Raw genomic sequence first — 259,967 nt, 5'->3', positions numbered from 1 at the left:
CCACCCAAAACTCAGCCACATCTCTCTGTGACCCACCTAGTCTGCACTGCCCCTTCCTAGGAGGGTTCTCTGCTTATGGAGTCTGTGCGACACACAGCATGCAAAAGAACCCGCTTTCCAATTACGATTTATTACGTTGGAAGTGTCAGCTGGGGGCATGATGATGGTCAAATGCAGTTTTTTTAAAAAAAGGTATCAATCCAGGTCAGTCCCCGGAGCCAGGACAGCATCCACCGCACCTCCCACCTCAGCTGAAGCATCCTTGATCCTGGGGGTCCTCTCTGGACCAAGAATCTCCTTAGATAGCCCTGCCCCTTCACTTTCCCGTAGGCACTGGGTCCCACCTGCCTTCCAGACACCCCTGGAACAGCGCTTTCCCACCCTGTCTACAGAGGGCAGGGCTCCGCAAAACGACCCTCCCCCCTGCCCTGTTGCGATCCGCTCACCTGAGGTGGTCTGCCTCGGTTCCACACCTAACAAGCTGCCCACTCCAAGCCCATCACCGTGGTCGCCCTTGCATTGAGAGAGGCGCCGCCGCCGCACTCCTCTGAGATGCAGCTGGGATGCCGAGGCTGGTACCCAAGAGGAGGGATGCTGCGCTCTCTCTCCAAGAGATGCAGGGCGGAGAGAGAGAGTGAGAGGGCAGGGCGGTACCCCGGAGGAAGAGCCCGGAGCGCTCTCCGAGGATAGGAGGAAGAGGAGCAGCAGCAGCAGCAGCAGGAGAAGGAGAGGACAGCCCAGGAAAGGAGCCGCGGCGGGCAGGCTCCGAGGACGCTGGTACCCAAGGACCGCTCTCTCTCCAAGGATGCAGGAGGGATGCAGCGGCGGGCGAGCGAGAGTGATGCGCAAGGAAGGGAAGGGAGCCAGACCACCAACTCCGCCTGCTCCGAGCTCCCTGCACCAGTCAGTCACCAGCCTGCCTTTCTCTCCTCCCCGCCTGGAAAGGAAGCTGCTTTTGCTGGGAAGCACTAATGACACCCGCCCCCCTCCCAGATTCAACTCAGCCCCACCCTGAGCTCCCTCATTCGCTGAGAACTGCGGATTCTGCGCCAGTTCCCTGCCCGCCGCCGGAGAGGGAAAGGCAGCTTCGGGTGGGCTCCGCTTGCTTCCCGCAGGACAAACACTCCCCCACCCCACTCCGCCCCACCACGCCCCACGCCTCCTCCTCCTCCTCCAGCCATAGATCTGTCTAGGCTGTTGCCCCAGTCTGGAGGGGGCTGGGGAGGGGAGGGGATGGAGCTACATCCTAACTCCCACCCGCGTGTTCACAGTCAGGCTCTGGCAGAACTGTGGCCTGGGTGTTGGGAGGGGGGGCGGCAGACTGCAGCGCGCGGCGCCATGTGGCAAGAGAAGGCCCCCTCCCCTCCGTGGAAGGCACAGCTCCATCCTCCTGCGTGCCTGACTGGACCATTTCTGCAGCTCTGGCCTTGGGAGAGGGTGGGAGAGGGAGGTGCTCCTGCGATTTTGGAAAGGGACACTCAAAGCCCAAGCAAGAAGCCCCGAGGAAATCTCCCCGGGCAGCTTTGGACTTGCAGAAGGCCATCCTTTCTCAGGTGGGTGGGGCACAACTTACTCCCCTCCCGGCCAAAAAGTTTTTGTTTTTTTAAAGGGAAATGCAGTGGCAGCGATGGGGAACATCTGGGGGGGGACCTGATGTGGTTGGACTCCAGCTTCCACACACCCCTCCCAGCAGCCAGCACGGTCAGAGGACTCACACGTTGCACATGGCCAGCTGTGGGGTATTTTAATAGCTAGCTCTGGCATCAATGAAATATTCTGGCTAAGATCAAGCCCCTTCCTCCTGGCTCCCTTCTGACCTTGCCTTGTTTAGATTTCATTTTTAATAACCCAGCCTTTCTCCAAGGGTCTAATGATTCCCCCTCCTCCCTCTCACCATCGTGAGACGGAGGTGTGAGCTTCATAATGGAGAGAGATGTGGACTTAGGTCCCTGCAGCCCCAGGCTGACATCACACTCCACTTCCATTCTGGGGTGTGATCCTGGCCTCTTTGAGCTCGGAATGAAAATGTTTCTACCACTAATTCTGGATGAGGTGCATGGAAGGCTTCGCTTTTGGCTAGAGGACGAGGTGGGGCTGGAGTTTGAAAGCTTAGAGGTTCCTTTAATGCCACATATGCTTGGCAGGGGGTTGGACTGGATGGCCCTTGTGGTCTCTTCCAACTCTATGATTCTATGATTCTATGATATATGCAGCAGAATTACAACAATCGAATGCTTTGCTGCAGCTGAGAGGAGATGTAGCAGATGTTGAAAGAATATGAGTGATCTGTAATTATAATATTAGTCACTTATAAAGAACAAAATCAATACACAACAGGATTTGTTCTAGAAGACAACGGTTGACAATGGATGTGTACTGTATATAAATATTGTCATATGTTTTGTATGCTAGAATAAGAGACCTGCTGGATTAGGCCAGTGGCCCATCTAGGCCAGTATCCTGTTCCCACAAGGGCCAACCAGGCGACCCTTTGGGAAGCCCAGAGTGTGAGAGCAGCTCTCTCTCCAGCTGAAACTGCCAGCAGGTGGTATTCAGAAGTATTATGGCTTCTGGTTGCGGAGTAAAGGCAGGAAGGAAAGGGCCAAGACAGAATGCCTCATGGATCAGTATCTCAGCCTTCGCAGTGTTTTGTCCCCGGGGTTCTTATATCCAGCTGCCCTGGGTTTGTCATCGGCAAACACAACTCATAGAATCCTAGAACTGCAGAGTTGGAAGGGACCCCGCCCACATCGAAAGAACCCCGACAGATGGGCATCCAACTTTTCGGTTTTTTTAAAACCCTCCAATGAAGGGGAGTCCACCCACTTCGAAGGGAGTCGATTTCATGGTTTAGTTGCAATCTCCTTTCTTGTAACTTGAATCCATTGGTTTGAATTCATCCTATTCTCCAGTGCAGTTGGAAACGAGCTTGCTCCATCTTCCATGTGACAGCCCTTCAGCTATGGCTCTTCTCAAGGCGAAACATACCCAACTGCCTCAACCATTCCTCATACGGCTTGCTTTCCAGACCCTGGATCATCTGGGTTGCCCTCCTCTGCACACCTTCCAGTCTGAAGCTCCCAGTCCCAGACTGGTTTGTGGCAGTGGAGAATAAGATGGCCCCTCTACCAAGGGCACACATAATGCCTATAAATCGGCAACTGAAGACTCCAGAAAAGTTATCTATGTGCAATACAGTGAAGTTTTAATAATTTCTTTCAGCCGTCTGTTCATAACTGCATGAGGCAGCTGCTTCCTCCACTGACAGTTCTCTGGAGACCCTTATTAGCAATATCTCTCTTGCCACAGCTTTGCTTGTTTTATCCCCTCCCACCCCAACAAAAATATTCCCTGACATCTCCTGCCTTTTTTTGCCATTTAATTAAGATTATGGCGAGGGAGGCAGCCGTCCCCTCTTGGTTCAGCTGGGCAACTCTCATCTGGTTTGCAGAATCTCTGCTCCAGCTTTTTGCCGCTGCCCATCATCACAGCATCCAGGCAGACGGGCAGCTACAGATGAAGGCAAGCTGTGGGCAAAGATCAGCCTCACTGATGTAAAATCCCCCCTTCACTCATTCCGGCTGTGAAGGAAACAGGGACTATTAATTAGTTCGCTTTATCTTGCTTCCTCACCATGTTCCTGCTTGCGGTGACTCTCTCTCTCTCTTGCTGACGACAGGGTTCTTTGCTAGTTGGCCAAAGGGGATCTCAGGGCCCAACTAAAAACGGGGGATGTGAGGAACAGCAAAACACATCACCAGCCCATCTGGGCTGTGCCTCTTTCTCTCCAGGCTGAATATTCAGGTGATGGGCAGGGAGCAGGTGTGTGTGTGGGGGGGAAGGGACAAAGTTATACTACCCTTTTTGTGATGGGTCACAGCAGATCAGTGGCAGGACACCTGTCTGGCATGCAGAAGGTTCCGAGACCATTGCCCAGTGTCATCTCCAGGTAGGGCATGTTTAGCCTGGACAAGAGGAGGCGGAGAGGTGACTTGATAGTCATCTTGAAGCATCTGAAGGGCTGTCAACTGGAGGATGGAGCAAGCTTCATTTTCTGCTGTTCCAGAGGGAAGGACTCAAACCAATGGGTTCAAATGACAAGAAAAGAGGCTGACTAAACATTAGGAATCTCTTTCTGGTGGTAAGAGGAGTTCAACAGTGGAATGAACTCCCCCGGAAGGGGGCAGACTCTCCTTTGCTGGGGATCCTCTAGCTGTGATTGCAGGGGGTTGGGCTAGATGACCTCAGAGTTCCCTACTAACTCTATGATGCTATTGAAAAAACCCAACCTTTCACTGGTTTCTGGTTTCTTTCTGGGCCCAAGGCAGGGAGCTTGTATTGATTTACAAAACCCTAAGGGGTCTGGGTGGCACCTGAAGTGCCCATGACAGATTCATCCTCAGAGGCCCTTCTCTGTGCTCTGACTGATGAGGAGAGAGAGCGAAAGGCCTTCCTCTTCATCCAAACTTGCAAGGGTTATTAGTGTCCTTTTCTCTTCATCTCACCACATCTTAGTTGGTGTTTCTTACTGGCTTATTTGCTCCCCTGCTTTCTTCCTGTTGTTTTTTTAAAAGAAGTATCCTTACCGTCTTAATTGAATCTGCTGCCCTGAGGACTCTTTGCATTGAAATCAAGGGTCAAAAATTTCTTAAGGAAAACAGAGACTGAGAGCAAATGGCAGCCTCTGGCCTTGCAAAGCGAGGCCAACCTATCTTTAGGAATTGCAGAACCAGCTGGCCTTTGGCTGTGGGTGACTGGCACGCGCGAGATCTGTTGCCTGTTTGTTTACAAGAAAATGTCTGTGCCAACAGCTTGAGGGGCACCGGGGGCTCGCTGTGTTCCTTGCAGCTTTTAATTTTAATAAAATGCAGCTTGATTAATTTGAGACAAGGTGTAGTCCCTCAGCCCGAAGAAGAAAGCACATTTGAACGTATCCTGTCTGTGTGCATCTTTTCCGGGCCCAATTCAAAGTGCTGGTTTTGACCTATAAAGCCTTAAACGGCTCAGGAGTGCAATACCTCAAGGACTGGCTCTTTCCATATGAACCCACCCGGACCCTGAGATCATCTTCTGAGACCCTCCTTTGTGTGCCTCCTCCTCATAGCTGCCAAGTTATCCCTTTTTTACAGGGATTTTCCCTTATGCTGAATAGGCTTCCTCGCGAGAAAAGCGAAAACTTGGCAGCTATGCTCCTCCTTGAGAGGTCCAGAGAGTGGCAACACAAGAATGGGGCCTTCTCTGTACTGGCTCCCCATCTGTGGAATGCTCTCCCCAGGGAAGTTCTCCTGGCACTTTCATTATACACCTTTAGGCGCCAGGCAAAAATGCTTCTTTTTAACCAGGCCTTTGGCTGACCTTATTGACATCCAACACCCTTTTAGAATGTGGTTTTTTTGGGTGTGTGTGTGTGTGTTATTGGGTTACTGCTTTTGGTTTGATTTTATATGTTGTGGTCTTCTTGTGAACTGCCCTGAGAACTCTGGGTATAGGGCGGTGTATAAGTTGAAATAATAATAATAATAATAATAATAATAATAATAATAATAATAATAATGGGATCCAGGTGGCGCTGTGGGTTAAACCACTGAGCCTAGGGCTTGCTGATCAGAAGGTCGGCGGTTCAAATCCCTGTGACGGGGTGAGCTCCCGTTGCTTGGTCCCAGCTCCTGCCAACCTAGCAGTTCGAAAGCACGTCAAAATGCAAGTAGATAAATAGGAACCGCTACAGCGGGAAGGTAAACGGCGTTTCCATGTGCTGCTCTGGTTTGCCAGAAGCGGCTTTGTCATGCTGGCCACATGACCTGGAAGCTATACGCCGGCTCCCTCGGCCAATAATGCGAGATGAGCGCGCAACCCCTGAGTCGGTCACGACTGGACCTAATGGTCAGGGGTCCCTTTACCTTTACCTTTAATAATAATAATAATAATAATAATAATAATAATAATAATAATAATAACTGGGTACCCCCACCCTCAAAATCTTGGCTTTAACAAGGCAGGTGAGCTGCAGGGGACTGTGGCTATCTGGTGACACAAATGGACCTCCAGGATCTTGCAGAGGGGGCTATGCCAGTTGGTAACTTGCAAGCCAGGGGTCGTGCATCCACTTAACACCTTTACCTTTCCTTTTGCAAGCCCTTTGACGCAGGGTGATTTTTAAGTTTTACTTCCCTTATTTCCATGTATCCCCCTGTGATATTTTTCAATGTATGGACAAGATACTGAGCAAGGTTGTGCCCGAGACAATATGCTCCTTTAGGGCCTTCAAACCATTCCTTGTTTTCTGGACACTCCCCCCCTCCCAACTCTAGTGACCCTTTGATGTAGGTAAACAGCAGATCCTCTGGTGGTGAGGCTGGCAAGGAGGGAAGCGCAGTCTGTGCCACTGTTTGGAAGTGTTAACTGCTGCATCATGCCTGCTTAGAGAAAGCCCCCCCCCCCGCCTGCCATCCTTTTCTTTGCAAACAGCCATTCCTCCACCTGTTCCGAAGGCTTTGAAGTGACTGTCAGCACAGAAGGTTTTCATAGCCTGCTGTCCTGTTTGTAGCTGAGGCCCTCCGTCCTGCCCCTTCTCCCTGCCCGTGTGATGCTCTGAAATCTTTATCTGGCGAAAAAGCTCCCTACCAGCAGACTGTACCTAATGAATGTAGAATTAGCTTTAGAGCTTGCTGGCTCAGCAGGGCCCAAGAATCTGCAATCAGGCCTCACTTTTGGTCAGCCAAGAAATGGAAGCTGCAGAATGCTAAGAAGCCACTGATGGTGGGAAATGGTGGGGCTCTTTGGGGGGTAAAGGCTGCAGTTTGAACCACAGAGTGTTCTGAATTCTTTTGCCACAAGAGACATGGATTATAATAAGCATGGGCAAGTGTACAGGAAGCATACCTTTCTCCCCAAATGCACAAATGCATTCAGTTGCCAGACAAAATCTTCTGTTGGAAATGTATGCGATCAGAAGCCCTGTCTTTGCATACAAAATATATAGAAAATTGTAATAGCTGTTGCAGCCGATAGTGGCAGAGAGGCTGGAAACTGAGGGTCAGGAAGCTACAGCTGGTCCATCATTGAATTGGTGGCCGTAGACAAGCCATTCTCTCCGCCTCAGTCTTTCCCTCTGCAAAATGGGGGATAACAATACCGGCTGCCTGTATGACTTGCGACTAGATAATGAATGTGCAGCACTGTGAATACCCTAAAGCAGGATATAGACATTCCATTGTTATTTAACAAAAGTATATAGTAGGCCAACTTTGCAATAAGAAAGAACGTGTGTGCAATTTTGATATTTGGTCGCTGGAAATTCAGTGGGAAGCTGGTCAACTTGCCCGTTTCATAGAGAAACTGACTAATGAATTTGAGGATTCATGTACACCCCATGCATGAATCTGGAGGTGTTCCGGCTACACAGGCGTTTCCTTTCCTGCTAGCACCATGGACAGATCCTCCTCCAGGTTTTACTAGAAGTGGAAAAGTGGACCCCTCTCTCTTACTATGTAATTTCATCAGACTCACAAACTTGACTCAGAGCTTGAACTCTTACTGCAGATAGAACACAACACACTTGGGGGACAACCAACCCCCCCTTTCAAAATACAAACTTACACCCTAGGAATTTTTTTTCTACGGAATGACTGTTACCGTCTTTTCAAAGTCTTCCACCCAAAATCACCTAGGGAGAGCAATCATACCTGCAGTGTTACAATCTCTTCCTTAAAGAAAGAGAATTCTGCATTTGGGGGGGGGGGCAGTAGCCATCGACAGCGGTTTCCTCCATGAATTTGTTTAATCCTCTTTTAAAGCAGCCTAGGTTGGTGGCCATCCCTGCTTCCTGTGGGAGGGGGTTCCATAGTTTAGCCACTCTGCCTGGTCCCTTGCTGAGCTGGGGCAGCTGTGGTGGTGGTGGGGAGACACATGGTGGGATCTCATCCTTTTGGAGGCACCCCAAAGAAGAAGAGGGCTGGCTGGCTGGCTGTTGGGATAGATTTGGGTCTGGAAGAACCTGCCTTTGGGAAGAGAAATAGGCCTGGAGTTACTGTGGGTCCCAGAACCACGCAGAAGAGAATATGGTGGCCATCTTCAAATAACTGAAGATGGAAGATCCTCCACATGGAAGATGGAGCAAGTTTGTTTGGCTTCTCCAGAAGGGAGGACCTGAACCAATGGATTCAAATGACAACAAAGGAGATTCCAACTAAATATTAGCAAGAACCTTCTAATGCTAAGAGTTCTTTGGCGGTGGACTGGACGCCCTCTGAAGGTGGTGGGAGGTTTTTAAGCAGAGGTTGGATGGCCTTCTGTTTGGGATTATTTAGCTCCTATTCCTGCTGTTCGGGGGTGGGTGGGACTAGATGACCCTTGGGTGTCCTACTATCTCTAAGATTCTATGATTCTCCCACCCTAAGAGCTTCAGCCTGCCAAAGCCTCTTGCTTCTTCCTGGGCACCCAGTGCCATGGAAACGCCTGCAGGCAGTGGGTGGCAAGGAAGAGCAGCATCAATTCGTGGCAAGACGGGGCTGTTTTTGTTGCAAAGGCTCCTAATGCATCAAAGCCACAAGCTTCCTGGTGTCCGGCTGCACAGCTACTCCAGAGCAAGCCAACTGGAGATGCAGAAATCCCTCCCTTCAATCACGCTCCGAGCACTTAGGAAGGAGGTTGGCGCCAGCTGGACAGGAGTCAGGGGAGAGCGATAAAGATGATCAAAGGACCGAGGATGGGATGGACAGGGCTGGCTGGGATATCTGGCCCAGAGACAATAAGCAGGGTGGGTGGAAGGGGCCAGAGAGGGAGATGGAACCTGAAGTCCTTGGTCCCAATGAGCAATATATGCTGAGGCAGACCTTTGGCTTTTCCTAGCACATTACTACCAACCCTGGCTGGCAGCTACTCTCCGGGGTCTTGGAGCAAAGCATTTCAAAGGCCTGTCCCCTCTCCTATACGCTAACAGCAAATTGGTTCTCCAAATGTGCCCCCCGATGCAGTCGAGATGGCACCAGCACCCCTCTACACTTGCTTGATCGTGGGGATAAAGCCCACAAGACTGAAATAGATAAGCAGAGCAAATGGGAAACAAAGAACCCCTCTTTTCTCTTGGGGGTTTTGTGGCTCTTTGATGCAATATTTCCCCAGCTGAGAAATATGTGGGGAGAGCTGCTTCTAGGAGAGGCATTTGCTATGGTATTATTGGGGTACCTCTGCACTGAAGAAATCTTTCCTTGCCCCTGAAGAACAAACCTTCACACCATGGATACCGCAAGCTGAATTATGCCAACCATAGGTATTGTGCAAATTACACATAATCGCAGGTACATTTTCTCATTTTGTATCACTTCCCCTGCTCCGTGAAATACATTGGGGGGGGTCTGTCTGCTGACCCCTGAAAATGCCTCTGAGTGCTAGCTTTGAGATACACACCCACACACCCACAACATGTATTACCCACACACTTTCAAGAATATCCCCTCCACCATAAGGACTAGAAACTTAGCCTTCCCCCCTTTTAAATAGAATTGAATGTCAGATGCTGAGTTCTGTGCCCAGTCCCAGTTTTTCCTGCTCTTACAAAACACCCCCAGCCTTGTTTTGTTGCTGCTGATGCCAGGTGTGTGTGTGTGTGTGTGTGTGTGTGTGAGAGAGAGAGAGAGAGAGAGAGAGAGAGAGAGAGAGAGAGAGAGAGAGAGAGAGAGACACTATGCATTTCATACTTTCCACATGATCTCCTCCCCGTGCCCAGGATGGAGCAGTTTGTGGTCCTGCTCGTAAATGTTGCATACGCTTCTGTAATGACACGTTCCAGCTTTGCCTCTCCGGCCGGAAGGAATGGAAATTAACTCCCAGCAACAAACATCATTAATGTTCTGATCTTCACTGGAGGGTGGGAAGGTCTACGGAGATAAATGGGGTCACCCCTGTCCGAAGCACCCGAGCGTGTTAATGCAAGCCTTGGCACAGAAAGCAACCCGTGGCTGCAGGCTGGAGCGGGATGTGGCAGCCGCGCACTGGGGGTGCTGCATGATCCCCCGGGGGTGCTGCTGAACCTTTCTTGCTCTCTCCAGGGGGCCGGAGAGGCAGCCTTCTGCCGCTGTTGTTGTTCCTAGGAATGGCATTGTATGTGGGGTCTGTTTGTCTGAGGGAGGAGGTGATAGCTGCTGATGTACAGACAATGACACCGCAGAGCCTCCCTCCCGCTTAACATATTGTGGAGAGCTGTGCCGTGGTGTTATGCAAAGGGAAGCGCGTGCCCTCCCTTCCTCTCTCTTGCGAGCAAAATGTGTTATGAATATAGCTTTGAATACAGGCCAAAATCGCAGGAGCCCATGCGGTGCCCTTTAGATGTCATTGGGCTGCAGTTTCCACCCACCCCAGACAGCATGGCCCGTGCTCAGAGGTGATGGGTTGCTGTCGGTTAGCAGCCTCTGGGGGGCACCACGTTGGCAGCCCCTGAGAGAACCATTTCTTTGCTACAATTCAAGTGGCTGCTGTTAATCGATATGGTCCCCACAGGCCTTGGACTTGTCTGGCTTAGGGGATGTCCATCCCCCTCCCCCCCAAAAGCATAGAACTGTAGAATTGAAGGGATCTGGTTCAAATAATCCTTGACAGGGGGATAGCCAACTTCTGCTTAGAAACCCCCAAGGAAGGAGAGCCCACCACCTTCTGAAGGAGACTACTTTGTTGTAGAAAGCTCTTCCTAATGCTTAGTCAAAAACTCACTGGCTGGTAAGCTGAATCCATTGGTTTGGGTTCTACCCGCTGGAGTAATTGTATTGGTCCCTAATTCCTACAGACCCCCGTCATATGGCATTTTCTCCTGAACTCAGCCCGGAGCAGCTCTGTGGGGTTACTGCTGCTGTTGTTTTTAGAAAGCAAGCAATTTTTTAAAAACACAATAGGCAAATTGTTTAGAGAGCTGTTGAGCAGTTAAATATGGCATTTTAGCATCTAATTGCCTTCCAAGCTTTTATTAGTTGTACTATTGTTTCTGGGGTGCCCTCGTGACTTTTAATGCACCGTGAGCTGCCTTTATTTGTGGGCACTGTTGAGTCTTTTCCTTTCCCAACCTGGTGCCCTCTGGATGGGCACCAGGTAGGGCAAAGCTGTTCTATAACCATTTCGGAATGCCCCCTGATTCACATCGGGAGAGGGGAGAAAGCTCCACTCTGAGCTTCAGATTGTGGTGCACGCAAGAGGGAATTGTGTGTGCTTGATTCTGCAACCCTGCACTGTTTACTCCAGGCCTGGATAATATGTTTAACCTGGATAAGAGGGGACTGACATGAGATATGATGGCCATCTTCAAAAATCAAAAGGGCTGTCACATGGAAGATGGAGCAATCTTGTTTTCTGCTGCTCGGGAGCGTAGGACTCGACCAATAGCTTCATGTGACAAGACAGGAGATTCTGACTCAACTTCAGGAAAAACTTTCTGACAGCAAGAGCTGTTAGACAGTGGAATCACTCTCTCAGGAAGTTGTGGACTCTCTTTCGCTGGAGGTTTTAAAGCGGAGGTTGAATGGCCATCTGTCATGGATACTTTAGCTGAGATTCTTGCATTTTGGGGTTGGACTAAGATGACCTTCAGGGTCCCTTCCAACTCTACAATTCTATGATGCTACGAAGAAGAGCCTGCTGGATCAGGCCAATGGCCACCTAGTGCAGCATCCTGTTGGCAGATTGGCTAATCAGATGTTGAGGGAAACCCACAAATAGGATCGAGCACAAGAGCCCCGTCCTTCCCTCTTGTGGTTTCCAGAAGCTAGGGTTCAGAAGCATTGCTGCCACTGACACTGGAGGGCAGAGCATTGCCATCGTGGCTCATGGCCTTCATAGAATCATAGAATATGAGTTGGAAGAGACCACAAGGGCCATCCAGTCCAACCCCCTGCCAAGCAGGAAACTCCATCAAAGCATTCTTGACATATGCCTGTCAAGCCTCTGCTTAAAGACCTCCAGAGAAGGCGACTCCACCACACTCCTTGGTAGCAAATTCCACTGCCGAACAGCTCTTACTGTCAGGAAGTTCTTCCTAATGTTTAGGTGGAAGCTTCTTTCTTGAAGTTTGAATCCATTGCTCCGTGTCCACTTCTCTGGAGCAGCAGAAAACAATCTTTCTCCCTCCTCCATATGACATCCTTTCATATATTTGAACATGGCTATCATATCACCCCTTAACCTTCTCTTCTCCAGGCTAAACATACCCAGCTCCCTAAGCCGTTCCTCATAAGGCATCATTTCTAGGCCTTTGACCATTTTGGTTGCCCTCTTCTGGACACGTTCCAGCTTGTCAGTATCCTTCTTGAACTGTGGTGCCCAGAACTGGACACAGTACTCCAGGTGAGGTCTGACCAGAGCAGAATACAGTGGTACTATTACTTCCCTTGATCTAGATGCTATACTCCTATTGATGCAGCCCAGAATGGCATTGGCTTTTTTAGCTGCTGCATCACACTGCTGACTCATGTCAAGTTTGTGGTCTACCAAGACTCCTAGATCCTTTTCACATGTACTGCTCTCAAGCCAGGTACAGGCCTTCGATAGCCCACTCTTCCATGAATTCATCGAATCCTTTTGGGGTTTGTCTAATCCCACAGGGGGAAGTCATGGCCACTGTAAGAGAGAGGGCTTGCAGAGAGCAGCCCACTCTGCTTACTTCCATCAGATGGGAGAGCAGCAGCAAGTCTGGGAGTTTAAATCAGGAACAGGAAGGGTTAAGACGGGTCCAGGGCTCTGCAGAGTCCTGGTGGCTCAGCTCCAGGTTGGTAGCAGGGAAGCAGGGGAGGAGCTAGCTTCAGCAGGGGCTGGAAAGGAGGTAGACCGGCACCTCAGGAGCCTGGTTTGGGACCACGGAGGACCCATAGAGCAAGGAGGAGGGGCGTTTGGATGCCCAGTCTCAAAAGGGGGGTCAGAGCCCACGAGACGCCATTGTGGGCTTCTGCCCCATGCAGAGCAGACATGATTTGAGACATCTCACCACTGTATATAGCATGCACAATAAAACTCTGAAAATCCAGAGGATGTGTGGAGTGCTTACTCGGGAGTAGCCAACACCCCATCTGTGACAGCAAGCCCACAATCTTTTGATGGCTACCCCGAGGGGAGAGGGCTGCAAATGTAGCAGCCGGCATGAAGTTGGCAGCATCTAAAGCAGGAGAGAGAGATGCCAAGGGAGGATTGGCATGCGTGAGGGAAGCAGCAGAGAGCAAGCTGCAGCCAGCACCCTGCAACTATGGAACGGCTCAAGCACCAGGTAGGCACCCGGGCACAGGGGAAGCCAGGCTTAGTGAACCGAGCAGCTCTGAACACAGCCAAGCCGGAGGAGCGGAGGCTGGACAAGCAGAGAGGACACTCAGGAGGGCTGAGGAGCTGATTGCCGCCACGGGCCAGCACTTAGTAGGGCGACCCTCAGCACAAGCTGGCTCTAAGGCGGAGAGGCATGGTGGCGTGGAAGTGCAGGAGGCTGAGAGGCGAGTCCGGGCAGAGGGGACAGATGGAGGGGAAAGGCAGCGGCCACAAGTTCCCATACAGTCCTGGGGAGGCAGCTGCAGCCCAGCACAGACCCCTCCAGCCAGATGTGATGCAGAGGGACAAAGCCCGCGCGCGGGTACTTTCAAACGCTGACGCGGGAAAACAGAGGGAAGAGAAAGGCGGGAGATGCCTTTACAATGCACCCAGCCACTTGGTGGAACACTGCCCCCAGAGGAAGGAATGGCGAGAGCAGGCAGGCACAGACACAAGCCTGGATGCCAGATCAGGAGGGGAGGGGCCAGGCGGAGCACCAACAACTGAGCCCTCCTGTAACACCCCACAGCATGACAAAGAGATGGAAGTAAGTCTGCAGCTGCCAAGAGGCCAGACCCAGGAGACAGTCGGGCTTCTCCGCAGGGGCAGCAGCAACGATTTCCTATCGGTGGACTTGGCTAAGCAGAATCAGATGCCCATTTTCCCAAGGGAGCTGCCCATGAGCATCTTGACCATAGGCGGCAGGGAATTGCAGGAGGGTGAGGTCACGCAACAGACCCCCTCTCTGAAGAGAACGGTGAACAGGCATTCAGAAGTGCTAGCTTTTGACTTAATTGACCATGACCCTGTGGGCAGCCAGTGCCAGGGAGATCTCACCTTCGGAGATGCAGATGGCAGGGAAGGAGGAGAACACCGAGAGCACACAGCCACTGTGGCCATCGTGAAAATGGAAGGAGAATCCTCAGGATCGCACCACGTCGGCTCCCCAGCCGGATGGAACGACGCAGAGGCGGGGAAGCAGGAAGAGAAACTGAGCCAACTCACCAAAGAGGACACTTTTACCCAGAACATACGGAGGGACTTGAGGGAGGGAGAGGGGGCAGGGGAAGGGCTTGCAGAGAAAGAGGGGTTACTCTTTAGCAATGGAGCCTTGGATATGCCCCAAAACTCCCTCAGAGGGAAAATTCTCAAGCAATATCATGACAACCCCACGGAGGGGCATGCAGTACACGTCTTCACGAGGCTCACACCCAGTAAGGCCAGTCTTGGGCGAAACCCCAGAGCCTTCCCAGAGCAGGGGGAGGGGGAGATTGGGGGACCACCTATTGAGGCATGGGGTGAGAGGAGGGAGACAGTACACCAACAACTGGATGGAGACGTGGCAAGGGGCAATGAGGCTTACAAGGAGGGGGCAGACCATCACAGGGGACTGGAGAAGGTCTTCCACGGAGGGGACAGGGTCTGGCTGTGGTCAGAAGGCCTTCCCATGGGGGGAAGGGGGAAGAAGCTGGCACCCAGAAGGCTGGGGCCCTTCAAGGTTCTGACACAGATCAACCCTGTCACCTTCAGGGGGGAAGTACCTACAGCGAGGAAGGTCCATCCCGTGGGTCAAAGGTCTTTGCTCTCGCACTTTAGGGAAAGCCCAAGGTTCAGAGGACGTGACACACATCCAACACAAGACGCTGACAGGAGGGAGGGGGAGGAAATCACACAAAAGACACTAGACAGAAGGGTGGAGGGAGAAGGCAGCCAAGAGGTTCCAGAAAGAAAGGAAGAGGAGGAGGTCTACAGTGCCACAGCGAGCCCGGGCTCCCGAAGGGGGGAGGGGGGGTTAAAATGTCTGATGGCCAGGCAGGACACTCCTGCTTCCCAAAACGTGGAGGCACCTATGCACACCATGCAAGGGGAGGGCCGCACACTGGAACTGCACGCTCCTTTCTCCCACAGATCCGAACCACCACATGTCAGTAGCACAGGGGACACAGAGGGGGAGGGCGATCCCAGGTGGGGAGCTTGGGAGACGCAGACCCAAGGAGCCCTCCGGGAATCGGAAGCAATTGTCCAGAGGGAGGAGGAGGATGACAACGGAGGGAACTACACGGACCAGCCACCCAGCACCGACGGGGAACAGGATTTTACACACACTACAGAGGAAGACCTGTCAGGCTTCCAGCCCCCTTTACAGACATCAGACCAGGCAAACCAGGCCTCAGAAAGGGGGGAGGGGGGAGCCTGGAGGGGGGGTGGATGTAAGAGAGAGGGCTTGCAGAGAGCAGCCCACTCTGCTTACTTCCATCAGATGGGAGAGCAGCAGCAAGTCTGGGAGTTTAAATCAGGAACAGGAAGGGTTAAGACGGGTCCAGGGCTCTGCAGAGTCCTGGTGGCTCAGCTCCAGGTTGGTAGCAGGGAAGCAGGGGAGGAGCTAGCTTCAGCAGGGGCTGGAAAGGAGGTAGACCGGCACCTCAGGAGCCTGGTTTGGGACCACGGAGGACCCATAGAGCAAGGAGGAGGGGCGTTTGGATGCCCAGTCTTAAAAGGGGGGTCAGAGCCCACGAGACGCCATTGTGGGCTTCTGCCCCATGCAGAGCAGACATGATTTGAGACATCTCACCACTGTATATAGCATGCACAATAAAACTCTGAAAATCCAGAGGATGTGTGGAGTGCTTACTCGGGAGTAGCCAACACCCCATCTGTGACAGCCACAAACTTGGATGGCTCTAAAACGGGATTCATGGGATTCATGGAGGAAAGGACTCCTGATGTCTACTAACCACAATGGCCATACTCTGCCCCCACAGTTGGAGTCAGCAATGCTTCTGAATCCCAGTTGTGGGAAATTCCAAGAGGGGAAAGGTTTCTCGTGCTTGAATCCTACTTATGGGGTTCCCACTCTGGTCAGTCACTGTGAGGAGAAGAAGATGGTCCATTAGCCTGTTCCAGCAGGGCTCTTGTTTTCTTATGTTTGCTCCATCTTACTGCACTGGCTATGAATTAGTGTCCGGGCCCAATTCAAAGTGCTGGTTTTGCCCTATAAAGCCTTAAGCAGCTCAGGACTGCAATCCCTCAAGGACCGCCTCTTTCCATATGAACCTACTTGGACCCTGAAATCATCTTCTGAGGCCCTTCTTCATGTGCCTCCTCCTTGAGAAGTCCGGAGGGCGGCAACATGAGAACTGACCTTCTCTGCAGTGGCTCCCCATCTGTGGAATGCTCTCCCTAGGGAAGTTTGACTGGCACCTTCATTCTACACCTTTATGGCAGCAGGCAGGCCAAAATGTTCCTTTTTAACCAGGCCTTGGGTTGACCTGAGTGACATCCTATACCCTTTTAAAATTGGGTGTATATGTTATTGTTCTTATTATGTTTTTATATATTGTGATCTTTTCTGTGAACCAGTCTGAGACCTCCGAGTATAGGGCGGTACATAAATTAAACAAACAAACAAATAAAACAAACAAACAAACAAATAAATCTTCCATGTGTCATCTCTTCAGATATTTGAAAGTATCTATAATATTGCCATACATTGATGTATGGAAGTATGTATGGAAGTGAGAGCTGGACCATAAAGAAGGCTGAACGCCGAAGAATTGATGCTTTTGAATTATGGTGCTGGAGGAGACTCTTGAGAGTCCCATGGACTGCAAGAAGATCAAACCTATCCATTCTGAAGGAAATCAGCCCTGAGTGCTCACTGGAAGGACAGATCCTGAAGCTGAGGCTCCAATACTTTGGCCACCTCATGAGAAGAGAAGACTCCCTGGAAAAGACCCTGATGTTGGAAAAGATTGAGGGCACTAGGAGAAGGGGGGGGGGCGACAGAGGACGAGATGGCTGGACATAGTGTTCTTGAAGCTATGAACATGAGTTTGACCAAACTGTGGGAGGCAGTGCAAGACAGGAGTGCCTGGCGTGCTCTGGTCCATGGGGTCATGAAGAGTCGGACACGACTAAACGACTAAACAACAACAACATAATATTGCCTGTCAGTCTTCTCCTGAGCCTTCATTTCCCCCGTGCAGCCCTGGGCCTTCTGCTCCGACGGTGACCTTGCAAGGACTGTGAGGTTCTGAGCAGGAATCGCAGGCCCCTTAGATACCTAAGTGCTGCAGACCAGACATGTGAACCCAATGGGATGCGTCCAATAAATCAACAGCTGTTCAACCAGCCCATCCGACTGCCAGCTCCTTGATCTACCATCCATCATCCCCCCCCTACCAATTAATTAGCCTTCGTCAGCCTTCGATTCTCCCCTACTCAGGGCTAATAACAATAATCCTAATGGATGCTATGAAATTTGTGCTGCCTCAAGGCAAATAAAAGCCTGGCAGCCCTGACTGTGGAGCAGAGCAAGTGAGGGCCAGTGCAGAGAGAGAAAGAGAGAGGAGACCTGGACATTCTCTAGAGATCCAGATGACGCTTCTGGTGAGAAGGGGAGTGCCTCTCGTGACTGCAGGTGTCTGGGATGGTTCTGGGCAGACCTTTGCCCAAGTGCCCCCTCAAGTATGCTGAAGAGCATCTGTCCTTCAGAGCCAAGCAAACACCATAAACACACCGCAATACATAGAGGAAACTAGGGACTTTTCATTGTTAGATCAGGGGCTCCAAAAACCTTCTCCAGCTGGTTCTTCTGCTCTGGTTAAAATCAGCTCCATGTAGATGCTCCACATTGCTAGAGAGTCTTACTTCAGTTGGTCTGCCACACCCTCCGTGTCCAGCATGTGCATCTTGCACCCGTCTGCAGAAGTCTCGTCCAGATCAAGAGAAGTAAGAGTACCACTCTATTCTGCCTTGGTCAGTCCCCACCTGGAGTCCTGTGTCCAGTTCTGGGCACCACAATTTAAGAAGGAGATCGACAAGCTGGGAGGTGTGCAGACTGAGGAGGGCAACCAAGATGATCCAGGGTCTGGAAACCAAGCCTTACGGGGAATGGTTGAGGGGGAAGATGAGACTGAGAGGTGATAGGTAAGCCACCTTCAAATATCTGAAGGGCTGTCCCATGGAAGATGAAGCAAGCTTGTTTTCTCCTGCTCCGGAGGGTAGGATTGGAACCAATGGATTCAAATGGCAAGAAATTAGATTCTGATTCCACCTTAGAAAGAAGTTTCTGAAGGTAAGAGCCATTCAACAGTGGGAAGGACTCTCTCCGAAGGTGATGGACTCTTCTTCATTGGGATGTTTTGAAACAGAGCTTGGATGGACACTGGTCAGGGATTCTTAAGTTCCGATTCCTGCATTGCAAGGGGTTGGACTAGATGACCCTTGTGAGCATCTTACAGCTCTAACATTCTATGAAACTGTTTCAGTTCAATCAGGATGGGATGACATCCCAGGCCAGTCCACGGTCTGCTGCTCACGGCTTCCCTTTCCCATGCTGACTGTATCGTGGCTGAGCCTGACAGCCGCACAAACCAAGGAAACAATGCCTTATGAGGAACGGCTTAGGGAGCTGGGTATGTTTAGCCTGGAGAAGAGAAGGTTAAGGGGTGATATGATAGCCATGTTCAAATATATAAAAGGATGTCATATAGAGGAGGGAGAAAGGTTGTTTCATTAGGAACATTAGGAAGAACTTCCTGACAGTAAGAGTTGTTCGGCAGTGGAATTTGCTGCCAAGGAGTGTGGTGGAGTCTCCTTCTTTGGAGGGCTTTAAGCGGAGGCTTGACAGCCATCTGTCTAGAATGCTTTGATGGTGTTTCCTGCTTGGCAGGGGGTTGGACTGGATGGCCCTTGTGGTCTCTTCCAACTCTATGATTCTATGATTCTATAATATGGGGCAGGCAAAGGTGATGTTGAGCTGGGTCTCACCGTCTGTGAAGTACAGCTGGGGTGGGTCAGAGGGGCAAAGAGCAACCCTAGCAGGACCAGCTTGGCTACGTTTCCGAGCACAATTCAAAGTGTTGGTGCTGACCCTGAAAGCCCTCAACGGCCTTGGCCCAGTAGACCTGAAGGAACGTCTCCATCCCCATTGTTCAGTCCAGGCACTGAGGTCCAGATCCGAGGGCCTTCTGGCAGTTCCCTCACTGTGAGAAGTGAGGTTACAGGGAACCAGGCAGGGGGACTTCTTGGTAGTAGCCCTTCCCATCAGATGTCAAGGAAATAAACAACTATCTGACTTTTAGAAGATATCTGAAAGCAGCCCTGTTTAGGGAAGTTTTTAATGTCTGATATTTTATTGTATTTTTAATATTTTGTTGGAAGCCACCCAGAGTGGCTGGGGAAACCTAGCTAGATGGGCAGGGTATAAATAAATTATTATTATTATTATTATTATTATTATTATTATTATTATTATGTGCTTTTCCAGCATTAACTCGTCACAACTGCTTGTTGGAGTGAGACCCCTCACAGCACCATGGAGACTTTTTACTGCTCTTATTTTTTTCATTTACTAATTTTATAATGTAAGAAAGATTACCAAGAACAGTTCTACATCCTCCCCAGTTGTTTTTCAACTCTCCTTTTAAAAGCAGCAGGTTGGGCGAGATTATTTTCTCCAGCGCCGCCATTCCAAAAGCTCCTGAATAAAGCCCACTTTTCAATAAATCTTCCCTCCAGCTCCCGCCTGGCATGTTGGCTTGAATGCCGCCTAGGCCATTTGCCTTATAGTTCCTAACCATATCTCTCAGAAAGAGCTGCTGGAAAGAGGGGCTTTGTAGCTGTGGTCATGTCCCTCTCCAGGTAATGGAAGCAATAAAAAGAGGAGGAGGAGGAGGAGGAGGAGGAGGAGGAGGAGATGAAAGCTGGCAGTCACGTGAGAGCCCCTAAGTCACGGGGTGTCCCTGCAAACGGGAAACTCAGCCTGTAAATAACCACCTTGGCTCCTGGCAATCCTTCAAGGAGACAGCAGAGGCAGCCACTAACAACCCAGTTGCTTTAAAATAGCCCCAGAAGTTCTTAATTGCTTTAAATATGTTTTTTTTAAAATGATTTTGTTCTTTGCCCCTCTCCCAGCATCTTTAGGTTCACAACCTAGAAGGTTTCGAAAGAGGATTAGGCAAACTCATAGAGGAGGAGAGGGCTATCTTTTTTAAAAAAAAAAACCCCTGAGCCTAGGGCAGGCACCCCCAAACTGTGGCCCTCCAGATGTTCTGGCCTACAACTCCCATGATCCCTAGCTAACAGGACCAGTGGTCGGGGAAGATGGGAATTGTAGTCCAAAACATCTGGAGGGCCAAAGTTTGGGGATGCCTGGCCTAGGGCTTGCCGATAAGAAGGTTGGCAGTTCGAATCCCTGTGACGGCTCGGTCCCTGCTCCTGCCAACCTAGCAGTTGCTTGCTAGCACTTTGAAAGAACTCTAATGCAGGGGTCAGCAAACTTTTTCAGCAGGGGGCTGGTCCACTGTCCCTCAGACCTTGTGTGGGGCTGGACTATATTTTTTGGGGGGAAATGAACGAATTCTTATGCCCCACAAATAACCCAGAGATGCATTTTAAATAAAAGCACACATTCTACTCATGTAAAAATACGCTGATTCCTGGACTGGCTGCAGGCCAGATTTAGAAGGCAATTGGGCCAGATTCGGCCCCTGGGCCTTAGTTTGCCTACCCATGCTCTAATGGGTTGGCAAGGCAGGACTTGCCTTGGCAGAAGCCATGCTGGCTCAGCTTCAGCAAGGCTTGTTCTTCTAAATGCTTGGTTATTTTATCTTTAACAATGCTTTTCACCTGTATTCCCGCGACAGACAGATGTCTGTGACTGGGGGAACAGCATTTGCGCAGAACTGCTCTTTGAGGTTCGAGAACCTGCCCCCCCCATGATAAATAAAGACACAGTGACACATGGTATTAGAGTTAATGGGTAGAATAAGGCCACAACTTTATTGGTTAGAGCAAGTGAGAGGTATTGGCTTAGGCATTGGACTCCCTAGCAAGCGTGACTCCACCCCGCTCGGCGGGGGGGGGGGGTGTCATATCAGGTTAACACCCCAAGGGAGGAGCCTGTTATGCAAATACAACTGAAAGCTCCCCCTGGTGCCACCGGGGTCGTGCCATGGCCCTAGCCACCATCAGGGCGTCGGACGGGATCCACGACCGCCGGATCCCTTAAGGGGATACCCCTATAAGAGGAGGGTTGGATGATGGCCACAACCAGTCCTCGAACACACCAGACAACTCCATATTCCAATGCCTACCACCAAATACCGAAGAAGTTGTGACGAATTGCTATGAGGTAGGCGAAAAAACCAAGAGGCCGGTGCCAATTAGCCAATTGGATAAAAAACTCCTACCAGGCCCCTTGGGCAACCAAGGCGACCAACTGAAGTCCATAGCAAGGTCAAAGTGAACACCCTAAGGGAAGACCTAAAGGGAGGGTGGGCGGGAGATCCGATGGGGAGCAGCAGCGAAAAGGGACGATCTGGAGGCTGCCGCGCTCATTTGAAGCAGGTAACCCCGCCCACAAGCTGGCCCTATTGGCCAGCCAGGGCTCTGAGCGCGGCAGCAGGATAGGTAGAGCAGGGGGCCGAACACGCCCCCCTGCTTGATGCGTAGAGCGGGTCCTGCCCGCAAATTCCCCCCTCCCTGAAGAGGAGGGATCTTATAGCCCAGGCATCCTCAAACTTCGGCCCTCCAGATGTTTTGGACTACAATTCCCATCTTCCCCGACCACTGGTCCTGTTAGCTAGGGATCATGGGAGTTGTAGGCCAAAACATCTGGAGGGCCGCAGTTTGGGGATGCCTGTTATAGCCCCTAGCAGCCCACAGGTCATTTGCAGGAATGAAGACAGGGCTTTGCATTTGCTAAGGAACCCCTTCATACTTCCTTCTCTCATTGAAGCAGCCCATGAAAGGTTTACTACTTCATATTACCATCTCTCTCCCTCCCCGCCCCAACGCACACACTTTTCAGGATTTTTAAGTAAAAGGCCTTGTCCCGGTGTTTCCATAGCAACCCTTTCCCAACGCCTGTTTGGAGCAGACTTGAAAGAGAGCACGGAGATTGGAGGACCGCTTATTTGGAATGATGCCGGGAGGATGCCTGACTCCTTCCTCTATGCCTCTCTCTACTCATTCAGCAAAGGCCTTGATCAGGGCCAGGTGGGACTGACAGAGACATTGAGAGCTGCAAATCTCCCTGGAATCAAAGGCCTGGACGGGGAGAGGGAGAGGAAGCGAGGAGGAGTTGCCCGGCATCACACGAGACACATTTGCTCTTTAGCGAAAATGTGTGCAGGAAGCAGAGGGATCTCGTGCCAAAACTATCGATGGTGGGTAGAAATGATCTGGAGGATGCTTCCATAGAATCACAGAATTGCAGAGCTGGAAGCACAGGGTCATTGCTTTCAATAGGCCTACTCTGAGTAAAAGTTAGTTGACTACCCCCCTGCATACTGTTTAGGTTGACTTGGGGATCCTTGTGAGGGCCGAAAGGCAGCATTAAATTGTCAATTGATTAATTAATGTCTGGGTTTACACATGCTTTGATGGAAATATTGAATCATAGAATCACAGAATTGGAAGGAACCCCAAGGGTCATCTAGGCCAACTCCCTGCAATGCAGGAATCACAGCTAAGGCATCCATGACAGATGGCTACCCAACCTCTGCATAAAAACCTCCAAGGAAAGAAAGTCCACCTCCTTCCATCTCACAGTCAAACAGCTCTGACTGTCAGAAAGTTCTTCCTGATGTTGAGTCGGAATCTCCTTTCTTGTAACCTGAAGCCATTGGTTTGAGTTCTTGTCTTTGAAGCAGGATAAAACGAGCTTGTATCATCGTCCACATGATAGCCTTTCAGAAATTACAAGAAAGGAGATTCCGAGAAAACATTAGGAAGAGCTGTTCATTCATTGGAGGTGCTTAAACAGAGGTCAGATGGCCATCTGTAAGGGATTCTCCAGGCTGCGATTCCTGCATTGCAGTGGGTTGAACTAGATGACCCCTGGGGGATCCTTTTATAATTCTATGGTTCTATAAGACACCAGCAGGGAATGAAGCCAGGACCTTCTCCATGCAGAGCCGGAGGCCATGGTGTGTGGCTCTCTACGGAGGAGAGCCTGGAAAGCAAGAGCAGGAGGAGCCTTTTGCTTGCAGCTCAGAGTGTCTGGGCTGCAGTCCAGATGCCCAGGGGAGGATGCCGCGAGAGAGTCACAACTCCTGGGAGATATCTGGCAGGCAGAAGACAAACATCCGCGTTTAGGGAGGCGGCTCATCCGCCTGGGGTGCTCTCTCTCTAAATGGAGATAGGCCACAGGCCAACAATCCACAAGCCAACTAATAAAAACAGCCAATGAAAATAGCTCAGAGTCCAATGAAAACCACGCACCCAGAAAGACATTTCAGGAGGCTTAAATTGAGTTGGCATTTCCGCGCTGGTGGTAGGAGCCTCGAAGCCCAAGCAAGTGCATTGCAGACAAATACTCGGCGTGACTTCTATCTGCCGGAGAGGGTAGGATCTTCCCTCCTCTCCCTCGGGGGCCAGCAGAGAACAAGGTAGTGCTGTCAACAAAATTTATGGCAGCTCAGCTGTGGCCTCCCGCCGATGAAACATTTAAGCTACTGGGACTCCACCAGCCCAAGCAGACTGCAGGCTTCAGGGCAGATAGAAGAAAAGAGATCTTCAGGCAGTGCATGGCGAAACCGTGGAACTCACTCCCACAGGAGGCAGGGAGGGCCACCAACTTTAAAAGAGGATTAGACAAATTTGCAGAGGATAAGGCTGTCAATGGCTACAAGCCATTGCTGTTGGTATCTGTCTGTCTCGGGGTACCATGGAGGAGTGTGTCTTCGGGGTGAAATCAAACCTTTGGAGAGTTACAGTGCCTGCTGTAGCTGTAGAGACCAATAGGGGAGAGACATGTTTCATTGCAGCTGGGGCAGATGAAGGTTGTGCTGCTGCAGAGGCACCAAGGCATTTCTTCTCTCTGTGCTTCTCCCAGCAGTCATTCCTCTTCTGGTCACTGCTATGGATACAAGACCTGACTGCCTGTCTGCAGGCACTGCGGTCGTCTGCAAGGGATTCCCACACGGCAGGGTTGATGTTGCCAGCCTTCATGCCATGTTTGCAGGCATCTTTTGGTCTGCCAACTGGCCTGGTGCCAGAAGCCAGCTCCCCGTAGAGCACCTCCTTGGGGATCCTGCCATCTTCCATTCTGTGGACATGGCCACACCAGCGTAGACACACCAGCTGAGACAGCAGTTTGAACATGCTGTGACTGTGGGCTTGGGAGAGCACATCTTTGTTTGTCCTGTTATGTGATGCCCCAAATCTTCCTGACACAGCGCATGTGGAACGCATTGAGGTGTCACTCCTGGCGGTTGTAAGTTGCCCACAAAGGACTTCCATAAATCAGCGCGCTCAACACGGAAGCCTGATACACCTCCATCTTGATATTGGATGTTAGCATCACATTCTCTCAGATCCTTTTGGAGAGGAGAGGCATTGCTGTAGCTGCCTTGACAATACACTTGCCCAGCTCAGTGTCGATGGAAAGTTTGCTGGCTATGGACTCTCTCAAGGCAAATCTTTTAAAAAAATGTAGTATAAACACCGACAACTGGGAAACACTGCCCTGCGAGGGCTCCAGTTGGAGAACAGCCTTTCCCAAAGGTGTCATGGGCTTTGAAGAAACTCGATCTCCGGATGAAAGGGAGAAACATGCTAAGAGGAAGGCATGCTTGGCAAATCCACACCGTGATCACCTCCCGCCCGGAAACCAATGTCCCCACTGTGGAAGGACGTGTGGATCCAGAATTGGCCTCCACAGTCACTTGTGGACTCACTGCTAAAACTGTGTTCATGGAAGACAATCTTATTCAGCTACGAGGGATCGCTGAAGAAGAAGAAGAAGAAGATGATGACGAAGAAGATGACGAAGAAGAAGAAGCTGGTTATGGTAGATCCCAGGAAGACAAAATCATCTACCACCTCAAGTGTGTGGTCCCCAAGGCTGATGCGTGAAGTGCTGGTGGTATCCTGACCCAGGATGTTGGTTTTTGCCAGGCTGATGGTAAGGCAGAACTTTCCTGCCTTTCCCTCTCCTTGTTCTCCAGAGGGGCTGAAGGTGCTGTAGATAGTTCTCCCCCTCCCCATTTCGTTTCCACAACAACCCTGTGAGGTAGGTTAGGCCAAGAGTGGCCGTGGCTGGCCCAAGGCTCACCCAGTGAACTTCATGTCTGAGTGGGGATTCAAACCCTGGTCTCTTGGGTCCGACACTAGCCATTACACCACACTGTCTCTTTGTAAGCAAGGTATAGGGAAATATGAGGCAATGAAGAGTCATGTGGCCATCCAGTAGTTTAGTTGGCTTAAAAAATGAATACATAAGGAAGAATTAGACAAAGTCCTGGAGGAGAGAGAGCGCTAGAGAGCTCTCTGTGGAAGTTCCATGTGCTATAATAGTTTATTTCTGAATACCAGGTCATGGGAACAAAGAGGGAGCCTTGGGAGCATCTCTCTAATGTTGGGGGAAGCCTGCAGGATGCCGAGCGTTTCCCCCCCCCTCTGCCTTCTTCTCTGATTCTCTTTGGTACTTAATCAGGACTCTCCCTCCTCCAAGCCCTGCCGAAGTAATTGCATTGTTGATTAAGGAATTCCGCTAATGAACCTGAAATTACTGCCTCTAATTGCGTCTGTGATCAGGAGCCAATCCTCCACCCACAGCTGGGCCGTTAAATCGTCCCTGCCTGGTGCACAGCAAAAGCGGATGGAGGCGGCTTTTTGGGATCTCCCTAGAACCCCAGGGCAACTCGGGACCAAAGCAGCTTCTCATGCCAAGGCTGTGTGTATAGCCGTCCCTCTCCCCCCCCCCCCACTTCCTGGCTGTCAGTTTCCTCCAGGGCAAAATCCTTGTCATTTGTAAGATTAATCACAGTGCAAAACTGGAAGCAGAGGAATGCAGGGTTGGTCCTTGCTAGCTCTGCACTAGTTGCTGGTTTGCTACCATTGGATTACAACTTCCACCAGCAACAGGCTGGGGCGGATGGGAGTGGTAGTCCAAAACATCTGGATGCTACCTGGATGGAGAAGGCTGGGTTGGAAGGCCTGGTCCTCTGCTCTTTATCGTATTCACTCTCGTGACCCTTGTACGGCATGCCACCATTATTTGCAGCCATTTTACAGATGACGGAACTGAGGCTGCGAGAAGGCCGCTTGCACCAGTCAATAGGCATACCCACTGCTGGGAGAGGCAGTTTCTCCCATGAAGCTCACTGGGAAAACCCATGAATACGATGACCATCTTCCTACCCAGTCTACCTTTCAGGGCTGTGGTGAGCAACAACCCCAAAGCAATTTGCAAACTATATCAGACCCTCCAAGTGTCCCTGTTTTCCTGGGATGTCCCTGATTTAGAGAAGCCATCCCGGTTTCTGATTTGATCCCGGAATGTCCCACTTTTTCTTAGGATGTCCCTATTTTCATTGGAGAAATGTTGGAGGGTACGGAGTTATCCTATCCCTGACCCGTCTGAAGGTAATCCTGTACAGTCAAACCTCGGTTCCTGAATGGCTCTGTTATCGTATGTTTCGGCTCCCAAACACTGAAAACTCGGATGTAACTGTTCTGGTTTTCGAACCATTTTTGGAAGCCGAACGGTTTCTGGGGAGTTTTTTTTCTTTTTTCTCTCCATTGACTTTGCCAACCACCCTTTGATCCTCGGTTGTCGAACATTTTGGAAGTCAAAAAGTCTTCCGAAACACATTACATTCGACAACCGAAGTTTGACTGTATAGGGAAGATTTTTAAAAAATATTTAATGTTTTATTATGCTTTTATTTATGTTGGAATCTGCCTAGAGTGTCTGGGGCAACCCAGTCTGAAGCATGGGGTATAAATAGTCAAATTATCATTATGGAATGGGACGTCCCTATTTTCACCGGAGAAATGTTGGAGAGTATGCTATTTCTACAATAGCTTTCAGTCCACAGCCACTGTCTTCACTCTTAATACTGGGCCAGTCCTAAATTTCCCTCAACTGGGTGTTTTTTTTCAGGAGAGGGGAAGTTTGGGAGGTGCCTTTCAGCATCAGAGATGACTTATTTGAAAACCGCATATATTTAAATGAATTTACATATGCCCACAGTACTTTTTCTGGTGGGGGCCAAAGTAAATGCTACAAACAGAAAAGCTATGTAACAGAAAAGAGGGGGGGAGACTGGTTTCTCACAAAATGAACGAGAAAACCGGTGCCTGCACATTCCGCCCCATATCTCAGGTTCTACAAATGCTAGAATCTTTTATTTTAAAATGGAAATTGGGACTTGGGGTGATGGCTTACCTAGGCAGAGGGAACAACTTCCCCCTTCCCCTCCCCCCTCATGGGTGCCCATGATTTACATGTGAGGAATCTCATAGCTGCCAAGTCTCCCGTTTTCCCCGGGAAATCCCCGTTTTTCCAGCTGTTCCTAGCTGAAAAAACGGATTTTTTTGTTTCCCCCCCGGTTTATTCTGGCGCGGTGGCCATTTTGGAACTGGGCAAAGCAGCATCAAAAGTCACTTCTGAGCATGCTCCGCCCAGTTCCGAAATGGCGGCAGCGCTACTTCCGGTCTGCTATTTCCGGCCCGGTCCCTTATTTCTCTGACAGCAACTTGGCAGGTATGGTGAGGATTGACCATGCCCCCTTCCCATAGAAGAGGCAGCTCCCCCAGCAGGGGAGGTTCCCCTGGGGCCACAGTGAAAACCCATCATCTTTCTCCTGCTGTGTGCAACACAGGCTCACAGCAGAGGCACACAGAACGCACAGGTTAGGCACATCTGTTCTCTTTTCATCTCTCATACCTGCTTTGCTATTCCCGGCAGCACCCTGCCCTGGAAAAGCCATTTAGCATATTAAAATTTCATAAGCCCATCTGAAGTGGAAGCCAAAGAGACTCCATTGTTTTAATCACAAGGCTGTTGCATCTCAAGCAGGCTCAGGGGAGCAGGAGCGATGGATGCTGCGAGGTGATGGTGCGGAGAAGGGCATGCTGGGAGCCGTAGTTCCCCAGAGCCGTAGGCACTTCTCTGCAGTAGCGTGGAGCCCCCTCTGTCACTCAGGACCCAGAGCGGCCCTTCTGTGCCTCCCTGCAAACTGGCATGAAGTTCACAGGATCTGCACCAGCACTTGGTCTCATGCACGGAATATCTGGAGAGAAACTCTTGTCTTGCTACGCTGTTGTGGGCATTTAGGTCCAGAAATTATTCAGGAATGGCAGGGCATTTCCCCATTGAGACTGAAACTGCCTCTTGCAATTCCACACTCCTTAACTGATGTGCTTGTACAGACTGCATAGGCTTAAAAATAGCTCTCCCCTGCTTCCTGGGCTGCATTTGCAACTGTTTCCACACATGCATGCATGCCCAAGCATTGCACGAGAAGTTCAAAGGTGCCTCATATGAGGCTGCCTTAAGGCCAGGTGAGATGGAAACTGAGCACCGAGTATTACCTGCATTTTCTATGCATTTGGCTTTACTGCCCATCCCCATCCAACCCTCATGCATCTCTTCCTTGAAGAGCATCTGGCTGGTTATCCCTTAAATAGGCTTCCAAGATCTTTGGGCAATCGATGGCTATTAGCCAGGATGGCTGTGCCCTGCCTGTGCAGCCGGAAGCAGCAAAGTTTCCAATTATCAGTTTCTGGAAAACATGGGAGGGGAGAGGGCTCTTGCGCTCAAATCCTGCTTGTGGGTTTCCCATGAATGTATCTGGTTGGCCACCAAGAAAAGAGGATGCTGGACTAGATTGGCCACTGGCCTGATCCAGCAGAATCTCCTTATGATCTTTCCTGAGCTGGCCTGCCTGCCTGCCTGAACTCTTATGGTGTACCCAAGGTGAGGTAGCCCATGGGGTCTTCTGGTAAGTTGTGGTGGATTGGAAGATGACATCCAGCTTTGCTGGTTCTTTCCACTTATTCCATGTCACACTTAAACGTTTATTGTACATACAATGCTGTGTTTGAGTGCATTGCATTTGGAAGCTTGCCTTAAGCAAGAGGTTCCACTCTGGGTGAAAGCGGAAGGCGGATGTTTTTCAGTGAGTTAAACTACCTGATGATTCATTGCCAGAAGCCTGAACAGGGAGCCACTGGCTTCCTATCTCTATGCCTTGGCCCCCATCAGGTGAAAGGGGAATCGTAATTCAGTGAATTTTGAAATGCTGAAAGTGAGGAGATTTGGGAGATTGTTGTGTGTGTGTCAGAGTTCTGCAGAGTGGACTTGACATAAAGGCAGCTTATAGGTGTGCTGACATGAACATAAGAACATAAAAAGAGCCGGCTGGATCAGGCCAATGACCCATTCGGCATGCTGTTCTCACAGTGCCCAACTAGATGCATATATGGGAAACCCACAAGCAGGATTCAAGCACAAGAGCAACTCTTCTCTCTTGTGGTTTCCAGCAACTGGCATTCAGAAGCATCACTGCCTCCGACTGTGGAGGCAGAGCAGGGCCATCCTGCCTAGTAGCCATCCATAACCCCCTCCTCCTCCTCCTCCTCCTCCATGAATCTGTCTAATCCTCTTTTATAACCAGCCAACTTGGTGGCCATCCCTGCCTCCTGTGGGAGAGAGTTCCATAGTTCGACTGTGTACTGCATGAAGAAGGACTTATCTCTCTTGAATCTTCCAACATTTGGCCTCGTTGGATATCCAAGAGTTCTAGTGTTATGACAGAGGGAGAAAACAATTCCTCTCTCCATTTTCTGTGTGCCATGCATCATTTCACAAACTTCTATCATGTCGCTTCTTCCTTGCCTTTTCTCTAAACTAAAAGGTCCCAAATGCTGTTCTTCACCTCTGAACCCTCCCTCCCTCCCTCCCTCCCTCCCTCCCCTGTTGGCCCAACATGAGCAGGAGGAACCAGACCAGTCGGCTATTCCTTCTGATGCTGGCAATGCCCTGCACTGGCCTTGCTTAGCGTGGCTCCTGCTTTCCACATTGTGCAAGAGGAGAGGAAGATTTAAGGGAGCTGCTCTGGAGATTTTCTCCGTAATGACTAACAAAGGAGAACAGCACGAGCCGGGCTTAAACAACAGGGTCCTAAACAGCCAGTGAATTATTTAGCTCCAATTAATATTAATGGTTGGCAGGGGTGACTGATGGCAGGCAGGCAGGGGGGGGGCAAGGAAGCTTGTGAGATGGACTCCCCTCCCTCTCCTCTGGTTAGGCAGAATGAAGCTGCAGGAAGCAGGGCAGGGAAGAATGATTCCTACAACAGGTAAGCTAGATAGAAGGGCTTATGGGGTTGGGTGGGGGTCTCTCTTTAGTCCACTCTCCAGGATCTTGTAAGTTCCTATTGGTGGCAGCGGCAGGGCAAACCGATCGGGCACCTGGGGCAGTGTGCGTGCCCTGTGCCCAGGGGCAGGGCCAGCTGCCTGTGGGGCGGAGCCAGCTGGGGCAGGACGTTCTGTGGGAGCGTCTGTGAGTAAACTTTCTTTTTATTACAGGTAGGTAGCCGTGTTGGTCTGAGTCGAAGCAAAATAAAAAAATTCCTTCAGTAGCACCTTAAAGACCAACTAAGTTTATATTTTGGTATGAGCTTTCGTGTGCATGCACACTTCTTCAGATACACTAGAAACAGAAGTGTCAGACCCTATATATATACAGAGGGTGGTGGGGGTGGGTGGGAATGGGAGATGGGCTGATGGGAGTGGTAAACCTGTAGATGGCTGTTAATGGCTGCTGATGGCTGCAATTAGTCCTGGGCTGAGGTGCTAAAGAAAGCTTGATCATGCATAATGAGATAAGAATCCGATGTCTCTATTCATCCCAGGTGCTTCCATGGTTTTAAGCTTGGTAATGATTTCCAATTCAGCAACTTCCCTTTCCAGTCTGTTCCTGAAATTTCTCTGTAACAAAACAGACTGGAATTTTTTTCTTTTTCTTTTTATTGCTTATGAATAAGACCTGTGGTGTCTTTATTCTTTTAGGGAGGGATTCAAAGGGGATCTTACCAGGAACACACAATCTAATCTGAGCTAGATTGAATTGTATAATGAATTGAATTGCTGGCTCAAGTGAGCCAGAAACTTGTTTTCTGCTGCGTCAGAAGGGGAAGGCACTCTGCTAAGTGAAGAAACTTGCTAGTGCAAGTTAGGAAGGATATTAATAAACAATCTATCCTCTCCTGCCACCCTGAACATTACCACATAGGAGTGGGGCAAGGGAAAGGCCACTCAGGCCTGTGTTTCCAAGGCGCTGGACAAACAGGAGTGCGGACGAGCCCTTCCTCGCCTTTCTGGGGTGGAGTGTCCCCCCCTGTCTCCCCCTCTTCCCTCCACCACTGATTGAGATGATTGAGATGATGGGGACACTTTTTATTGGGTGAGAATAAAGCATTTCCCAAATATTCCACCCACCCCCTGCACCCCCGCCACTTCATTCCTCTTTCAGGAAAATAACCCACCTTCTTCAAAAGCTGATTTTTACACTTGGGATTCAGCTGCAGAGCAACAAGTTCTTGGTTACTTCTCTCCTAAACCTGATGAGAGATGGGCTGTCTTGGCAGCCTCATATACACTCTGTGATCTCTCCCTCCCCCACTCCCCATTGCTCCCCACCACCCAAAGGCATCTTCTGGCCCAAGATGGCAATGCCACTTCTCCAGGCTGGAGGGAATCTCTCCTCCCCGCCATCCACTTTCCATCTGCAGCTGCACTTAGCTCTGCTTGGTTGCTCCATTTCTGCAGAAGCCCAGGAAAGTGCTCTGTGGGCTTTGAATGGAGTGACCTCAGAGCACCTGCCCCCCAAATGAGGCAGCAGAGCCTGTTTTGGAGCAGCAGGGGGCACTGTGCCACTACAATTCTGTAGGACCGAGGGCGAGAGGTGCAGGGACGCCCAATTTTAGCATTGCACAGGGTGCTGCTGAAAATTGAGATCTCAAAGTCTGCCTTGGACCAGTGGCAGAGCATATGCACTCCCAAGGGGGGCATGGCAGATGCCCTCCCAGGCGCAGGATAGCCCATGGCAGACGTTTGGCACGCCACCCGCCCGTGACTCCCAAGCCTCCCCCAAGCTGTCAAAATGAAGGGGGAAGGGGGGGGAATGCTGCCGGCAAAGCGGCACAGCTCCCCCCTTACCCCAACGCCTCGTGGTAGGCTTGGGAGTCGCGGGCGAGCGGTGCGCTGAATGTCACCCCCCTCAGTGAGGGCACCCGGGGAGGTCCACCCCCTTCGTATGCCCCTGCCTTGGGTTTCACACAGCTGCTTTGCATGCAGGGGAGGAGCTCATCCATACTTCTGTTTGCCCCCCCCCCCAGGGAAGTCTGCTTTTTTACTACTGAATCAGAGCAAAAGGCAACCGGGTTTTCCGTGCAATGGCCTCCACTCCAATTTAGCCAGGGAGAGTGGGTTTTCCCAGGGGAAGTAGTTGGGCAAATGGGAAACAGCTCAGACAACCCAGAGTGTGGATGAGCCCTTTGAGGAAGAAGGTAGAAGATTATAAAATGATGCCTGGCGCAGAGGAAACAGATAGAGAAGCTTTTCTCATCTTTATGAAACACCGGATCATGTGGCTATCCAATGAAGCCGAATGCTGAAAGATTCAGGGAAGATAAAAGCAAGTACAGGGCATAGTTAACCTGTGGAACTCACTCCCACAGGAGGCAAGAATGGCCACCCACTTGGATGGCTTTAAAAGAGGATTGGACAAATTCATGGAGGAGGAGAGGGTTATTGGTGGCTCCTAGCCAGGATGCCTATGCTCTCCCTCTGGGCCTTGCTCTGATCCAGCAGGCTCCTCTAATATCCACCTGCCATTCACTCTGGCGCCCCCTGCTGTTGGCCTCCCTGCCACCCTCCACCTTGCAAGTCCCACTGGGCACCAGCAGCCACCCCTGGCATGCCAGACTTGTGGCGCATGGCCTTGCCTCTCCCTTTCCCCTCCTGATGGCGGCCTGGCGCTTTCCCTGAGGCGTTCCGGGCCTGCTGCATTTTCTCAGGGAAACGCAGGCATCTGCTCAGGGGACTGGCAAATTCCCCATCATTCTTGATTTGCAAATTAAGGCAGCTGTTCCTCTAGCAGAGAGGCTGTTGCCAATTATTTAACTGGGATAATGAGGTGATAAATATGTTTGGGAGGAGCAGGATTTCCCTGGCTTAGCCTGAAGAATGGGATTTGCTCTTGGTAACTTTGGTCACCTTTTGGTGGTCTTTTTCTCCCTATGGGTTGCAAGGGAGCCTATTTTGGCTGGATCCAAAAACTGGGAAGGATCCAGCAACTGGGTCTATATATGCAGCACTGATGGTGACAAGCACCTCCCAAACACACCATCAATTTTCTTCGCTTGCCTAATAGCTGCAGAGATTAGCCAGATGCCCTGAAATGGCTCTCTGATGATGGTGAACACCAACAGTGGGAAGATTGAGGCTGAGAAGTGGGGGGGGGAGGGGAGGACCAACCTGCCACATTTTATCTTCCTATGCAGCATACAACATAAAAACATACAACATAAAAACAGCATTCCAGTAGGGACAGGCATAAGGTTCTGCAGTTAGGGCTTACCGTATCCCCATCTCCGCTTACTCCATTGTTTTCCGCCAGGGAAACCTGGTCTTTAGCCCTGAATCAGAATAAATGGCAAGAGAGTTTTCTGTGGATTGCTGTTTGTTCCAATTTAGAGTCACATGTCCAACTTACAACATAAAAACAAGATTCCAAGGAATCTCCTGGACTGGACTGGGTGATCCCTGGGGGTCCTTTCCAACTCTACGATTCTATGGTCTTGAAGTTCCTGTGAGCATGGACACTTGGCCTTCCGTCCCAGTGATGAGTTGGGATTGTCTTCTGCTCAGCTGCTACACATAAATTATTATTATTATTATTATTATTATTATTATTATTATTATTATTATTATGTAAGGACATGAGGAGAGCCTGCTGGATCAGGCCAAGGGCCCACCTACCGAATGGCTGAAGAGTTGCCTCTGGGAAACCTGCAAACAGGATTCAAGCACAAGAGCTACTCTCTCCTACTGTAGTTTCAGCAGTTGGGATTCAGAACCATTGCTCCCTCCAACGGCGGAGGACAGAGCATAGCCATGTTCTAAATTGTTTTCACCTTGTGTTTTAGTGCTGCAACCTGCCCTGGGACTTTAGTCTGAATTAATAAAATCGCCGTAGCCATTGATCAACTTTTCCTCCCCTGTGAATGTGCTCCTCTGCCACTCTACAGAAATTGAAGAAGGAAGGAAGGGAAAATGCTCTGCTAGTTTCTGCTCTGCACAGCTCATAGCTAAAGTCTTGCAAGGCCAAGGAGGAAAGAAGCAAACGCCCTGCTCAAAATTTGCAAGAGAAAAGCCTTAGGCGTCAATGACTCTTGGCTCTTTAAAATTCTATTTTATTTATGTATTTGCTTACTGTAAATCAGCTTACCATAAATCAGCATGGTGCTGTTAACACCAAGGTTGCAGGTTTGACCCCCCCCTATGGGACAGCTGCATATTCCTGCATTGCTGGGGGTTGGACTAGATGGCCCCTGGGGGACCCTCCAACTCTACAGTTCTATGATTCTATTAATTTATTCAACACCCAACAGCTATTGCTCTCTGAGCACCATACAAGAAAGGATTAAAACAACCCCCCCCAAATTTGTGGGAATAGTGCACCCAAAATACTATGAGAAGGGTTAATGCTGTGGTATGTCATTTGCCTGAGTCAGTTTTCCCCAGCTAGTTCAGTTATCAGCTGTTGAGAACAAACATGTAAGTCTCTCATTGAAATGACTAGGTTAATTTTTTATGCTAAAAGATACAAATCTTCCTCAAAGTATGTGGGGAGATGCATTTGTTCCAGAGTCAGTCTGTAAATATTAGTCAATCTCAGATACAAATTCATGCAAATGTGTTTCAGGAACACCATTAATATTACCTGCCTGCCTGTCTTGTGCCTTCAGTCTGACAAAAGCAAGTACACCAGGTAAAAGTCATATGGTATTTTTAAACCTTAAACAAAACTGCCTTGCATAGCTTTTCAAGGAGAAAAGGAAACTATTAAAAAGGCTCAAATGACCTGGGGCAACTTCCATACTACTCTGTAAAGTATATTTACCATACAAGGGAGGATTACAACAACCCCCTCCTCCAATTAGCATAGCATAATATGGAAGCAGTATTAAATTATTAAAATTTGAGCTTTAAAAAGCATGTCAAGTAGCAAAATTCACCCCCAAAATTCTAATGCATAATTTAGGGCTTTTTGCCTGATCAGTCTTGCTTTCTTGCAGATCAGAAACTTTCTCTCAAGGTTGTATTCATGCTGTATAAATGTAGCATTTTCTCAGTATCCAAAAATCAGAGATATATATATTGTGTGTGTAGCAGGAAATACGATACCTTACCTTGCCCAGACTTGGCACTTTGCAGGCCAGAGCGCTGCTTCTAAGTCGCCATGATCACAGGGGTTGCAAATGGGATCTGTCACTTTAAGGAAGACACAGAACAGTCAACCAGGGGGAGAAAATCTGAGGGGCGCCTCAGATACTGTATATAAGAGCCCTAAAGGCCAGTGCAAGGGACCCAGGTGGCGTTGTGGTTAAACCACTGAGCCTAGGGCTTGCTGATCAGAAGGTCAGCGGTTCGAATCCCTAAGACGGGGTGAGCTCCCGTTGCTCAGTCCCAGCTCCTGCCAACCTAGCAGTTCGAAAGCACGTCAAAATGCAAGTAGATAAATAGGAACCGCTACAGCGGGAAGGTAAACGGCGTTTCCATGTGCTGCTCTGGTTTGCCAGAAGCGGCTTTGTCATGCTGGCCACATGACCTGGAAGCTATACGCCGGCTCCCTTGGCCAATAATGCGAGATGAGCGCACAACCCCAGAGTCGGTCACGACTGGACCTAATGGTCAGGGGTCCCTTTACCTTTACCTTTTAAAGGCCAGTGCAGCACCTGCAAAAGAGCTTTTGATCATGGTGGGCATAGAGAGGTTAAATCCATACACACCCTTTTTTTTATTTTTTAAAAAAACTTTATTTGAATTTAATTTAAAATACATTCAGGACATGCTCAAAGAGAACACAAACATACCGAATAATAATATACAAAATCATATGTAAGAAATAATAATAAAATAGTCTAAACACAAGAATAATCATCTGATAATATAAATAATCAGAAACAGAACCATAAGTGTTCTCAACAATACTTACACACTAAAAAAAGGGAAAAAGGAAAGGGGAGACAGAAAAGAAAAGAAAATAAGAAAGAGAAAGAAGAAGGAAAGAAAAACGAAAAACAAGAAAAAACGTACATTCATTCCATCATTCATATCCACAAATCCGATATTAATATCCTGTTGATTAATCAGAAATCCCAATCCCATATCTATAATCCTCCCACTAAAAATATATATATAAAAAATCCATAGACACCCTAATGCAAGAATGAGTGTCGCTTGGCATGAACGCAGTAATGCAAAGAAGGTATTTTTCAAAATCTGGAAAACAATTGCGACGCTCAATCAAAAGCAAAATATTTTCAATCATTTCTTTCCCCAAGATGTACAAAGCAAAGCAAATGAAAGTACAAAGCACTGAAATATGCCTATCCCTGGAATGTCCAAAATAATTGAAGAAAAGCAAACGGGGAAATTGGACATCTGATGAGAAAAAGAGCCATGCTTCTGCATCCTTGCATAGCTTCAGAATCCTAGAAATTAAAGTCCTTTTCGATTTATTATTTATGGTAGGTTCTGAGGCCTGATCTACCTCTATTCTGGGAGGACAAAGAAACTAGCAAATGAAAAAAAGAGGCAACACACCAGTCTCCTCACCCTCCATCACCACCAACTCTTCGCTGAAATAATTTTGGCCTCCAGAACCTGGTCAAGCATTGAGAAAGGGCTTTGCAAATGCAGGTGATTTAGAAATTTCTCTGGTAGAGCTTTATAAGACCTCAGAGGCTGATTAAAGGATAGGGGAGAAGTTCAGATGGCTGTTCGTTGTTCAGTAGGTGCAGCATGAGACTCTAAATCTCAGGGTCTTGGATTTGAGTCCCACGTTGGGGAAAATATTCTCATGTTGGAAGGGGTAGATGATCCCCTCATGGTCCCTTCCAACTGTGCAATTCTATGTTGCTATGAAGTGGCAAGATCAGTCAAAGGAACCGACAGTTTTGCTGGCTCCTCATTTGCAGGAATTAACCTGTGGAACTCGCTCCCACAGGAGGCAGTGAGGTCCATCAACCAGATGGCTTTAAAAGAGGATTAGAGTCCCAGGGGTCAGCAAACTTTTTCAGCAGGAGGCCGGGTCCACTGTCCCTCAGACCTTGTGGGGGGGCCAGACTATATTTTGAAAAATAATAATGAATTTATTTGCCCCACAAATAACCCAGAGATGCATTTTAATTAAAAGGACACATTCTACTCATGTAAAAACATGCTGATTCCCGGACTGTCCACAGGCCGGATTGAGAAGGTGATTGGGCTGGATCAGGCCCCCGGGCCTTAGGTTGCCTACCCATGGATTAGACAAATTCATGGAGGTGGTGGTGGTGGTGGTGGTGGTGGGGTATCACTGGCCACGAGCCATGATGGAAAAGCAGGACATTCTGGGATCAAATCAGAAACCGGGACATCTTCTGTAAATCCAGGACTGTCCCTGGAAAATAGGGGCACTTGGAGGGTCTGTCCGTATTGCAAAGCACTGCCAAAGCCCTCTTTGTGCTCCTGAATGGCACGCTTTGCTCCCAGCTCCCCCTGGGAGGCTCCAGCAGGCCCTTTGCCATACGATGCTCTTACGGTACTGTACTTGCATCCTTGTGGCATCAATTGCTGCCATCTAGAGGCTGAAGAGGCAGCATGGCAGGTGGCGCAATGCCGGAAAAGGGTTTTATTTGGAAGTGAATCCCAGTGGAATATTTGAGCTGGTGATTCCGAGCTATTCATTGCCTCCATGAGTCACGACTGCCGGACATCTCAGTTTCTCATGTGCCGATTCCTCCTAACAAGCTTGGAAGAGGCCCTCGAGGGAACAGAACACACTTCAGGTATTCTCAGAGAGCACAAACTGGCTAACTGTGGATTCTTTGGGCTTGCAGAACACTTGGTTTGCAACAGCCTCAAATAAAACTATACTGAAAAAACACCCCATGTGCAAACCCAAAGGGGGCTCCCAGATGACCTGCTTGTTGAGCATTCATTCTGGTTTGTTTGCAGGATGAGAGATACTTCCTTCTCACAAAAAGGTCGGTTATTTTGGAGATGCGGGTTTTTATGCAATACTTCGCTAGAAACCAGAGGAATGGAGAGTGCTCTTGTGCCCAAGTCCTGCTTGTGGGCAGGGGCGTCAACCATCGGGGGTGGAAGGGGCTGAGGCCCCCCTCAATATTGTTGGGCTGAGCCCCCCCTCAATATTGAGGGAGTCGCCATCCCCCTCAGGGCCTGAAAACAAGCCTTCTCCATCTTCCATGTGACAGCCCTTGAGATATTTGAAGATGGCTGTGGAACGCCCTCCCATCAGAGGTCAAAGAGATAAATAACTACCTGACTTTTAGAAAACATCTGAAGGCAGCCCTGTTTAGGGAAGTTTTTAATCTGTGGCATTTTATTGTATTTTAATTTTTGCTGGAAGCCGCCCAGAGTGGCTGGGGAGACCCGGCCGGATGGGCGGGGTACAAATAATAAATTATTATTCTTATATTATATCTCCTCTCAGTCTCCTTTTTTCCAGGCTCGCTTGATTCGCCAGTATGCCATGGGGAAATAATGACAGTCTGGAATCCTAAGAGCAGAACAGCTGGTGCCTGACAATTAAGGGTTAGTGACAAATTTTGCAGAAACACACACCTCTGAACTCCACGGGTCTGCACTGCTGCACCAGATCTGAAGTTAGTGACTTACCAGATTGAACCTTGATACCATGTCCCTCTTTAGGGGTTGTCTGTTTGCAAAGACAGGCCTCCCACACAAAGCATGGGAAATGGATGCATCATTATTTCATATTTCACTCACGTGATGTCGGAGTGGTTTCAGCTGGGAGCTGTACATGCCAAGTGGTGTTCTCATAGAATCATAGAATCATACAGTTGGAAGAGACCACAAGGGTCATCCAGTCCAACCCCCTGCCAAGCAGGAAACACCATCAAAGCATTCTTGACATATGCCTGTCAAGCCTCTGCTTAAAGACCTCCAAAGAAGGAGACTCCACCACACTTCTTGGTAGCAAATTCCACTGCCGAACAGCTCTTACTGTCAGGACGTTCTTCCTAATGTTTAGGTGGAATCTTCTTTCTTGTAGTTTGAATCCATTGCTTCGTGTCCGCTTCTCTGGAGCAGCAGAAAACAATCTTTCTCCCTCCTCCATATGACATCCTTTCATATATTTGAACATGGCTATCATATCACCCCTTAACCTTCTCTTCTCCAGGCTAAACATACCCAGCTCCCTAAGCCATTCCTCATAAGGCATTGTTTCCAGGCCTTTGACCATTTTGGTTGCCCTCCTCTGGACACGTTCCAGTTTGTCAGTATCCTTCTTGAACTGTGGTGCCCAGAACTGGACACAGTACTCCAGGTGAGGTCTGACCAGAGCAGAATATAGTGGTACTATTACTTCCCTTGATCTAGATGCTATACTCCTATTGATGCAGCCCAGAATTGCATTGGCTTTTTTAGCTGCTGCATCACACTGCTGACTCATGTCAAGTTTGTGGTCTACCAAGACTCCTAGATCCTTTTCACATGTACTGCTCTCAAGCCAGGTGTCACCCATCCTGTATTTGTGCCTTTCATTTTTTCTGCCCAAGTGTAGTACCTTACATTTCTCCTTGTTAAAATTCATCTTGTTTGCTTTGGCCCAGTTGTCTAATCTGTTAAGGTCATTTTGAAGTGTGATCCTGTCCTCTGGGGTATTAGCCACCGCTCCCAATTTGGTGTCGTCTGCAAACTTGCTCAGGATGCCCTCAAGCCCATCATCCAAGTCATTGATATAGATGTTGAATAAGACTGGGCCCAAGACAGAACCCTGTGGCACCCCACTAGTCACTACTCTCCAGGATGAGGAGGAGCCATTGATGAGCACCCTTTGGGTTCTGCCACTCTCTATTCTAGAAACCGAATGTCTTTTGCAAATCAAATACATGCTCAGACATTTCCATTGCCTGACTCTCCAGCCGTAAGAGCTAAAACCTTGCTTTGAACACAGGAAGATCCAGGTGGTGGATTTCCTGTCGTATCTCAAAGTCCCATACCGATGGGTGCTAATGGGGCGAGACTCGTGCATAGCCTAGTTACCTCCAGGTAGCAACAATTTCCATTGGAACACACTCACCATGGGCAGTTTGATTTGTACAAGAGAGTGCACTGGATCGATCTGGTGGGTCACTAATTTCACATCTGGTGCAGCAGAGCAGTGCAGACCCATGGAGTCCTGAGGTGTGCATTTCTGCAAAAAACCCAGGCACCCGTTTTTCTGCTCTTCTGATGCGATGCGTCTGGGTGCTGGATGGAGAGAACCCAGGGAGTGTTCCAAAGGTTGTTTTTTGATTGTTGGTTCTAGAAATGAGCCGAGAACCACTCCTTTGTGATGTTCTTTAGAATGCAGCTGTGGGCCAATGCAGAAGGAGCGTCATTGTCTGGGAGAACCGTGCTTCCGTTGTCTGTGGGGCATGTCCACATGGAGAATCCTCAACTTGGCCCTCACCTTCCTGATGCGCATCAGACTTGGCAGCATGTGGAGGAGAATCTTCTCTTTCTCCTTGGGATGGGAAGCTGCTGTGACTCCTGCCTCCGTAGCACAAGAAGTGAGCAAGTTATTATTATGAGTTACTGAATTTGTTCTATCATGCCCAGGGCAACCCAAAGCAACTTACAACCAAGCACACAAGCAGACAGCCCTCTCCCCTGGCCATGGTTACATTAAAATCAAGGAGAAAAAAGGAAGTGCATTAAAAACATCCCGTCCACTTCTAAACTGCCACAGATATAGTAGTTAAAGGCCAAAGGCCTGGTTAGGGGGGAAGGCTTTTGCCTGTCTCCTAAATATATGTAATAGAATCATAGAATCATAGAGTTGGAAGAGACCACAAGGGCCATCCAGTCCACCCCCTGCCAAGCAGGAAACACCATCAAAGCATTCCTGACAGATGGCAGTCAAGCCTTAAAGACCTCCAAAGAAGGAGACTTCATCACACTCCTTGGCAGCAAATTCCACTGCCGAACAGCTCTTACTGTCAGGAAGTTCTTCCTAATGTTTAGGTGGAATCTTCTTTCTTGTAGTTTGAATCCATTGCTCCGTGTCCGCTTCTCTGGAGCAGCAGAAAACAACCTTTCTCCCTCCTCTATATGACATCCTTTTATATATTTGAACATGGCTATCATATCACCCCCTTAACCTTCTGTTCTCCAGGCTAAACATACCCAGCTCCCTAAGCCGTTCCTCAAGTCATAAGGCATCATTTCCAGGCCTTTGACCATTTTGGTTGCCCTCTTCTGGACACGTTCCAGCTTGTCAGTATCCTTCTTGAAGGCGCCAGGTAAGGTTCCCCAGGAGAGCATTCCACAAATGGGAATCCTCCGCAGAAACGGCCTCTGGACCTCCCATGGAGGAGGCACGTAAAGAGGAGCCTCATGTGGCTATCTCACTGGCCAGGTAGGTACATATGGAGAGTGGCAGTTCTTGGGGTACTGTGGTCCTGAGCCATTTAAGGCTCTATAGGTCAAAATTTGATTTGGGCCCAGAAACTAATTGGCAGCCAGTGCGGTTGGGCCAGGATTGTCATTATATGCTCAAAACGTCTTGACTGTGAGCAACCTGGGTGCTGAATCCTGCACCAACTGAAGTCTTTTCAGAGGCAGCCCCACGTAGAACGCATTGCAGTTGCTCCTCTCTCTCTGGCTGGCCCACCGAAGACGAGGACCAAGGACCCCTGTTTGTCCTGAAGGAGACTTTCCACCCGGCCCTTTCCACTTCAAAGGCCATCAACCACTAGTGTGGAAGTCCCAAGGTGATGACATCGTGACTGCACTTTGGTGACATCATTTTGGTGTAAGCGGTTTGTTAACGGGTCATCTCAGTGCACCAAGCATATTGTGATACATCCTTTTGCTCTGGATGAATTTACAGAAATAGGGGCCTTTTCCTCTTGCCTTCATCAAGCATTCTGGTTCACGACCCAAGCATACCTTGCCAGTGTTCTCCTCTCTGATGCTCTGGGGTTCAGCTTGATCCATGTATGTTGACCCAAACCATTCCCTCCTCATGGCTCTGATTCTGGGAGTCTCCTCCATAAGTTCCTACACTGGTTTTCTGTCCACTTCTGGATCCAGCACATGCTCCTGGCCCTTGAAAGCTCCCCCACCAGTGGTCCCCCTGCTCTATCAGAAGAGGCAGATATCTCTCCCTTTTCCCTCCGTAAGCTTCCAACGGCCTGCTGGTCCCAAGGCACCTGTCTGATGAGGCTCAGAACAGGGTTTTTGCCCAAAGAGAGTGTCAGAGGTTCTTGTGGCTACAATTGAGTAATGACGCTCCACATCTGCTTGTCTTTAAGATGTTTTTTATTGTGCATTCTATTTACAGTGCAAAGTGCCTGGAAAGCATGTCTGCTTACTCTGAGTCAGAACCTCGCAATGGCTTCTTTCTGTTTCGTGCCCAACATAACAGCTTGGGAACCCCAAAGCGCCTCCCTCTCGTCCTACGGGGTGTCATGCGCCTCAATTCAGGCATGGGGGGGGAGGGCCGTCCCTCTGACTGCTCTCCCGTCATTTCCTCCCCAGCTGCCTCCCTCTCTGGAGGCTTTTGGATGCTGCTAGAGCCTTGTCTCTCCCCCTCTGCTTCCTGACTCCTGTAATCTGATCCGCTACTGGACTTACTGCTCTGAGAGGAACTCGACTGATGAGGGGGGGCTGTTCCCTATAAGCCTTCCCCATTACAGAGAGGGGTCAGCTCAGACCTCAAAGGTGGGCTATTGACGAAGAACCTTCCCAGTGGATGATTTCATAATGCAAGATGGCAGGCCCCTATCCTGGGAACAGGCTCCAGGGCTCGGTGGAGGGCTGGACTGGGACTAGCACAGGCAGAGTACAAAAGATAAAAATGTTCTATAGCTTGTAAACAGAAAAGAGTCTTCATATAATAGTAGTATTGGAAGGTCCTCTAGACCAGGCATCCCCAAACTTCGGCCCTCCAGATGTTTTGGACTACAATTCCCATCTTCCCTGACCACTAGTCCTGCTAGCTAGGGATCATGGGAGTTGTGGGCCAAAACATCTGGAGGGCCGCAGTTTGGGGATGCCTGCTCTAGACCAATCCCCTGGAATGCAGGAATCTCAGCTAAAGCAGCCATGACAAATAGCCATCCAACCTCTGCTTTAAAACCTCCAAGGAAGAAAAACCCACAACTTCCCAAGGGAGTCCTTTCCACTGTTGGACAGCTCTTACCATCAGAACGTTCTTCCTCAGGTTGAATCAGAATCTCATTTCTTGCCATTTGAGTCCACTGGTTCAGGTCCTCCATAGCAGGAGAGAACAAGCTTGTTCCATCCTCCCTGTGAGAACCCTTCAGATACTTGAAGTTGGCTATAGTACCACCTCTCCGTCTCCTCTTCTCCAGGCTGTTGTTGTTGTTTAGTTCTCTGAGTTATTCAAGGCCCTTCGCCAAGACTCCCTCAACTGCTCCTCATAAGGCTTGGTTTCCAGACTCTTGACCATCTTAGTGCCCATTTTAGTGGCTCTGTCGTTTCCACAGCATCATGGTTTTAATTTGTAAATTACTTTCAAATGCATGGGTTGGGGAGTCCTGAGCTTGTGACTCCAGAAAGCTCAAGTGACTCCAGAAAGCTCCAGGAAGATCAATCAGGGACACCCCCTTCCTCCTGAGTAACTTTGCTGCTTCCTCTCTTCCTGGCAGGATCCTCTGGAAAGTAGAGACCAGCTCCAGTTAAATGTGGACAGAGGAGAAGGTAAGGCATTCAGGCAGGAGCCCACACATTCTAGGGATCTGTACACTCAGAGGGACCAGCCAGAACTTCTAGCTCTGCTCTGCTGTCACACACAGCAGTGTCTCTCTGAATGATGCCCGTTGCTGGGAAGGGCAGGCGGGCCGAATACTGCTGCCCTCAGGCCCTTCTTCTGGGATTTCCTTTGGGTGGCCACTGGGGCAACAAAACAAGATGCCCCCTCTCTGGGCTGATCCAGCTGCAAGGCTCTTCTTGCGACTTGCAGGAAGCCCACAAGCCAGTCAAGTGGGCTTTTGATTGTGCTGTTGGGTGAGCACTTTAGATAACTTCCATTTTGTGTGCTGTTTCCCCCTTTGGCTTCTAATTGATCATAAGATGCTCGCATGCCATCTTGTTGCTAAGTCCCTTGGCATGCCAATCATAATCACGACCACTGCATTCTCCTTCGCCCCACACTTGGTACCAAAAGGGCTACTGCCAGTGATCCATAGGCTTGTAGAGTTGGAAGGGACCCTGAGTGTCATCTAGTCCAGCCCCCTGCAATGCAGCAATATGCAGCTATCCCATATGGGGATTGAACCTGCAACCTTAGCATTATCAGCACTGCGCTCTAGCCATCTGAGCAGCCAAGGCCACCCTGGAGACAGAATGCGGCCATTGTGACTAGCAGCCATTTATCTCCTTATCGTCCAATGATTTGCCCAACCCCCTTCTAAAGCTGTCCAGCCACTGTCAAAACAGGACGCTCTGGGATTGCCTTTGGGATAGCTCAGCTGGCAGAGCATGAGGCTCTAAATCTCAGGGTTGTGGGTTTGGATGGCCCTTGTGGTCCCTTCCAACCGTACGGCTCTATGATTCTGTGGTGCTGGACTGTGAGGGTCCCCGTTGCAGGTGTTCTGCGTGTGCTTTTTATGCTTAGCATAATAATAATAATAATAATAATAATAATATTAATAATAATAATAATAATTTATTATTTATACCCCGCCCATCTGGCCGGGTCTCCCCAGCCACTCTGGGCGGCTTCCAACAGAAGAATAAAACACAATAATCTATTAAACATTAAAAGCCTCCCTGAACAGGGCTGCCTTCAGATGTCTTCTAAAAGTCTGGTAGTTGTTTTCCTCTTTGACATCTGTTGGGAGGGCGTTCCACAGGGCAGGCGCCACCACCGAGAAGGCCCTCTGCCTAGTTCCCTGCAACTTGGCTTCTCGCAACAAGGGAACCGCCAGAAGGCCCTCGGTGCTGGACCTCAGTATCCGGGCAGAATGATGGAGGTGGAGAAGCTCCTTCAGGTATACTGGACCGAGGCCATTTAAAGGTCAGCACCAACACTTTGAATTGTGCTCGGAAACGTACTGGGCCATGCATGAGCCACCTGGGAGATGCAGCAGCTTCTGCCTTCCGTGTTTTGACAGGAGAATTTTCCAGATGCTGCCTGGAGGATCCTCATTTGGGAGGCACGAAGGAGCGTTGGTGTATCGCACAAGGTGATGTCTGTGTGGGATGTTATCCATGAGAGGCAGTCAAGTACAACATTCATTGTAATACTAGAGAAGACATGCAAAGGAATGTTAGGTCCAGCCAGTCGAAACTTCCTCTTTCTTCTGGCTGGAGCATCCTTCCTTTTGCATGTGATAAAAGGTGGGCGTGACCTTACCTGTCCAGGTAACAAAAGGAAGAGTCACGCAGCACACCTCTCTCTTTTGGACTTCCTTCTTCGTTTGACCAGCTTCTAGCTAGGACTGCTCTGCTAGTTTCCAGCTAGCAGAAGCACTGGGATCATTCACCCATATGGGGTAGATCCACATGTACATACAGTATTTGTAACTAAATCTGCCTTCAGGAATCCAGCTGTGAACTGATGTAACTAAACCTCTTTTATTGACTTTGAATAAGATTGTCGTGTCTTTTTTCTTAAGAGGGATTTAAGGGAACTTACCAGGAACGTACAATTCTATCTGAGACACATAACAGAAATCCTGGCCATGCCCATGCCACCAATTTAGGTGGATTTGAAAAGGGGGTTAGATAAATTCATAGAGGAGAGGGCTAATGAAGGGGACTAGCCAGGTTGGCTCTGCCTCCACAGCTGGAAGCAGCAATGCTTCTGAATATTCAGCAATGCTCTCACTACTGAGAGGGCCTTCTCGGTAGTGGCACCCACCCTGTGGGAAGCCCTCCCATCAGATGTCAAGGAGATGAGTAACTATATATAACACGGAGAATACATCTGAAGGCAGTCTGGTATTAGGGAAGCCTTTGAATGTGTAATGTCTTGTTATGTTTTTATATGATCACAAACTGTGGCAACCCAGTCAGATAGGCAGGGTATGAATAATAATAATAATAATAATAATAATAATAATAATAATAATAAATTTATTTATACCCTGCCCATCTGGCTGGGTTTCCCCAGCCACTCTAGGTGGCTTGCAGAAGGATATTAAAATACAATAATCTATTAAACACTAAAAGCTTCCCTATAACTGTATAATAGTGAGAAGCTCACACGAGCCTGCAACCAGCTATCTGCTGTGCGTGAATAGGGGAATGCAAACTCTGCTAAGTAAGGGAACTTGCTAGTGCAAGTTAGGAAGGATATTAATAAACAATATATCCTCTCCTGCCACCCACAACATTATCACAGTCTGCCGCAGCAGGATTTCCTGGCCCTGAAAACATAGCCCAGGTTTGGCAGGTCTGCAGAATTGCAGAACCATTGGAAGGGACCCCCAGGGCTCATCTAAGCCAACCCCCTGCAATGCAGGAATTGCAGGTGTGCATGCGTATGGCAGGAAAGGGGCTTTGGATCTGAAGGAAAGCTGACCGGTGCCTTCCTGTCTCTTTGCAGGCCTCAGAGTCCGGGAGAGAGAAATGGTGACTTGGCAGCTGCCAGACAGGACCAGCCCCAGCATCTCCATCCGCAAGTTGCTGTGTGACAACCCAGCCTGTCCCTTGTGTGCCTCGACCGCTACAGAGGCTGAGCAGCTGGCCCAACGAAGCCACCCGCCGGGGCTGCCCACCGCCTCTTACATAGAGCGCTCCAGCCTGTCAGCCGTTCCTGTCTTGTGGGGAAGTGCTACCTTTCTGCGGAGCAGAAGCGCCCCTCCTCCTAAACCTGGGGACCTCAGTGCAGGCCTGGAAGCAGCCCCCTTGCCCTGGAAGGGGCAGCAGGAGCCGCCGCCCTGTTTGCACCCCCACCGCCCTGCAAGCAGCCTTCATTTCCAGGGCCCCAGTTCATCAGCACCATGGTCAGGCCCTCCACACTCCCAGCCCCACAGCCAGGCTGCCCCTTGGTGCAAAACAGGCGCTGGTGATTCTGATCACAACAGCGAGTTGGGAGACCAAAGAGACCACCCCAGGACCTCTTCTAGACCATCTGAGCCTTCTAGACCATCTTCCACCAGCTCCTCTTCCAGACTGTCCTCCTCACCCATCCGTAGCCAAGAGAGGGGCAGGCTTTGGGGGCTGCATGAAGCCTCCCTTCCTTGGCAGGAAAAAGATGAAACCTCCTCTCCAAGCGAGAGCGATGCCTCTTCCGAGAGTGAGGAAAAGGATGGTCAGGGTGGGCATTTTCTTCCTCAACGAAGAAGGTACAGTCATTCTTGGCCCCTGAAGGCCTCACCTGGATCTCACAAGCACCAGAGGCTCAAATTTGCTTCTGTGGACACTCCTTTCATGTCCAATGTGGCACGCATGACCTTGGAGTTGCACTTGGTTGTGAAGAGGCTTCAGCACGACCTGGGGCTGCCCTTGAGCCTCCACAAGACCTCTTTGCCTCTTCCCCCAGACCCCACATTTCTGGGGTCCACAAAGAGGGAGGCGGATGCAGTGAGAAGGCCTCAGGATCTGCCCCTCGTGGCTGTGGCCAGCAGAAAGAGACTGGAACGGCCCATGAAGAGAGTGACTTGGTGCAGGCATCAGGGGCTACCAAGGGGAGCCCAGAAGACCTTCAGGCACAGGAAGACGGTCTCTCATCACACGACAGACAAGATCTCCTCTACATCCACGAAAGAGGAAAGCCCAGGAGGAGTCAAGCATCCGAGGGCAGAAGAACAGCACCAGCATGCTCCCCCCCTCGTCTCCGCAGCTGGGGGTGGCACCCTCCAATCTGCCCTATATTCCCCAACCGACCCCCAAGCTCATGCCATGAAGAAGTTGTTCGAGGATGGGCAGGAGGCATTTTCTGAACTCATGGAGGATTTCTCGGAAACGGCCTCTCCAGGCATGAGGAAACTACCCCTCCCCAAGCCGATCCCACGGCAAAGAAGCCACCCTCAGCCGCGCAGTGGGCCAAGCCTGGGTCTCTGGAGGAAGGCATATTGCGTGGAGGTGAATATCAGGAGAAAATACCTCCCGTCCTATACGCAGAAGGTGCCCAGCACTTCGGAGCTGGCAACCATACCACCTCAGAGGCATCCCACCATTGAATCTGGGCATGTGGAAGAGCCCTTTCTGCCCCACTATGCACAGCAGCAACTGGAATCCCACCTCGCCAGGAAGGAGGCTGAGTCCCAGGGGGATCAGCCCAGCCTGGTGCAGTGGTCCTTGCAGCAGTTTGTGCCACCTCCACCACCAGAGCCCCACTTGTTCCCCATGCTGTCCTTGCAAGTGGAAGGGGAGGTCCTCCCTGACAGCTCCCTGCCCATCTCCATCACCCTGGAGACCACGAGGCAGCTGGACGGCCACAGCAGGAGCAAGATCCAAGAGAGGCAGCGGGGCCTTCCCAGGCGGGTGATGGCGTCTCAGCAGCACAGGCCGTGCTCCCCTCTGCCTGCAGAGACGCCCAGGGGTTTAGAGAAGGCCTCAGAGTCCACCCGAGGGGAGAGGGGATTGAGACGGCCACCCCTTGCAGAGGCAGAAAGTCCAGAACACCCTCCAAACTCAGCACTCCGGAGACCCGTGGCCAAAAGGGTTTTGGAAATTCAACTGGAACTATTTGACCCTGCACTGCATTTGTCTCAGGCCTCTGACTGCCAGCTCCGGAGGCCTGAACTGCCTGGGTTGAGACTCGCCCAGCGGCCACGATCCCAAGAGCTTCCCTTTGTGGAGCAGGCAGCCCTGGACCGCCTGGAGCTCAATGTCACCCACAAAGACTTGTCCCGCCAATGGGGGCTGCCTACACTCTATGGAAAGTCTCTCCAGCTCCAGAAGGCCTCAGCTCAGGCCCCCTCCCCTCCCTCAACCAGCAAGGGGGCCAAGCTTGACTTTGCCTCAGTGGACACTCCCTTCATCAGCCAAGGAACCCGGGAGGAGCTCGAGTGGCACGTGAGGGAGAAGATGCTGCAGCACCTTTGGAAGCTGCCAGGCCTTGTCGAGAGATCCCTCCACTCCCTTTACCCAGATGCCCCCCATTTGAAGGCACGTGGGCATGTGGAGGTGACCGTTCTCCTGGCCGACGAGGTCCCCTTCCTCAGCAATGCCACCCTGCAAGAGCTGGAGAGGAACGTGCGGAAGAGAGTCTTGCTCCAGCGATGGGGCTTGCCCAGGAGGGTTCTTGAATCTCTCAGGACACTTAATCCAGAGGTTGGGGTTGGGGGAGGCACAGAGCAGAGGTCCAGGAAAATGAGGATGGGGGTGGCTTCCTCCCCATGGGGTCATCTTATGCCCCCTCTGCTGCCTGCTAGAGACACAGGAAAGGTGACGTTCCACCTAGGCAAGAAGTGTGTGGCGGCCCAGCTGGGGCTCCTGCCTGCCTTGACCGGGCTTTCTGGACAAGGCACGTCACCCTCAGTGAGGCAGCCCCTCCCCAAGCTCATTCTGCCCAGCCAGAAGCCCCCCCAGGCCCGCAGCCACTTCCTGCCCTCCCAGCGGCCAGAAGACATAGGCCGAATTGAACTGGCCATGCGGCGCAACCACTTAAAGTCCCTCTGGGGACTGGGCACCCACTATGTAGAAGCTCTGGGTGGGGTGGTGTCCAGGCCACCCTTGCAGCCTCCCAGGCCCCAAAGAGCACCCGCTTTTGTGTTTGTGGAATCCGAGACACTGTTTCTTTCAGTCCTGGACCGAGAGGCCTTGGAGCTGCATGTCACCAAGAAGGTGATTCAGCATGAATGGGGCCTCCCTGGCCTTGTCCAGAGGTCTCTGGCGGGCTTTTCAGGTGGGGCCCATTCACCGCAGACCCCACACGTGGAAATAGTGGACCTCCAGATAAAGCAACAGGGGCTGTCGTTCCTTCCAGCTGGTGTTTGTGACTGTCTGGAGAAGCATATCCAAAAAAGGAAGCTCCACCAGCAATGGGGCTTGCCCAGGAAGGTCCTTGAGTCCCTGAGATCATTGGGTCTATGGCCTAAGACAGCAGTCCTGGGAGAGGAAGCCCTGAGGCCTTGTCTTCCACCACTAGGCAGAAGCCAGAGGAAAGTGACAGAGTCTTGGGTTGGGGAAGAGTTGGATGTTCAGGGGGCTGGAAGGACAAGGGCTAGCTCTCTTCCACCTATGACTCAGCTACACAACACATCTGGACCAAAGGTCTGGCAGAAGATGCAGCTCCCCTTTCCTAAGAAGTGTGCGGAGGTTAACATGGGGGTTTCCCCAGCTGTTGTAAGAGAGTCTTGCCAAGGTGCAGCGGTGTCTTGGAGGCCACCCCTCCTCAAGCCAGCTTCCCGAGGCCACTGGGCCCCACAACCACGCAGCCAGTTCCTCACATTTACACAGCCAGCGGAGGTGGGCCAGGTGGAGTTGGCCATCCTACGCAATCACTTGGCATCCCTTTGGGGGCTGGACAGAAGCTACGTAGTGACTGTGGGTGCCCTGAAGCCCAAGCTGCCCTCCAGGCCCCTGAAAGACATGGATGTGGAGTTCTCAGAGGAGCCGACGCCATTCCTTGAGGCCCAGGTCAGAGAGAGCTTAGAACTGCACATCCAAACAAAGAGGATCCAGCATCAGTGGGGTCTCCCAGGCCTTATCCAGAAATCTCTGGTGGGCTTCATGCAAAGGGCTCCCCCACAGCCCCGCCCCCAAAAGACTGAAGTCCACATCCGTGTTCTTTGGCAGCAGCCATCCTTGCTCCTTCCACGAAACATCTTCAGGGGCTTAGAATTCCACATTCAGAGGCTGGAGATCCAGCGACGGTGGAGGCTGCCTAGGAGGGTTCTGGAGTCTATCAAGCAACTTCACCCTGAGTTTGGGAGCAGTCCCTTTGGCCTGGAAAAGGCTGGGTACAGGAAAGGCTGGGCCCACTGTCCTGAGTGTGGGATGGTTCCTGAACTGTCAGAAGTCAGGACTGGAATGGGCTGGAACACACAATGGCAAGGTCAAGTCATGAAGGAGTTGGAGCTCCACTTGGCGAAGAAGAACCTGGAGGTGAAGCTGAGGGACCCCCAAGATTTCACCAGCCTCCCTTGGGCATGGGCGCACCTCTCCCCCAGGCAACCTCTCCCCAAGGTGATCCCTCCTGGCTTTATGCTGCACCAGCCACGTTGCTCCTCTTTGCCCCACTTCCCCACGGGGGACGTCAAGCAAGTGGACCTGGCTGTTCAGTGCAGGCATCTGGCATCCCTGTGGGGAGATATGGGGACAGACGACATGGAGTGTCTGAGCAGGACGGTGCCCAGGCCATTCACTGAGCCCCTGGGACCTAGGAAAAGGCCAGCCATTGAGTTCAAGGGTGCACAAACGCTGTTCCTTCTGGACCAGGAAAGAGAAGCATTAGAAGTTCATGTCATGAAGAAGAAGCTCCACCATGCATGGGGCTTCTCGGGACTTGTCCAGAAATCGCTGAGGGCCTTTGTGGGAGACTTTCCTCTCCTGCCCACCCCCCAAAGAACCAAGGTGGTTCAGGTTCACATCGTTCAACAAGAGCCACTTTTCCTACCTCAAGAAATCTGCAGCCGCTTAGAGTTCCACATGCGTAAGAGGAATCTCCAACACCAATGGGGGTTGCCCAGGAGGGTGGCCCAGTCCCTTCAGTTGCTGTCATTGGCTGATGCGCCAGTAGGAAAAGGTCTGAGGTCTTGTCTGGATGAGATCTGGCCCAGCTCTGGGAGTGCTCCAATACGGTGGGCAATGGGGACTGTGGGCACAGAGCAGGACGTTTGCAGAAGAAGAGGGGTGGCAAGCCCCACACAAAATGCAGCTCATCCACTCCCCACACTGGAGTCCAATAGCTTGAGGGCAATGTGGTTTCACCTAGCTAAGAAACATTTGGAGCTCCAGTTTGGGGTTTCCCCACCTGCTGCTGCTGGGGTCTCTGAGCTACCTGCACACCTCCTTTTAGGACAACCCCTTCCCAAGCTGATCCTTGCTGGCCAAGGGACCCTGTGGCCTCGTGGCATCACTATGACTATTATGGCCACAGAAGATATTGTCCGGCTTGAGTTGGCTGTCCAGCGCTGTCATTTTGGGGGTCTTGTTGGTGATAGAAGCATGGCTACAGAGAGGAATGAGGAAATGAACATCTCTGATGGGAACCTGCGTTCTCCTGGTGAAGCAGACATCACGGATGACCAACGGCAGGGCAGGGAGGAAGTGAGTGGTGGGATATCACGAGCTGTAGAGAATGAGGGCATAGCTGCAGAGAGCCCACAGGAGGCCACAAAGGAAGAAAAGACTGATTCTCGGAGCCCACAGCTGGAAGAATGGGTTGGCGAGAACCCAAATGCTACAGAAGCAATAGGCACCCCCCATGAGATCACACTGGCTAGTGGAGAAAACAGAGCAGCTACCCAAACTAAAGAAGTGACAGAGGAGAGAAGCAGTAGTAGCCCACAAGCCACAGCGAACGTTGCCTCTGAGAGCCCACAGCCCACAGAGGAAGCAGAGACCACCAAGGAGATCCCACAAGCCACTTCTGAAGGAATGACCACGGTTACTAGTGAGAGACCACCAGCCACAGAAACAGAAAGCCTTCCTGGACCAGAGCCTCGAGATAATGTTGCTAGTGAGATGCCAAAGGCTACAAAGGGTGTTGGTGGTGAAAGCCCACAGGATGCAGGGAATGGGAGTGTTGTTTATGAGATCCCACTGGCCGTAGAAGGAGTTCCAGAGGGGGCTCTGGAAGGGGAAACGAGCACACCTGAGACCCAGAGCCCACAGTCTGCAGGTGGCCCTTGCAAAAGCCCTCCAGCAGCAGAAGATGAAACGAGTGGGGCTGGAGAGAGTCAGGGGGTCACAGCCATGGGCCACGCCCAGGAGGAGGAGGAGATGATGGGTTGTGTTGGTGAGACTGGACATGCTGGAGAAGAGGGAGACAACAGAGTTCCTCCTGGGAGCCAAGAGGGGGCAGAGGAAGTAGCCGCTGCAGGTGGAAGCCCAGAGGCCATGGAGGAAGAAAGCAGCAGCACCGATACGAGTTTGGAGGCTGCCGAGGAAGGGAATGTCCGCCTGGAGTGTCCGTCATCCAAAGAGAAAAGACATGCAGATGGGGAAAGCCCCTTAGCAGAAAAGGCTTCGGGAGCCCCTGGAGAGCAGCCACAAGCTGCGGCCCCAAAAGGAGGAGAGGGAACAAGAGGAGCCCATGAGAGGCCGCAGCTTAGAGAGAGAACAAGCATCAAGATGGAGAATCTCCAGGCTCCAGGAGGAGGCCAGGTCTGTGGCCAGAGCACATGGCAGGATGCTAAGCTGCGTGTGGCCACCCACTCTGGAAGATTGGCTGTGGCCTGCAGTTGGGGTGTTTCTAAGCAGATCCAGGACTCACTGAAGCCGTTTCTTCACCATTCCCAGCCCAGACTTCGTGGCTACCATAAACCACTCAGGGTCTTTGGAGACCGATCTGTGGAGGAAGGGAAAGTGGGATCCCGCTCAGGCTTGCAGAAGAAGCCACCGGGCCACCGGACCGAACTGCGGCTTCATGTGGGACTAGGTGGGAGAATTACTTCTCGTGTAGCCTCTTCCTCTGTTTCCCCCAAACACCATCTCTCCGTAGTGACCTCACTGGGAGGCAGCGGCCAGGAGAGGAAACATGGAGGGAGTTTGTCAAGGAGCCCATGTTGCAAAGGAAGGGCATCGCAGGGCACCCCAGAGTTGAGATTCATTCTGGGAATGTCTTTGCAGGACCAAGGAGCCTTTCGGGAGCCACAGGAGGAGTGCGGGATTCTGCCGCCTCCCCCTCCGCCGGCTCGGCCTAAGGACTACAAGCACGATGCCAGGCCTAGCGACAACCAACTTATCAACTCTTTTGAACGCAGCTCTCTGAACAGCAGTGTGGAATCAGCCCTGGAAAGTTGCATCGAAACTTTGCTTTGGGATAAAGAGAAGATTTCAGAGTGGCTGGACCGCAGCCTCCGGAGAATGATGCAGAACTGCCATCACCCAGTGGGACCGATGTCACCATCTCCATCCCCAGAAATTGTTACCCGCTCTACCTGCATGGGCCATGGCACCGTTTATCAGAAAAGCAGGACGTTCCCCTATGGGATGGATGCACATCAAAGTTGGCAGCAACAGGATGAGGCCCCCACCCTGGTCAAGGGTGCAGGAAGCAGCTCCTCCCCCTCTCCAGAAAGAAACAAAACCCAGAGGTCCTTCCTGCACCCGCCCCATGCAATCTCCCCACAGTCCATCAACAAGGCCATGGTGCCCAGGCTGGGCAAAGAATGCCAGGAGAGACCGAGGGGCCAGATCCATGGGGAAAAGGCCAGCCTTGGGCTGTCTGCAGCAGGTAGGGTGGGGCCAACCTTCCAGACCCATGCGGACCACAGAGCCTTATTTGCACCCACAGAGCCAAGGGGCTGGGCTGATGGGTTGAGAGGGGAAGTAGGCACAGGCCTGAAACCTCCTTCTCCACCCCTCAGCGTAAGAGGGAGATCTCTTGAGCAGCAGCAGCAGCAGCAGCAGCAGCAGCAGCAGCACAATGCTTTTCTCCAAGGTGCTGAAGGAAGCCGGGAGGCTTCATGTGAGGGCTCCGAAACCTCAGGAGACTCCAAGCAGCATCTCTCATCCGGATGTTTTCCAGGTACTGGTGAAGAATTTCCAGCCCCTCCGTCCGACTGGTTTCACTCAGATGCAGAAGAGACGGGTGTAGAGAGGATGCCTGGAACCAGCAGCATCTCAGCCTCTGAAGGCACTTTTCTGAAGCCACCACCTGACCACTCGCCAACGCTGTGCCCCCTGCCAGTGGAGGAGCAGTCGCCCTTGAGCACAGAACGGAAGAGGGAGAGGGTCAGGCACCGGGGCAGCAAAACCACCCACCGCAGAGAGAGTCTGGCAAGAGAGAAGCCCTGTGCTGATGAGGATCAGAATGTGGGGGAGAGGCCTGGGACAGGATCCTGCCCCAAAGTGGCTGAGGCTGTCAGAAGACCTCAGAGAGAAACGGCCTCTCCTGCCGAGGATGCGGAAAAGCGCTTGTCCATCATCTCTGCCATCCTGGAGGGGAAGCTGAACCTGAAGCACGGGCTGCACATCTGGTTCCAAAGCCAGGAAAGGCAGAGAGGAGCCTGGAGGGGGGGCATCCAGCCAGGAGTCCCCACTGCCAGCTGCCTGGAGGAAGAAGAGGAGGTGGGCAAGACTGATGGGTTCAGGATTGAGCCTCGCGGGGGTACTGATCCTGCTGTGAAAGGAGTCTCAAAGAGGCAAACGGGAGCCCGTTCTGTGGCTCAAGGTGACAAGGAGGCCCGCAGAACGGGCATTTCAGAAGCACGCCAGTCTTTGGCGGATAACACGAGATCCCAGAACAGAACTGGCCTTTCCGCAAGCTCAGCCTCCAACCCACATTTTCTGGGGAGGTCCTCCAGAATGAGCCACAGCAGAGAGAGGTCCCCGGGGCCGGACAGTGCACCGGCCTCGACTAGGAGCAGGAGCAAGGCTCCAGGTGCAAGGTCTTGTGGGGGCAGAGAGGGGAGAAGGCAGAAAACTCCCAGCCCAGGAAGGCTGTCCAGGAGGGGAGCTGGGGGCAGGGATGGGGCACCCAGCAGCAGGAAGATGAGGCTCAGCACCGGGGGGACGGAGAGGCCATTGAGCAGTGCCTCAAGCAGAGAGGTGAGGAGAGAGCAACCTCTGGGCCTGCAAGCAAGGACACCCCCAGGGAAAGGGGGGAGGTTGCACCAGAGAGAGGTGGCAGGATCTGTTATCCGAGTGAGATTTTCACAGCAATGTTTTCCTCAAGTCAAGGACATAAAGGCGGGTGCACCCAGTGGGCAAATGGGAGCTCCTTTAAGGGGGCAGTCGGAGAGCACTGCCTTTTTACAAAGTGGCATTTTGGAACCGCAGCATGAGGAGTGCCACGCCACAGTGGCAAGTGGGCATGTAGCTCCAGAAGTGTCTCTTGCTGGTGATCCTGGGAGGAGCCCCCACCCCCGTGGCTCTGCTTTCACAAGACACGGGGGCAGGCAGAGCGGGGCACCCTCCGAAAGTCCGTTCCGTAACCTAAAGGAGAAGATCCTTTCGAGGCGCAGGGCCTTCTGGAGCTCAACAGACAGTGAGGAGGAGAATTGTGTATAGGTTTTAGGTTTTTATTATTTTATTTTGTTGGTTTGTAAATAATAGTATGTGTTTTGTTTTATTTGTAAGCAAAATAAAAACAGACCTCTGCTTTTGTTAAGATGCTCTTTCTTGGCTGGAATTTTCGGAGGGATCTTTCTGTTACATTAACCAGATAGGCAAAGAGTCATAGAATTGTAGAGTTGGAAGGGACCCCCAGGGTCATCCAGTCGAACCCCCACAAGGTCCCATTCTTGATCAAATTTCCAGATGATAAAGGCCTTCTTCCTCTGTTGCCTCTCTGTCTCCCTCTTGCCTGAGCATGGAGCCTTCTACCCAACATCCCTTATTCTCGCTCAGACTGTTGCGGCTGCTTTCTATCATGTCTCTCCTCCCATTTCTTCCTCTGCCTCCTGGGTCCTCCTCTAAGCCTCTTTTGCAAGTCTTGCTGCTGACAGAACCCAGAATGTTTGTGAACATTCTGTGATGTCAGAGCATCTCAGGCAGTTAGCTTTACAGAGATTCCTGCATTGCAGGGGGTTGGGCTAAATGACCCTTGGGTACCTTCCAACTCTATAGTTCTATGACTCCAGGAATCTTCCAATGAGGCTGAATGTTGAACGATGTCCCTAGGAAGTGGCCAAGTTGGGTGGCTGTGGAGGACATTCCAAGGCAGAGCCATCGGCGTCCTGTGGGCCTTGCAGAGTTTCATGAGTTAGTAAAAGTCTAATCTGTTTAGAGAAATTCAGCAATGAATTATTTAGTGTCTGCGATGCCAAATATCTTTCTAAACGTGAATGTTGGGTGTGAAATTTTTTTCTCCCTCCCTCCCCCACCCCACCTCTTTCTCAAATACACACATATTGTACCCAGAGTCTGAGACCAGTTGTTTTCTCTCCCATCCACCAATAAATTGCATGTACAGAAACAGCCATTGCATCCCTCCATTTTCTGTTTTAGTGCTTTTCAAATGGGAGGTGAGTTTTGAACCTAAGCAGAGCCTGCTGGATCTGGCAAATGACTCATCCTGTTCTCACAGTGGCCAACCAGATGCCTCTTCTGGGGAACCAGCAAGCAGGATTCGAACACAAAAGACAGAACTCTCCCTGCTTGCACTTTCCTGCAAATGAGATTCCTCCAGCTGTGGATTAAAGAGGGGGAAATGCCTGTTAAGCAGAGGCTTGACAGGCATATGTCAAGAATGCTTTGATGGTGTTTCCTGCTTGGCAAGGGGTTGGACTGGATGGCCCTTGTGGTCTCTTCCAACTCTATGATTCTATGAAATTTGTCCATTTCAGTGTCTCACCTTTCTCCACATTTCAACATCCTAGAATTGCAGAGTTGGAAGGGACCCCAAGAGTCATCTAGCCCAACTCTCTGCCCTGCAGGATTTACAACTAAATAATCCGTTTGTGGCTTTTTTTATTTCAAAGGCTCATGAAAATTTTATTTTTCTCATGAAAATTCATCGGCATTTTAGTGTGACTTTCTCATTATACATGTTTCTCTGTAATATTGCCTAACACATACATTTTTACAAAGCAATTTCTCCCAATACTGTGAAACATTTTTCTATGCTCTTTTCACTTGCATGGATTCATGGGCACCCCCCCCCCCACATGCATTTCTGAACACATTGCTTAGATGGAGAAACCATGCCAATTTTAAAGGATGGCTCTATGTTCTGGTTTTTGTATTATTTTGGAAAGAGGGAGGTTTGCCTTTAAATGAGAATCAAACAGAATTTCTGTTCTGATCCTCGTTGGGGTCCCATCAGGGGTCAGGGCTGATCCTTTGCCCCACAAAAATGAAATGGTGGCTCATCCTCCTCCTTGTTTGCTTTACTTATCCCCCCCCCATTTTACTTTTAGATGCTCTGAATTTTTTTTCCTTTAAAGAACAGGATAAACATTAAAACAATGAAGCATTAACTGGCATAAATGAAGCACTTAAATATCATCTTAAAGAGAGTGGCGTCATAAATCACAGCACCAGGACAGGATAATTGGAATGCCAAAATAGTTGGAAGATTGTTGTTTAGTCGTTTAGTCGTGTCCGACTCTTCGTGACCCCATGGACCATAGCACACCAGGCACTCCTGTCTTCCACTGCCTCCCGCAGTTTGGTCAAACTCATGTTCGTAGCTTCGAGAACACTGTCCAACCATCTTGTCCTCTGTCGTCCCCTTCTCCTAGTGCCCTCAATCTTTCCCAACATCAGGGTCTTTTCCAAGGATTCTTCTCTTCTCATGAGGTGGCCAAAGTATTGGAGCCTCAGCTTCACGATCTGTCCTTCCAGGGAGCACTCAGGGATGATTTCCTTAAGAATGGATAGGTTTGATCTTCTTGCAGTCCATGGGACTCTCAAGAGTCTCCTCCAGCACCACAATTCAAAAGCATCAATTCTTCGGCGATCAGCCTTCTTTATGGTCCAGCTCTCACTTCCATACATCACTACTGGGAAAACCATAGCTTTAACTATACGGACCTTTGTCGGCAAGGTGATGTCTCTGCTTTTTAAGATGCTGTCTAGGTTTGTCATTGCTTTTCTCCCAAGAAGCAGGCGTCTTTTAATTTCGTGACTGCTGTCACCATCTGCAGTGATCAAGGAGCCCAAGAAGGTGAAATCTCTCACTGCCTCCATTTCTTCCCCTTCTATTTGCCAGGAGGTGATGGGACCAGTGGCCATGATCTTGGTTTTTTTGATGTTGACCTTCAGACCATATTTTGCGCTCTCCTCTTTCACCCTCATTAAAAGGTTCTTTAATTCCTTAATTAGATGGTTAGATGGAAGATTACTCATGTCTAACACTGATGATCTAACTAAACCTGTGTATCTTTTAACGAATCAAGAGTTGGAAATCACATCGAGTTTCCATTTTTTCCATGGCACAAGGTGAGAAAGAAGTGATGGCATTCATATGGATTTAAATAGAATTATAGAGTTGGAAGATATCCCAAGGGTCACCCAGTCCAACCCCCTGCCAGGCAAGAGTGACAGCTAGAGCTATGGAAACACTTGAAGATGCATCCACCAAAACACATTTCCTTCCTCTCCCTGCAAAATGAATAATGGGAAATGTCATTTTTACCCCCTCACAAAGCTATAATTCCCAGCACCGTTAACAAACTACAGTTTCCAGGATTCTTGGTGTGTGTGTGTGTGTGTGTGTGTGTGTGTGTGTGTGTGTGTGTGTGTGTGTGTGTGCTTTGAATGTGCTTTACATATATGGCCCTAACCACTGCGAGTTAGCATGTTACCAAAAACCAACCATTTGCAAGAGAGAGTGATTGTCCTGGAAAGAAGAGGCAACTATCTTGGAACTCATGGAAGAAATGAGGTTTAATTGGTGCTACTGGGTGACAAGGGACACAGCTCAGCCATGTTGGGCCTCTCTTTGGTCCATGGGGTCCCAGAGGAAAAGCAGGGGCACCACCTTGAGCAATGAGAGATCAGTCTGCCACCTTCCGCAATCACATCTGGCCTCTATCAAGGGATGGACGAGAAGCTGAAAGAGAAGGGAAACCCAGTTAGACTCCACAATGAAGTGCACTGGTACCTTGGTTCTCAAACGCCAAAAACCTGGAACTAAGTGTTCCTGTTTCCGAATGTTTTTCGGAAGCTGAACGTCTGATGTGGCTGTCGGCTATTGTTTCTGGGGCGCCTGCACTAATCAGAAGCTGTGCCTTGGGTTTTCAAACATTTCAGAAGTCAAATGGACTTCCGGAACAGATTAAGTTTGGCGCTGTGGAGTAAGGAAGAACAAATTAGTGAATCAAAGGTCAAAAGGATAATGAAAGGAATAGACGAGATTAAATTAAGCAAATTTAGGGAGCTCGAACTAAAATTATTTCTAAAATGGTATAGAACTCCGGCCCAGCTAGCTAATATGATACCAGGATTGAACCCTAACTGCTGGCACTGTGAACAAGCCAAGGGATGGTTCTCCCATATGTATTGGGAATGCCCAGAGGTAAGGGAATTTTGGAATAAAATCCTTAAGGTTATTAATGAAGTTTTTAAAGTGAAGCTACCTATAGACTTCAATCTTATGACAATGGGTATATTAGGAAACACGACCATAGAGAAAGGTGACCAGCACACCTTCAAAGCAATGATACTAGCAGGAAAGGCAACAGTAGCATTAGGTTGGAAAGGTAGAGAAAAATGGACAGTAGAGGCCTGGACTAATTATTTGTTTGAATTTATTCAGTCAGACATCGTGGCAGTAACATCACAGGAAATAGTACAGTACATTGATTATTGCTTTCATTTTATGGATCAATGATCTCGTTAGATAGTAAAATTCATGTTAAATTGCTGTTTTAGGGATTGTTTTTAAAAGTCTGGAATGGATTAACCTTTTTTAAAATTACTTTCTAGGGGAAAGGAAGCGCGCCTTGATTTTGGAACGCTTTGGTTTTGGTACGGACTTCCGGAACAGATTAAATTTGAGAATGAAGGCACAGCACTGTATTCCAAAGGTGCTGCTGTTGTGAGTTTGGGGAGGGGGGTCAGCCTGTCCTGATGATGCCCCAAGTCCCTTCCAATTCTTGCGTTTCTGCATCTGTAAGGGTAGAACGCAAGAGAGCAAGCTGGCCAAGCCGGCCCTTTTCTTTAGGCCACTGGGGTCTCCAGCTGTTTTTGGACTACAACTCCCACCATCCCTAGCTAGCAAGACCAGTAATCAGGGATGATGGGAGTTGTAGTCCAAAAACAGCTGGAGACCCAAGTTTGGGAAACACTGGGCTAGCTTTGGCTGACTAGTTGAGCACCATAATGGGCACAACCAAATAAATCAGGGGCAGGCAACCTAAGGCCCATGGGACACAAGCGGCCCACGGGGGTTGTTTAACCGGCCCATGAGCCACTCCTGAACTGAGCTGCCCACTCAGCGAGTCCTCACGCGCTGCACTAAACCGGCACAGCGCAGCGTGGGGACTCACTTCCATGGTGCCAGAAATCGCGTCTGCGCATGCTCAGATGCCAAAAATCACATCTGCGCAGACACAGGCACCGGAAAGGCAAACCTTGCTGACCCCTGAAATAAATTGTTCTGTGCCATAAGACAATGGGTGAGTCTCTGTGAAGCGGGAGTGGCCTTTTAAGGAGCTGGATCATGACTTGTTCATTGCAAAGGGTTTACTCCCATCAAATGCCAAGAAACATGGGGGGGGAGGTCTGTGTGCACCTCCCAGGGCACCCTGACCCCCTGCACTTACGCATGCCATCCAGCCTGCAGGCACTTTTCTGCAGCACTCCCTGCGGGGTCATGCACACCCGGCTGCTTCCATCGGCGATGTCCTGGAGAGGCTGAAAGGAGAAGGGAGTGGGGTGAGCTGGTTGACCCTACTTACTTACTTACGGCTTGATTGTAAACAAACAAACAAACCAAACCAAACCAAACCAAACCAAACCACCTCAAAGCAATGTACAAAAAAGATAAAAATAAAAATTTCAATACAAAGGATTAACAACAATTTAAATTTTTTGCAACCCTTAAAATAACAATAGACTAAAACAACAGCTGAAAGCTTGCACCAACTTTCTAAGAGTTTGGGTGGGCTTGTGTAAACAAGAGGTTTTTTTGTTGTTGTTTAGTCGTTTAGTCGTGTCCGACTCTTCGTGACCCCATGGACCAGAGCACGCCAGGCACTCCTGTCTTCCACTGCCTCCCACAGTTTGGTCAGACTTGTGTTGGTAGCTTCAAGAACACTGTCCAACCATCTTGTCCTCTGTCGCCCCCTTCTCCTAGTGCCCTCCATCTTTCCCAACATCAGGGTCTTTCCCAGGGAGTCTTCTCTTCTCATGAGGTGGCCAAAGTATTGGAGCCTCAGCTTCATGATCTGTCCTTCCAGTGAGCACTCAGGGCTGATTTCCTTCAGAATGGAGAGGTTTGATCTTCTTGCAGTCCATGGGACTCTCAAGAGTCTCCTCCAGCACCATAATTCAAAAGCATCAATTCTTCGGCGATCAGCCTTCTTTATGGTCCAGCTCTCACTTCCATACTTCACGACTGGGAAAACCATAGCTTTAACTATACGGACCTTTGTCGGCAAGGTGATGTCTCTGCTTTTTAAGATGCTGTCTAGGTTTGTCATTGCTTTTCTCCCAAGAAGCAGGCGTCTTTTAATTTCGTGACTGCTGTCACCATCTGCAGTGATCATGGAACCCAGGAAAGTAAAATCTCTCACTGGTTGGAGTCTCCTTCTTTGGAGGTCTTTAAGCAGAGGCTTGACAGGCATATGTCAAGAATGCTTTGATGGTGTTTCCTGCTTGGCAGGGGGTTGGACTGGATGGCCCTTGGGGTCTCTTCCAACTCTACGATTCTATGATTCTATGGTGTTTTTTTTAGCAGGGGCCAAAAGGCACATGGAAGTGACCTGCCTGATATCCATAGGCAAGGAGTCTCGAAGTGCAGGTGCACATTAATCGTTTGAGTTCTTACAGGTGCAGAACAGGTATTTTGTGGCACCTGCCACAGAGCCAGTTTTTCCATCAATCATGCCCTATAGAACTTGCCTCATTCATGCCACTTAATGTTTTTCTCAGCTTCTTAGCTGTCCTTTTAGGCTGGGAGAAGCTACGAAAATGCTGTTTGCGCCAGGCAGTTAAGTACGTTTTTGTGGGCTGTTTATACCACAATCCCAGGGTCTTTGCACCAGCACCACACACTGGGCTGCCAAGCCCCCCATCATGATAACCTGCCCCCCCTCGGTCACTTTCAGCTCCCACTCCCTTGCCCCCAAACCCAGTCTCTAACCCGCAATCGCCCTGAGGCCTCCTCCACCAATGGAACGAACTGGGGGTCTTGCAGGCTGACACCTCGCCGGTGAGCTCTCTCCTGGGCTTTGTTCCTCATCAGCTCTGATGGTGAGATCTCCTACATGGAAGGAGAAGGGTGTCAGAAGAGGCTGATGGATTGCAAGCGCTTGACATGCCACCTTTCAAAGCAGATATTCCCGAAACAGCTTGCAATGCAATACACTCTATTTTTATGAAACCCAGATAAAATCTGTAGAAATACAAACCAACAAAAACCCCTAATGAAATTTCACCTAGCAGCAGGTGCTTCTGGCCAAAAGCCGTTAAAAATCATAGTTAAAAGGTCTGGGATAATGCCCCTACCTCTGATTTAAAAGCCCAGATCTTCATGCATGGATCAGCTGCAGGGTGTGTGTGTGTGAGGTGGTCCTCACAGTGCCTGGATAATGCACTAAACTCTGCAATTTTGCAACTTGGCAAGCCCGCTATCAAGAGAATTTCTGCTCAGTGTTTTGATTGCACTGGTGGTGATTCAAGCAGAGCGCTGCAAATTTGCCTGTGTGTGTCCAGGTTTATCCAGTGCTGTTTCCTTGCTTCAAAGGGAGGGGAACAACCACTTTGAACAGCTCCATATGCCTGGCAGGTCTAGCCAAACAGGTTGCTGGTCCCTGCCTGCGAAGGATAATTGCTATTCATGGGCAATTTACCCCCTAACAGCATTGTGCACATTCTAATTAGAGGAGGGAGGAGGGAGGCACTCAGCACCCATGTGTGACCACACAACACATTACTCCCTCTGCGAGAAGGTCAGCACTCGAAGGATGCATTTATTTAGATTCATGCTCAGCGTTGCTGTCTTGGACCTGCTGCCGTGGCTGCCCTCACCGCCAGCCCCTTCTAAGGGCCGTCCTTCAGACTTTCATGCGGAACTTGCTTCCTGTGGGAGCAAGTTCCCTAGTTTAACTTTGTGCTGCCTGATGAAGGATTTTCTTCTGATGAAACAAACCCACACACTCAAGCAAGGGGCAGGACCTAGCCATGACCTCTTCTCGGCATACAAGTGTGTGTGCATGAGCACAAGTGGCCAAGGATAGCTGTCGCCACCTCCAGAACCTATAACATTTATATACCACCGAGGAGGAGCTCAAGGCGCTGTAGCCAGGGGCGTTCTGAGGTGGGGGCAGGGGGGGAGCGGTCTGCCCCGGGTGCCATTCCAAAGGTTTTTGTTTTTGTTTTTTTATTTACAAAATGTCGACCCCCCGATCGACGGCACCCTCCGGAGTGCAGGGCGCACCCCTTAGGATGTGCGCCACACGCCCTGGGATGAGCACCACTCCGGATACCGGAGCAGGTTGCTTTGCCTGTGGCTGTAGCTTGTTTTAACCTCAAAGCAACCCTGTGAGGAAGGATAGACCAAGAGGCAGTGACTGGCTCAGGGTCACCCAGTGAGCTTCATGGCTGAGTAGGGGATTTGAACCATGGTCTCCCAGGTCCTAGTCCAACACTCTAACCACTACACCACACTGGCTTTGTTCCTCCCAGTGGTGAGGCCTCCATATGGACCATCTCTCATGTCCCTCCCTCTTATCTTGGGCCATGCTGGATTTGACTGGCTCCAAATCCACTCTGTACCCTCTTTGTACTGCGATGGGGATAGCCCCGAGCTGGGGAAAGAGAGAGAGAGAGAGAAGGGGCGAGGTTCATGCAGTGTGGGCATTCAAATTTCTGAAAGGTCATGCTATGAAAGATGGAGCAACCTTGTTTTTTGCTGCTTCAGAGGGGAGAAACAGAACCCATGGATTCGAATGACGAGAAAGGAGATGCCACCATCAGGAAAAACTTTCTAACAGTAGGAGCTATTCCTACTGGTGGCCTCTCCTTCCTTGGAGGCTTTTAAGCAGAGGTTGGATGGCCTTCTGATGGGGATTCTTTCGTTGTGATCCCTGCATTGCAAGGGGTTGGGCTAGATGACCCGTGGGGTCCCTTCTGACTCTGCAATCCTATGATTCTAAGTGGCTCCACTCCACTGGACTGGGGAGAGTTGGAAATGCCTTACCTGCTCATTGCATTCTTGCTGCCTCAGTTGCTGGTCCCTCAAGACTTTCTTCTCATGCACTGCTTTGGCGAGCCTCCTCTTCTGCGGGGAGGAAGGCAAAGCACCGCAGTTGGTTTTGTGGAAAGAGCCTACCCCGAAGGGAGGGTGTACTTGCTTGATGCTCTGGGGCCGTCTCCCTAGTGAGGTGGGGCAGACTGATGGCAGGACTCACCAGGTACATGTTGTACCTCATCATCTTCTTCCTGGCATCAGAGACCGTTGAGCCCATCTCCCTCAGCTTGGCCCTCATGTCGACCATCAAGTGCGCAGGAGGGTCCTGGTTGTTTGGTAGCTTGGTCACTTCAGACAAAAGAGGCCCCAGAGAGTCATACAAGGTTGAAATGAAGTTCCTGAGAGAAGGACAAGCAACCCAGCTGTGTAAGAGCCTCAGAAAAGCCCTCTCCTTCATGAATCTCTCTAGCCCTCTTTTAAAGCCATCTAGCTTGGAGGCCAACACTGTGGGAGGGAGTTCCACAGTCCAACCATGCGCGGGACTTACACAGTCTCCTCGTCCAGCTCCTCTTCTCCATGCAGGGGGTTTTCGGTCATGGAACATCGAGGTTCAGCTATGGCAGGGGAAAGAAAAGGGGAGAGGACAGGGAAAATGAGTGGGGGTATTTTGGCCCCAGATAGCCTCAGAGTGGTGGGCATGGCGAGGCACAGACCTTCTGCAGCTGGTAGCCCCTGTTTGCACCTGTGCCCATTTCCCCATTTCTGATCCTTGTGATGTATTAGTGAGCCCAGCTGGGCCTGTTGCTTGAAATGCCTGGCGAAGCCCACTAGCCAAAACTGCCTGGAGAATCCCCCCCTTTAACTGCCCGGGGGTCAAGCTTGGAAGCTCCAGCTGCTGCCCATCCATTACCAAGCCAAAAGAGATTCAGCGTTCTGTGGCGAACTTTAAACACCCGCTGAAAACTGTGGGATGTGAAACACATAGCAGTCAAGTACAACATTCCTAGAGTGGACGTGCAAGGGGATGCTTTGTACCAGCCAGTAGCAAACTTTCTGTTTCCTCCTGAGCTGGGACAAGACTTCCTCTGCATATGTCTGGAGGTGGGCATGACCTTACCTGCCCAGGTATCGAAAGGGGCAAGGCAGGCAGCACACTCCCTCTTCTCATGGGATATTTCCATGTGTATATATTTTGTAACTTAAGTCTGCCTTCAGGGATCCAATTGTGAACTGATGATCCTGTAAGTAAACTTCTTTTACTGACTCTAAATAAGATTGTCGCGTTTATTCTTTTTAAAAGGAATCCTATATTTAGCTCAAATGAGCTTGCAACATGCAAACTGCTGTGCGTTTAAAGGGGAATGTTTAAAACTCTGCTAAGTTATAGAACTTGCTATCCTCTCCCGCTTCCCGGAACATTCCCACAAAAACCTTTCTATTCCGCCAGGCCTCTGCAAACAATTAAGAATGCATCTTCCCACAAGGGTTAATTAGTTTAACTCTGTTAATGGTTTCATTGCATGCTTGTTTGGGGTTTTGTAATTTAATACAATGACTTTGAACATGTCTCGGCAGTAGGTGGGCAGCCAGTGCAACTGTTTTCACAATGGTGCCACATGTTCTCAAACAGAAGTCCCAATCCGCAATCCAGATGCCCGCATTCTGCACCAGCTGCGGCTCCCGAACCAGACCTGAGGGCAGCCCCACATAGTCCAGTTACAGTAGTCCAGCTTCCAGGTTATCAGTGCATGGACCACATGGATGCCTGAAACCTATGGAAAGGAGGAGGAGAAGTGTCCATCTTCAGGCCAGAGTGTTGGTCCTTTGATGGGGTGGAGCCTGGAGATGGGAGCCCGGAAACAGACATCAAAGACCTTGGCCAGCTCCTTCCAATCTTAGCTGGAACAAGTTGTTTGCTTGGAGCTGTCCATGGTCTAGCAATTGTTGACCAGCCGTGTCTCCAGCCTTGCTTCTTTCCCTGCAGGTTCTGGCATCAGATCAAATATATAGATGGTCCACGTGGTGCTGAGGTTGGCCAGGCATCTCCATCTTCCTCAGCTGCTATAGGAGACCCTTCCTATCTACCAACTTCTGCACCAAACAGATTGAAGGAGTGCATTCTAGCTATTTCACTGTATTTTATTTCTTAATTAAATTTATATACTGCCCTTTATCAAAAGAACTCGGGGCGGTTCACAGAATAAAAGACAAGATAAAACACAGTGCAATTCATAGAAATGTAGTGTTGGAAGGGGGCTCCATGGGCCATCTAGTCTGACCCCCTGCAACACAGGGATCACAGCGGAAGAAACCCTGACAAATGGCAACCTAACTTCTGCTTAGAAACCTTCCAGGGCAGGAGAGGCCACTACCTCTGAGGGAGTCTATTCCACTCTGAAACAGCTCCTACCGTCAGAAAGTTATTCCTAATGTTCAGCTGGAATACCTGCAATTCAGCCTTAAATGTAGCTGAGAGGTGGCCCTTGGACCAGCTCCCATCCCCCTTGTCATGGGAAGGAGCCCCTTCCTCCCATTTTTACATTGAACCACCTGCCTCTCCTGCCTCACTCCACTGATGTTAACATGTGCCCTGTCCTACCCTACAGGATATGGTGTGTATGTTTAGGGGTTGGGCGAAGTAGGCCTTCTTACCTGGGAGGCTGGGGGTTACAGAACCTCTCTGATCCATGGCCTGAAAGAAAGAAAAGAGGGAGCCTTGTGGGAGGCTGGTCTACTCTAAAGATGTGCCTAGGCATCTTGAGCCTTGGACATTTAATTTATTTATAAGAGCATTTATAAATCATTAACTCATTTAAAAATACCCATTATGGCGGTGTACAATAAAATTCTTTAAGCACCATAAAGTCATAAAAGACGTATTTATGCTTGGCTATCTGAAATAAGCTGCTCCAGAAAACGATCAAGTAATAGTGTTTAACCTTATAACTGCTGCTACAATCATAATAGCTAAAAACGGAGAGAGAAAAGCACATCATCTACTATCAGTGATTTGTCAGTAGTAACTCTGGTTAAGCTAAGTCACCACAAAGGAATGCATATAAAACCAGCCTAATGGGTTTGCGGAAAATTGATATTTTTTGTAATGTTTCGGAGCAACAAGTTCAGTGATAATCTCCAACCTTACGTTGCTTTCAACCTGCTGTCACTGTATTTGTTTATGCTCTTTATCTTTGTTTTGGTTTGTTTGTTTATTAATAAATGATAAGTAAAAAACCATAAGAGACAGAACAAATACAAATCACATTAATTCTCCAAAAACCCTTGGCTAAACAACTGTTTTTCGTGGGCAAAAGGATATCAAAATGGTGGTTGCCTCTTTGGCTTTCTGAGCACAAGGCGTGGGCAGGGCTGCCTGGAGTAGACTCCATCGTGGCATTTTGCGCCCCCCGCCCTTTTACAAAGTTGCACCCAGCCCCGAGCCCCAGGGCAAAAGCAGACTGCTGCTAATTATTTTCCATTGGCAAAGTGCTGCCTCATAAATCATCACTGCCACACTGTGATGAAAACCATCCATTGCAAGTTAATGGCTTGTCATCGAGGCCACCAAGAAGTTGATGCTGAGTTCTCGTTCCCACTTCCCAGGCCTCCTGTTCCCACTTCTCTCGAAACTTTAGCTGAATCAAAATCCACAGGTAGAAAAGTGAAATAAAATAAGAATCCTTTGCCCCCAGCAGAGGGCAGTGTGGGAGTGCTCTTTGGGCCCAACCTGCTCCGCTGAGTGAACGGTCCAGCATTCTCTGCATCAAAGATGTTTCAGAGAAGAGCATTTGATGCAACACACAAATGAAGGGTCTCTTAGCAGCCAGTTTCCCTCCTCAGGCTCTCAGAAGGCGGGGAGAGACTTCAGGCTTCTGGCTGAAGTGAAGGGCAGGCTCGCTCCGCCCCCATGGGTGGGTCTCTCCACCCCCGGCTGCAGAGCCGTGTGCCACTCTGTGCAACCAAGTGGCTATCCCTCCACGCCCCCCTCAGGAGCGCGCCCACCCTGGGCAGCGCAAGCATATGCTCCTCCCCTGGGTGTGCCATCATGTCATGGCATCTGTAGGGGGTGGGCTTGCTCCTTTCCCCTCCGCAGAGGTAATGCCCATGTTCCGGAGGCAGGAGAGTCACCCTCCCACTTTCCCAGCTTCTCCACGTCTGAAATTTAGGCCCTCTTTGCCCGCAGAATCCATGCGCCTCCAGCACCCATCCCACACCAATTCTGCAGCATCGCTTGGGTCCCCTCCTAAGGTCATGTTTATAAATATGCTCACCCTCTGAAAAGTACAGTAGGTACCTCAGGTTGCAAACACTTCCGGTTACAGACTCCGCTAACCCAGAACTAGTACCTCGGGTTAAGAACTTTACCTCAGGATGAGAAGAGAAATCACGCAGCTTTGGCACAGCGGCAGAGGGAGGCCCCATTAGCTAAAGTGGTACCTCAGGTTAAGAATGGTTTCAGGTTAAGAACGGACCTCCAGAACGAATTAAGTTCATAACCAGAGGTGCCACTGTAAGTGTGTTTTTCAAGTTTTAACGTAAGAACACAGTAATCATCATCACTATTGCTTTATTTATACCCTGCCTATCTGACTGGGTTGCCCCAGTTTGTGATCTTATATGAACATAACAAGACATTACACATTCAAAGGCTTCCCTAATACCAGACTGCCATCAGATGTCTTCTCCGTGTTATTTATAGTTACTCATCTCCTTGACATCTGATGGGAGGGCTTCCCACAGGGTGGGTGCCACTACCGAGAAGGCCCTTTCAGTAGTGAGAGCATTGCTGAATATTCAGAAGCATTGCCCTCTCCTCTATGAATTTATCTACCGGTAACCCCCTTTTCAAATCCACCTAAATTGGTGGCATTGGCATGGCCAGGATTTTTGTTAGGGGGGCAGGCTTTTGTTCGGGGGGGGGTGTTCGTTGGGGGGGAAGAATCCCCCTGGCTACACCCATGGTTGGTGGCCTCTTGTGGGAGTGAGTGTCCCAGCTCAGCTGCCATCTCAAAAAGTCTCAAGGTTTATGTTCTTTTGACTGCTTGATATAACCAGAGACAACAAGTCCAGGTTTTATTTGCAGCTGCCCCCCCTTCTCTGCAGGTCACCCCACTGTTCCCCCAAGTCAAAACAGCCATGTTTGAGGGGAGGGGGGTAGGTTACAGCCGGCCAAGACTTCTTTCTAGACCAGGGGTCAGCAAATTTTTTTAGCCGCGGGCAGGTCCACTGTCCCTCATACCTTGTGGTGGGCCGGAGAAGTGTCACCGGGAGGGGCTGGAAGAAGAGGCGAGGGGGACAAGTAGTCCTCCTCCCCACCCCCCAGCTCATCCGCTCTGCTCTCTGGCCCACAGGAGCACCAGGGCAGTGGCGGCAGCAACGGCGGAGGGAAGATGAGCGGTACAAAAGGGCTGGCTCCGGAGAGGGGCTGCTTAAAATGGCACTCAGCCAGCTCAGCCCAGCCCCCTTCCTCCTCTAGGCAGGGTGGAGAGAAGCCAGGAGGAGGGAGGGAGGAGGGGCCGCCACGGTGTGTGTGTGGGAATGGAATGGCGCAGAAAAAACATGGCACAGCCCGAACAAACAGAATCCCCAGGCCGATCCACGGACAGTCCGCGGGCTGGATCCTGAAGGCAACTGGGCCTGATCCAGCCCCCTGGCTTTGGTTTGCCGACCCCTGTTCTAGACCGAAGAGGTCCTGCAGAAATGTATACAGGACAACACAGAACATGGTTTCCTGCAAACAGAATGTGCATTCATCACTTTCTGATCAAGGCTGATGATCCCCAGGCAGGAAATGAGGCTCTTTGCGTTATTTACAGCTAAGGAGAGGGAAATTTCCAATACCTCTCCTGTCGGGAAGGGAGTCCTCTAGCGATAAAAACTCATAAACATGTCAAGGGGCGGGAGGCAACTTGGAGGGAACAGAAACTTCACATTCGGCACTCATCCTGGTTTGAGTCTTTTGGCACCCCTCCCTGCCTATTAATTTTATTACACATTTTCTGTTTCGTTTCCCCTGGCATTCGGATCAGTTCTGGTCCCCTTACCTCAGAAAGGATATTGTTGGGGAAAGTTTGGAAAAGGGCAACCGGAATGATCAAGGGCATGGAGAGGCAGACTCCCCCTTGATGAAATGTTTCAGCATTTGAGACATTTTAGTTTGGAGAAAAGGAGAATAGGAGGCAACATGGTGGAAGTTTTTGCAATGATACATGGCATAGAGAAAGCGGATAGAGAAAAGTTTCTCTCTCCCTCTTGTAACACTTGAGCTCATGGACATTTGACAAAGCTGAATGTTGGAAGATTCAGGACAGAGAAAAGAAACTGCTTCTTCATGCAGTGCATAGTTAAAACTGTGGAACTCACTGCCACTGGAAGCAGCGATGGCCACCAACTTTGATGACTTTAAAAGAGGATTGTACAAATTCATGGGAGAGAGGGCTATCAATGGTTACGAGCCAGGATGGCTATGTTCTGTCTCCACATTGGAGGCCACAGTGCTTCTGAATTCCAGTTGCTGGAAACCACAGGAGGGGAGAAGGTTCTTGGGTTCGAATCCTGCTTGTGGGTTTCCCATTGGGGCATCTGCTTGGCCACTGTGAGAACAGGATGCTGGACCAGAGGGGCCAATGGCCTCATCCAGCAGACTGGCCTACTTGGGCCATCATTTTATCTGCCATTTTGCTGGTTGTTTTAACTATTCTTTTCCATGGTTGCTTTGTTACTATCATAAACAATTCTGAGAACTGAATAAAAAGAGGGGGGATGTAGCTGAAGCCTGCCTGGAAGCCGAGTGGAGAAGTTTAGAGAGAGCCAGGAGGCTTTCAGGCGGCAAGTGGAAGGTTTCTAATAGGAGGGAAAGGGTCTTAGCTCCATTTAAAGAACCACAGTGGCTGCCAGCTTGTTTCAGGGAAGGATTCCAAGAGCTGGTTTTGTTCTTGAAGTCTTAGATGGGCTGGGGCTGAGATAGCTGGAGTACAACCCTGCTCCGGCATGCATCTGTCTTGAAGGGAGAATTGTTGCTCTGAGGCCCTTTCTTCATCTTTCTGAGATCCGGTGAATGAGGACAGGGGACAAGGCCTTTTTGGTTGTGGTGCCCCACTTCTGGAACTTCCTTTCCTGGCCAGGCTTTGCTATCAGACTTCCTCTCTTATAGGAGGCAACTGAAAATGCTCTATTCTTTTAATGCTTTTAATTGAGTTGGATGTGTGCATAGCTGGTGCTGATTTGGTGGCAGTTTTTAACTGGCTAATTTTAATATTGGTTTCTACGTGACGGTTTTCAGTCACCTAGTGAAACCTTATGACTCAAAGTGGGATAGAGAAAGTCCCAGGGAAGGGCAAAACATTGAGACACAATTTAAAAGTAATTTAAAACAACTTCCAACAATAAAAAAATAAGGTACCTACACCTCACGCGTCAAGAGCCAAGGGTTAAGAGGTGTGTCTTCAGCATCCTCAAGAAACTGTGCAATGAAGGGGCCAAGTGTACTTCTGTGGGGAGTTCCACAGCCGAGGGGCCACCACAGAGAAGACCCTCTCCACCTGGGCAGCCACCCACTGAGCCTCTGAGGGTGGAGGAACTACCAAGAGGGCCCCCTCTGCCGATCGCAGCACCTGAGAGGGTCTCTAGGGAAAGAGGTGGTCTTTCACAAAAGCAACCCCCCCCCCCAGCGCTGCATGCTCCCGGAGAGAATCCTATTGCACCTGAGACCTGGCAGATTCTACAAGCTACGTGGTCCATCCAGATCACACCTCAAGCCCGCCTGATGTGGTTTGCTGACTTTGGGAAGACCTGGGAGATCCCAAGTAACTCACCTCAAGGGGAAGGTTTCGGTGGGGCAGTGGGCCTCTTCTCTGGTGTGGTGGTTCAGAAACCCAGCCGAGATGTGACCTCCCTCGGCTTCTTCCCCCAGCCTGCTCCTTGGAGTGGCTCAGCAGATGGATGTTGTCTTCTGGTTGCCAGGCGGCTGATGCCACGGGCTGGTCTTATGAGGTCACAGAGGAAGGTGGCTGATCATGGAACATGAAGGTGGAAAAGCAGAGACCTATATATTTATAGATTGGTGGTTTTTTTTGGTAACCTCCTCCTCCCCATTTCACCACAGGGTCCCTTGGATGGGTTACAAGAAAGCAATCCTGCAATTTCAAATCAAATAAAGTGCTTCCTAAGATTTAGTCAGAATCTGCTTTCTTCTTGTTTGAATTGGCTTGGTTTTATTTGATTTTTATTTGAAAGAACTGTAGAGTAGGAAGGGACCCAAAGGTCATCTAGTCCAACTTCCTGCAATGCAGGAATCTCAACTAACAAATGGCTGTCGAACCTCTGTTTAAAAACTTCCAATGGAGGAGAGTCCACCTGCTCCCAAGGGAGATCATCTCACTGTTCTTTATGTTCAAAAGTTCTTCCTGATGTTGAGTCGGAATCCCCTTTCTTGTAACTTGAAGCCACTGGTTCGAGTTCTACCTTCCAGAGCAGGAGAAAACAAGCACATTCCATCTTCCATGGGGCTGCCCTTAAGTCATTTGATGATGTCTATCCTAGCTCCTCTCAGTCTCCACTTCTCCATGCTAAGCATACCCAGCTCCTTCAACCGCTCCTCATACGGCTTGGCTTCCAGACCCTTGATCATCTTGGTTGCCCTCCTCTGCACATCTTCCAACTTGTCTATACCTTTCTCAAATTCTGGTGCCCAAAACTGGACAAGGGACTCCAGGTGGGGTCTGATCAAGGCAGAAGGCTGAGCTCCTTATCACCTGCTTATTGACCATTCGTTGCTGCCTCGATAAGAGCCAGCGTGGTGTCGTGGTTAAGAGTGGTAGACTCATAATCTGGTGAACCGGGTTCACTTCCCCGCTCCTCCATATGCAGCTGCTGGGTGACCTTGGGCTAGTCACACTTCTCTCAAGTCTCTCAGCCTCACTCACCTCACAGAGTGTCTGTTGTGGGGGAGGAAGGGAAAGGAGAATGTTAGCCGCTTTGAGACTCCTTCGGGTAGTGATAAAGCGGGATATCAAATCCAAACTCTTCTTCCTCTTCTTTATCCTGATTGTATAGCTGGATAGCTGAGCTGGTATAGCATGCAACTCTCAATTTCAGGGTCATGGGTTCAAGCCCCATGTTGGGCTGAAGATGGACTAGATGACCCTTGTGGTCCCTTCCAATTCTATTATTTGTTTCCGGAGAGATTCCGGAGAGATTAGATACCATAGCACCAAAGCGAGTCTTATCCTGTCCTTTCCAGTGTGTTTGCCCTTTGCTGATTGGAAAAAGCCCACAATCTTTCGGAGGAAGTTTGTTGCACAACAGCATTGAAACAACTATGATTATGCCCCCTGGGTTTGTTGGCATGTGATGGAGTCCACCCCAAAATAGCAACATTCTCCCAGTGGCAGGAAGAGAGAACCCACCAAGTGGGATTTAAGTGGGGTCAAGGTCATTGTATTTGAGCTACATACACAGAGTCAAACCAGGTCCAGTTATTCTCCATAGGGCCAACTGGGAAGGGAGGGTGTTGTTTTCTGGGCAGTCACCCAGATTGCTGAGCCTTGTGGTGCAGAGTTAAACTGAGAAAATCCCTCCCACAGGAGGCAGTGATGGCCACCAACTTGGATGGCTTTAAAAGGGGATCGGCCATGAAGCTCTCTGGGTGACCTTGGGGGCCAGTCACTGTCTCTCAGCCTAGCCTACCTCATAGGAGAATAAAGGAGTCAAGTGAGAACAATTTAGATTACCTTGAACAGGCATCCCCAAACTCGGCCCTCCAGCTGACAACTCCCATCATCCCTAGTGAACAGGACCAGTGGTCAGGGATAATGGGAACTGTAGTCCCAAAACAGCTAGAGGGCTGAGTTTGGGGATGCCTGAGCTAGAAATGCAATAAAAAGCATCTCTCCCACCTTCACCCAGACCACATAGAGAAGGTGCCCAGGCCACTTCTGGGGACTCCAGTAAGTGATCCAAGCAGTCGTCGAAGAAAGGGACCTCCATAGCTGTCCCTGTCCAGCCTGGCCTGTTTCTGCCCACTGCTGCCCATCTCTGCCCCAGATCCCTGGCAGGTGCTTTCCATACTAGAAAGGCTCCTTTTAAAAAAAGAAAGAAAAGAGAACCCCCCAGGAGCAGAGACTAAAGGGTCGTTCACACTTCTCTTTATCCCATGGATCTGAGGAGTCTTTCCCCCTTGCCCTGCTCTTTCCCCAGGGGGGGGGCAGAAACCTGTTCTTTAGTGCTAAATCAGAGCAAATGGCAATCTGGAGGAAACCTGAGTTTCTGTTTGCTCTGATTGAGGGATAAAGAGTGGCTTTCCTCAGGGGGAAAGCAGCGGGGAGAAAGGAAGTGAGGATAAGTCCTGACAGAGAAGTGAGTGGGAAAAGGACATCCTGTGATGCCTTGATTGGCAGAAGCCAAAGGTAGGGCAGAGGGATCAAGTGTGAACTTGCCATAGTTGCCCAGAGAGGGATGGGGTGTAACCACAAACTTCCCTATATAGGTAATTTAGGTCACTAAGCTGAGAAACATGTGCCAGGAGATGTTGGAGACATGTTGCAGTTCCTTCCAGAATGAAATACGAGACTGGAGATTTGGCAAAGATTGTGAAAGCCGGCTTGCTTTATCTTTATTTAACAAAGTGCATACACCGCTTGATTGTAAGGAAACTTGCAAGCGGTTTGCAAACACTCTAAGGTTCGTGACACCAGCATCTTCATTTCAGTACTTTGGTGCTCAGTGGAAAAGACAGGACAAATTGATGGAGGAGAGGCTCTATCGAGGAAAGAGTTCTCCCCACAAAAACCTGCTCTTCAGCACTCAGTTGGAGCAAACATCAATTCAGGTTTCCCACTGAGCTGTAAAGAGAGGGCTTTCATAGGAAAAGCTCCAGAGCAAGCAAAAAGGTGCTTGCTTGGACACTCCTTGCGCAACATTTATTCACCTCCCTCTTAAGCATTCATTTTCAGTATGCTTTTCCATCATCTTTCTAACTGCAAAAAGTCCATTTTGTAAAAAAGAGCGGGCAACAGAGTACAACTTACAGGATGGGGAATGCTTAGTAAAGGTAAAGGGACCCCTGACCATTAGGTCCAGTCGTGACCGACTCTGGGCTTGCGCGCTCATCTCGCATTATTGGCCGAGGGAGCCGGCGCGCAGCTTCCAGGTCATGTGGCCAGCATGACAAAGCCGCTTCTGGTGAACCAGAGCAGCACACAGAAACGTCGTTTACCTTCCCGCTGTAGCAGTACCTATTTATCTACTTGCACTTTGATGTGCTTTCGAACTGCTAGGTTGGCAGGAGCTGGGACCAAGCAACGGGAGCTCACCCCATCGCAGGGATTCGAACCGCCGACCTTCAACTTACAGGATGGGGAATGCTTAGTAAGAGGAGTCAATACATCCCAGAAGCGAGGGTGTTTTGCTGCTGCCATTTCTGAGGAAAGAAGCCTTGGTTGTTGAAAGCCAGAATGCTTGCAACAGGCAGCCCTCATGCTCCAAGTCTCTAGAGGTCTCAAAAGCAACACTGGCCAGAAAATCTTGTGCAAAAGGCTTCCCACTTGACAGCTAATTCCCACTTGCAGTGTGTGATTGTGTGTGGCATATCATTACATTGGAAAGTCCCCCTTCTTGACTTGACTTTCCTCAACCCTTTTCTGCCTCTCTTTTTCTGGAAACGGAACTTTGCCTGAAGGCTGGGCAGGGAAGAAGCAGAGGAGGAGGGGGGGGTCCACTTTCTATTTTGCTGGGCTGTTGACTTAAGCAATCGGGATGAGATCTGACTGGGGAAACAAAACCAGATAACAGTTCCCACAAAGGCAGCTGGACCTGGGCCAACCTTCCCTCCATGTAAATCATAACTGACAGCACCTGAAAATCTGAGAAAGAGAAACTTTTGGGTTCTTGTTGTTGTTTAGTCGTTTAGTCGTGTCCGACTCTTCGTGACCCCATGGACCATAGCACGCCAGGCACTCCTGTCTTGCACTGCCTCCCGCAGTTTGGTCAAACTCATGTTCGTAGCTTCGAGAACACTGTCCAACCATCTCGTCCTCTGTCGTCCCCTTCTCCTAGTGCCCTCCATCTTTCCCAACATCAAGGTCTTTTCCAAAGATTCTTCTCTTCTCATGAGGTGGCCAAAGTATTGGAGCCTCAGCTTCACGATCTGTCCTTCCAGATTTGGGTTCTTGGCCCTTCCCAAAAGTTGTTGCCAGAACCCATGGGGAAGCAGATCACTTATTTGAATCTTCAGACTCCTCAAAACTCTGTCCCAGAAAATATAATAAGAGTTGGGCTCAACTTGAGCCAAATCATGGAATCATTGAATTGTAGTGTCAGAAGATACCTTGAGGGTTATCTCTCTAGTCTAAGCCCTGTAGTGCAGGAATCTTAATTAATGCATCCCTGACAGATGGCCATCCAAACTTGACTTTTAAAAACTCCAAGAAAGGGAGTCCACAACCTCCCAAGGGAGAGAAAACAGACTTGTTCCATCTTCCACGGGGCAGCCCTTTGACCTCTCCATCTCCTCTTTTCCAGGCTAAACATATCCAGCTCCTTCAACCTTTCCCCGTGAGGCTTGGTTTCCAGATCCTTGATCATTTTGGTTGCCCTCCTCTGGATACCTTCCAGCTTGTGAACATCCTTCTAAAACTGTGGTGCCCAGAATTGGACACAGGACTCCAGGTGTGGTCTGGCCAAGGCCGAAGAGAGTGGCACTATTACCTGGACACTAGACTTCTGCTGATACAGCCTAGCATTAGCTTTTTTTGCTCCTACTTCCCTGCTGCATCAACCTGTGGAATCGAGTCCCATAGTTTAACTATGTGCTGTGTGAAGATGGACATACTTTATCTGTCGTGAATCATCCAGCATTCATCTTCATTGGGTGGCCCTGTGGGGTTCTTGTATTATGAGAGAGGGATACGAAGTTTCTTGACAACATGCATCATTTCAGAAACCTCCCTCCTTTCCCCTCTAATACAGGCTTCCTCAGCCTTGGCCCTCCAGATGTTTTTGGCCTACAACTCCCATGATCCCTAGCTAGCAGGACCACTGGTCAGGGGTGATGGGAATTGTAGCCTCAAAACATCTGGATGGCCAAGGTTGAGGAAGCCTGCTCTAATATCCTGCAAACATCACAGGTGCACATGCAACGGATTTCTCGTGTGAAGCCCTTTCCCCGCTGCATTGCAGCATGTGCTTGAGCAGCCAGCCAGTGGGCACCAGGCAGAGGGATGAGCCAGCCCCAGCGAGGTTTTGGTGGACCAAGCTGTGTGTGCAGCACAGGCTGTTATACCCCAGGTGCAGCGGTGAGTGCTGCTGCTGAGCCACTTTCTGCCTTGATGTAAGATCAGAGTGCCACTCCACTGAGTGGGAGAAGGCAGACACACCTCTAGTCCAGTGGTTCCTAAAGTGGGTGCTACAGCCCTTGGGGTGTGGGTGGCTTACCTAGTGGGGCCAGGGGGGCACTGGAGATGGACCCCTCCAAGATCATGGATCACTTATTTACAACTGACCAGACTGCAGCCCACTCCTTTTTTGGCTTTGTGTTTGAAATGTTACATTGCTTCCAAAGCCATTTCTGATCACTATCCTGCCCCATGGGCAGTGGCTAAGAAGCATTCACAACACCCTATTTTGTGTGACGTGTTTTTAGTGTGGTCATCCAACTTCTCTCCCCCCCCCAATATATTTATTATTTTGTAACAAACAAAGACACAAAAGCATAAACATACAAAAAATACAAAATACAAAAAATCAAAGAAAAAGAAAAACAGAAAAATTCCAAAACTTCAACTTATATCTATTCTAATATCGGTGACTTCCTCAAATCCCTTCCAACTGCGTTACATTGTAAATCCTCTTTAGTAATTTCTAAATCTTATTCTTATACCTTATATACCATATAACAATTCTTATTCTAATCTTACCTTTTATCCTAACACAACATCTTACACTTACTATTTAGTTATATCTACTTCTCAATATCAATACACTTATCTAAACATTTTTTATTTCTACAACCTCCCTGTACCTCCTAAACTTCTCTTAATTCTATCCAATAATATGTCTATTTCTTAAATCCACTTTAAATTTTTTCCAATCTTCTTCCACCGCTTCTTCCCTCTGGACTCGGAGTCTCCTGGTTAGCTTTGCCAGCTCCATAAATTCTAGCATCTTCTTCTGCCATTCATCTATCGTTGGTCATCCAACTTCTCTCCAAGCAAAGAAATTGACTCCAGCTTACTGAACGTGGTGACTTGAAACTCCTGCTAAATAAACAAGACATTGGGAAACTGGTGTCACTTCATCAAGCCCACCCATTGCATTAAAAAAGTTACTAAACAGGGAATTACTGTAGTTACTGAGACTTGCTAAATGACTTGTTGTTGTTGTTTAGTCGTTTAGTCGTGTCCGACTCTTCATGACCCCATGGACCAGAGCACGCCAGGCACTCCTGTCTTGCACTGCCTCCCGCAGTTTGGTCAAACTCATGTTTGTAGCTTCGAGAACACTGTCCAACCATCTTGTCCTCTGTCGTCCCCTTCTCCTTGTGCCCTCCATCTTTCCCAACATCAAGGTCTTTTCCAAGGATTCTTCTCTTCTCATGAGGTGGCCAAAGTATTGGAGCCTCAGCTTCACAATCTGTCCTTCCAGGGAGCACTCAGGGCTGATTTCCTTAAGAATGGATAGGTTTGATCTTCTTGCAGTCCATGGGACTCTCAAGAGTCTCCTCCAGCACCATAATTCAAAAGCATCAATTCTTCGGCGATCAGCCTTCTTTATGGTCCAGCTCTCACTTCCATACATCACTACTGGGAAAACCATAGCTTTAACTATACAGACCTTTGTCGGCAAGGTGATGTCTCTGCTTTTTAAGATGCTGTCTAGGTTTGTCATTGCTTTCCTCCCAAGAAGCAGGCGTCTTTTTAATTTCGTGACTGCTGTCACCATCTGCAGTGATCAAGGAGCCCAAGAAAGTAAAATCTCTCACTGCCTCCATTTCTTCCCCTTCTATTTGCCAGGAGGTGATGGGACCAGTGGCCATGATCTTGGTTTTTTTGATGTTGAGCTTCAGACCATATTTTGTGCTCTCCTCTTTCACCCTCATTAAAAGGTTCTTTAATTCCTCCTCGCTTTCTGCCATCAAGGTTGTGTCATCTGCATATCTGAGGTTGTTGATATTTCTTCCGGCAACCTTAATTCCGGCTTGGGATTCATCTAGTCCAGCCTTTCGCATGATGAATTCTGCATATAAGTTAAATAAGCTTTATTTAACTTCATGGATCAATGCCTCCCCTTCATGGATCAATGCCTTGTCGTGGCGAAGGGGCTTGAATAACTCAGAGAAGCTATGAGCTATGCCATTCAGGGCCACCCAAGATGGACAGGTCATAGTGGAGAGTTTTGACTAAACGTGATCCACCTGGAGAAGGAACTGGTAAGCCACTCCAGTATCCCTGCCAAGAAAACTCCATGGACAAAGACAACAGGCTAAATGACTATCAGACTTTGAAAAGCTGGTCTCACTGGGTAAAGCTCATCAGTTTTGTTGTATTGATTAAACTAAATAGTATGAGTTGGATTTTGAATAAATGTGTAATTAATTGTTACTGTAGGGACCAAGGTGGCACTGTGGGTTAAACCACTGAGCCTAGGGCTTGCTGATCAGAAGGTCGGCGGTTCAAATCCCTGTGACGGGGTGAGCTCCCGTTGCTTGGTCCCAGCTCCTGCCAACCTAGCAGTTCGAAAGCACGTCAAAATGCAAGTAGATAAATAGGAACCGCTACAGCGGGAAGGTAAACGGCGTTTCCATGTGCTGCTCTGGTTTGCCAGAAGCGGCTTTGTCATGCTGGCCACATGACCTGGAAGCTATACACTGGCTCCCTCGGCCAATAATGCGAGATGAGCGCGCAACCCCAGAGTCGGTCACGACTGGACCTAATGGTCAGGGGTCCCTTTACCTTTACCTTTAATTGTTGCTGTATAATTTTTTATCGTGTTACGACCTTCCTTAGTGGGTTATGCAAACCACTATTCTGGGAACTGCTTTTTATAGGGTAGGGGGCTACTGGATATGAATTTATGGAGCCAAGGGGTGCGTGACCCCCAAAACGTTTTGGGAACCACTGGACGAGTCCTTTGTCTCAGGCAGTGAATCGCCTTGGGCAGCCCTGCCACACCGTAAAGCTTTGTACGGTAAGAAGACGGAGACATCAGAAGGAGGAAGATCGTGTTCCCTGAAATCTGGATGGTGTTTCCTCAGTGTTGGAAAGACGCCCGCCACTTACTGTAATCTGCAGTTTAAAATAAGGCAAAAACAAAACAAAACATGTGCACATGCATACTATTAGCCTGTGCGACACACATCGTCTTGAATCTGCTCCAGAGATTGGCGGCTGTTCAACTGGACTATCCGATGGCCCTTCTGAGGGGAGCAGGAGACTGCCAGGCATCTGAACCGCCTCCCCAAGTTCAACACACGTCCGGGCAGGAAAGCAGGCCAGATGCCAAGGCGAGGCGAGACGAAAAGAAAGCGAAAGTCTTCCCAGAGGAAGTATATAGAGGGGGCAGCACACACCAGCAGGCAGTCCGTCTCTCTTGCAGCCTCCTGACTGACAAGCCTCCTGAGAATCCAGCTGTGAACCTCTGCCCTCGAGATGGCTCTCCCTTCTCTGCCCAGCATCTGCCTCCTGGCTCTGGCTGCAGCTTTGTGCATCCTCCAAGCTCAAGGTACTATATGTGCATCTGTGTGTGTGTGAGAGAGAGACAATGTGGTGGGGGGGACAGAGAAGGGGACTTAGTTTCTGGAGGTGCTTAAGCAGGCATTTAGCCCCTGCCTGCAATTTCAGGGGAGTGTGCTGCTGGCATCGCAGGGCTTAGGTGGTTGCAAGAGAAGTCCCAGCCCAGAGCTCATTTTTTTCCTTGCAAGCAACAGGTGCTTTTCTTCCTCCCCCTTTTGCACACTCCCTTCCAGTGGCTGCTCCTGGGCTCCAGGCATCTTTTATGCCTCCTCCAGTGGGTTCTGTCTTTAGTTAAACAGCACTTCCCAAGTGCAAATGCTTCTTACCCTTGTCACAGCTGCCTGTTGTACTCTCAACTGGAAGCAAAAAAAATCTGCCCCCAGGCAGCCCAGACTTAACTACAGAGAATAGCTGGAATCTGCAACCCAGAAACCTGAGGCAAATTGATCTGGCTACCCTAATTTTACGAAATGCATTCTGCCCTTATTGCTGCTTTGCATTATTTAATTATGGGTTAATTAAATTTGGGGGGGAGGATCCAGGGTTCATTTAATTATTTAATTTTGGGAGAAGATTCTGGGTTTATTTACTTATTTCATAGGCTCGTAGAATTGTGAAGTTTGAAGGGATGCAAAGGGCAATCTAAGGACCTGAAATTTTCTTTTAAAATGCAAAGCAAGCAAGCTTTGATTCTCAGGGAGCTGAATTCTGTGTCCAGCACCACATTCAGAACTCTTTCTGTGTTCCTGCAGAAGTCTCACTGTGCCTATTTTACAGATGAAGGAACTGAGGCCAAGGGCCAACTAGCCTTAGAAACCCACATGGTTTAAAAGCTGAGTTGGGGCAAGTTGACCCCTGAGCTCCAGGTCCATTGAGCAACAAGTCATGAGTCACTTAACACAGTTAACAGAACCACAGAAAAATAGAATTGTAGAGTTGACCGGGCCCCAAAGGGTTCTCTAGTCCAACCCCCTGCAATGCATTCAAAACAATCTACCAGCTTCCACATACACCTCACTGTAGTTGGGCTGCAGAAGAGCACATAAATGTGTCCCCCTCACCCAAAGTTCCCTCTCTTTTCTTATCCAGGAAGACTGAACACTTCGCAGGACTGCTGCTCTGGATTCAGCAACAAACCTTTGCCTGTTAATATGGCCCCCCGTATACAGTCTTATGAGAACCAGGGGCCACATATGGGCTGCTCTCTCCAGGCCATTGCGTGAGTATCTGGCAAATTAGGGAGGGGGTTCCTGGGAATGCAGAGAGACCAACCGGTGCTCCAGATAATGGCCAGCTCCACACACTACATTCAAAGGACTCACCTTCCCCCCAAGACTCAAAGGAGCTGTAGTTTACCCCCTACAGAGCTGCAATTCCCCACAGCCCCAGCAAACTACAGTTCCCAGGATTCTTGCCCAGTGTGTGTGTGTGTCTACTTTAAATGTGCTTTAAACTCCCTTGGGCTCTCCAGTCACACATCCATGTAGGTATTCCCCAAGTTAGGATCCAGGGGAAGGCAGTGTGGTGTAGTGGTTAGAGTGTTGGATTAGGATCCTGGGAGGGAGCAGAGTTCAAATACCTGCTTGGCCACGAAGCTCACTAGGGGCCAATCCCACAGCCTCTTGAGCTAACCTACCTCACAGGGTTGCTGTGGGGGATTAAAGGAGGAGAGGAAGGATCTAGAGCTCCTTGGCGAAAAAGTTGTGATATAAATGCAAGAAATAAATGATAATAAATAAATAACTGGCTTCTTTACCGAGGGGGTTGAGTAGCTGGCTCTGTGAAATGTAGCAGCACTTAATCTTTGGAACTCCCTGCCTATTGATACAGGAAGTTGCCTTCGCAGCACTCTTTTTGGCATCTGTTAAAAATATTGTAGTTTGGGCAAGCCCACCCAAATATTTAGAAAGTTGGTGCAAGTTTTAATTTGCTTTTGGACTGTAGTTATTTTAACTTTTCAAATGTCTGAAATCCTTGTTGTTAATTTTTCTTACTGATCATTTTCTTGTTTTATATTTTTTTGTAAACTGCTTTGGGGGTTGTTGTTTTGCAATCAAGTGGCGTGTGCATTTTACGGAATGAAATACCCTAAAACCCTGATTTCCTGGGCAAGGCTGTGTGTCTCGGTGTCATCTGTTAAGGGGGAAGCGCAGGTTGCAGAGTGGGGGGCGGAAGACCTCCCCCCCATCATCCTCATCCTCTTCCATTCTCCTTTCCCGGCTCAGGCTGATCACCAAAAAGGGGCGCGGGCTGTGCTTCCGTTCGGATGATGCGAATGCTCTGCAGATTGTGAAGATCCTGAACTCGAGGAGGAACCGCAAGCAGCAAAACTCCCGAAGAGTGTAGGAGACAGGCGTGGTGAGGATTTGTGGTCACACAGTGGGGGGGGGGGACAGAGGGGAGGCTGGGATGAATCCCTCCTGTAGCCCTAGAACACATGGGCACGCCATGAAGCTGGAAGATTCAGGACAGATCAAAGAAAGTCCTTCTTCACGCAGTGCAGAGTTAACCTGTGGAACTCCCTGCCACAGGAGGCAGCCAGGGCCCCCAAGTTGGGTGGCTTTAAAAGAGGATGAGACAAATTCATGGAGGATGCAAAGGCTGTTGATGACTCCTAGCCAGGATGGCTCTGCTCTGCCTCCATGGCTGGAGGGAGCAAGGCTTCTGAATACCAGTTGGAGGGGAGAGGGAGGGCTCTTGTGCTCAGATCCTAATTGCAGGTTTCCCAGAAGGATTTGGTCAGCCAGGGTGAGAAGGGAATGCTGGATAAGATGGGCCATTGGCCTGATCCAGCACAGGCTCTTCTTGTGGTCTGTTGCCTGATCCAGCAGTCAGGCTCTTGTGTCCTTCTATGTTTCCCTTTTTCCTTCTTCATTTGATCTCTCCAACCAGCCGCCCTTCTTTTCCCCTCCAGGAGAACACGCCGTCACTGCCTCACGGACTGGAATGACGAAGAAAATCCCTCTGCCGTGAACATGGACAAAGAGATTGGCCTCCACGCTTGCCTTCTTCTCTGCAAATGTAGACCTGGGGGTGGGTGCGAAGGGACCCCTTAAACCCTCTTTCTCAATTTAGCCTTGAAAAGCACCTTCCACTTCTCTGTTTGGTATATTAGATGCAAAAAACCAGCACCTGAATTTCCAGGGTCGAGAACATGTAGCCCTTGACAGCTACCCATTCAACCCTTAGAGGTAGAGATTCTGAGCTCCTGACTAGCATGCGCCCATGAAAGGGGCCTTTACTGAAGCCATGGCTCAGTCCTGCTGCATTACAGTGGGTTGGACTAAATGACCCTTGGGGTCCCTTCCAACTCTACAATTCTCTGATTCTATGTCTCTCATGCCAGGCCCCCTCCCTGAATCATGTGAATGAATGAAATGGACATATCTCAGGGCTGCTCAGCTGTGGATTTCCCTAACCCCAGAGCAAACACAGCACAAGCCTCGCACATCTGGGCAAGGCTTTGTGTCCTCCCTCGACAATTGTATTAAAATAATAATGATAATATTAAGCTGAACACTGGGTACTTCCTTCACGATGGCAGCTTCCCATTTTCCCTGCAATGATGGGGCCTCGTAGGCAATGGGACTTAGCATTTCTTGCAAGCAAGCACTGAGAAAGCCTTGAATGAATTCGCCAGGTGACTGGATGTAGTTTATTGGGGGAAAGAGGGAGAGAGAGAAATCGGTCACCTCTCTTCATAGAATAGGCGATGGCTGAGGGCATTTAGAAATGGGAAACCTGGCATCGGTGTGGCCATGCTCCCATCATGGATCTTTGCAATGTCATAAGCGAAGCATGTAATCTTGTATATAAGCCTGTCTCCTTCTGCTCTATGTAACGGTCCCTACTGTTTTATACTGCAGTTTGCTTGATTAAAAACATTTAAATTCTTACCATGTGCACGTGGTTCCTTCTTTATTTGCTCTCTCAGCCAAGAGAATAATCCAATGGCAAGAAGAGATTGATGTTGTCAATGGAGGGTTCAGATCTCACCTTCCCTAGTCCTGCCCTTTAGCAAAGGGGTCTTTGTATACTGAAAATGAATGATTCCCACACAATAAAGGGAACCCAGAGCAGTGCAGGGAAAACGGTGAAGAGCAGGGGAAAGAAGCAGTTAGGGAGTGAGATCTTGTCAACATATACCATACTTTTCTGTGTATAACGTGCCCCTGTGTATAAGACGCCCCCTATTTTTGGGGACTCCAATCTAAGAAAACGACCCAGAGTTGTGGAGCTTTTGGGGGGGGAGGATGGCCCTAAGTCGTTGTTCAAATTGCTCGCGCAGCTCGCTGACAATCGCTTGCATCTGCAACAAGCGTCTGCCCAATCACAAACAGCAGCAGGAAATAGCAAGAGTAAAAAAGCTCATCTTATACAAGGAAAAGTACAGTAACTCCTGTGCTCAGAGATCTGCCCCGGCTGCCGATTTGCTACCACACCAAGTTCAGGGTGTTACTACCATACTAGCATATAAAAAGCCCTTCACAACTTGGGACCGGTTTACCTGTAAGATCTCCTTCCCCCATATATGCCCACCTGAACACTTCAATCTGTGGAACTGGCCCAGCTGCAGGTGACACATAACACCTGCTATCTTTCAGTGTGGCAGCACTTAAACTTTGGAACTCCCTGCCTATTGACATCAGGCAGAGGTGCCATCACTGCGCTGTTTTCGCTGCATGCTAAAATAATTTTGGTTTAGAGAAAGTTGGTGCGAGTTTTAATCTGTTTGTGGTCCATTGCTATTGCAACTTTTTGAAAGTCCTAAATTATTGTTGTTACATTTCCCTATTGATAATTTTATTGCTTCGTCTTTATTTTGTGAACTTCTTGGAAGGTTTTTTTCTTTTCTTTTCACAACCAAATGGCGTATACATTTTATGAAACAAACAAATAAATTTTAACTGCAGGGAAGTGGATTTATTTGAAATACTACTACTACAATCATCATCATCATCATCTGTGGAGTTTGTGCAGGAACAATTCCAGGGGTCTGAGTTAAAACTTTGTGCAGATAGTGTCTTTCATTCTCTAGGAACTACACAGAGAGCAGCCCCTCTCTGTTTCTGTTGCCTAACCTACAAAAGAAGGGGCTTTTTAACAGAGGTGTGTGTTTGTGCGTGTGCAGCTATAAAGCTTTCTGACTTGTGCCAAGGACTTTGTTTAATCATGAACTACTGAGATAACATAGGCTGATAAAAGGATACATGAACTTGAGCGCTTTCAGCAAATCTTTACTGCTCCATTCACATTCCATTATCAAACATTTTGGTGGGTGGAGTTGGGGGGGGCAGTGCAGAGGGAGGGGGAATTCTCTGCTCTGCCAAATTCCCCCAAGCAGGGCCAAAAAATAAAAATAAAAAAATGCTTCTTTTCCATCAGCTCTGCCCACCTGGGGATGTTATACTCTCAGATAGCATTTCCTGCCTGCAAAAAACTAAAAGGGAATCTCCAAGCAGCATCACTTTTAAGGACAACAAATAGCCTGGTGCCTTATCAGAGATGTTGTTTTGCACCAAGTTAAACTCTATGCACAGCGCACACATTGAGATGAATAGACCTAAGTTAGTCACATCCATGAATTCCAATGGGTGGCATTTGATTAGGTATTACTCACAGAAGACCTACTGAAATGAATGAACATGATTAAGTTAGGTCCATTAATTTCCTTAAGTCAACTCTGACTAAAACTCAGTTGAATACCACCCAATGTGTCTACTTTGAGTAGAACTAACATTGTAGAGTTGGAATAATAATAGTAATAGTAATTTATACTTATATTTTGCCCATCTGGCTGGGTTTCCCCAGCCTCTCTGGGCATCTCCCAGCAGAATTAAAAGCACAATAAAACATCAAACATTTAAAAACTCCCTGAACAGGGCTGCCTTCAGATGTCTTCTAAAAGTCAGATAGTTTATTTCCTTGACATCTGATGGGAGGACGTTCCACAGGGCGGGTGCCACCACCGAGAAGGCCCTCTGCCTGGATCCCTGCAACCTCACTTCTCGCAGGGAGGGAACCGCCAGAAGACCCTCGGAGATGGACCTCAGATACCCCCATGGAGTCATCTAGTCCCACCTCCTGAAATACAGGAATCAAAAAATCCCTCACAGATGGCCAATCAGCTTCTGTTTAAAAACTTCTAACAAAGGAGAGTCTTCCGCTACTTCTGAGTAGACATGGTTAGGCTTGTCGCGGTTTGTCTGTCACATAAGTTTTCAGAAGAAGCATTAAGGGTCCAATTGACTCTATATCTTTGCCTTCTTGGTAGCTGCTTCAAAACTGTGGTCCTCCCTGCTGGCATCGATTGAGCAAAGTGTGTGCAGAGGCATTTTCTAGAGGTGCCATAAGGCTAACTCAAGATGCCTTTCAGCAATGGCTGGAGCTCAGTATGTCTTGGGTGATTTTCATCTACTGAGTGGATATTCAGTGAATCTGTCTTTACTTGAGTTTTAGGGTTGTTATCCTCTCCCAAAGGCCTTTGGATGAAGTGAGCTAGAAATGCAATAAAATAAAGTTAAAGAATCATAGAGGTATGCTGAGATCTGGAAGGAGGGGAGAGCAGCACCATGGACAGCGAATTGGGAGTCTCCTTTTCCAGACCACCCTTCCCAAGGTTAGAGTTGCAGAGAGTGTCCAAAAACATCTGGACAGCGTTCAGAGAAGGCTGCCTTGATTAGGCTTCCAACATTTCCATCTAGCTTCAGGGCTCGGCTGGTGTCCTTAGGGAAATTCATTCACACAATTAACATCACATCTGTTTTGGCTCTGAAAGGTGGAAGAAGAACAGCAGGACACACTTCTTGTAGCTACTTGGGGATTTGTTGTTCTTCTGGGCAGAAAAGCACCTCCACCTTGGGTTGGGGGGGTAGGACTCCACCTTGAGGGGTGGGCAGAGGAAGCAGATGGAAGCCACTGCAGAATGTAGATGAAATATGGGTGCCCCACACCTTGCCGAAACCAGAGCTCCTCTGGCTTCTCAAAAAGTGTAGGTCTGTGCCAAGCATAATAAGGCCACCTAGTTCACCCTGCCAACCACTAGAAGCCACAGGTCTTGCAGTTCTGTGCAATCCTCCTCTCATCTTGGTGATGATGGACCCTGCAGCCTCTAGGAAGTCTCCCAAGACCTGACCTGAGTTCTGGTAGCATCTCAAGTGCTGCTGCTGCTACCAGAGCATGTTCCACAGACAGGCAATCCAGCCTGGTGTTGAAGAGGTAAATTTCCTTCTCTGCTCCCCGCATCACTTGAAACTCACAGTGGGATTTGGCTGGTGGGCTTCTGGCTCTGCAAAAATGCACACACACCTGCTCTTCAGAGGCTCTCACCTTTCCTTTCTTTCTTGAGAATTTCATGGAAACGTCAGAAGGACTACAGATTAAATGCCAGTGTTTGGGTGTGGGTGTGCAACCTCTTGCCCTCGAGCAGCTGGGCAATATGGGAAGAAGTGCATCTCTGAAAAGGGGAAGGGACCTCAATTTCACTTTGAAACCTTCTTTCAAAGTATTTCAACCCCCCTCTCCCAAACATCTGGAGAAGTGGGGATTTCTCTGGAAAGGGAGGGGTACAGAATTCTGTGAAAAGAAATTGTTTGCAGTGCAATGCTGCAGATTGAGAAAAAATGAAAGAGATAGGAACTGCTGTGACGAGTTGCTAGTCTCAGGATAGAGCCAAGCAGACTCCAGATGTAAGAAGCAAAGCAGACTGGGCTGATTTGCTGAACCTCCTGGTCACAGTATTTCAGATTGCCAGGAAGAAACTCCATTTTTTCCCTTCATTACAGAATCATAGATTTGTAGAGTTGGAAGATACCCAAAGGTTTGTCTAGTCCAACCCTCAGCAGTGTGGGAATCACAGCTAACGCCGCCATCAGTAGTTCCCAGGGCAGAGGGATTATCGCTTAGTGGTAGAGCACATACTTATTCAGTTTCTGGCATCTTCATGTAAAAAGGGGATCCAGCACCTGGAGAAGTCTCTCTGCTGGAGAGGAAGAGCAGCTTCCTCTGAAAAGAAGAAGAAGAAGAAGAAGAAGAAGAAGAAGAAGAAGAAGAAGAAGAAGAAGAGTAGTTTGGATTTGATATCCTGCTTTATCACTATCCGAAGGAGTCTCAAAGTGGCTAACATTCTCCTTTCCCTTCCTCCCCCACAACAAACACTCTGTGAGGTGAGTGAGGCTGAGAGACTTCAGAGAAGTGTGACCAGCCCAAGGTCACCCAGCAGCTGCATGTGGAGGAGTGGGGAAGTGAACCCAGTTCCCCAGACTATGAGTCTACCGCTCTTAACCACTACACCACACTGGCTCTCTTCTTCTGCACATGTTTTTTTAGAAGGCTGCATAGGAGCCAAAAAGGGTATTTGTAATGTCAGTTGCAGACATTGTGGTCAGCACAAGTGAAAGGCTCGTCAGAAGAGAAAAAGCCTCAGTAGGCTGCAGTAAGTCAATGGAGAGGGTGCCCATCTAATATTCAAGTGGGAGGCAGTTCCAAAGGGCCGGTGCCTCCAAATTAAAGGAATGGACCTCCTGAAAAGATGCACTCACCTGCCGAGTGCAGAGACGATATTGCAGGTATCCTAGTCCCAAGCTGCATAGGGCATTATCCTCCCAAAACAGCACCTTGAACTTAGCCAGGTCGCCAACTGGCAGCCAGCACAATTCTTCCAACAGTAAGATAACTTGCTGCCAATACCCTCCCCCCGTGAGCAGGTCAGTCACTGCATTTTGCCTTGGCTGCAGCTTCTGACCAACCTCAGGGGGCAGCCCCACATAAAGGACCTTTTGCAGCAATCCAGCCGGGAGGTTACCGGTGATTAGACAACAGTGTGGAAGTGTGGACAGGCTCTCCTGGTGCAGACACGGCCAGCCCAAGATGGTAGAAGGCATTCTTAGGCACTGAGGTCACCTGGGTCTTTAAGCAACCCAGATTACAAACCTGCTGTTTTGGGGGAAGTCCCCATCCAAAAGCAGGCAATTGATCAATGATCTGGACATGGGAACCCCAGAGCACCTCCATCTTCCCAGCATTGAGAGCCCATCATTGGCCAAGGAAGCTTTCTGGTCACCTAGAGGTTAGTCCCCCACCCCCTCCTGTGGTATGGGGAAGGGACTCTGTTCACTCTCTGGGACAATACTTGGATTTCCTTGGTGCTCCCTTTCCCACAAGCAGCCAGATGTTCCAGGAGGAGCTCAAAGCTTCTTTATGAGGAAATGGTGAATGAAGGCACAGAATTAGGTCTATAAACTGAGCAGGAGATAGGGAGGTAGGAAGGGAGAAACCCAGGGCACTTCCAGACAGTCGCTATGCAGGTTGCGCAATTAAAGGTGATGGGAAGAACTTGCCCAAAGAGATGCTCTTGCATCCCAAATCAGACTTTTTGCAATAAGGTAAATGATGGGAAATGCACTGCACATGGGTGGGGAATAACATTTACTTGATGCAGCCCTGGGGACTTCCAGACAAAGTGTTTATTGAGCATCCACTCTCATCTCTTTCTGGGGAGGTTAGATGCTGTTAAGAACATAAAACGGTGTTCCTTGAACATCTTCATTGTGACCAGAGAGTGGCTGCTGTGGTCTAGTTTGCAAAATGGCCTCCCTCTCATTGCACGCATGCACCTGAAGAACATGAGACTATAAAAAGAGCCCGCAAGCAGGAGCTGAGAACAAGAGCCCTCTCTTGTCCTGCATTTTGCAGCAACTGCCATTTAGAAGCATTGCAGCCTTGACTGTGGAGGCAGAGCATAGCCATCCCGGCTAGAAGTCCTCAATATCCCTCTCCTCCTCAATGAATTTGTTCAATCCTCTGTTAAGGCCATCTAGGTTGGGAGGCATGGCTGCCTCCTGTGGGAGGGAGTTCCCTAGTTTAACTATGCGCTGCATTACCCGCCCCCCCATTTCCCAGCATTTCCCCCATCACTTTCCTCATTGCAAAAAGTACAATCTTCTGGAGGAAGTGAGTTTTCTGCACAAGGCTTCCCAAAATCAGCCATAATTCGACAGTGTGACTGGATCCCACCCCGAAATGGCAATTGACTGGAACCCTACAATGCAAAGGGCAAAACAGATCCTTCCAGTATCCCACCATCATTTGAACTATAGCTCCATTACCAGCACCCATTACAGCTCTGTAGCACTAGTCTTGGAGAACTAGACAACTAGACCAAAATTAACAAAATGAATTTCAAGAGAGTCAAAAGTAATGTTCTTCACATAGGCAGGAATAACCAGCTGCACAAATGTAGAATGGGGGACAACCTGGCTTGCCAGTAAAGGTAAAGGGACCCCTGACTGTTAGGTCCAGTCATGAACGACTCTGGGGTTGCGGCGCTCATCTCGCATTATTGGTCGAGGGAGCCGGCATACAGCTTCCAGGTCATGTGACCAGCATGAGAAAGCTGCTTCTGGTGAACCAGAGCAGAAACATGGAAATGCCGTTTACCCTCCCGCCGGAGTGGTACCTATTTATCTACTTGCACTTTGACGTGCTTTCAAACTGCTAGGTGGTTTGCCAGTAGTACGTGCAAAAAGAATCTAAAGGTCTTAGTGGACCACAAGCTGAACATGAGAACATTGTGATGCAGCAGCAAAAAAAGCTAATGCTATTCTAGGCTGCATCAACAGAAGTCTAGTCCCACTCTATTCTGCCTTGATCAGACCTCACCTGGAATACTGTGTCCAGTTTTGCGCACCACAATTTAAGAAGGATATTGACAAGCTGGAGCATGTGCAGAGGAGGGCAGCCAAGATTATCAAAGGTCTGGAAGCCAAGCCTTATGAGGAACAGTTGAAGGAGCTGGGTATGTTTAGCCTGGAAAAGAGGCGACTGAGAGTTTGGAGCGCTGCCCCATGAAAGATGGAGCAAGCTTGTTTTCTCCTGCTCTGGAGGGTAGGACTATTCTGACTAAATATCAGGAAGAACTTCCAGGTGGTAAGAGCTGTTTGAGAGTGGAATGGACTCCCTTGGGAGGTGGTGGGCTCTCCCACATGGGAGGTTATTAAGCAGAGGTTGGGTGGCCATTTGCCTTCGGCTGTGGTTCCCGCACTGCAGGGGGTTAGACTATGTGACACTTGGGGGTCCCTTACAACTCTACAGTTCTGTGATTCTACCTCCCTCTGCCCAAGAGCCCTTTCACATGCCAAAGGACTGAAGCTGTGTCACTTGAGGAAAGAGACCAAGCCCTCAGGTGCCGCAGCAGGCTGGCATTCCTGGCACAGTGCCCAGGCCACAAGCCCTGCCTGAGCTTCTTCTTGCTCACCTCTGTCTCTGGTTCCCTGGGAATTCCTCTGTTACTCACACCAAGAAAGTGAAAACGAGAGCAAGGGATCTCAATAAATAGGAGAGGCGGGAGCTGGCTCCACACTAGAGCATCATCTACCCTGGGGTTGGCTGGGTCATTTCCCCCCTCTGCAGCATCCTTGGCACCCACAGCATGGCAGCAGGCATGGCAGCGCACGGCTTCTGCTGGATCCTTGGTTTGGTGGCTCTCTGCGTCCTGAGCACCCAGCAGGGTAAGAGACAACACCTTCTCCCCTTGTGGGCTGCCACACTGCTGGGTCTAACGTTCAGGAGCTCTTTCAGCAGGGCATCTCCAGGGTAGGGGAGCCGTTCCTCTTCCTCTCTCCCTCCGGAATTCCACTGCCCTGAAGTTGGCACTCAAGCTTTCCCCTGGCAATGCTCTCTGGCTCCCTGTAAATGATGGGCTGCGTCCCCAAGCGGTTAAGCCTCCTCCTTGGCAAACGGTGGGTCTTCACTAGAGCTTGCTCTGGAAGCTGCAGTCGGTGCAGAATGCTGCAACACAGTTGCTGACAGGAGGGAGGCCTTGTGCTCAGAGATCTGCACTGGTTTCTAAACTGATTCCGGGCGAAGTTCAAGATCTTAGTATTAAATCCCTTAGCAACTTGAGAACCAGTTGGCCTGGAAGATTGCCCTGCCCCACTTGATCGCTTCAGTCAGCGGAACTGGCACTGCTGCAGGTGTCACACAAGACCCCTTCCTCATTTGTAAGAAATCGATCTTTTAGTGTGGCATCTTTTACGCTCTGGAACTCCCTGCCAATTGACATCAGGCAAAAAACCTTCCCTTTGCCCTTTCCAGCACCCGCTGAAACATTTTTGTTTAGAGAAGTCTGTCCAGAAATCTATAATGTAAAATATACTTTAATCTACATTTAGTTTAACGTTGATTTAATGTTCTGAATGATTTGCAGAGTTGCTTTCATGGTGTTTTTTTTAACTGACAATTTTATGGTTTTGCTCTCTTTGTAAACCTCTTTGAGGCTTATTCTAAACAATCAAGTAGTGTATACCTTTTCTGAAATAGGAATAAATACTATTTGCCATTCTAATGGCAGCATGTCTAGTTTGGAAAGACCCTTTGCAGACTCTGCAAACCCCTTTTCATGTTTACTGCCTTATATTTGCTGCCATGTCCCACAAGACTGGCCTCTGCTTCTGCTACCATCACCTTGTAGTCAGAGGACCCTGGAGATTTGGGCTATGCAGGTCGGTAGGTGCCGGCAGCCAGTTCCCTCCGGAGGAAGCTGACCTGATGGATGAAGATGTTGTTGCTCCTTTGCCCTTGCCCACTTGCCCACTTGCCAGATGGGATCCTTGCCAGCTTTGGCTGGGCTGTGCCTGCTGTGGCAGAGAAGGGGCCACAGGGGGCCTTGGAGCAAGGCGCTTCTCTTTCTCTAACCTGGATTGCAAAGTGAGCGGAGAGAAGGGCAGACCCTCCGTTTCCCCTTCCTTACATGTTCATTTCCCCCTTCCTTTCCTTTCCTCAGTTTCTGGTGATTATCAGGTCATGGACTGCTGCGTGAGAACCAGCTCGAGGCCCATTCCTGCCAAAGTTGTCCAAGATTACCAGGACCAGTATGTTCAAGACGGCTGCCCAGTCCGGGCTGTGATGTAGGTTGTGGCCCCTACTTTGCATTACAGGAGTAGACTTTTTAAAAGGGAGGGGGTAGGGTGTACATAGATCATTGGGTGCCCTTGCAAATCAGAGAGAGGAAGAAAACAGGTGCTGGAACACAAGCCTTTTTAGGGCGTAGGACCCGGTGAAGTGTGTTCCAATTACATGAAAGGAGATTCTGACTATACATTAGGAAGGATCTTCTGATGGTGAGAGCCTTCGGCAGTGGAGCAGACTCCCTCAGAAGGCGATGGGCCCCCCCTTTGTATAATGGGAGGTTTTTGGGTGGCCTTCTGTCAGAGGCAGGGCCGGATTGAGGTTTGATGAGGCCCTCAGCTCCTGAAGGTCATGGGGCCCTTTATATGTCCAGCTGTCCTTTGTCAACAACAAACTGCCGCTGTTTTTTGTTGTTGGATATATGCTATATGGTAATTTATGGACCTAATAGGATCTAAAGCCGTTTGCACATAACAAAATATGCATTTTATCAAAGTAATTGTTGAACTGAAATACAATTTTAGGGAGCAGGCTAGCAGGCGGGGCCCATGACTTACATCACAGGAGCCTACACAACACAAAACACTGTTGCTGTATGTAGGTTTTATGTTATTTGTTTTTGATCTTATATTTTGGAAATGTAGTCAAAAAAATAAATAAAAAAATCCTTCCAGTAGCACCTTAGAGACCAACTAAGTTTGTCATAGGTATGAGATTTGGTGTGCATGCACACACCAGTTGTTTTCTATTTTTTTTGGGGGGGGGCTAAGCTAGAGCTTGTTTAGCTTATATGTAACTCCAGTACTGGTCAGAGATTCTTTAGCTGCAATTCCTGCATTGCCGGGGGGTCAGTCTAGATGACCCTTGGTGATGAGTCTATGATTCCTTGGGTGTTTTTAAACAGAGGTCCAACATGCTAAGAAGGAAAAGAAAGGGCTGGAACTGCAGCCGGTGGGAACACCCCAGAAGAGGCGATGCGCCATGGCTCAATTAACTTTGCTGCCTACTAACTCTGGTGACAGCATATGTTTCTTGTCCTGGGCGCACCATTCGCACCTGCCTGGCTGCCCTCTTGCAGACCTTGCTGGCCCCCATTTATCTCCATTCCACATCTCCTCCGCTCCAGTGACTTTTCTTGGTGGTGCTGAATTTTCACGCCTCCGTTCACCTTTGGCCAAGCAGCCAAGTGTGCAAGAGGCCCGTGGCAGCTTCCTCCAGGACGAAGTGTCTGCTGTGGGAACGGCCTGGAGCTTCCGCCTTCCCTCGTAGGAAGGACACAGCTTGGGGGTCAGGTTGGAGCTGCTGCAGGGTTGGGGGGAGATGGCAGCCCACCTGGCATGGAGGATTAGTTAACGCCCATGAGGGAGATGGCTGGGATCCTGATATGTTCAGATGATTCCCACATGGCCAGGTGTGGGGAAAGGAACAAAGGATTCTCCCCACATCCATTCCTTTATGTGCTTGCGGAATTCCTCCTCTCAGCACGCAGCAGCCACTAGGCAGGATGGCTATGCTCTGCATCCACAGTTGGAAGCAGCACAGCTTTTGGAAAGCGCAGGAGGGAGAGGGCTCTTGGGCTCAAACTCTGCTGGTTGGTTTCCCTTTGGGGCACCTGGCTGGCCACTGTGGGAGCCAAAGGCTGGACTAGTTGGGCCCCTTTGGCCTGGTCCAACAGGCTCTTCTGATGTTCTTAAGCAGCCATCCCAGACCCAAACGGCAGCTGATAGGTCAAACTTCCACCAACCTGATGCTCTACGGAAGCTGCGGACTTCCACTCCCATCAGCACTAGCTGGCTGGGACAGATGGGAGTTGTAGTCCAAAACAGCTGGAGGGTATCAGTTGGGGGAATCTTGGCAGAAGACATTCTCCTTCTCTGTCCCATCTACCGTAGTTGCCAACCATGGGCTGTTGAGCAAGAGCATCCTATGTGGAAACCCTAAATGAAGTAACATTGTGTTGACTTTGTAGTAATGACAAATGTTGTTTCCAGTTACTATGAGTTGACTTCTCGTTCTGGGCCTACAAAGTATAGTAAGTCTTATATTAAATCAGGACTTCACAGTCCTCCTTTGAGATGGGCGGAGGGTTAGAATCATAGAATCATAGAGTTGGAAGAGACCACAAGGGCCATCCAGTCCAACCCCCTGCCGAGCAGGAAACACCATCAAAGCATTCTTGACATATGCCTGTCAAGCCTCTGCTTAAAGACCTCCAGAGAAGGAGACTCCATCACACTCCTTGGTAGCAAATTCCACTGCCGAACAGCTCTTATTGTCGATCAGCTCTTACTGTCTTAAGGGTTGCCTTGGGAAGAATTCAAAGTTCAGAGGAGTTTTCAGCTACGGTAGCTTAAGAAGTGTCTGTTGTCTGGGACGATCAATGTAACCAGAAACCTCTCCTTTGCAGTCCCAGAGCCTGCAATCCTTGGAGTCCTGCATTTCTTGTAACCTGACATCGCTACAACCCATTCCACGCTCTGTTAAACTCGCAAAAAGGAAATATCTGTTGCATTTCCATTCCTCTGCCCTCCTGCTGCAAACAAAGGGAGCAAAGTTCAGGTGTACACAGTCTTCCCCTGCTACTATCCAGGCACATAATGGGATCAACTTCCATGCAAATCAAACAACTTCTGTGGTCTGTGGCTTGCAGCCAAAAGCGAGGCTGAGAGAACATCGCACAAACTTCAGCTAACACGTCCCGTTCACAGCCACTTCCCTGGCACGATGCCAGGCTGCGCAAATGAGGTGGAACGAGATCCCATCACGGCAACTTAGGTTGCTTTCAAGAAGTGGCAAGTGTTGAGTTGCAGGGACCATTTCCCCAGGCAACTGAATCAGGGATTCTCACCGATAAAGGGCTCCACAGAACCAGAAAGCATGAAAGAGGTCATTTGGCCCCACCTTGCCTCCTGGGGGGGGGCAATGTGGCAACTGTTGCCTATGGATCTCTGGTGGTGCCCAAACTTATTTATCCCCAGTGCCATAAAAAAGCCCATAGAATTACCCCATAGAAAAGCATCGTTCAGAATAGTGGTTCGCATGACCCACTAAGGAAGAGAATAACGCAAGAAAATGCGAAACGGTAACAATTAATTGCACATCTATTCAAAATCCAATTAAAGCTACTTAGTTTAATCTGAAGAAGTACGGTATCTGAAGAAATATCTGAAGAAGTGTGCATGCACACAGAAGCTCATACCAATGACAAACTTAGTTGGTCTCTAAGGTGCTACTGGAAGGAATTTTTTTTAATTTTTTCTTTCAACTACGTCAGACCAACATGGCTACCTACCTGTAATTAGTTTAATTAATTCAATGAAAGGGGTGAACTTGATCCAGTGATCCACTGCCACCCTCTTGCCTCTTAGCAACCCCAAGGTAATCCCACTGCCCCTTCAGGGACCACTACCATACCTCCATGGAAAACGAGTGAGGTCCCAACTAAAGAAGAATGGCAATTTAAACTGATGGAAGATGCGCAGCTTGCAGACTTAATATATAGAATGAGAGAACAAGAAGAACATTTGTTTAAAGAAGATTGGAAAATGCTTATTGAATGTGGGGGGGGGGAATTGTGTACACTTGAAAACGTTGGCAGCATTAAGATAAATTCAACAGTGTAAATGAGGTTTGATGGATGTGATAATGGGCGTAAAAGATGCAGGGATTTGTGGTATGCAAAATGAACCATGGAAAAAGAAGAAAGGAAGTATTGATATTTTAAGGTTGCTTAAATGACTATTCTAAAATGCAAAGCAGAAAAGAATAATAAAAATTATACAAAGGGGGGGGGACCACTGCTTTAGACCACACAATGCAGATATTTCAGGGGGTTAACAGGAGGGGGTTAACAGGAGGCATAACTAACATGGCAGAAGCATCTTGGTCGTCTGCTCATAATTTTTCCTGCTCTTTGTGTTTCCAGTTTCATCACCATCAGAGGGAGGAACCTCTGTGCCCCTCCCCATGCCCCGTGGGTGAAGCATCTGAAAGAGACGTTGAACCGCCGAAACCATAACAGGGTGAGCTGTCTTTTTTAGTCACCCTTTTCTTGCCCTGGCATGACTGCTGCGAGATCTATTTGAGGTCTCAAGCAGTACCCGAACCAATGGATTCAAATGGCAGCCTCTCTTACAAGCCACCAACCTTCGAGGTCATAGAGGCATAGAGTTGCAAGGGGATCGCAGGGTCATAGAATCACAGAATTGTAGAGTTGGAAGGGACCCCGGGGGTCATCTAGTCCAACCCCTGACAATGCAGAGATCTCAACTAACTCTTCCAAGTGAGATGGCCACTCAACCTTTACTTAAAATCCCCCAAGGAAGGGGAGTCCACCACCTTTTGAGGGAGTGCATTCCACTGTCAACTGGCTCTTCCTGTCAGAAAGTTTAGTCAGAATCTCCTTTCTGGTCATTTGAATCCATTGGTTCAGGTCCCCTCCTCTGGAGCAGCAGCAAACAATTTTCCTCCATCTTCTGTGTGACATCAATGAATGTGGGGCTGGAAAGGGGTGGCAAAATTAGTCCCGGCAAAGCCAAGAAACTGGGTCTGGAAAAGTCTTGTTTGTTTGTTTGTTTTTATTTCATCAATGTATACACTGCTGGATTGTAAAAGGAACACCTCGAAGCAGTTTGCAAAAAAAGATAAACCGATAAAATTACCACTAAGAACAGCAATAATTTGAAACATTCAGAAATGTAAAATGACAATAGACTGAAAACAGATTAAGGGCTGCTTCCCACTTCTTCTTGTCTTGTGCCAAGAGAGCCCAGCTCCAAGTGGCTTTCCCCTTGTCCCACCCCTTTCCCAGGGAAAATGTACTCTTTAGTGCTAAATCGGAATAAACGTCAATCCGGAGAAAACCCAAATGGCTGTTTGTTCCGACTAAACACTATAGAGTGGTTTTCCTCGGATGAAAGCAACAGGAAAAGAAGACGTGTGGATAAGACCCAAGACTCGCATCACCCTGCCAAACATCTGGGTAGGCTTGTCAAAATGCAAATGCTTTTAGCAGGTGCCAAAAAGAGCCCGTAAAGGTGCCTGCTTGAGATCAAATGGACAGGGAATTCCAAAACGCAGGTGCTGCCACACTGAAAGATTGAGTCATTACAGTTGCGGAATGGGGATTAGGTGGTACCCAAAATAGGGCCAATTCTGCTGATGGAAGCAGTTTTGGCTTCCCTGGTTGTCAGTATACAGTGGTGGGCCTTGTGACAACTGTCCTGCTGAGCCCTTCCCCCTGGGTGGGACAACCACCTGAAGAAATGCTGCTGCTTTGGTGGCAGCTGAGTTTGGCAGGATGGGGTGGCCGATCCATTAATGCTGCTTTCCCTCTTCTCCCAGAGGTCATCCTGGCTTTCCTTCTAGATGGCCGGCTGACCCCCTTGCATCCCAGAGGAGGAGCTTCAAGCAATCAGCTTCGTCCAATGCCTGCATTTCCCCAAGATGGACCACTCATCTAATCCAGCGAGGTCCTTCTTTGCGCTCCTGCAATTCAGCTAGTTAGCCCCCTTGGAAATGGGGGGGTCTTTGCCTCTAGACTATTGCAAAGCCTTTCTGCTGTGTTCTTGCGTTTGCAAATACCCATCTCGAGTTAGTTGATTCAGACCCCACCAGTTGCAAAAGCTCCCAGCTGTTTGCTATACACACCTTCATGCACAAATTCCAGTTCCCTGAGGTTCAAAATTTCCCACTGTCTTAATAGATGGTCCATTTTTATTTTTATTTTGAGCCACCTTAGAGCCTGCTTTGCCTTCTTCCTAGTCAGACCTCACCTGGAGTATTGTGTCCAGTTCTGGGCACCACAGTTCAAGAAGGATACTGATAAGCTGGAACGTGTCCAGAAGAGGGCAACCAAAATGGTTAAAGGCCTGGAAACGATGCCTTATGAGGAACGGCTTAGGGAGCTGGGTATGTTTAGCCTGGAGAAGAGAAGGTTAAGGGGTGATATGATAACCATGTTCAAATATATAAAAGGATGTCATATAGAGGAGGGAGAACGGTTGTTTTCTGCTGCTCCAGAGAAGCGGACACGGAGCAACGGATTCAAACTACAAGAAAGAAAATTCCACCTAAACATTAGGAAGAACTTCCTGACAGTAAGAGCTGTTCGGCAGTGGAATTTGCTGCCAAGGAGTGTGGTGGAGTCTCCTTCTTTGGAGGTCTTTAAGCAGAGGCTTGACAGCCATCTGTCAGGAATGCTTTGATGGTGTTTCCTGCTTGGCAGGGGGTTGGACTGGATGGCCCTTGTGGTCTCTTCCAACTCTATGATTCTATGATTCTATGATTCTATGATTCTACAATCTGGCCACATTCACTGCTCTTCAGGGAACAGAGGGGTCTCCTTCAGTGTCGCTAGTTTTTGCTTGGGCTGTTTCCTTGTTATTCTGAAATCTGGAAATTGTGCCGCTGGTGGTGCATTTGGTGGGTTAAGGAACAAGCAAATTATGCTCAGTCAAGGATTACGAGGCTGCAAGAGATGAAGGTGACAGAGCAAAGAAGAGGAGGAGAATGCAGAACAGTGGTATAAACCTAGTTTGGGGCAGCTGTGGCCCTGCAGATGTTGCTGGAATACAACTCCCATCATCTCCTGACACTGGCCAGCTTAGCAATGTGGGTATGTTGTAGAATCATCATTGGGCGTCTTAGGTGTGCCAGAACAACCCTTGGCTTTTTAAAATGTGGCCTGGAATTGCCTCTGTGCATGTTTTTAAAAATACCTCGTAATGGAAATTAGGTCCAGGCTAGCAATCATGCGTGCAATCTGGGTGCCCCAAAGGTAACCTTTTCTGTTTTATCGGCCAAAACAAATAGCCTGTTATTCGAGGCTAAGAAAATTACTATACATATCTGCGAGGAACCCTGTAGCATCTTGGTGGTGTGATTTGGCAAAAGAAAGAAAGGAAAACTCACAATGATGCAACAGGGCAGCCAGTCAAGATAGTGGAAACACAGAGATGAGAAAGACAACAGCACATGATAGGGCACAAAGCCCCAACTCCAGGCAGATGCAACATTCGTAACCACAAAACAGGAACTTTAAGGCAGATCTGGGATGAATTTGCTTCTCCAACGCTCCTTGAACTTCTCCTTTGTGAATTTTGCTGTTCGTCCTTTCTAGAAGTTGTCTGATTCCTTGAATATTTGCTGAATGTTTTCTAGCTAGTTGATATTGGGTTTCCAATGCTATTGGGATTTCAGTGTTTAATGCCTTACTGACATCTGAAACTGTTTCCAGTCTTCAGAGATCACTCCGGCACACATGGTCTCTTCTGCCAGCCTGCACACCTGCTACAAAACCCCTTACTCACTGCTGAGGATTCTGAGTTCACTTTCAATTTAGGCCAATTGTGAACCAGAAGTGTGGCTTAGAACGAACCCAATATATCTCCATGGCAGTGCAGAGCAGAGACGTTTTTAAAAATGTATTTACCAGGCTGCCTTTGAATATCACTTGCAGCGATAACGAAGGTTTGACAGCTGAGTCAAACTATCAAAAGATATGAACAAAGGCTAGGGCATTACCAGATGGATGCAAACACTCCACATCCAAAATGTGATTTTCAATGCTGAATTAGAAATCTGAATGACAAAACTGGGAAGTTCGGAAAAAGTTAAGTAACTGGGAGCTTTCATTTGAAACCTGATTAACTGGTGAGGACATCTTATTCTAACGCTTTGCGCTTCTTAAAAAATTATGGATTAATTAATCAGTCGTGTTTTCAGAACCACTTGCATGGTTTCAAGTTATTCTCTATTTTTCTGTCTTCCCTTTGAGGTTGTCCTACATGTATCTACTCATGGGTGTCAAATACAAATGTACTGTAATTCAAATTTCCTTCCATTGTGTCATCTGCTTGCAATCTCTATAAATTCACGAATAAAAAAGGGGAATGATCATTACTGTGTCTCATTTGGAAAAAAATGAAAGTACCTGCTTCATGTGGGGCTGCTTGAGAGGGGAGTGTTATACTCAGAAAACTACGGTATTTCTAAACAGAGTCTGGGAGGCTGCCTGGGAGGGGTGCGGTGGCCGGAGGATTCTCTGCATCCACAGCGCAATAGACAGACACAACGGCCATCGTGGTCCCTTCCGAACCTTCATGAACATAAGAAGGTGAGAAGAGACTGCTCAATCCAGCTAGTGGCCTGTAGGGTCCGTCCTCCTCTTCTAGCAGTGATCAGCCAGACACCTGTGCAAACCCCACAAGCAGGATTTGAGCACAAGAATATCCCTCTCCCTTCCTGTAGTTTCCACCAAATTACACCCCCCACCCCAGCTGCTCTTCTCTCACACCCCTGCCCCCCCACTGCCCAACAGGGAAAGTGCCAACCTGGGGGAGAGATTAGAGAAAGTATGTTGAGGGAAAGTGTTAAATTCCTCCCCTCAACAGCTTTTAACTTTTAAAAATATAATAGAATCGTAGAGTTGGAAGGGACCCAAAGGCCCGTCTAGTCCAACCACCTGCAATGCAGAAATATATACAGTACAGTATATATATCAGCAATGTAGGGGTGTGTACATGTCTGAGCATGAATCTCCCACCTCCCCTGCCTCAGCCGGGTGTTTTTCATCTCCTTCCTGGCACATCTACGTTCAGGGTGGGCTCTGTCAGTGTTACAGCAAGGCAAAGTGTCACTCTGAACATCACTGATCCCTTGCACATCTGTGAAGCTGGCACAAGGAGCTTATTCCAAGTGGCAAGGGTGCCGAAACCCAGGGGAAAGTACCTTTCTTCTTAAATACCGGTAGTTGTGCAATATGCTGTGGTTTGAGTGCCTGGAAAACTTAAAACTTTGCAGAACTAGGAGTACTTCTTTGAGGGAAGGTGCCCAGCGAGTGCCACAGGGCACCTGTGTTTCCTGAAATGGGTTCAGTAGGTCACCACTTCCATATCCTGGGGGGGGGGGATGTGGGTGGCGCTGTGGTCTATACCACTGAGCCTCTTGGGCTTGCTGATCAGAAGGTCGGCGGTTCAAATCCCCGCGACGGGGTGAGCTCCAATTGCTCTGTCCCAGCTTCTGCCAACCTAGCAGTTCAAAAGCACACCAGTGGAAGTAAATAAATAGGTACTGCTGTGGCAGGAAGGTAAATGGCATTTTCATGCGCTCTGGTTTCTGTCACAGTGTTCTGTTGCACCAGAAGCACCACATGACCTGGAAAGCTGTCTGTGAACAAATGCCGGCTCCCTTGGCTTGAAAGAGAGATGAGTGCTGCAACCTCATAGTCGCCTTTGACTGGACTTAACCGTCCAGGGGTCCTTTACCTTTTTACCTCCCTCCCATACCCTCCAATCTTCCAGGGACAGTCCACAATTATGAAAGCCATCCCAGCTCCTGATTTGATGCTGAAATGCCCCTTTTTCCTCCAGTGGTGCTGCTGCAGCCAAGATCAGACAGGAGGGTGAGCTGGCGCTTGTTCTGAGCATTGTAATCGGTGGCTGCAGTGGCTGCAAGAGAACATCCCATTTCTTCTCCATGGCCTCTCTATGGCTCTATGGGCTAGGAGGAGAGGCTGCTGCCAAGGCCCAGTCCCATGTGTTGCCCCAGCTCTGAAGGGCAGGCATTCAGAAGCATTTCTGCCTCCAGCTGTTGAGACAGAGCCACTATTGCCTTCCATAGCCCTCTCCTCCTCCATGAATTTGTCTAATCCTCTTTTCAACCCAGCTGGGTTGGTGGCCATCTCTGCTCCCTGCAGGAGTGAGTTCCGTAGTTTAACTATGCATGAAGAAGGACTTTCCTTTATCTGTCCTCAATATTCCAATGCTCAACTGTGGAGAGAGATTTGCCAATTGTGTTATTGAGCTAGATCTGATCCTATAGTTTGCATTGCCTGCATTGTATAATTGTGAGTGTATGGCTTAGCCCCCCCATATCCCTGGGATGACTTGCTTAAAGTGCTTTTTCCTTTGCCTCTATGCCTCTGTGTGCCAAAGGGGAAGCCAGGCAGAATGCTAAGCTATCAAGGCTGGATGAGCTGGCCCTGTCTGGAACACAGAAGGGCTTATCAGCTGCTATGCCTGACGCGTAGCCTTACTCAAGGCTGCTGGAAGTTGCTGGCTTGACGTGTAAACTGAAGGCTAAAGGCTTTGTTGAGCCAGCATGCTGACCCCCTTTGCGTGCGTGACCCCCTTGCGTGCACACATTTACAGGGAGGGGGAAAGGAGCCCAAAGAAGTGTATACGAAGCTTTGCAATTTGTGTTTCTTTACTCTTGTCGTGAGGCTTAACCACCAAGAGTCTCTTAATTAATTAAGAATTAAACTCTTTCTCTGAATTCAACCCCGGTGTCTTATTGACTATCTCTGTCCTGCCTGGGCGCAACTTAAAGGGCCCTTAGTAGCTGATAAGGCTGCACAACTTCATTGGATGTCTCAGAGGATCACATACAAAAAAGGATGCCTTCTCACCCAAAACGCTGCCGAATTTTCAACCAGACTTTTTTTTTTTAACCCACAAATTGATGGGGAAATGAGTAGGAGACTTAAGACAGGGAAAACAAGAAATGGGTAGAAACTGAAAGCAGCAGATTTGCTCATCCCTCACTGGAGCACTGTCTTTCGAAGGAGGAGGAGGAGGAGGAGGAGGAGGAGGAGGAGGAGGAGGAGGAGGAGGAGGAAAAAAGCAGGAGGTGCCAATGAGCCTGTCTTGCCAGGCTAGGCTTCCAAGGGCACGTCTGCATGGAAACAGAAGCCACACCTGCGGCAGCTGATAAGCTGACCTTTGTGTCCGCGGCTGCAGCGTCATGCGAAGCAACAGCCACCCCCTTGCCGGGCTAAATTTCTCTCGGGGCTTTCCAGCGGGAAAAGCCCGTGTCCTTGTTGCGAAGGTGAGAAGACAGTTTCCCAGTGGAGCTGGTGGATTCCCACCCCACACCTGCCCCACTGTTTATTTGGGGTAAAGGCAGCCAGGAGGTTAGAATGGCAGGAGCAAACGCCTTCTGTCAGCCTTTGCCAGAGGAGTAAAGCATGCCAGGGAAGAGAGGCCCCAGCCTTTGCCAGGAAGTCACCTGCAAACTGGTACCCACACCCCATTCCTTCCACCTTATCTGAATAGCCTAGCAATTCCAAAATATAGACGCGCTTTTACCCTTTTTTATTGTCCATTCCAGGTCGTCCAGCCACTGCCACAGTGTCCTTTCTCTTGGCAGATCAAGATGAGCAGGTGACAACAAAGGTTGCAAGGTTTTTAGCTGGGGCAATCAGAATAAGGCCCACTATTTGACTGTTGATTCCAGACCCTAAAGTGTGTTTTGTATAATTGACTTTTTATTTCTGTTCTTTCTATATCACATTGTTCTTTTGTTGCTATGTCTGGTGGCTCACGCAAATAAAGATTAATTAATCCATTCCCATTCCTTCCCTCCTCTCCACCACCACCTTCCCTCAAAAGAGGCATAGACAAAGCAGAATAAGCATTAGTAAGAACTTTCTGGTGGCGAGAGCTGTTTGGACAGTGGAACGGACCACCTCCGAAGGTGGTGGACTCTCCTTCCTTGGAGGTTTCCCAGCCGAGGTTGGAGGGCCAGCCATCAGGCATTCTTGAGTTGAGATTCCTGCATTGCAAGGGGGTGGACCAGATGCCCCTTGGTTGTTGTTGTTGTTGTTTAGTTGTTTAGTTGTGTCCGACTCTTCGTGACCCCATGGACCATAGCACGCCAGGCACTCCTGTCTTGCACTGCCTCCCGTAGTTTGGTCAAACTCATGTTTGTAGCTTCGAGAACACTGTCCAACCATCTTGTCCTCTGTCGTCCCCTTCTCCTTGTGCCCTCAATCTTTCCCAACATCAGGGTCTTTTCCAAGGATTCTTCTCTTCTCATGAGGTGGCCAAAGTATTGGAGCCTCAGCTTCACGATCTGTCCTTCCAGGGAGCACTCAGGGCTGATTTCCTTCAGAATGGATAGGTTTGATCTTCTTGCAGTCCATGGGACTCTCAAGAGTCTCCTCCAGCACCATAATTCAAAAGCATCAATTCTTCGGCGATCAGCCTTCTTTATGGTCCAGCTCTCACTTCCATACATCACTACTGGGAAAACCATAGCTTTAACTATACGGACCTTTGTCGGCAAGGTGATGTCTCTGCTTTTTGGTGGCCCCTTCCAATTCTACAATATGATTCTATTGAATTCATGGAGTTAAAGTCTACCAGCCACAATGGCTAGTGTTATAAGAAAAACTGCTCCCTTTCCCTTATGGGGTATCCAAGAGCCTGTATAGAGTCCTTAAGTGGGTTCCCTATCGGGAGGAGAAAACAGAGGCCAACCACAGTATACTGAAAAGCAAAGCGGCTATTAAGCCTGATTTTTATTAAAGGAACTGTTGCAATAGGGTCCCCACTCACCACACACAGGAGGGAGAACCCTGAAAAATGGTGTGCAGGCCCTTATATAGACTGTAGTCCAAGATCACCCCCCCTGAAAACATCATACATACCGTACATCACAGAAGGAGGCGGTCTACAGCAGAAATCCTGTCTGCCAGGATACCTGATAATGGTTGCTGATGGGTAGTCTGGCCATCAGGGCCGGCTCTAGGTAGAGTCCTGGTGGCGCGGGGTGCCAGGGCGCCGGGCCAGTAGGCGGGGCGCTGCGCGTCAAAGCCGCGCGGAAGCCATGCTGCGCCCTGCGAGGGCGGGGGCGCCAGAGCGATCTCCGCCCCTCAGCGCCAGGGCGCCCGACCTGCTCGAGACTGCCCTGCTGGCCATTCTTTTGCGATGCTTAATACTTTAGTTCCTGAATCCAAGTCACAGGCTCGGCCTATTCATACACACACACACAAAACCACGGGTGGCGCTGTGGTCTAAACCACTGAGCCTCTTGGGCTTGCCAATCAGAAGGTTGGCAGTTTGAATCCCCACGACGGGGTGAGCTCCCGTTGCTCTGTCCCAGCTCCTGCCAACCTAGCAGTTCGAAAGCACGCCTGTGCAAGTAGATAAATAGGTACTGCTGTGGCAGGGAGGTAAACGGCGTTTCTCCCCAGCTGATCCATGCAGTTCAGGTGACGAAGGGGATGATCATTCTTGCCCCCTGGGGGACTGGGGAGAGGCAATATCTGTGTGCTGCTGACAAGCGTGCAAATTCTACCTTTGGGCTGGTATCGGAGGGTTCGAAATTGGGCACGGATATTTATCCCTTCTCAGAGCTTAAAGAACTGCAGGCCCCTGAAACTGTGTGACACACTTCTGACTCTGTTCTTCCTGCCTGCTGTTCTTAAGCTCTTCTATCCTGCAATCTTTATTTCAATTGTTAAAAAGCCGACAGGTCTGGGCAGGGCTGCTTCCAAGAAACAGATTCAGCTCAAATGCTGCTGGAATCCCACCCCCACCCCAGACACCCATTGCTTCCAAGATGGGCAAAGCACCTCTTAATCCTTCTAATGGGCTAAGGAAGATCCCACTCGGGGAAGTGAAGAAAGCGCTGCCACTTCTGCCTGAATAATCGAAACCAGAAGCAGGAATGAAAAGGAGGCAGCCAGCTGCTGGTTTCTGCTGGGTGGGGGCTTTCATGATATTCAAGGGCTTTTGAATTGCTGCGTTTGCAAGATGGAAGCACGGTTTGCAGGAACCTGGAAGTTTGTTTTTATTGCAGGAAACATGACTTTGCAAGAAATCGTACAGGCTCTTGTTTGTGGCATGGGGATGACAACTATAGAGTCGGAAGGGACCCCAAGAGTAATCTAGTCCAGCCCCCTGCAATGCAGGAAGCACAATTAAAGAATCCCAGACAGATGACTAACCAACCTCCTTTTAAGTACAGCTGGTGACATGATGGTGACAATCAAAACCGAGAGCCCTGTTGAAAACACACAAGGCCTCTTTTGAGCTGGGCCAGGAGCTGGATGAAATCACGACAGCTAATGGGAAAAACCAACAGATCTTGCTTCTCAGTTAGTCACAGCTTTGGATCTGGCACAGAACCAGCCGGTGTCTCTGTGTGATCAGTTTCCATCTCTGCTCACAGATACCACTCTGCAAAATAAAAAAAATTCCTTCAGTAGCACCTTAAAGACCAACTAAGTTTTTATTTTGGTATGAGCTTTCGTGTGCATGCACACTTCGTCAGATACACTGAAACAGAATCAACCAGACCCTTATGTATATTCAGAGGGTGGGTGGGTAGGTGGGAATGGGTGATGGGCTGATAGGAGTGGTGAACCTGTTGATGGCTGTTAACGACTGCTGATGACTGCAATTGCATGCACATGAAAGCTCATACTAAAATAAAAACTTAGTTGGTCTTTAAAGTACTATTGAAGGAATTTTTTTTATTTTGCTTCGACTCAGACCAACACGGCTACCTACCTGTAACTAGATACCACTCTGGTTATTGTTTTTTTTATGTAGCAGTTAGGAATTGAACCTGGGACCTTTTGCATGCTGGACAGATGCTGTACCTCCGAGCTGTGGCCCTTCCCAAGAGGAGAAAGGATATCATGCTGGCCGATAATGGATTTGCCTCTGTGGGCACAGCTCGTTCCTAAGCACAGGCTAAAACAGTGCCAGGGGCAGCAGGAATGCAGGTGAGAGATGTCAGGCAGCCCCGCTCAGACTGTTGACCAGAGGCGTGGAGCTGCTGCTGTCAGAAGAACAGTGGAAACTCCCGCAGAGCCTGGCTTCTGTTTACACGCTGCCAGTGACCTCCCAACATCCTGGCTGGCTGCTTGGCCTGAGATGGCCCTTGTAGGAAATGTGGAAGAGAGGGAGAACATGTTTGCTGCTACTGGGCTTTGGTAGTAAGAGGGTCTCCCGCATCCGGGAAGCCCAGAGGTCAAGGCCCTTCTGGTCCTTGAGCTTTCAAGAGGCTCCATCTTCAAGGGATGAGCAATGGAAAAAAACATTTGGCCTTGGGGGCTTACAACATCCATCAAAACGGGACAGGCTGGGCAGGGGCCAAGGAACAGATGTGGGGAAGTACAAAAAAGGATGAAGTAATTGTGGGGTGTGCTTTTGGCACCACAAGGGGAGTGAAAGCACCAAGAGTTACTACAGCGGAACTTCAGAACATAATCTCTTCTGGAAGACTGTTCGACTTCCTGAATGTTCGACAACCGAGGAGCAATTGCCAGTCGGCAAAATCATCGAAAAAACGCGCCGAAGTGTTTGACAACTGAGGTTCCACTGTACAGTGGTACCTCTGTTTACAAACTTAATTTGTTCCAGAAGTCTGTTCTTACACCGGAAGCGTTCTTAAACCAAGGTGTGCTTTCCCCAATGAGGCCTCCCGCCGCTGGTGCTTTTCCTCCGGTCGTCTTCCGTTCATCTTCTGGGGCAAAGTTCGCTAGCTGGAACACCTACTTCCATTTTTGCAGAGTGCGTTGCCTGAATCGTTTGTTAACAGGACTGTTCTTAGACCGAGGTACCACTGTACTTGTATGACAAATATCTGAAGGTCTGTACATGGACATGCTGCAAGCTTGTTTCCTGCTGCTCCAGAAGGCAGGACCTGAACTAATGGATCAACAGTGTGATGTAGCAGCAAAAAAGCTAATGCAATCCTAGGCTACATCAACAGAAGTCTAGTTTCCAGATCAAGGGAAGTAAGAGGACCACTCTATTCTGTCTTGGCACTCAGAACCGGACATCGGAGTCTTGGGCAGCTATGGGTGCCACAGTTAAAGAAGGATATTGACACGCTGGAATGAGTGACCAAGATTGTCAAGGGTCTGGAAACCAAGCCTTAGGAGGAACAGTTGAAGGAGCTGGGGATACTTAGCCTGGGGAAGAGGACACTGAGAGGAGATCATAGAATTGCAGAACTGGAAGGGACCTTGGGGTCATCCAGTCCAACCCTCAGCAAAGCTCACTCCACTTTCCTTGCAGTGCCGTCTTGAAATATCTGATGGGCTGTCATGTGGAAGATGTGGGATGTGATACATAAGTAGCAGTGAAGTACAACATTCCTTGTTTTCCTAGAGTGGACATGTGGGGGGAATGTTTGGTCCAGTCAGTCAAAAATTTCCTGTTTCCTCCTGGCTCGGACATACTCCCTTTGCATGTGACTAGAGGTGGGCATGACCTTACCTGTCCAGGTAACAAAAAGGACAAGGCACGGAACACACACACTCTCTCTCTTTGACTTCCTTCATCGTTGGAGCAGCTTTTTAGCTAGAGATGCTCTGTTGGCTCTCAGGCAACACTGGGATTATCCCCATATGGGATAGACCCACATGTATATGCTTTGTAACTAAGTCTGCCTTCAGGGATCCACCTGTGAACTGAATGAGTGAGTAAACTTCTTTTACTCACTTTACACAAGACTGCAGCGTGTTTAGTCTTTTAAGAGGTATATAAGGGGAGAAAAGCCATGACAAACCTAGACAGCATCTTAAAAAGCAGAGACATCACCTTGCCGACAAAGGTCCATATAGTTAAAGCTATGGTTTTCCCTGTAGTGATGTATGGAAGTGAGAGCTGGACCATAAAGAAGGCTGATCGCCGAAGAATTGATGCTTTTGAATTATGGTGCTGGAGGAGACTCTTGAGAGTCCCATGGACTGCATGAAGATCAAACCTATCCATTCTGAAGGAAATCAGCCCTGAGTGCTCACTGGAAGGACAGATCGTGAAGCTGAGGCTCCAATACTTTGGCCACCTCATGAGAAGAGAAGTCTCCCTGGAAAAGACCCTGATGTTGGGAAAGATTGAGGGCACTAGGAGAAGGGGACGACAAAGGATGAGATGGTTGGACAGTGTTCTTGAAACTACGAAACTGAGTCTGACCAAACTGCGGGAGGCAGTGGAAGACAGGAGTGCCTGGCGTGCTATGGTCCATGGGGTCATGAAGAGTCGGACACGACTAAACGTCTAAACAACAAAAACAAGGGGACTTACCAGGAACATACAATTCAATACTGAATTGTATGATAGTGAGAGGCTTACACAAGCCTGCAACCAGCTACCCATTGTGCGTTTAAAAGGGGAATGTAAAACTCTGCTAAGTAAAGGAACTTGCTAGCGCAAGTTAGGAAGGATATTAATAAACAATATATCCTCTCCTGCCTCCCTGAACATCCCTACAGAAGATGGAGCAAGTTTGCTTTCTGTTGCTCCAGAGAGTAGAATCCAACCCCCAATGGATTCAAATGACATGAAAGGAGATTCCAACAAAACACCAGGAAGAACCTCCTGAGAGTAAGAACCATTCAAGAGTGGAATGGACTCCCATGGAAGGTGGTGGACTCTCTTCCATTAAAGGTTTTCCAACAGAGGTTGGATGGACACCTGTCAGGAATTCTTCAGACCATTGGTCTGTCCAGCTGGAGATGCCATGAGAGATTGAATCTGGGATCTCCACCACACAAGGCAGATGCTCCATAGCTGAGCTACAGCCTGCTTCCCCAATGCCAAGGGCTGAAGGCGACCACGTTGCAGGTTCACGATGGACAGAGCGGGAGAGTTTTGCTGCACTTTCCTCCTGCTGCTGCTCAGCTTCTGCAGCTGCCACCCAGCATTTTGGGACTCCACCAGGAGATGATGCATCTGCTTGTCAGAGGGGATGTTGGATCCCTGTGGGAAGAAATAAACAGCAAATGTTTGTCTGCACAAAACCATTAAATCTGCAGTCATGTTTATCCAATAAGGTAGAAACGAAGGAAGCGCCAAACTCCAAAAGGGATTTGGAAGGATCCCAAGCCTTGCTGGCTTTGTGCTAGAAATCCATTCAGCCCTTGGATGGTCTGCTAGCTGCCTTTTTGCGGGTGGAAAACCAGAGTGAAGGAATGTGAGAATGAGGCTGGATCACAGTCAGCAGTTTTAATCTGTTCTTAGTCTATTGCCATTTTAACTTTTCAAAAGCCGTAAAATATAGCCTCACTGTTTTATTTTGTTTGTTTGTTTGTTGTTGTTGTTGTAGTAGTAGTATTGCTTTAATGCAATGTCATCTCCCTGCAAAGAAATCAGAATGGATGCCCATCAAATAGCCAGAAATTCCTCCTTGCTTTAAAGAGGAAGGCAAGCAAGCACGCATCCTGACTCCTGAAGGGTGTCTCCTTCGTGAAGGCGAGGACTTCTTCCTGTCTTTTGGGGGGCACCCTGCCATGAATCCAGTGGACTTTCTATGACCTTCCCTGTTGGGAAAGTGGGAAGAACCTTCTCCTGTGTGTGAGCAGCACACACGAATGACACCTACTCTCCCAGATAAGCCTGTCCCTATCCTGTCTCTTGCTCCCTGCTGCCCATGGGTGCCTCTGGCAAGTTCTGCTATCAGTTTCTGTTCTGGTTTCAGGACTTGCTTTCAATAACATTTTCCTGAAAGGAGAAGGCAGAACTTGTGACCCAGGCTGAGGCCACCAAGGGAGATTTCCAGAGCAGAAGAGACTCGTTGGCTGGTTCCCAGAAGCAGCTGGCTGTAGGAAATGTTTGCATTGGTGGTGAAAACATCACAAGCAGCCGCTGCAGCACGAGGGGCTGGAGAAATCAAAACCTGTCACTTTGCCAGTAGAGAACCAGCTCTTTGCTGAAACGCCAAGTTGATCTGGTCTTGGAAACAGAGAACTGGGGCACAGAACTCAGTTGGTGGCTGTTGCATGGCTTGGCAAAATAAAAATAAAAATATGTATTTTAGGAAAGGGAAAGCCAAATGATCAAGGGGATGGAGTGGAACATTTTTAGTTTAGAGAAAAGGCAAGGAAGAGGCAGCATTATAGAAGTTTATGGAATTATGCATGGCATGGAGAAAGTGGAGAGAGAGAAGTTTTTCTCTCTCATAGCTCTAGAACTCATGGACGTCCATTGAAGTTGAGCGTTGGTAGAGCCAGGCCAGATAATAGGAAGTCCTGCTTCATGCAGTGCAGAGTTCAACTGTGGAACTCCCTCCCACAGGAGGCAGGGATGGCGCCAGCCTCGATGGCTTTAAAAGAAGTTTAGACAAATTCATGGAGGAGAGTTCACATGTGGATGGCTGGGGGTGCCGTGGGGTCTTAAAACTTGGAAAAAACCACCCTGGCTGTTTCTACACCAGTTTCCTTTCCTACTGCTGCCTGGCACATTTGCTCTTCTGCAACTAGCCGGAAGCAGGATTAAAATAGAATTTAATATATTATTTCTGAAAATCTCACAATGCTGGTTCCCCTGGGCAAAATCTTGCAAAGTGTTAGCTCTAATTTGACTCCAAGTTGGCAAAGGTTCCTTGGCCCTTTAATTGTTTCCTGTTTCTTCCTGGACACCAACCCGTTAATTACTGGTTTCAGTTTTTAGGTATTATACCAATCTGACCCCCCCCCCCCAACCATTCGTTCTTTACTTTTATTTATTCTCATTTGCTTAATTGTGCTTTAGCAAATAATGAAACCCACAATACTTGTTTCAATTGTATAAAAAAGAGAGAAAGGAAACTCCAGGACCCCATAACAGCAGGAATTCGTTTTTGCAGAGCCACAAAGACTAATTCCACAAAAAACTAATTCTTTGCATGCACACAGAGAGCATAGCTGTCAAGTTCTCCCTTTTTTAAAGGGAAATTCCCTCATGCTGAATAGGCTTCCTCGCGAGAAAAGGGAAAACGTGACAGCTATGAGAGAGAGATGGGTGTATCCCAGCTCCCCTCTTTCCAGAGGCCTCAGCTGCACCTGCCAGACTGCAGTGGGAAGGCTGCGCTGCCATGACTTTGGGAACCACTGGAAAATCCCCCACCACCCAGCTCTTTAGAAAGGCAGACAGACGAGGCGCAGAATACAGGCTTGTGACATTTGGGCAGCGATGCCAATGATGTCACCTGGATTAGCCTTAATACCTGAGGGATGTTAGTGACATTGCTAGGCGACACCCGAATTGCTGAGCAGCGACACACGGCAGGGGTTCCAGGCCCATCCTTACATCCCACCACCACTTGGTTGTAGTTCTTGCAACCTGCCTCCTTCTTTGGGGATGCTGATGTGGACACGTGTGGGGTGGGATGCATAACAGCCGAGTACAACATTCCAGGTTTTCCTAGAGTGGACATGCGGGGGAATGTTTAGCCAGTCAAAAACCTCCTGTTTCCTCCTGGCTGGGACATACTTCCTTTGGGTGTGACTAGAGGTGGGCATGACCTTACCTGTCCAGGTAACAAAAGGGACAAGGCACCCTCTCTCTTTTTGACTTTCTCCATTCTTGGAGCAGCTTTTAAGCTAGAAATGCTCTGCTGGCTTTCAGCCAACAGAGGACACTGGGCTTATCCCCATATGGGATAGAACGATCCACATGTATATACAGTCATACCTCGGTTTAAGTATGCCTCAGTTTGAGTATTTTCAGTTTAAGTACTCCGCGGACCCATCTGGAATGGATGAATCCACTTTCCATTACTTTCAATGGGAAAGTTCGCTTCAGGTTAAGTATGCTTCAGGTTAAGTACAGACTTTCAGAACCAATTGTGTACTTATACCGAGGTACCAGTGTACTATGTAACTAAGTCTGCCTTCAGGGATCCAACTGTGAACTGATGATGTGAGTAAACTACTTTTATATACTTTACACAAGATTGTGGCAGGTTTATTCTTTTAAGAGGGATATAAGGGGGCTTACCAGGAACCTGCTACCAGCTGTTCATCTAAAAGGGGAACACGAAACTCTGCTAAGTAAAGGAACTTGCTAGCGCAAGTTAGTAAGGATATTGTTATGAAAAATGTACCCCAAAATGCGTTGCCTTTTAAGAAGGACAGACGCGGGTCGGAAGCTCCAAAATTTGCACTAAGTTCAGCTCCGCCGGGAAAATGACAGAGACCACACGATGCTGTCAGGAAAAACAAACTGATCCCTTTATTGCAGAATGCAAAGCTACAGCTGTAGGGTCCCTGCCTCTGGAAAGAAGGAAGGAACCCCGGGAAATGGTGAAGTCCCCCTATATACCCTCCTGTTCATGCATGGAAATCTCTGGACTAGGAGGGAGGGGGAGACAAGGGCGACGGGTGGGAGATCGGATTAGCTGGGTGCGGAGATGACTTCTCCTTTCAGATGGAGAGATGTCAATCTCTCTTCTCCTGTCGTTGATGGTGCTCCCTGTTGTTTGGCAGGAAGGGCAATCAGTCGAGATGGGTGCAGAGGTGGGGCAGTTCCTGGCGATTTCCATGGGGTGGAAGTCCGCCCGGCAGTGTTTTCCTCCAGGCCATGGAAGGGTGGGCTACGTTGAGGATGGCAATTTATTTGAATAAAGTTGTTCCAGCTAATCCCTCTATTGTCCGTGTGTCCTTGAATGGGTATAGGGTGGTAGTAGGGCGAGGTTCAGGTGGGTTGGGATCATACAGGGTTCGTACAGAAAATATACCTGGAAAACATACCTAATGCAGGGATTTCTAATTAAAAGGTAGCAGTCCTGACATATACAGTTCTAAGATATAAAACAGCAATTCTAATACAGAGGCAGCGGATAGAGATTTCATGGTAAGAGAACATATAATAGGCTGTATTATTAACTTGAGTAGAAAAGTTTAACTTTGGATTTGGGCGGTTTCCCCCCCCCTTCTTCTGGAAACATTGTTTTGTTCTGGGCGGAGGGGAGGTGGAGAGGGGAAATGTGTGAGTTTATGCTAACTGTTGTGCATATGCAGATCCTTAAGCCTTCCTTCAGGCAGAGTCCTAGCTGGAGGGGTGGGGAGACAGGGAAGATGGCATTGAACAGGATTCTGGGTATTGCAGCTGTCAAATTCTGTCACCCCTCTCTGTTCATTAATAATGGTGTCCTGCAAACCCCCCCCAATATGATTTTATAACAATATTAATAAACAATATATCCTCTCCTGCCTCCCTGAACATTCCCACAACACGTAGAGCTCATCCGCACTTCCACTCACCCTACTGCTTCCCTCTGGGAAAACTCAACATTTACCACTGATATTTTTTCTCCTAAGATTTTTATTAGTTTTACATAAATTTATACACAATAACCATTCCAAAACATGGTAAATAAAAAGCTTCTTTCGGACCTCCTCCTCTCCCTCCATGGGTTCCTTTTCTAATAATTTTGTCTTCTTTTTTCCCTGCATCTTTTACCATTATCCATCTATATATAAGCATAGTAACCAAAGTTCGTTTCACATTACAAGTGTCATTGTATCCCTGCCAATGATTTTAACTGTCTACAGTCATCTTTTAAGTATTTTAAGAAGTTATTCCATTCTTTTAAAAATACCTGCTCTTCCTGGTTTCTGATCTTTCCCTTCCGTCTTGCCATTTCTGCATAGTCCATCAGCTTGGTCGGCCACTCCCCTCTTGCTGGTACTTCTCCTCAATATTCACTGCTTAATGGGAGCAAACATTGATTGGGTGTTGTAAAAAGCAAGTTTCCCTGGGGAAAAGCAGTGGGGTAAACGGAAAACCATTCTGCCCCATGCTTTCTAGGCAGAGGACAGGAGGAATTGCGGACAATTCCTTAAGTGGCCAGCTAGGACCACTGTCTTGCAAAGGAGCTTGTCTGACTAGTTCAGCAACAAAATTCCCTGCTAGATTCTCTCCCCCTCTGAGCACAGGACCCTAAGAATTGGAAGGCACATAGGGCACCATCCTGACTGATCCCGACAAACCCACATCCACATTAGCTATGGGGGGAGAAGCTAGAGTGGTTCAGGGCCGGATTGAGGTTTAATGAGGCCCTAAGCTACTAAAGGTAATGGGGCCCTTTATATGTCCAGCTGTCCTTGGTCAACCACAAATTGTTGCTGGTTTTTTGTTGTTGTTGTTGAATAGATGCTATACGGTAATTTATGGACCTAATAGGTATTTAAAGCCATTTGCACATAACAAAATATGTATTTTATCAAAGTAATTGTTGAACTGAAATACAATTAAGAAGAAGTTGTTTTTTATCTTATATTTTGGAAATGTACATCCAGGTTTTTTCCCCCTTAGGGGCCCTAAGCTAGAGCTTGTTTAGCATATACGTAAATCTGGCACTGGTGGGCCGACTTTTCCAGTTACTTTTCTGATGTTTCATTCCGCTAACTTTCTTGAGACCTTGCGATAAATCCCCTTATTGTCGGAAGGAGCAGCCTGCCCTCTGGTGGACGAATCTGCATATAGCGGGATTAACATTTCATACATCTGAGGAAAGGACCTGTGCAGAAATTATGTCCTTAAAGTCCAACAGCAACCGATCAAAAATAGCAATTCACTGGAGAAAAAGCCAAACAGCAGTGGGGGGTGGGGGTGTTTGACTGCACCAGGGCATCACAAGATATGAAGAGTTCCCTTGAATTTTTCATATTGAAGGTAACCTCTCTCTCGCTCTCTGAAATCACTGCCTTGCCATTCCTGCAAGATGCTTTTCTGCTGACGCTGACACTGACAGACAGGCTTATCCCTCTGGGTCCCTCACCCCAAATCTTATTCTTTTTAATTTTTACAACAAAGTGTTATTGTTGAATTTTATGCATATAACCCAAATAGCAAAACAGAGCTTCATGAGGCAATTGCTTAAAAACTAAACTGCAACCAAACCCAAGGTGGGTAATGGATGTTGTATTCACAAGAAGAAATGACAAAGCTGGTTGATCTGGATATTTTCACTAAGATTCAGACAGGTAAGGGGAGGGGACCATGGTAAGAAATGAGAAAGCAAGGAAGAAGTAGGTGAGCCTGACTTTCAAGATATACAGAAACATAAACCTATGACTGAAACCATCGGAGACACAAGGGGTAAAGGGACCCCTGATCGTTAGGTTCAGTTGCGGATGACTCTGGGGTTGCGGCGCTCATCTCGCTTTACTGGCCCAGGGAGCCGACGTACAGCTTCTGGGTCATGTGGCCAACATGACTAAGCCGCTTCTGGCGAAACCAGAGCAGCACACAGAAACGGCGTTTACCTTCCTGCTGGAGTGGTACCTATTTATCGACTTGCACTTTGACATGCTTTTGAATTGCCAGGTTGGCAGGAGCAGGGACAGAGCAATGGGAGCGAGATAAAGCGAGATGAGCGCTGCTACCCCAGAGTCGTCCACGACTGGACCTAATGGTCAGGGGTCCCTTTACCTTTACTGCCCAGGGAATTGAAGATCCGAGTGGTGTATTCTTTCAGGAGGGGCAAAGGGCAGCGTGTTTGCTCAGGTGTGTGCCTGTGGGGGGTCTGAGGCCCACTTCCAGCCACCTCTTGTTGATGCCATCCTAATCCTACCGCATCTAATCCTCCTGACAGGAAGATTTGCCAAGAAAGTGCCTTTGCCAACACCTGCTTAGTTCAGAAGGGGATTCCCCCCCCCTCCAAAACACACCACAGAAGATACAACAAAGCAGGTGAAACTATGCCTGTGGATTTGCAAAGGTGTGTTATTTTTATAGGGTCCATGTTTTGAATCGAGCAAGTGGGGCGTAGAGAAACATCTGGCATTTTCTTGCAACGCTGAAGATACTGGGAACAAACCCTTGAACGCTCTCTTTCGCGCACACAAAGAACCTCTTCAGTCTCTTTGCCTGAGGGAGAGAAGGAGAGAACTCCATCAGGAGGGGTTCAAAGGATGCAGAGCAGAAAATTTCCCAGCACTTAATTTTTCTGCAGAAAATCTTTTGTTTCATAAATTCATTGGGCTGCCAGTTGCAAATAGATGTTAGGCAAGCTTCATAGAATTGCCGAGTCCCCTTGGGGTCACCTCGTCCAACCCCCCACAATGCAAGAATTGCAGCTAAAAATCCCTGACAGATGGCCATCCAACCTGGGCAGTTTCAATGTTTTTAGCTTTGGTTACTAAATATAAGTAAAATGAGGTCTAGGGCGCCAGAACCCCCCCCCCCCAAGTGCAAATTATCTAGTGAAAGTAAAGGTAAAGGGACCCCTGAGCATTAGGTCCAGTCATGACCGACTCTGGGGTTGTGGCGCTCATCTCGCATTATTGGCCGAGGGAGCCGGCGTACAGCTTCCAGGTCATGTGGCCAGCATGACAAAGCCGTTTCTGGCGAACCAGAGCAGCACACGGAAACGCTGTTTACCTTCCCGCTGTAGCGGTTCCTATTTATCTACTTGCATTTTGACATGCTTTCGAACTGCTAGGTTGGCAGGAGCTGGGACCAAGCAACGAGAGCTCACCCCGTCACAGGGATTAGAACCGCTGACCTTCTGATCAGCAAGCCCTAGGCTCAGTGGTTTAACCCACAGCGCCACCCTAATTTGCATAGGAATTAATTTTTTGGGGGGGTCAATTCATTACCCCCTCCCCGAAAACCCACTCCACTTGCTTAAAGTGAATACATGGACACCATAATAATAAAATATTTTTCCCCAATGCAAATTATCCGGTGAAAATCATTCTAATTTGCAAAGGAATTATTTCCAGGAAAAAAAATCAGTTCATTTTCCCCTCCAGAAAACCCAGTCCACTTTCTTAAAGTGAGCGAATGGACACCACAATAATAATAAAGGGTACAATGGGGGGGGTCAGTTGTTATGATCCCGATCGGACCCTCAGCTGCCTATTCCTGTCTGGTGCAAGCATGCAGTGGAGTTTCAGACTTACTCTTTTCTGAGAAAGAGTTCTGTGAAACCTGAAAATTGGCATGCAGCTTTGTGTCTGGCCAATATAAGACAGCTCCCCACACAGCAACTCTTCCCCTTCAACTCTTCCTGGTATGTTCCTTTCTGACATTCCCAGCAGCTGAGAATTAGCATTTCCCCATTTGAAGAACACAGAACCAAGGGCCCAATCCTTCCTTCCTTGGAGCTCCCTTCTGCTTTTTTTCAGAGGGAAATCGAAATTGGTTTCATGTACAGTCACCCATCTCAGCTGATGCACCACAGGGGGGGGGTACTTTCTACGCTCTAACTTTCCTCTGACTTTCACTCCCCCTATGAATCTGGATACTTTTCCCTGGGAGAGGGAAAAATAAAGAAGTCAGTCAGTGGAGAGGCTGTAGCTCCGCAGCCCCAGACTCAATCCATGCCAGGCAGCGTCCTCAGGCAGGACTGGGAGACGTGTGCCTGGAAACATCGTCCTTTGTTAGTTGTACCCCACCCATCTGACCGGGTTGCCCCAGCCACTTTGGGCTGCTTCCAACAGAATACAACAGAACACATTGAAACAGCACACCTTAAAAGCCTCCCTGATACATCACAGAAAGAGGCTGTCCCCAGCAGAAATTGGAGTGTGTTGCTTCTTTCCTGTCTGCCAGGATACCTGATAAGGCCTTATCTGATTGTCTTTTCTGGGTATCCTGGCATTCTTTGGAGATGGTCAGTACTTAGTTGAATCCTGACAAGACAGAAGTACTGTTCGTGGGGGACAGGAGGCGGGCAGGTGTGGAGGACTCCCTGGTCCTGAATGGGGTAACTGTGCCCCTGAAGGACCAGGTGCGCAGCCTGGGAGTCATTCTGGACTCACAGCTGTCCATGGAGGCGCAGGTCAATTCTGTGTCCAGGGCAGTGTCTATCAGCTCCATCTGGTACGCAGGCTGAGACCCTACCTGCCTGTGGACTGTCTCGCCAGAGTGGTGCATGCTCTAGTTATCTCCCGCTTGGACTACTGCAATGCGCTCTATGTGGGGCTACCTTTGAAGGTGACCCGGAAACTACAACTAATCCAGAATGCGGCAGCCAGACTGACTGGGAGCGCTCCCTGAGACCACATAACACCGGTCTTGAAAGATCTACATTGGCTCCCAGTATGTTTCCGAGCACAGTTCAAAGTGTTGGTGCTGACCATTAAGCCCTAAATGGCCTCGGTCCAGTATATCTGAAGGAGCATCTCCACCCCCATCGTTCTGCCAGGACACTGAGGTCCAGTACCGAGGGCCTTCTGACGGTTCCCTCGTTGCGAGAAGCCAAGTTACAGGGAACCAGGCAGAGGGCCTTCTCGGTGGTGGCGCCTGCCCTGTGGAACACCCTCCCATCAGATGTCAAAGAGAAAAACAGCTACCAGATTTTTAGAAGACATCTGAAGGCAGCCCTGTTTAGGGAGGCTTTTAATGTTTAATTGTTTTATTTCATATTTCTGTTGTAAGCCGCCCAGAATGGCTGGGGAAACCCAGCCAGATAGGCGGGGTATAAATAAATTATTATTATTATTATTATTATTATTATTATTATTATTATTATTAGTTCCTGAATCTCTTATGCATATTGATAGTGTGTTCAGCTGAACAGATACTTGCCAGACTGTATTTACAGGGAGGTGTGAGCCCCTACAGGCCAAAGACCAATGGAACGCTTTTCCCATTTCCTTCCTCCTTGCAGAGAAATAGTTGAGGTCCATTTGGGAGAGTCAAAATAGCTTCAGGATTGCTCTCCTGTACTATTTCAGACACGTGGGTTATAGACTTCTGTATGTGTTTGCCTTAGAATTCCTATAGCAGGGGGAAACAGAGAGCACTCCTATTATACTGAGAGAGAGAGAGCAGAACATCTGGTGAGTGTGAACTGGGCCTTCCCAGCTCCGCCCCCAAAGTGAGAGAGGCCATGGCAGCTGCCTCTGCCTGGCGTTGACCTTCCTTCCGCTGTCTCTTGGGGGTCACAGAACCACGGAATCCCAGCAGAGGATGGAGCAACTGACTCTGGTGGTGGTGGCCATCTTGGGCTAGCCTCTTCCCATCAGATTTGAGGGTGCCACAATTTGCCCGCACTCAGCCACTGCCAGAGGCCGTTGTGTGACCTCTTGCCTCTCAGAGAGGTGGTCTTCTTGGCGTTTCCCCCTGAGCCAGCTCCCCACTGGCCACAGGTGTCCTCAGTTGAACTGGGAGGCAGCAGAAGCTTTGGCACAGCTGGACACAAGAGTCTGGCTGATCAGACTGAGCGAGACTCGGAAGGCGGACTCCGTTGACACTTGAGGAGGCCTCATTTCCCTTCCCTCTGCTCCTGGAGCACTTCTTAAAGGAGACCTGTTTCACACCAGGAGGTGGGTCTGCTGGCTGCGTCTGTTAAGATACGGAAGGGGAACCTGTGACCTTCCAGATGTGGTTGGATCACAACTGGTGGACACCCAACAAAGCTGAGCATTGGGAGACTCGGCACAGCATTGTCCTATGGAACTCCCTCCCACTGGAGGCAGGGATGGCCACCAACTAGGATGGCTTGAAAAGAGGATTGGAGAAATCCATGGAGGAAGGGAGCGCTCTCCATGGCTACTAGCCAGGATGGCTGTGCTCTGCCTCCATGGTTGGAGGTAGTGATGCTTCTGAATACTAACTGCTGAAAACTGCAGGAAGGGAGAGGGCTCAGATCCTGCTTGCTGGCTTCCCATGATGGGCACCTGATGGGCCACTGTGAGAACAGGATACTGGACTAGATGGGCCATTGCCCTGATCCAGCAGACTCTTCCTGGGTTCTTAATCCCTGACAGGTGGCCATCCAACCTCTGCTTAAAAACCTCCAGGGAAGGAGACTCCACCACCTTCCGAGGGAGTCCGTTCCATTGCTGAACAGCTCTTACAATTGGTTGTCTCCTTCCCTGCCCATCACCATAAGGTTCCAGAGAAGTCAACAGCAATGTAGACATATATTAAGATCACCCGACGGGGAGAAGGATGTTCATAGAATCATAGAATCATAGAGTTGGAAGAGACCACAAGGGCCATCCAGTCCAACCCCCTGCCAAGCAGGAAACACCATCAAAGCATTCCTGACATATGCCTGTCAAGCCTCTGCTTAAAGACCTCCAAAGAAGGAGACTCCACCACACTCATTGGCAGCAAATTCCACTGTCGAACAGCTCTTACTGTCAGGAAGTTCTTCCTCATGTTTAGGTGGAATCTTCTTTCTTGAAGTTTGAATCCATTGCTCCGTGTCTGCTTCTCTGGAGCAGCAGAAAACAACTTTTCTCCCTCCTCTATATGACATCCTTTTATATATTTGAACATGGCTATCATATCACCCCTTAACCTTCTCTTCTCCAGGCTAAACATACCCAGCTCCCTAAGTCGTTCCTCATAAGGCATCGTTTCCAGGCCTTTGACCATTTTGGTTGCCCTTTTCTGGACATGTTCCAGCTTGTCAGTATCCTTCTTGAACTGTGGTGCCCAGAACTGGACACAGTACTCCAGGTGAGGTCTGACCAGAGCAGAATACAGTGGTTCTATTACTTCCCTTCATCTAGATGCTATACTCCTATTGATGCTGCCGAGAATTGCATTGGCTTTTTTAGCTGCTGCATCACTCTGTTGACTTATGTCAAGTTTGTGGTCTACCAAGACTCCTAGATCCTTTTCACATGTACTGCTCTCAAGCCAGGTGTCTCCTATCCTGTATTTGTGCCTTTCATTTTTTTTGCCCAAGTGTAGTACTTTACATTTCTCCTTGTTAAAATTCATCTTGTTTGCTTTGGGCCAGTTGTCTAATCTGCTAATGTTCTTCCAGGAAGATAGGGGCAGCTGAACCCTAAAGAGATGGGTGCAGTCTCCTAGTGGAGATGTCTACCCCATTCGGCTGGCGTTCCACTGCATGGGAAAGGGGAGGGCAGGGCAAGGCGGGGGATTCCCACTTCCTGGGTGCAGCTGACCCACGTATTTGGTATCCTCAGGGGCTTCTGCTGTGGCCATGGAGTCTCTGTTGACTGAGATGTACAGCCTCAATGCCCCCAAAGCCCCCACTGTCCAGTCCATGTCGGAGAGGAGAGAGATGGTGTCTGGGCTATGCTGGGAGAGAAGAGACAAGAGAAAAGCCAAGAGGGGAGACCAGGCCTACCAGGTCAGTAGACCTATGCCGGGTGCAAGTTCAAGGTGTAAGTGTTAGTATAGGTAAAAGGTAAGGTAAGGTAAAGGACCCCTAGACAGTTAGGTCCAGTCAAAGGCGACTATGGGGTTGCGGCGCTCATCTCGCTTTCAGGCCAAGGGAGCTGGCGTTTGTCCACAGACAACTTTCCAGGTCACGTGGCCAGCAGGACTAAACTGCTTCTGGCGCAACAGGACACTGTGACAGAAACCAGAGCGCAGGTAAACGCTATTTACCTTCCTGCCACAGCAGTACCTAATTATCTACTTGCACTGGTGTGCTTTCGAACTGCTAGGTTGGCAGAGGAGCTGGGCCAGAGCAACAGGGGCTCACCCCGTTGTGGGGATTCGAACCACCACCGACCTTCTGATTTGCAAGCCCAAGAGGGCCAGTGGTTTGGACCACAGCACCACCCGCATCCCTACACTGGCGGAGGAAGAGGGGAGTGGGGGGAGCGCACCACCCCCGGCAGTGTGATCCTGGTTTGGTGCCATCGCAGTTGCCCCCCCCCCTGTGCTGGGTGCCAGGCCCCTAGGATGCCTGCTACGCCCCCCAGGATGTGCGCCAGCCACGCCCCTGCCTGCTCTCCGACCGCCCCCCCCCCCGGTGCCGGAGCATGAAGCTCCGCCACTGCGTCCCTATAGTGTCAGTATATAAAGCCCTGAGCAACTTGGGACCAGTTTGCCTATGAAATCGCCTTACCCCAAGTGTGCCCACTCGACTGCTGCAATCAGCAGAATTGGCACTACTGCAGATGCCGCTCAGTACCCATTTTAGTGTGGCATCTCCCACACTGTTGATACCAGGCAGTCGACTTCGCTGCCCTCTAAAAACAGATGGTGCTGTTCGGATGAACCCCTGTTCTGTCCGTATCTGCCCCCAGAAAAAGAAGGAGCAGCAGCAGCTGGAAGCCGGAGTGCGTGAGGATCCGTTGGTGCAAGGAGCAGAATATGTGGAGCAGGTAGGGCCAAGGACAGGAAAGCCTTGTGGACTTTGTGCCCTCCAACCACACAAACACACAGGGTCCCAACCTTCTCCATCGTTTCATCTGCAGAGCAGCCAGGAGGTGAAACGGCCTCTGCAGCAGGAAGCAAAAGGAGAGACATGCCGCCTTCAGGCAAGTGGGCAATTCTGAAGCCAGGTAAAGGATGTCTGGAGGTGGTGGAGGGAACAGTTGAACCATAAGAACACAAGGAGAGCCTGCTGGATCAGGCCAGTGGCCGATCACACAGGGACCAACCACAAGCCTCAATGGGAAACCAGCAAGCACTCAAACCCTCTCCTTGCCTGCGGTTTCTAGCAGCTGGTATTGATGGTACGGACAATGATGCCTCCACAGTCGGAGGCAGCAATGCTTCTGAACATGGCATAGCATGGGGGTGGGGGGTAGACTCAGGCAATTTTTTTGAGGGACACAACCAGGTCCCCCCATGGCAAGCTCCCTCGTCGAGGGAAGCTACGCCCCGGCCCAGCCTTCAGGGCTAGAGCGACAGGGGCGCCTTCTCCTTACGCCACTCCCCCCGGGCCAGCCAAAAGGGAGGGGGAGGCCAGTTGGCTGCAGCTCCACTTCTGCACCAAACCTGACCCCAGGGGCAGAACAGTGGAAAGGAGGACAGGCAGAGCGGGCGCTTCGCTGCCCCCCTCCTCTGCGAGGCTTTGGTGCATGAGTGTGCGCACCCGCCCTGCATGGCAAGAGGAGGTGTTCTGCCCGTTTCTGAATACCAGTTGCTGGAACCCACAGGAAGGGAGTGTGTTGCTCCTATGCTCGGATCCTACTTGCGGGTCTCCCATAATGGCAGCTGTTTAGCCACTGGGAGAACAGGATGCTGGTCTAGATGGGCTATTGGTCTGATCCTGCAGGCTCTTCTCATGTTCTTATTGCGGGATTGTTGGCAATGCAATGTAGCTACGTGGCTTGGCTGATGATGAGGCCTGAGATGGTGCGTGTATTCATGTGTGTGTGTGTGTGTGTGATGGGGTCAATACAGCAATGCTGACTCTCCTTCCTGCAGGGTGGAGACCTCATTCGGCAAGAGGAAGGGCTGGAGTCTAATGGCTGGAGGCTGGACTGGGAGTCAGAGTCGGTCCATGACGAGTGAGTGCAGAAGCATTTCCGGGGTCCAGCAGCAGCCTCCTTGCTGGCCTGGCCAAGTCAAGCCTCCTCTTTACAGCACCCTGCCTTAAGGGGGTGTCAGCTGCATCCGGAAGGTGCAAAGGAGACCTGTAGCTTAGCAACAAGCATCCCTCTCTGCCCCTTGGCCCCCTCCATCCTTGACCTGCCATTCCAACTCCAGGGGCACACAATCTTCAGGTCTGATCTTCAGCTGGGCCAAACACTCCTCCTCCTCCTCCTCCTCCTCCTCCTCCTCCTCCTCCTCCTCCTCCTCCTCCTCCTCCTCCTCCATCTCCATTTAATTTGTATATCACCTTTCATCCAAAGATCACAGGGTGGTTCAGAACAAAAAACTAGACACTACACTAAATGTGTTACAGTCAGTGCTTTTTTTCTGGGGTGGATGCAGGGGTGCGCATACCCCTAAACATTTTGTGAATCTAAGTTTGGCCTCATTGAGGGGCACTATTTCAATATTCTGTGGGTTAAACCACTGAGCCTAGGGCTTGCTGATCAGAAGGTTGGTGGTTCAAATCCCTGTGACGGGGTGAGCTCCCGTTGCTCGGTCCCAGCTCCTGCCAACCTAGCAGTTTGAAAGCATGTCAAAGTGCAAGTAGATAAATAGGAACCACTACAGCGGGAAGGTAAACGGCGTTTCCATGTGCTGCTCTGGTTTGCCAGAAGCGGCTTTGTCATGCTGGCCACATGGCCTGGAAGCTGTACGCCGGCTCCCTTGGCCAATAATGCGAGATGAGCGCACAACCCCAGAGTCGGTCACGACTGGACCTAATGGTCAGGGGTCCCTTTACCTTTACCTTTATTTCAATATGAGTAGGAAAATGAGAGTACTGCTAAACATTTTTTAAAGAAATAAAAAGCCTCTCTGCTCAGCGGCCTGGATCTCCCCTCCCTCCCTTTTCTCTCTTGCAGGATTTATTGGGGCTGCTTCTACTTCTTCCCTTGGCTCAGGATGTGCAGGAGAGACAAAAGGGTGCAGCCATGACATGGTACGTCGACGCAAAGATCGGATGTGTGCTCAGCCAAACCAGGTGGAGGTGCTCAGCCACTGGTCAGTCTCCTTCCAGGGTTTCGGTCTATCTGGAAATGTCACCGGTGATCAAACCTGAGACTTGGGCATGCAAAGCCGATGCTCTGGCTCTGGGCTGCGGCTCTGCACTCCCCACCTCTCCAAAAGAGGTCTTGGTGGCATGATAGAAACTTCCCCCAAAGTCCAGCTGAGTGTGCTTCAGCAGCAGAAAGGCAACTTCACAACATCCGCTAGAGAATTATCTCTGGAAGTAGCAGAAAACCACCGTAAGAATAGAATAGAAATTACAGTTCTGGTAATCCCATATTTTATTTTCATAGAATCGTAGAGTTGGAAGGGACCCCCAAGGGTGATCTGGTCCAACGCCCTTCAATGCAGGAATCTCAACTAAAGCATCCATGACAGGGGGCCAGCCAACCTCCTCCAAGGAAGGGGAGTCCACCACCTCCCAAGGGAGTCTGCTCCACTGTCGAACAGCTCTCCCCATCAGAAAGTTTCCCCTGATGTTTAGTTTGAATCTCCTTTCTTGTAACTTGAAGCCATGGGTTCGAGTCCTCCCCTCTGGAGCAGCAAAAAGAAGCTTGCTCCCTCTTCCATGTGATGGCTGTGCAGATATTTGATTTTTTTAAAAAAGCATTAGTAGAACTACTGATGGTACCTTTCCCTTAAAACAGGGGTCAGCAAACTTTTTCAGCAGGGGGCCAGTCTACTGTCCCTCAGACCTTGTGGGGGGATGGACTATTTTTTTGAAAGAAAGAAAAAATGAACAAATTCCTATGCCCCACAAATAACCCAGAGATGCATTTGAAATAAAATGACACATTCTACTCATGTAAAAGCACGCCGGTTCCCGAACGGTCAACGGGCTGGATTTAGAAGGCGATTGGGCCGGATCTGGCCCCCGAGCCTTAGTTTGCCTACCCATGCCTTAAAAGTTCGACTAAGTGCTTGTCTCCACTTCCACTCGCCCCACTACTTTCCCCTGGGAAGAGCCCAAAATTGCCTTCATTGTGAAGATCACCTTAAGCAGTTAAGGAGGTTTTTAGCTTTAACTTAGAAAAAGAAGCAGACACAGAGCAATGGATCCAAGCTACAAGAAAGAAGATTCCACCTAAACATTAGGAAGAACTTCCTGACAGTAAGCACTGTTCAGCAGTGGAATTTGCTGCCAAGGAGTGTGGTGGAGTCTCCTTCTTTGGAGGTCTTTAAGCAGAGGCTTGACAGTCATATGTCAAGAATGCTTTGATGGTGTTTCCTGCTTGGCAAGGGGTTGGACTGGATGGCCCTTGTGGTCTCTTCCAACTCTATGATTCAAAGGGAGATGAGCTCTGCTCTTCCCTTTAAAGGACTCTTGTTTGGAAGGGGAGCTCAAATTCCACCTGGCGTAGTTGGACTCATGAAGATGGAGTAAATTCCGGTGTCATGCATCATGTTTAGTGTTGTTTTGCAAGAGCACCAAGATCACGAGCATACATGAAGCGGTGTTATTCTGCAACCTGAGATCCTTTTAACCTGATATGCCATGGGGGAGCCTTCGCATGCCAACACATGTTCCCTGCCACTGAACTCAGGGCCTCCTCCTCTGATCTTGGCTTCCAGAAGCTTCGTTTCGGAAACCCAAGAGGGAGTGAAACAAGCCGGCACAAAGGCAAGACGTTGAGATTTCATGGTGCGTGCGTGCTTGTGTGTGTGTGTGTGGGGGGGTGAGATCAGCTGTGAAATTGAATCTCCTCCCAGATGATGTGCCTAGACAGATCCCCCTGCCCCAGAGCCACACTGCTCCTCTCTGCACCTGGAAGGACCACAGGGCACGAACTTTACGGGAAAAGGCCGTAGCTTCGAGGTAGAGCATCCGCTTTGCTTGCAGATGGTTCCAGGTTCAATCCTGCCATCTCCAAGCAGGGTCAGGTAAAACTCCCTACCCGCTGGAAGAGTCAGGATAAAATAAAGTATTTATTCATGCCAGGGGTATAGCGGTCTTTGCCAGCCTGATGCCAGGTGGGTGCTCACACACGGGGCAGGGATAGGGCATGGAGGGTGAAGATCGCCCTCTGTGGTCACCTAGCCCTCACCACTGATGGCCAGCAGGGCATGATGGGGATCTCTGCAGGGGTGCCTAGTTTCGGCCTCCCAAGAGCCTGGCCCCCCACGCTAAGCCACTGCTTCAAGCAGAGCATCATTACACAGTGGAATTCCCTCCCACAAGAGGCAGGGATGGCCACAAAGCTGGATGGCTTCAAGAGAGGATGGGACAAATTCATGGAGGAGGAAAGGGCTACGGGTGCCTTCTAGCTCTGCAGCAGTGGTTCTGAATCCCAGTTGCTGGAAACTACGGGAGAAGAGATTGCTCTTGTGCTTGAATCCTGCTTGGTTTCCCATAAGAGGCACCTGGTCAGCCGCAGGGAGAATAGGATTCTGGATTAGTTCTTACAAAAACCATGGAGAGCCTCTGCCAGCCAGTGTAGGCAATATTGAGATAGATGGAGGAGATTCTGTATAAGGCAGCTTCCTATCCTCCTCCATTTGTGAGTCTCCCCAACCCCAGCAAGGAGAGACCACAGCCAGGCTGAACGCAAAGGGGGCTGGGAATGGCTCTGGTTGGGGAAGCCTGCTCTGGGGTGTGGGGCTCATGCTTGATGGGGTGAAGGATGGCTTTGTGCTCCTCTCATCTTTCTTTCCGTTTCCTCCCTCCAGCTGACCCCAGGCAGGGGGTACTTCCTGTGATGTATTCCCTGCTGCCAGCACCCTGGTCTCACCCCATCACTACCTCCCCCCAAATACCCCCCTATCTTTAGCCAGATCCTGAAGGATGAAGAACAAGCCTCTATTTGCCCAGCGCTGGCCGCCCAGATATATATCCCAGTTGCTGTTCTTTGGAAGAACCGAGATCTGCAACACCCTGGAAATTAAAAGCTTCTTCCTGAAACTTCCTGCTCCAGCTGCTAACTTTCTTTTTTGCCCAGGATGGGCTGTTTGCATCTTCTGCCACCAGAGGGCGCTGGTTCCCTGAGGGAAGAATTCCTTTGGAGCAGAAACCCAGGCTGTTCTTACAAGACATTTCAGCACAAATATACCATATTGGCCAGAATATAAACTGCACCTCCCCCCCCCCCACTTCCAATCAAATTAAAGTGTGGCTTATATTCAGGCCAATACGGTACTTTGGGGTGTGTGAGAGGGGAATTAAAAGCCCTGCATCTGCATGGAGGCGCAATCTCAGTGCTCCCCACAAAACCCTTTCACAGAATTGTAGAGTTGGCCATCTAGTCCAAGGTCCCGAGATGCAGGAATCTCGGCTAAAGCATCCCTGACAGATGGCCATCTGAACTCTACTTAAAAAGTTGCCTTAGAGTTTCAAGAAGGGAGATTCTGACTAAACATCAGGAAGAACTTTCTGACAGTAAGAGCTGTTTGACAGAGGAATGGTCTTCCTCGGGGGGGGGGGACTCTCCTTCCTTGGAGGCTTTTAAGCAGAGTTTGGATGACCATCTGTCCTGGATGCTTTAGCTGAGATTCCCGCATTGCAGGGGGTTGGATTAGATGAACCTCGGGGTCTCTTTCAAGTCTACAATTCTATGATTCTAAGGTGTGTGGGTTTTTTTTGGGGGGGGTAGCTTAGGTAGGAAAACAGCACAGGAAGAAAACAGGGAGGCTCCCTCCTCTGGAATTCTAGAAGCTGGTTGTTCCTGAGGTCCACATCTCTGGCTGTGTGGCCCAGAGGTAGGAGATGTCTTGTCCTAAGACGATGGCGAGCTGCTTGCATCTTCTCTGCCTTTCCAAGCCCCCCACCTTTCCAGAAGGGTCGTATCTGCTCACCATGTGAAGGGTTCCAGGAGGAAGAGAGTTGTTGGACTGCGTGTGGCCTTGACGCACCTTTGGCAGCGCAGAGCGGCACTGCATTTCTTGTAGAGGGTTGCTAAACCCCACCCTTTTATGTTCGGGAAGCCCCAGAAGTAACAAGCAGCTCACTTTCCTTCATTTTTATTTATACACGAGTGTGACGAGCCCACAGCTGTTACACAGTCCGGTGTTAGCTTATTGCAACCAGGTTCACGGGGCGCCAAATGCCACCCGAAACAGAGCACCCAAGGGAGCCAGCTTAGAGGAGCCCATGGCAAGAATCGATGGAGAGGGAAAAGAAGAACTTGGCCTGTCCTTGCTTGCTTGGGGTCAATTTCTTTGGAAGAGCAGAGAAGACTGGGGGGGCAGCAGCAGCAGGAGGAGGAGACGGCAACTTCTTCTGGAACTGGGATCTTAGTGGGTGCCAGGAGGGGAGACAGCAGAGCTATCATTGGCAACTGGGAGGCATGGGGGCAGTGGTGGCATGCAGGGCAAGCTGGTCTACCCCCCCCCCCACTCCTGCAAGCCACACACATCTACAACATCCATTGCCCTTCTGGGATTAGGAATCTCATTTACTCACACATAGAATCTCTCTAAAACAGTCTGAAAAACAAATTGCAAACCAAAGTAACACCCCCCCCAAGGAAAGCCAAGAATTTGCAAGCTGAATAAATCATGCACTTTTTGTAGAATTGTGTGCTTTGTGGGTTTTGCCTAACCCCCCCCCACCCAATTTTGCATAGCTTGGTGCGCTTTGCATAATTTATTATTCCTTTTTGCATGGTTTATTTATTCAGCAGCTTCCTGGGAGTGGATCCTCTTAGCTCCTGAGAGTCCCCCAGACAAGGCCCCTCGGTTTCAATCTTGTTTCCGCAATCATGAGGGACAGAGGCGTGGCATTCTTTTTAAAACGGAAGTGGACATACTACATTCTGCACCTAATATGAAATTCCCCGTGAACACACGCATGTGCACGCACGCACACAGCACCAAAGGACCGTTCTGCACAATTGCCTAAGGGGGTGCCACCCCTCACTCAAAATGCACGAGGAGAACCCTGCCAGGCTGCAGGGCAGCTGTACTGCAACGCCTTCACATTTACACCCTGACCCTTTTTAAAATGCTGGATAGATGCAGAGTCCTGTAGAGGAGTCGGTAACAGCGGATCTGAAATTTCTCAGAAGGCATTTACCCCAAGAAAAATCCAGCGCCTTTTCTTGTCCTCACTACTCTAGAGAAAGAAGTCCCTTTGCAGAATTTTATTCCAAATACTTCCCCATCATTTCGTGGGGGGGGGGCAGCCACTATCCCCAAGATGCCCATAATGTCCTGGAAGGGCCCCAGTGGCAGCAGGAGTCGATCTACAGCAAAATGGGCTTGAAAGACTCGGTCAGGCCTTGGGCTCTTGAGCGGGGCTAATGGAGACCTGGGCTGGAAAAGGGGTGGGATAATTTCTCCACCCCCTGGAAATGGGGGGGAAATGAAGTCGCCATTCCCCCATTTCACTGACCTCCTCTATGCAGAGTTGGAAAGCACCCTAGGGTCACCTGCAATGACCCAACATCCTGCAATGCAGAAATCACAGCAATTTGAGGGCATTTAAAGAGATGTCTCCAAATACCTGTTCCTCTGGGGTAAGAGCAGGGAGAGGTGCCGTTGTGCTCAGGACCTGCTTGGGGTTTCCCTCCCCCCCCCAATTTGGCCCCCCCTGGTTGCAGTGGCGTAGCTAGCCGTTTGGGCACCCGGAGCGGCGCACATGCCGTGCACCTGGGGGCGGGCCACCCAGGGGGGCGACTGGCACGGTAATCCGCAGCGATCCCCGCCCAGGGGGGATTTTGTCACCCCCCTCAGAGGTCAGCACCTGGGGCAGACTGCACTCACCGCACCCCCCTTCCTATGATCTTGCCTGGTTGGCCACAGAACAGGAGGCCAGGCTAGATGGAGACCCCTTGGCCTGATCCAGTACAGGATCTGGGCTCTTCTCAGGTCCTTGAGAGGCCACCTGTGCAGCACTCAAGAGTGAGAGTGCAGAGCCCCCAAACAAAATGAAAATCTTTTCTATGGAGAGAAGGCAAGGGGTGTGTACCCGGACTGAGCGCAACACACGCACATCGGTGCCCAAGCTCTCCATCTCCCCTTTCCACCACAAACTCACGAGGTTCCCTCTGTGAAGAAGGCACACCTGACCTCTCCAACTCTGTCTCTGGCCAGTTCAGACATGCACAAAACTTCTCCCTGCCATGACCTGCCAGGGAACTGATGCTTTTAGTAATTGTTGCTTGGGTTGTCAACCAATCTGCAAGCCAGTCCCACAATTCACAATAACACAGGAAGAGCCTGCTGGATCAGGCCAATGGCCCATCTAGCCCAGCATCCTGTTCTCACAGTGGCCAACCAGATGCCTCCATGGGAAACCCATGAGCAGGACCCGAACTCAAGAGCCTCCTCCCCTCCGGCAGTTCCCAGCAACTGGGATTCAGAAGCATGGCTGCCTCCAGTCGTGGAAGCAGAGCATTAGCCATCGGTAGGCCTCTCCATAAATTTGTTCAGTCCTCTTTCCAGGTTGGTGGCCTTCACTGTCTCCTGTGGCAGTGAGTTCCACAGTTTAAATCTGCACTGCATGAAGAACTTGCTTTTATCGGTCCCAAAATTCTCAACATTCAGCATCAGTTGTAGTTGTTAAGAGGAGGGGGAGAAACTTTTCTCTCTCCAATTTATCCAGGCCAGGCATCGTTTTACAAATGTCTGTCGTGTCACCTCTAAGTCGCCTTTTCTCCAAACTTTCCTTGAAGCTAAGTTGCTGCTGCGTGAGAGGAGCATCAGACTACGGAGGCATCTGCCGTCCTTTCTGATCCACGGAGCCCTTTCTGCCCTCCGCCTCAAAACAAGGAGCTTCCAGGTAGCCTTTCCTCTAGCTGGCAGGGAGCATCGCTTTGACCCTCCTGGCAGGAGAAAGTGTTCCTGGCTATTTTTAGCCTCCCCACCTCCCCTCCCCTCCTGACATCTGGCACCTGCCGCTGCCACTGCTTGCCTTCATCTCCGGAAGTTTCCATCGAGTTTGCTGCCTCCGGGGGTTGGCAACGGCCAGAGACTCCTCACCGCACGGCCTGGCCCCACCTCATCTGCTCACTGGCTCCGGGGTGGGCTGGCACGGCCAAAACGTGTGCGAGCAATGGCTCAGAGGGGCCCAGAGGCATTGGGAGCGCAGAGGCAGGAAGCCTTGCCCAGACCCACACATGAAACCTGTGAACCCAGGATTTGTGGGAGACAACACAGACTAATTGCACACACACACACTCCTGGGGTGTGTGCAGAAGCCCCCTGGGGGACTTGCACATCGCCACACTCCCTAAACATGACAGGCAATTTGTTCGCCTCGCTCTGCAGAACCAGGCCACACACACAACCACAGGGCATAGGAAGACCATGAGTGGCGGCTGCATTTGAGGCCAGGATCCATCTCAGCGAGCATCTTGTCTCCCTCTGCAGCCAGCCAGGTGCTTCCGGGAATCCCACAAGTAGAGTGCGAGGGCCACAGCACCTCCATTCCCAACACTCGTGTTCTGAGGTAGACTGCCTCTGAAGCTTGAGGTTCTATTGAAGGTACCGTGGCTGACAGCCACCACTAGACCCCTCCTCCTGTGCTGGACTCCAATTCCTATCAGCCCCAACCAGCCTAACTGATGGCCAGGACTGATGAGAGTTGCGTTCCAGGGGTGCCTGGAGGCCGACCATCTCCACCAGTCTTGCGCTAAAGCCCATAGACGCCACCGCAGTTTGTAGCAAGATGCTCTGCAAGGAGACCTTTCTGTCGATCCTGAGTCTTTGTGGGAATGCACTCCCAATGCTTGCATGCGGAAGAAGCCCTTGGCCACCTTGGGGGGGGGGGGCAGTGTGGAAGTCACTGAGTTGCAGAGAGGAAAGCCTTCTGCTCTCCCCCTGTTGACTTGCAGGATGGCCATCTGTCAGAGATACTTTAGTTGTGGTTCCTGCATTTCAGAGGGTTGGACTAGAGGACCCTTGGGGGTCCCGTCCAACTCGCCAATCCCTCCTACTGCTTGTATCTCCAAGAATCCCAACAGGAAAGCTCTCCCCCCACCTCAGCTGCCTCCTGATCTCTATATTAATTGTGTGAAGAATGCATGTGTCTCTCTCTCTGTGTAGGTGTGAACCCTCAAGCAGCCCCCCCCTTTTCCCAGAAGAGGGACGGGGGGGGGGGGGCACCAACTTGGATAGCTTTGAAAAAGGCTTAGGGGGAGGCACAGATTCCCTTGGCTACCAGCCACGGAGCCGGCACAATTCTTAGTCACTGGGAACAGCCAGTGGAGAGAGTGGGGTTACCTTTGGGTCCTGCTTGGGGGGGGGGGCTTCCCATTTGGGCCCCTCAGTGGCCACCGTTGGAAGGGGATACTGGACTAGATGGGACCCTTTGATCTGATCCCATTTGAAGGCTCTTCTGTCCTCCAAGTCCAAAGCACAGAGGGGCTATTGGGGGGGGGGTCCTAGGGATTAGAAGGGGGGCAGGCTGGCATGGTGGGGAGGGGGAAAGAAAAAGAGCTACAAATCCCACTCCCAGCCCCCTCCCCCTCCAGGGCCTCCACCTTCTGAAGTCCTAACAGGTGTTCCCCACATGCTGATCTTGGTCATCAAGAGTGAGAAACATGCTCCTTTTTCTTAACACCCCCTCAAAAAACCAACGCACCCCTAACAAGGTATTTCCCAGCTTTTGTGTTACGATCATGGCTGAATCCGCACCCACAGGGTGCTCAGGGTGTGGTTTGCCCTCTGCACGCACAATAAACAAAGCCCAGAATCCTTCCCGCCCTTGCACTGGCCCACTTGCAGAGATTCATAGCATTGTAGAGCTGGCTGGGACCCCAAGGGTCGTCTCGTTCAACCCCCTGCAATGTGCAGGAATCCCACAAGGAGCTGCCTCTGAATGCCAGAGCGTGGAAGCTTAGTGAGCCCAGCCTCCTCGCATTTCCAGCACGCTGGCCGTGTGCCAAACTCTTCTTTGGGTGCAATGCAATGCTAGCATCCTGCTTGCTTTGCCCCGAAGTTGAGTTGAACTGATACAAGCAGAATGTAATGTCCTCCCATCTATATACAGTGGTACCTCGGTTTATGAACACAATTGGTTCCTGAAGTCTGTTCATAAACTGAAGCGTTCATAAACTGAAGCGAACTTTCCCATTGAAAGTAATGGAAAGTGAATTAATCCGTTCCAGATGGGTCCGCGGAGTTCGTAAACCGAAAATTCGTAAACTGAGGTTCCACTGTATGCTAAATATTCATTGCAACGAAGAGAGTTCAGTTCCAGGTTTTGAACACTGAGAGTAGCTGCATCTGTACAAGTTTACACGTGTGCACACGGACACACACACACACACACACACACACACACGGCCGCCCACCTTCAGGGCTGGGGACCCTCCAAATGTTTCTGGCTTCCAGCTCCCATTATCCTAACTGGGGCTGCTGGGAGCTGGGAACCCAGGAGTGACATATTGAAAGCCCCCAATTCCACATCTCTGCCATCCTTGTTCCTTGCCTTTGTGGTTCCTGGGGAGGCTTTTGCCATCACCTCGCCCCCTGAAGTCTCCTCCTGGTTGATGATCCCTTCCTGGAACGGGGTGCAGGATCCCACCCCCAATCCTCCATGCCCTGCAGATGCCACACCTACACCCACACCCCTGCCATGCTCTGCCTGGGCTCCAGGGAAGCAGGTCCCATAAGCGATGTTGCCTTTGACTCAGGGCAACCGTGGAGGGAAGGGCAGCGTACCCCAAATGCCCCCCCTGTCCCAAGAGTCACGCTCTGGCTCCTTACGGGTGGCGGGGGCACCGGACTCGGGGTGTGTGTGTGGTCCCTTTGCCCCAAGCTGAACTGGCCAACACCTACTGGCGCTGGTGCCCTCTGCCAGGCTCAGTGGGCACGGAAACCTCAACATTCTCCTCCTCCTTAGCTGTCCAGAGGCTGCCGGTCAGTCCCAAAACAGCATTCAGTCCATGTGGAAACAGAGGGAGAAGAGGTCGTCTTGGGGGTGGGGGGCTGGTGCTCAGCCAGCAGGGGTGCCCCCCAGGGCTAATACGCCACCCCAAAAGGTCCTGTTGATGAGCTTCTTTCCCAAGAGAGTCCTTCCATGGTGATGGGGGGGTCAGCAGAGGGGCACCCGCAATGCACCCCCACCCCCGGAGTCAATATGATGTAGCTGCAACTGGCGAGGTCAGTGGTGTTGATGTCCCTCTTGTTGGCGTGGGGGGGGGTCCCTGCTGCCAGTGGGGAGGGGGGAGAGGTCCTTGCTACAAGATCTGAGCTTCTGCAGGAGGGGAAAGAGAAAAAGGAGGTGCAGTCATAGAATCGCCTGCGGAAAAAACATTCTTGCTTAGACAAGCCGACTTAAGATGCCCAGAAAGCGGGTGTGAGCTTTGGTTGGTTTGAGGGTTTTTAACTTTCTCTGTGTTTTAAACTATTGTTGCAGATTTTTCTCAGGGACAACGTTCCTGTTCTCCGGTCACCTTGCTAAAAAGATTTCCGGTTCAACAACCCTGCCCAGATGATTTAGAAAGTTGATGCAAGTTTTAATGGGTTTTGAGTCTATTGCGGATTGCATCTTTTGCGCATTTGAAAGAGTTGCTTTTACAGATAATTTTATTGTTTTACTCTCTTCGTAAACCACTTTGATTTTTTTTTTTAATAAAAAAAAACATTCAAGCTGTGTATAGATTTTATGGGATAAATAAATGAGGACTAAGGGGGCAATAGATGTACAGGGAGATGGATAAACCAGAGAGCCTCCTGGCACCAGACAGACCAGCAGCCACCCTGAGGACTAGAGTCTCCTGCCCTGCGTGCCTCGCCTGTGCTCCCTGTAGCAGCTGATGCTTCAGTTGAGATTCCTGCATTGCAGGGGGTTGGACTAGATGACCGTCAGGGTCCCTTGCAACTCTGCAGTTCTATGAAATCTGCTAGCCTGCAGGCGGTTCTTTGCTGCAGCCCCATCCAGGAAGCTGCCTGAGCCCTTGGAAAGCTCCGTCCTGCAGGTTCTGCACAAATCCCAAGTCTCCCTGCTAACGTCTCTGCTCAATGCTGCAAGCTTTGCAACGTCTACATGGCTGGACTCCCAGGAATGTCCAGGCTGCTCTGCATGGAACATTTTACCCGCCTCTGAAACCAGCCAGACGAGGCCTCGGCCAGCAGGACTCTCCCAGCAAGAAAGCCCGTTGGGATTCTGCAGGCCAAAGTGGGGGGGGGAGGGCGCATTTCCAGACTGGTCTGTCTGCAGCGGCAACCCCCCCTTCAGGCAGGAGCCAGGGGGGTCTGGAGGAATAGGGAGGGGAAGCATCAGCAGGGAGATTTGCCCAGCTGTGCACCCCAAATTAAGTGGGAATATGTAAGAGATATTAAGGGGAAAGGAGACAAGAGTACTTCTGGGCATGCACAGAGTGATCATCTCAGAGAGAACGGTTTTAGAGTTTAAAAGTGGTGGCGGAGCTTCCATTATCAGGTAAACAGAAGTCCAGGGAGGGTTGACACCCCCCCCCGGCTTCAAGGCTTAAATTGAGCCAAGGCCCAACCCCTGACAAGGGAAGCAGGAATAAATAAGGAAACACACCCCAATTCAGATGGCCTTGAATAATTAGCAGCCAGCAAGAGGGTGGCCTGATCCTGTGGGTGCCAGGACAATGCCAGAGGGAGGCTTCCAGCCAGAGGAGGTCTCTGTGCACTCTGAGGGGGAAATGCTCCTGCCCCACACCCTCTTGGGGAGCATCTTGTGTCGCCCCCCCCCCCACACTCGCAAGGCACAACACAGGGGGCTGTACTCACTGGGCAAGGCCTTCATGTGGATGGCAGCGGCAAGGAGGTCGTGGTTTTTCGTGGCCTCTTTGCTGTGCTTCTTCATTCGGACCCTGGGAAAGATGGGGGAGGGAGAGAGAGAGAATTGGGGGTGGGGGCTTAGCCGTGGGATGCATGTTTAGCCTGGAAGAAAGGAAACGGAGAGGAGGTAGGCTAACCATCTTCAACTATCCGAAGGGCTGCCCCATGGAAGGTAGAGAGGCCATGTCTTCTGCTCTGGAGGGAAGGACCTGAGCCAAGGGATTCAAATGGCAAGAAAGGAGATTCCGACTCATCGCGAGGAAGAACTTTCTGACCGTGAGAGCTGTTCAAGAGTGGAACCGTCTCCCGTGCAAGGCGATGGACTCTCCTTCCTTGGAGGTTTTTCAGCAGAGGTTGGGTGGCTATCTGTCATGGTTGCTTGAGCTGAGATTTCTGCACTGCAGGGGGCTGGACTGGATGACCCCCAGGGCCCCTTCCAACTCTACAATTCTATGATTGTTTTGTATTGTTTTTATAGGATTTTTGTTTTTGTTTTTTTGTTCTTGGACTTTTTAAAATGACGATTTATTAAATTTATATACCGCTCTTCGTCCGAAGACTGCAGGGTTACTTACAGCATATAAACAAAACACATGACATAAAAATAGAAAACAACAAGAACCCCCCCCCCCAACTTTTAAAAGGCCCTAGATTTGTTTGTATGCTACCTTGATATTTGACAGAGGGGGGCCGTCTGCAAATATATTTTTAGGAATCCGAATTGGTGGTTCCCAGAGTGCATGGTACTGCCACATCAACTATGGGGTGGGATTACCCGGGGTGGGGGTGGAGGTGTGAATGGCTATGAGACGTTGAAAAGCTGGCATGGCTGAAGCAAGTGCATCAGTTTTGCTGCATTAAACTAAACCGTTTTAAATTGATTTTCAACAACCATGCATAACATTGCTACTGTTTTGAATTTGATTGTGTTGCTACCTTCCTTAGTGGGTTGCGCCAACTGTATTGCTTTTTATAGAGTATTGGGTGGTCTACCCTTTTTGGCTCCTATGCAGCCTTCTAAAAAAACATGTGCAGAAGAAGAGAGCCAGTGTGGTGTAGTGGTTAAGAGCGGTAGACTCATAATCTGGGGAACCGGGTTCGTGTCTCCGCTCCTCCACATGCAGCTGCTGGGTGACCTTGGGCTAGTCACACTTCTCTGAAGTCTCTCAGCCTCACTCACCTCACAGAGTGTTTGTTGTGGGGGAGGAAGGGAAAGGAGAATGTTAGCCGCTTTGAGACTCCTTAGGGTAGTGATAAAGCGGGATATCAAATCCAAACTCCTCCTCCTCTTCTTCTTCTTCTTCTTCTTCTTCTTCTTCTTCTTCTTCTTCTTCTTCTTCTTCTTCTTCTTCTTCTTCTTCGTGGCCTTAGGGATGAGCTCATGGAACTGAGAGGACAGTGGCCCAAAAAAGTTTGGAAGCCGCTGATCTAAATGAACGAACTGCCCAGATTGTGGGCTGGAGGGTCCCACCTCGCTGTGTTCTGCCTTCTGCTCTGGCAGGGCCTTTCTGAGGCTCTTCCAAGCAAGGCCAACCCAGTCCAGCCGCCTCTCTGCCCGTCTGGACTTCCCTTCCCCGGAACTGGAAGCCTTTATTTCGACTCTCCCACCAGCTCCAGCCTTGGCGACACAACCAATTTGTGTCTTGTTTTAGGTGGAGAGTCTCCAGAATTGGGGTGGATTCCAGCCAGCAAAACACAACAGGCCAGGCTGGGAAGAGGACGGGGCAGGGGCACAATCACAGAATTGTAGTGTTGAAAGGGATCCAAAGGGTTATCCAGCCTACCCTGTCAGACTTCCCACCGGCTCTTACCCTCCGGTAACTTCCCCTAACGCACATATTTTTGCAAAGTGATCTCCCCCAATAAATGCATTGTTTTTATCTCAGAGTTCGCATCCTTGTACACATTACTCAGCTGGAGAACCCCACTGCAAAATTCAGAGATGTGGGAGCTCAGTGGGACGCCTACGTTTTGATTTGTGCGCTGTTTCTGAAAGTGCAAATCCGGTAGGCTGGCTTGCCAGCGTGAGCCAGCTTGTATCTCTCCCCCATCCCTGCTCACAACTGGGGGGCCACCACAGAGCAGGCCCTGCCTCCCATCGCCGTAGGTTGAGCCATGCCCGCTGACGCAACCGCACCAAGGGCAGAAGCCGGGGTTTGAGGGGTCGGAGGCCCTCCCAATAGGGAACTGGTCCTTCCCAAGCAAGGTGCTCCAGCAGAAGTGTTGGAGAGGAAGGGCCCCATTCCCCCCAAGGGAAGGGAAGGTGAAATCACACTTACCACATCAGAAAGGCGAAGACCAGAATCACCGCCAGGACGAAGAAGGCAAAGACGCCCAGCGACACCAGAACCACCACCTTCTCCGTGGGGTCGCTGTGGCCTTTTAGGGGCAGAAGGGAAAGGGGAGACTTTGCGGGTGTCGGGCAGCCTCTGCAAATCACGTGCCCTCCATCACTGCCCAAGTCCAGGGCAACACCTACAAATGCCTGATCCTGCAATGCTATCTACCAGGGCCCCACAGGCTGAGGTCTGAGAAGCAGCCCTGTCTTGAATGGCTGGACTGGAATGAAGCCAGAAGCACCACTGGCCATAGCAGGTGGGTTCAATGGTCTCAGAATTAAGGGTCTGGACAGAAAACACAGGACAGAAGGGTGAATGGGCCGGGGTGACGGATCTGCTCCAAAGCAGGGTGTTCCTCTGCCCAGGGTGCCCAGGGCAAAGCCCAGGGGCTTGGGTGAGCAGGATGGGTGCAGAGAGGCCACAGGGACCCTTACAGGACATAGCTCACGGCCAAAGACAATGCAGTGGAAGTTCATAAACAATGCCTGGCCTGGAGAAAGTGGAGAGCGCCAAGTTTTCCTCCCTCTCTCCTAACATAGAGGGTCGCCTGGAGCCACTTTTGCATGTCTTTAGGCACCAGACATCGCTCTTTACCCTTCGGCCCTTAAAAAACCGATGGCCTGTTAAATGGGGGTGGAGACTGTTGTTATGATTTTGTGGTTATGCTATGCATTATTATGTTTTTATTATTGTGCCGTGTAAACATTGTACACTGCCCTAGGGTCTTTGTACAAAGGGCGCTGTATAAATTGAATGAATGAATGAATAACACTAGAATTTGTGGACATTCAAAAAAGCGGAATGTCCCATTTATGTATCCCTCTGATGCCTTCAGTTTTATATTTTTATATTTTTATGTATCCCTCTGATGCCTTCAGTTTTATATGTTTATCTTTGTATTGAGAAATGTTTTTTGTTTCTGACTATCGGTCGAATAAAGTATATTGAATAATGGAATGTTGGAAGTGATCTCTCTCTCTCTCCCCTCTCCCTCCTCCTCCCCTCTGGCCGCTGGCCTGTCCTCCTGGCACAGAGCACTCTCTGGGGATGAGGCCCCTATGGGCACTGTCCTTCCTGGGGGTCTTCTGTTTCACAAACACAGTTGGGTTTCAGAGAGCAGCCTTTGGGCATAAGCAAATATCAGCCCCATCCCTGTGCTCAGCCCCTTTGCATTTAAAGGTAAGATAATGCCCCCCCATAGGTCCTGAGGAGGGTTTTTATCCCGTCCCAGGAAGCCCACAAAAAATTGCAGCGCCAAAATCTCAACACAAATTAAAAGAGCTTGAGATTGTATGGTGCCCGCCTCCCCCTGACTCTGTGTGGGTCATTCTTAGAGACCTACCAATGGGCCCATTGTTGGGGGCCAGAGAAGGCTCCTCCGCTGGGCTTTCTGGCTTGATGGCTGCAGTGGCTGTTTCGCTGGGTACCAAAGTTTGTCCTGGGGAAAGAGAGCAGGCATTTTAGGGAGAAGAGGGAGATTACAGAATCATGGCTCTCCCCCTCCTCATTTAATCCACACAGCAACCCCGTGAGATAGGTTAGGCTGAAAGGCAGTGATTGGTCCCAGGTCACCCGGTAAAAGCTTCTTGGCCAAGTCGGTAAAGTCCAATTCTTCCTCTTAAAGTGGAAATGTAGCAATTCAGGACACACCCAGACTTCCTTTTGTGTCGCTTTTCTAGGTACGGGTCTGCACTTCAAAGCTCCATGTCCAAGCACTCCCCCGCCCTTGCTGCTTTCCCCACGAACACCCGCTCTTTACCACGGGGGGGGGGGGATCTGCAGAAAGCCTGAATTGCCGTTTGTTTTGATTCCGTGTTAAAGAATGAGTTTTCCTGGGGAAAGCACTGAGGCAGGCAAACAAACAAATGCTCAGACACAGACCAGGAAAGTGTGGACCTGAGTCAAGAAAGCGCAGAGCAAAAGTTAAGTGTGGATGAGACCTCGTGTTTTAACCCACTCTATTTGCACAAATGTGAGGTTATGTGCTTGGAACCCTCTTGCAAAATGCTGACAGCCTGGAGGCTCCCTGGCAGCCTCCTCCTCCTCCAAACAAGGCACATGCCCCACAGCTGTGAGGGCTGCTTACCAGTGGCAGGCGTGGCCCACGCTTCAGGGGTCCACTCGCTCCAGCTCCCAGCATCCATGAAGTCCTTTGCGCTCACCTGGACCACATGAAGCAAGCCCAGCAAGGCGTCCGTTATCACCTCGGACACATTGACCGTCTCCACCTGCAGATCCAGGACACACACAATGGGCAGCTGCAGGATGAGACCCCTACTCTCTGCTTCCCAGAATGTGGCATCCTGTCTGGCAGTTTTCTTTCCTCTTTTTTTGGAGGGGTGCTCCCAGCTCCTGCCAGGGGGCGGAGGGCACCCTTGGTTCCGACTGCCATCAACCAACCCAGAGCAGGCCATAGATCTGTGAGCCATGAGCCCCCTGCAGATGCATACTTGGAGATTGGCAACGATGGATCAATGTCCTTGGGGGAGATCCTGTCCGCCAGGATCAGTCTTCTTGGAAGGGAAGCCCTGATAAGAACTTCATGAATACAGAAGCAAACCCTCGGTCCATCTAGTTGTGCTAAACTCACAAGCTCACACTCTTTCTGTTGTGTATTAAAGTAATAGCACAGCCAAGTATGTATTGTAATATAATATAATATATAGAGTTTATTGTATTGTATTGCAGAGTTTATTTGAATGCATAAGTTCCAGCGGGAACGTATATCATTTGCTGGTTCAGAGTGCAGGATTTGGATCCGCTGCTGGATTGGTTTACGCTGGAGGGAATCCTTGCCACTGGTTCCCGCCAAAATGTATCTTTTCCCTGCTAGTTCTCTGTTACTATATAAGTCCCAGTTTTCCCCATTCCCTGTGTTCTGGCTCTTACTTGTTCTTTGAAGTAAAGAGATGTTGTACCAGATCCTCGCCTCCTGCTTCTCATTTGCACTGAGCTGAAATCACTGAAGACCCACTACACAACACTTTCCACAAAACCCTGAGCACAGCTGGCTAAACAGATGTTGCATGGAATCTGGGGAAAGAGCTGCCAGTGAAGATTCGTAGAGATACAGTACTCAGAATCAAGGAGACTTTCTTGTTAGTTAACAGAAGTCTGCATTTAAATCCAGCTATTTTTGGAGGAGAAGGTGGTGGGACAATGGAGTTCTGGCACCAAGGAGAGGACAATAGGCATTCATGTGTGTTTGCTGTTGTGGCCAAGATACCAATGTTGGCATTCAGTACTAGCAAATACAGCACAGGGAGACCTCGCTCTCTGCTGCCATCTACTTTTGAGTCCCAGTTTTGGAACAGTTTGGGGGACGAGTGGCATCGTGGTGGTTCTGGTCCTACTTTGATGGAAGTTTCCAGAGGACGACATCTACATCAAACTTCTGAGTGGGGTTATCTGGAGTTTTGGAGTATGCTGTCAGCGATCTGCTGGTGACACCCAGCTCTGCTTCTCCTTACACCTGCAGGTGAGGCACTGGAAGTGCTGAACCAGTGTCTTGCCTCAGTAACAGACTGGATGAGAGCCAACAAACTGAAGCTCAATCTAGATAAGACTGAGGCACTGTTAGTGGGTGGCTCCCGAGACCAGATGGATGGGAGGTTGCCTGGGAGGTTGATGGAGTTATGCTCCCTGTGAGGGGGAAACAGTACATAGAGCCCCCGCCCATCTTGAGGAGCAGTTCGTCCAATAGCAGCGGAGCTAGCGGGGAGGGGGAAGAGTCCAGTGGGGAAGGAGGAAGTAGGGGACAGGGCTCTGGCAGGATAGCAGAGCCTCTGTTGCACGTGAGAGAGGAAGAGAGAGCGGGGGAAAGGGGGGAGAAGGAGAACATGGAAAGGAGACCCTTTTTCCCTCCGGTTCCGGAATTACGCAGGAGGAAACACGGAAGGAGATTTGGGGTGCCCAGACTCTTATGTTGGAAGAAAACGCGGGAAGCGCCATTCCAGGGTTCTGACCTAGACTGAGAACATGTATCCTGTACAGCCCTAGCACTGTAAATAGCCTGCACACAATAAAAGCATGAAAAGGCAATGATTTGGAGAGTCGTTACTCTAGAGTAGTCGCAGCGCCTCCTCTGTGACACTCCCTCTGAAGAACTGGGTGAGTAGTTTGGGGATACATCAAGAGTGGCTTCCATCAGCTTCGGCTGGTGGCTTAGCTGTGCCCCTAGCTGAACAGGAATAGCCTAACATTTGTTGTCTACACTCTGGTAACCTTTAGGCTATTGCCTCTCCCCATAAGAACTGACCTGGACCCCACGGTCGTCATCTGAGGCCCTTCTTCATGGGCCTCTTCCAGGAGAGGTCTGGAGGGTGGCAACACGAGAGCAGGCCTTTCCTGCAGTGGCCCCCCACTTGTGGAAGGCTCTACCCAGGAAAGTTCACCTGGGGCCTTCATTACATATCTGTCAGGGACCACGCTGAGGAGGGCTGCACTGAGGAAGAATGGTGGGAGCCTCCCTCTCCCTCTCCCCCTGCTCCAGATCAGGATACTGAATCTTCCCAGGAGCAGTGGGGCAGTATAGATTTGGAACAGTGGTTTGCAGAGGGGCACAGTCCAGAAGGCAGAAGTTGGGAAGAACTGGGTGGTGAGCAGGAGATGGTCATTGGCGAAAGGGTGGGTGAACAGCTAGGAGAGAGGGAGTTAACAGACCCACTATCTCTGGAAAGTGTCTATCCGCTCAGCCCAAGGTCAAGGAGAGCAGATAAGGTGGCAGCACAGTGGCTGGAGATCAGGTTGCAAGACACGGAAGTGATGTGGGTGATTGGGGGGGAAGTGGGTGGGACCCTAAATGGGTGGGACCCTTAATGGGGGGAGAGTAGGGGGGACCCTTAATGGCAGGGGGAAGTGTGGGGGAGCACCTTCATTCCTAGAAATGGATTCTTTGTTCTCTCGCTATGGTCACTAAAGTTTCTAACTGGTAAGAGACTCCTTTTGCTTTGTTCTGCTTATCTACTGCCGGGGGTGGGGTGGGGGAGAGGAAGCCGAGTCCCTGAAGCCTGACAAAATCTTTAGCTACCAGGCAAAAACCTTCCTCTATAACCAGGCCTTTAACTATCTAGGGACCTTTGGAAGTGGTTGTGATGTTTTTAAGGCATTGAGTTGCCCTGGGCAAGACAATGTGACTAGCAAATTCAGCAAACAACAAGAGCAATGAAATAATAATTCAACAAGAGGCCAATGCCAGGCAGCTGGGCCAGAGTTTCAGAAGCGGGCAGGCAACACTCCCCCTGCTTAGCTTGAGCCCTGGGCTCCATCCACTCCTGCTGCCCTCGACTCACCATGGACCAGGAAGTGGAGGTGACAGGTCGATATCGCAGGCGGAACTTGAGCTCAAAGTGAGACGCCATGGTCCAGCTGGAAGGGTACTCCCAGCTCACCTGCAGCCGGCTGGGTGCTGAAGGCACTGGCTCCACCTGAAGGTGCTCCGGAGGGTCCGGCTTGACTGGGGGACAAAGCAGAGGGGGGTTGCTAATGCTGCAGAGATGGGAAGCCCATCCCTTGATAACGGCCGCCCAGCCCTGGAAACACCACCCTATCTGAACTCAGCTATCGTGGGCACATCGTGAGGAAGCAGCATCACTCCTTTGAAATACTCCACCTCACCCGCTCTATCTGGGCCAAAGAAAATGGCTCCGGCAAAACCGGGACATTGACATGCCTCCCCCCCCCCCTTCTGAAGGCAGGACTTACTTATCCCTTGCATGACGATGTTCAGGAGGCGAAAGTTGGAGCCCAGCGGATTCACCTCCGTCACGTTGACCCATAAGCCCTTCCAGAACATGGAATCGTGGATGGTGCATGAGAACGGTTTGGCAGGATCCTGGATGCAGGGCCCCTGCGGAGACCTGGCCAGAGACAGAAGCGGGGATAGGAAGGCTTTGGCAAAGACGGTGATCTGATCTGAAGAAGTGTGCACACACACGAAAGCTCATACCAATCGCAAACTTAGTTGATCTCTAAGGTGCTACTGGAAGGAATCTTTTTATTTTGTTTCGGTGATCAGATCAGTGAGCTCCGCTGTGCAACCCCCTCCTTCCGCAGTCCACCCCACGGCAATGGAGAAAAATAAAATAAAACCGTCAAGTCCATGAGGGGGAAATCTGCAGGAAACAGCTGCTTTCCTAGGGCCACTCAAAAGGGCACAAAGAAATAACCGTGCTTTCAAGTTCCCCAAATCTCTTAGTGGCTACAATTGTGATGATGCAAGAACTGGTTGTAGCCCAAGAGACAATATGCACCTGTTTTGCAAAAGTCCATGAAAGAATCCGAACACCATAGTTTAAAACTACTGCTAGAGGACAAGAATCCCAAGACTTCATTAAATGCAGCCAAATTCTGTGTGTCTGCAATCAATCGCAGGAAGCAAGTGGTATCCCATAATGATCAAACCCCTAAATGTTAACTACAGGGGGTACGCTAATAATTAATTTTAATTTTTATATTTGAATCCTTGTTATATTCACACTGTCCTTTGTATTTTTGATATGTTTTATGATCTGTGATATTGTGCGTGTTGATGCTGGTCTGCGACCGTATTAATAAATTCGTTCAATATGCACCTGCCTTCACCAATCAAGGGCTGTCCAGATGCTTTGGGCTACAGTTTCCATCTATCCCAGTCAGCATCCCTGAAACATCTGGAGGGCGCCAGGTTGGTGGACGGCCGATCTACACAGTCAGAATAATCACACGTTGGAGGTCCGTCATTTCAGAAGGTGTGAGATTTTGTATGGGAAGAGCACAAATTGTGTGTGTGTGTGGGGGGGGGATAAGATGATCAAAAGCAGGACCTGAGCACAGGAGCACTTTCTCCTCCTGCGGTTTCCAGCAGTTGGCACCCAGAGGCATTTGCAGTGGAGGGAGAACACAGCCTTCAATAGCCTTATGAAGATCTCATAAGGAACAACTCAGACCTTGTGATCATCCCCTGAGGCCCTTCTTCATGTGTCTCTTGTGCAAGAGACCTGGAGGGTGGCAACACGAGAACGGGGCCTTTTCTGCAGCAGCTCCCTGCTTGTGGGATGCTCTCCCCAGGGAGGTTCGCCTGGCACTTTCATTCTACACCTTTAGGCAAAGATGTTCCTCTTCAACCAGGCCTTTGGCCGATTCATATTCTACAGCTTTTTAAAATGTGTTTGTGGGAGGGCAGTTATTGGTTTGTTTTGCTTTTGCTTTATTATGTATCTTGCATTCTCATTTTGCATTTCTATGTTGCGTACTGCCCTGTGATCTTCGGATGAAGGGAGGCATACACATTAATTAAAGAAAAATTATATAAAAAAAATAAAGATGAGAAGAGCATCTACTGGATGAGGCCAATGGCAGATCCAGTCCAGCATCCTGTTCTCTCAGTGGCCAATCAGATGCTTCCCATGAGAAACCAGTAAGCAGGATTCAAGCACAAGAGCCCTCTCCCCTCCTAGGGTTCCCAGAAACTGGTATCCAGAAACATCGCTGCCTCCAGCTGTGGAGACAGAGCACAGCCATCCTGGCCAGTAGCCATCAATAGTCCTCTCCTCCTCCATTCATTTACCTAGTCCTCTTTTAAACCCACCTAGGCCAGTGGCCATCCCTGCCTCCTGTCTCTACCCTAACACTGTCTCCATCCCTGTTGCAGGCAAAGCAGTTTCCTGGGTGGAGGGTTAGAGCCCCACAACCTTGGATGCCTTCATTACACACCTTTAGGCGCCAGGCAAAAATGTTCCTTTTTAACCAGGCCTTTGGTTGACCTGATCAGCATCCCATACCCTTTACAAATGTGGCTCTTTTTTGGGGTGGGTGGGTGGTATTATTGGGTTATTGCTTTTATTTTTATTTGATATACTGTGATATTTTTATGTGAACCGCCCTGAGACACCCGAGTATAGAGCAGTATATAAAGGTAAAGGTAAAGGGACCCCCGACCATTAGGTCCAGTCGTGACCGACTCTGGGGTTGCGCGCTCATCTCGCATTATTGGCCGAGGGAGCCGGCGTACAGCTTCCAGGTCATGTGGCCAGCATGACAAAGCCGCTTCTGGCAAACCAGAGCAGCACATGGAAACGCCGTTTACCTTCCCGCTGTAGCGGTTCCTATTTATCTACTTGCACTTTGACGTGCTTTCGAACTGCTAGGTGGGCAGGAGCTGGGACCGAGCAACGGGAGCTCACCCCGTCACAGGGATTCGAACCGCCGACCTTCTGATCAGCAAGCCCTAGGCTCAGTGGTTTAACCACAGCGCCACCTGGGTCCCATAGAGCAGTATTTAAATAGTAATAATAAAAGTCTGGTAAAAACCGAAAGCTATAATTGCCCGCACTCCTGCTGTGCTGAAGAGCCTTGGGGTCTAAGCCTGGAGAACCAGTTTAGCCCTCGACTGGAAGCGTCAAGGAGGCCTGGAAGGGTTTTCAGGAGAGCAAGGGAAAGTCAGCCCCATTCTCCCCAGCCCCTTCCCCCAAATGACATCACCAATTGTTCAGGAAGATTGCCTGCCAGCCTGATTTGTGTGCCTTGCCGTAAACTTGCATGCCAGGGGTTTCCTGCTTCCTGGCTCAGAGCCAAGGCGCTTTTGCATTCCCAGAAGGTCGCAAGCAGGCTGCAAGGAGCCTCGCAAGCAGGGAAAGGAAACCGGGCCGGATCCTTCTGGGCATGCGATGCTACGAGGCGAGGCGATCGCGTGCGAGTCATGGGAGCAGCTGGGCTGAGGCATGCAATCTCCGAGGGCACAGAGGAAGGAGCCGTCTAGCCCAGCTGAGAGATGGGCAGCCTTCCTTTGCTGGAGGCCCCAGTGGGGAAAAGACGAAGGGAAATGGGAAGGGGAAGCCTCCAGGAAAGGATAGGAAGCAGGGGCCACCATCCGTTAGTCCTGCCAGCCTGAAAGCGGGATGCCTATCCCTCTGAAACCTCCCAGGTGTCTCCTGGAAAAGGCACTTTTGAGAGAAATAAACCATCTTGAGTACCCTCTTCGAAAGGCAAACTTTCTAAGTCCTTCCAAATTCAATGGAATTGTGCTGTGATACTTCTAAAAGGATAAGAGAGTTGAGTTTGCAAATATTTGCTGCGCTAGGCTCTGATTCCACAGCTGGAGGCAGCAGCGCTTCTGAATTCCAGCTGCTGTGAATCACAGGAAGGGAGAGCTGCTCTCATTTTTATCTATTTCTTTTATTTCATAAAATTTATACACTGCTTGGTTGTAAACAACAACAACAACAACAACCCACCAAAACGGTTTACAAATGCAAGAAAACCAAAAAAACTTTAAACATACCAAAGTTAAAATAGTATAACGGATCAAAATTCTTGTGCCTAAGTCCTGCCTGCTGGCGTCTTCCCATTGGGGCATCTGGCTGGCCGCTGCGACAGATGAGCCACTGGCCTGATCCAGCAGGCTCTATTTACATTCTTATTTAAAAGGAGGTCAGAAAGAAGAGGTGGAATGCTCAGCTGGGGCTAAAAGGAATGGGCCCAAGCCAGAGGGAGGCAGACTTCGTCCCATAGGAGGAATTCTAAGCACATGGACAGGAGAGCCCCGAGTCTTCCCTAGAATGAGGGGGGGGGGGTCCCTGGGACACAAACATGACAGCTAGTCTTGAGACAAAGGGCTGGACCACAAGAACTCACCTTTGCTTATCGGCTTCAGCATTCACGGACCCACTCCTGGGGGGAAACGGGAGAAAAAGGAGAAAGCATTGAGAAAATCCAGCAAGTGAGCAGGACTTTGGAACAGGGAGAAAACTGCATTCTATTATTATAAATGATAAATTTATATTATACGCTCTCCCATCAGATCTCAAAGAAATAACTACCTGATGTTTAGAAGACATCTGAAGGCAGCCCTGTTTAGGGAAGTTTTTAATGGCTGATGTTTTAATGTACAGTGGTACCTTGGGTTAAGAACTTAATTCGTTCCGGAGGTCCGTTGTTAACCTGAAACTGTTCTTAACCTGAAGCACCACTTTAGCTAATGGGGCCTCCCACTGCTGCTGCGCCACTGGAGCACGATTTCTGTTCTCATCCTGAAGCAAAGTTCTTAACCCGAGGTACTATTTCAGGGTTAGCGGAGTCTGTAACCTGAAGATTCTGTAACCCGAGGTACCACTGCATTTTGAATCTTTTGTTGGAAGCTGCCCAGAGTGGCCAGGGAAACCCAGCCAGATGTGTGGGGTATAAGTAATAAATTATTATTATTCTGCATTCTGCAGAAGAGAACTTGATTGGTTGTAAAATAAAATAAAAAAACACTTCTAAGAGGTTTACAAAAAGAATAAAACAAAAACATTATTGGTATTTTTTTAAAAAAACTATTTAGAACATTCAAAAAATTGAAATCAGTGATAAACTGAAAACAGATCAAAATGCACTTTGGTGTTTTCTACATGGCTGGGTAGAGTTTTCTAAAGAAAAACGTTTTGAGCAGGTGCTGGAAAGCGTCTACTTGTCTGGATAGGACTCCCTAAAGAAAAACGTTTTGAGCAGGTGCTGGAAAGAGCACAGCAAAGGTGTCTGCAGGATTATATTTAACAATATTTATGCTAAACAATTTTTATTACAATTTACATTTGATTGTAATAAAAGCTCCGAGTACTTTACAAAAAACAAAACACATTAAAATTACCCATATAGAGGACAGTTAAAAACTGCTGTTTTGAAAAACACACACATCAAAAACTAAGTAAAATCAACAATTGGCTGAAAGAAGCTTAAAATGCAAAGAGTGTCTACTTGTCTGGATAGGGCTTCCTAAACAAAAACATTTTCAGCAGGTGCCAGAAAGCGTAGAGAAAAGAACCTTCCCTATCTCTCTCTTTTAAGTCTTTGTTTTAATTTAATGCTTTATTAACTGTAGTTACATCTATACATCAAATATATTTTAGTCTGTAAATCAAGCACATCAAAATAAAAATTCCATCAAAGAAGTATATATCTTCATAAATTTGACTTCCCATCCTTCTCAACATCTTTTCATCCTAGTAAACCTATTGCCTAAATTTTATCAGCAAAATCATAATAAAATATTAATATGCATCTATGTATATATATCTATTGTAACCCATTTAACCTTTATTTACAGAGCTTATTCAAAAGCTGCTACTGAATTCAGATTGCAACACTTATTTTTTAAGTAACTCTTTAGGTTTCCAGTTATCACTGAACTCCTGTTTTTGCTTATCTTTAATCTTTTCTGAGAGACTATCTAGTTCAGCATATTCTACCAATTTTAGTAACCATTCTGATCTGATGGGGATTTTGTCTCTCTTCTCGCGGCTTTGGTGGCCTACAGAAAGATTTTCCTTATCTTCCTGACTATATCTGGTACTGTAATACCCAATAAAAATGATTCTGGCTTTTTTGGGGAAGGATGCATTTAACATTATTTGAAGCTGAGTATGTGTGTCATTCCAGAAGGTTTTGCTTTTTTTATAAGCCCACCACATGTGGAGCATGGTTCCACCTGATTCTCCGCATCTCCAACATGTGTTAGGGACACTTTTGCACATTTTGGAGAGTTTAGAAGGGGTTAAATACCTTCCCCATCTCAATAGGCAGGGAGTTCCAGAAAGGAGAATGGTGGCAATGAGGGAGGGAGGGATGAAAAATAGCACATGGTGGGCGAGCTTGTGTTGGGGGGAGGTTTGATCCCGGGGTTTTGCGGCTCACAGCTCCTGCTGTCACCTCCTAGGCTACTTTGGCTGTGCTCCTGCTGAGCGTATGGGAGGGCAAGTGCCCTGCGGCCAGCCAGCACCCACACCAGGGCCCGTTCCGTCCTGCAAAGGAAGGGCATTGAACCCTGGCCGGCTGCTCCAGCGTAATGCCAAGGGTTGGCCAGAAGGAGGCAGCCTCCTTTCAGAGTCAGGGGCAGATACCTATTATTCATTCCTACATTCATTCATTTTGTTCATTCATAAAATTCATACACTTGATGCCAAAAACAACAACGTCAAAGCATATCACAAAAAGACAAAACAAGAAAAGAAAGAACCCTGCTTTAAAACATAACAAGAAGTTAAAATGCTCAAACATGAAAACGGCGACACCTGTCTAATCCTCTTTGAAAGCCATCTAGGGACTTCTTGAGAAAGCAAGTTCAAAAGTTCAATGTGCTCTGCCTCTTAGCCCCCTGCTAGGTAGTCCCACTGCCCTCGAGGGGCTGCTATAGCCCACTTTCGGTACTGCTGGGCTAGCATGTCAATGGCCGGCTTGCCCAACACCACAAAAGGTTGCCCACATGCCCTCCAGCTGTGCTCCATGGCAGAGGTGGATGCACGGCACAGGAGAGGCAAGACCCCAGAATGAAAGAGGAAGGAACCCCCTCTATGGGGAACCGATTTGGCTGGGAAGCCATATGTTTACCTCCCCCACCAGCCAAGTTTGACAGGCGAGCACCTGTCCATCTCCTGGCATCACAATGACTGTCAAGCAAATCATTTCCTTTCCCTGCGCATTTAAAAAGCAAATTCCTTGGCAATCAGCTGGCCTGGGGTGCCTGCAAAACCTCATTTTGGGGGGACCCACCGCAGAACTTGATGAGGCTGAAATGGCTTCACGGGTCAAAAGTGGATTTTAAAATTTACAGCATGTTATACACTGAAAGAAAACTATATGAAAATGATATATAGATGGTATTTACCTTCTAGCAGACTTGCAAAAGAATGTATAAATCAAAATCAAATTTGTGCTGTAATCATAGAATCAGAGACCACAAGGGCCATCCAGTCCAACCCCCTGCCAAGCAGGAAACACCACCAAAGCATTCTTGACATATGCCTGTCAAGCCTCTGCTTAAAGACCTCCAAAGAAGGAGACTCCACCACACTCCTTGGTAGCAAATTCCACTGCCCAACAGCTCTTACTGTCAGGAAGTTCTTCCTAATGTTCAGGTAGAATCTTCTTTCTTGAAGTTTGAATCCATTGCTCCGTGTCCGCTTCTCTGGAGCAGCAGAAAACAATCTTTCTCCCTCCTCCATATGACATCCTTTCATATATTTGAACATGGCTCTCATATCACCCCTTAACCTTCTCTTCTCCAGGCTAAACATGCCCAGCTCCCTAAGCCGTTCCTCATAAGGCATCGTTTCCAGGCCTTTGACCATTTTCGTTGCCCTCTTCTGGACGCGTTCCAGCTTGTCAGTATCCTTCTTGAACTGTGGTGCCCAGAACTGGACACAGTACTCCAGGTGAGGTCTGACCAGAGCAGAATACGGTGGTACTATTACTTCCCTTGATCTAGATGCTATACTGGAAACGAATGTAAAGAAAAGGAAGGTACTTTCTACCATATGTGGTATTCCTGTAAGAAAACAAGAGCTTTCTGGAAAATGATTTACAGTATAAGGAATTGAAGAAAATGTTCAAAATAAATTTTAGTAAAATACCAGAAGCTTTTCTTTTAGGAGTAGCTGATACAGAAATTCCCAAGGACCTTAGAAATTTGTAGTCCACAGCCAGAACAGTATTTGCCCAGAGGTGGAAGGAGGATCCCACTCCAATCAAGAGATTAAATTGATGGATTATGCCAAAATGGCAAAATAAATGGGTGTGGTAAAAAATCAAGAGGATTTATTATTATTATTATTATTATTATTATTATTATTATTATTATTATTATTAAAGAGTGGGGGACATTTGTGGAACATATGAAAAATCATGGCATGCAAGTAAGGGCATTAGTACGCTCAGCTTAATTCAAGCAGTTAAAATTATTATCAAGATTAATTAATTGTAGATTAACTTTAAAATGGAGTAAAGTGGAAAAATGCAGTGTTAAATATTTAAATAAGATAAGAAACCACAAGAGGGTTGGGGAGGGAAGACTAATATGTACTTGTATTGGAAATATGTGATGGTTAGGTGCGTATTGGTAAATTTTTGAAAACTGAAAAAAACTTATAAGAATAAAATAAAATAAAATGGGGAGGTCCTGCTGGTGGAACCCAATTGGCGTTGAACCTGTGACAGGGTCTTTTTACTGGCGGTCCCAATGCTGAGATGGAATAGCCTTTCATGTAATGGATTCACAAGAAAGGAAATTCCATCTCAACTTTGGGAATAACCTTCTGATGGCAAGAGCCGTTCGAGATTGGAACAGACTCCCTCAGAAGGTGGTGGCCTCTCCTTCCTTGGAGAGGCTGGGTGTCCCTCTCTCAGGGATTCCTCTTCTTTTTCTTCTTCAAACTTGATTGAAAAATTTAAAAATAACTGTTGTTGTTGTTGTTTAGTCGTTTAGTCGTGTCCGACTCTTCGTGACCCCATGGACCATAGCACGCCAGGCACTCCTGTCTTGCACTGCCTCCCGCAGTTTGGTCAAACTCATGTTCGTAGCTTCGAGAACACTATCCAACCATCTTGTCCTCTGTCGTCCCCTTCTCCTAGTGCCCTCAATCTTTCCCAACATCAGGGTCTTTTCCAAGGATTCTTCTCTTCTCATGAGGTGGCCAAAGTATTGGAGCCTCAGCTTCACGATCCGTCCTTCCAGGGAGCACTCAGGGCTGATTTCCTTAAGAATGGATAGGTTTGATCTTCTTGCAGTCCATGGGACTCTCAAGAGTCTCCTCCAGCACCATAATTCAAAAGCATCAATTCTTCGGCGATCAGCCTTCTTTATGGTCCAACTCTCACTTCCATACATCACTACTGGGAAAACCATAGCTTTAACTATACGGACCTTTGTCGGCAAGGTGATGTCTCTGCTTTTTAAGATGCTGTCTAGGTTTGTCATTGCTTTTCTCCCAAGAAGCAGGCGTCTTTTAATTTCGTGACTGCTGTCACCATCTGCAGTGATCAAGGAGCCCAAGAAAGTAAAATCTCTCACTGCCTCCATTTCTTCCCCTTCTATTTGCCAGGAGGTGATGGGACCAGTGGCCATGATCTTGGTTTTTTTGATGTTGAGCTTCAGACCATATTTTGCGCTCTCCTCTTTCACCCTCATTAAAAGGTTCTTTAATTCCTCCTCGCTTTCTGCCATCAAGGTTGTGTCATCTGCATATCTGAGGTTGTTGATATTTCTTCCAGCAATCTTAATTCCGGCTTGGGATTCATCTAGTCCAGCCTTTCGCATGATGAATTCTGCATATAAGTTAAATAAGCAGGGAGACAATATACAACCTTGTCGTACTCCTTTCCCAATTTTGAACCAATCAGTTGTTCCATATCCAGTTCTAACTGTAGCTTCTTGTCCCACATAGAGATTTCTCAGGAGACAGATGAGGTGATCAGGCACTCCCATTTCTTTAAGAACTTGCCATAGTTTGCTGTGGTCGACACAGTCAAAGGCTTTTGCATAGTCAATGAAGCAGAAGTAGACGTTTTTCTGGAACTCTCTAGCTTTCTCCATAATCCAGCGCATGTTTGCTATTTGGTCTCTGGTTCCTCTGCCCTTTCGAAATCCAGCTTGCACTTCTGGGAGTTCTCGGTCCACATACTGCCTAAGCCTGCCTTGTAGAATTTTAAGCATAACCTTGCTAGCGTGTGAAATGAGCGCAATTGTGCGGTAGTTGGAGCATTCTTTGGCACTGCCCTTCTTTGGAATTGGGATGTAGACTGATCTTCTCCAATCCTCTGGCCATTGCTGAGTTTTCCAAACTTGCTGGCATATTGGGTGTAGCACCTTAACAGCATCATCTTTTAAAATTTTAAACAGTTCAGCTGGAATATCATCACTTCCACTGGCCTTGTTATTAGCAATGCTTTCTAAGGCCCATTTGACTTCACTCTCCAAGATGTCTGGCTCAAGGTCAGCAACCACACTACCTGAGGTGTACGAGACCTCCATATCTTTCTGGTATAATTCCTCTGTGTATTCTTGCCACCTCTTCTTGATGTCTTCTGCTTCTGTTAGGTCCTTACCACTTTTGTCCTTGATTATGGTTCCTTTGTACGAAATGTTCCTTTCATATCTCCAATTTTCTTGAACAGATCTCTGGTTTTCCCCATTCTATTGTTTTCCTCTATTTCTTTGCATTGCATTGCTCATTTAAGAAGACCCTCTTGTCTCTCCTTGCTGTTTTTTGGAAATCTGCATTCAGTTTCCTGTATCTTTCCCTATCTCCCTTGCATTTTGCTTGCCTCCTCTCCTCCGCTATTTGTAAGGCCTTTGTAAAAATAACTACCAAACCATAAAGTGTCATCTTACAACAGATGTGAAGTCTTGCGAGCATCAAAGCAAGCTCAGAAAAAACTTTTACATTACAGATTGAGCTCACATCCACAGGGCACACTTCAATCTAAATCATTCAGATAATTTCTCCATAATGGCTGCTAAATTACAGTATTATTGGTAATAAACGAAGTAAATCGAGAACATATGGCATCAAGCCAATCTTTCTTTGTTATTCCTCTTACCATCCTCTGATGGTGAGTTTAAGCGCCTCTTAAGTGACGATATTCCACACTTGTTGGGTCCAGGTTTTGAAGGTGTGTGGGGGGGGCTGCCCACTCCCCAACTGGAAGCAACTATCATTTTTCCCCCATGTATAACACGCCCCGTGTGTAAGACACCCCCTATTTTGGGGGACTCCAAATTAAGAAAATGGGGGAAGATTGCCCAGAGTTGTTGAGGGGTTTTTTTGGGGGGGGGTTGCCTAAAATCACTCACCCGCCTGACGAATACTGACAATAACGCGTGCCACCAAAGCCACCAATCGACTGCCTGATCACCGCCAGCAGCCGTCAATCGCACCCCAACTGCCGCAGCACCAGCCTATCAACAGCAGCCTTCCGGCAGCCACCCACCACCTGCCCTTCCGTTGATGGCCACCTCCTGCTCGCGGCAGCAACCAATCGCCCGCCCACCCTCTGCACTCTCCATGTATAATTTAAAGGTAAAGGGGCCCCTGACCATCAGGTACAGTCGTGTCCGACTCTGGGTTTGCGGCGCTCATCTCGCTCTTTAGGCCGAGGGAGACGGCGTTTGTCTGCAGACAGCTTCCGGGTCATGTGGCCAGCATGACAAAGCTGCTTCTGGAGAACCAGAGCAGCGCACGGAAACACCGTTTACCTTCCCACCGGAGCGGTCCCTATTTATCTACTTGCATTTTGACGTGCTTTCGAACTGCTAGGTGGGCAGGAGCTGGGACCAAGCAACGGGAGCTCACCCCATTGCAGGGATTCGAACCGCCAACCTTCTGATCAGCAAGCCCTAGACTCTGTGGCTTAACCCACAGCGCCACCTGGGTCCGAGCCATGTATAAGACGACCTCCAAAATTTCCACGTTCTTTTCTAATAAGAAATCATCGTCTTATACACATAAAAATATGGGATTTGTCTCACTGCTGTCATACGAGAGAAGACCCACGGTTTATCGCGACATGTGGATTGATAAAAGTTTTCCACTGACAGCTGGGCTAGCATAGGATCAGGTAAAAGATGTTGCCCTGTAATTGCGGAGGACAATGAAATCCAAGCCCCCTAGATAGATAGATAGATAGATAGATAGAATATCTTAGAATTTTGAAGTGTCAGGCATAGCTCTAGTGGCTTTAGCCCAAACGTAGCAGAGTTTTCCTGCACAGCGCAGAAGCTACTTGAGGTGGAAATGACTAGTCGGCTAGACGCAGAATAACTATTTACAGGATTTATTAAAAGAAAATAAAACCAGCAGAGTTTCTGCATACAAAGCAAAGCAAAATAAATCCTCTCTCTCTCCAACCATACACAGCACTCCTACTCCTAACACCCAACAAGAAACAACTGTGCTAGCATTCCTAGATAACAGAGTTCAGTGCTGGTTGTTAACCAATCAGAGAGTAGTTTCCAGGCCAGGCAGACATTGGCTTTCTGCAAAGAGTATATTGACACTGCCTTGAGTTAATTGTGTGAAGCAAGAATTTGTAAGTTCCCCATGAGAACCAATTATCAGAAACCGAACAGAATAGATGATAGATCAGGCATCCCCAAACTGCGGCCCTCCAGATGTTTTGGCCTACAACTCCCATGATCCCCTAGCTAACAGGACCAGTGGTTGGGGAAGATGGGAATTGTAGTCCAAAACATCTGGAGGGCCGAAGTTTGGGGATGCCTGTGATAGATAGATAGATTCTCAATCCCAAACCACTTTCCAGCTACTGCCTCCGAGCAGCAGCGAGTGAGTGGGGGGGGGGCTTCTCCAGTGCCTTGAAGGGAAGGGAAGGTTGGGGGGGGGCTCTGCTCGCTTCCTTCTTCCTACAGGCTGTCTCCAGGAGTCAACCCCACCCAGGCGCTCCCTTCTTGAAGAACACCAGGAGAGATCTTCTTGCTGGGACCTTCAAACTACCCCGGCTCACTTTTTTTTAATACGGAGGGAGTGTGGCTGTGGGTTCTTTGCGGCTTGACTAACTGTGTCAGGAAGGAGCCAGAGGGGGCTTCAGCCCCACTCCCTCTTTCGCTGCGGTGGACTTGGTGGGCCTGGAACCATCCTCTCGGTTACTCCACCCTTCTGGAATGTCGGGTGGATACATCAGGGGCCCCCACCTCCCTTTCTGCCCAGGCAGCACTTTCCCCTTCGTCTGCTGGAAAGACACAAATCTTTCTTCTTCTTGGTGAGTATCAATTTGGACAAAGCAATGGAAAGCCGCGTGGTGTGTTTTTTGGGGAAGGGCCTCCCGGCCAGCCAGCAAAGTTTGGAAAAGAACGCGGCATTTGCAGGGCAGCAGAACGCAAAGTCAGAATGCAAGGAGAGGGAGGGAAGCGAGCCAGAATTGCTGCTGCAGCGGCTTCTGCTGCCCCACCCCAACCTATAACTCCCACCCCTTCAGGCCCACCCGATCCCTCTACTCTGACTGCATTAACTGAGAAATGGGTCTAAGTGTGGGAAGAGAGCTGCCTTGGCCTTTGATCCACGTTGCCATCGCAGAGGAGGGAGGCCACGAAAATGAAGAATATGGAAACCAAGACTTAGGATGAATACTTCTGGGAGTTGGGGACGTTTGGGCTGAAGAAGAGAAGATTGAGAGAGGACATGAGGATACTGTTGACATCCCACTGTCTCAGGAAACAAGGACGGAGTGTGTCTTTGGGGGTGAAGACCAACCGCTGGGGAGTTATAGCGCCTGCAGAGACCGATAAGGGAGAGACATGTTCTGTTGCAGCTGGGGCAGAGGAAGGTGTCTGGTTGTGCTGCTGCATATGCACCAAGGCGTTTCTTTTCTCGGCGATCCTTCCTCCTCTGGTCACTGCTGTGGATGCACAACCCGACTGTCTCCCGGCTCTGCAAGGGGTTCCCACACAGCAGGGTTGGTGTTGCCAGCCTTCATGTCATGTTTGCAGACAACTAGGTATGCCGGTGGGCCTGGTGCCTGAAGCCAGCTCCTTGGGGATCCTGAGAGCCATCTTCCAATATAGCCAGCATGTTTTCTGTTGCTCCAGAAGGTAGAGCCCGAACCAATGGACTCAAATGACACAAAATGAGATTTCGACTAACCATTAGGAAGATGTTCCTGACAATAAGAGTCGTTATCAGACTCCCTTCGAAGGTGGCAGCCTCTCCCACGTGGGAAGGTTTTAAGCAGAGGTTGGGGGGGGGCATCTGTCAGGGAGTCTTAGCTGTGATTGCAGGGGGTTGGGCTAGATGACCCTCAGGGATCCCTTCCAACCGTACAATTCCATGATTTTATGAACACAGGAACTAATCTGCCATGCTGCACACCAGCTGGAGGTGGGTTCTTAGCTGTTGCGCAGGTACACAAGCCCCCGACCCCTTCCACAGACCCAGAGGTGCACGACCTTACCTGTAGGAGGTGATGTATCTGGTGGGCAGGAAGGTCTCGACGGTGGAATCCCAGAAGCAGGAAACGTTCACGTAGTTGGACGCCGTGCATAAGATGGAGGGCCTCCCTGGCAGGCCTGCGGGAGAAGCAAGGTGCGGCTTGGAATAAGGGCACAACCAGGGCAGGGAGCATGTCTGGCCTTCCTCCAATGACCCCCACCTCCTACCTAAGTTCAAGCATCCCTGACCAGCCCTTTCCTCCTGGCAAAAGCTCAAGGCCGGCCCAGCAATCGGGGAAGGGCCACAGCTCAGAGTTAAGGGCATCTGCATTGCATGCAGAACGTCCAAGGTTCTGTTGGTGCGTGAGCACCTAAGTTTTGGGTTTTCATTTCTTTCCGCAGCAGAGTTCCTTTTACAGAAAAGTTTTCCTGCATCTTTTACTTCTTTACAGCATCAGCATTCTAGCTATCTCTTAGCAAAATTACCATTACAGGAAGAAACACCGTTTGGTTCTGTTTCTCAGAGTCTTTGTTATTTACAAAACTTCATGCTGGTCATTAACAAATAAATAAAAACAAATAAAGCAACATAGTTGATCACATGCCCTGATAAAGGCACCTGTTGCTGGGGAAATTCTCCATCGCCTAGCAACTTGTTCAAGACCATTTTCAAGTTTCTTCTAGAATATTCCGACAGGTTCAATCCTCAGCATCTCTCAAGCTGGGAGAAACATTCTGCTTGAAACTCTGGTCAGTGGAGACAGTTCTGGGTTCGATGGGACTTCCTATGTCCCTAACCACCCCGCCCTCATTCCCAAGAATTCCCCCCACCTTGCAGCCCAGCGGTGGAGGAAGCCTCTCCAGCACCTGGGGTGGGGCGAAATGCCCATAGGGAGGGACGGGATGGGGGGGGCGTGGCGCCCAAAGGGAGGGATGGGACAGGGCACGTAACATCCATTCCTGCCCCCCTCCGTTTTTGCTCGCCTGCCTCCTTCCCTTTCTCTCCCCAGGGGGGTGGGTGATCACGCCTGGCTGGGGGGTGCGATCCAGCCAGGTGGCAAGGCCAGGCGTGCGCTCTGCCACAGTGGCCAGGCCGGGACCTGCGATCTGGCGCGGCGCGATCTGGCCCAGCCGGGATTTTGTCACCCTTCCTCAGGGTGCTCTGGGGCAGCTGACCCTCAACTTACGTCCGAGACGGAGCACGGTGGAGCTGAGGAGGACCCCGCTGGTGTCGTGGCAGCTGAAGACCCCTTTGGAGGAGAGCTGGATGTGGGACAGGAGAAGCTGCCCTGCCTGTATTGCTGAGTCTTCCGGGAGGATGGTGCCTCCGTTCCACCGCCATTCCACTGAGGAGCTGAAAGCCAGAAAGCCGTAGTGAGGATGAATGAGAGGCAGCCACATCTTGTCTGCAAACATACCCTCTGTTCCTGCCAAGGTGCCCAAGAAATCACCCTAGCCTGTCCCAAGGGGGCTTCTGCCTTCCCTCCCGCACTCAGAGGTCTTGCACGATCCCTCTGGAAGGGACCACAACTGCTTGGAGACACCTACCCGGGACTCGCTCCAGCACACGTCAGGATCACATCTTTCCCCAGCTGGGCATACGTCACCCCTGGAAGAGAAGGAGGCCAGAGCACATATCCCTCAGGTATGCCAGAAAAACCGAGATCTCACACCAACAGCCCAGAGCTGGCACGCTGAGCAAGCCTTGCCCCCCAAGCAAGGAGAATAGCTTAAAAGCTATTTTGCGCCAGTTGCGCTTGGGTCACCCGGCGCAAAAAGAGCTTTTAAGCTCTCCACATCGCTTTCTGGTAAGCCTCGCTTGGCACATTGTCTCTGAGAGTTTGGGATTCTCTCTCTCCCCACCCCCAGGGTTTGGATATAAGCAATCTTTGAGTATACGCAGAACTCTTGCAACCGAACCCTGTGATTACGTACTGTATTACGTTTCTTGGGAAGGAGGATGCCAAGAGCACTTTGGCAAATAGCCTCCCCAGATAAGCACAGCCCAAACTCAAAGTGGTGGGACTGGGAAAAGGACACATGGCCTGGAACAGTGGGGATCAGGGGTCCTTCATTTTTTTGGGGGGGGGGACATGAGACCCTCTCTTCCCCCAAGAAAAGGGGCTACGATGGCACATTGTGTAGTTAGAGAACTGTCCAAATATGGTTCTGATTGACTTTGGCCAGAGTCCGGAGGGACCAACTGACCACCACCACACCCAAACGATGGCAGGGATATCACCTCCACCTACGTGTCTTTTTATCTTGTGTGTTTTATGTTCTAGTTACAGGTAGGTAGCCGTGTTGGTCTGACGTAGTAAAAAAAAAAAAATCCTTCCAGCAGCACCTTAAAGACCAACTAAGTTTTTTATTTTGGTATGAGCTTTCATTTGCATGCACACTTCTTTCGTGTGCATGCACACTTTTTATATTGTGAACCGCCCTGAGATCTACAGATGGAGGGCAGAATAAAAATCCTCATATGGGAGAGGAGGTATTTTACCTGAGCACCATAGGAAGCTGTCTTATATTTACAGAGGAATCTTGGGTTACGTTACTGGCAAACCCAGAAGTGTTTTGTCGTATGTGCATGCACAGAAGCAAAAAACCACGCTGCGTGGATGCACAGAAGCAGCACCTTAGGTAGCGAAAACTTCGGGATACGGCCGGACCTGTGGAACGGATCCCGTTCACAACCGGAGGTACCGCTGTATTATGGTTTTTGAGGACCTATATTGACCTGTGTGCGCTGACTGCATTTCCGAAATGTGCCTTAATAAAGCCCTGAAACGTTATTCAGAGTCCATCTGTCTGGAGTTAGAATATTAATCTCTATCCTTGATTCCATATACAATGGAACCATAATTTTCCAAACAACTTTTGTCACAAGCCTGGCACTATATCTAGAACTAGACTTCATAATCAGGTAACAATAATATTCTTTACTCGGATTTCACTATTTTGACCCATAGCCTTAATTCTGCGTGCCTATTTTATAGTTTTGCTTTTCATCTTTTAACTTTCATCTGTTGCTATAACTGTTCTCTCAGTTTGATGATGATGATGATGATGATAATTTATTATTTATACCCCGCCCATCTGGCCGGGTTCCCCCAGCCACTCTGGGGGGCTTCCAACAAAATATTAAAATACAGGAATCCATCAAACAGAACATTAAAACACGATAAAAGATCAAACATTAAAAACTTCCCTAAACAGGGCTGCATTCAGATGTCTTCTAAAAGTCAGATAGCTGTTTATTTCCTTGACATCTGATGGGAGGGCGTTCCACAGGGCGGGTGCCACTACCAAGAAGGCCCTCTACCCGCTTCCCTGTAGCTTCACTTCTCGCAGGGAGGGAACTACCAGAAGGCCCTCGGCGCTGGACCTCAGTGTCCGGGCTGAACGATGGAGGTGGAGATGCTCCTTCAGGTATACAGGACCAAGGCCATTTAAGGCTTTCAAGGTCAGGACCAACACTTTGAATTGTGCTCGGAAACGTACTGGGAGCCAATGCAGGTCTTTCAAGACCGGTGCTATATGGTCTCGGCGGCCACTCCTGGTCACCAGTCTAGCTGCCGCATTCTGGATTATAGACATTATGAAATGAAATTTAAAAAATCACACACACCCCCAAAAAAGTCTGTGGTCTCTTGGGCTGCTCGAAAGAGCTTTAGCCCCATGCTAGGTAAGGCAATCGGAGGGCAAAGGAACAGGGCTGCTCTCCTGTTTGATACCTGCAAGGTACGTCAAGTAACAGGAAGAAGGTGACTCATGAGCCCCAACCTGCTGTGCCTAAGGTGAGGCAGCGCTGGGGCTTGTTTGTGGGGCTGCCAGTTCACCTGCCCCCGCAGGAAAAGGAAGCAGGAAGACGCTGCTGCCAACTTGGCCAATAGACCTGTCTGTCAGCAACACGAGAAGCATGACAGGCAGGCGAGTCCTTGCGCCTCTGGCTGGCTGACGTGGAAGGAGCAGCCACTGGAGGTGCAGCCAATACACCTGAGGGCACCAATTTGGAAATGCTGCCACAGAGAAAAGCCAATTGCATGTCCCCAATTACAGGGAGCAAGGCTGGGGGTGGGGAACGACTCTCTACTGGGGACCCCAGGGAGCCCCCAGTAGCCAGAAGAGGCACTAAGGGCCCACTTTAAAGATTAAGAACCTCAGAAGGGAAGAAGAGCCTGCTGGATCAGCCCAAGGGCCTTTCGAGTTCACCATCCTCTTCTCACAGCAGCCAACCAGTGGGAAGGGCAGCAAGACCTGCCCCAGCTGTTGGTACCTTCCAGGAGGCTGGGGGAGAGACTTGCCATCATTGCCCCCCCCCACCCTGATATTTGCCTTTTGGTGCTGCCAGCCTCCTCCGGAGGAGAGATGCGGGAGCCAGAGGTTTGCCACCCAGCCTGTATGCCAGCTGTGTGCCATCAAAGCCTCTCCTCCGAACGCCACTTAAGCCGGGCTCCTTGGGATGCAGCAAGACCAGGGCCAGAAACTTCATTGTCGCTTAGCTTTCATTTTTGCTTCAAATTCACGTACTTAAGAAGCTTTTCTGCAATGTCAAATTTCTTCTGCGTTTGCCAAACCGTTGATTTTCGTTATTTTGAAATTGCTGGCATGTTCCGCATTTTGCATATTTGCATTGCTCTCCGTTTTGTTGTTTGGAATGCTTGCTGTGAGCTGCTTTGGGCACTGCTCATTGTGGAAAAGCCACATATAAACTCAATCAATCAATCAATCAATCAAACAAACAAACAAACAAACCCACCCACAAGCAGGACTCGAGCACAAGAGCAGCCTCTTCCCTCCTGTGGCTTTCAGCAACTGATATTCAGAAGTATTTCTGCCTCCGATTGTGGATGCAGAGCAGAGCCATCGATAGCCCTCTCCTCTGTGAATTCTTCCTTTAAAGCCATCTAGGCTCTCTGAACTAAGAAGTCCCAAACACTGAGACCTGTCTTCGCAGGAGAGTCCTTGATCATTTTGATTTCCCTTTTTAAGGTGAGGAAACCAGAACTGTGCACAGTATCTATTGGCTCAACCTGGTAACCTGATATTCCTCTTTGAGGGTCCCTGGTTCCCACCACTGAGCTGGTCTGTTCCTTGGCCCTGATCCTGCTAAGACTTACCTCCCCGGCTCTAACTCTGCAAAGCAATCCTCCAAGCCCTAGAGCAGGCATCCTCAAAGATGTCGGCCCTCCAGATGTTTTGGGACTACAACTCCCACCATCCCTAGCTAACAGGACCAGTGGTGATGGATGATGGGAACTGTAGTCCCAAAACAGCTGGAGGGCCGAGTTTGGGGATGCCTGCCCTAGAGAGATACTAGTCTGCAGGTGTCAGCTCACCTTCTTCTCCCCATTCTCCTGACATCATGATGGACGTGGTCACCGAAACAGCCGCCAAGAGGACCACCACTCTGCCGACACAGGAGACAAGGGTCAGCATCTGAGAGCCAGGGGGAAAGAGGGGAGAAAAAAGACAATACTATAAGGCAGATGGTCCAAACCTGATTCTCAAAACCAGCCAATGGGAAGGGCAACACACAACAGGAATACCTACAGGTGGGCAATGTTATGGGCGCCGCACAATACTCGCCATTTCTTAGTGTGGCAGTACATAAACTTTGGAACTCCCTGCCACTTGACATCAGGCAGGTGCCTTCACTGTACCCTTTTCAGCATCTGCTTAAAACATCTTTGTCTAGGCAAGCCTAATCAGACATGTAGAATGTTGGCATGGGTTTTAATCTGTTTTTTTTAGTTTTAATGTTAGTTTTAATTAGTTTTTAAATACCTGTTCTTTAGCTGCAACTTCTGCATTGCAAGGACTCGTGGGGTCCCTTCCAACTCTGCCATTCTAAGATTAATGTTTATTAAATTTATTAGTCGCTTTTGTTGCCACAGCAACTCAAAGCGACTTGCTATATTTTAATTTAATACAATTTGCTTTAAGTTATTTTTTATGACGCCCATTTATGGAATTAATGCTTTTAACCTGTGGGTTGTTGTTTTTTGTCTCAAACACTGTGCTACTTGGTGAAGGAACTGTTTAATTGACCGTAAGCTGCTTTGTGTCCATCGGTGGTGATCTACAATGGCGATCTACAAATATCAGAAATGAATAAACAAATGGAAGTTTATTGAGAGGTGGAGGCATCCCTTTAGCCCAGCCCAGAATGAAACCCACTCTGCTGGTTTACCAAAAGCTGGAAGGGGTGTGTGAACCCTTTGGCTGGCTTGGACCACATTGGAGCCACACATGGAAAATCAAACAGCTAATCTCCACGAGCAAATATTGGAACAGGCAGGAATTGGAGTCCAGAAACAAAGGCGCTTCCCCCGATTGCTACCTGTGCCAGGTTCAGGGTTCGCTCTCAGGCATCTTCTGCTCCGTCAAGGCTTAGGGGCAGGGAGAAGCAAAGAACAAAAGAGTGGGAAGGGGCACCCAAAGGCCATCTAGCCAAGGGTCACCCCTGCCCACAGGGGTCCGAGAGGGATCAGTTCACTAGGCTTTGTGGCAGCGCTAGCCTGGGGAGGAGCCGTTATGGTGAAGGGAGGGAAAGACATTTAGTAAAAAAAAAAAATAGAGTGCTGGACTAGGACCCGAGTTTGAATTCCCACCCAGCCATGAAGCTCACTTGGCGACCTTGGGCCAGTCGCTGCCTCTCAGTCTAACCTACCTCACAGGGTTATTGTGGGGGTTAAATGAGGAGGTGGAGAAGCAAGCATGCCACCTGGAGCTCCTTGGAGAAAAAGGTGGGATATAAATGCCATATAGAGAAATAAATTAAACGGAAACTCCATAGAGCCAAGGAACCCACAGAGCCAAAGGACCAGGCTCAATGGCACAGTCACACCATGCGCTTGGGGGTGCTATTTCTTGGGGGTGCTAAAGCAGCCTGCCACCCTCCAGCTATACTGGACTACAACTCCCATGAGCCCCAGGCAGCATGGCCTTTTGGGGGATGATGGGAGTTGTATTCCCAAACAGCTGGAGGGTGCCAGGTTGTCAACAGCTGTGCTAAGGGGGAGCTGGGATGTTGCAGCTGGTGCATGCACAAACACACCACGCATACATGCGGCAACCGCCACAAAATGTTGCAGCGCACCCTTCTTCCTAATATCCTGCTCTCTTGCCCTCGTCCTCTTGCTCCAGTCTCCAGCTCCAGCCATGGCTACAAAAAGCACGCTCCGTCTACCCGCTCACCTCTCGAGCTGAAGGTCCCTGCCGTGGTCCCACAAGACAAACAGGGAACGAAACAGGAGCTCAGTTCTGGCCTGAGCTCCCTCCTCTCCTCTGCAAGAGTGGCCCCTCTTGCCACCGCGCGAGTGGAAGATCCCAAATTGGTGAGGTGGCGGTTTGGGACTGGACCAGCCCAGTATAGGAGGATCCTTAAAAACACTCCCCACATTGTGTTTTCTTTCAAATATGGTATGGGAATGTGGTGTGCGACCTGCATCTTTGCAGAAGTCGTAACTTGGGCTTACCGCACCCTGATCGCAGCGACTTCAACAAGGTCACTTCCACCCAACAGTTTCATAAGGGCATCAATGCTTATTCTCACATCAGTGGACTACAGTCATATAAGGATGTGTTCGGTCGTGGCAGAGTTTCCAGGCTCCTTGGCTGCCTGCCTGCGTAGGTCACCAGGGGTGCCCAAACTTTTTTCAAAGAGGGCCAGATTTGATGAAGTGAACATGCGAGAGGGTTGACCAAAGTTGTCGAGTTTTACCCCAGGACATATACTGCCACAGGGGCCGGATTAAATCGACCGGCGGGCTGGACTAGGCCCCTGAAACGGACTTTGGACGTGCCTGGTGTAGACAATATGGGGCTCGATACACTACAAGGAAGCTTCCAATGTCCTTATGGGGGGCAGGAATGCTTTTCTGGAGACACTGCAATGATTATTTAAAAAAGTCAAATGTGTACAGCAGCCTCCACCCCAAACAAACCTTCAAGGAAGCTTGTTTTTTTCCTGCTCTGGAGGGCAGAACCCAAACCAACAGATTCAGATGACAAGGAAGGAGATCCCGACTGAACATTGGGAAGAACTTACTGATGGCAAGAGCTGCTCAACAGTGGAACAGACTCCCAAGGAAGGGGGTGGCCTCTCCTTCCTTGGCAGTTTCTAAGCAGAGGTTGGATGGCCATCTGTCATGGATGCTTTAGCTGAGATTCCTGCCTTGCAGGGGGTTGAACTAGATGACCCCCCGGGGTCCCTTCCAACTCTACAATTGTACGATTCTATGAGATGGGCCTGAGCTAAGGCCTATTGGGAAACTGTGAGCAGTATCAAAGGTTCTCCTGGCCCCTCTTCCCTCCATGACTCGCTGTACGGAGGAGACAACATGCAAGGATTCCTTTCGAGGTTGCTGAGTTCATTCCAGAGCGCTTAGTGTTCAAAAGGAGAGCGATGGAGGAGCAGACTGCTCCTCCCACAATCTGGCTTCAATAAATGCCCGTTTCAGAGGGAGCTGCTTCCCGGGATGCAGTCCAAGGACTGGAGACCAAGCCCCCCTGCTCCCCCCCAACAACACCCAACAAAGCGGGTGACTAAACTCGGGGGCAGGCTGACTTGTGAGGGACTGGGCTTCCCCTGGCAAGTTGCTCATAGCCGTAGATGAAGCCCTTGCGAAATCAAAGAGCCGCTTGTGCCAAATGAGTGGACACGACGCAATGCGGATCACAGGGGAATCGCCTGGGAAGAGCGGGGGCAGAGTGGATGACCTCTGGGGAACCTCTTGACCTTGCAACTGGCCTGCTGGAGGAAGCGCATTGCAAGCATTTGCCGCCACGTGTGGAAGAAGCCGAAGAGGCTGGACTAGCCTTGAAGCAGGAGCGTCTTGGCATTTTCCAAATATGAGGCATTTAGCATTGACGCAACACTGAAATGGCCACAATGGACACAAGAAGCGCCTGTGCTGGATCAGGCCAGTGGCCCATCGAATCCAGCATCCTGTTCTCACAGTGGCTGAACAGTTGCCTGGGGGGGAGCTGCAAGCAGGATCCCAGCACAAAAGCCCTCTCCCCTCCTGTGGTCTCCAGCAAGCAGTATTTAGAAGGATTGCTGCCTCCAGCTGTGGAGGGAGAGAGCAGCCATCCTGGCTAGCAGCCGGCAAAACCCCTCTCCTCCACAAATTTATATAATCCTCTTTAAAAGCCAAGCAGGCTGGTTGCCATCTCTGCCTCTTGTGGGAGGGAGTTCCATAGTTTGACGCTGAGCTGCGTGGAAAAGTCCTTTCTTCTGTCTGTCCTGAACATCCCCAAATTTAGTTTCATCGGATGCCCACAAGTTCTAGTGTTATGAGAGAGAGGAAGAAAAACTCCTCTCTGTGCACTTCCTCCATGCAGCGACTGGCCCAAGCTCACCTAGTGAGCTTCCTGGCCGAGTGAGGATTTGAACCCAGGTCTGACGCGCCAACGACTCCATCCCAATGGCATTGACATAACACTGAAACAGACACACTGGGCATTTATCCTGTCCATTAAATTTCTTCTGTGCCAACTAATACCATCCTTGAAAACTGACTCAAGGAGCCTGCTCAAAGAGCATGCCTTTGATAATGTGTGTAGGTTCAAGAGGCCGAGATACAGAGCCACTTTCTGTATGAACCATGGCAGAAGCCAGAAGAATAAAAGGATTCAAAGAAAATCTCTCCCTACCCCCCAAAAAGAATGCAAATGTATTCAAGACTTCATTACAATTGTGGTGCAGGGTTTAGGAACCTAGGCCAGACTTCCCACAACCTGGTGCTCTCCAGATGTTTTGGACTACAGCTCCCATCAGTCCCAGCCTGCACCCCCTGCCTCTCAGCCTACTAACCTACCTTGCAGGGTTGTTGTTGTGGGGATTAAATGAGGAGCTGGAGAACCGTGCATGTCACAGTTAGCTCCTTAGAGGAAAATGTGGGGTGGAACTGACGGCTTGGATAGCTCACCCAGTAGAGCCTGCGGCTCTTAATCTCAGGTTCATTGGGCAAAAAGATTCCTGCATCGCAGAGGGTTGGGCTAGATGACCCTGGGGGTCCCTTCCAGCTCTATGATTCTACGAACTGCAGTGCAACAAAAACAACACCTTTTCCATATTTAGACAGGACCCATTTTGCACTGCTGAAAACACCTCTCCACCTTCCCAGATTTCAGTACACACTCACCCAAGCGGCTATGGTCCGGCCTCCCAAATCAAACAGCCAGCTTTTCCCTGGCCAAAACAGCCGCTCTTGGCAGGGAGGGAAGCCCAAGTCTTGGCTACGAATCCAGAACACACCACCGAGTGGCCTCCCAAACAGGGCAACAGGCAGCACACTGACCCAAGAGGATGCTGTTGGGGGGGGGGTCTTTATAATTACCAAAGTGGTGCTGCCCCAAGGGCATATTCAGTGAGCTGCTGAGCGCTCAGCGAAATGCATTGGAGCCTGCTGGAAATATTCCTTTAACTAGCTGGCAATACTTTCCTCGAACTAAGGCTTTATTGTTCCGAGCCGACCACCGATCCCAAATACGAGAGTTTTCGTTTCTTGTAAAGCGCAGCTTCAGAATAAGCCTCACTGTGTGTGCCGGGACTTCCTGGGCCCCTCCCGACCCCCCCCAAACCGCAGCAGGACCAGCCTGCGGCTACCACACTGTCCGCCACAGCCCACCCCCAGGCATCATCGGCTCAACAGCCGGGTTAAATCCCTCTCTAAGCTCCTGGCTCTTGCTTCCCTCGTCCCGGACCAGGCAGAAAGACTTTGGTGAACCAAGATGTCTGGAATAGTTTGACATGGAAAAAACAACATCTCTCCAACCTATAATGGATTGGCATGTTTATTTATACGTGGATTCCAGGGACCAGTGTGGGGCTGCAAACAGGCCAATTGGAGGCTCCGTCCTTTGCCAGCTGGTTTCTCCCTTCATGAACGCCAGGAGGGGGCGTGGGGGCTGAGCTGGAGGAAGCAGACCTGCCACGGAGAACAGGATTAGACCCCAAACTCCTTCTTTCAGCAGCGCCGTGGTGTTCACACAGCGGCAAAAGAGAGCGGGGTCGAGTCTGGCTGTGGTTTCCGGGGCAGGCTGGGTGCAGAGGGACCCGACTCCGAAAGAAGAGGAGTTCAGGGATATTTTAAAAATAATAATTTCATGAGTTGTGTGCCGTTGCTTATCCATTTGTATTATGTTATTTAACACACAGTGAATTGCTGCCATTTTTATTGATGATGGTCTAGAAAATATTTATTGTAATTGGATTTCTGTTTAAATATTATTTGCTGGTATTAAATTTTATTGTGTGCTGTTATAGTCTAAAGGGTTCTCGAATGTTACTTTCTTTGAGATGTTGTTTATTTCAAAGCTATGTTTTTCTTATGACATTTTTGTATTGGGTTACATTGTTATAAGGGGTGTGATCTTTGTTGTTCCTTCGGCTTGTGTGTTGTCTTGTGTACAGTCGTACCTTGTATCCCGAACGCCTTGCAAGTTGAACGTTTTGGCTCCCGAACGCCACAAACCCGGAAGTGAATATTCCGGTTTGTGAACGTTCTTTGGAACCCAGACGTCTGACGGGGCTTCCGATTGGCTGCAGGAGCTTCCTGCAGCCAATCAGAAGCCACGCTTTGGTTTCCGTACATTTTGAAAGTCGAATGGACTTCCGGAATGGATTCCATTTGACTTCCAAGGCCTGACTGTACAGCAATGTACAAAAGTGGTATACAGATTAAAAAATGAAGTGAGATGGCCACAGCAGACCAGCCTCTTGTCTGCAACCTGGGCCAAAGGCATCCAGGCCCCCACAGGAGGAGGAAACTGCAAGATCAATTCAGAGCAAAGGCCTCCTTTGCAAGCAACTCCATCCTTTCAATGCCACAGCGCCTATAGGGTGGTCTATGGGGCCTTAGATCTCTGGGCATCTTCCTGAGCCATGAGCTGCTCTGGCATGGCAGAAAACGCCAGTGTTTAGTCTGTGTCCGTCATTGTCACTCTGTTTGTTTATCGCCGCTCACTGTGGCTTGAGAGGCGGGGAGCAAGGCTGGGTTGTTTTTCCACCCTGTACTCTTTGATTTCCTCTCCCGAGGGCAGGTTCAAAACCTCACAGGCCGTCCCACACGGAGTCGTCGCCATCATCGTGTTCTGATCAGCCGCATCTGTGCCGAGCAATCCAACCTGGGGGGGGGGGCTTTCAAAAGGAGAGGCAGAAGGGGAAATCTTTGGTGGTGCTCAGAGAGAGAAGGCAAAACTGGAGAGCAAATTGGACTCTCCTCCCCAGCAAACAATTCAAAGCTGGCAAAAGGAGCGCTGCTTCACCATTGGTGATTCCAAAGTCATTGTTGCCGCATATCAGCTCACTTATTCGTTTATTTCCCTTTCCTAGGGACTCTTCCCAGATGCCGCACTGTTCAGATCCTACCCTATACGGCCCTTTTGGAATAAGCAACTGATTTGAAGGCATCAAATAGTTCTTTGACCCTGCCAAGACTTTGTCGCAAAGAATCAGACCTTGTAGGGGAGAAGAGTCCCTTGGATCGAGGGCAGAATGCAGTTTCTATTTGGGTAGCTTTTAAACCTTTCAGGGCAGTATAAATCACAGGGCTGGCTGGCTCAGTTGTTTTCTTACACAGCCGGCATTTGGCGGCTAAATGACCGTGGAACTCAGCTCCACATGATGTGGCTGGGCAGAGGCCAGAGGTCTGGCAAGCTTCCCTGAGGAACTGAGGCAGGCAAGTGTTTCCAGATGAACAGCCCCTGCCAGGAACAGGGGCTCACAGAACCCCGATGGGGGAGAGAGGGAAGAAAAGCTTGCATTACATAACTGAATTGCTTTTGAGGTGCTTTTACTGACAGCACAAGAACCTTGGAAATAATGGCACCTTTGTGAGGGTGCTGAGAATTCAAAGTGACATTCCTCAAGGTGCTTCAGCTGTGGGCCTGAGCTTGAAACAGGTTACAGAATCACAGAACTGGGCTCCCATGAAGTCATCTAGTCCACACCCCTCTTTCACTGTCGAACAGATCTTACTGTCAGAAAGTTCTTCCTGATGTTTAGTCAGAATCTCATTCCATGAAATATCTGAAGATGGCTATCGTATCTCCAGGCTAAACATACCCAACTCCCTCTACTTTGGTTTCCAGGCCGTTTTGTAATGATCTGCGGAACTCCCTCCTGCAGGAGGGCAGGCACAGCCACCAACTTGGATGGCTTTAGAAGAGGCTTGTTATATAGTGGTTTAAACTGAATAAAAATATTTAAAATGGAAAGAAAAACATCAGGAAGAACATTCTGATGGGAAGGGTCATTTGAAACTGGAACAGATTCCCTCGGGAGGTGGTGGGCTCTCTTTCCTTGGAGGTTTCTAAGCAGAGGTTGGGTGGCTGTTTGTCAGGGATGCTTTAGCTGAGATTCCTGCACTGTGGCGGAGGTGGGGGTGGACTAGATGACCCTGGGGGTTCCCTTTCAACTCTACGATTCTATTGTTCTGTGATGCAGGCGGTCCAGGCCTGGGAAAGCTAAGGGGACAAGGAAAGCAATGGTGCCAAGGAGTAGTGTTTGTTGAGAATCGTCCCCTTTCAGGGTGGGGTTTTTGAACCCCTTGGGGCCCCATAAAAGATGGTTGAGCCCAGTACCCTCACACCACCCTACCCTGCTTTTAATTGAATTGTTAACAAAAAGAATACAAATAGAACAAACAGAAAAGAAACAACAACAACAAAACCACAAACAAAACCACACCCCTAATTAAAAACATACAAAAAGTTAAAATATTAAAAAGACATTAAAATTGCCTCTGCTTCCTAAACACCTGGGCTGGCTTGCCTGGTGCCCAAAAAGGTTCAGTGAAGGCGCCTGCTTGATCTCAAGAGGCAGGGAGTTCCATCATTACAAAGAATAAAGCCTATGAGGAATAAAATCCACACACACACACACACCCTTTACTCTTGCAGGCAGCTTGGACTGGCACGGAAGATGAGAGCCATTGTTTTAACAGCCAGCTCCAACACAGCAACCCCCCCCCCACTTGCACATATGCTGCTCAGACTCGCACGTAAATAGTGGGGCCATAAACCCTCTGCCTTCCACATGCTTTCTCCATTAAAGCACACGAGAAACCCATTGCGCTCCAGCCCTCGCCCAATAAATGAAAAACTACCTCGTCAGTCGCAACATTAGCTAGCCATATTTTTGCCCTGGACTCTTGGCCCTGAAAGGAACATATTTGCGTCCTCTTGGCTTGTGAAATGTAATTTATTTGCTGGTTTTTGTGTGTGCGAGCGTGTGTTGAAGTAAAATTTGATCACGAAATTCATCCCACTCAGACAGCGAGTGAGAGAGGCAGTGGCAACAGCAAAAGAGGGTCGGGGGGGGGGAGCCCCAAATGGATGCACACACCACCGATGGGCACAGAAGGGGCACAAGAAACGGCTCCAGCCCCTGGTTCCATAGGTCACACACCAGATCGCCAGATCAGGCTCCACAAATGTGGACGGGAAGGGAGAGGACCAGATATTAAAACCCAGGAGACGGAGAGGTTTGAGTGGCTGCCGGCACAAATCTTGGGTCCCGACTCTCTTGCATACGATTTATGTAATCCGTAACAAAATACATATTTCATGTTCAAAGCACACACAGCTCTGACCAGTTTGCCAATCTGTGCTATGAACCAAGTCTTTCGGACTCTGCAAACATTTGCTCCTGCGCTTAGACAGTATGGCAGGTCATATTATTATGTGCAGGCGCATTTGTGAATACAACAAAGCGGTTGTGCGATGCACACTGTGTTGTGTTACATATATAAGTTTATAGAGCATGGTTAGCTCAGCAACTACCGTGGGTGCTTATGCTATCGATATGAGTCATTAGGCTCCTAATATTCTCAACAGGTACGAATGTTATCATGTTTATTATTAACATAAAAATGTGATCACACATTATTAAATATCCCATGTAAATTAATCAGTCAGTCTGTGAGCACTTAGAAAAGGATGCTGTGATCCACAGGCGTCTTTCCCATAGGGCCTAGTGGCTCGTTGCGCCAGGGCGCCGGCCTCTCAGGGGCGCCCCAGTGAGTGGGCGAACTGCACGGCTTTGCCGCGGCCTTCCCTTTCCCTACACGCCGCCAGATGGTTGGTGGGGCACAACGAGCCACTAAGCCCTATGGTTCCTCCTCCTCCGCCACCTCCTCTCCCTCGGCTGCGGGAATCCCCTCAGCCACTGCCCGCCGAGCCGCTGTCGTCTGAGGGAGCTGCGGGAGCGGCTCCCGAGGGGCCTCCTCCGCATCACCGGTGCCCGCCGCCCCACCACCACCACTCCCTGGGGCACAGGCGGCAGCGTGGCAACCACCTCCTCCTCCTCGGGCCGCTGGGCAGCAGCGAGAGCGCTGGCAGCGGGCTGTCGTTGTCAGGCAGCAGAGGAGGCGGAGGCGCCCTGGAGCCTCGCAAGTGAGTGCGGGGTTCTGGCAGTGGCCAGCTGTGCCGTGGCCACATCGGCAGCATCTTCTGTGAGTGGCGGCTCCCGGGCTGCGAGGTGGTCCGCGAGTTCTAAGTTTTGGGAAAGGGAGGGGGGCCCCGGAGGGATCTTTGCGCCACGGCGCTGGATGTGCTTAAGACGGCCCTGCTGTGATCACATCCTTTTTTAAGGACTCACAGACCAACTGTTGAATGATCTGCTCTAGGGCCTTTTCTGGTATCGATGTCAGGCTCATGGCTTGGTAGTTCCCTGGGTCTCCCTCCTGTGATTTCCAGCATTGCTGCCTCCCATTACGGAGGCAGAACACAGCCATAATGGTTAGTTGCCATCCTTGTTGTTTTCATCCTTGCTGCACCGCCCATGCCAGCACACCTGGCCAGCATCGACCCACAACTGGGGGGTGGGGGGGTGGGTCTCTTTAGCTTTCCATTTTAAAGAACTGCTGCTTAGCACTGCAAGCTGCTAAGTGGGGGGTCCTACTTGAAGACTGACAGGTGTCCCCGATTAAATCGGGTGATATATTTTTGAGGAGGGATGGTGGTTCAAAGAAAATTTTTAATACACCTTTTGCAGACAGTTCCAAGAGGCAGCAGGCAAACAAAGTCTTCTAAGGAAGAAGAGGGGCGATGACAAGGGATGAAGAATCAATGAAAGTGAGACAGCTTGGTTCCAAAGAGGCTTTGCTGACGAATCAAGGCTTAAGAGGGGGTTTAGAAGTAAGGGGAGGTGACCTGAGTAATTCAAGGGCCAATGCCTGAATGATTCAAATATTCCATCCTTCGCCTTGAGGACTAGGCACCTGAATTTCTTTTCCAAGCAACCTGAGCTCCTAAGCATTTGTCTCTTTTAAAACACAGGCGCACCGGAATTCTGCAATTCGCAATCACCGTCCAACGTTGGTGCTGCGCTACACAACAGCAACAGCCTGCATTGGCTATATTCCCTCCCCGCAAGGCATCTCTTGTGTCCTCCTAACCCCTTTTGTTCTTCTCTAATCAGCCTGCTGCCCAATTCAGCAAGAGCTGTAGGCAAACAAAGCCATGGGGGCTGGCCTGCCTGGGGAGGCTGTTCTGGTGCCAGTCTCACCCTCCCTCCCTCTGCCACCGCAGAGGCTGCCGCTCAGCAATGCACGGTTTCATAACTCAAGCAAACCACAATTGCCAGGCGTGATTGCTGTGGCTCTCTGGCTTTCCCCGGGGGGACAAAGGCTCTGCAAACCAGGAGTGGGTAAATGGGCAGGGCTCCTGCTTTGTGGTACCCCCCCTTTCACCGCACAGCCCACTAGGAACGTCTCTGTTTCAGCATGGGGCATATCCGGAACAAGGCCTGCGGCCGAGAGAAAATGCCGCGCTTTTGAGAAAGCCTTGCATCATCGGAAGTTCCTGGAGGGCTGGGATACGAGAAGATAAGAGCAAACAGTACTTTGCTTCTCCAAAGGACACCGCATGAGCTTCCAAGCTCCTAATTCATCTGCCGTTGCTGTGTCTGCAAGTAGACAACTTTATAGACTGAGCTCAACTTCCCGCTCCGAGTGAGAGCAATGTCTGGAGCAAGGCCCCTTTCCATGACGAACCTGCCACGAATTCGGCGACTCTGAACTTCCATCCCGTTTAGGAGCAAGTGGTCGCCAAATGTGTCGGAGAGTTCACAAGACACTGATCTGGGAGGACACTGATGTTTTCATCTGAGCCATGGATCTTATGCACCGCAAGATCAGAGCCCAACAGTCTGATGAAGTAACAAGCCACAATTTATGAATGGCATAAACAACAAATGTTTGCGGGTTATGAATTACCAACAGAGGAGCTAATTCTAAACACATTCGCGCTCAGGAGACTTTGAAGTCAATGGCAGTTCAAAGAGAGCAAGTGTATTTACTAAGCGGGATCAAGGGGATCAATGAGAATCAAAGTAAACGCATTCCTGAGAAAGAAAGACGCTTCAAGAGCTCATGGCTGGGTGGTGGGGAGGATACTTTTCCCATTCAGAGCCAAGATAATCTCCATTTTATGGAGGATTGCCACTCAAGCGAGGAAGAGGTCCGTAGTTCTATAGCAAAGCATATACTCTGTATGCTCAAGGTCCCTGAAAATAAGATGAGCTTGCTGGATTAGGCCAAATGCCCACCTAGTCTGACATCCTAGTCTCACAGGGGCCAACCTGTGGGATTGGGGCAAAATGCTTTCCAGTAACTGGTCTTCAGAAGGGGCATCACTCAGGGGCAGAGTGTCTGCCTTGCAAGAAGGTCCCAGGTTCAATGGTAAAAAAGGTAAAGGACCCCTGGACGGTTAAGTCCAATCAAAGGCGACTATGGGGTTGTGGCGCTCATCTCGCTTTTCAGGCTGAGGGAGCCAGCGTTTGTCTGCAGACAGCTTTCCGGGTCATATGGCCAGCAGGACTAAACCACTTCTGGCCCAACGGAACATCGTGACTGAAGCCAGAGCGCACGGAAACGCCGTTTACCTTCCCACCGGAGCAGTACCTATTTATCTACTTGCACTGGTGTGCTTTCGAACTGCCAGGTCGGCAGGAGCTGGGATAGAGCAACGGGAACTCACTCAGTCGCAGGGATTTGAACTGCTGACCTTCTGATCGGCAAGCCCAAGAGTCTCAGTGGTTTAGACCCCAGCGCCACCCGCGTCCATATCTCCAGGCAGGACTGGGAGGGACTCCTGGAGAGCCATCGTTGCCCATCAGCGTAGTCCATATTGAGCCAGGTGGACCAACTGTCTGACTTCCTATGTCAGCATCTTATGTTCCTATGTCTTGCCTTCTACTGTGGAGGGAGAGCATAGACTTTGTGGCCAGGAGCCACCCATAGTAGCCCTGGAGACAGCAACGCTCCTGAATCCCAGTTGCTGGAAGCCACAGGAGGGGAGAGGGCTCTTGTGCTAAAGTCCTGCTTCTGAGTTTCCCACAGGCACCTGGTTGGCCACTGGGAGAACAGGATGCTGGACTAGATGGGCCACTGGGCTGATCCTTCAGGTTCTTCTCATGTTCTTAATGATAGTCCTCTGCTTTGAATTTGCCCAGTCTTCCTTTAAAGCCCCCTGGGCTGGTGGCTACTACTGTCTCCTGGGGGAGCGAGTTCTATAGTTCAACTGCACTGCATGAATAAGTCCTTTCTTTAACGTGTCCTGAACCCTCCAACATTCAGCTTCATCAGATATCCATGAGTTTTAGTGCCACAAGAGATTGAAGAGTTCCGCAGTTCAGATCCTGAGACTTCCAGTTAAAGGGGTATCAGGTCAAGGACTGAAACCTCAGAGAGACAACAGACCGTTTTAGGCAATATCGGGATAGATGGACCAACACGGATCTGATGCAGCCCAAGAGTTTGGCTAGCTCTGTGCAAGCTTCATTCCTGCCGTGGATTCACTAACAGGATAAAGCATCCTTTAAATAGCAATTTATGTGAAAAAGTATGAGTTATGTATTCTCACCTCCTTAATCCTGGCTATAAAAAGCCAGACCTAACCAGACAACAGAAACAACACAAAACAGGTAATGGAGATTCTCGGGGAAGACAAACATCCAGTGGAAGGGAGTTCCACAGGTGTGTGGTAGGCAATAGCCCTTCTCTCGGCATTTAAGGTGTCCAGAGCTGGACTGTGGCAAGAGGGCTCCACACATCCAGCCCATGCACATTAATCTGGAGCACTATCCCTAAAGCAAAGCAATTACGTTCGGGGGGGGGGAATCTTTTCCTTTCTTTCTTTCTTTTCTGGGTCAGACAAAGGAATGAACTTCCACACATCATGCGTAATTAAATTTATGGAACGCCGTGTCACAAGATGCGGTGACAGCCATTAGCTCAGATGGCTGTAAAGAGGGATTAGACAAATTCATGGAGGCGCAGGGGGGCTGCCTGCCATTGGCATGAGTCATGAGGCCTAACATCCGGAGCATCTTAGGGAGAGGCAGCGGGGGCCACTGACTGCCAGCAGATGGGAAAGAGGGCTGTTGCCTTCACATCTCGCTGGTGGGCATCTTGGGAAGCTGGGTGCTGCAGTGGGCGGCCCTCTGGCCTCATCCAGCAGGCCAGGCTCTCAGGATTGGGTTAGGATAGCTGAGAAAAGGCTTGGCTGAAGAAGCGGGCTTGGGAACAGACATGGAGGCTGTCCATGAGACATTCCACTCATGCATCAACCCCCAAAAAGAAGACAAGGGTTTGTGTAAAATGCACATGTGCTAATTTAAATGTGCAGGTACAAATAGCTGGAGGTTTCTAAGCAGAGGATGTACATACAGTGGTACCTCCAATTGCGGACAGGATCCGTCCCAGAGGTCCAGCTGGATCCCGAGGTTTTCGCATCCGGAGAGACCGCTTCTGCGCATGCACGCATGGCGGTAGAAAACTTCTGTGCATGCACGCATGGCAAAACCCCGGAAATATACTTCCAGGTTTGCCACTTACGTATCCCGAAGTTTACGTAACCGGAGGGATACGTAAGTGGAGGTACGACTGTTTGGCCATCTGTTATGGATGATCTCGCTGAGATTCCTGCATTGAAGGGGGTTTGGCTTGATGACCTTTGGAGTCCCTTCCTACTGTACAATTCAATGAGTCTATGAATTTGAACAGAAACAAATCTCTCCCCCTGACCGTCCATGCCTCCACTCAATATGGGTTGTGAATCTTTCCATGTCTCCTTTAACTCCCCCTTGTCCCGGCCATAACTCTCCTCCGGCTGTTGCTGCCCCAAGCTTTCTTCTGCCTAAATTCGGAGATCCACCATGCGGTCGATGTAGCTCTCCTCCTCGGATCTTCAAAGCAGAGGGAATATCTGGATTTAGGGAGGAGAAAACGGAGGACGGTACTATTTGGAGGAGAGCGGAACAAAATTCTTACCGTGAGTTTCTAGTCCAAGAGACTCCTGGAGGACAGCCCTTTACGCCTGGGATTGTTTCGATGAATAAAATTGATTCTACAAGGTGGGAGGGGAAGAAAAGCCAGGGGGCTCTCCTGCTTGCGAGCTCCACTCCCTGCTCCCGCCCCCTGTATAATACATTTCATTAATGAAAACAATCCCAGGAGTAAAGGGCTGTCCTTCAGGAGGCTCTGGGAAACGTGGTCTGCATGAGGAGGAATTAAAAGAGGCCACCAGGTCTTCACATCGGATGGGGCCCTAGACGTTTTCAGTTGGAGGGTCGCGTAGCTCTCTCATGGCCAGGACACAACAAAAAGGGAAATCGGGACCTGCCTTCAAAGTCCATCAGGGGTTGGCCTTTTCATGCACCCAAAAGGGTAAGGACGTGAAAGGAGAAAAATTCAGCTGGAGAGAGATTGTGTCGGGGACTGGAGGCCATAAAGGGGAATTTGGGGGGCAGGCTAGGGCAAAGGAGGCCTCACACAGACCCCAGAAGCCTTTGTGGCTGCCACCCCAAGCCAAGTTGGCACGGCTGTCTGGGCAGAGTTGCTGACACTAGCTCAGTGCAGCAGAATTTTGGGGGGTGGGTGGGGGTAGCAGAGAAAGAGGATCAAGGGGGAAAGTCTCCTCTCACCAGCCTCCTTCTCTCTCAGCCCCCAAGACCTCAGGACAGGGAAGGACTTTTCTGCCAACCCAGCTGTTTTCTCTTCTGCTTTAATCTCTCGGAGAGGCTGGAGTGATTAAGGGCTGGCAAAAGAAGCCACATACACAGCGCCAGTGCCAATGAATACTTAGCAGGGGCACAGTTATGAAAGACCGATGCAGCGCGCCAAGCCAAGGCCTCGGGATAAGGCAGCCTCTTCTCCCGAGCCCAGAACGCCCTGCAACAAACTCTCCCGCTGCCCAAAGGCAAAATGAAGAACTGTTCCCACCAGATTCCTCCCCAGGGGGCAACTGGCCAGGCGGCAGACCCCAACTCACAGCTGCCTCTTTGGACTGGGCTGGGCAAATGGGTCCCCAGTAAGAAAAGAACATAAGAAAAACGTTTTTCAGTTACACCTCAGACTGTTCCATTTTCTCCTGCATTCTTCTATACAAAGAAACCGAACATTTAAAAAGCAGAGAAATTGCAACACCTCTTTTAACGGCAGCACATATAGCCATAGCGAGAAATGGGAGAACTTTGAATTCTCTAGATATAGACCAGTGGGATACATAGCTGCCAAGTTTTCCCCTTTCTCGCGAGGAAGCCTATTCAGCATAAGGGAATTTCCCTCAAAAAAAGGGAGAACTTGGCAGCTATGGTGGGATAGCACTGTTTGGCAAACAGCCTTAAAGCAGAAATTAAGTGTCCTGGGAACAAAAAAAACACCCATGACAATTTTCATCAAATCTTGCATGGCTTCATTGTATATAAATTTAAATGAAGCACATGGCAAGGAGGTGATCCCAGTTCATGGCACAGTTTGGCTAGTATGGACCAGAGGTATTAAAAAACATATTATGTATTGTTTTTATTATATCCCATCATCTCCAGCCTGCAAAGAAGTTAATGCAATAAGTGAAATGCCACAACATTAATGGTCCATTATAATTTGGTATTAGTACACCGTTGATTCCAAAATCTGAAGAGAGGCATTTTTCCCCATTGAGCTCTTAGATGCTAATGACTTCCATTTACTTGAGCTTTTGCATGCCTGAGAATCTTGTTTCATTTTCCTTTTGGTGTTTGTTATTATTTTGAAATGCAATAAAATCTGAAAAGGACAGAACAGAAGAAGGCTGAAAATAAAGACATGAAGCGACTCTGCTTCGCAGCCTCCTAACAACCCAGAGGATGAAGGCCGTTCTGGGATTTATTGAATTTCCCCAAAACACATGCAATGGCTAAGAGTAACAGCCATGAGGATGCGACCCCCACTGGCTTTGACACATGCCTTGCGTGGGGATAACTGTATCGCTGAGCCTGACCATCTTGCCCTGAGAAACCACGCAGTCAAGCTATGTCCCCGCCAAACAAGAATGCCTTTGATTCCTCCTCTGCCACACACTTGAACCCTCTGACCCATGGTGCCCATTGAGCAAGCCTGCCTGGGGAACACAGAGGCCCCCAGTCAGAGGCTGCGGGTGGCGGCAGAGCTAAAAGCTTCTGGTAGCACAAACAGGGTTGCGCAGGGGAAATATTTGCTGGGGAAGCGGAGGCCTTGCAGACCAACGAAAGGGAAAGCTGCGCGGAGAGCCTCCATTTGGGGGGAATTCCTGGCTGCTCCTAATCAAGATCAAAGCACCCCTTCATTCACACATTACAGCTTTAAGTGCACACTTTGGATTCTCCTTCACATCTCCAACTGGTTTTTTCAAGACAGGATTACTGCGGTGTGCTCTACATGGGGTTTCCCTTGTGTATAGAAGCCGCAAGCTTCAGTGGGTGCAGAATGCTGCAGCACCATTGCTGGCAGGAGTGAGGCCTTGCCAGAATAGGACACCTGAGCTCAGAGATCTGCACCGGCTGCTGATCTGCTACTAAGCCAAGTTCAAGGTGTTTAGTAAATAAAGCCCTTTAACAACTCCGGACCAGTTTACCTGTGATATGCACCCACTCAACCACTTCAATCTGCAGAACTGGCCCTGCTACAGGTGCCGCATAATTTCCGTTCCGCATTGGCAAGAACTCAATCTCACTTTGGAACTCCCTGCCTATTGATATCAGGCAGGAACCAGCATCGTCAGCTAAATTTTTGTTGTTGTTGTTAGACAAACCTACTCAGTAGTTTAGAAAGTTGATGTTTAGAAAGGTAGTGAGTTTTAATCCATTTTTAGTCTATTGTGATTTTAACTTTCTGAAAGCCTTGCATTATTGTTGCTAACTCTTCTTCCTCATAACATTTCTGTTTTATCTTTTTTTCTAAACCGCTTGAGGTTCTTGTTATTTAGCACTCAAGTGGTGTACAAATTTTATGAAATGGGATTTTTTAAAAATGTAATTTGTAGGGGAAACAAACGTGAACTGGCACAAACATGCCATTGTGTTTGCTACACTTGCCAGAGTCTTAACTGAGAACTGTTTCGGCCACTCTGCTCCTGCACTACCTATTCTGCTCCCCCTCTCACCTGACCCTGGAGCCATTTGCCCTATTTCCTTGTCCCTTCTCTTTCTATATCCCTTACAGAGACTGTTTGGGAGCAGTAGGGTTAGACGGGGCAGCCTCCTCTAACCTCTAAGGTCTTCCCCCTCTCTGGGTGCCTTTCCATCTATTGTACGACCGCTAGGCTCCTCTCGCAAGGACCGCTAGGCTCCTACATACAGCAATGGGAACACAACCCTGGTGCTACGATGTCGGGATGAGAAATGGCAAATAAGAGACGACGTGATAGAAGTTTGTAAAATTATCAACAGCACAGGAAGAAAATGGGCATCCAAGGAAGCTGAATGTTGGAAGATTTGCAACAGACAAAAGAAATGGCTTATTCATGCAGCACACACTTAAACTGTGGAACTCCCTGCCACAGGAGGCAGCAATGTCCACCAACTTGGATGGCTTTAAAAGAGGATTAGAGAAATGCGTGGGGGAGGGGGCTACCTATGGCTGTTCACCATGATGGCTTTTTCTCTATCTGCAGTCAGAGGCTGGTTGCTGGAAACTGCGGGAGGGGATAAAGATCTGGTGCTGAGGTCTTGCTTGTGGGTCTCCTACAGGCATCTGGTTGGCCACGGTGAGAGCAGGATGCCGGCCTAGATGGGCCACTGGCCCGATCCAGCACAGGCTTTTCTATTTGCACCCATAAGTCAGAGAGACCTGACCGCCTCCTTCGAGGGAGCCAGCCCTAGAAGGTCTTTGCCACTGGCTCCGTTCCCCCTGCAGTGTGACGGATAGGATGCTTGTCAGCTCAGTGCCCTGCCCTGATGCGGAAGGAGGTAGGGGTATCGAGAAGACAGAGAGGAGAGGCTGGCACACAGCAGACGCCCGGGGTTCCTGGGGTAGTGCTGGGGCTGAGCCCACTTTCCATGGCAGCCGGCACACTGGCCGCAGTGTGGGATCCTTGATCAAAGCCGAGCCGGTACGAGTGCACAATGTCGGGGTGGTGGTGGTGGCCACTAAGTGCCCCCTGCTGAATGCCACCTTGGTGGTCCAGGAACCACAGGACAGGCGTCCTGCCGCTGGGAAAGGAAGAAGGGAGATGAGAAAACTTGGCAGCCCTTAACTTCCCCCCTCCCACATGCTGTGCTACTTGCTTGATGTCAGAGATGTCTTTGGAGACTCCACAGCACTGGGCAGAATTAAGTGGGACAAGCCCAGTCTCCTCCCAGTCTCAGGAGCTAAGGGGGCTTCCCAGCGGCCTGTTTATCGAGCCATTCTTCCCAGTTTGTTTGTAGACTGATCAGGTGGTGTTGGCTATCTAATGACCGTTCGTTCTGATCTGCTTGAGGGGAAGCCATGTTCAAATATATGAAAGGATGTCATATGGAGGAGGGAGAAAGATTGTTTTCTGCTGCTCCAGAGAAGCGGACACAGAGCAATGGATTCAAATTACAAGAAAGAAGATTCCACCTAAACATTAGGAAGAACTGTTCGGCAGTGGAATTTGCTACCAAGGAGTGTGGTGGAGTCTCCTTCTTTGGAGGTCGTTAAGCAGAGGCTTGACAGGCATATGTCAAGAATGCTTTGATGGTGTTTCCTGCTTGGCAGGGGGTTGGACTGGATGGCCCTTGTGGTCTCTTCCAACTCTATGATTCTATGATTCTAAGTTAGAAGAGGTTGCATCAGAGCAAAGCCCCTCTGCACTATGGTTTCAAATTGGACGGAGGAACACATGTTGCATTGCAGGGGGTTGGGCTAGATGACTCTAAGGGTCCCTTGCAACTCTACAATTCTGTGCTTCATTTAGGCTGCTGGTTGGTTCTTACTGGAGGACCAGCAAATGACTGCTGGCCAGTTATCAGGTGAAAACAAACAGCTGAAAGAGTCACTTTGGGCTTAGATTGCAAAGGTAAACAGTGCCCAAGGAGAAGGGAGGGGCAGAGCTGTTCTCCGGAAGGAAGAATCCATCCCAGCACAGGGCTGCAAGGCTCACCTGGCCCTTTAAGCAGCCAGAAGGAGCCTGTGGCCTCTGCGCTGCTCCTTTCCTTGGCTTGTGGGACAGGCAGGTTCTTGGGAATCAGCTGGCCAAGTGGAGAGCAGCAGCAGGCAGGTGGCAGCAGCAATGGGAGGGATGTGAAACTGGGGTTTTGCACATGCCAACATCTGTCAGGGCACCCCCCACCCCTGCAGGACCCAGAACTGGCCTCCACAGTCAGTCACGGACTCAGGGTTAAGACCATATTCGTGGAAGACAGTCTTACTTGGCTACGAGGGATCGCCAAAGAAGAAGACATGATGGGGAGAGAGCCTTCTTGGTAGCAGCACCCAGCTGATACGCTGCTCTTCTCTAGAGAAGTTCACCTGGCACCCAAGCTCTCAGGTTTTCAGCAACAGGCAGGGAGACCTTTTCAATTCCCCCAAGGCTCTTTAAGAACATTTAACAACGAGTTGATTGGGTGTTATGCTGCTTTTGTCTGCTGTTTTTAATTTCTGTCTGTTATATTGCTCTTATATTATATTTTATTGCATGAATTATATTTTTATGGCATGTATTTTATTGTACGCAATCCGCCATGGTAAAATGTATTTGAGCAGAGGGATAAAAACCTATGAAACTTTAAACCTGAAATGTGAATGGCATAGAGGCACTGGGCTTTCTTGTGCTCCTGAGTTCTGGGCGCGAAGAAGGAAGCCAGGCAGGGTCACAGGGCAGCTGGTTCAGGGCCAGCGTTAGAAACAAACTCAGGTTATAGTCACCACAACAGAATGTCTATTGGCCAGGGGGCTGGAGTGGTTGACCGTTGGGGTCCCTTCCAATACTACAATTCTACGATTCATTGATCTCAACTACATTGCTCTTACAACTACATATTCCCTTGTCCCAGGATGCAAGAAGGAGAAACACACACAGTGGAAATGGCATTAACTGTGGACCAAGGCAGATTTTTAAACTGTGGTCGCTGACCCGGCGCACAGAAATCTCCACGTAGTTGCAATTGGACCTGTGCCAGAAGCAAAACGCACCTGGCGCCTGGTAAACCTCAAGCATTGCTCACAGTCCCAAAGATGAAGGGAGCCTCCCGTAAGATAGGGCTTTCCAGATGTCCTCCATCCGTACTCGTTCCACTCTGCTAAGCGTTATTTACTTATTTATCAAAATCTGCATAGTACTTGATGGTAGTAAGAGACAAAGAACTTAGGAAGAGTCTGCAGGATCAGGCCAGAGGGGACCCATCTAGTCCAGATGCCTTCACTGGAAGCCAGCAAGCAGGATTCGAGCACAAGAGCAACTCTCCCTGCCTGTGACTTCCAGAAACTGGCATTCAGAAGCATCGCTGCTTCTGGCTGTGGAGAGGAGAGGCTAGCAGCTATCGGAAGCCCTCTCCTCCTCCTCCTCCGTGAATTTGCTTAATCCTCTTTTAAAAGCCACCCAAGTCGCTGGCCATCCCTGCCTCCTGCAGGAGGGAGTTCCACAGGTTAACTATGCGCTGCGTGAAGAAGGGCTTCCTTTTACGTTGTACATTATAAAACCTCAAAGGGGTTTACAACGCAAAATGAAATACTAAAATTACCAACAAAAGGCAAGAACAGGTATTTAAAGTAACATTCAAAACTAATTGAATTCAACAACAAATTGCAAAAGATGAGAACACATATGCACATACGACGTGTCTCGGTTGTCATGGATGCTTCCGTTGAGACGCCTGCATTGCAGGGGGTTGGACTAGATGACCACCTGGACCCCTCCAACTCTACAATTCTATGATTTAGTACAGAAGCAGAGAAGGGAAAAAATGCAAGAGATGTGAGTAACATTGGTTGGGGGGGGGCAGGGCGACCCATCCAAGATCCCCACCACCAAAAATACCTTCTTTCTCCCCCCCCCCATGGTCCAGGAAGACCGTTTGGCATAAGCCCGCCATGTGTTCCAGGCACCATCTCTTCTCTCCCCCCCCCCCACCGAGCTTGGAGTGGACAGAGGGTGCCTCTTGCCGCGATGGTTCCATGAAATTAATCCTGCCAAGCACAACAAACAGCCTGTTCTTTAGCTCATGGACTACTTCCATGCTGCTGGCATTTTACAGGGGCTTTAATTGCATTGCGTTATAATTGTGCAGCAGCCCCAGGACCTGGTCAGGCTTTAAAGAGCAAAGAGGAGCAAGGGGTGGGGGAGAGAAAGAGGGGCCAGCTTGTTTCCAGCCAGCCAGCCTCCCTCCAGGAGCCTGCCAAGGACTATGGGCAGCGCAGAGTGCCCAAAAAAAGAGGGGTGGGGAGCGGAGAGGCTGCCTAAAGCCAGCGGCACTCCATCCCAGGACGGTGCACGGGACAGCCAGGGGGCAGGAAAGGAACTTTGCACGTTTTCAGGTGCATTCTCTGAGGGTTAGGGCCCAGCAGCAGTGAGGGAACAAGAAGTTAAGAGCATAACAGCATAAGAGGAGCCTGCTGGATCCGGCCAACAGCCCTTCTAGTCCAGCACCCTGTTCTCACAGTAGCCCAGGCAGGTAACCCGCAAGCAGGATTCGACCACAAGACCCTCTCCCCTCCTATTGCCTCTGACAATGGAGGCAGAGTAGAGCCATCGACAGGCTTCTCCTGCTCCATGAATTTGTCCAATCCTCTTTTACAGACATCCAAGTTGGCTACCTCCTGTGGCAGGGAGTTCCAAAGTTCCACCATGCGCTGTGTGAAGAAGGAATCAACATCCAGCTTCCTTGGATGTCCACAAGTTCTAGTGTCGTGAGAGAGGGAGGGAAACTGTTCCCTATCCACTCTCTCCCATGCCATGCATCATTTTATAAAGTTCAATCCTATCTCCTCTCAGTCGTCTTTTCCCTAAACTAAAAGGTTCCAAAATGCTGTCTCCTCCCTTGTAGGGGGAGTCACTGCATCCCATTTATCATTTTGCTGGCCCTTTTCTGAACGTTTTCCAACTCTGCAATATCCTTTCTGAGGCCAGGTGACCAGAACTGCACACCCTCATCCAAATGCTGTTGCACCATAAATTTATATAATGGGGTATAATTTTGTAAGTTGATATCAGGCAGACGCCTTTGCTGTATTCTTTTTGGCGCCTGCCAAAAATGTCCTGGTTCAGGCAAGCATATCCAGATGCTTAGAAATGCTGCTGTGAGTTTCATCCCTTTTGGTATTTTAACTATTTGCATGTTTCAAAGTACGGTTGCAGATCTTTCTTGATCTTATTGTTTTATCTTTTTCCAAATTGCTTTGGGGTTGTTGTTGGTTTTTTTTTATTATAATAATTTTTATTAATTTTGCAAAATAGACACAGAAGATACATAATCATAATCAGCCACCCTCTTCCACCACCCCACACAACCCCCCTCCTGCCACAAGAAAACTCCATGCGGAGTGAATAGTTGAAGGGGGACCATTTTGTAGCTGGGTTTCTCCCCTCCCCGCTTCCCCGCCCCCCCCCCCCGATCCCACTCCTGCCACCAGTGGGCCTGGTATCGCAAGGGAAGATAGGGCTGGGTATCCGCCGAGCTAACTTCCAAACACTTCTTACCAAGAGGGGAAAAAAAGATTAAAAAGAAAAGAAAAAAGAAGGAAAGAGAGAAAAGAAAAGAAAGAAAGAAAAAGGAAGAAGAAAAACTATTCATAAATTCAATCCTTAATTACTTAACATTGTTTTGGTGACTTCCCCGAATCTCTCCCTCTTGATTTTCATAATTTTTCATCTAACAGCGGTTTCACTATTAAAGTTTCAAATCAAACTTTTTACACATCAATTCAAACAGCTGGTCATTATCTTTACACTTTAACTCTTATTTTAACTCACATAACATACATCTTCTCCCTCCCTGTTGTTGGTTTTTTTTTTTTTTTTTACAATCAAGCAGCGCATACATTTTATGAAATAGATAAAGTAAATAAAGAAGTTGCATGCACATGTTCAAGAGGGCTCACATGCGCACATCGATTCAGCCTCCCATTCTCAGGGCTCGATCCAAGCCTGAGCCACACAGCACGGCTCATCAGCCGGCTCCATTATTACGCCTGGGGTTTGGAGACTTTCCCTTGCCTCCCACCTCACAAGTCCCCTCCAAGCTCTCGCTGGGCTGCCATACTTCAAACTGTGGTTTCTCCTGGCGAAACCAGACCCGACTCTCTCTTTCCAGAGACAAAGCCGGGCAAGAGCTCCAATTCCAGGCCAAGAGGCTCGGTTTGGCTTCTGGAGCTGAAAAAGGGGAGTGTAAAGTCTGTTTGTCTGTTTGGGAGAAAAGCAATGACAAACCTAGACAGCATCTTAAAAAGCAGAGACATCACCTTGCCTACAAAGGTCCGTATAGTTAAAGCTATGGTTTCCCCAGTAGTGATGTATGGAAGTGAGAGCTGGACCATAAAGAAGGCTGATCGCCGAAGAGTTGATGCTTTTGAATTATGGTGCTGGAGGAGACTCTTGAGAGTCCCATGGACTGCAAGAAGATCAAACCTATCCATTCTGAAGGAAATCAGCCCTGAGCGCTCACTGGAAGGACAGATCCTGAAGCTGAGGCTCCAATACTTTGGCCACCTCATGAGAAGAGAAGAATCCTTGGAAAAGACCCTGATGTTGGGAAAGATTGAGGGCACTAGGAGAAGGGGACGACAGAGGATGAGATGGTTGGACAGTGTTCTCGAAGCTACGAACATGAGTTTGACCAAACTGCGGGAGGCAGTGCAAGACAGGAGTGCCTGGCGTGCTATGGTCCATGGGGTCACGAAGAGTCGGACATGACTAAACGACTAAACAACAACAACAAAAACAACAAAGTCTGTTTGAAAGAGATGGCAGGCAGGTTGAGGGCCCCATGATGGGCATTGGGCAAAGGGCAGAGTCCGCACACTTGTTATTTCATTTATTTATTGCATTTATCTATCCCAAGGAGCTCAAGGTGACCCCCACCTACATGCTTCTGCATTTAACCCCCCACAACAACCCTGCAAGGGAGGTTAGGCTTGAGGGGCAGCTACTGCCCTCCACAAGGTTACCCAGTGAACTTCATGCGGGCAAGCAGGGTTTGGAACCCGGGTCTCTCCCAGGTTAGAATCCAACACTCTAACCACTCTACCACGCTGTCTGCCTGAGAAAAGGGACAAGGCAATTGCACCGGAGAAGATCCCGTCAGCCAGACTTTCTTCCGAGCTGATTGACAGGGTGTTCTGCTCGTGTACAGAACTGAACAGTTTTTATAGGGATGACAATGTTATCGCGACTTGATTCATGGGAGGCCACAATAAATTTGCTTTGGAAAGAAAAGAACAACTCAGGAAAACGGCATTGCTGGTCAAAAGCACTGAATTATTCCAAACTCCCTTCACAGTTCACCTTCTTAAACTTTCAGCCAACTTCATGCTGACTCCTTTTTTTACACTCTAACAGAGACACAGCCTTGGAGACCCCAGACCCCCACACTCAACTTCCATAATACCAAGACGTTCCCATGGGCCAACATGCCTCAAAGCCTTAATTACATTGCTAATTGTTTAGCACGTGCAATTAATTGTATTCCCTCTTTGCAGCCACCCTGGGAAAACAGTCCCCAACTGCATCCTATGCAAGAATATTAGAAATCAGGGCAATTTCTAATGGAGCTGATTTTCTGCATGAGGCTCATGTAAATCTAAGCAGTTTTGGCACAATGCACAGGCAACCTGAGCAACTCACTGCCACAAGACATGTTAGCAATCACAAGCTTAAATGGCTCTTTAAAAGTGTCCAAGGATTGGGACAAAGACTTGGGAGACCAGGGTTCGAATCCCCACTCAGCTGTGGAACATGATGGGTCTCCTGGGGCCAGGCTCAGTCTCCTGGGCTGACCTACCCTACAGGGTTGTTGTGATGATGAAATAAGGAAGGGGAGAAGAACCACGTGTGCCAGCTTCAGCTTCCTGGGCGAAAAGTAGGCTATAAATGTCATAATAATAAAATAGATAAGACTTGCTCTTGCCTAGTGTACCTTGGGTTAAGAACTTAATTTGTTCTGGAGGTCCGTTCTTAACGTGAAACCGTTCTATACCACTTTAGCTAATGGGGTCTCCCACTGCCGCTGCTGCACGATTTCTGTTCTCATCCTGAAGCAAAATTCTTAACCCGAGGCACTATTTCTGGGTTAGCGGAGTCTGTAACCTGAAGTGTCTGTAACCCGAGGTACCACTGTAGTTTTTACAATTACGTATATGGAAAATTACTGATGTGGTTATACTATTTGAAATACATAGACCGAGAATTATGAAATTATTGTGAGGTTTAATAAGTTAACTGTTTATATTTGGACAATTTTTCTGCTGTACTTTATTGGAAGGAGGAAAATAATCATTTCCTTAATAACAATTTAAACAATTTATTTAACAATTTATTTACTACTATATCATATGCATCCATGTTTGTTAACTGATGTGGTTAAACGATTTTAAAAAACAACAACAAATCTTAGACTGAGCTTTAAAGGTAAAGGGACCCCTGACCATTAGGTACAGTTGCAAACGTCTCTGGGGTTGCGGCACTCATTTCGCTTTACTGGCTGAGGGAGCTGGCATTTGTCCGCAGGCAGCTTCCAGGTCATGTGGCCAGCATGACTAAGCCACTTCAGGTGAACCAGAGCAGAGCACAGAAACGCCATTTCCCTTCTCCGCCGCAGCAATACCTATTTATCTACTTGCACTTTGACGTGCTTTTGAACTGCTAGGTTGACAGGAGCTGGGACAGAGCAACAGGAGCTCACCCCGTCGCGGGGATTTGAACCACCGACCTTCTGATCGGCAAGCCCTAGGCTTTGTGGTTTAGCACACATGAAAAACAAATCCTTATTTCCTGATGAATAACCTTTGGGCTATAATGCAACTTAAACAGAAAACTATCTTTAGAAAGAAGTTTCCTCCAAAAGCATTTTATTTTAAAAATCTCAATTTAAATAAAAAAAAATCCGATTTAAATTTAAAAACACTGATTTATTTATTTATTTATTTTAAAAAATCATTGACTTTTATCCACCCTGATTTGTACCCTAGGGTCATTTGAGTCTCCACTTCTTGACACTCACATTTCCCAAGGGTCGTGACTTCCTCATAGGAAATGTGTCTGGTGTATAGGATGGGCCATGATGCAAATGGCTGGATCTCAAAGCTGGGCAACACCTCAACTCTTTAATGAGGTGCAAATTGCTGAGGTTTAGACATCTGTCCTATGTGTGTGACAGATTGGTGCCCCGAAGGACATGTTCGATGAGAAGAGCGATAGATGCCAGATGCAAACCACAAGCTCGGTTGGTGGACCACAAGTTTAACCTGAGTCAACAGGGTGATGCAGCAGCAAAAAAAGCTAGCACTGTTCTCGGCTGCTTCAACAGAAGTACATTGTACCTTGGTTCCCAAATGCCGAAAACCTGGAAGTAAGTGTTCCAGTTTGCAAACGTTTTTCGGAAGCCAAACATTTGATAACGGCTGTCGGCTATTGTTTCTGGGGCGCCTGCACCAATCAGAAGCTGCACCTTGGTTTTTGAACATTTGAGTAGTCAAACGGATTTCTGCAACAGATTAAGTTTGGTGCTTTTGTTTTTGTCATTTATTTTGCATTTTGACTATCATCAGTGCAGGTAAGATTTTTTTTTAAAAAAACATTTTATCATCTTCAAAACTGTCTTATTTATTTTATAGTACAGTACGTTGATTATTGCTTTCCTTTTATGGATCAATGGTCTCATTAGATAGTAAAATTCATGTTAAATTGCTGTTTTAGGGGTCTGGACGTTCTACGGGAAAGCGCGCCTTGTTTTTTGGAACACTTTGCTTTTGGAAAGGACTTCTGGAACAGATTAAGTTTGAGAACTAAGGTACCACTGTAATAGTGTCCAGACCAAGGGAAATAATATCCTTTTAAATTGTGTGCAGGAGTTATTGTTTTTGTTTGTTACTCTGTTCTGTATTTTTGTGCTTTTATATTGTAAACCGCCCTGTGATCCTTGGATGAAGGGTGACATAGAAATAAAATAAAATAAAATAAAATAAGCTTGGCCTTCTACGCAGAAGGCTAGATTTCTAGGTAAAAGTGTTTTGTTCCATAGAGGAGTATTCTATGATGCGAGTCCCCACCTGAGGTCCCATGCAACACAACCCAGACATACGTAGATTTACTGCCTCATCTGTTGTTTACAAGACCTGGATCCAAGAGACTACGGTGATATAAGAGGCCTAGAAAACAATCCATTGCATTGCGGCAAGATGGGTTATATTTAAATGCCAGGAGCCAGGAGCATTCCTGGGGAACCAGCCAGTCCCTATGAGATGCCTGAACATGTGTCCGTCAGGCGAGAATCCTGGCTCCACACTTGACAGCTGTCGGTCGTCAACCTTTTTACTGCGCGTTGCACAATACAACCCCGTCTGGCTCTGCGAAACGGCAGCAACCCGGCAGGGCTTTAAGCGATTTAGCCACTGAACCAAAGGCTCTTGCACTGCCACCAAAGGATGTCAATGACCCTCCTTCCCTATCTTTTAAGGATCTTAGGGATGTTATCGCCAGGTCAGCTCACGACCCGCAAATCGCTTTGCAGATCATTTCCTCAAAGCTGGAAGTACAAGCATATGACATACCCACAGAAAAGATATACCCAGATTCTGAGCTAACAATCCACAAAGTAATGTCAAACGCCAGACTGTTTTCTTTTTAAAAATGTATTCTTATCTATTTGCTTTTGTTGTGGCAAAAGGGCAGTGCAGTGGTACCTTGGTTCTGAAACGCCTTGGTACTCAAACTACTTGGAACCCAGATAAAAAAAATCCTTCAGTAGCACCTTAAAGACCAACTAAGTTTTTATTTTGGTATGAGCTTTTGTGTGCACGCACACTTCGTCAGATACACTGAAACAGAACCCACACAGAATCTGTTTCAGTGTATCTGACGAAGTGTGCGTGCACACAAAAGCTCATACCAAAATAAAAACTTAGTTGGTCTTTAAGGTGCTGCTGAAGGAATTTTTTTATTTTGCTTCGACTCAGACCAACACGGCTACCTACCTGTAACTAGAACTACTTGGAACCCAAACATTGCAAGCCCAAAGTAAGCGTTCCGGTTTGTGAACTTTTTTCAGAAGCCGAACGTGCTCCGTTCTGAGTGTTATGCTTCCGTTTTGAGTGCCACACTCCTGCTTTGACTGTTACACTAACAATTTGAGTGTTACACTTTCGATTCGAGTGTTACGCTGAGGTCTTTCTGTTTTTGCTAAATATTTTGCATTTTTGTTTTTGGGGCTTTTTTAAAATTGTTTTTGTGACTGTGTGGAACCCAGTTCAGCTACTGATTGATTGATTGATTGATTGTGTGACTGCAGTACATTGTTTATTGCTTTCATTTTATGGATCAATGGTCTTGTTAGTTAGTAAAATGCATGTTAAATTGCTTTTTTAGGGGTTGTTTTTAAAAGTCTGGAATGGATCAATTCATTTTGCATTACTTTCTATGGGAAAGTGCGCTTTGGTTTTGGAACTGACTTCCGGAACAGATTAAGTTTGCGAACCAAAATAATTAAAATGAATATGGAACAAACAGTCGTCTCTACTTGTGTTCAGTGGGACACCGTCTCTAGGCTTGGAGAAAACAACTCGTGTCATGAATAAGCACACACATATTTGGGTTCACACTAAGCAAAGCAGAGTAAAGCCAGGGCATCACATCTGGGCAGTGATATCAGGACGAAATGCAAGGAGAGGTCAAAGGCATGCCGTGGCCATGATGGCTGGATCGGGAGACGACCTGGTCCTGTGTGTTCCTCGAATCCTAGAATTCAATGTGTCTCTGCTGCTCCAGCCGCCTCAAAGGACGCCCACTTGGCACTGTCTCAGCAAAGGTCTCCTCTGCACAGACACCCACTCCAAAATGTTACGAGAACATAAGACAAATTTGCTGGATCAGCCAATGGTCCATCCATCCTGGGCCTGCAATGGCCAACCAGACGCCCGTGGGAAGCCTGCAAGCTGGGCATGAGCCCGGCAGCAGTAAGACCGTGCCCACTTGCCAGCAACTGGAATTCAGAAGCGCAATGACGCAAAGGATTGTGGCATTATCAGATTGACGCTTGCAAAAAAAAATATTCTAGAATAAATCAGTACAGTCAAACTGCGGCTCCCGAACGCCTCCGTTTTGGAATGTTTTGGCTCCCGAATGCCGAAAACCCGGACGTTTCCTGTTTTTTAACGTTTTCCGGAAGCCAAATGTCCAACACGGCTTCCATATGACTGCAGGAAGCTTGACAGTTGAGGCATGGCTTTCAAACATTTTGGAAGCAGAACAGGCTTCCAGAATGGATTAAGTTTGAAAACCGAGGTTTGACTGTACTCAGCAAGAACATGGACGTTACGGCATAGTAAGAGCCTGGCTGCTGGATCAAACCAAAGACACATCGAGCTCAGCATCTTTCATTTGTCAGCTCTTCTGGCGAAAGCATACCTGTATCCCACATGAAGGCTGTCAGCCTCTGCAATCCATCACACAGACATGAAAGTCAGACATGACTTGTCACCAGAACCCATCATTCCTCTGCCCTCCCCCCAAAACAACAATCCCTTTAGACATACGCAGAATGGCTTCTTCTATGGATGAGACTGAATTTACTAGAATCGGAACACCCCTGCATGTACTCAGAGGGGCCATGCACACAGGCACATATCACGGATGGGAAAACAATGAGTTGCACAAAAAAAGCCGTGCTGGTTGGCACGCGCTGGCTGGCGAAGCGTTGCAGTGCCTCCAAACCCTCCAACCCTTTTGCACTTAATCCCTGAAGAGAGCAAGTCCACAGTGCAGCCCCACAAATCAACCCCTTCAGCCTCTCGCATTTCTCGTTAAAAATTCAGATTTCTTTGCAAAAGCGTCCAGACCTTGTGACTCGGTTTCATACAGGCAGAGAGGAGCACGCTCAAAACAACAGAGCGAAACGCTACGCCGGCTTTCAACATCTACGCCTTGCTATTCCAGTGGGTTTCAGAATTTTCTAGCTGCAGGGAGCTCTTTCCAAGTTGGCGTGCAACCGCTTGTTGCAGAGGATTGTGGGACGCGTCCTAGGGCGTTCACGCCAGGCGCCGGCCAATCTTGCTGGGCGTCGCTGTGGCTCTCTGTAAACGGGAGACCGCGTCCGCAAACACACCAAACAACACTCGCCTGCATTTGTGCATCGCAGGAGATGATCGGTGGCGGCGGCCCAGCCCATCTATCAGGGAGCTCTGCCTTGCAGCACTGACCTCCTCACTCTGGAACCGCAAATCACCTCCAAGAAACCCCCAGTTTCTCCGGGACAGGTGCCCATTTTCATATGACATGTATAATAACTCAGTGAGTCCCCTGTGCCCATTTCCCACAAGTGTAGCTCAAAATGAAAAAAGGAAATCTTCATTAGCTGGCATGCAGATTTCTATTTTTAAAATGGCTCTTTTCCACTTTCTACACCTCATTAACCAGCTTCACACTTTTCGGACCAAAAAGCATTTTTAGCACCACTTCCGAATGTGTCCTTAGATGCTCCATTAGAAAATGCCAAGGTGCACAAACCAAGCACTAACATGTCTTTGGGGCATATCTGTCCGCAGCACTAACTCACATTTCTTGTCGATCCCTTCAGCATCACTTCCCCAAAAGAATACCCGGAACAGTAGCTGCAAGATGCTCTGGAACCTGTTAGAAGCTCCTAGCCCCCCACTCAAAAACTACAGTTCCCAGGAGTCCCTGGGAAGAGGGGATATGATTGTCAAACCAGTTTTCACTCATATAGAGTTCGGAGTTTCAGGAAATACCTCTCAGGATTTATGAGCAGGAAGGCAAAATAGGGAACAAGCAGCAATGATGAGCTCCGTCTGTGCACACGGGGAGAAATAACATCCAGCTGAATTGTCCCCATTTCACTGAGTCCTTAAAATTACCATCTGTGTGCCTGGAATTCAAATCACCTCATACACAACAGGGCAAAGTCCTCGATTTTCAAACTGCATTTTTAAGAAGCACAATTAAAATAAATCTATTTGCTGAAAGAGCGCTTTAAAAGGCCGCACAGAATCACCACCGCCTCGACCGTTTTGTTTTATCTGCTGAGTCCTTCAAGAAGGCCGGGTGCCATTTTGCCAAGATGGAAGCCAAAGAGTTCTTTGGCTGAGTTGCTGCTGGGCTTGCGGTTCTGATAACAGCAAGCATTTTAAAAGGGAGCTCGATGTTGCCTCCGAATGTCTGCTCCGAAACTTCAACTGGGCTCTCTTCCTTAATTTCCTAGCTCAAGACAACAAGACACCCTATCCAACTGTTTAAAAAACTCCCTCGGAAGGTGGTGGACTCCCCTTCACTGGAGGGTTTTAAGCAGAGCTTGGGTGGCCATCTTCTTTAGCCATGATCCCTGTACTGCGGGGGGTTGGGCTAGAGGACCGCTGGGGGTCCCTCCCACAACTACAATTCTATGGTTTTCTGTACCACCCAAACCAAGACTACCAGCCTTGCTACCAGGCTCCTTCCCACCAGAGATGGCAGGGATTGAACATGCACACCTTCTGTGTATCAAAAGCTCAGCGCCTGCCACCTTTTCGGTCTCTACGGTGGGACCATCTCCCCTTGCTTCCCAACGTGGCAGAGCTCCCATGGCAACAGACCAATGCTGGATCTTCCGGTGGTAACTTAGAAGGCTTCTGGTGAGCTGGACAATTTATTTTATTGCCTGCTCCACTCTAAAGGCTCAGGGAAGGCAATAAAATGAATAGAGACATAAGACCTCATTAAAAGTGAATTTCCTTCCAACGCTGAAATCCATATTTTGAAACCCAAACCCTCCAGCTTTTTCCTCTTTCGCAAAAGGACAGAAATCATAGAATCATAGAGTTGGAAGAGACCACAAGGGCCATCCAGTCCACCCCCTGCCAAGCAGGAAACACCACCAAAGAATTCTTGACATATGCCTATCAAGCCTCTGCTTAAACACCTCCAAAGAAGGAGACTCCACCACACTCCTTGGTAGCAAATTCCACTGCTGAACAGCTCTGTCAGGAAGTTCTTCCTAATGTTTAGGTGGAATCTTCTTTCTTGAAGTTTGAATCCATTGCACCGTGTCCGCCTCTCTGGAGCAGCAGAAAACAACCTTTCTCCCTCCTCTATATGACATCCTTTCATATATTTGAACATGGCTATCATATCACCCCTTAACCTTCTCTTCTCCAGGCTAAACATACCCAGCTCCCTAAGCCGTTCCTCATAAGGCATTGTTTCCAGGCCTTTGACCATTTGGGTTGCCCTCCTCTGGACACATTCCAGCTTGTCAGTATCCTTCTTGAACTGTGGTGCCCAGAACTGGACACAGTATTCTAGGTGAGGTCTGACCAGAAATGCCAAACTCTCAATGTCCTGCAACATGTGATTTGTTTTTATTTTGTAAGGGGTGCTCTTGAAAATGTACAGAATGGATTTCTGTCAGAACTGAGTGGTCACAGCTAAGCTGCACGAACCTTGGAATAGGGGCAAGCACTTTCAGGCAGGCTCCACCCCATAACAATTAACCTGGGGGGGGGGCTTTACCCCTCAACAAGGAGTGGCCAGAGCTCAGGGACAGACCAAAGGGCTCGGGTTCAACAGCATCTCCAGTTAAATGCAGCAGGTGATGATGATGAGGCCATCTTCAGCACAATTGAACTGTGGAACTCCCTGTGAATCTGAGTATGACTCCTGTTCTTGTCCTCTGCCTCCGGGGAAAACTCTGCTACAAACAGTGGTTTTACCAAGGTGCCACCACACAAGCAGAAAAGCGCAGCAGAAGTGTGTGGGTGGTAACCTCTATACAGGTAACTACCGACCGGTGAGCTTGACATCAGGGAAGGTCCTAGAACAGATAATTCAACAGTCGGTCTGTGAGCATTTAGAAAAGGATGCTGTGATTACTAAGAACCAGCATGGGTTTCTTAAAAATAAGTTATGCCTGGCCAATCTGATTTCTTTTTTTGATGGAATTACAAACATGGTGGATCAGGGAAATGCTGTGGATATAGTGTATCTTGATTTCAGAAATCTTTTGACAAAGTCCCCCGTGATATTCTCACGAGGAAGCTGGTAAAATGTGGGTTGAATGAGGTAACTGTTAGGTGGATTAGTAGTTGGTTGACTAACCAAACCCAAAGAGTAATAATTAATGGTTCCCCGTCATCCTGGGGAAAAGTGACAAGTGAGCTGCCACAGGGTTGTGTCCTGGGCCCGTTGTTGTTCAACGTCTTGATAAATTACTTGGATGAAGGAATTGAGGGAATGCTCATCAAATTTGCAGATGACACCAAACTGGGAGGGGTAGCTAATGTCACAGAAGACAGAATCAGAATTCAAAATGACCTTAACAGATTGAAGTACTGGGCGCAAGGCTCACAAAATGAATTCCAATAGGGACAAATGTAAGGTTAAGCACTTAGGCAGGAAGAACCAGATGCACATATATAAGATGAGGAACATCTGGGTTACCAGTAGGACACGTGAAAAAGATCTAGGGGGTCTTAGGACCACAAGCCTAACATGAGCCAACAGTGTGATGCACCAGCAAAGAAAGTGAATGCTATTCTAGGCTGCACCAACAGAAGTATAGTGTCCAGATCAAGGGAAGTCATAGTACCTCTCTATTCTGCCTTGGTCAGACCACACCTGGAATCCTGTGTCCAATTCTGGGCACCACAATTTAAGAAGGATGTTGACAAGCTGGAAGGTGTGCAGAGGAGGGTGACCAAGATGACCAAGGGTCTGGAAACCAAGCCTTATGAGGAACTGTTGAATGAACCGGGTATGTTTAGCCTGGAAAATAGGAGACTGAGAGGAGATATGATAGCCATTTTCAAATATCTTAAGGGCTGTCACATGGAAGATGGAGCAAGCTTGTTTTTTGCTGCTCCGGAGGGTAGGATTTGAAACAATACCTCAGAGCTGCAAGAAAGGAGATTCCGACTAAACTTTCTGACAGTATGAGCTATTTGACAATGGAATGGTCTCCCTTGAGAGGTTGTGGATTCTCCTCCATTGGCGGTTTTTATGCAGAGGTTGGTTGGCCATCTGTCATGGATGCTTTAGCTGAGATTCCTGCATTGCAGGGGGTTGGACTAGATGACCCTTGGGGTCCCTTCCAACTCTAAGATTCTAAGATTCTGTGATCTTTGTCCAAAGACAGATTTCCCCTTGGAGGCTGAGCAAAAGCACGTTTCCTCTCTGACATTTAAACTGCCACCTCCAGCTCTTTACCTCCTCAAATTCTGCACCTGCCTGGAGATGAGGAACTCAAATGCTGCCAAGATACGCTGGTGAGGAGTCCTCATGCCCCTTTCACGCCACAGCCATGCATTTGCCGGCATCTGACCACACTGGCCAAGCAGGCTCCCAAAAACCTTTGGCGTTGTCTACCAGATTGCAACATCTGCTTGGGCTAACGCTACCGATCCGGCCACTTGGAAAGGGAGTGTGTGGAAACGGGTCTCTTGATTTCAGCCTTCCCAAAAATCCAGAATGACACAATTCACCTAGGTTGTGAAAGCATCACAGAACGTTGGATTTGGGAGGAATATTGAAGGTCCAGGAATCTACAGCATCCCTGACAGGTGATGGCCGCCCAGTCTCTGCCTCGGCAAAGGAGAGGACGCCACTTCCTTGAGGCAGTCTGTTCCACTGTTGAACGACTCTTGCCATTAGGAAATGTCTCGTAATGTTCATAGCAAAAAAAAGCTGCCGCCTTGCAATTTCCACCCTCCAATGCTGGACCCGCCCTCTGGAGCAACGGAGAGCAAGAGTTCGCTCCATCTTCTGTGTGGGGCAGCCCAGCAGATATCTGAAGACCTCTGTCATGGCTCACATTAATATAAGCATCGGGAAAGCCTGCTGGATCAGGCCATCTAGTCCGGCATCCTGTTTTCAGAGTGGCCAACCAGATGCCCCACTGGGAAACCCGCAAGCAGGATCCGAGCACAAGAGTAGCCCTCTCCCTTCCTGCGGTTTCCAGCGGCTGGTATTCAGAAACATTTCTGCCTCCAATTGTGAATAATAATAATTGATTATTTCTACCCCGCCCACTCTGGGCGGCTTCCAACAGAACATTAAAAACAGAATAAAACTTCAAACATTAAAAACATCCCTAAACAGGGTTGCCTTCAGATGTCTTCTAAATGTCAGGTAGTTATTTATCTCTTTGACATCTGATGGGAGGGTGTTCCACAGGGTGGGTGCCACTACCGAGAAGGCCCTCTGCTTGGTTCCCTGTAGCTTTGCTTCTTGCAGTGAGGAAACCGCCAGAAGGTCCTCGGATCTGTATCTCAGTGTCTGGGCAGAATGGTGGTGGGGGGGGGAGACGCTCCTTCAGGTTTATTGGGCTGAGGCCGTTTAGGGCCAAATATAGCATTCCTGACTAGTAGCCATCAGAAGAACCTTACACTCAATAAATCTGTCTAATCTTCTTTTAAAGAGATCCAATTTGGTGGCTGTCACTACCTCCTTGTGGCAGGGAGTTCCAGTTGAACTGTGCACTGTGCGAGTATTTTCTTTTGTCCTGAATTCTCCCAGCATTTAGCTTCCTTGGATGCCCCCCCCCCCAGCTGGGTTCTAGTATTATGAGATTTCTCTCTCCAATTTCTCCATGCCATGGGTTTATAAACATTATCATGTCACCTTTTAAACTCGCCTTTTCTCTGAACTAGAAAGTCCTCATAGGGGAAGTTTCTCCATCCCCTTGATCATTTTCATTGCCCTCTTTCTAAACCTTTCCCACAATAATCCACAACAATCTTCTCTTCTCCAGGCGGTACATCCACAGATCTTTCTGCTGTGCTCCACAGCAACTGAACCATATCAGTACCAGAGAAAGTAAACTGCAATGCAGCCAGAGAAATATAAAGGCAGAAAAAAAGGAAGCCAATTCCTCTGCCTTCACAGAGACTGTGCACAGCAACGGGTTAAACAACTTATTTGGTTAATAAATGGCTAATAAAAGAGCAGCGATTTAATTGTTTGAGAGCCTAGCTCACCCTACTCTGAAGACTCCGAGGGCAGTTAACAGATTAAACAATCGAAACATCCACTTTAAATCCAATTTGGCATCAAAAACTCAATTGGTCTCTTAACCCCACCACTGTCTCTCTGCTTGTCCGCTGCAACAGAAGCCACCCCAAGCAGATCGTGCGAGGCTTTCAAAAGGTTACAGCGCTGGGCTTTGATTAATCTCCGAGGGAGAGCGTTCCATAAATGCAGGATCCGCACATGCTGAAACTTTCTACATACCCCTCCTGGTTTATGGCCCCATTAAAAGGTTGCTTTGGGTTGACCTTGGAGAGTTGGATGAGATACAATCGGCCAGGGCTGCTGCTGCTGCTGCTGCTGCTGCTGCTGCTGCTGCTGCTGCTACTGCCACTGCTGCCAGCGTAATAAGTCTGGCTTAGCTTCAGCTCAGGAGATCTAGAGAAACATTTCGGCTTAGATAGCCTGAGTGGAAGTTTGAGCAACTCCTACAAAAGCAGCAGCAGCATGCAGCAGCCTGTACCACCATTGCAGCAGCGCAGCAGAGTTAAATTTGGAAAAAATAAATTTGGAAGGAAATAAATTTGGAAGTTTCTTTTTTGAGTGTGGGAACACGACAGCACTCAAGTGGTAAGCTTTTGTAATAGTATATTTATTAAATGCCGTAAAGCAGCTTTGTGAGGGGTTTTTTTTTGCCCTAAACGGTGGAGTAAATACGTTTAGCAAGCAAACGGCTGCAGCCGTAACAACGCTCTCCCTCGCTGTGCGGAAAACACACGTTGTAAAAAGAGCCAGAGACTCGTGTGCAATGCGCCCTGCAAAACGCTTTGAACTCAGCTGCGCAGGACCGAATGCTTCCCAATGCTCTCTGACTCAGATACGAAAGAGTCCACCGCGTGCGGTGACCCCGTTGACGCAGGGGTCCCAGAGTGCTGACTCAGTGGATTGTGACTCAGCGATGCCGTGTCGCCTCTGGAGGAGCCAAGCTCATTCGGCTGCGATCAGCCAGAGAGAGGAACTCAGCCCGGCGCCCTCGGAGCATGCCCCACGTGTCATGAAACCTATGCACAGGATAGGGATGGAGAGATTCCGGCAGTGCCTGCCTCCTTCAGACACCCCGTTTCCCCAAGTAGTATTTAAACCACTTAGGACCCACGGGATTTTTCCTCTGCCTGGTGCAACTGGACAGGACCACGTTCCGGGAACCCACAAATGCTAGTCTCCCTCCCTCCTTCGGAGATCGCAGGAGCATCCCTCCTGCCATCCTGTGGCAGGAGCTTACCTTCAAAACCTGGTGCTGCTTCTGCCGCCGCCTCTGCAGTTCCCCATGGCCTCGCAGCAGCCGCCAGATCACAAAAACTCTGGGAAAAGAAAGGAAAGAGAGGGGGTTGGTGGAGGGGGGCCGCTATTCTTGACGCTGGCTGCAGCCGGAGAGCTGGGAACACACCCACCCAATCCCCATCGCGACCCCCACTTCTGCCCCTCGCCCAAGCCTCCCCGCAGCCCACGCCCCCTCCCCTCGGCAGCCGCCCCACCACTGCACCCAACCCGAGCCCCTCGCCTACCCGTAACCTGAGGCTCTGGCAGGAGCCGAACAGCAACTGCTCTGTTAACAAGCAGAACAGCAGCCAAGGCAGCCCAGAGGCTCCTGCCTGCTGCTAGTTGGGAGGAAAGGAAAACCATTCCCCCCCACCTCCCTCCCCCTCACCGGCCCAGCCACACGCTGGAGGAATTCCTAAAAATAATGTCCAAAGCAAAGCGCTCATAAAAAGCTTGGCGGCTGGGGAATGGAGTGGGGGAGCCGGGGGCTGGGTTCGATTTCAGGCTGCAGATACCGGGAGCGAAAGGCAGGCCTCCCTGGCTCTCCGCTTTGCAGGGAGAGTTTCCGGGACGGAGGCAAAAGCAAGCAAGGAGAGGAAAGGAGCATCATCTCCCAAGGCAAAAGGCAACCTGCGCAGGTGTGGGTATCGGCGGGCAAAGGGAGAGGAGGTGGCGATCCGGGGGTGCTGTGAAAAAATCATGCACAAATCACGCAATTCTTGTGAGCAGGCTAGGGGAGGTCACGCTCTGCAGTAGCTAATGGCCACTTGAGTAAAGAACGGGGCTTGAGGAAATTACTTGAGAGGCATGGGGTTGTGGGTGAGAGCATGAGAGCATAAAAGGGGCCTGCTGGATCAAGACAGGGAGCCACCTAGCCCAGGTGCCCCAAAGAGAAGCCCGCAAGCAGGGCCTGAGCACAGGAGAACTTTCCTCTCTTCCATCAAATGGGATTTAGAAGCCATGCTGCCTCCGACTGAGGAGGCAGAGCCGAGCCCTTCCACTGAGTTCCAGTGTTAGGAGAGAGGGAGGAAAACTTTCCTCTCTCCACCTGCTATGTCCTATCGCGTTTATTATGAAACTCAACAGTACATAGCAGGGCATGAGCACATTACAGTTTAAAGTGCTTCCCGTACGCCAGCTTGTTTCAGTCCTTACAAGCAACCCTGCAAGGTAGGTCAGTTCTGTCATCGCCATTCTGGGGGGAGAGGGGGCACCCAGGTGGAGAGAGCAGGGTTGCCTACAACCACCTAACAAGCTGCCTGATGGCAGAGGCGAGGTTCACCCCGGCGCCTTGCTTAGCTTTGGGAAGTAAGCGCGACAAGGCACTGTGCGGCCCACAGGTTCCATGTCACAGAACTCTTGTAGCCCACATGGCATAAAAAGTTGGACCGCCCGACTGCCATGGGAGCATATGAAGGAGCCTTATACTAAGCAGAGAATTGGGTCCATCTAGCTCAATATTGTCTACCCTGACTGGCAGCAGTGGCTCTCCAAGCTTTTGGGCATGGAAAATTCCCAGCCTTAGCTGGAGATGCCAGAGAGAGTGGGGTCTCTGAGCTATGGGCAAGCGGCTAGACCAGACCTCTAGACTAGAGGTGCTCAGCTGAGCTGGGAGGGGTCCTGATCCTGCTGCTCTTCCTCCCTCCCTCCAGAAAGAAGGGGTCAAAGGGCTCCCCGGGCACCTGGGTCCCTAAGCCGCCTGCCCGTTCATCATGGCTTCCACCGCCACCCTTTCAAAACCGCAGCCATGCAACCTCTTTCCTGCTGGACGGCCCTCTGTAGCTGTGCTTTGGCTACCGACGCCTCCTGGCCCAGGGTAGGGCATGGCCACAAGCCCGCTTCCAAGCACGGAGGCACTCGGGTCAGCCAGCAGGCGAGCTCCAAAGCAAACAGCTCACTGCCGCTCCCATGCTCCTTCACTCGCTGGGACGGGAGCGTTGCATTCCTGCCGTTCAAAACAGCCCTCTGCCGCTTCCAAAACAAAGGCCCCTTTTGGGCTCCGGGCAGCTCCAAGCACACCTGAACTCTGGCATGAGAAAGCAGCCCCTCGAAAGGTGCTGGGCCATCAATTTCGTCTGGGAAGAGGGGCCCCCGTTAATCTCTCAGCTCCCGGGGAAAAGGAAAAGTCATGGGGTTGGAAAGGCAGAATGTGGAGGGGGCCAGGGCGATGCAAGATCTGTTCTCTCCCCACCCCTAAATCACGTTCTGCTTGGCTCTGGCCTTGCCAAGCCATGTGGTGGCCATCGCCACAGCAACCTCGTGTCAGAAACAAATCACAGAAGAGGGTAGGCCTCTCGTCCCGCAGCAGCAGATATGGGCAGGATTCGCTGGAGGAACACCGCACCCCCTAAGAGACTAAACACAGGCCTGCAGAGATGCTGAGAGGCAACAGCCTACTACTGCGTCAGTTGCCAGGCACGGGAATCGGCACAGCCAATGGGCATTTTACGGGGAGAGAAAGAAAGTTCCATAAATCCCGAGAGGTCAGGCTTGGAAAAGGAGCTGAAGTCGTTCCATCAGGCTGCAGAGCTGAGCTGGGGCGGCGGGGAAGCAAAGCAAGGCCAGGCCATCTCTTCCGCTGAGAGATCAGCTGCCTTTGGCCCTCGCTGAATTGCCACCTGGCAGCAGACATGCCATCAGGCCACCCAAAACCGTTCGAATCGCAGTTGCCAGCTATCAGAATTGTAACGCTAAGAGCTAGTGCAGAAGCTTGTTTTCCCCTTCCCATTTATTCGTTTATTCCAGAGAATTTATATACCACTTGATTGTAAAAACAAACAAACAGTACATAAGTGATACAAACAACTGTATCACTTATGTACTTATTTACCCTACTGTATACTCTGTTGTAGGGACCCAGGTGGCGCTGTGGGTTAAACCGCAGAGCCTAGGGCTTGCTGATCAGAAGGTCGGCGGTTCGAATCCCCGCGACGGGGTGAGCTCCCGTTGCTTGGTCCCAGCTCCTGCCCACCTAGCAGTTCGAAAGCACGTCAAAGTGCAAGTAGATAAATAGGGACCGCTCCGGCGGGAAGGTAAACGGCGTTTCCATGCGCTGCTCTGGTTCGCCAGAAGCAGCTTTGTCATGCTGGCCACATGACCCGGAAGCTGTCTGCGGACAAACGCCGGCTCCCTCGGCCTATAGAGCGAGATGAGCGACGCAACCCCAGAGTCGGACACGACTGGACCTGATGGTCAGGGGACCCTTTACCTTTACCTTTACACTCTGTTGTATTGTAATGCTTTGGTTATTTTCCCTTTTTCTTTCCTTTCACATTACAGTCATACCTTGGTTTTCAAACAGCTCACGGTAGTTCTCGAATGTTTTGGCTCCCATACGTCGCAAACCCAGAAGTGTGTGTCCCGGTTTGTGAACTATTTTTGGAAGTCAAACGTCCAACGGGGCTTCCGATTGGCTGCAGAAGCTTCTGCTAGCAGCGCTTTGGTTTCCGAACGTTTTGGAAGTCGAAAGGACTTCCAGAACGGATTCTGTTCGACTTCCAAGGTACGACTATTCATATTTCTTTTATTTCATAATATTTTTTTTCAGTGAAAACTTCCAATAACTAACTAACTAACTAACTAACTAACTAACTAACTAACTAACTCTGAACGATCAAGTTCTTACAAATGTATCAAGGAGTCCCAAGGAGCTGCCAGGCTCCCAAACCCCAGAGAAGACGCTCAGGAGAGATTGTGCCCTTATGGAAACCTCTGAGGAGGAGAAACCCAAAGGCAGGACCGACCCCCTTCACCTTGACTGGTGGTTGTGCAAATCTGGCTTCTAAAGCCTCGCTGCGTGACACTTCTGACAGGCAAACAGGAGGGGGGAAAGGCCCAGCATGGAAGACTTGAGCCAGCGGCAGGGCTGAGCATCCGACTCCAGAGGTCGAGCTGACCCAAAAATACTCTGGAAGCGGAGCCACTCCTTTCTGGGTGGCACATGCGCCCCATGTGCCTGACACCTTCTATTGGCCCACCTGCGGTCCAGGCCCCTTTTTGCGGGGGTGGGGGGCACAGTTCACAGCTGGTTGTAGGCCTGACTCAGCATCTATTCCCCCCTCCGCTCCCAAAGCTAGAAGCCTTTGCTCCTGGCTCCGCCAACAGAGGGCAGCTGCCATGGGGCACGGCTGGCAACTGGGCTGTTGGCGCGACCCCCGCCCTTCCCATCCCCTTCCCTCCCCGCTCAGCAAAGACTGAGCCAAAAGTTCCCCCTTCCCCTGGTCACGATTCCCGCCCCGCCCCAGCAGTCAGAGAGGCCAAATTTCTGGCCCTCGCGAGGGGGCCTGTAAAGCAAGACTCCCTCAGGTGCGTTTGCCTTGGCGGGGGTTCAAGCCCCGGCCAATTAGAGCTACAGAAAACACACACTGAAAAAAAACACCAAAACCCAAATGGAGGAAAATAAGCTTTGCTGGGAGGAATCGTGCGTGTGCATTTCTATCGAACCCAGATGGTGAAGGCGCAGAAAGGAGGGGGGCAGGAGGGGGGAAACAGAGGCCCCAAAAATAATAAAAGGGGAGCCTTGTTTGAGGCAGGGCTGCTGAGAAGGAGGGGGGGCAGGAGGGCTGATTTAGCTCCTACAGTAAATTGGTGGTGGGGGAGTGGAGAGAGGGGGCCCAGTGGAGGTTTGGGGGAAGCAGATCAGATTCCGGAGGAAAGATGCCGCTTGCAGGCATCGTTGCTCTGCTTCTTCCAAATCTATTTGTTTGCTTATATCTCCTTTCTTTCTCCAAGGAGCTCAAGGTGGGATAGGCAGAGCATCGGTCTGGGGAGACAACAGGGGAGTCCACCTTTGGGGGTGAGGTCAAGCTGTGGCTGCAGAGACCAATAGGGGAGAGACATGTTTTGTTGCAGCTGGGGCAGGTGAAGGTGTCCGGTTGTGCTGCTGCAGATGCACCGGGGCGTTCCTTCGTTCTGCGCTCCTCCCAGCGGTCATTTCTACTCTGGTCACTGCTGTGATACACAACCTGACTCTCTGTCTCCAGGTACTGCGGGATTCCCACATGGCGGGGTTGATGTTGCCAGCTTTCATGTCATTGCAGATTTGCAGATATCTTTGTGATTCGTAAGAACGTAAGAACCTGCTGGATAAGGTGTCTAGCATCCTGTTTCCCCAGCAGCCAAGCAGATGCCCCAATGGGAAATCTGCAAGCAGGATTTGAGCACAAGAACCTTCTGCCTTCCTGTGGTTTCCAGCAACTGGGATTCAGAAGCATGGCTGCCTCTGACTGTGAGAGCACAGCCATGCTGGCTAGGAGCCACTGGCATCCCTCTCCTCCATGAATCTGTCAAATCTTCTTTTGAAGCCCTCCAAGTTGGTGGCCACCACTGCCTCTTGTGGGAGGGAGTTCCACAGTTTAACTTTGTGCTGCATGAAGAATTCCATCCTCATTTAATCCCCACAACAGCCCTGTGAAGTAGGTTAGGCAGAGGAGTTGCAACTGGCTCAGGGTCACTCAGCGAGCTTCATGGCCAAGAAGGGGATCTGAATTCTGGTCTCTCCCAGTCTTAAGCCACCACTGGCTCTCTGGCCAACAGCCAGGAGGGTGCTCCACCAGGACAAAGACCAAGAAGATGGGTGCTGCTTCCGGGTGAAGGTTTGTGGTGGCATTGATGTAGCTGAGTTGAGCATGCCTGTCTTTTGTGCTGCTTCTGCACAACACTCTCCATCATCCAAATGTCAGACTCCACTTGCTTCCTTTTTGTTAACATTTCATCCAGATTTTCTGCTACCCTTGGAAATCTACTAAGCAAACACAACCTCTTGTCCATTGGGCTGGTGTGAAAGCCTGAGGAGCCTGCCTTTCCATTTGCTCCTCTCCTGAGCAAAACTGCAGCCATCTTGTCTTCAGTGGCCCATACAAGAAGACAAAGGATGCTTGAGCTGGGATTCCTGCATTGCAGGAGGTTGGACCAGATGACCCTTTAGGTTCCCTTCCAACTCCACATTTCTATGATTGGATGGTGATGAGCAATTCGGGGCTGAGCCACACCTCCATTTGCCTTACCGCTTCCCCCTAGGAAAAGCTGCAGTTTAGCACTGAATCGGAACAAACAGCAATTGGGTTTCCTGTGGATTGCAGTTTATTCCAATTTAGCGCTAAAGAGTGGGTTTTATGGTGTGTGTGTGTGTGTGTGTGTGCGCGCGCAGTGGGGCAAAACAACTCAACTTCCATCCCTGATGCGTGAGCAAAACAATATTGGCTGTAGGTGTTCCTTCAAATAACCCAAACCCAATCCATTCAAAGAATTAAAGAAGTTAAAGCCAGCCGTTTTAATCTCGGCTTGGAAATACACTGGTGGTCAGTGCAGCTGGTATTTAATTGGGGGGGGGGGTGTTACATGATTCAGGCAGCCATATTTCAATACGATAAAAAAAATTCCTTCAGTAGCACCTTAAAGACCAACTAAGTTTTTATTTTGGTATGAGCTTTCGTGTGCATGCACACTTCTTCAGATACAGTGAAATGGAAGTTTCCAGGCACTTATGTAGAGAAGGGGTGGGGAGGGGTGGGGATGGGGAGGGGGGATCACTCAGAAGGGTGGTGGAAATGGGTGATTGACTGACTGATAGCTGTTGATGACCGCAAACGACTGCAAATGGTTTTGCATGAAAAAGCAAGGGTTGAGATGGGTGAAGATCGCTTATCATGTATAATGAGATAAAAATCCGATATCTCTGTTCAAACCAGGTCCCTCCATGGTTTTGAGCTTGGTGATAAGTTGCAATTTAGTTGGTCTTTAAGGTGCTACTGAAGGAATTTTTTTTATTTTACTTCGATCCAGACCAACACGGCTACCTACCTGTAACCAGAACTATGGAAGACATATTTCAATACGGTGAGTTTTGAAGATGACTTTAAAGGGCCACACAGACTACGTGGCAGCAGTCAAACCATGGCGAGATCATGGGTTTCTGTGGCCAGGTCAGGCTTCTCCAGCCAGAGGTGAGATTGTTACAGCATATCCCACCTGCGCTCGAAGGACCACATTAGCTGTAGCCAACTTAAGGTTTTACTATTTCATTTATTTCTGCACTGTCCTCTCGTAAAATATCAGGGTGGTATACAGCAACACGGAAAACATTTTAAAGCAATGCAGAGTGTTCATTAAAACGACGAACTGCTCAAGGATATTTTAAATGACTCTGTAGGTTTGTCAGCTTTAAAAAAAGGTCTTGAAGATCCTTGGATGCGAGAAGTCAAAAGGAAGGATGCCAAATCTCTGCTCAAGTTTAAGCCGAGAGAGGAGAAAACAAAGGAATAAAATAAAATAAAATCCTTCCAGTAGCACCTTAGAGACCAACTAAGTTTGTCATTGGTATGAGCTTTCGTGTGCATGCACACTTCTTTAGATACACATGCACACAAAAGCTCATACCAATGACAAACTTAGTTGGTCTCTAAGGTGCTACTGGAAGGATTTTTTTTATTTTGTTTCGACTACGGCAGACCAACACAGCTACCTACCTGTAAAAGGAATAAAATGTTACAGTTGTCAATGCAAGGTAGACAGAACAAGGGTCTGAACAAGAGTTTTGGTGGAGCCTGTTAAAAAAAAATGCAAATTCTGTCTTGAGGATCTCATTTTACATTTCAAGATGTAGATAGAGGAATCCTTTTGAGGGAAATGAAGCTCGACTTGCAACACATGGACAAATTCAAACAAGGTCATTATGACCTTCAGCAGGGACGGCACTTTCATCTTCTAAACTTGACCCCAGGCACAGGTCAGTATGCAATCGGCGCGTCTCCTCTTTAGTCGGCTGCATGACTAACTGTTGTTGAATGCAAACATTTATTGAGAAATCACGCCTCAGTCGCAAGCCAAATATGCACTTATGCAGTCAATCGGAGGATAGTGCTGTATTTATAAATTAAGTGACTCTTCCTTAAGTCTAAATTTGGAAGCATTAAAAATATCCAAAGCACAGATGACACTCATTGCCTCACACACAAAGGCAATTACACTTCGGAAACAAGGCAACTGTTACTCAAGGAATGAAGGAGAATGAATAAGAACAGCTGGCTCTCACATCAGACCTCTGAGATCTGACCTGTCTGTCTTCTCCTGACACTTCCACTTCCCCAAATCTGGCCACCCAGGGGGGCTTCATCCAGCATCCTCTTCCTACAATGGCCGACCAGGTACAGAGCACAGCCATCATGACTAGCAGCCGCCAATAGCTCTCTCATTGGCCACGGTGAAAACTTCCAGACTGGACTGCTGCAAAATGTTCCCAATGGGGCTGCCCTTGAAGATTATGTGGGACCTAAGAACATCAGAAGAGCCTGCTGGATCAGGCCAATGGTTCATCTAGTCCAGTGTCCTGTCCTCATAAGGCCAACCAGATGCCCCCAAAGGGAAACCAGCAAGCAGGATTTGAGCACAAGAGCCCTCTCCCCTTCTGTGGTTTCCAGCAACTGGGAGACAGAAGCGTTGCTGACTTTGACTGTGGTGGTAGAACATAGCCATTGTGGCTTGTAGCCATTGATAGCCCTTCCTTCCATGAATTTGTCCAGTCCTCTCTTGAAGCCATCCAAGTTGGTGGCCATCAGTGCCTCCTGCGGGCGGGAGTTCCATCGATTAACTATGTAGTTTTTAACTCTGGAAATGTGGCAATTGTTACCCAAGGGCCAATCTAGGGTGAAGATGACCCTCTGGCTTTGATGACAGGCAGTCCTTCAGACCTCTGAGACCTACCCTGCCCGTCTCTTCCTGGCACTTACTTCCACCACCCCAAATCTGAACATCCGGGAGGGCGCTTCATCCCCTCTTTGCTGATGGCCCATCAAGGAGTCGCCTCGCTCTCTCCCTTGGCCTAGGAAGCAGCTGCTCCTCCAAAACTGGAGCCATTGGAGGTGCAAGTCCTGGCAGTCTCTGCAAAAGGGACTCGGCGGCCCTGCCAGCCAGCCAAGGCAGCGGATGCAAACAGAGCCCTTTGCACCCTTCCTGCCTCGGCCGGCTTCCTATTTCGCTTGGCGCTGGCCATGTTTCTGAAAAGGCAGTGACTCTGTCAAGGACCCAGCAAATTCCTGTGCCGTGTGTGCTGTTTTTTAGGTGTGATGGGGGGAAGCAGCAGCCAAATAGCACCTAGGAAACCAGAGGGCTATTTAGAGAGGAGTCTGGGCGGTGGGAGTATGAAGGAAGAGATGAAAAAGAAAGGCAAAGCATGAGGCAGCCACGGACCCTACAGCTCAGGACTGGCAGTCTTAGCCTAGCCTGAAAGAAAGTTATGCAGTGATGTAGCAGGGGTTGCCAGTGCCCGGGACTGCACAGAGGCTCGGGAGGCAGGGAGAGAACGGTGTCTGCGTTGCCCAGGAGATCACAGCCACAGAGATGAGAAAAGCAGAGCCGATCCATTGTCTGGAGAGGTCATTTCCTGGTTTGCACGGAGAAACTGTTTGCAACAGAGTCCAGCAATGGAAGCGAACAGCTGTATTGAAGAAGCACCAGGGGATGAAATTTTGGGGCCCCAATAATTTTGCACCCAGGGCAACTGCCCCTGTGCCCCCCCATGCTATGCCACTGGAGTTATGCAGATGGTTCAGTGGGGACACGAATCCTGCACTGCAGGGGGTTGGACTAGATGACCCTTGGGGTCCCTTCCAACTCTACTGTTCTATAATTCTATGACATATCTCAAGGAAGCTGGGTGCAAGCCACAGGCTGCATACAGAGCACCCACCCTGCCCACGAAATATTCCTGCAGTTTCCTACAGGTGCTGGGAATTGTGGATCTGTGGGGGGGGGGTGAACTACAGTTTCTGGTCTTCTTCGGGAGGGGCTGTGTACTTTAATGCACATTAAAACCTATGTACTTTAAATGTGCTTTAAGTGTGCGACTTCACCATATGACCCTAAACAAAACCATTCTGTTCCAGCCTCGGTTTCCCAACTGTAAAATGAAAATTGGCACTCACAAGAGCTCTCTCTCTCTCTCTCTCTCTGTGTGTGTGTGTGTGTGTGTGTGTGTGATCTCAAGTTGAAAAAGGAAATGTGCTGCCAATGTGGCAGATGGAAGCGAAGAGCATCCAGGAACAAGCTCCACCTCTGCCCCTTCGTTTCCAGGACCAATCCTGGCCCCCGGCACCAACCGGCCAGCTTGCTCCACTAGGGGCCAGAACATCCTGGCCGGATGCTCTCCTTGCAGCCAACTCCTTTCCCCTCCCTCCTTCCGCAGTGACATATTTACAAGAAAGGCCCAGCAAGAGGATGCAGCGTGTCACCAGCTCGTATTTTCACACTTGCTGGCTTTTGTTTGCCCAGCAGGCAGGCTTCCTCCTCTCCCAAAATAATATTAGCGACTCAGCTCTGATCCAAAAGGCTGGCCGTCAGCAATTGGCCAGCACAACTGGCATCGGGGGCCTGGGGGGGGGGAAAGGAGGAGTGGAATGGCTGGGGTTCTCCCCAGGGGATATGAAATGCAAGTCGGAAAGAGTGCTATCCAGAACAGCAGAAGGCACCCAAGGGTGCTGCCTCACTTTTCACACACACACACCTCTTAAGACGTGTGCATGCACACAAAAGCTCATACCAATACCAATAACAAACTTAGCTGGTCTCTATGGTGCTACTGGAAGGATTTTTAAAATATTTGTTTCGACTACGGCAGACCAACACAGCTACCATCGGTAACTAACACCTCTGAATGTGAGCATAAAGCAGTCTGGCTAACATCAGGACTTCATCTGAACCAGAGCTCAACTGTAGAATTGAGAAATTGATATGTTATCAGACATGGAATACAGAACACAATTATTTTCTTGATGCATTAAAAAAAATGAAGTGGAGGAAAATGGAAAGAAGCTCATCCTGGATGCGGAGGAAGAGGACAAAGGAAAGTATTGTGATGGAAGGAGAGACTGAGAAGATGCTCTTCCACCTTTTCCTTGCACAAAAGCCCTGCAGAATAGCTGATCTGCACCTTTCATAGAATCATAAGATTTAGAAGGGAGCCTAAGGGTCATCTAGTCCAACCCCCTGCAATGCAGGAATCTCGGCTAAAGCATCCATGGCAGATGGCCACCCAACCTCTGCTTGGTTTTGCCCACCAGATCTTCAAGCCTCGCACCTCTCCACTTCCACTATATAGCACAATCCCGCTTTATCTAGCATTTGAGTATACTCAAAACATTGTCCGTCACTAAGAAGATGTGGTATGGTATTCGGTTATTTATCATTCTGCTGTATCACAAGAGATAATCAGCCTGCCAATGCAAGGTACACCTTGTTACCAGGATCAGGCCCTTCTAGCGAGGTTGCTGCAAAGCACTTCGCCCTTTTCCCAAGACCTCTGGCTGTTAGGTCAGGACCAGCTCATCCCACAACACCCCACTCTGTCCTCTCCAAGGCCTCTGGTTAATGAGTTAATAACACTCTTCCTGATGCCAGGGGCATAAAAGGTTTTCTGGGCAACTCTTTCAATTCAGACTCACATCTCCAGTGCATTCACCAATCAAATTCAGTCTGGACCTACCCTGTGAAGTACTTCATGCCTCAACCCTATATGGAATTATTGGAAACATTTTTTTTAAAAAAATCCTTCCAGTAGCACCTTAAGGTAAAGGGACCCCTGACCATTAGGTCCCGCCGTGACCGACTCTGGGGTTGCGGCGCTCATCTTGCGTTATTGGCCGAGGGAGCCGGCGTACAACTTCCAGGTCATGTGGCCAGCATGACTAAGCCACTTATGGCGAACCAAAGCAGTTTACCTTCCCGCTGTAGCGGTACCTATTTATCTACTTGCACTTTGACATGCTTTTGAACTGCTACCGGTAGGTTGGCAGAAGCTGGGACAAAGCAATGGGAGCTCACTCTGTCGCGGGGATTCGAACCACTGACCATCTGATCGGCAAGCCCTAGGCTCAGTGGTTTAACCCACAGCGCCACCCGCGTCCCATTTGTTATTGGTATGAGCTTTTGTGTGCATGCACACTACTTCAGATGCATGCATGCACACGAAAGCTCATACCAATGGCAAACTTAGTTGGTCTCTAAGGTGCTACTGGAAGGAATTTTTTAATTTTGTTTCGACTACGGCAGACCAACACGGCTACCTACCTGTAACTGGAATTATTGGATTATTGTTGGATTCAAGCTAGCTTCTGGAGATCTCTGAGAAGCTCTCTCTCTCTTGTTAACCCTATCATTCACCCCCTCTATCCAAAAACAACTCCCCAAAAGCTTTTCTTTGCCCCACTGGGGAAAATTCCAAGGAGCACGTCAACCGCTCAGAAGTCAAGGAGAGAGAGTCCTGAAAGCATCCATGGTTACAAATCTAGCTTTTGGCATCTTCACAAAGGGGGGTGGGAATGGGTGCGTTAAACCATGGAGTAAGAATGTAAGAGGAGCTTGCTGGATCAAGCCCATGGTCTATTTGGACCAGAATCCTGTTCTCCTAGTGGCCCTCTAGGGAACCAAAAAGCAGAACCAGAGCAGAAGAGCTCTCTCCCTTCCTGTGGCAACAGTGGGTGGATCACATTTCAGGGATCTGCTGATTTGCTACTGAGCCCAGTTCAAGGTGCTAATGCAGCCTTTGGCAACCTGGCACCCTCCAGATATTTTGAGCTACAAGTCTGATCAAGGTAAAAGGTAAAGGACCCCTAGACAGTTAAGTCCAGTCAAAGGTGACTAGGGGGTTGCAGCGCTCATGTCTCTTTCAGGCCGAGAGAGCCAGTGTTTGTCCACAGACAGCTTTCCGGGTCTTGTGGCCAGCAGGACTAAACTGCTTCTGGCGCAACGGGACACTGCTACGGAAATCAGAGCTCCTGGAAACGCCGTTTACCTTCCCGCTGCAGCGGTACCTATTTATCTACTTGCACTTTGATGTGCTTTTGAACTGCTAGGTTGGCAGGAGCTGGGACCGAGCAACGGGAGCTTAACCCGTTGTGAAGATTCAAACTGCCGCCCTTCTGATCAGCAAGCCCAAGAGGCTCAGTGGTTTAGACCACAGTGCCACCCGCGTCCCAAAGTCTGGTCAGCCCCTGGTCAACACATGCTAGAACTTGTGGACATCCAATGAAGCTGATTGTTGGAAGATTCAAGACAGAGAATACAAAGCACTTCTTTGTGCAGAGCGGAGCTGAACTACAGAACTCCCAACAGAAGACAGTGATGGGCCACTGGCCTGACCCAGCAGGACCTTCTCCTGTTCTTATGTTTACATTCTCATTCAGCCAACAGACTGAAGATATGACTGAGGCATTGTTAGTACAGTAGGTAGTTCCTCAGATAGGTGGGAGGTCGCTTGCTTTGGATGGGGTTACGCTGCCCCTGAAGGAGCAGGTTCATAGCTTGGGGGTCCTCCTAGATCCTTTGCTGTCACTCAAGGCTCAGGTGGCCTCAGTGGCCCGGAGTGACTTCCATCAGCTTTGGCTGGACAGGGATAGCCTAACTACTGTTGTCCATGCCCTGGTAACCACGAGGTTAGATTACTGCAATGTGTTCTACATGGGGCTGCCTTTGAAGATGGTTTGGAAACTTCAGGCTGGTGCAGAATTCAGCGGCCAGGTTGCTCACCGGAGCAACACAGTTTGAGCATACTGTATTACACAAATCCTGGTCCAACTGCACTGGCTACCACGTAGTTTCTGGGCCCAATTCAAAGTGCCGGTTTTGATCTATAAAGCCTTAAATGGCTCAGGACCGCAATACCTCAAGGATCGCCTCTTCCCATATGAACCCACCCGGACCCTGAGATCATCTTCCAAGGCCCTTCTTCGTGTGCCTCTTCCGCGAGAGGTCCGGAGGTTGGCAACACGAGAACAGGGTCTTCTCTGCAGTGGCTCTCCGTCTGTGGAATGCTCTCCCCAGGGAAGTTCACCTGGCACCTTCAGTATACACCTTTAGGCACCAGGCAAATGTTCCTTTTCAACCAGGTCTTTGCCTGACTTGATCTTCATCCTATACCCTTTTTAAAAATGCTGGCTCTTTTGGTTTGTTTGTTTTTATTGGGTTGTTGGTTTTGTTTTGATTTTATGTATTTCATATTTTATGTGAACCGCCCTGAGACCTTCGGGTATATGGTGGCATAGAAATTAAACAACATACAAACAAACAATTTCATTTTAAATGCTGCATACTGCCCTGGGAACCTTTCATTTGAGGGGAGGCATAAAATATGTCAAGCGAGTAAAATAAAACAAATGCATCGTTTCCATTCCATGGTCGTCACAAAGAATTTGCCCTCCCCGACGCCCGGTTTCAGTCCTCCCTGTCTGGAGTTTTACTCCAGAGGCATTTGCCTTCCTGCACTCCCAGCCACCCCCTCCCCACCATCCACAGAGGGGAAGGAAACAGACCTGGCACTGTTTGGCAAGGGTTGAAAAGTTACTTCTGGGAACTCAACATTTCCCTGACTCTTTGCCCCCATAGAGCGACACTCAGGAAGCCCCCTCCCCTCCCAGAAAGCCATAGCCCCCACAAGGGGACAGAAGCAGGATGTTGGGTTTGCATTCCAGCTCCAGGGAGAAGGCTGCTTGCAGAAACTGGGAGGAAGGGCTTCTGGCTTGCGTTCCCAGCTGCAGGGAGGCAGCGAGGCAGTAAGACCCACACAAGATATTGGGGTTCTGTGCAGAACTGCGCAGATGGCTCAGATGTCGACCCAACATGCGGCGGCTGTGGAAAAGGCAAATTCCACTCCAAGGATCATTAGGAAAGGGGTCACTGGAAATAAGACGGCCAATATCATAATGGCAACATGCAAATCTGTGGTGGGGGCAGATCTGGAGTACTGGGATAGCCATGTTCAAATATATCAAAGGATGTCATATAGAGGAGGGAGAAAGGTTGTTTTCTGCTGCTCCAGAGAAGCGGACACGGAGCAATGGATTCAAACTTCAAGAAAGACGATTCCACCTAAACATTAGGAAGAACTTCCTGACAGTAAGAGCTGTTTGGCAGTGGAATTTGCTACCAAGGAGTGTGGTGGAGTCTCCTTCTTTGGAGGTGTTTAAGCAGAGGCTTGACAGGCATATGTCAAGAATGCTTTGATGGTGTTTCCTGATCGGCAGGGGGTTGGACTGGATGGCCCTTGTGGTCTCTTCCAACTCTAGGATTCTATGATTCTGGATGCCTCACCTGGAAATGGATAGTGTCACATTGGAAAGGTGGACGTCCGCAAGTTCTAAGGTTGTCAGAGACGGAGGGAAACGTTTATCTACTTTCTCTATGCCTTGCTAAGTCTTAGATATACTTAACACACACTAAACCTGCTAAAATGTACAGGACAAGATCTAAGGAGTGTTGGAAACGTAAAGAAAAGGAAGGGAGTTTTTATCACATGTGGTAGATTTGTAAAGAGGTAAAAGCTTACTGGGAAATGATATATAACAAGTTAAAGAAAATGTATAAAAATACTTTTGTAAAACAAAAAACAACAGAAGCATTTTTACTGGGTATGGTGGGGGAAGAGATACCAAAGGGAGATAAAAAATTATTTATGTACTGTATGCAACAACTGCAGCGATAATTGTATTAGCCCCCAAATGGAAGCAATAAGAACACCAACGAAAGAAGAAGGGCAGGTGAAGATGATGGACTTTGCGGAATTGGCGAAGCTGACCGGAAAAATCCAAAACCAGCAAGATCAAGCATTCCGGAAAGACTGGAGCAAATTTATACACTATTTGAAGGACCACTGTAAACAACTAACAACACTAGCAGGGTTGTAAGAAGACTTATAATGATAATGGTTCTTACCTTTTTATATTTATTTAAATGAGTGAAACATAAATTGGAAAATGTATAAATGCTACAACCATAAAGATTAACTTTGAAAACCCAGAGCCGGGCATAGCTGCCAAGTTTTCCCTTTTCTCGCGAGGAAGCCTATTCAGCATAAGGGCATTTCCCTTAAAAGAAGGGAGAACTTGGCAGCTATGGAGCCGGGGCAGGGGGTGGGCGGGGGGGGGGTGGAGTCGTTAAGCTCTTAAGAGCAAAAGAAGTAAAGTAGATAATGAGGATGTGTTTAAATATTATAAAATGGTAATTTAATTTAAATTATTATTTAAAAAAAGATCTCGTGGACGTCCAAGGAAGCTGAACACTAGAAGATTCAGGGCAGGAAAAAAGAAAGTCCTTTACACAGCACATAGTTGGACTACGGAACTCCCTGCCACAGGAGGCAGTGAAGACAACCAGCCTAGATAGCTTTAAAAGAGGATCAGACAAATTCATGGAGGAGGAGGAGCAGTTACCAGCCAGGATGGCTCTGCTCTGCCTCCACAGTCGGAGGCAGCAATGCTTCTGAATGCCAGTTGCTGGAAACCCCAGGAGGGGAGAGAATCTCTGGTGCTTGGATTTCCCATGGGCGCATCTGGTTGGACCCTGTGAGAACAGGAGGCCGGACTAGATGGGCCACAGGCCTGATACAGCAGATGCTCTTCTTATAAGTTTTGCAAGACGCACCTTTCGGGGGGGGGGGGGGGAGGGCCCTGGTGCAGGCGGGAATGCGGCTAGTCTCACCCAGCAAAGCAATGCACACCTTGCCACGGGATCCGTGCTTGTTCCCCTTTAAGAGGAGGGAAAGGAAGCCTTGGAGGAAGGAGGCCAGCTCTGCTCGCTGCTGCTTCTCCATCATGTGTTACCTTTTAAGTTCTCTGCCTCCTGGGCTCCTGGGACAGACACTTGACCGGCAGCCAACACTTATCCAGCACTCTTTCATTTGAGCTGTTTTACAAGCTGTGAGGAGATTGTTGAGTTGGGGGTGGGGGAGGAGGGAGGAGGGAGGGAGGGAGCAAGAAATCCCAAAATCTGCAAAAGGGAGGCTGCACCTCAAGGGCTCGTTTTCGAAATCAGCTTTGACCTGGCAGGTTCCATTTCTGATGCACCCGTTGCCTCGTCACAGAAGAATACCTGTCCAGGTAACACAAGCAGCGTTGAGCTGATCTTTCCCCCAAACATCATAGAGTTGGGGTCCCTGTCGTGACTCTCAGAAGAACCCCTTGCTTCTGGGTTTTCCCTCAGTTGTCTAACAATATATTTTGTCCAGTTCTGCTATTTCAATTATTTTCAGATGTCCTATACGCCTTTAAAAATTGTTTCCAAACTTGCTTTCATTTCATTTCATTTTAAATTATATTGTTCCAACATGTTCATGCTTGCCACCCCGGGATCCTTTGGGAGGAACAGAAGAATAGAAAAGCAATAAATTAATAAATATTATTTAATTGACCCATAAGAACAGTCTGCAGGATGAGGCCAATGGCCCATCCAGTCCAGCATCCTGTTCTCGCAGTGGCCAAACAGATGCCTGGGGGGGAAACTCGCAAGCAGGATTCGAGCACCGAGCACAAGAGCAACCCTCCCTTCCTGTAATTTCCAGCAAGTGATATTCAACATGGCAGATGAATGAGCCTAAGGCAACTTTAAGTATTGTTTCTTGGTGAATCACCTTTTGGAATGTGACATCGTGGAAAGGAAATAAAAATATGCAGGAGGACGTTAGGAAGCAACCACGAAAGGAATTTCTCACTATGAATTTTGTGGGGAAGGGAGAATTTCTCTCTCTCTCTTTCTCTTATCACTGCTTGGCTTAACTCCGAGAAGGATTCCCACAACCACAGTTAGCGGAGAGGACATAGCTCAGCGGGCAGGACATCTGCCTTGCATGCAGAAGGTCTCCGCTTCAATCCCGGCTGGCACACGCAGTTAGGGCTGGGACGGACTCGTGACTGAAACCCTGGAGAACCATTGCTGCCAATCAGTGTAGACAATATTGAGCTATAGCAACCCCTGGTCTCACTCAGTACAAGGCAGCTTCCTAGGCCTTAAGGCAGGAGCCAACAGTGTGGTACCTTCCAGGTGTTTTGGACTACAACTCACATCACCCCTTACCAGGATGGCCGATAGACATGGGAGTTGTTGGCTGGTTGGCATTCATTCGTCTCGGGAGACAATGGAGGAGTGTGCCATTGGGAGTAATGTCAAGCCATTGGAGAGTTGCAGCACCTGCTGTGGCTGTAGAGACCGATAGGGGAGAGACATGTTTTGTTGCAGCTGGGGCAGGGGAAGGCGTCTGGTTGTGTTGCTGCAGATGCGTCAGGGCGTTCCTTCTCTCTTTGCTCTTCCCAGCGGTCATTCCTCCTCTGGTTACTGCTGTGGATGCACAACCAGACTCTCTGCAACCAGGCACTGGGCCAGCTTCTCACGGAGCCCGTCCTTGGGGATCCTGCCATCTTCCATTCTGTGGACGTGACGCTGTCGCTGAGGCAGGCGCGCATGGCAGTTGCAGTCCACCCGTTTCTGGAGGGCGCCATGTTGGCCGGCTCTGTCGCAAGAGAAGGGCCACAGCTCAGAGCCAGCGTACCCGCTTTGCACCAACCAAGTCCCCGATTCAATCCCAAAGGGCACTCCCAGTTCAAAGGGTAGCCTGGGCAGGAAGAGGTGGGACAAACCCAGGCCTAAGCAAGCAGTGAGCAATGCTGGGGAAACAGCTCATCACTTGAGCAAAAAGGTGTTGTGTCCCCCAGTGCAGCCGCCCACAAAGCACCCATCTCCCATTGCCCCTGACCATTGGCTGCTCTGCCCGCTGGCTTTGACCAGAGTTTGGAGTCCAGAAACTTCTCTTTTTTTGTCAATAATTTTTATTCATTTTCAGTTACTATAAACAATAACCACATTTTATCCGTAAGGACTGCCTCTTCCCATATGAAGCTGTCCGGTCCCTGAGATCATCTTCTGAGTCCCTCCTTCGTATGCCTCCCTTGCAAGAGGGTGGCAACATGAGAATGGGGCCTTCTCTGCAGTGGCTCCCCATCTGTGGAATGTTCTCCCCTGGGAAGTTCGCCTGGCGCCTTCACTATACAACTTTAGGTGCCAGGCAAAAACATTCCTCTTCAACCAGGCCTTTGTCTGACCTGACATCCTATACCCTTTTTAAAAATGCTGGCTCTTTTCGGGAGGGGGGGGGATCTGGTTTTTATTTTGCTTTTATGTGAGTGATTTTTAATGTGAGACCTTCGGGTATAGGGCGGTACAGAAATAATAATAATAATAATAATAATAATAATAATAATAATAATAATTTCACATTGAAATATATATTGATTATAGAGCCAATTATACATTTTGTGTGACTTCCCGTGTGCTGGGTTTCGGGGTGCAAAGTTCTTATTTCTTCCGCCTTTCGAAATCTTAATTAATTAATCCAATTACATTCAGTCCTGATCGAATCCCTTATCAGCAGCTACAGCGTTCCTGACTTCCATTCGTATTGACACATTTAATAAATTTCATTTCTGCAAAAGGAGTTCTGTATCCTGTAAATTTCCCGTGTGAGAGATGTTTATTTTTTCCATTTGTTTCTTCATTCTTCCAGTTCTGGAGTCCAGAAGTTTCTTAATACAGCTGCTCCATAGGAAGGGCAGGGGAGGGGGCAGGCTCCACAGAAAGGCTGTGACGGGCAGTGCCAGGTCTGAAAAGGGACTTCAAACTGGGAGGGAATAAGTCACACCACCCACATGACCCAGGCTTGCTCGGAGCAAGTGCCGAAAGTGCTGGAGGCCAAAGGATGGGAACCGTCCACAACATGCCGTGTTCTTTTAGGTGCAAACCAGGGAGAATTTTGTGAGCCAGGGAACCTGAGCTTCTATGTCCTGCCATCGCTCACAGTGGCACGTCTTGTCTACACACAAGCACAGTTTCCCTTTATTTTCATAGAATCATAGAGTTGGAAGAGACCACAAGGGCCATCCAGTCCAACCCCCTGCCAAGCAGGAAACACCATCAAAGCATTCCTGACAGATGGCTGTCAAGCCTCCGCTTAAAGACCTCCAAAGAAGGAGACTCCACCACACTCCTTGGCAGCAAATTCCACTGCCGAACAGCTCTTATTGTCAGGAAGTTCTTCCTAATGTTTAGATGGAATCTTCTTTCTTGTAGTTTGAATCCATTGCTCCGTGTCCGCTTCTCTGGAGCAGCAGAAAACAACCTTTCACCCTCCTCTATATGACATCCTTTGTTCAGACGCAGATTGGAAATCAGAGAGATCTGTGACCTTTAGAACCGATGAAGCGATAAGAACACCAGTCGGGCCATTTTCAGGCTTGCGCTCAGACATTTCAGTCATGGGTGCCCCAGAACGATGAGCACCCTTTTGTTTCTCCCCAACGTCATTGAGAGGGTGACCGGCCTGTTCATTCTTAGAGAACTCCTTTGCGTCTGCTGGGGTCTTGTGTATCGGCTGATTAAAGGTTAAGGTAAAGGGACCCCTGACCGTTAGGTCCAGTCGCGGACGACTCTGGGGTTGCGGCGCTCGTCTCGCTTTATTGCCCGAGGGAGCCGGGGTACAGCTTCCGGGTCATGTGGCCAGCATGACTAAGCCGCTTCTGGCGAACCAGAGCAGCACACAGAAACACCGTTTACCTTCCCGCCGGAATGGTACCTATTTATCTACTTGCACTTTTGGGTGTGCTTTCGAACTGCTAGGTTGGCAGGAGCAGGGACCGAGCAACGGGAGCTCACCCCATCGCGGGGATTCGAACTGCCAACCTTCTGATCGGCAAGCCCTAGGCTCTGTGGTTTAGACCACAGTGCCACCCGCCACCAGCTGATTATAAGGCAGCATTTTCGTAGTAAAAAGGATGAACTGAAAAGAGAACGGCGTACGGAGACTCTGACCACCGGCGATGCAGCGGTCTCACAGTTCCTCTCAAAGGTCTCCTCAGTGGCAACCCTGGCCAAAATGTCCAGAGTTATTTTGGAATGGGCAATGAAATGCAAGAAGTTGGATTGCGGAGCACTCTCGCCGCCTCCCAGGTGAGCCTTGCCCCCTCGTTTCTGGTGTTGGGTCAAATCCCATCTCTCTGCTCTGGAGGTTGCTGGTTCAGCAGATCTTTCCCTTCTGCTGTATTCCTGCCTTCCCGTTTTGCTGCTCTTGTGATTATTTTTGGTTTTGTGGTTTCGTTTTAATGGTTTTCATGTGTTGTGTATTGTTTTAAATTGTGATATTTTATGTAACCTGCCCCGGGGCCGTTCAGCGCAGAGAGGGCTTATAAGTGTTTATTTATTTGAACATCATTTTTTTTCCTTTTAAAATTGCTGGGTGGAATGCTTCAGCATTCTCAGGGGCTCTCCTGGCTAACCAACAGCAGGCATTGTGTAGCCTAATGAAACGTGGGTGGGTTTTTTTTTCTGTTTCTGCTGATGTTCGGTTCTTTAGGAATTAAGAAAAAAATGAACTCCCATAGCCAGGCTTAATTTAATTTCTGTTAAATCAATAGTGAAGGAAACTTACAAGCTAATCCCCTTCTCCCCATAAGAGGTGCGAGAGGCATTGACATGCCAGCTCCCTCCTAGTCCTTTGCAAGAACCAAAACGCTGGATGGGCCCTGAATTTGGGGGCCTGTGGTCTTCAGTTGGCTGCGTGTGTGGCATTGCAAACATGGCATTTCCAGCTTTGCAGGATTGTGTGTGGAAACGTACAAGAGGTGTGCAGAGGAGGGAGACCGAGATGATTGAGGCTGTTGCAAACCAAGCCTTGGGAGGAATGGTTGGAGGAGTCGGGGGTGCTTAGCCTGGAGGAGGAGGAGGAGAAGAAGAGACTGAGAGCAGTTATGATTAGACAAATTCATGGGGAAGAAGCACATTGATGGCTCCTGGCCAGGACGGCTCGGCTCTGCCTCAACAGTCAGAGGCAGCGATGCTTCTGAATGCCAGTTGCTGGAAACCACAGGAGGGAAGAGTTGCTCTTCTGGTCGGATTCTGCTTGCTAGTTACCCACAGGCATCTGGTTGGCCACTGTGAGGACAGGATGCTGGACTAGATGGGCCATTGGCCTGATCCAGCACAGGCTCTTCTTATGTCTGTATGATAGCCATCTTCAAGTATCTGAAGGGCCATCACATGGAGGAAGGAGCAAGCTCGTTTTCTCCTGCTCTGGAGGGTAGGACTCGAACCCATGGCTTCACTTGACAAGAAAGGAGATTCCAACTCCTGACAATAAGAGCTGTTCAACAGTGGAATGGACTCTCTTGGAAGTCTACCTGGCAGGGATTCTTTAGCTGCATTGCAAGGGATTAGACTACTTCTTCTTCTTCTTTGGCGATCCCTCATAGCTGAGTAAGATTGTCTTCCATGAACACAGTTTTAGCAGTGAGTCCATAAATGACTATGGAGGCCAATTCTGGATCCACACGTCCTTCCAGTGGGGACATTGGTTTCTGGGTGGGAGTTGATCACGGTGTGGATTTGCCAAGCATGCCTTCCTCTTAGCACGTTTCTCCCTTGCGTCCTGAGATCGAGTGTCTTCAAAGCCCATGGCAGCTTTGGTAAAGGCTGTTCTCCAACTGGAGCGCTCGCAAGCCAGTGTTTCCCAGTTGTCAGTGTTTATACTACATTTTTTAAAGATTTGCCTTGAGACAGTCTTTGAACTTCCTTTGTTGACCACCAGCATTATGCTTTCCATTTTTAAGTTCGGAATAGAGTACTTACTTGCTTTGGAAGATGATAATCAGACATCCGCACAACATGACCAGTCCAATGAAGTTGAGGTTGAAGAATCACACTGGTGATCTTTGCTTCTTCCAGTACCCTGGCATTAGTTCGCCTGTCTTCCCAAGTGAGAAGACACCGTTGATGGAATCTTTCGAGGAGTTGGAGATGGTGTTTATAAGTGGTCCATATTTCACAAGCATATAGTAAGGTTGGTAGTACAATAGCTTTGTAAACAAGCATTTTGGTTTCCCTGTGAATGTCCCGGTCCTCAAACACTCTGCACTTCAATCGGGAGAATGCCGCACTCACAGAGCTCAGGTGATGCTGGATTCCGGCATCAATGTTGAACGAGAGGTTAGGCTAGAGGACCTTTGGAATCCCTTCCAGCTCTACAAATTTCTGAGGTTCCCATAATTTCAGACACTGTTTGGAGCATTTCAAGGCCGAGGGAAACGGCTCCCTTCATGGACAGAGGTCAGCTGCCAAGGGCAGATAAGCGGCTTGACTGCTTGCTAAGCTCTCAGGCGGGCAGGAAGTGAACTCTGGCTGCTCTTTCGCTCTCCTGCAGTGGCGCCAGGGCACTTGGGGGGGGGGGCATTGGGCCATGTGGAGGGCATGTGTTCAGTACAGGAACCTGAAAGACCCAAACCCTCTGTGGTCCGGCCTGCGAGGCAGCCCTCCGTCCCACTACTAGAAGCTGATGTTCCCAAGGAGAAGGAAAGCGCTAAATGGTTCCAGCAGAGACTGGGAGCCAGGATTCCTGGGGTCTATCATTCACTACCCCCCCTTTTGCAATCCCATTGGGCAGGGTGCAGCCCCCATTACGTGCCTCGCTCAGCTTGTTGAAAAATGTGTAATAAGCCCATCTCCCCCCAAATACTCTTGTAAAGAGAGGGGAAAGAACTCTGAATAACCCAGGGCAATTATACTTTTATAACACTGTTTGAGAAGAAGCTGCCCTCTCTGCGTGACCCTCTCCCTTTTCTCCCTCCCTCCCTCCTCTCCCCCCTCTCCCCCGTTATCCTAAATGAGGCATGGCGGCTCAACATACACAGACAGGAATTTTTCTGCAGGGGCTCACAAGAGCCAAAAGCCGGGCAAATTGCAGGCAATGGCAACAGTCTGCTTGAGTACCCAGCAAGTGTGGAGAGAAGCTCCCCAAGCCAGGAGAGCCAATTAAAAACAAAGTAATTTTCATGCTGGATCAGGCCAGTGGCTCATCCAGTCCAGATTCCTGTGGGAAACCCAAAGGCAGGATTCAAGCACAAGAACACCACTCTCCCCTCCTGTGGTTTCCAGCAACTAGTTTTCAGAAGCATTGCTACTGCCTCCAACTGCGGAGGCAGAACATAGCCCTCTGCTCCTCCATGCATTTGACTAATCCTCTCTTAAAGCCATCTAGGTTTGTGCCTCCTGTGGCAGTGAGTTCCACAGCTGAACTCTGCACCGTGTGAAGAAGTCCTTTCTTTTACCTGTCCTGAATCTTATTACGTTGCGCTGCACTGGAAACCAAGCACCACCCACCCCAACCAGCCTTAGGCAGGGCAGAAGGGCTCATTGGGCAGAGCTGGATGGGCAAAAACAGGCTGAACCGAGTTGAACCGAGGGACACAGTGGCGGGCTGCAGCTCCCTGAGCTAGCTGCAAGAAAGTGCAGCCCAAATTCCTCCAACCAGATATCTGAACTACAACTCCCACCTTCCACGTCTGTTTAGAGCTCCAATGTCCAGTGTTTTTGATTTCCAGGAAAGCCTTTCAGCGCTGACTCATCTACCGAGGCATAATTAATATTTTCTTAAGTGCCTAAAAACAAAAGCACCCGAGAGGCCATATAAAACGGAGAATTAAAAACCAACCACAAAACCCGGCCGAGAGAGCTACATATTTAAACAGGCGCGGGAGGAAAGAGCAAGGAAGGGCAAAGAATCACAGAATTGTGGGCGGAAGGGACCCCCAGCGGTCATCTAGTCCAGCCCCCTTCAATGCAAGAATCACAGCAAATGTGTGAATCAGCCCAAGGCCACCAGCCAAACTTGTTGATGAGTTGGCTGTTTCCTTATCACGGCTGCTGATAAATCTAACACGGTATGCCCAACTGCTTTGTGAACAGAGCATCCTTGCCTCCCCTTAATGGCTGATCCTCCTTGAGCAGGAATCGTAGCAATGTTAGCTTGCAAAGTCCGCTGATGAGTTTGACTTTCCAAAATTGGGGTGTGATTCATGGCGAAAGGCTGGAACCGCTCTGAAATTCAATCTCCTCTCTCCCAGCGGCAGGGGAAATGGACCCGGGGATTTTACAACCCTTCCTTCACACTTGTGTTGGGAGTGAGGGATCTTCTGAGTGGGAAGCAGCTGCTTGGATCTCTAAGCCGGCAAAGCAATAATCAAGCTTGCTATTCATCTCCTGTTTGTGCCGATTTGCATTCTAGGGATTGCTGACACTCACTGTTACTTGATAATATGTGTCCAGATGTTTTGGTTTTTGCACCTCCCAGAAGCCCCAGGAACGGCGTAGATTGATAGAGCTGTCTTACCTGGAGCTGAAATATTCTGGAACTGAGCTGCTCAGAATTTCAATGTTTATTTACATGTCATGCTGATTTTTCTGCTGGTTTTTTTTACACCTTGTATTTGTGGTTTAAGCAGAGTTTCCCAGAGAGTTGCATTTAAATTAAATGGAGGGATTTGGGTGCATTCTGGAACATTAGGTTTGTTCAATTAAAGTGGATTTAAAAGCTCTGTCGCCCTAGAGCAACAAATCCACTCAAAAAAGAGAGAGGCTTTTCGAAGTCAGGAAAGTGATGGGTACACCATGCGAACTGAAAGGGGAAACAAATGTTTAATGGGAAGATGTATGAACTCCCTGCAAGCAGATCAGGATGAATGCTCAATAATGGCTGAATATAGTCTAACCTCCATGTAAATGGTGCGCGCAAGCAAATCAGGATAAATAAGAGCGCAATAAGAACCTGCTGCATCAGTCCAGTGACCCATCTAGTTCCGCACCTTCTTCTCACAGTGACCAGCCAGATGCCCATTTTGGGATCCAAGCACAAGAGCTCTCTCCCCTCCTGGGATTCAGAGCATGGCTGCCTTGAGAGCCCTTTCTTTCTCCATGTATTTGTCCAATCCTCTTTTAAAAGCCATCCAGGTTGGTGGGCACCCCTGGCTCCTGTGGCAGGGAGTTCCATAGTTTAAAGAAGTCCTTTCTTGTACCTAAATCTTTCAGCATTCCGCTTCCTTGGGCGCCCAAGAGTTTTAGTGCATGCCTTGCAGAATTTTTATAAACTTCCACCCTCCTGCCTCTCACTCACCTTTGCTCTAAAACGCTGAGCAAACAGCTCACCTGAGAGACTCCCTGGACAAAGTGCTCAATCTGTTAACCTGAGAACATAGGAAGAGCCTGCTGGATCAGGCCAATGGCCCTTCTGCTGTTGTACTTAAAACTCTGGGGGGAAAAGGTGATGGAAAGGTCCAGTTTTCCATTCTAAATTTCCCGCTCTGAACTCCTCTCCCAACTCTGGTGTGCTTCTCATCTCCTGGTGTGATTCCTGGATTGCCCAGGGTTGAACTAGATGACCTCCTGGGTCCCTTCTATGATTCTAAGTGTGGAAGATCCCTTCTCTTCTTCCGCCAAGCTTCCTGGGCAAACACCTGCCTCACCTGGTCCCTACCATCACCAGCCAACACCCTCCATCAACTCAGCCCCTCTGGGCAGCTCCATCCTCTGTGGCGATACAGGGAATCCTTTCAACAAGGACCGCATCAAACCTGCACCCTTGCAAATTTGCGCACCTTGCCACTGAAGCCATGAAACCGTTAAAAGAGAAAATACAGCCATTTCACGGAGCCCGAAAACCATGTGTGAACAAAGAGGGAAATCCTCTAACTCTGCAGTGGCTTTCAACAGGACCTCAGCAAAACAAACGATGGCGAGGTACAGACAGGAATGACTCAGTTTCAGCGCCTCGTGTTCTCCTGCAGTCGGGGCATGTGGAATTTGACACGGAACCCCCCGCCCCAAATTCTGCAATCAGAATAAGTTAGGAAAATTACTTAATTTTTCCCTCCAAATTGCTTCCAGATGCAACATCTGGGTTTCTGCAAAATCTGAGATCTCTCTTTTTTTTTTGGCAGATGCTGGGGCTACAGAGTGGGAGAAGTTTCACGAAGCATGGGGAGCGGGGCGACAAGGTGGGGGGGGGGCGAGGCAAATAAGATTTATGGAACACAGAGGTGGGGGGGCTGTAAAGGACGTGAACAGATTGTTTTGGGTGCTGGTCTGTCAGAAATGTACCTGCAGAAATGTATCAGCAGAACTTCTGGGACAGTTTGCAGAAATATGATAATACGATTTTAGGTGTGGCGGGGGGTCAGTCTGGATTAGGCCAATGCCACTTCTAATCCAGCATCCTGTTCTCACGGCGGCCAACCAAAGGGAAACCCGGAATCGGAACTTGAACATGGGACCCTTCTCCCCTCTGACCCTTTCATTTCCATCAAGTAAGAGGTAAGATTCTGCACCCCTCTGCTGCTAACGTCAAGTCCACACTGTGCAAGAGCACGCATGCCCTTGCCCACAATTTGGGGCCTCCAACAGCCTCCTCCCGGGTCTGCATGAAGCAGCCGCCGCATTTTCAAGAGATTTCCGCCTCCCTTTCCTTTTCCCCTGGTCCTGTAAAGGCAATGCCAATAGCACGCACGGATCCAGCGCAGGAGAGTCTGGCTCAGCTTCAAGAGGATGACCTGCCCAAACAACTCCCTGGCCGGCCATTAGTGGAGATTGCTTCTGCCTCCGTAGGACACAATCACCGCCCCCGATGCAGCAAGAAGAGGCTACCTGCAGTAAGGAGGCAAAGAGGCAGCGCAGCAGCCGGGCAGAATCAAGTTTCCCAGGAGCCCCTAGGGTCAGTTTGCCCCCTGGCCACCACCGCTCCCTCTCTTTCAACACTAGGGGACCACTCAGCACAGACCTCCCCCATAGGGAAACAGGAGGTCTGGACCACCAGCACCCAGCTACCTACAGGGTGGGCAAGAAAGGGTTTTAACAGGACCGGAGCACAATCTGAACCTGATACGGTCGTACCTCGGAAGTTGAACGCCTTGCGAGTCAAACGTTTTGCCTCCTGAACGCTGCAAACCCGGGAGCGAGTGTTCCAGTTTGCAAATGTTCTTTGGAACCTGAACGTCCGACGGGGCTTCCGATTGGCTGCAGGAGCTTCCTGCAGCCAATCGGAAGCTGCGCCTTGGTTTCCGAACATTTTGGAAGTCAAACGGACTTCTGGAACGGATTCCAAGGGGTGGAAGGGAGATAAAATTCCATCAAAAGAGGAGTGGCAAGGAAAACTGTTAGGGTATATGGAATTAGCATATATGACTGGGGAAAATAGAGATCGATCGATGCAAAAGTTTAAAGAAGAGTGGAAGACGTATAGACAATATCTAAAAGAACAGTGTCCCCATATAAAAACTTTAGAATGCTTCAAATAACTCTTGAATTGAAATAAGGTAAAATGAATACAAACAAGATTTAGTACAGATCAAATTTATTGGAATATCAGAGGCAAGGAATCGAGGAAACAAGGACCCACATCAAGGAAGTCGGAATATTTTTGTGTATTGGTGAAGCAGTGTTACATATTTTTGTTTGTGTGTAAAAGATGTATCATATTTCTTTTGTATAAAACAAACAAACAAAAGAAAACCCTGCTTTTAAGTGTCTTTCATTGATCTATTTAATGTTCCTTTCATTTTCCTGTAAATTCCTTAGGAGGTTCTATTTTTTTTTCCATTTTTTTCGATTTGTTGCATTTAAATTCCACTCTTTCTCCAAGGAGCTCAAGAGGGCACACATGGTTACCCCCCACAACAACAACCCTGCAAGGTAGGTTAGGCTAAGGGGCAGTGACTGCCCCCCCCCCGGGTCACTTCATGGCTAAGCAGGGATGGTCAAAGGCCTGGAAACGATGCCTTATGAGGAACGGCTTAGGGAGCTGGGTATGTTTAGCCTGGAGAAGAGAAGGTTAAGGGGTGATATGATAGCCATGTTCAAATATATAAAAGGATGTCATATAGAGGAGGGAGAAAGGTTGTTTTCTGCTGCTCCAGAGAAGCGGACACAGAGCAATGGATTCAAACTATAAGAAAGAAGATTCCACCTAAACATTAGGAAGAACTTCCTGACAGTAAGAGCTGTTCGGCAGTGGAATTTGCTGCCAAGAAGTGTGGTGGAGTCTCCTCCTTTGGAGGTCTTTAAGCAGAGGCTTGACAGCCATATGTCAAGAATGCTTTGATGGTGTTTCCTGCTTGGCAGGGGGTTGGATTGGATGGCCCTTGTAGTCTATTCCAACTCTATGATTCTATGATTTGAACCCTGGCCTCCCAGGTCCCAGTCCAACACACTAACCACGGCACCACACTCAAGCAGTATATAAATGTTGTTGAACAAATACAAATTAACAGAGATCCAAGCCTACCAAATCAGAAACGGGCTTGGGGCAGACGGTGAAAAAAGCAGAGGCTTCTTTCAGCACTGCAAGCCGGCTGTATTTTGGCAAGTGCCGCTGGACCTGCAGCAGCAGACTTTCAGGCAGGTCGGATCGATGTTAATGTGCATGTTGAAGAGGCGAAAACACGGCTCCATCGGTTAGCTGCCAGCCCTCGGCGACACAGCAGAGCAGACTGCTCCCTCAGCCGCACACTCCATTATCCGGAGAGGACGTGGTCCTTGGAGGGGAGGACAAGGCCAGTAATTAAGTTCTTGCCGGCACCATAAAGCACGCTGACAGCAACAAGGACGGCAGGTGGGATGAGCAGCCAAGAATCGATGGCCAGCGGCCAGCCAGGTGCTCAGAGCCGCACAAATCTGCGAGGAGCTGCGGGAGGGCGCCCAGCGTCAGTTTCCAGGCAGAGAGTTAAAGCAGCTCAGGGGGCCTGCATAGTCCTGCTGAGCCTCCTCCCAGCTGGTGCCCCTCGGGGTGCTTTGAGGTGACAACTCCCAGAGACCCCAGGCAGCAGGGGAGGAAGACTGCTCTGGGCTGCAGCTTCGCCCCTGCCTTGGCCCCGCAAAACTGTCCATGCAAAAGCAGCAAGTTGGGGAACGCCAAGGAGAGCGATACAGAACCTGCAGGACCAGCGTGGAAAGCGGCGAAGGGAAATTGTGGGTAGAGAAGGAAGTGGACACAGAAATGTGTTTGGTTTTTTTCCTCCCACTCTCTTTGCTCCAGAACTCAGGGGACACCTAGCAAAATTGGCAGGTTCAAAATAAGACAGTGGGAAATGTTATTTTGAACAGCTGGCAAGTTGACTGATGGAACGCTCACTGTCACAGAGAAGGTGGGCGCTACTGTTCTGATGGCTTTACAAGTCTGATGGCGGAACAAGTCCTGTTCACCATGAATTTGCCGAAAGTTTCAGAGGCCTCCGTGTACAAGTTGCTGAGCTCAAGAGGCTGCCGGGCCTGGCGATTTTCTTTGGGCTGATCCCACAGCCAGTCTCTTAAGGTGGTGGACTCTCCTTCATTTGAGGCTTTAAGGAAAGGTTGGAGAGCCACCTGGCAGGGATTCTTTAGCTGAAATTCCTGCATCGCAGGGGGTTGGACTAGATGACCCTGGGATCCCCTTCCAACTCCACAATTCCACAAATTCAAGTTAAGACAAATTCAAGACCAAGGCGCTAAGGCAGGCACACATCAATATCATTTAACGTGGATTGGCTAATCAGCACCCACAATCAGAACACCAATAGGAACTGGCCAGAGATATTTGTTGAGAGGGAACGAGAGGCAATGGTGCTCTAAGAGGCAGGTGAGGGGTCTGGAGACAGACAGGGAGCATCGAGGAGTTTCACAGAGAGCCACTTTCATTCTGTACAGCAGCCATTTTCAGATGCAGCCCACACAGGAGACAGCTAACCAGCAGTGGAAACAGCAGAGGTTAGGCCAGGAGAAGGGCAGGAGTTTTGAGGAACCAGTCAGGAATTATTCAGACCAATTGATTAAGTTAATCCGATGTCTGAAGATCAGTCTACATCCCAATCCCAAAGAAGGGCAGTGCCAAAGAATGCTCCAACTACCGCACAATTGCGCTCATTTCACACGCTAGCAAGGTTATGCTTAAAATTCTACAAGGCAGGCTTAGGCAGTATGTGGACCGAGAACTCCCCGAAGTGCAAGCTGGATTTCGAAGGGGCAGAGGAACCAGAGACCAAATAGCAAACATGCGCTGGATTATGGAGAAAGCTAGAGAGTTCCAGAAAAACGTCTACTTCTGATTCATTGACTATGCAAAAGCCTTTGACTGTGTCGACCACAGCAAACTATGGCAAGTTCTTAAAGAAATGGGAGTGCCTGATCACCTCATCTGTCTCGTGAGAAATCTCTATGTGGGATAAGAAGCTACAGTTAGAACTGGATATGGAACAACTGAGTGGTTCAAAATTGGGAAAGGAGTACGACAAGGTTGTATATTGTCTCCCTGCTTATTTAACTTATATGCAGAATTCATCATGCGAAAGGCTGGACTAGATGAATCCCAAACCGGAATTAAGATTGCCAGAAGAAATATCAACAACCTCAGATATGCAGATGACACAACCTTGATGGCAGAAAGTGAGGAGGAATTAAAGAACCTTTTAATGAGGGTGAAAGAGGAGAGCGCAAAATATGGCCTGAAGCTCAACATCAAAAAACCCAAGATCATGGCCACTGGTCCCATCACCTCCTGGCAAATAGAAGGGGAAGAAATGGAGGCAGTGAGAGATTTCACTTTCTTGGGCTCCTTGATCACTGCAGATGGTGACAGCAGTCACGAAATTAAAAGACGCCTGCTTCTTGGGAGAAAAGCAATGACAAACCTAGACAGCATCTTAAAAAGCAGAGACATCACCTTGCCTACAAAGGTCCGTATAGTTAAAGCTATGGTTTTCCCAGTAGTGATGTATGGAAGTGAGAGCTGGACAATAAAGGCTGATCGCCGAAGAATTGATGCTTTTGAATTATGGTGCTGGAGGAGACTCTTGAGAGTCCCATGGACTGCAAGAAGATCAAACCTATCCATTCTGAAGGAAATCAGTCCTGAGTGCTCACGGGAAGGACAGATCGTGAAGCTGAGGCTCCAATACTTTGGCCACCTCATGAGAAGAGAAGACTCCTTGGAAAAGACCCTGATGTTGGGAAAGATGGAGGGCACTAGGAGAAGGGGACGACATAGGACAAGATGGTTGGGCAGTGTTCTCGAAGCTACGAACATGAGTTTGACCAAACTGCGGGAGGCAGTGCAAGACAGGAGTGCCTGGCGTGCTATGGTCCGTGGGGTCACGAAGAGTCGGACATGACTAAACAACAACAACAACAACAACAACAATCTGATGTCTGGCTGGAAGCCCCTTCTGAGCAAGCTTTTCCTGCCTGCAGAGACGGGCAAAGCACCCTTGTTTTCTAACCAAACCAGTTGGATGGAGCGAGGGTAAATGCTGGGGTTCCCTTCTTTTCCTTGAAGCAGGAATGCTGAACCCTGATGTAAGAGGTTCCTTAGAAAGGGGCCTGTGGCTCTGCATTCTCCTGCAAAAACACTGCAATGCCTTGCATGAATTCCGCATGAACCTGCCACTTTTTCTTTTGAGAAGGACTTGCTCTCTCATCTGCCTTGGGGATCCGAGTTTGCTCTGAAGGAACGATTTTGCTTTGTGCACCAAACCCCGACACACAGGAGGCTGCGTTTGTGCAAAGCGCCATGCTGGGGAGACGGGCAAGAGCACGCAGTTGCCTCCATTTGCAGAGAGGTCCCTACCGTAGCAGAAACCAGAGATTTATCTCCCCTGCCAAGGCTGTGCCAACATCTACAGCGGCATTAGCCAGGAAACGGGGTGGAAAATAGGGTGCGGAATTCAGCTTAGAGATTCAGAAAGGACTCGATCCTCCTTGCACGAGTTGCACCATTCAGACTGCCAAGTTGACAGAGGTGCAAGAGGAGGGGGAGGAAGCTTCAGCTTAGGCCATTTCCCTCTTGGCCTTCTGTTTAAATGTTTTCGGAGTTAGGTCAGCATCGCTGGGGAATCTCCCAAGGCAACAGAGAAGCTCTCAGATCCAGCGGCCGCTGCTCCTGCAGACGTCTGGAGCTACGCAGGCTCTTCTCACAGTAATAAAAGGATGGGGTTGAGGGAGAACAGGGATCCCACAAAAGGCAAGGTGCAGATAGTATTGGGGCCAGAGGCAGGGAATGCCCCTAGCTTTGTGCTAAGGGCAGTCACGGAGGTTGGAGGATGGATGGCGGCTAACATATTAAGGTTGAATCCTGACAAGACAGAAGTACTGTTTGTGGGGGACAGGAAGCGGGCAGGTGTGGGGGACTCCCTGGTCCTGAATGAGGTAACTGTGCCCCTGAAGGACCAGGTGTGCGCAGCCTGGGAGTCATTTTGGACTCACAGCTGTCCATGGAGGCGCAGGTTAATTCTGTGTCCAGGGCAGCTGTCTATCAGCTCCATCTGGTACACAGACTGAGACCCTACCTGCCTGCAGACTGTCTCGCCAGAGTGGTGCATGCTCTAGTTATCTCCCGCTTGGACTACTGCAATGCGCTCTACATGGGGCTACCTTTGAAGGTGACCCGGAAACTACAACTAATCCAGAATGCGGCAGCTAGACTGGTGACTGGGAGCGGCCACCGAGACCACATAACACCGGTCCTGAAAGACCTACATTGGCTGCCAGTACGTTTCCGAGCACAATTCAAAGTGTTGGTGCTGACTTTTAAAGCCCTAAACGGCCTCGGTCCAGTATACCTGAAGGAGCGTCTCCACCCCCATCGTTCAGCCTGGACACTGAGGTCCAGCGCCGAGGGCCTTCTGGCAGTTCCCTCAGTGCAAGAAGCAAAGCTACAGGGAACCAGGCAGAGGGCCTTCTCGGTAGTGGCACCCGCCTTGTGGAACGCCCTCCCAACAGATGTCAAAGAGAAAAACAACTACCAGATTTTTAGAAGACATCTGAAGGCATCCCTGTTTAGGGAGGCTTTTAATCTTTAATCGATTATGTTGGAAGCCGCCCAGAGTGGGCGGGGTATAAATAATAAATCATGATTATGATGATCAAGGTTGCCCAGAATCTGCAGGATCTGAGAAGATTCCAAAGGGAGGAGGTTCTTTCTCTCCTGCCAAAGAAGAGCCAGGCATTTTCAACCACTGCTGTCTTGGAAGGGGAGATTGCAGGGTGGCAGAAAATGGCAGTCAGAAGGGTCCCCTGAGGGCCATCTAGTCCAGCCCCCTGCAACGCAGGAATCACAACTGAAGACTGAGATTCAAGAAAGGATCCCTGACACATGTCCACCCAACCTCTGTTAAAAGAAAACCTCCAATGAACCATAGAATCATAGGATTGTAGAGTGGGAAGGGACCTCAAGGGTCCTCTAGTCCAACCCCCTGCAATGCAGGAATCTCAGCTCAAGACTCCCTGATGTCTGCCTAAAATCCTCCAAGGAAGGAGAGTTCTTTCTGATTTGAGCAGGGTAGCAGGTTGCTCAGGGATTCATTCTCTCAGGCATTTCCCCATAAACCTGATGGCTGTTTTTAAGGGGCTTGGGGGATGGCAGCAACAAAAAAACTCCCCAGAGATGAGAAAAACGTGGCTCCAAGTGACATTCCCCCACCTCCCTGCAACCAAACTCTACTGCTTTGGGTTTTAGCATTATGTACTAACAAGGTCTTGTGAAGGTTCCCTAAACTCTCCGGCATTTACATGCAGAGTTGGCCAGATAAAAATAACGCATCTTGCCTGAAATTCCTAAAAGACGCAAATCTCCCCCCCCCCTGGGGGGGTCGCTCCATCCCCTTGACCCCTTGATAATTTTGGTGGCCCTTTCCTGAACATTTTTCAACTCTAGGGTATCCTTTATGAGGCAAGGCGACCAGAACTGAAAACGATCTTTTTTATATATTATTATTATTAGAATTTATATACTGCCCCATACCCGGGGGTCTCAGGGCAGTTCACAGAATAAAATCAAGATATAAAACTACAAAATACATACTAAAAATGAAAACAGCAACCCAATAGCCCCCCTCCCCCCGACATTTGTCTGCAGCACTTTTAAACACTCCTCATCCTTCAGAATTCACCACCACTCTCTAGCTTGGATTCCTCTCTGTTTCCATTTATGGCAGTGATAGGCATGCAAAGGGTTGTATTCCATCTGCACAAAGAAAGCCAGTCTTTCACTGACAATTCCACATGGTGCTGCCCCTGCTCAAGCTGCAGAGGGTGGCAGGTTCTTGCATTTACCGGGGGATGGACTGGATGACCCTTTGGGCCCCTTCCAACTCCACGATTCTGTGATTCTCAGTGCATCGCTGCCCCCGAATCCTTTCCACAGCATGGCACCAGGGTGCTTGCAATGATGGCTAAAAGACTGCTCACACCACCACCAAAAATAAAAATCAGCACTCAAACACTTTAATGCACACCCTGTCCAACACAGCCAGATGACTAAGCCCAGTATTGCCTACTCTGGCCGGCAGCAGCTCTTCAGGGTCACAGGCAGAAAATAAGAAAACCTCTCCTAATCTCGCCTAATACCCAGAAATCCAGCGTTTAACTGTAGGTGCTGGAGACCGAGCCCTTCTGCATGCGAGGCAGCTGCTCTGCCAGCGAGCAATGGCTCTATTATCGCCTGTCCCCTTCCTCCACCAAACCTTGGACGAGGCAGAATGCATTATGCAAACTCACCATTTGCACAATCCATGCCCAGAGCTCAGAGCGAGGCTCCTTGGAAACTGCACTGGGGTCTCATTGTCACAGATTTCACATTGCCTCAGCCAGAGAGGGGAGGCGAGCGAGGGAGCAAGAGCAAGCAAGGAAGGGGAACCAGGCTGGGCGGCGTGCAAGCGGGCGAAAAAAGGAATCACAGAATGGCAGAGTCAGAAGGGATCTCCAAAGGTCATCCAGTCCAGCCCCCTGAAATGCAAGGATCACAGCTAAGGAATCCCCGACAAGCCCAGATTGGGGAGACTTTGGGAATGTAGGGCGGCGAGAGGAGCAGCCCGGGGGGTTACCAACTACAGTGGGACCTCCGTTTATGAACTTAATTCGTTCCGGAAGTCTGTTCTTACACCGAAAGCGTTCTTAAACCGAGGCGCGCTTTCCCTAATGAGGCCTCCCGCCACCGGTGCCCTTCCACCGTTCGGCTTCCGTTCGGCTTCCAGGGCAAAGTTTGCTAGCCAGAAAACCTACTTCCGCTTTTGCGGATGCGTTGACCGAATCATTCGTAAACAGGACAGCTCTGAGAGCGGGTTGCAATTTGATAAGGATTGGTTTATTTTGCGTTCCATTTTAATTTTAAACCACTCCAGGAGCTGAAAGGCTGGCCACAAATAAATAAAAAAGGAACAAAAAGACCAGAGGATCGCTGTATTCATATATACTATGAAGAAATAGTATATTCATATACTGTATACTATTCAATTTCTGAGCACTGTTCCTTACATAGTTGAAACAGTAGCTCTTGGGGAAATGAGGAAGGCATCAGATGGCTCATTTTGCAGGGGGCAAAACCAACCCCAATAACCAAAGAATCGTAGAATTGGAAGGGACCCTGGGGTCATCTAGTCCAACCCGCTGCAATGCAGGAATCTCAACTAAAGCACCCATGGCAGATGGCCATCCTAGCTCTGCTTTAAAAACCTCCAAGGAAGGAGAGTCCACAACTTCCCAAGGGAGTCTGTTCCACTGTCAAACAGCTCTTACTGTCAGAAAGCTCTTCCTGATGTTGAGTCACAAGCTCCTTTCTTGTAACTTGAAGCCATGGGTTTGAGTCCTCCCCAACAGAGCAGGAGCAAACCTCTTCCATGGGACAGCCCTTCTATCATATCACCCTCTCAAAAAAGCTTAAATGTGGCAAAAAAGTCCCAACCTCCTCAAACAGCTCAGTGGGCATCAGTGGTTTTTTTCTGGGGGTGCTGAAGGGTACACAGTACCAGCACCTCTCTCCCCCCCCCATGTCAAAAGTGTGGCATTTACTGTAACACCCTCATGATGAGTACCATCACCTTTTTTACTAAATGGAAATAAAATGTGAATATCCTGGGAGAAGGCGTGGGTGGCTGGAATCCTGAGGAGCTGTGCTCCATGCTGCAACATTTTGTTACAGGCCTCACTTGGGCTCTTCCAGGTCCAGCAGAGAAATGCAGTTCGACTGCTGGAGCCAGACGAGAACTCTTGGTTTCCCTTCTGCCAGCCCCAGCAGGCTTATAATTTCTGCAGGTTTTTCTACATGGTTGCCATATGCAAAGAGGAGAAAACCATGTGTGCACGCGGAGTTTCATTTTCCCGCAAGCAACAATTAGGAAAACCGCTTCCCAGTGCACTTGAAATTCCTGCAGACAGCAAGCTCCGAGTTCTCGGCTGGCACAGAAGCCTTCTGGTTTGTATCAGCAAAAGCCCAAACGCACAAACTGGAACAAGCCTGTCTGTGGATTCTTTTGAGATGCAGCTGGAGGCAGTCATATCAAACATAATTTGGATGGGGGGGGGAGGAATGGGGCTGCAGGGTGATCTCTTTCTGGTTGGGGGGGGAAGTGTTTTGTGATATCTGCACATTTCACACACAAGCAAATCATTTATCCTTGCCGTAAAAGTTTTATGACAAACTTTGATGCATAAAAGAAGAAAGAGAAAGAAGAATCATGTTTCCCTGCGGATGCCAAACGCTGCTTTTCCTCTGAACAGGCCTCCCCTCCGCCCGTTCCTGTGTTTTATTTGCTTTCATGATTTTACTCCTCCTCGAGTTCAAAGAAAAGATCTTGCCTCTTGCTCCCCTTTCAACATGAGAAGCCTTTGTAGCTACAGGGTCCATGTGGAAGCCATTTCTGCCCCTTTGGGCCATGGCAACTCTGCAGCTTGGCCCGGCTCAGTCGCCATAAAGAAGGCTGAGCACCAAAGAATTGATGCTTTTGAATTATGGTGCTGGAGGAGACTCTTGAGAGTCCCATGGACTGCAGGAAGATCAAACCTATCCATTCTGAAGGAAATCAGCCCTGAGTGCTCACTGGAAGGACAGATCGTGAAGCTGAGGCTCCAAGACTTTGGCCACCTCATGAGAAGAGAAGACTCCCTGGAAAAGACCCTGATGTTGGGAAAGATGGAGGGCACTAGGAGAAGGGGACGACAGAGGACGAGATGGTTGGACAGTGTTCTTGAAGCTACTAACAGGAGTTTGACCAAACTGTGGGAAGCAGTGGAAGACAGGAGTTCCTGGCGTGCTCTGGTCCATGGGGTCACAAAGTCGGACATGACTAAACGACTAAACAACAACAACCGCTTTCCACTTTGGTTTCTCCACAACCACAAACCCCGCAGGATGGCAATAAGGATCTAAGAAGAGTGTTGCCAGATCAGGCCACTGGCCCATCTAGTCCAGCATCCTGTTCTCACTGTGGCCGAGAAGATGCATGTACAGGAAAGCTGCAAGCAGGATCCGAACACAAGAGCGCTCTCCCCTCCTGCAGTTTGCAACAATTCATTTCCAGCAACTGTGCAGGCAGAAAACAGCCGTCCTAGCTAGGAGTCATGGATAGCCCCCCCCCCCGAATTTGCCGAATCCTCTTTTAAAGCCATCCAAGTTGGTGTCCATCGCTGCCTCCTGTGGGAGGGAGTTCCGCAGATTAACAATGCGCTGCATGGAGGACTTCATTGGCCATTTGTCTTGGATGCTTTAGTTGAGATTCCTGCATGACCCCAACTCTACAGTTCTATGAGCTGCCCTTATTCTTCCCTTTGACTGGGGCTGCCCACAAATTGTCATGTTTAGCCATTCATCCTCCTCTCTGATTTTAAGGAGGCCACCTTACACTCTGGGCAGCTTCAAACGAAATGGACACCTCAAGGGGGCTGCTTATTGCTTTATTTGTTTCTGGGAGAGTGAGAGCGATGAACTACAGCCACTTAGCATGTGAAAGACAGTGTGGTGTAGTGGTTGGAGTGTCGGAAATTTCCTGGACTTTTATATGAGGGGTCAGAGGCCAGTCTCCGCTGGAACCAAACCCAAACGGCCTCCAGGGTCCAGAGCCTTTTGTGGTCAGAGAGGCCGAGAAAAACCAAAACCGGAGGAGTTTAAAGCAAAGGAATAAAGCAATGAGATTGCTAGAGACAGAGGGATTAATACTTAATCGCTGAAGGGTCTGCAAATATTTTGAGGGCCCTGACAACTCATGGGTGACTTTTGTTGTGCGCAGAATGCAATAAGAGATAAGATTAGAATCCAAAGTCCTTTTGATCAACAAGATGACTCTGAGAAGAGCAGAGCTTAGAGAGAACAAACTGCAGCCTGAGAAGCCATTCAGCAGTAGGGTCAGAGTTAAACAGATAAAATTCCCCCCCAGAGAAATGCTGCTCAAGGGTGATGTCCTCCAACCTCTTCCTGCTCCAAGACAGACCTTTCCACCAACGAGTTGCAGCAGCCCTAGCCCTGCTCAGCCATCGCCACACGTCACTGCCTGGGATAACGCAGAAAAGTTGTCCCTGCAGAGCAAACAGCTGCGGGATGCGGGAAGGAGCAAAGTGACTTCGGGAAAGAAAAGGAGAAATGCTGGTTGCAGAGGAATGAAGAGGCTGCTCCTCTTTTCACTTCTGGAGAGAGTCAGGGGCCAGGAGCTGATACTAAGAGAGTGAGTAACTGGACTACTGCAATGCGCTCTACGTGGGGCTACCTTTGAAGGTGACTTGGAAACTACAACTAATCCAAAATGCGGCAGCTAGACTGGCGACTGGGAACGGCTGCTGGGACCTAAAGGATCTTCACTGGCTCCAGTACATTTCCGAGCACAATTCAAAGTGTTGATGCTGACCTTGAAAGCCCTAAACAGCCTTGGTCCAGTATACCTGAAGGAGCATCTCCACCCCCATCGTTTACCCCGCACACTGAGGTCCACCATCTGAGCGTCTTCTGGCGGGTCCCTCGTTGCGAGAAGGGAAGCTACAGGGAACCAGACAAAGGGCCTTCTCGGTAGTGGCGCCTGCCTTGTGGAACACCCTCCCACCAGATGTCAAGGAAATAAAGAACTACACAACTTTTAGAAGACATCTGAAGGCAGCCCTGTTATCAATATGTTATCATGTTTTATATGTGTTGGAAGCTGCCCAGAGTGGCTGGGGGAACCCAGTCAGATGGGCAGGGTACAATTATTATTATTATTATTATTATTATTATTATTATTATTATTATTATTATTAGTCAGAAAGTTCAAATCTCTCTTCTGCCAGGAAGAGCCAGGGACGTTGGCAAGCCTCAGTCCTTCCACCTGCAGAATGGGAGGTTGTAGTGTTGGCTTAGCTTATGGCAGCCTTCGCCATCCTGTTACCCGCCAAATGTTTTAGGGGTGTTTGAAATGTTTCAAACACCCCTAAAAGTGTCAGTGCTTTCCCTTATACTCTAAAGTGCCAGATATACCAACAGTGTCTTGTGCATAAAAATAAAGTGCATTTTGAAGGAGCAGGGGAAAGTTCTGTGGCTCTTGTGGTTACCCAAGTTGGCAGCCCCGGGAGGCCTCTTCAACCAGCGCCGCATTTTGCCAGAGGGCATCTCTGGAAAGAAAGGTGCCAATTCCCACTTCCCATTCTTGCCAGCAACACCTCGGAGCCACCAATATGGAGCCCAGCCATTACCTGCCAAGGGGGCAGGTTTTGACCCAGAAGGATCCAGTTGCCAATCGCCAACCAAAACCCACAGAGGGTCGAGGTGCACAGATCTTCAGCAGGCACGAGAAGATGCTTCAAGCTCTCCATTGGCAGGAAGCGCTTGGAGTTGCCCGCCGCAACTTTGGTCTAGACCCAACAGCCGTCATTCATGCGCCTGGAGCCTCAAGGGTTGAGGACTGAGCAGATGTCCATGAGCGAGGTCAACCTCACCCTCGGCATGCTCAAGGTCGGATGGCCATCTGCCAGGGATGCTTGGGTTGAAATTCTTGCACTGCAGGGGGCTGGACTAGAGGACCCTTGGGGGTCCCTTCCAATGCTACAATTCTCTGATTCAGCAGAACATCTGAAAGAGCTCATGTGCGCAGACAGCACACTTCACAGCAAGCCTTTCCCCTTGCGGACCAACAAAGTCCGTTCATCGGAAGCTCAGTGTCATCTACTCTGACACAATGGTTCTCCAGGGTTTATGTCCAGCCCAACTTGGAGATTATTAAGTCATTAATTGCATCTATAGCACTCTTTTTTCTCCAAGGCGCTCACTCAGTTGACCCGCACAACAACCCCGGGAAGTAGGTTAGGCCGAGAGGCAGTGACTGCCCCCCCCCCCCAACGTCAGCCAATGAGCTTCATGGCTGAGTGGGGATTCAAACCCTGGTCTTTCCCAGTGTCCTAGTTTGACACGCTAACCACTGTACCACACTGCCGGGGATGGAACCTGGGCAGGTGCTATGGCAGAGAGCTAAGGTCTTTCCACGAGATGCGGAAGGGACAATAGCCCAGAGAAAGAAAGAGACTGGATGCAGGTGAGTTGGGGGGAGGTAGTCAGGTTCTTAAAACCTTCAGCTGAAACACAGCAAGCTCTACTTGCGTTTCAAACATCTGGGCTACATTTAAAACCAGAAACAAAAAAACCCAATGTGGCGTCAAATATCCAATTTGCCGAAAGACAAGACGCAGGAGCAGGTGGTGTGGGAGACAATATTCAGCCTTTCCCATCTTGCATACTCTCACAAGCCGTGCCACTGGCTGGAAGGAGAAGAACGAAGATCCCTCTGGGGCATTCGCCAGAGAGTTTTAGGCCTGTAACAAATTAAAGCTTTTGTGGGGGACCATCAACTGCTTTTGGGGGCCTTTAGCCGATTAGCGGATTCATTAGCCCATTAAAAGAATATATTATAGTATTTCAGAGCAGGTGATACCCTGTTTCTCATATTTTAAGACATACCCATAAAATAAGCCATAGCAGGATTTTTAAGCATTCAAGGAATATAAGCCATACCCCGAAAATAAGACATAGTGATAGGCGCAGCAGCAATGCCGGCCGCGGCAGGAGGAGGAGGAAAAAAATAAGACATCCCTTGAAAATAAGCCTTAGTGTGTTTTTTTGAGGAAAAAATAAATATAAGACATGTCTTATAATATGAGAAACACGGTATATGGAGGACATTTCTATTGACTTAATAACACAAACAAATCACTTTTATTGAGCGCATTCCAGCAAGCAGGTCTGGGGCCCATTTGCTCTAATGGGAGCACCAGGCGCATTGGGTTGCATGCGCAATGTGGAAAACGCAAGTGACGCAACGTGTACAAACTGGTGTGCACTTAGGAGGCAGGGCTGACTCTGCCCCAATCTCCACACATCACGTGCACATGGACTGTTTGGTGTACACATCCCAAACATGCAACGTGGGACTCACAGAATCTTTTTCTTCTTCTTCATGTCATAAGCTGCCTTGAGCATGGTTCGAGCTATGGAAAAGCGGCATACAAATAAAATTACGCATGTATGCATTTAAAAAACACACACCCAGTGAAGGGCACTAAGCCTTTTCCAGGGGGCAAGACAGTGTTCCGATGTGCAGGCTCTGTGCGCTCAGAACTATGACCCATGGCACACCCTCATGTTCTTTGGACACCTGAACAGGACTCTAGAAGCTTACAGTCAGTGGACAATGGGGAACGGATAGGGTCCCAAGCTCAGCTCCTGCCAGCAATACAAATGTCTTGCTTTTAAAAACTATATCTCTGTCCTAAAAACCTTTAACAGCAATTTAATAAACGCAGCCTCATGATTAACATGTTTAGTGGCTCAGCTGGGAACAGCGCACACTCAGTCGGGTAAGCCCACATTTCCTAGACAACGTTAAACAAACAGGAACAAAGGGAGATGTTTGGACGGGGTTCCTGCTGTGCTAGAGACCTCCCTTCTGTTTATCCACCCCGGCTCACAGCCATCCTGCCTTCTGGAACTTAACACCCTCGCACACAAGGACATCTCTCTCTCTCTCTCTTAAAATCCATGCAAAAATCCAGAAATTGCAGCTGCTTTCACCAGACGCTCTGCAAGACGCTTCCACATTCCCAGGCCTTTGCAAATGTCACAGCAACGACTCACAGGGCACCTGCCCCTACCCCCAACAACGCGGAATCGTTTCCGTTCGTCACCAGTTGCCATCTAAAGCATGCACCGAAACAGCAAGGAATGCATGCAGTCGATTGATGCACCTTGCAGCATGGCTGAATGTGGCTCCCTGGTGAGGGAATGCTTGGCGGCAAATCTGGGTTTGCTGTTTTGTGAAATGGACTTCTTCATGCAGTGCATAGTTAATCCTTGGAACTCTCTCCTGCAGGAGGCAGTGAGGACCCCCCCCCAACCCGGATGGCTTTAAAAGATGACTACCGGTAGGCAAATTCATGGAGAAGGAGGGGACTCTAGTGGCTTCTAGCCAGGATGGCTGTTCTCTGCCCTCTACAGTCGGAGGCAGCAATGCTTCTGAATGCCCACTGCTGGAAAGGGCAGGTGGGAGAGAGGTCTGTTGTGATCAAACCCTGTTTACAGGCACCTGGTTGGTCCCTGTGAGAACAGGATGCTGGACTAGTTGGGCCATTGGCCAGATCCAGATGGCTCCTCTTCAGATTATGACAGGAGAGGCCAGAAGTCACCTTTCTCAACCACAGCAGTTCTTGAAACTTTTTCACAAACCACCTGAAAATGGCTGGTGGCTTTGTTGGGGGGGGGGGGTTGAATTACATTTTTTTTTGGAGTTCCACATTGTAGAATCAATCCAGGTTTCACTTCCGAATTAAATATGACAAAAGGTAAATCAATTTTGATTTTCTTTGCAGGGGGTCCGACTAGGTGAGCCTTGGGGATCCCTTCCAACTCTACGGTTCTATGATTCTAGGAGTCGCTGCCAGTCAATGGTGTGGCTCAGTTGGAAGCTCGGATCGCTCAGTCGGTAGAGCATGAGACTCTCAATCCCAGGGTCATGGGTTCGAGCCCCACGTTGGGCATAAGATTCCTGCATTGCAGGGGGATGGACTAGATGGCCCTCGGGAGTCCCTTCCAATTGTATGATCTATTGTTCATTGTGGAGTTGCTTCCTCTGTTCTTAGAGACCATCGGTCACTATTTGAGCATCTCTGCTCTGTGACATACACAGGGGGCCACACCAATGGGGAGCAAAATGGCAAAGATCCATAACCGAGGAGATCCATTTGGAGGGGCACTAAATTTTGGCCTTGCTCAGTTACTTGCTGAATACACAGGTAACATCTGACCAGTCACAGAGGAGAGGGGACCTGACAGGTGGCAGCTAAACTTCCTTAACCATCTTGCAAATTAAGAATGGTCGCAAGGTCTCGCAGTCCCTGAAGGCAGCGGATGCCTTTAGACATTTCTTTTGCCTGTCCTCCCACAAGAGATTATAACCATTTAAAGCGTGGAGGCATAAACCACAGCTGTCAAGGCATTGGCTGCAGTCCAGGGGAGTCAACAGAGCAAGGCCAGAGAATGTCTGCCTTTCCTCAGGGGTTGCAGCCGCAAAAAGGGCTCCAAGCTTAGACCTCAAGCGGTTTCTCCAAAGCACAAGAGGATCCTCCCACCAAAAGCATGGGGGGGGGAGAGAACGGGGCCGGGAGCAGGTCTGGGCGTTCTGTGGAGTCAGTAGCTAAATCAAAGATGTTTCTTTTAAAAAGCCAAACCCCACTTAATCTCAGCGCTGGCTTATCTGCAACAATTAGCGGCCTGGCCAAACAAGGGCTCCTGGGACATTCAGAAAATGTCTATCCGAAAATGGAATATACAAAGAGAAAGCAGTGTTGTGTAGTGGTCAGAATGAGGGACTAGGGGTCAAATCCTCACTCGGCCATGTAGCTCACTGGGTGTGACCTTGGGCCAGTCAGTCCGACCTGTCAGCCGGACCTACCTCACAGGGTTGTTGTGGAGATCAAATGAGGCAGGGGAGAACTGTCTGTATGCCGCCTTGAGCTCCTTGGGGTGGGGTGGGGTGGGGTGGGGTGGGGGGAGAGACAGGCTATAAATGCAACAAACAAACAAACACCATATTTTTTATTTAAACAAATTTAATTTGCTTAATTCCAGTTTTAAATTTCTGTATGTTTATACTACTCCAAAATCCCACAGACCCCTTGGACAACCTAAAAAGACAATGGGAGGATAACATAGGATATGAAATCAACCCTACCCAATGGACTAGAATGTGGTCGAAACCCCCCTTCAAATCTATATCAATGAAAAGAAAAGAACTCTCGTTGAAACAAACTTACAGATGGTACCTGACTCCAAGGAAACTAGCACTAATACGTTCAGGAACCTCATCGAAATGTTGGAGAGGATGCACCTCCATAGGCACATATCTCCACATGTGGTGGGAGTGCCCTAAAATCCAAACATTCTGGATGACATCCATGCAAGAAATCTGTAAGATAACTAAGCAAGTGCTAGATATTACCCCAGAATTGGTTTTACTAAATATCTTTCAAGATAACAACACTCACTCAGATCACAAAGAACTTATAATCCACCTATTGTCAGCAACAAGAAACATTATAGCCAGGCACTGGAGGGACCTGTCAGGGGTAAGCATGGACCAATGGTACCAAGTTGTATGGGAAACGGCCCTACTAGAAAAACTAACCAGTAAGCTGAAATTGACACGCGGACAAACAGAAGAAGACACCTTCACCCCAGTATGGTTCCCCTTTATCACTTATACAGCCCAACAGGACAACAACAAAAACTTACCGTCAGCATACAAATCAATATGGCTAACCTAATCAAAACATCCTCCCTCCCCACTCACACAAGAAACTGAAGATCATCACAGCCAACCGCAAATGAGCAATCGCACCCAAAGACGAATCCCGACCTCTCTCACCAACAGAGAAGCACGAACAAACAACAGAGAACCTGCACAAACCACGCGGACGCTGAACCCCTACACATATCACGAAAAACAGAGACATCGGCAATCCACCACACCCAACTCCCCATCCCACCCACCTCTTTCCCCCTTACTCATAATGTCTCAACAAGTAAAATTGATGTGTAAAAATGATGCATGAGACACTGCACTACCTTTGTAACCCACGAAAATCCTTAATAAAAATAATTATATAAAAAAAATTCTGTATGTTTTACAACAGGGTTGTAAATTCTTAGTGATAATTTCAGTGTTTTCTCTTTTTGTGAACTGCTCTGATGGGTTTTTTTTTCTACAATCAAGCGGTATACAAATTTAATTAAGCAAATAAACAAGCAAATAACAGGTGCCCCCCCCACCCATCACACCCCAAAGTGTGAGATAGGTTTGGCTAAGATAGCAATTGACTCCCAATCACCCAGTGAGCTTTGTGGCCAAGCAGGGCTTTGAACCCAGGCCTCCCTGGTCCAAGTTGGGCACTAACCACTGGGCCACATTGCACCATGCATGGTCTCATGCTCAGGCTTTGGTGAGTCTCCAAGAGGAGAGGGTTCTGACTTTGCTGGCAAGCGAATGGGCGAGTCAGGAATAGCCTGCAGAAATCTGCAGAGACTGAGAAGGAACATGGGGGAAATTAATCACACAGGTCCATCGCCTCATGATTTGTAGTAAGAAAAGGATTCCCAGCCACAACCACCCCGCCCCTTCTAACTCAGCTGGATGGCCTAGCTGCATCTGTGAGGTTGCATTTTCTCGTAGTACATGCAAGAGCAACAGAAGTGAGAGATGGATTGTTCAAGGTTCGAGTCCTACACTGCCAATAATTCAGTAAATGACCAGCCAAGTCCCACTGTCTCTCTTTCTCTGCCGTAATTCCCCACCAATGAAAATAGGGCCTACCGTACAAGCTTGTGATGAGGGGACACACACTCCAAAAGATTGCAAAGCATTCTGAAATTTAGAAGTGCTGTGTTGCTGTTTGGCTCACTTACTGGAGCCACCTCCAGATGAATCATATTCAGTCTTTCTTGGAGTCAACCAGAGCCTGAGGCGAAGAAGGTCTTATCTTGGAGAAAAGGGGTGGCAGGATTTGTTTTACTGCATCTATACTCCGCTTTTCCTTTAAGGTGCCCAAGGTGGGATGCCTGGTTCTCCCCGCTGCCACCATTTCATCATCACAACAACCCCGTGCAATAGATCAGATGTTTGTGGGAGGGGGGGGTATTGCTTGTTGTTGTTTTTATTATGTTGCATTTTTATACTGTATTTTTAAGTTGTGAACCACCCTGAGTTCTACGGATGAAGGGTGGCGCTGTGTACAAATTTAATAAATAAAATGAATAAAAATAACCGGGCTCAGGGACACTGACTGGCTCAAGGTTACGCACTGAGCTGCATGGTTGAGTGCACATTCGAACCCAGGACTCTGCAGTCCTGCTCTGACCACTACACCATACTGCCTCACACAATTCTACCACTTTATCCCCTAGACCTTGAGCATGGGTAGGCAAACTAAGGCCCGGGGGCCAGATCCGGCCCAAACTGCAGACGGTCCAGGATATTCAGAAGCATTGCTGCCTCTGACCCTCCAGCCAAAGCACAGCCACCTGACTAGTCCTATCCATCAACAGCCCCTCTCCTCCTCTCCCTGGCAAGAACCACCTTGGGTGCTGCTTTGCTGCCCCATGCCCCCCCCCCAGGGTGCTTGAAGGACAAGGAGCCGGGAAGGCGGGCAGATCAGCTGTAAATCAAGGCGGCAAGGCTTCCGATAAGGCTGAGGGCGACGGGAGAGGAAACTTGGGCGGCTTCCAATATTCTCCGGCCTCGGAGGGGACGGATGGCGGGCTGAGTCACTCGCTCCCTCTCCCATTCATTCATTGATTCATTCATGCTTCATAGGAGAGGCCAAGGGAGCCAAGGCCTCTGTCTCTCCCTCCCCGCCGCCGCCCCCCCATTCCAGCTGCCACAGCGAGAAGATTTTATTACAGCAAAGAGAAAGTTGCTTAACCGACGTGCGTCGCCATCCCTTCTTCCCATCCCGACCACCCTGGACATTCCCATGCGTGGGAAGAGCGGGTGCTATGCAGGGTCACCACCAAGGGGGTGTCACACACACGTCTGGGTCATCTCCAGAGCAACGGCCCAATTGGAAGCCCGCCGGGGCAGATTCTGCATCCTCAAACCAGTTCTCCCTTTCTTGCCACCTGCTGCTGCTGCTGCCAGGCCTCCCTGCTGGCCCCTCTCCCAAATCTCATCAAATCACAGAATTGCAGAGTTGGAAGGGACCCCCAAGAGTCATCTAGTCCACCCCGCATGCACGATGCAGGAATCGCAGCAAAAGCATCCCTGGCAGGGGGCCATCAGTCAAGGGCACTTCTCAGCCAAAGGAATGCAATTAATGATTTATTGTCAAAGATAACACTTAACAGTTGCTTCTACCGCTCTGGAGATCTGGGCACGCCAGCCTAGCATCTAAGCAGCTATTCCCAGGTCCATGCTCTATGGAGAAGTTGCAGGAACTGGGAACCACTCCCCCCTCCACCAGTTTATGTACCTTCCTCCGACAGTCTGTGCACACATAGCCAGAGACTATGCCTGCCTGCATGGAAGCTTCCCCTGCTCTTCCCTCTTCAGCTCTCTCCTGGTTCTGGGAGACAGGGGTGCTGGAGAGGGTGGAGAAGCACTTCACTTGCCTGGCCTGCCTCCTCCTCCTCCAGCTCTAAAGCTTCTCCTGCCTCTGATTCTACCCTCCCCACAGACCTCTGCCCCCGTCTCCTGAGTCAGACTCCAGCCCGCCTTCTCCCAAGGCATACTCGCCAGCGTCCTGCCACCATCCAACCAAGAATCTCCCATGAAAGAGAGTCCAGTTCTGGGCATCACAGTTCAAGAAGGATACTGACAAGCTGGAACGTATCCAGAAGGGGGCAACCAAAATGGTCAAAGGCCTGGGAACAATGCCTTATGAGGAACGGCTTAGGGAGCTGGGTATGTTTAGCCTGGAGAAGAGAAGGTTAAGGGGTGATATGATAGCCATGTTCAAATATATAAAAGGATGTCATATAGAAGAGGGAGAAAGGTTGTTTTCTGCTGCTCCAGAGAAGCGGACACGGAGCAATGGATTCAAACTACAAGAAAGAAGATTCCACCTAAACATTAGGAAGAACTTCCTGACAGTAAGAACTGTTCGACAGTGGAATTTGCTACCAAGGAGTGTGGTGGAGTCTCCTTCTTTGGAGGTCTTTAAGCAGAGGCTTGACAGGCAAATGTCAAGAATGCTTTGATGGTGTTTCCTGCTTGGCAGGGGGTTGGACTGGATGGCCTTTGTGGTCTCTTCCAACTCTATGATTCTATTAGAGTCCACCACCTTCGCAAGGAGTCCGTTCCACAGCCAAACAGCTCCTACCTCCAGCAAGTTCTTCCTAAGGTTTAGATGTGCCGGCTTGGGTTGATGATAGTTGTGATCCAAAACATCTGGAGGCCAGCGGAGAGATTTCATGGCTGACAACTGCTGCTAGGCCTCTTTCACCACAAACTCATCCCATCCTGAATCTGCCTGCGCTATTGGCCATCACACCTGGCAGCCACAACCAAATTCACAAGTTGCGAAGGCATAAACTGAGTGCTTTCTTGTTCTTAAACTTTTTAAACGGGGAGCCAGTTCACTGTCCCTCAGACACTGTTGGGGGCCGGACTATAGTTTGAAACAAATATGAACACATTCCTATGCACACTGCGTGGTGCACACTTTTGTGGTGCACAAAAAAGGAAAAACAATACAATATTTAAAAAGAAGAACGGTTTTAATCATAGAATCATAGAGTTGCAAGAGACCACAAGGGTCATCCAGTCCAAACCCCTGCCAAGCAGGAAACACCATCAAAGCATTCTTGACATATGCCTGTCAAGCCTCTGCTTAAAGACCTCCAAAGAAGGAGACTCCACCACACTCCTTGGTAGCAAATTCCACTGCCGAACAGCTCTTACTGTCAGGAAGTATTTCAATGGGAAGCCTGCTTTTGGCTAATGAGATGGTCAATATCTCCTCCCACCTGCTCTGCCGGGCAGTGGAATGAGGCTCCCCGGCCCCAAAATGGCCACTTCCCAAAGGGAAAGCGGTGGGCGGCCGACCTCCCCCCCCCATCCTGCGGATGCCTCACCCGAGTCGCTCGTCTTGTGCAGCGCAGCCAAAGGAATTCTCAGCCACAGACCAGAAAGAGAAAGAACGCAAAAGCGCCGGCGCACCTGCTGTGCGTGTGCAGTATCGCATCATCCCTCCTCTTGCACATGCACCGCCCCCCCTCCCCGCAACCAACCAACCACTTGCAGTATCAACGGATGCCGGGTGCACAGGTCACGCTCACGCACGGGACACTGTACTTCCTTTTGCCATAGACCCGTTAGACAGCAGCAGGTTCTGCAATTGCCAGGCGGGCCGGGTTCAGGACCCTGGCGGGCTGGATCTGGCCCGTGGGCCATAGTTTGAGGTCCCTGTCTTGGAGTGTCTCCCCACCTCACCCCCCGAGCCTACAGGCATGAATTTCACCCTCTGATCCAGACGCCCAGGAGGACCCCGCTCTTCATTCTGTCCACACCAGATGCAGAAAGTGCAGGTGCAACACAGATAGGTAGCAATGGACCAGAATAGCCACAGGTGACTCACATCACAAGCTTAAGGAGCATTATGCAAGGAAATGCTCCCTTCCCGAGCTCCATATCCAACGGTTCAGACAACTAGCAAAATTTCCTGCAGTACGAAGGGGTTGGAGAGAGGAGAGTGGCGTCCGATGTCGCCATCCTTGCAGCCTGGCAACAGACAGACAGACAGACAGACAGACAGACACACACACACACACACACACACACGTACATGTGTGATACATGTTGCTCATTCAAGGAGGGAAGGCCTTTAATCACACAAGAGGAGGAATTCTCCACCCTTGGAAGTCTTAGAAGCACATAAGGAGCGCCTGCTGGATCAGGCCAGCAGCTCCTTTAGTCCAGGATCCTGTTCTCACAGCGGCTGACCAGATAGATGCCTGTGGGAAGCAAGCAATGAGGGCATGAATGAAAGAGCCCTCTCCCCTCTTGTGGCTCCCAGCAACTGGACCAGTCAAACCTCACATCCTGAACATCTCCGTTTTGGAACGTTTCAGCTTCCGAACGCTGAGAACCCAGAAGGAATTGCTCTGGTTTTTGAACATTTTTTGGAACCCGAACGTCCGACGTGGCATCTGCTTGAGTGCAAGAAGCTTCTGCAGCCCATCAGAAGCCGTGCCTCGGTTGTTGAATATTTCGGAAGTCGAACGGGCTTCCAGAACAGATTATGTCCAACAACTGAGGTTTGACTGTATTCAGAAGCATTGCTGCCTCCAACTGTGGAGGCAGAGAATACAGCTCTCTTTTCCATTAATTTGTCTAATCCAGGGGTCAGCAACCTTTTTCAGCCAGGGGCCGGTCCACCGTCCCTTAGACCATGCAGTGGGCCGGACTATATTTTGAAGGGGAAAAAATGAATGAATTCCTATGCTCCACAAATAACCCAGAGATGCATTTTAAATAAAAGGACACATTCTACTCATGTAAAAACAGGACCGTCCGCGGGCTGGAGAAGGCGATTGGGCCACATCCGGCCCACGGGCCTTTGGTTGCCTACCCCTGGTCTAATCCTCTTTTAAAGGCATCCAAAGTCTTGTGGGAGTGAGTTCCATAGTTTAACTATAGGTGATTTTTTCATTCCCAGGACCTCTGCAGCATTTCCTCCTCTACTGTACTGACATTCCTTACTCTGGGGCCACGAAACTGAGCAGGTTGGGTTGCCTGACTTTGCATTACAAGGATATCAGGGAATAAAACCCAGGAGGGGGAAAAAGGAGGCACAGAAGGAGCAGAGCAACGGACCGAAGCCCAACCCTGACAGGCTCCACAACTCCACAAGGTCCAAGCAAAAGCAGTTGTCTCTGGGAGAGGCGTGGAATAAAGCACAGGGAAAGAGAGGCTCTGCTCCCACCAAACAGCAGTGGGAGCGAATCTTGGGCACATGATTATTGCCCTTTGGAACTCCCTGCCTACTGATATCAAGCAGGCACCTTCACCGTATTGTTTTTGGTGCCTACTAAAGCCATTCTTGCTTTGACAAGCCTACCCAGAAGCTCAGGAAGTTGATGTGAGCTTTAATCTGTTTGGGTATGTTAACGTTCTGCAGGTAAACGCCATGAATTTTTCTTGATGGTTTTTATCTTTTTGTAAACCTCTTTATGAGGTTGTTGCTTTTGTACAATCAAGCGGTGCACACTTATTTCGTGAAACAGGTAATAAATAAGCAAATAAATGATAAATAGTATTACTACTCAATTCCCTTCCCCAAAACTCTTGCAGGATATGAGATCATAAACCTTCCCATTTTGGAGATGAAAGACACAGGCTGAAATGAGCAGATCAGGCTTGAGGAGGGTTGTGGCTCAGGATTGGGGGGTGGGGGGCTGGAGGAAACTCCCAAGGGCCAGACGGAGACCCCTGGGGGCTGCATTTGGCTCCTGAGCCTGAGTTTCCTCGGCCCTGGAATTGACATGCAAAATGAACACCTTGTGACTCTTGGTCAAGTCCTAAAGTCCACAAAGGTTGGACCACACACAGACACTCCTTAGGTCAAGACTCCAGCCAACTTCTGCTCTCACTTGCTGGCCATTAGGGCTCTTTATCGCCAGACACCAGATAGCCTTGTGGCCTGCTAGCACAAAACCCACAGGGTGCAGTGTGTCCTCTATGGAACGGCAAAGAACCATCCAGAAAACTCTCTCCCCACTCCCAGACCTTCTTCAGAGGTGAGTGGGGGTCCAGCAGCGGACACTCAAAGATGCCTGTCACCGAAAGACAACCCGTAGATCTACTCTTGAACCTTCCTCCAAAGCAAACAGCCGCCTCGAGATCGGGGCCACGCTGTGTCCCTGCGGCAGCCATGACTCCTGGCGTGCACGGAGAAAGATTTGCACGCCTGTGTGTGCACAAGTAAGTCACAGGCCTGGAAGCCTCTCGGAGAGATTTGCAAGTGTTTGTGTCTTGAGTGAAGGAAGGAAGGGAGCAGATCTCTAAATAATTGTGTCCTCAGAGTTTACCTTTTCCTCTGCAGTTCCCATCACAATAAATAAAAGACGAAGCATTTCTCAATTCCAGAAAAAGGGGGGGGGGACGACATGGACTGTCTGCTAAGCGGTGTTTTTGTTGTTAGGGCTCAGTTGCTGCCCCTCCCCTTCTGACAGTCGCACCAGGGACCCAGAGAGTTGGCTGGCTGGCAAAAGGCCCCCCCCCTTCTGCTGCGTCTCTCCCCCGCCCCCTCCCTTCCTCCTGCCTGGCATTTTACGGGCAGTGAGCTGCCTATTTCTCTCTAGTAATAAAAGTTGGGTTGCCAGCTGCAGCTGCTGAGCGGGAGATGGGGGGGGGTGGAGAGAAGGGGGGGAAGTGGCTGCTTACTCTGCAAGGGCTGCTGCCAGGGAGGTTGGAGAGGGCAGACAGGCAAGACCCCCAAGGCCTTTCCGGGGTGCAGAGCAGGGGCTCCCAGGGAGGGGGGGGCAGAAAAGAGAGAGAGAGAGAAAGTCTCCTCCCTCCCCCCCCTCACGCTGCGGCTTCTGCAGAGCTGTTTACGGGTCCTGCCGGGCAAGAAGTTGGCCTTCTCCACTGCGTCTGGCTGGCCAGGACGGCGTAAAGTCCTGCCAGGCTGGGATTTCCATCACCCCAAAACTCCATTCCAGGCCACACGACAAGTCCAAGATAAAAGGCCAATGGGGTGGGGGGGGGAGGAGAAAGGACTTTTCCAAGGGGAGAGGCGTCTGTCTTGCTCTTTTATGGGTCGGGAGAGGTGGAAAGGAGCACGCTTGGGGAGGGGGCATCTCTATCCGGGACGGGGGGTGGGGGCTGGCTTGAAAAAGTCCTGCGTCTCCGAGAGGATATCAGCCCGTCTCTTGGCGGCGACACGCGGCAGTAAATAGGCAGTGGAAAGTTTTTTTTTTCCTGGGAGGGAGAGTCTCGCAATGTCTCTGCCTCCGGACCGGGGGGGGGGGGCGTTTGGACATAACTTTCAGACTGGGGGCCTCCCTTAGGATGGGGAGGGGGCTTTTCCTTGGGGATGGGGGGGCAGAAGGAATGATGGCTGGCTGACTGGGAGGAGAAAGCGCAGCCGGGGAACGCGACGCGCGCTTGGAGAGGTTCCCGCTTCCCCCGGTGCGCCCATCCCGTCGCCGCGGGCCTTACCTCGTCCTCCTCCTCCGTGGTCCCGGGGCTGCTAGGCGCGCATGTTGGCCGCGGCTGCCCGCGCTCTGCTGCCTCCGGCCGGCCGGCGGAGGGTGCCGGTGTCTCGGCTCGGCTGCCTCCGGCTCGCTCGCTCGCTCGCCCGCGCCGTCCCGCCCCGCGCTGCCGCCGCCGGCGCGGCCAATCCGGGCGGGCGAAGGCGGCGTGTCTGGCGGAGGAGGACCGGCCAGTCCCCGCGGAGCGAGCGGCGGCTCCTCTCCGGCTGCCTACCAACTAGCTGGCTGGCTAGCTAGAGGGGAGCCCGGACGGGTGACTGGGCGCCTTCTCACGACCTGCGCCCCGAGACGCGTTTCCGCGGGCGGATTGACCCGGGGGCTTCCAGCCCGGGCAGCCCTCCCAGCTGGCACGGAGAAGGGGGCGGGGAGACAGAGAGCGCATCACGCGTCGGAGGAGGAGCGTTTCCCGACGCGTGTTGACTTCACGCGTGGAAAGGAACGTCGGAACGCGGCCCGGCGCGAGCAGCGGGCGGCAGCAGCGGGCGGAGGGTGGTGCGATTAGAACTGCCCAAGCGAGGAAATGAAGGGATCGGTTTTGGGGGGTCCCGGCTGGTCTGGGCAGGGAATCTGCGACTCTGGGGAGATCGAAGCCCCTTCCAACTGGGGAGTTCTTCGTTTTTTGGGACGAAGCAGCTCTTTGCTCCCGGGTCGCCCAGAGACCTCGAAGCGAAGACGTGAGGGGGCTCTTCTCTTGCGCAAGCCCGCTGCGCAGGGGCCCAGCTCTCCGAAGCGATCCTGGGCCTTTCTTGCCAGCCCTTCTTCTCTTCCAATGGGATTGCGCGGGAGAACATCCCCGATTCCGTTTTCTTCTCTTGGTTTATTAGCAGGCCCTGGAATCAGTGGAGCAAGCAGCCCCGTCTCCCCGAATTTGATCTAATTGTAAGGTAAGATAGCTGGAAATTGAAGCCTCTCACTTTATCTTCATTGAAGAGACCCCAAAATGAGGACAACCGTTGAGAACCTTCAACCTGAGTCAGGATACAATCCTTAAATCCACTGGGGAAGGAATGATATACAGTATAGGCCAGGTATCCCCAAACTGCGGCCCTCCAGATGTTTTGGCCTACAACTCCCATGATCCCTAGCCAACAGTACCAGTGGTCAGGGATGATGGGAACTGTAGTTCAAAACATCTGGAGGGCCGAAGTTTGGGGGTGCCTGGTATAGGCAGACCAGCCTTCTTCCCCCAACCGGGTGGTATCTATATTTTGGACTACAGTTCCCATCAAGCCACTGTGGTAGCTGGGGACTGATGGGAGTTGTAGTCCAGCGCATCCCAAGGGTACCGGGTTGGGGGAAGTCTGACT

The 259,967-nt window shown here is 49.4% G+C and overlaps 4 protein-coding genes, 1 non-coding gene and 1 pseudogene across 11 annotated transcripts; 4 read left to right on the top strand and 2 right to left on the bottom strand.

Moving 5' to 3' along the window:
• Nucleotides 1-60,911: 60,911 nt before the first annotated feature.
• On the bottom strand, nt 60,912-67,898 carry LOC118077157 (uncharacterized; annotated as a pseudogene).
• Nucleotides 67,899-80,934: 13,036 nt separating this feature from the next.
• Nucleotides 80,935-85,832, top strand: LOC148684493 (C-C motif chemokine 21b-like). The gene is made up of 4 exons (XM_088652872.1): nt 80,935-81,925; nt 83,026-83,155; nt 84,162-84,294; nt 84,851-85,832. The coding sequence occupies exons 1-3, from the start codon at nt 81,853-81,855 to the stop codon at nt 84,280-84,282; spliced, it is 324 nt and encodes a 107-aa protein (XP_088508998.1). The 5' UTR covers nt 80,935-81,852; the 3' UTR covers nt 84,283-84,294; nt 84,851-85,832.
• Nucleotides 85,833-93,232: 7,400 nt separating this feature from the next.
• Nucleotides 93,233-102,741, top strand: LOC118077360 (C-C motif chemokine 19-like). Its single transcript, XM_035100993.3, has 4 exons — nt 93,233-93,443; nt 94,718-94,841; nt 98,768-98,864; nt 100,186-102,741. Exons 1-4 carry the CDS (start codon nt 93,365-93,367, stop codon nt 100,207-100,209), a joined length of 324 nt encoding a protein of 107 aa, XP_034956884.3. The 5' UTR covers nt 93,233-93,364; the 3' UTR covers nt 100,210-102,741.
• A 21,519-nt stretch (nt 102,742-124,260) lies between these two features.
• LOC148684492 (uncharacterized) lies at nt 124,261-127,550 on the top strand. The gene is made up of 5 exons (XM_088653197.1): nt 124,261-124,410; nt 125,318-125,395; nt 125,489-125,551; nt 126,447-126,529; nt 127,478-127,550. Exons 1-5 carry the CDS (start codon nt 124,261-124,263, stop codon nt 127,548-127,550), a joined length of 447 nt encoding a protein of 148 aa, XP_088509323.1.
• Nucleotides 127,551-131,560: 4,010 nt separating this feature from the next.
• On the bottom strand, nt 131,561-258,857 carry IL11RA (interleukin 11 receptor subunit alpha). 7 transcript variants are annotated; one of them, XM_060280406.2, is made up of 14 exons: nt 258,608-258,752; nt 204,985-205,063; nt 166,667-166,766; nt 162,873-162,933; nt 162,512-162,678; nt 161,348-161,462; nt 151,268-151,303; nt 147,359-147,513; nt 146,947-147,110; nt 143,742-143,883; nt 142,998-143,093; nt 141,596-141,695; nt 139,266-139,348; nt 131,561-137,757 (listed from the first exon to the last, which is right to left on the bottom strand). In XM_060280406.2, exons 3-14 carry the CDS (start codon nt 166,764-166,766, stop codon nt 137,741-137,743), a joined length of 1,236 nt encoding a protein of 411 aa, XP_060136389.2. In that variant the 5' UTR covers nt 204,985-205,063; nt 258,608-258,752; the 3' UTR covers nt 131,561-137,740. The 7 variants fall into 7 exon arrangements, with proteins under 7 accessions (XP_060136389.2, XP_088509200.1, XP_060136390.2 ...); XM_088653074.1 differs by lacking the exon at nt 258,608-258,752 and adding an exon at nt 222,858-222,879; XM_060280407.2 differs by lacking the exon at nt 258,608-258,752 and adding an exon at nt 205,268-205,379.
• On the top strand, nt 248,360-248,432 carry TRNAE-CUC (transfer RNA glutamic acid (anticodon CUC)). Its single transcript has one exon. It is a non-coding gene; the product is annotated as a tRNA-Glu (tRNA).
• Nucleotides 258,858-259,967: the final 1,110 nt, after the last annotated feature.

Source organism: Zootoca vivipara, chromosome 10 (genome assembly GCF_965207765.1).
Source record: "Zootoca vivipara chromosome 10, rZooViv2.hap1.1, whole genome shotgun sequence".
NCBI classification, from domain to species: Eukaryota; Metazoa; Chordata; class Lepidosauria; order Squamata; family Lacertidae; genus Zootoca; species Zootoca vivipara.
This window is presented reverse-complemented; position numbering and strand designations above follow the sequence as displayed.

Bases quoted from the DNA above. Each gene is read 5' to 3' on its own strand.
- LOC148684493 (XM_088652872.1), top strand. From the start codon at position 81,853: ATGGCTCTCCCTTCTCTGCCCAGCATCTGCCTCCTGGCTCTGGCTGCA. The intron at 81,926-83,025 runs GTACTATATGTG...TTTCTTATCCAG, and splicing joins GTGCATCCTCCAAGCTCAAG to GAAGACTGAACACTTCGCAG. The intron at 83,156-84,161 runs GTGAGTATCTGG...TTCCCGGCTCAG, and splicing joins TGCTCTCTCCAGGCCATTGC to GCTGATCACCAAAAAGGGGC.
- LOC118077360 (XM_035100993.3), top strand. From the start codon at position 93,365: ATGGCAGCAGGCATGGCAGCGCACGGCTTCTGCTGGATCCTTGGTTTG. The intron at 94,842-98,767 runs GTAGGTTGTGGC...TTGTGTTTCCAG, and splicing joins TGCCCAGTCCGGGCTGTGAT to TTTCATCACCATCAGAGGGA. The intron at 98,865-100,185 runs GTGAGCTGTCTT...CTCTTCTCCCAG, and splicing joins ACCGCCGAAACCATAACAGG to AGGTCATCCTGGCTTTCCTT.
- LOC148684492 (XM_088653197.1), top strand. From the start codon at position 124,261: ATGGAGTCTCTGTTGACTGAGATGTACAGCCTCAATGCCCCCAAAGCC. The intron at 124,411-125,317 runs GTCAGTAGACCT...ATCTGCCCCCAG, and splicing joins GGGGAGACCAGGCCTACCAG to AAAAAGAAGGAGCAGCAGCA. The intron at 126,530-127,477 runs GTGAGTGCAGAA...TCTCTCTTGCAG, and splicing joins TCAGAGTCGGTCCATGACGA to GATTTATTGGGGCTGCTTCT.
- IL11RA (XM_088653077.1), bottom strand. From the start codon at position 166,766: ATGCTGACCCTTGTCTCCTGTGTCGGCAGAGTGGTGGTCCTCTTGGCG. The intron at 151,304-161,347 runs GTAAGGTCGTGC...GTTTCCCCCCAG, and splicing joins AGATACATCACCTCCTACAG to GAGTGGGTCCGTGAATGCTG. The intron at 141,696-142,997 runs GTAGGTCTCTAA...TGCCCCTAAAAG, and splicing joins CCCCAACAATGGGCCCATTG to GCCACAGCGACCCCACGGAG.